The sequence below is a fragment of the Elgaria multicarinata genome, chromosome 17 (assembly GCF_023053635.1).
Source record: "Elgaria multicarinata webbii isolate HBS135686 ecotype San Diego chromosome 17, rElgMul1.1.pri, whole genome shotgun sequence".
NCBI classification, from domain to species: domain Eukaryota; kingdom Metazoa; phylum Chordata; class Lepidosauria; order Squamata; family Anguidae; genus Elgaria; species Elgaria multicarinata.
The window spans coordinates 3,539,885-3,828,242 of NC_086187.1; the positions used below are offsets into that span (position 1 = coordinate 3,539,885).

The 288,358-nt window shown below is 49.2% G+C and overlaps 2 protein-coding genes across 2 annotated transcripts in view; both read right to left on the reverse strand.

Annotated features, from left to right (window-relative positions):
* Positions 1-3,649: 3,649 nt before the first annotated feature.
* Positions 3,650-231,893, reverse strand: PRKCB (protein kinase C beta). Its single transcript, XM_063143417.1, has 17 exons — positions 231,685-231,893; positions 228,853-228,884; positions 149,925-150,007; positions 123,126-123,237; positions 118,523-118,651; positions 94,116-94,272; positions 92,717-92,851; positions 75,638-75,734; positions 68,899-69,045; positions 52,436-52,609; positions 49,472-49,563; positions 49,182-49,244; positions 45,306-45,444; positions 39,287-39,367; positions 38,285-38,392; positions 28,820-28,960; positions 3,650-3,826 (listed from the first exon to the last, which is right to left on the reverse strand). The coding sequence occupies exons 1-17, from the start codon at positions 231,891-231,893 to the stop codon at positions 3,674-3,676; spliced, it is 2,052 nt and encodes a 683-aa protein (XP_062999487.1). The 3' UTR covers positions 3,650-3,673.
* Positions 231,894-275,849: 43,956 nt separating this feature from the next.
* The window catches only part of AQP8 (aquaporin 8), a 12,549-nt gene continuing 40 nt past the window's right edge, over positions 275,850-288,358 (reverse strand). The window contains exons 1-6 of the mRNA XM_063143165.1: positions 288,313-288,358; positions 284,628-284,893; positions 283,232-283,358; positions 282,559-282,773; positions 278,057-278,191; positions 275,850-276,050 (exon numbers count right to left, since the gene is read on the reverse strand). The exon at positions 288,313-288,358 is cut by the window's right edge and continues 40 nt beyond it. Of these exons, the coding sequence (XP_062999235.1) occupies positions 276,008-276,050; positions 278,057-278,191; positions 282,559-282,773; positions 283,232-283,358; positions 284,628-284,881 (774 nt within the window). The 5' untranslated portion in view covers positions 284,882-284,893; positions 288,313-288,358 and the 3' untranslated portion in view covers positions 275,850-276,007. The remainder of the gene's footprint in view (positions 276,051-278,056; positions 278,192-282,558; positions 282,774-283,231; positions 283,359-284,627; positions 284,894-288,312) is intronic.

The window sequence follows — 288,358 nt, forward strand, 5'->3', positions numbered from 1 at the left end:
AGTGAGGAGCTAAGAAGTAAGGAACTGGTTGGGCGATTTGCCTGAGGGCCTTCTTGCCCACTGGAGGTGCCAGACGCCAGCAGTCCTTCCCCAGCATCGTTTACTTGATAAAGTGCAAGAGCCAAGGCCGAGGGTCCTACTTGAGAGGGCAGGGGAACCCCTCCCCTTCCCCTCCCCCTCCTTTTGCAAGCATCTATTGCCGCTGGACAGCTCAGTTAGTAAAGGTTCTCAGTCCTGGGCTGTAACTAGGGATGGGGGAGAAATTCGTTTGGTTCTTTTTTGTTTTAATAGGGACTTACCAAATTTTTCCATCAATGGAATGAAAAGAACTTGAGATTTTGTTTAAAAAAATTGAATGGGGGAGAAAGTGAATGAGAAATGTGTTCACCAGGCAAGGGTGCTTGGAGTGCTTAGCTCTTAAAAGGCTGGGGCCATAGCTAGACCTCAGGTTTATCCCTGGATCGTCCAGGGGTCAAACTTGCATCTAGGTGACACACAGGGCATCCAGTGCTCAGGCAGGGGTGAACCCTGGATGATCCCAGGATCAACCTTAGGTCTAGCTGTGGCCTGGGTTTCAATCCCTTCCCTGTGCATTTATTCAACCATGTCGGTGGTGCTGAATTGGGATTGCCTCCTCTTTTTACTGACTGGCTCTTCATCTTTATCAGCCCCATGTTGGACAGGTTCAACATCATCCTCTCCATGCTAGGAAGAGCTGCTGGGTGGAGGGGTGAGGATTTTACTCAGTTCATTGTTTGATAAGAACTTACCAACATCTGCAAATTTCTTCATGTACAGGACAGAGAGAACTTGAAATATATATATATATATATATATATATATATATATATATATATATATAATTGGATGTGTGGGAAAGCGAAACTGAGAGATGCATCCATTCCGTGCAATTGAGGGGTAGTTTTTAATAATGGTGCAGGTTTCCTTTCGCGGGGGTGGGTGGGGTGGGGGTGAAGAATGGGTGGTGAATTCTTTAACCCAGAGAGCCTGCAAAACCAAGCCCTCGGTGCCCTCCTAGAAAGGTCAATCTCAACCAGATCAATAGACTAAAAGGGATGGCAGAACGGGAACTCCAAGGTGTTACAATGATCTCAAAGCTCCTTTCTGAGCTTTGAACCTCACGGGGGAAGAGTACCAACTCATAGTTTTAGGATTTGGACAGTCAATGAAGTGAGAGCTCAAACCCAATGCTATAGCTAGGGCCTGCAAAAGCACTCTGGCTTGAATCTGGAGCCCCGATTCTATAAACATACACCCAACTAAAAAGATCATCTCCTGAGACTGTGTGTAGGAAATGAAGATTTGGCTTCGCATCCCAAATAATGTGGCTTCGGGGTGGCCTTTCTAAGCCAATGCACAGGAAGGACAGGGCTGCTGAGACCAACGCAGCTGAGTCGGGGATCATGCTTGCTGTTTGTGGCTCCACTCGGAGACAGGAATATTTGAAGAAACATTTAAAGCACGGTTTGTTGATATTTTAATATAAGAAACAATGAAAATGAAAGAGATTCACCCAGGTCCACAGAAAGTCTCCACTCCATAGCAATATATTTGAAAGTAAGATACATGCTTCAAAAATCAATGATGTGTCCACAGAAGAATTTAAGGTTCCTTGGGGCAAAAATATCAGTCATGAAAAATAACAGTAAACCATACCCCAATCTCAGTCCAAGACAAAACTCCCCTTTGTATTAATTGTATTTTAATCTGATACAATTTGCAGCTCCCCCACACCCACGTTTGCTCAAGAGCACAGGGGTTAAATGGATTGTGCCACCTCCTAACCTGAGGAACCAGCAAGGGCGTGGATCTCCGCCACCAGAGAGCCCTCAAAGGTCCAGGCCTTTGATCCCCACTCCAGTGGAAGATGTCAGCGAGTTCTCTCCTGTGCGGGTCTCTTTTCTGCATGCATCATTTACAACCCAGTCTTCTACAAGTTTATGCAGAATTAATCCCTGCTCTATTCAAGGGTGTTTATTCACAGATAAGTATGCTCTGAATGACAGCTTTGTAGAGCTGAAGGGGACTGTGAAAGTCTTCAAGTCCCCCAAAGGCCAAGGCTGCATTCCTATGCACACTTACCTGGGAATAAGTTACCTGTTGAGGGGGAAACTCAAATCAACAGGAAGGATTATTTAGGCAGCAGGAAAGCTCCATGTCCAGGCTGAAGGAGCCATTGAGTCTCCAAAGGACTTGTAGAATGGGGACATAGCAGAACTTCCTTGCAGGGCATACACAACATGTTCCCTCCCACAATATATGCCTTTGCATTAAAATATATATGCCTTTGCATTAAAACTGGAAACAAAATGACAGAATAGAAAACCACTCCAGGAAAACCAGCCTTTGATTTGTAATTTTGGGCATAAGCTTAAAGGGTGGGGAGGGAGGAGAGAGAGAGAGAGGGGGGGGGCATCCCTGCCTGCTGCCAAAGACACAAGCCTTCTCTCCAGATGGAAGGTCCACCTTGTTCTTCTGGCTGCCCTCTGCATATGGCACTAACTCCTTTTCAGCCACAAGGATGCTGGAACTGATGATTAAAAGTACAAGCAGGATTTTGAAAGTAACATTGTTATTTTTTTAAGTGATACATATGGTTTTGTATTACTAATAGTGAAAAGAGCAAGTCTTGGAAAGAGGACTAAAATGAAGCCAAGATGCTTTGAGAAATCAGCCAGCATTAGGATCCAGACACTACCAGACAGAGTCAGCGTTCCAACCCTTCTGAACCCAGCTTCTCTGAACTACATAGTGATTCCACCTGGTGGCTGTGCTTAGGGTTCATTTTAGTAATTCATCCAGAACTTGTACAAAAAGAAAAGAAAGAAAAAAACAATTCATTAAAGAGCACCATTAAAACTGCAGACTGTCCCAGTGATTTGAAAATGATACCATATTATTATCAACTCCTTTTTTTGTTAAAAAGAGGAGGAGGAGGAGGAGGAGGAGGAGGAGGAGGAGGAGGAGGGAGGGAGAGAGAGAGGGGTGGTGGTAGAGAGGGAGAATTTGCTTTAATTTACCAGAACTGGAATGGAAATTCAGTTTTGGAAGTTTCCTGCCTGGATAAAGACAAACAGTTCTAAAATGTGTTAAAGAGGAAAAAGATTCACCATAGATTTCAAAAGACAAGTGAGTCTATGAAGCAGTCTTATTCACACACTAGATTTAGTTCTGTCTTAAACAGAAAAAAACATATTCCTGTAAAACAAGGTCACAGTCATTGCAAAAGCTGCAGCACAACTGTTGAAGATGCCCACCATGCTTGGCATCCAAAGACAAGAAACAACAGCATCTCAGTTTCAGAGGAATTTGAAAATACAAATACAAATTTGATATTTTGAGACAAGACTCTTGACATGTTTCATCAAAACTCTATTGGTAGCCACTGGTTGGAGATTCTAGAAATGCTGTCCTTTGATGATCACTCAATATATATATATATATATATATATATATATATATATATATATATTTTCTTTGTAGACAAACAGAGGAAAAGCCACATATTTCAAGCAAGCTGCTCTTCTCCTATGAGGGAATGTGGATGTTTAAACATTTGCACCATTAACCTCGGAAGACTAGAGTCCATATATACCTGGCAACCTGAACTTCAGACCTGTGAATACAAAAGCAGGAGGACTGACCATGTTGCCTAAACATTAATAACAAATTCAGGATTGGTGTAGGAGAATCCTGCAAACTCATTCTGGTCCAAGTTCATGATGAAGAGTTTGTCTGTGGGCGTGAGCTCCACGGGCTGCCTCGTGAACTCTTTATCGAAGTTGGAAGTGTCGTGTTTGTCTTTCTGTTGGACAGAAAGTGAAAGGTTAAAAACAATGCAAAGGGAAGGCGCACGGAAGAGACATCCAAACAAAGCAGCTGCCGGATTCATAAAGTAGCTTGGAAGAAGAAGAAGGAGAAGGAGGAGACAGGAGAGTTTACATGCTGAAGCTCGGGACGTAGTATCTACATATCATTGTAGATACTACAGCCATGACAAGTTGACAATGTCTCCAATAAACAGGCGTGCAGTTGTTCTGGCAAATAGCAGGATCCATATTTTGAAAACTGTGAACTTTCCCAAAATAGCAAATGGCCACATTTTCTATTTCATTTTTTTAAAAATGTATTTATTTAAAATTATTTTTAGACCACCTTTAAACGTAGAACTCCTCAAGAGGGCATCTAGATATGCAACTATGCACACTGCAATGCAACAGTAGACGTTTTCTATCACTTGCTGAGCATCTGTCCCTACTTTACAGCAACTTCTGAGAGCATCATCAGATGAACGTTTTATCCCACGCTCACTACTGCCCACTCACGTTTCTTTTGCGGGTCCTTTTGACAATGGCACCCGCCTCCCGTGGGTCTCCCACCCCTTCTGCTCATTTCCTGTTGCAAAAAAGAGACCTGGAAAATCCAACTTTGTCCAGCTGTAGCAAAACGTGCTGCCCTTTTTCTGGTGTGTGCAGGAGAAGCAGCAGGATAAAAAGGCCCACTGAGTGGGCCATGTGGTCATTGTTTACTTCCTCTTTCTTCTCTGTGTAAAGAAAGAGGACGTATTGTGTGACAGAAGTGTGTGGGGGAAGCAACAGTAAGGAAACGCGACCCCCCCCCCCCGCCCCGGTCTGATATCACTTTATGTCTCCTGAGCTTGTGGAGCTTGAGGTGTGATCCTTTGCATATGTCCAGAAAGGTACATTAAGCCACATCCACACATGCAGAGGATGTGGCTGAGTCACAAAAAGGGGTGCAAAGAGATGCTGCCTTCTTATACCCCAAACTTACGCATATTAACTCAGTTGTAAGTATCACAGAGTTCAATGGATGTGTGCGCGCAAGTTCCTTCTTAGCAGATAGCATGAGCTGGGAGGTCCAAGCCCAGGACAACGTCCAGCATCCCCCCCTTTCAGGCCCACCTCAGCCCCACCTCCTGCAACGTGGGGGCATTAATCTGCTGAACAGGATTGTTGTAAAGGTCACTTTAAGCACTTTAAACACTTTAAACAAGACAGAAATTCATAAAAAAGAATAGAATCACATTGTAAATTATGTAAACTATTAATAAAATGTGTTATTCATATTAAAAAGTGTTCTAGGAATTTATTTCTCTGATAATTGCTGGTTATTTCTCAGTCAAACTCCTGTTCTCTGTTCACATGTGCACACACACACCCACACACACCCACACACCCACACCCACACCCTGGATCATGTCCCAAGAGCTTTATGTTTTTTGTTTTATATCCTGACTTTCAAAAATCCTTGAAAAAGAGCTTGCATTAAGTTGGTCACACTTGGTTCAGGCTAGTGGCATAGTTATATTGGGGGGGGGGTGTCTTTGCAGTAGGACACAATCAAAACTTGCAGCACAGGAAAATGTATTTCTATCTTCTATTGGATGGAATACACTTGGTATACAAACATACTACGGCCTAGAAAGAAGCTACACGGAGTTTACAAAGTAAAAGTCAACCCCCCATAGTAGCAATAGTAGTAACAATTCTTATCATTCATTTTTTTCAATAAAACACAGATTTGTAATACAAAAACAGGAAATAACTGAACACAATAAATGGAATTTGAGAGCCTTGTATGAAAGTTTATACTGCAGCTAAGGAAGTATTTTCCATTTCACAGCTGTTTTGGGCAAAGCCTCCTTGGGTCTCGGAGAGAGAAGCATTTTGTGAGGCTCCCATTCATTTCAATGGTGCTGGCACAGGAGGAGAGCCTGGTTGGGGTGGGTGGGGTGGCGATAACGTCTTAGATTTCAGTGTACAAAGTATAACAGATTCTTTCACACTAAGAAAGCACCCACCCACCCTCTCATCTCTGAAATAAACATTATAGGGATTCACTCTTTGGTGGTGTGTGTGTGTGTGTGTGTGTGTGTGTGTGTGTAAATCAAGTTATGGTACAAATATTGGTACTACAGCAAGAGGGGCAGGGAGCACACCAGTTCTTTCCTGTGATATGTTGGCCTTCTGTGTGCTTGAGGCACTGGCTCAATTGGAGGTGCATTTTTGAAGTAGTAAAACCAACACTGGATAACTTGGTTTCTTTCGTTTCAGGAGTAGAACATTGTTTAAAAGGAAATTTCAAAAATATTATTTTAGAGAATTCTAATTTTAATAAGAACACTGTAATATTTGTGATTTTGTAAACAGCTAACTTGACAATCCAGATACTGAAGGGATCCTAAGGTACAACTTCGAGATCCTTTGCAAAGTTGGGATCCCAGCAAACATCACTTTCTATTTTAGATATTTGAAAGTAGGGTATTCAGTGGCTTCAGTGGGAATGCTCTCTCCCCCCCCCCACTCACTGTGTGTGTGTGTGTGTGTGTGTGTGTGTGTGTGTGTGTGAGAGAGAGAGAGAGAGAGAGAGAGAGAGAGAGAGAGAGAGAGAGAGAGAGAGAGAGAGAGAGATCAGCTAGATACACTTGACCTCATACAGCTTGCATACAGAACAGTGGTGACTTCTCCTCCTTCTCCTCTTCCTCCTCCTCCTGACACCTTCTGTTGACTGAGAGACCATCCAGTAGAACTTCCACAGAATCGGCTCTAGCATTCAGTTTGGCCAGCAGATCATGGACTGGCTTGGATTTTGGAGACCCTTGCCCCAATCTAAACAGCCTAGTAGGAGCCCATTTCCCCTTCCAAGTAGATGGTCAATTGGAGAAAGAAAGGGGTGCCCAGTGGGTGTGAGCCTACTGATGCAAATCCCGACTTCTAGACCACAGCCAGAATTTTAAAAATATGCCTCTTTGCCAAACACACATCTATTTCTAGAATCTGTCTTAGATCCTAGAGATATCAAACTTGCTAGAATTCAACAAATTTCAGAAGTTCTGGCAGGTCCAATATAGTTTGCACTGAGCATCCTGCTCAAACAAACATGGCAGGATGATCCCTAGAGGAGGCACCAGACATGCATGAGTAGTAGAAAGATATATTTATATTACCTGTGTGAAAATAATTCAAACTAATTTGAAATGTGCTGCTCAATTACTTGGGGAGTGAACTTTTTTAGGCGACCTAAAGGTTTCCCCTTAATCTGATTGACTAAACAACACAGTACGGCGATTTCTGTTTGTGACATTTGGGCTGCCTGATAAAAAGGAGGACAGGACTTAGGTCACCTTGACTAGTTGTGTAGAAGGGGGGAGGCTTTTCTCATCCTCAGCTTTGGCACCTCAGACATTCCCTCTCCGACGCAGCTATTGAAAATGGGATCTGGTCACATTAGCACAGCCTGCCCCAACCTGGTGTCCTCCAGATGACCAAAACTCCCAACGTTCCTGACCATTGGCTGTGCTGGTTGGGGCTGATGGAAGTGGAAGCCCAAAACATCTGGAGGGCACTAGGTGGGGGAAGGCTGCCCTAGAGAGAGAAACAGTTTAACGGTGGGCCCAATATTGCAGCTTATCCTGAACGGTACCTGCAGATGACAGAACGCTCAGGCAACTCTGTGCACCATGTAGTAGTAGTAGCAGTAGATTATTGATGGTGTCTTCTGGAGGAACATGTCTCTGACCTCAAACCACTCAACTTACTCCTGTGAGTTTCATCTCCTTGCTAGGTCCAAAAAGAGGGCCTCTCTCTGCCAGGGCTCTCCCACACCTTCCTCCCATTCATTCAGGAGAAACAGGTCTCCAAAGGCACTAGATGGCCCATCAACAGAATGTGAAGGAACAGAATTAATTTCTACATGCATCTCTCTCTCTCTCCCCTTCACAAAACAGCTAATTGCTCACAAGGACAGCTGCCTCCAGAGCAACGCCGTGGGCTGCTGATGACTCATGGAATGACCACATGCTGCTTGATGCAGCAGAGACACTTTTGGGGTGGAGGATGGGGTGGGGGACCTCAGCCAAAGCCTCCCACAGAATCATTGCTGTGGGCTTTGAAAGAGCAAGCTGTTGAATTTGCTGAGGAAAAGAGAGCAGAGAAGAAATTTTCACTTATTTGGACTGAGTGAAGATGGGCCTGACTGCTTTTGTACATATTGCAGAATATTTGGGCTGAAGATGAAGTCACACGAGTCTCCCTCTTCTAGTGTTGGATGCAGCAGGTTATTTACAGAGCAGGAAGCTGGGATCCAGGTCAGCAAAGTGCAAAAGTAATTGGAGTACCAAGGTTTCCCCAGCTTATTCCACAAGCATTGGCTGTGACCTGTTCCATCCCATCGTCAGCTTAGGAGTTCTGCACAGGTGAACACTCCTTGCGGGGGCAGGGAAGGGAAAAGAGGCAGCTCATCTGGATCCATCCCAAAGCTATCCGTGGCCAACTGGCAGGCGTGTGATCGTCTCCAAAACCAGCCTTCTCCAGGTAGGTACCACAGATAGCTTGTCTTCTCCCACATAGTATGTTCTGAGGGTTTACATTCTCTTAGAAGGTCTTGACGGACCCAGAACCTCAAGCGCTGTGCTTTCCTGTTCAAGGCAGTGGTGCATGTGCCAGAGATGGGCTTAGAGGGTTGGGTTGCCCATTACCTGTTGGTCCTTCCACACAGAATTTCCAGCGTCTCCATAGAGATGAACTGAAATTTCTCACAAACTGAAACTCAGCAACATTACATTTCAAAATTCAGTTTTCAACATTCATTTTGTTTCTTTTTTTAATTTCTTTGTTTTTAAATTAGAGTTCAATGATGTAAACTTCTATAAAAAATATCTTAACTTCTCATAAAATGATTTTATATGTCAAGTTTAATAGATTAGATCCTGGAAGTTCCTTTTTTTAAAAAAAACGACAACACCCAAAATAATAAACGTAACAGAATTCAGAACTGCAACATTTTCAGATTTGAACTCTATAAGATTTGGAAGCAAATTTGAGTTGCATTTTGCTTGAAAATTATCCCCCCTTCCTCAAATCTTTTCTGTATTAATCCCCAAGCACATTGTCTAGGTTATCATCATTTAGTCCCGCTTACAAATAAACTGAGGTTTCCTCAAAACAAGATTTCTTACTTTTTATTTTGTAATTGTATCTGGGGGGTGGGGGAGGGGGGAATTGGCACACGGATAACGCAAAGCTCACTGGTAGGTGAACACCCCAGAAATCGGAGGTGGGAGAGTACAAAAGGGCACGGTGGACGAGCAGCGTCGAAGTCTTAAAAGAAGCCATTTTCTTTTCTTCGGTTTAGGGTTGCCAGAAAAACAGACAGCTTAAAATTCCAGTGGCAATTCTTGGTTATTCTCAGAAGAATATTAGTTGAGACAAAAATACTTTATAGTTTCAGTCAAGTTACACAAATACTGTTTGGAGTTTAAATATCAGCTTCATTTTAGTAAAATACTCAAATTTTGACACACACAAAGCGCGGTGGAACAGACGGAACTTGTCAATTTGGCAACTGGTCAACAGCAACAAACCCCCACCCCCACCATACTTTGAAGGAAAGAAACCCACAGAGGTTTGATATGAGTACAATGTAGAAACCATGACACGGATGGCAGATACTAGTGTGACCATTAGTTCGAAAATGTTCATAGGAAACCCTGCAGTTGCCTTTTTGCATGCTTAGGGGATTGCTCGACCTGATTGCGTTGGTTAGAAAATTAAAAATGGAGGTCTACTTTACCCATCCATCAAGCATGTGGTCCTTTCCCCCTTTCTTTCTTTTTCTTGGTGCTCAGACATCTGTTTGCCCACGGTTAGGATTGACACTGAATCTCCAGGTCAAGCAGGAGCTGAAGTCAGCTAGGGGTTGGTGGAGAGGAGCCCCTCCTCAGACTCTGCAAGAGTCTTGCAGGGTTTGGTAAAAAAGCTTTTGCAGGAGAGAGAAGGGCCTCCACATCCCCATGACTTACCTGCCTGAAGCATTCATCAAGATCAGAAATAGCTGCCACCGTTCTCCCTCTTCCCCCATTCTATAGTGCTTTGCATGGCTGTGTGGGATTGTGGCCTCTGCTTGTGATGAAGCCCTTTCATTAACGTGCTTGCTACCTGCACAGGCCAACCTGGACTCAAGAAAGAAATTGTGGATGAGGGGGAAGCTTGGTCTATCAACAGCTCCAAATCTTGAAGGTTAAATGGAGCCTCCATGGTGACAGGCAGTCTACCACTGAATAGCAGTTGCCAGGGAGCTGTGGCTTTCCTGTCCTGCTTGTGGGCTTCCCAGAGGAATCTCTGTGGTCATGGATGAACCTTTGGCCTGGGCCAGCTTCAGGGATCCTCTTAAGTCCCAAATGCAAGCAAACGGAACACAGAAGTGCAGAGTCAAGGGGGAAACTAAACGCTGCTACAGTGGGGCCGTTCGTGTGTTTAAATGCAGGTCTTCCTGAATTCTGTAAAGCACAACATGAATGGGGCGGGGGAGGAGAATGCTGATCCTTCCCCTCCCCACACTTTCACTTTCTTCCAGTGTAATTGCTAAAGCATCCTGAAAATTGTAGTTTGGTGAGAGTGCAAAAAAGAAAAAGAAAAAAAGGAGCTTTGTAAGGGATCCTTTTCTACTTCAGTTCCCAGGATTTCTGGGGAGTATGTATATCAATGCAAAGCTGCCCCAAGTCTCACTGCGTTTATTGAGATTTTAGGACCGGTTCACCCGGTTGGTGCTCCATATTCCCCTTCACACACACATTCCAGATCACATGGAGAAGCCGCAGCAACCCCAGGCTGCACATAGGCAACCTACAGCCACTTCCGCATCAGGGTAAATTCTGCAGGGGTAAAGGAAATGGCTGTGGGCTGCCTCGGAGTACCCCTGTTTTCACCCTGAGGCTGCAAGACAAAAGGACCAAGTCAGTTCATGTGCTGAACAGGCCCCAGGTTTTCCCAACTTCTTCTGGGGACGCACCAATGGCGCAGTGGAGCCAGGCCTCACAGCGATGCAGCAGCACCAGCACTTGTTTATTAACAGACAGACGGACTTCATCTCTCCCCCCACTCCTCCCACAAAGACTTCCCTGTTCTCTCTCAGTTTAGCTACAATCCTCACATGTGCTTTGGGGGGGGGGGATGGGGGGGGAGAATGCTTTTCCCAGCAACACTATCTTGTTCCCTGTTGAAATGCAAAGTAGTTTGCGGTAGGGCTGTGCACGGACCTCCCGATCCACTCCGCACCCAATCCACAAATTCTGGATCGGGCCCGCTCTGCCCCACGTCGATCTGCCTATGGTCCGCTCCACTCCGCTGTGGAGCTCCGGATCCGAATCAGAGCTCTGCAGTGGCGCCGGCGCCAGGTAAGGCCCACTCCCTCCTCCTCCTTACCTGTGTCTGTTGCTGTCCAGCGGTGGCAGCTTCAACTGAGCCCGAGGACTCAAACTGGAAGACCAGGCCACAGCCGCAGCCCGGTCTTCTGGTTTGAGTCCTCGGGCTCAGTTGAAGCCACTGCCGGAACGCGACAGACTCAGGTAAGACCCTTCCCTCCTGCCCCCTTACCTGGCTCCGCCGCCATCGCCGCACGGACTGCAGTGGCGCCGCCACCAGGTAAGACCCCCCCTCCCTCCTCACCTGCGTCCGTCGCCATCCGGTGGCGGCGGCTTCAACTGAGCCTGAGGACTCAAACAGGAAGACCAGGCCGCCGGTTTGAGTCCTCGGGCTCAGTTGAAGCTGCTGCCGGAATGTGACAGACTCAGGTAAGACCCTTCCCCTCTTCCCCCTTACCTGGCTCTGCTGCTGCATGGACTGTTGTGGTGCCGCCACCAGGTAAGGCCCCCTCCTCTCCCTTTACCTGTGTCTGTTGCATTCTGGCAGTGGCTTCACCTGAGGCCAAAGCTCAAAGCGGAAGGGCAGGCCGCGGTTGTGGCCTGGACTTCCGGTTTGAGTCTCAGCCTCAGTTGAAGCCTCTGCCAGACCATGACAGAGGCAGGTAAGCCCCCTCCCCTCTGCCCCCTTACCTGGCTCTGCCGCTGTCGCCACACGGACTGCGGCAGTGCCAGGTAAGACCCCACTTACCTTTTTTCGGAGCTCCAAATTGAGGCGAAGAATTTGCTTGGTCTCGATCCTCTTCACTTCAATCTGCAGCCCCTCCAACCCGCTTCGTCTCCGCCTTTGTCGGAAGCAAATCAGGCCACCTCGCTATTGCGTCTATGCTCCGAAGCAAAGCGGAGCACAGCCCTAGTTTGCGGTTAAGACCCATTCATTTTACAAAGCACCTTTTCCCAGTGGAGTTGAAAACGGCTAGAAGTGGTTTGTTGATACGGCTCGATACAGCTGCCTGCATTTTGAAGCTCTTTTGTGGGGTGGGTGGGTGGGGTGACTATCCGGACGGTCATGATGAGCACCTGCACTTCAAAATGTTTCACTACACCACTGGACAGCGCCCACTGAGAATGTGAAATAGCTTCTGTAGTTGATTTGAAGCAGCAGGCCAAAAAGTCCCATCTTGGAAATGTGAGCAGGCAGCGACAGCCGCTGCCTTCCCAAGCTGGGGACGTGGGTGGGGTTAGAGGGCCAGGGCATCTGCAGGGGCGCAACCAGTTGTTCAACTGGTTCCCCTAAACCACTTCCTAGAGCCCCAAGTGGATTTTCCCAGGCTGATTTTAACGCAATTTGGTCTTTCCTAGTCTTGTGCCCCACCCAGAGTGTAGTTAACGCTATGGGTGCCCCCAGATAGGGCACCTATGGACTTATGATCATGACAATTCAGTGGCTCTCAGCCCCATGGGAGATGCTGATGCAACTTTACTCAATTACTGTTCAGGTCTTTGAAATATGGTCATTCTAGTATCACCACAAAAGAAATCCAAGCGTGACAGCCAACGTTTGCAATGGAGGATCTCACCACAACAGCTGCTGGACCAGATGGCAGTGGATGGGCAAGGTGATGATGAGGATGAGGATGGTCTACAGTGGCTACTTAGCTCTTGACTTCAGGCTTAAAAAACTCAGAGTTAACAAAGGAAAATCCTTCAAATTCTGATTGGTCAATGTTCCTGATGACTTCCTGGTCAGGTGGTGTTAAGACAGGTGGGTGGCGAGTGAAAAACCGGTCGAAGTTTTCAGCATTTCGTCCACACTATGAGAGGGGAAGAAAAGAACTCATGGTAGGTGGCAAAAAGTAAAACAAAAGAATCCAAAAGCAAAAGTTGGATGTGGTTTGCTGCGTTTCCCATTTCAGCCTCCCCCCTCCCCCCACCCCCGCCCCGTGGTCAGGCAAAATAGTTCAAATGAGCAAAATGAGAGAAAGAAAAATAAACAATGCAAAATACTTCTGGCTCCTTTGGCAGAAGGGTGACTTTAATTGCAACTGCTTAGCAATTTGGTCATGGAGGTGCTGGGAAAGGGATAAGCTGCCAGCTGGCCTCCCAGCAAGTAATTGTAGGAGAAAGATGAGATGAAAGGCAATTACTTGCAGAGTTCTGCCAGAGTCACATGCAATACCGTACCTGCCCAAGAGTGTGCGACATGCATGGGTGATGGCCGCTCTCTCTTTTCAAAAAACAAATACGTTATTTATTGTACTTCTATCCCGCTCTTACGTCAAGTTTTCAATTGTCCCCCATCCAAGGGAAGATCAGATTTGCCCCATCTCTGTTCCAGCCTCAGGGGTACCCAGACCACACACTGGGCCCAAAGGAATCTCTTGTTAAAAACAACAGCGACAACCAACCCATTTGTGCAGCATTCTCTCTGAGATCTGTCATTCCTCCTTTGGAGCGCTTGGCTGGGTGCCCCGGTTTAAACTGGATCCATTCAATTTGACACAGCCACTTATGGAAAAGTGAGGCCTCACTCCTCAGTGCCAGCAGTGGTCATACTAGGGGATGATGGGGAAGTGTGTGTCTACAGACCGGCTGTGTTGTTGGCCCCACAGAATGGAAACACAGAGCAAGGGAAAGATCCCTATTGAGAACAAGTGCAAATGCCTGTGTCCATAGATGTCCCCTGGTCCAGGCAATCTGCCATAAGATAAACAGCATTTGTGCTTAAACTTCCCTAGCTTGTTAAAATTGTTATTAACAACCAACAAGTCCATTTGTGAACCACCTAGAGAGCTTTGGGCAGTATAGAAATGTAAATAAATAAATAATATAGTATAGAAATGTTACAGTATAGAAATGTAAATAAATAAATGTAAATAAAAAAGGACATGGAATAATGGGCTCAAGTTACAGGAAGCCAGATTCCAGCTGGACATCAGGAAAAACTTCCTGACTGTTAGAGCAGTGCGACGGTGGAATCAGCTACCTAGGGAGGTTGTGGGCTCTCCCACACTAGAGGCCTTCAAGAGGCAGCTGGACAAGCATCTGTCAGGGATGCTTTAGGGTGGATTCCTGCATTGAGCAAGGGGTTGGACTCGATGGCCTTGTAGGCCCCTTCCAACTCTGCTATTCTATGATTCTATGAAATAAACAAACAAATAAATAAATAACACTTTGCTAGGTTGACAAGAGCCTTGAAGGGCTCGGTGCACCTTGAGCACGTGTGACATAGCGGGTGGAGCACTGGCTTTGGATGGCAGCAGCCTGGGCTCAAACCTGCCCTCCACCAGGAAGCTCCCTGGGTGTTCTGGGGCCCAGCACTCCAGCTCAACCTCCCCACTGGCAAACGCCTTGTGAGGACAAAATGCCCGGTGCTCCCTCGAGCGGTGCTCCCCCCTCACGCGCAATTGCCTTGTGTGCCCCCTCATTCCCCCTCCTACGACAGTGATGTCTAGATACATGGCCTGGCGGAGCACGTTTTCCAGCGCCAGCTCCATGTTTGGCAGCTGCTGCTGCTGCTGCTGCTAAAGAAGGAAAGAAACCCCCACAAAGGTGATGCCCCATACTAGGGAAGGGCCAAACTAGACGGGGCAGCAATGGCATGGAAGGCTTTTCTGAAGAAAGAAAAAGGGGGAGGGGAGAGGCAAGCTCAGGAATGCTCATTCCCACCTTGCTGTCATGTCTAGCTTGTGCTGGGAGTCAGTATCCAGGTGTGACTGGTCAAATATTACAACAGCAGCTTGGCTCGGGCAGGTTGGGCGCTGCCCACATAGCTGCCCGCTCTCTTGTTCTGTCTCGACCATAGAGGAATTCTGTGACTTTGACTCAAGCGCCATTTGGTTCTACAGCCCAGTGTTCTGCAGCCACTTGTTGTGACTGACCAGCTTTGTACACGGGGCCTTTGGGTGTCTAGGTCGCCCCTCGGAAGCTGGGAGAGAAAGCTATTAATGGGACACAGCAACATCTCTGCCGGCACCGCATTCCGCTGGCTAAAGCCCCCCCCCCACCGCTGCCGCCGCGTCCTCCTGTAGGCATGAAAAGGGACGGCTTCCTTTGAATGGCGAGGGAACCGCTGTTCTTATCAGAGCCACCGCAGAAGCCCCTCTCCCTTGGCACGGGGCCCTTGGAGGAAAGAGAGGCGCTCAGAAGCATTTTTCCTCCTTCCACACAGAGGGCTCTAAAGCGAGCTCACTCATCCCATGCAGCAGGCCCTTTCTTCTTCTTTTTTTACCTCTCCACGGTATTTAACTTTCATTTACTAAGAAAAACAGATTTGCATTTTTAATCAACTTAGCAGTGGGCTTTTAAAAATTAATTATTCAAAAGAAACACTTGCATACTGTCAAACCTCTTCAGTTTCTCACAACTGTTGACTGGGAGCTTGCAGGACAGGACAAGGCTGCTCTGGGGCGGAGAACATTTCCCTGCCCCACGCAATCCTTTGACAAGAAGTGCCCCACCAGCCACCCTCTCCGAGGACCCAGGCAGAATGCCCACCACTCCCTCTGTGGGAACCCCTTGGGACAGAGAAATCGGCTGTTAACTGAGTTAGGGTGACCCTATGGAAAGGAGGACAGCGCTCCTGCAACTTTAACGGTTGTATTGAAAAGGGAATTTCAGCAGGTGCCATTTGTGGGGGGAATTCCCTCTTCATCACTACTGTTAAAGCTGCAGGAGCCCTGCTTAGTGTGACCAGATACAAAAGAGGTCAGGGCTCCTGCAGCTTTAACTGTGGGGATGATGAGGGCATTTCACCAGGTGCTGCATGCATACAAATGACACCTGCTGAAATTCTCTTTTCAGTACAACTGCTAAAGATACAGGAGACCTGTCCTCCTTTTCATAGGGTCACCCTATTTAACTGGGCCCAATTCTGAACATCTGGTCCCACTGAATCAAAAAGGATGCCGGCAAGGAACAGGACCTTTTTAGTGGTGGCATCTGTGTTGTGGATCTCCCTCTCTAGACTGGCTCCCAAGACAAGCTCTGAGAAGGCTGACAAAGACCTTCTTCTCAAGGAGGCCCTTTGGGCTCTTTGTTTGGATTAAGGGTAGCCTCTTTGTGTTCTGACTGTTTTTTTAAATTGATTTTTTTTAACAGCAATTATTCCTTGGTTACTGTTTGACATTGGACTGATTGTATTGTTGTGAGCTGCCCAGTGAGGGTTGTTGTTGTTGTTGTTGTTGTTGTTATTATTATTATTATTATTATTTATTTATATAGCACCATCAATGTACATGGTGCTGTACAGAGTAAAACAGTAAATCACAAGACCCTGCCGCATAGGCTTACAATCTAATAAAATCATAGTAAAGCAATGAGGAGGGGAAGAGAATGCAAACAAGCACTGGGTAGGGTAAACAGGCACAGGGTAGGGTAGAACTAACAGTATAAAGTCCAAGCAACATCAAGTTTTAAAGGCTTTAGGAAAAAGAAAAGTTTTTAGCTGAGCTTTAAAAGCTGCGATTGAACTTGTGGATCTCAGATGTTCTGGAAGACCGTTCCAGGCGTAAGGGGCAGCAGAGGAAAATGGACGAAGCCGAGCAAGGGAAGTAGAGACCCTTGGGCAGGCGAGAAGCATGGCATCAGAGGAGCGAAGAGCACGAGCGGGGCAATAGTGTGAGATGAGAGAGGAGAGATAGGAAGGAGCTAGACCATGAAAAGCTTTGAAGGTCGACAGGAGAAGTTTATATTGGATTCTGAAGTGAATTGGAAGCCAATGAAGAGATTTCAGAAGTGGAGTAACATGGTCAGAGCGGCGAGCCAGGAAGATGATCTTAGCGGCAGAGTGGTGGACAGAAACCAATGGACTGATGTGAGAAGAAGGAAGGCCAGAGAGAAGAAGGTTGCAGTAGTCCAACCGAGAAATAACCAGTGCATGAACAAGCGTCTTGGCAGAAGAGACAGACAGAGATGGTCGAATCCTGGCAATATTATACAGGAAGAAACGACAGGATTTAGCTACTGCCTCAATATGAGGAATAAAGGAGAGCGATGAGTCAAATATGAAGCCAAGACTACGAGCTTCCTTGACCGGAGTAAGCGTAACATCATTGACAGTGAGAGAGAATGAAAGATGAGGAGAAGGTTTAGGCGGAAAAACAAGCAATTCAGTCTTTGCCATATTTAGTTTCAGACGACGATGAAGCAGAGCCCTGCTACCATGTCAAGCATTCTGTTCCCACAGTGGCCAAGCAGATGCTCAGAGGGGAAGGCCCCAAGCAGCACGAGTGTGCACCCGCAGGGCACACACAGACCCACAGAGCTCTGTAGGACTTTTTGGGATATGTTACTCAGTATGAATAGTCAACTCAATGCTGATCCTAACTACAGTTGATTATTATAATGTTGAGTAGAGAGTACCCCTAGATAAACAACTATTGAGCTGATTATTACCCCACCGTTAACTATCTACTTCCCTTGCTCGGCTCCGTCCATTTTCTTCTGCTGCCCCTTACGCCTGGAACGCTCTTCCAGAACATCTGAGAACTACAACTTCAATCGCAGCTTTTAAAGCTCAACTAAAAACTTTTCTTTTTCCTAAAGCTTTTAAAACTTGATGTTGTGCAGACTTCTACTGTTACTTTCTACTGTTAGTTTTACCCTACCCTGTGCCTGCTTACCCTACCCTGTACCTGTTTGCATTCTCTTCCCCTCCTTATTGTTTTACTATGATTTTATTAGATTGTAAGCCTATGCGGCAGAGTCTTGCTATTTACTGTTTTACTCTGTACAGCACCATGTACATTGATGGTGCTATATAAATAAATAAATAATAATAATAATAATAATAATAATAATAATAATAATAATAATAATAATATCGTGTTGTCTGAACACAGTCCTTTCATTCCCTTCCCTTGTGTCTCACTTCTCAAACCAGCAGCTCTTGGGCTTATGTCTTATATGGGTGCTTGCTTTTTCTAGGTGTTCTAGAAATAATAAATAAGGAAATACTCAGCTAGGAGCACCACACAATCCTTGCTCTAACTGGAGGAGTCACGTGTCCCTAAAATTTGCACATGACACTTTTTGGTGCACCCTTGAACTTGTGAAGCAGCTCAAGGCCACTGGGGCAGTGCTTGGCACCAGAAGCTTCTCTCTTTCTCTGCCTTTAATATGCAGGCTGGCAACTGAGGAGTCCAAGTCTCTTCCCCACCAGGTTGCCCTTGGCTACCTCCCGTTGTTGGGTTTTGCCCATTGCCACATCTGCAGGTGGGCCTGCTTTGCCCACTTTTGCTAGGGGAAAATAATATACTGGTCTCCCTAAGAGGGCTGATATAAGAATTACCAAAATAATGGAAGGGAAATGCTTCAAGGGAGAGCAGAGGATTGTTTAATTATTATTTATTTATATAGCACCAACAATGTACTTGGTGCTGTACAGAATATACAAAAAGGATGAGCCCTGGAGTGCTGCAAAGACAGTTAGCACCTGAGATATATTGTATTTCTATTTAAATTATAATAATTATTTCCGATTTTGCATCTGTGCATATAAATTAGTGTTGTAAACTGCCCTGAAGGCATTTGCCAGTTGAGCAGTATAGAAATCCAACAAACGAACAAACAAAATATATGCAAATTTTATGCAAACCTGTGCCCTCTTTTCTCCTCTGTTTTGGTCATGCTTAAGTGGCCATCCTGGGAGAAGGCAAGGCTAAAGCCATGCTCTGTAGTTTTAAATGTACATGGATCTTTTTTAAAAAAAATAATCACCTCCTCAAAATTTTACATTTTGTAAAACACAGAGGTACCATTATAATATTCCATTTTCGTTATAGATTTGAGAGAAGTGTATAATGGCCCTGGTAGCTGGGGATGATGGGAGTTGCAGTCGAAGGGATCTGGAGGGGAAAGCTGGGTTATACGTAGCTGCAGGTAACAAAATCAGAGCCAAGGTGCATGCAATTAGATTATCAGCCTATTGTTCATCTGATCTCTGCAAGCCAAATTTGCGGATACACGCAAGCGTATGACGAAAGAAAATGCCCCCTCTCACCCCCACTCACAGCTGGAAATTTGCTGCCTCAAAGCAAATCAGAGGAGCAACAAAGCCAGAAGAGAGAGGCCTGGCTCCTATCTGTCCTCCCCTCCACAACCCATCAAGCAGACTCTTGAAGAAAGGTCCTGAGATAGCAGCGGGGCAGGAAGGTCTACCTGCTAATGCAAGCAGCTCATGCCTCTGCTGGCTCTGGCTGCTCCTGGGTGTGCAGCGAATACTTTGGAAACAGAGTTGTCACTGCCCATGAGCTTCAGAAAAGCCCGCTACAGAGAGATCTGGCATGGGAACCTGACAGCGGCAACCCTGGCCTGCCCGTAAAGGAAAGGAGCTGCACTTGTTCCTACAATGAAGGATGGGCAAGAAAGATGGGCTCTTGGTACTTATCAGGGTTACTGTATGCTGTTGTGGTACCCAAAAACAGACACAGGTAAAGCTGCATGCTACATAATAGAAGTGAAGAGAGAAGATGGCACAGAAATATTGGCTGCTCATTACATAAATTGTGGTTGCAGTATCACTGTAACTTTCCATTTTCCGAAGAATTCAAGAGCTGGGAGAGCAAAACTATCTTGGGAGCCGACCTACCCATTGCCCACAGGCTGAGACCTTCTAAACAAACAGACCACTGCCCATGTGATAATGGCCATGATCACGTGAATGACATGGTTTCTGTCAGGATCAGGCCTGGTCTCTCTGGTGTAGATCCCAACTTGGATCCAGAGTCTAAAGACCAGCCGAGACAGGAAGTAGGGAAGGAAGTTCTTCAAGACCCTCCAGAAGTGAAGGAGGAATCTTCTCAGGAGCTTATCGAACAAGGGTCCAGGCACACAGATCATTTCCCCTCCTCCCCCCTCCCTCAGAACTCAGCCTTTGTTGGAGGGGGAGGAGCATCAGAATTTACAGATCTGAGTTTGCCACAGGGTTGAATGGAGCAGAGTTGAATGGAGAGTTGAAGCAGAGTTGAATGGAGGCGGGAGGCAGTCTGCTAGACCAGCCACACCGCAGAAGTTGCAGCTTGAAGACCCTCCCTGAAGCATTCACACTCCCTACAGGTGTGAAGAGACGTCTATTTATTGAATAAAGCTTTGTGGATTACATGGCAGGCCTCTTTATTGCCTCACATCTTGGCAGGAAGGCTTGGAAACATGACAATTACGTGAAACTACATGGAAGGATGAGGACACTCAGAACAGCTGCCTCGGGTAAGACCAAGGAGGGTCCGTCTAGTCCAGCATCTTTTCCCCTCAGTGGCCAATCAGATGCCTCGAAGACCCCCACAAGCCTGGCTTGAAGGCAAGACGCCTTTGCTGCTGCTGCTGCTGCTGCTTTCCCCTGAAGCAGCCTCCAAACAAGGAGGTTCCACCTAGCTCTTCATAGAGACTTCCCCTCCACCACCATGAAAATGAGACCAGGAGATCTTTCCCCACCCTTTGCACAATTGTATGAGCCTCTATCATCACCTTGTAGGCATGGAGAGCAACAGGGAGGGTCCTGCCAGATCAAACGAAGGGCCCGTCGAGTCCAGCCCCCCATCCCGCTGCCCAGGGTGGTCAGCCAGAGGCCTCTGGGGGCAGGCCACAAAGGGAACGGCCCTCTGCCTGGGCTCAGGTGTCAGCCTCGGACACTTTGAGCTACATGGAGCCATTCAGCTACCACGGCTGGAGCCGCTGATTCTTCCCCAAAATGCAGACTGGGGGAGCGACAAGCGAGCCGCCAGCTCCAGCCACTGAAATGACCTTGACAGGATGCTGTAGAAGCACATATTTGATAACAAAGCTGCTCCTCTTGGGTCTCTGTTCTTCGCAGAATGTAATTCAGCTCTTGCCCGTTATAAGAATGAGAAGTGACAGCTGCTCCTTGTGCCTTGAAAGGTTATGAGGCTCCTTCCAGCAAGAAACATTTTCACTATTCAGCTGTAATCTACATAAATGGTAAACTACACTTCTATTAATGAACCAATCCAGCAAGCAGCCCCTCCATCTCAAAGGGGTCATTTCCTCCTCTCTCCCTGTCCACAACAAGGAATTTTGCTTTTAAAGAAAAAGGAATCCACTTTTTCTTGCATAGTAAAATTGGGTTCTCTCTAAAATTACCCTTCTTTCAGAGGCATGGAACATTTCCTTTTCAAACAGATGGGGAGAGTTCACTGCTGTCTAAATTTTCACAATTAGCAGATGCACCAGGGGGCAAATATACCTATTTTAGTGCCCCATTAATGACCATACAGAGTTCCCAAAATGACCCTGAGAAGGAGTGGATTTATTTTACACAGTCCTCTCTAATATTTATAGCCAAGGGGGAATTGCTCTTTTTATTTATTTATTTATTTCTGCTGCTATAAAGCTGTCATCTCAAAAAATAGCCTTTTTCTTTCATCATTATGCTTGCTTTCAAAAGGGACACAGTGGCAGAACAAAGAAACAAAATACAAAATGTACTCCCCCCCCCACACACACACAACAGAATAAACCCCTCAAAATATTTCCCTTTGCTTCTGGCAGCGTGATGGAAAAGCATCAAGGAGCCGCTCTCGGGAAATGATGGGCAGCGTTCGTTCGCCTCTGGGCCTGGACGTGGCAGCTCCCGCTCTCTCCTGAGATCTCTGGCCACGCGGCTGCACACCTCAAGCAAGGCCGGGAGGCACAAGGCCACTGTGCTTCCTCTCCCCACCCGCCTCCACGCCTCTGAAGGAGCTGCTCACCTGGAGAGGGTGCCTGGAAAAGCGCCCTCCTCCACAGGCTGCTTGGGCCCTCTGAGGAGAGGGCTCGGCTATGGAGGATGAGCACAGCAGGCAAGGGGCGTCTTCTGGGAGAAGTCTAGCAGGCCAGGCCCAAAGGAGGAAATGGGCCTTGAGCAGCAGCAGCAGCAGCAGGAGGAAGAGCCAGGGTGGCGGTGGGCTCAAGCCCCAGGACAGCCATGGCACATGATGGGCCCTCATGACCCAGAGAAGGTTGCACCACAGAACGCGCCAGAAGGCGCATAAAGGGGAAGAAATGAGGGGCGATTTATGCCACAGAAGTGGGAAAGTGCTGCATCACAGCAGCCTGCAAGTGAAGCATCACAATTCAGAATGCCCCCCCCCATGTGAAAATACCCTGCAAGTAGAAAGCTAGCACAACAAGAAGTGAGCTAGCCTAGAACCTTTCTCCCTGATGTGCTGATGTTATGCTGGTAGGGATTTTTATAGATTGCATGGGGCAGCGTTTAACGATTATTTCGGCCACCAGCAGTCTGAAGTGGTAAAATCCACACTATCAAGTTAGGACTTTACCATCTCATTCTACTGCAGGTGTAGACTAGGCCCCAATCTTGAACCAAAAGAGGAAAAGAGATCAAAAGGATTAGCAACTTGAAAGTGGCAAGGAGCATCTGTAAAGTCTTAAAAGAGATGTGTTTTTATGTCTCCACAGATATGTGGAAGCTACAAAAGGAAGTTAATTAACAAAGTCAAAGTATGTGAAGCAGCCTGATGCAATACGGGTAACAAATATTATACTCCAAAGAGTGAGCAGAATACAGACTAATAATTGAGGCTGCCCAATAGTAAAATAAATTTCAGTTAAAAATAAGAAAGTATTTATATATATATATATATATATATATATATATATATATATATATATATATTCATTCCTGCATTCTCTATCCAGCTTCAAACAGAACACCATGAGCCAAATGAGACACAGCAGGCAGAATTTTCACTAGTTTGAATTTTCACTTTGTGGAAGGCCCCCTCTGGGCCCACTGGGCATCATCCAGTTCTGGACACTTCATTCTAACAAGTGTTTTGCTAAACCATGACTCTTAACATAATTGTATTTCCTAGATTTGTTAGATTTTTTGTGAACCGCCCAGAGAGCTTCGGCTATTGGGCGGTATAAAAATGTAATAAATAAATAAATAAGATACTGAATTTTACTCTTTTTATATTGAAAACTACTCTGAAAAGACTAGGGCTGTGCACCGCTTCAGATACGAATCCCGAATCCGAAGTGGATTGGGGTGATTCGGACCTCTCTAAAACATATCCGAGGCAGATTGGGGGAGGTCTGAATCAATCCAAAGTGGATTAGATCAGTCTGAATCAATTTGGACAGGATCATCTGCCTTCAACAACCACTTCTACCCTTCCATTCTTTGATCAGAGTTTGTGGGGTCACGGCAGGAATGCAGTTTACTGAATGCAACTTTTGAAGAGGTCAAATGTCTCTCGTGGGAAAGAATTGCAGGGTGCTACCACCAAAAATGCCATCCCCATGTCACTCCCCCTGTAATATGTAGGGTCACTCATGTCCTGACATGACCACGTGGCCCCTTTTCTCTGCCACCAATGTGATGTCAGGACACATGCCCTGACATGCTATGGGGGAGATGGGCAGAAGGTTCAAGAGTGGCATCCATTGAAAACCCTGTGTAGTACAAGAAAAGGTTCTTCACACTCATATCAGCCCTCAACGGATGCCATCTGCCAGTCACTGGGACCATAAAAAGGCCATTCAGCCAACACCGCACCACTCTCTGTAATTAAGACGCATTTTAAATTGTCATTATTTCTCCAAAACCCAGTACCGTTCCCTTGCTGGAAATTTGTTTGTTCCATTGAAACCACTGGGTTTGGAGGCTTTCCAAACCACTGGGTTCTATGTGAATAAAGAAGTAATTAGATTTAAAAAAGCAGACACCCCATAATTATCTCAATGAGAGATGGTGACTAAATGTTTAAAGACACTTCCGCGGGTTTTGCTCCACGTCGGCCTGGCAATTGGTATACAGAGACAGGAGGCCCAAGTTCAGCCATGTCAGGATGTGCGCTCTCTCTCTCTCTCTGCCTCATGCACAAGGGCCAACCTGTGGATGCAGCATCAACTGGGAGGGGTGTGCCTTTGGGCATTTCATGGAACAATGCCAGCCTCTCCCTGGTGCAGTGCCAGAAGCCACCTCAAAGAGAAAAGGTCTGCAAGAACCACAGAAGCACTCCACAAGGACACATTAATTGTCATCCTCCCTGCTTAAAGTCCAGCAAGATTAATCACAATTAAGCTCCACTAAAACAAATGGAATATGTTAGTCACGACTAAGTTGAAAGTCCTGTCACTTTCAGTGAATCTGAGGCTGCATCGTATGCACAATTACTTGGAAGTAAGCAACACTGAGTAATCATGGACAGGCTGTGCTGTTAACTGTTACTAACTTTGGCTGGATTGGGCCCACCAAATCCAAACAGTCAGGCAATCCAATGTGTCTGCCTTGCTACCAAAGCAATGGTGGAGAGGAGCAGCTGTGAGAGGCACACTGGAGAGCAAAATTCCTCTCCTCTAGAAGAACTTCACACCCTCCCCACAACACCTTGGGAGGAAGTCACGGCAGCCGGCTCTATGCCCCCCTTTCCTTTACAGCAGAAGTATCTGCATCCCCAAGAGGCGCCATTGTAGAGGGTCAGATGAAGAGATAGCAGAAACCCAAATCTTCCACAGGGCCAGAATTCTCCACGGTTTGGGGCTTCTGCTCATGAACAATTCAAGCTGCCACGTGCGTTTTACCTGCTGAGTGAATTACTTCTTCATTAATGATTCAGGCCTCCAGGATGTTGCTGAGTTGGATGTTAAGATTCACTTTTTTCACCCGCGAAAAGAGAGGATTCCAGGCCGTGGGGAGGATGCAGTGGAGAGACAGGACAAACCGCAGGCGGAAGACAAATGGGGAGGACCTGCGATGGGTCGGCATTTGGAAGGGTTGTGGCCTTGGCCGGGTGCCACAATGTGCAGCCCGATGTGCCCATTGCAGCCTGAGAAGAGGCAGGGCCTGCTCTGGCATGCCCAGCAGAATGCCAGGCGCCCACATAGTCTCCACCCCCGGCACCCCTCCTGTCTTTACAGGCTCACGTTTTAAGAACGATACTTGCGCTAGACAGAAACCAGTCTTAAAATCTCTTCACTGGCTGCCAGTTAGTTTCCGGGCGAAGTATAAAGTGTTGGTTATCACCTTTAAAGCCCTACACGGTTTGGGTCCAAGCTACCTGTGGGATCGCCTTCTCCCGTACAATCCGCCCCTCACACTCAGGTCCTCTGGGAAGAATTTACTCCAGCCAACAAAAACAAGGCTGACAACTATTACCCAGAGGACCTTTTCTTCTGCTGCTCCCAGACTGTGGAATGGCCTGCCGGAGGAGACTCGTCAGCTTGACAGTCTTTTAGAATTTAAGAAAGCTATAAAGACTGATCTCTTTCAGCAGGCCTCTCCAGTGGAATTTTAGGATGTTTTTAGGTAGTTTTAACAATGTATACTATGTTTTTAATCAGTATTTTATGTATTTTATACTTACTGTTGTTCCCCGCCTCAATCAAAATGGAGAGGTGGGTAAGAATTATTATTATTATTATTATTATTATTATTATTATTATTATTATTATTATTAAACCAGTAGGCATTTCCCATAGACCGTGCAGGTTACAAGGGTATCGTGTTGTCCACAACTTTTACATGACTTTCAGAGAATGTGCACATGTCAGAAAAACCTTCTGAAGCAGCTACAGGGAAGTCCCACTTCTTATCCTGGGGGGAAAGGGAGGGAGAGGAGTTCTGCTTCCCATGTTGTAACCATTCTCTAAGTCTTGGGTTACAGGTCTTATGGGTATCCACATCTCTACAATTCAACAGAGAGGAGCTCTACATTACAGAGGAGATCCAGACACCCACCTTCTCAGGCACATGTGCTCTATGGGCTTAACTGGCATGACCCAGACTGCTCGGCTCAAGGATCTGTTGCGTTCCGGAAGGGATGGCCTGGGAGCTGCCAGCAACGCTGCTTAGGCTCCAGAACCACCACAGAGGCCCAGGAGGCCCAGAGCGCACCGGCTTGCGCCTCGGTTAAATTAAAGAAGGCGCTTCCATGTGTCTGCAGAAAGCGTGCAAATGCCTGCCTGGTTGCCAGGCCACCAGCCAGCTGACCATCCCACGATGACACCTTTGAACTGGCCAATCAAAGGCCCGGGTAGGAAAAATGGTCCAATCCCCACCTCCTGCTTCGGTCAAGCATACCTGAGTATCAACACTGTAGAGCAAGGTAGGTGAACAATTAACCAGGTAGTAAGGAAGATCCCTGTGCCTCCTATTCAGCGGCCAGCACCAAACCATGGCTTCCTTTGTTTGGACTTTTGATGTTCAGGCTCGGGCATCCATCACATTGATGTGTCTCAGTTCTGAGAACAATCCTGGCGTCTTGTTTGGGATGTGTGAATAAACAAAACCTGAGCTGCCAAACTCCACCAGATTCCATCTCTAAGCTCATTCAGATTCAAGTCCCTATGAAATTATGAGCTTTGCATTTCCCCAAATGTAGGTATCAATTGTGTGCATCTTGCAGATGTACATGTTATTCTCCCATTGATTAACGCATATTTTTGCACATTTTTCAAAAGTACATTTTTTTGCATGCACATCTTTCAAATGTATGCGTGCTGTCGGGACACAATTTTGTGTTGTTGTTGTTGTTGTTGTTGGTTTTCCGCAAATCACATTGCACGCTGGGAAATGTATGGACTTCAACCATACATTGCGTGCAAGTCTGTGTTCAGTCTGGAAGGTGCAAACTGGGTAAATTCTGATCAAAAAGGAATTGAAACGAATTTCTCACCCATCCCTAGGTCTAGTTGACTTTTAATATCATCGCCGGTAACTCTTTGCTAGCACCATCTTTCAGTCAACCCTGTTGCTGATCCCATGTTTCCAGGGCCAGAGTCGCTCCGCAATCCTGCTCAGTTTGCCCCAAATAGACCCATTTAAACAGTATATCCAGACAGATAAAGCTCCCCTCCCCCATCAACAGGCCCGGTGCTGCCATAGAGGCAACTCAGGCAGCCGCCTAGAGCGCCAAGCAAACGAGGGCGCCGAACAGCGTACCCGGAAGCTGCTCTCTTAGAGCGGCTTCCGGGTGTGCTGTTCCAAAGCCGCCGCCCCAGCCGCCACCCAACCCCAGTGTCCTGGCTCCTTCGAAGCCAGGATGCTGGGGTTGGAGGCGGAGGCTTCAGTACGGCGCGCCAAGAAGCCACTTCCAGGCGCGCCGCTTCAAAGCCTCTGCCCTGCCTCCCAACCCCAGCGTCCTGGCTTCAAAGCTGGGAGCGGGCGGTGAGTGGGCGAGCAAGGGGGGAGCCGTAGCGGTGAGTGAGCGAGCGAGCGGGGGCGGTGGGCAAGCAATGGGGGGAGCCCATTGTGAGTGTGAGGGAGGGGGGAGCCGGAGCGGCAAGTGGGTGGGGGCGGCGGGTGGGTGGGCGGGGGGGAGCAGTGAGTGAGCGAGCGGGTAGGCAGGCGAGTGAGGGGCGGTGAGTGAGCCAGTGGGGGGGCGGCGGCTTCAGAACACGCCTGCCTAGGGCGCAATATAGTCTGGCGCCAGCCCTGCCCAGCAAGCACCCCATTGAGTCCAGGGCCAGCTCCACACATAATGCAACCTGTGCATGAGTTGTTGACTCTAAACCTCAAAGGGCAGTATTGGTCTTGCAGGAAGCCTAGAGCACTGGGAAGCAGCTAATAAAAAGTCTTGAGCGGAACATTAAATTTCTGGATTTAATTGGAAACTTGAAGGAGAAGCCCCATTGACAAAGCTCGCCACCAAGATCTGCTTTGAACCTACATGCTGGTGGCTCCGGGGTCCCTAACAATGGCTTGGCCTCCACCAGGTCTCTCGCTGGGTCCTCACTCATCGGACCGCTTCCTTAGGGATGCCTGTGGACAACGGGACGCAGCCCTGCCTCAACAAGGCCAGAATGGTGATTGGCTACGGCCCCATTTCTGTGCTTGGGAACTAAAGCCAAGAAGCCTGAAGGTAGTCGGTGCCCAGAGCATTTGTCCAATTTGGGGCAAGTAACCAGGAAGTGAAATTCTTTGGGTCCCCCTTCCTCTGAAGGCAGGTGATTATAGCTGCTCTTGCTCTATTTCTTTCCCTTTTCTCGTCAATTCATCCCCTTTTGCCCCCATAGCCCAGCATCCTCAGTCACGTAGCTTCCCAAAACCCCAGTTTCTATAGGTCCACCTTCTCCTCCTAATTGGGTCAATGCTAATTTCCCTGACCTTTGTCTTTTCCTATAAGTTACGCCTATTAGGACAGGCATGTCAATATTTTGGGACTTTGAGCAACTGTTTGAGTAAGAGCATAGTGCGTAAATCCACTGTGTGTGCATCACACCTATGGTTAAAGCCCCCACAAGACCCATGTTAGGTGTTACATGTGGCTACATGATAGGTGGCATGTGTGTGTGTGTGTGTGTGTGTGTGTGTGTGTGCGCGCGCACACACAGTACTTACAAAGAGCAACAGATGAGATGGTCAATGTGTGCCTCACCTGTGCCACTTTAGACTACAGATGGGAACTCACCACACACCAAAATTATTCGTAGTGTAGAAAACAAGCATGTCAGGGAAAAGATCAAGCTAGAACCTTTCTCCTTGACATGCTAGCTTTCTACATCCAGATGAAAGAGCCCCAATGTACTCATTGCCAGAGAAAGAGTGCATGTTGTCGGAGCAGGGGCGGTGGTAGTGGTGGAGGGTCAGAAAAGCATTGTGTTGTTTCAGTTTAGTGTGTAGCTGAGTGACGGTGCTGGAATAAGAGGGGGAGGGGGGAGGGAAGTGGAGGAACTTACAGCTTTGGGCTTGAAAGGTGGCTGAATCTCTTTCCGTTCAAGTTTGTCCCAATCGATGTAGCGGAAGAAGGCGTGCTCCTTGATATCCCGCTCTCCTTCAGGGCCACACCCCAAGCGCTTCGCTGGATGCTTGGTCATGAGCTTGAGGAGGGAAAAAGAAGAAACACCCCTATATTAAACACGCAGCAACATGAACGAGATGATTGTGGTACTCAAACAACTTCCCTAGTCAGAGCACTTGGGCCCTGCAAGGTCTTGAGCAAACAGGAGGAAATGGCCACTAAACTATAAGAACACTGTACATAATCTCAAACTAAAACAATCTTATACCAACCGACCAAGGGACATTTTGCCTGTACGGACTTTGTCTTACAGACTTTGGGAAATCTGGGATTACACCCTGGTCTTCAACGGGAGGATCACGCCCCGATGTGCCAACACTAGTCTCTTGGGACTGGTCCACATTCAACTGTTGTTTGCACAAAGGGCAGGATCCAACACTGCCTGTGCAATAGTAAACTAGGGCTTCCCAAAGCAACTGGAAATGAGCTGAAATGTTCGTTTCCAGAACAGAACCAGCCTGTGAAGCTGACCTGTCCTGTTCCAGAAACTAGCATTTCCACTTGTTTTCTGGGGCTGCTCTAGGTGGGTCCTGCTGGCACAACATAATAATTGGTAGTGCACAGGCAGCCCAGAACCTGAATCAACCCCTCCTAAGAGTTGAGAACGGGATTCCACAACTAGGTCACATTTCAACCTTGGAGGGATTGCTTCAGTGACACCACATCCATGTAAAAGTGTTTACAGCTAAAAGTGACAAGAATCATGAGTTTGCTGCTGAAAATGGCAACCCCGTGTCCAGTTCTTTCTCCTCTAGCACAAGTTTGCTGGTTTGGGCTGCATCTCCACAATGCTGGAGAAGAAGGCAGGTGCAAACAGACAGATAAACAGAGCCAGATAGTGGGTCCCACATTGCAGTTGGGGGTTAAAAGTGGGTCACAGGTCTGAGAAGGCAGAAGATGGGCAGGCTGCTCTGGGCTCCCAGTGATGAAGAGGTAAGAACAGCAGCTTCGTACTTTGAGAGAAATCTCTACAAATCTGACAACATAAAAGCAATTAAGTACAAAGGCCACCACATGGCTTAGAGGGGAGCCATCTCCGTTTGAAATCTCCTTTTCATTAACACCAAGAACAGGGAGAGAATTGGCCACATCCGGCCCTGGAGGCTTTTGGCTAATGAAACAGCACATTCTAAGAGAAAGGAAGGAGATGTGAATTATTGCTGTTTATCATCAGAACCTGTCCTCCACCCAAAGCCTCCCTGGCAAAGGGGACAGAAAAAACTGAGCCCAGGGACTCGAAAGAAACATTAATATCCTGGCAGCGGTATTTGGCTCCCTTTCCAAGATAGGAGACAGATGACAATGGACGCCAAGGACAGGTAAGCCAAAGGGATATGAAACAGGGTCCCATGGAACGCTGGCCAGAGAAGCCAACCCTCCTTCTGGCTCCAGCACGAGGAGCCACAGAGTGAAATGTCTAAGAGGTGGAGCTGGCAGGCGGTGGTGGTCGCCAGTTCAAAACCTGCCTCCGCCATGGTGAGCTCACAGATCTCCCTGTAGACACGGCGCTTTCCAGAGTCCCATGAGCAAAAGATAGCCACGGACTGCAAGCGCTGCAAGGCCCTCACCATCTACCTTTCAGCAGGGAGAGGCGCGGGGCAGAGGAAACAAGGGACCCATGGGGGCAAAAGCAGCGACGTGGACTTTGCCTTTGATGCTGGTGGGGCTGAGGGCAGCAGCTTCCTGGAAAGGTGGGGTCTGGCAAGGCAAGGGAAGGTGGCATCAGGCAGGTGGTTGGGGAGGGCTTTCCAGGCATTGTGGGCAGCAGTTGAGAATGGGCAGCGTCATGGGGAGAATCCACACGCTGCCAGCAGACATGTAATGCCCTGAATCCACACCCTGTGTAGAAGATGCCAGGCACGGGGTCATCTCCTGGAGGCACCTCGGTCCCTTGCTTGAAGGGGCTGCCCCACAATGCCTCCAGCCTGCTGGGCTTTGCCCCCTGCAGCCAGTTCCCTGTGTAAGTGGGGCTACAACTCAGAGGTGCCACCTGCCGCTGCTACTCAGGACCTCATAAACCTTCTGCATTACCCCGCCAATTCCACCGCCTCGCGAAAGAACATAATGTGATGCTGCTCCCTTGTACTCAGTACACCGTTATACTGGCAGCCAGGGTGGTGGTGTCACGCCTTTTGACAGCAAGCGCAAGGAGTCCCCTGTCTGGATGTGCCCGGAGTTCTCAGCAAGACAAGGCAAGAATTTGTTGGGCAAAGCTCGGGTTCTAGCAGATATCCAGATCGTGGAAATCCCCCTTCACAACTACAGCTTGCTTGTGCGAAAGTTTGGTTCTCCATTTCAGGTCAGCACCACACATGCTGTTTGGCCGGCTGCCTGGGCTAGGGCATAGGGCCCCACACTGCTGCAGGCAGAATCCTGGAAGGCTGGCACTGGGGGAAGAGCTGGCGGCCTGGGAGTCTGAGCCCAGGCAGGAGGCCAGCCCTGCACCACAACCCTGGCATGGGGAAGGGGGGCAAGAGGCAGGCCGGGAGCAGAGAAACAGGCAGAGAATGGGCTGCAGGGACTGCCCAGGCGGAGGGAGAGCGAGAGCAGCAAGGTGCAGCAAGGATGGACCGCATAGAATCATAGAATAGTAGAGTTGGAAGGGGCCGCTAAGGCCATCAAGTCCAACCCCCTGCTCAATGCAGGAATGCACCTCAAAGCATCAGATGACTGTCCAGCTGCCTCTTTAACTGGTTCCATTGTCATACTGCTCTAACAGTCAGGAAGTTTTTCCTGATGTCCAGCTGGAATCTGACTTCCTGTAACTTGAGCCCATTATTCCTTGTCCTGCACTCTGGGAGGATCAAGAAGAGATCCTGGCCCTCCTCTGTGTGGCAACCTTTCAAGGACTTGAAGAGGGCTCTCATGTCTTCCCTCAGTCGTCTCTTCTCCAGGCTTTAGCCAGAAGCCCCACAGACCTGTGGGGCTTCTGGCTCAGTCCCTGCAGCACAACATCCGGGGCTTCCCAGGTAAGCCCTGCCAGATTGAACAGGCTCTTCATATGGGGTAGACCAACATGCTGAAGAGCTCAAATGTCCTGTTGTCACAATTCTTGGAGTGCAGCAAACCAAGGAGCTTTATGGAAGGCAACAGCATGGGAGGGCCTGCCACAGCATTGTGGGTAGTAGTGCTAGATCCTGGCTTGAACCGCCCACAGTCCAACCCTCACCCCCACCCCACCCTGGCTGTTAGTGCTGGGGAGCAGCAGAGCCTCACATCACTCGCCAACGTCCTCTGCCCCTCTGACATCACCCTGCAGATAGTTGCTCCAAACGGTACCCGGAAAGCTCCGGCCGGCTGGCCTGGGCACTTGTGAGGTCATGCAGGTAGTGTGGGTTGACATTCTGCCAAAGAGGGCTTCTTGCCCTCTGCTTCCCAAATCACGCCCACGCTACATGAAGGCTGATTCCAGCACACAGAAGTCAAATTGGGCAGAGAGAAGCAAATCCCACTCCAAGTGTTCCAGCTGCAAATAAACAAGCCCTTTGGTGTTTAGATGCAAAGCCCCTCCCAGAGGTGCTTCCCCAGCCCCCGTTCACCCCATTGTGCCCCTTAGATCAGCCTTTCTCAACCTGGGGTGCTCCAGATGTGTTGGACTGCATCTCCCAGAATGCCCCAGCCGAGCTGGCTGGGGCATTCTGGGAGTTGTAGTCCAACACATCTGGAGCGCCCCAGGTTGAGAAAGGCTGCCTTAGATGGTGACCATCACCAACATCACAAAAGTGACCCTGAGGGGGAGGATCTAAAGGGGGGTGTTTCTGTTGTGGGGAGAGGAGGGAGCAGAGAGGCTGGTGTACTCCATCTCCAGCCCCCTTCTCTTTTCCTCCTCCTCCTCCTCCTCCTCCTCCTCCTCCTCCTCCTCCTCCTCCATGATGATTTAGCCAGACGGGCAAAAAAGCTCTGTGATGGACAATTGTACGCCTCCGAGTTCGACGCTTCCGAGTCTCAAGGGCAGATCCCAAAGGACTGCGCCCTAAGGGAGAGACCTCTGCCCTCCTCGACATGCTCTCTAGCTGACACAGTTCATAACACTGCAGCCAAAGTTGTCAGGAGCAAGAAAATGTCACATCCCTGTTTCTTTTTGGGGTGCGGGTAGGGGCGGGAGAGGGTCAGAGAAATATATTTTATATACTCAGGCTCATATCCAGCTGAAGTTATGTGCTATATGATAATATTGTGTATGTGGTGTGTGTGCGTGTGTCTCTTCTGTGCAAACAAAGACAGTGCTGCTGCTACAGGAAAGGGGATTTGCCAAAGAGTGCTCTCCGCTCTCGCTCCCCCCACTTTTCTGCCTGCTTCAGTCACTTTCCTATTTGCTAGGAGTGAGAAAAGCTATTACCGAAAAATCCAGCAGATGTTTTAATCAGCCCTGCCTCTTGCCAATTTGCAGCATTCAGTTTGGGACTGATGGAAAGGAAATAAAACTGACAGGAAGTTGATCACTGTTTCCATCTCTAATCACTCCCCACTATTACACCCAGGGACAATGGGGCAATAATGGCGCTTGGTGCAGCTCACGTCAGTGGTTCCAGCAGCCTTGGAGAGAGGTCGGATGCCGTTCCCCCCCCCCCCCCGCCCCCATCATCACAACGTCTCTCTTTTTATTTCACACAGAGCAGTGCTAGCTTTGGGATCAGGCGGTGTGTGTGTGTGGGGGGGGGAGAACACATGCTGGGCTGCCTAGGAGCCCTCCAAGTCGGGAAGAGGGCGAAGGGCATGCAAACAGAATCCTTTCATGCTGCTCCCTCTGACCTTCTCAGCTGCTCCACACAAATGGAATAGATAAAATAAATAATAATATAAGACAAATAATGTGAAAATGGTGGTACGTCTGGGGGAAGGGGGAGTGGGATAGGGGGGGGGGGCTTCGTTGCCAGACTTTGAGCCCCAGCAAACGCCCAAACTCTATGCCCTCTGGAGACAGTATTGGCCTGGAGTGTTTGCTTCCAGAACCATGTCAAAAGATGGCACATGGCTTTTATGCCCAGTTTATGCACGTAACAAAATCCAGTGCAAAGAGTCATCTCCAGCACTGTACCACTTCCAGCTGCAATGTGTGTGTGGATGCTCTTCCAGAAAATGAAACAAAATAACGCAGGCACTTCCCACCTGCACCCTGAAGTGGTAGAATCCAGGGGGAAAGAGAGGGCCAACAGTTTACGCAGCAATGAATCGATTCAGGTTCCTGCCCACAAGGTTTCTGAGAGTGACATGGGAGCAAAGAATAGCATTGTGAAGCAAGAAATGACAATGGCCAGCTGCAATCTCCAAAGAACGGGGCCTGTTTTACCCACAGCAGCTCCTGCAAATTGAATCCAAGGCTAGACTCAACTGCGCAGAAGTGGCAAGAGAGCCTCACCCGCCACCCACCAACTATGAATGGATTTGAGACTCACAGCAAGCAACCCACATCCCTTGGGACCTCCCCTGATGCCTGGGAGACTCCTGCTTCTTACAACTCTTCCCCACTTGCTGTTTGCTACTCCAGGGATGGGGAACGTATGAACTTCCAGAGATTCCTGAACTATAAATCCCCTCACCTCTCACCATTGGCTCTCCTGACTAGGCCTGATGGGAGTTGCAGTCCAACACCATCAGGAGGGCCACACGGCCCCCCACCCCTGTGCTGTTCAATCTGGGTCTTCTCTGCTTCCTCTTCACACCTTGGGGTCATTGGCTGGTTGGCTCTGATGGCTGGACCCTCCTTCTGTGACATCCCAGGCTGAGGAAGCGGAGTGCTACAGTAGGACTAGTGAGATCTCAGCCCTTGGATCTCAAAGATTCCACTTCTGTTAAAAGAACTCTTATAACTCTAGCCTACAATGCTGGGGGCTCCCCAGTCAGTATCTTGTTGCTACAAATGGAGTGATCCATTTCAGAGCCTTGGTCACAGACAGGTGCAAAGACCAGTTATGGATGTAGTGATGATGATGACGATGACAATGACGATTAAAAGGAGGTTGAAGAGCAATATCCAAATAGTCCACAACTTCGCTGCCTTAAGGATGTAAGATAATTTAGTCCCTGTTTTCAAATCATGCAAGCATCTCCATTTCTCAAACATGGATGCAAATGCAAGCATGGAAGGCCGTTCTTGCATTCATGCTCGAAAGGACACACTTGCGCAGATGCGCACTTCCAAAAAGACGCACTTGGTCACGTGTGCAAATGCCCCCAAATATGCATTTTTGTATTTTAGCCTGTGGGAGAAAATGCACATTTTTCAATAGGGGTGTTTTTCCCAATGGGGGAAAAAAAACCCACTCACGGTCAGGAACGCAAACGAGGCAAACCACACTTCAAGGGGGAATTTGGGGGACTTCAAGGAACTTGAAGGTCGCATGTTCACCCACCCCTACTCTGCCTTAGCTTTTAGCCAAGAAGCTGATATCAAACAAGAGTCGCCCTGTAGCTGCCAGCAAGATAAAAGCAGATGGGTTTGCAGTGAAGGAAATTGGTGCATCTGAGGTGGAGAAGAAGGCTGGATTTACAGGAATGTGAAAGCACACTTTGTGAGCAAAGTCATCTGCCGAGTGACCTGGAAAAACCACTCCCCTCCCTTGCACTTGGCACAGTCGTGTGCCTTTTTCTTCTCACACAGCCCTTTGACCAAACGGCAAGGCAAGCGGGCACGACAACCTTGCACTTTGCAGGAGAGCAGCACATGGTGAAAGCGGCAAAAGGACAAGTGAGCAGCATCCTCCCACAAGCCCCAGTTATGCTCAAGGAGCCAACTATTAATTCCAGTTGTTAAAGTGGGCCCCACACTTTCATGCAACACAGATGATGCATTCATGAGACATGCCACCCAAATGATAAATGCTGCTGAGGTACGATTGATGGGCAGTGTTCTGTGTATATCTTGAGAGTTGTTTAAAAGCTGAATCAAATGTCTGGCCCTTATGGGGTGGGGGTGGGGGTGGGGGTTGGCTTAGCAGGAGGCCAAGCAGGATTGCTAGTGGTCAAGGGGCAGGGCCTGAGGAGCACCCTTGATCGGAGAAGGAGAATCAATGAGGCCCACAGGAGAAATGAAACGTAGTTAAGAGATCGCCCACCCTCCAACCGGCCTGTTGGTTGTGACACTCATCAGGGCATACCCTTCTAGCGGTACCCAAGACGTTGGAGGTCCAGTCCATGATGACGCAGGATAGGGCCTTTTAATATTGTAGTGCCTACTCTCTGGGAATCCTACCACTACAAATCAGATAGGCACCAACCTTTCTGGGTTATGGACACCTACTGAAAACATATTTGTTCCAACAACATTCCCAGGAAAGTAATCTTGTCTTTGGTATACAGTAATAATAATATATGGTATTTAATTATGTCTTTAGTGCATATTTTTGCTTGAACATTTCTTTTAACAGAAGTGATTCATAAATATCATTAAATAAGGTCTTGGAGATTGCTGAGTGTGACACTTTCATGGGAAAAAATGTCACTGAGGAAAAAGAAATACATGTTCTATGAAATCTAATGGGGAAATGAACACTTTTTATTTTGTACAGGAATTTATACTAAAACAATATAACACTAGGACGGCCTCTGTCTTGATAATTTTACATACAAGCATAACAACAAACACAACAAACTCCGAAAATCCCAGCAATTCCAGGACAAATAGAAAGCACAAATAGAAAGCACTTAAAATAGAAATGTGGCAAACCTCTAAAGGAGGCTTTTGCTTTAGGGCCTGAACTGGACACATATCAAGAAGATATACTGGTCCATTGCAACAGAACTTAGGAACCAGGATGTTCTCTTAGGCATGTTGAGCTATGCTGACAAAGACCCAATGTACGGGGGCAAAGGCACAGCCTAAATGTGCATCAGGTGCCACGTGACTCGTGTGGAAAGGCCTAAAGGACAATGCACTGACACCAATGGCATGAAAAAGAAACTGCAGGCACATTGGCACAGTGTAACTACCACCCAAAATCCTCCTGGCCCTAGCAAAGAACCAACCTGGTACGAAGGGTCCAGTTCTGAGGGACCTCTCTCACATAGCTTAGCAAGCTACTTGTTTCAATAGGCGTATGCAAGGGGTGTGCTGGGTGTGCCCAGGCACATCCTAATATCTTCAGGGAGCCCTCTGCTTTCCTCCTCACCCCACCTGCACTGCTTCAATTGGCATGCTTTCTGGGGCTGTCCTTACCAGGAACGAAGCGGGCACCTTGCCTTGCCTCCTGACCCTGCCGGCCAGCCGGCTTACTTTCCTTTCCTTAGCAGGGACAGCACACACGCATTGCCAGCATGCTGCCTCTGTAAGGTCTTTCTGCCTTCAGGAGCTGGGCTGCGTGGATCCTGAAGGCAGAAAGACCACAGAGGGAGAGGCAGCATGCTGGCAAAGCGGGCGCATGTGTCCCCACAAAGGGAAATAAAGTCAGCTGGCTGGGAGGCAAAGGCACAGCACCTGGCCTGCTTTGAGTGGCTGCTGCTCCTTGGGCGCGCATGGGAGGGGGCGGAGGAGGCTACATTGGGGGATCGCAGGAGGAGGGAGGCAGAGGGAGGGAGCGTCCCTCCTGTGAATCCCCCCAACATGGCCTCCTCCGCCCCCTCCCAGGTGCGCCCAAGAAGCAGCAGCCACTTGAAGCAGGCTGGGCACCGCCCTTTGCATCCTGACCCAGCCAGCCAGCCGGCTTACTCTCCTTTCCTTGGCAGGGACACGCGCGCCCACATAGCCAGCACGCTGCCACTCTCTGTAAGGTTCTTCTGTGTAGCATCCACGCAGTGCAGATCCTGAAGGCAGAAAGGCCGAGAGGGTGGCAGGAGCTCACGTGGCTGGGGGAGGGGGGAGGGGGGAGAGGCGTGGCCGTTTCCGCTTCAGGAGGGGAACCTGCCTTGGGCCAGACCTGCATTCTTTTCACGGTTCCCCCTCCCTCTTGAGGAGCACCCAGGCACTCGAGACTCCTGCCTGCCCTCCTCCACGAATTTGTCCAGGATTCAGAGCTCCGGGATGTCTCGGGTGCCACAAATAAGGAGGGTGGGGCAGAATGGGAGGCAGAAGGAGCCAGCTCCACGAGGTGGCACCCCTGGCTCCTCTGCTCTGCGCAGACATCCTGGCCGCCACCCCCGTGTCTCACAGCCACCATCCCTCAACTCCTCTCCTACAGTGGAGTGGGTGGGTGAGAAGCCGTGCTTCCCCCTCCTCCGCTCCAACCAGGGCCTTTAAAGGGAAGGCCCTAATGGCATGAGCTGCGCACGCCTATGCTTGTTTCCTGCCCAGAGCCTCCTGAGTCGAGCACAGCAACGGTCGCGTGCTGACCGTGGAGCCCCATGCCGTGAAGGAGACGAGCCCTCAGTATCCCTCCCCACCCATGCTCACCCCAAGCTCAGCTCTTACCCCTTTGCAGATTGCCACCGCTTCCTTGGTCATGGATTTCGGGTAGGCGACATTGTGTTCCATGATGGACTGGAAGAGCTCGTCTTCATCTTCTCCTTCAAATGGTGCCTACAGAATTGGGGAACAGAAAAGGAAGCTATTTTAGGGGCACCCACTTTTCTCTTCTTTGACCTCCTTCCAAATCACCTGTTCCACTGTTCGATGGTTGTGTCCACAGGTTATAAAGGAACCCACGATGCACCCTGAGAGCGTTATCACACAGGGGGAAATCGCGTTTGCTTACCATCGCTTCTCCGCCCACACATTTGTCCCTCATTACTCCCTCTTTCGAAAGGGGAAGTAAACAACATGTGTGTGGCCCATTCAGTGGGCCATTTGATCCCGCTGCTTCTGTCGCACACAGCAGGGGATAGTGGCAACTTCTGTCTTTAAAATAAGTTGGACTTACTGGGGTGTTTTCTTTGTGGTGTGAAGAAGGCTAGAAGGGGCGGAAGGCGCGCAGGAGGCAGCTAGCGTCGTGAGAGGGACCCGCCAAAATCCGTGAGTGCCCGGCAACAAGCGTGCGATGGAACTCTTGTCGGACGGAGCTCTGACTCTCCTAATGTTTCCCTTTCCCTTCCCTAACTGTGCCCTGTCGTTTCTTTCACAGTGCAGCTCTGCTGGAGCCCTCCTGACTTTTGCAGAATGCTATGCCCAAATTGTAGGCATTCAACACATGATGCCGATGAGATTGTGCCTAACCGCAAGCAGTTCGGGCATCTTTCGTTTTTCATGATGCTGTATGCTTTGCTCTCATTCCGAATTTGAGATCGACTTACTAGTGGTAGGGGGAGGCGATGAGCTGCCGCTGCCCATCTCCACCAGAGAACTCTCTTAGCAGACCCCCGCCACTTGCTTACACTGCATTTTGCCGATAAAACAAAAGACCTGTTCCCAGGTTATTGGACCCCTCCCTCGGAACACCATGAAAATCTCATGGAAAATCCCTTCAGATGTCATTACCTGTCCAGCCAACATTTCGTAGAGTAGGACTCCAAAGGCCCACCAGTCCACTGATTTCCCATAAGGCTGATAAGCAATGATCTGCAAGACACAGAAGACCATCAGAGCAACAAGGTGACACACCTGCACAAGCCCTGTGAGTCACACTTTCACAATGCAAAATTATTCCATTCGGGAATCCAGGTTGCAATAATAAAAAGACGAAGAAGAGATGGACGATCTTTTGCCGAGTTCCTGGGGATTTCAAACAACAGGATCTGATGCTCAACAAAACAAAACAAGAGCTGTCTCTTTCCTGTTAAATGCCACCCAAGCGCACCTGCCGATTTGCCTGCCCACCCATAGCCCTGGGTTTTTGCATTTGAGGGGACACAGACATTCTGTCTCTGGGAGCCTTACACACATGCAAATCATCATGCAATTGCACTGTCATCAGGCGATGAATCTACATGTGTGAATCCGCCTTGTATGGAGGATAAAAGCAAGAGAGATTCTGCCATGTCTGGAATAAGCCCGTCCATCCCGAACTGCCTCCAGAAGCTGGTTCAAGAGTTCCACATTCTCCCAGGGATGAACAAATGGAAATGAGTGGTGGAGCTGCATGTGATCCACGTACTGCTGACTTATCTCAGCAGTTTCATGTAGATGTTAAATAAGATGGGCGAGGGGGCACGACTGCACCTTGAGGCACCCAATGCGCTGCAACAGAACCTCTCCAGTACCACCTTCTGAGGCTGCCAGGAAGGACCAGGGCTACTTCAACACCATGTCTCCCAAACCCATCCTGGCCAGGCAGCCCAGAAAGATACCTTGGTTGATGATATCGACAGCTGCTGAGAGGTCCATGAGAACCAAGGAGGTTGCACTGCTCATACCCGTTGCCCGGCATCCCCCAGACACCAGGGAGACCAAGGCTATTTCTGCCCCAAATCCAAGCCCTAAACCAGATTGGAACGAATCCAAATAGTCCAAGACAGCCAGAAGGGGAGAGTTGTGTTTTCAATGACAAAAGCACTTCAACCCGATCCTTGGCACAAATGACCCATGGAACAACAGGGCAGAAGTTGGAATTAAAATAAAGAAATAAGCAGAGAAGGAAGCTCTTCTAAGCAACAAGGAACCAGGCAAAGTTTCCTTGGAATAAAAGGTGGCTGTGAAGCCAGCAAGGAGAGGAGGAGGAGGAAGAAGAAGAGGAGGAGGAGGAGAAGCCTGTGTTTTGAAGGGCTCTTTCCATCCCTGCTTGTTTGTCTCAAGCCCGAGGCGTTGCCATCTGTTAGTTAATGCAAAACCATTACGCAGTTTATTCATCCTAATTACAGATTTCTATTCCGAAAAGATTCATATATTCAAACATAAATGCAAATCACATGGTAATTGCAGTAAAATATACACAGACTCGCTCCAGCTCGTCGTCCAGGCCGGCTCCCCACCCTTCTCCCAAGCCCCATCCAGCCCCAAAGCCCTGCTGCCCTGGGCCCAGGGGTTGCGCAGCTGCACGGTGCAGCCCCATTCTCTCTCCACGAGCCAGGGGACGACGCCTCCCAACGGGGACCCTCGGGGCTGCGGGTGCAGTCTCACACCCAAGGGAAATCGGCCTCCCCTTGAGGTGACCTTTCAACCCAGAAATGTCCACGCTGGGTAGGCGACGTGCTGAGCCACACGCTTTCCTCGTCAGGGTCTTCGAGCCCCATCTGCCTTTGACAACGGCATTGCATTAACATATCTAAGACAAACACTCTCACATGCAGATTTATGGAACAGGCCTCGTCTTACCACAAACAGATTCAAATACGCAGAAGTGACTGAATTTAGCAGAACATTTTAAAAGAACGGCTGTCCCTTGGAGGCATTTATTACATTATATCCGACCTTTCTTCCAAGGAGGGGTTCAAAGAGGTCTCCCACCCAGCCTCCTCCCAATTTTAGCCCTGCAGCAAAATTGAGCTTGTAGGCTGGGGGAGAGCGGCTGGCCGGGGTCACCCAGGCAGGGTCCTGGATTTGAACCTGGCTCTCCCCATCCCAGTCCAAGACCCACAGCACCACACCACACTGCCCCCCTCAGCACTCTGTGCCCCAGACATCCCTGAGGCACTCAGGAAGCCAAAGGGACGGCAGAGCTGGCCAAACCCAAGTGCTGTGCACTGCACTGCGGTCCTCTCCCTGTCCTGGGGGCCACTCCATCTCTTGCCTGGGCTCTTCTCTCCCTTTGAAGCGCATCTGGAAGGTCTGCAGTGAGGGAGGGCAGGAGAGGCGGAGGCCAAGGGGAGTGTGTGTGTGCATGCACCCAGGTGGGGAGAGAAAAGGGGTGCAGAGTTTGTCTCCTGTCTCGCCCCGGGAGGCAACGGCAGGACGGTGCAGAGCAGGGAAGGGACAGTGGGGCCCTTGCCACCTCTGGAGGATTAGCAGCCCGATTGTGGCAGGAGCTGGGTGTGTGTGTGCGGGAATCCTATCCTTGAGGACATGAACGATGGACCCCGGTGAGGTGAAGGGAAAGCAGTGTCTGCCTGCTGAGCTACTGTGGATTGGGTGCCTTCAGGCAGCACAGCAGCTTCAGCAAGCTGGATCCGGAGGTCCGGGTGCTGCACGGACCCCTGGGCTGGCCAGGACTGAAAGAACGCCCAGGGGCCGTGCTGGGACAGCGGAGCAGCGCCTTCAGGCCTCCGTTCCAGGGGGAGCCATGGGCAGCAGCAGGGGTGGGGAGCCACTTCCTTTCTGCCTGAGGGCTGGGTTCAGCTCTGGATAATTTCTCGGGGCCACATTCCAGTGGTGGGTGAGGCTGGAGGCGGAAAGGCTGGGGCCAAAAGCAAAGGGGGGGGGCAGGATACAGAAATACCAGCAGGCTGCAGCTGAAAGGTCCTCCTGCCGGTCATGAAGCCTCCCAAGAGGAAGGGGGGGAACTGCACAAAAGCTGGGAAGCCCCCCAATGGACAGTGGTTGGGGAGAAGGGGGCGTGGCCATCTGGGGAACCTGGAGAGTCAAAATGAGACACACACACCAGGAGAACTGGGTTTGGCCCCTAGCCTTGAGATTCCCCACACATTCCTTGACCCAGGTTGGAAAGCCCAACCCCCCCTCCAGGTATCAATTCATATCTGGTGCCCCTAGGTTTGGTCCTGGCTTATTCAGGCAAAAGGCAGGCAGGCAGGTTCTGAGAGAGACTCCCAGTCCCAGCCCAGAGGCTATGACATCTGATGATACCCTGGAAACAGGACTGGAATGGAGGGAGAAGATGGCCAACTCCACGGGCCCCCAGCTCCCCCTCTTTTCTTCTGGCACCCCCCCCCACACACACACACACAAGCACCTGCCCCTCTTTCCCTAATCTGCCCCTTTGAACAGCTGCTGCTGCACGGGACGTTTCTGGATTCCTGGTTCTCGTTCCATCGCGCTGCAGGGAGTGCCCGGGCTTGTCCTCGTGGGCGAGACGCGACGGGGTGCCATTGCTCAGCTGGCCGAGATCTTTTTGCTTGGCCCCTGCAGGGCTGCCTGGCCCTGGGGGAGGACAGGTGCAAATTTGCCCACTCTACAAAGTGCATCAGAAGCTCTGTGTATATTTACAAGCCCTTATATGAACACCAGGGGCTTCTTGCAGGCTGGTGGGGTGCGAAGCTTTAATCCTCCAGAACAGCCAGGATAAAAGCTTATCCTGCCCGTCATTAACACTCAATACAATCATTTTGGCACCAGGGGAATTTCCATGATCAACAGGATCAAGGTAAGTGAAAGCACGGGAAGCATCCAGGCTAGGGCAGTGCAAAACCTGCTCATTTATGGCAAAGGACATTTCCACATGAGGGGCGCTGGTGTGTGCAGCAATGGGCCACTTCTGCGTGCAGGTCGAAATCATTATTTTCCTATACAAACGAATGAAATGCACCCACTCATGCAGAGAACAGCAGGGACTGCATTTTTGGAAAACCTTTGGTAGTACTAATGTCTACCTCCCCTCCAGTCTATGGGTTTGCAGGTGGAAGTCCTCTTTTGCAGGAGAGAACGCTCAGTGTTATTTCTGTGGCCTAAGAAAGAGGGGCTGCACTTGGGAATTGCCCTTCTTGGGGGGGGGGGAATCACCCACTAACCCACTCGCAGCCCTCTTAGTCCCAAAGGCATTTGCAGTTTTTGTTGGAAGTGGGCAGAGTTTCCTTATTTTACATCATTTGGGCTCCTTTTGAAGCTGATATTTACCTGAGACCAAGCGTGTGTGTGTGTGAGCGTGCGCGCACATGTACGCACACCAAAAGGGCATGCTGTGTGAGCCAAAGTTCATGGGGCTCTGGGCTAGGGGGCAAAGCACGTGCGGCACTGTGCCTGGAACTATGTGGGACTTCATTATTATTTTTATATTCTTCTCCCACCTTTCCATATTGCTTCAGGTGACATATTAATTTTATGCTTATTTTGCAAAGTTTGTAGTTTGTAGTCTTGTTTCCTAGTTGTTGTGTTTTTTTTGGGGGGGGGGACAATTAAAAGCAACTAGGAAGAAAATGAGCATTTTGCACATGGCACCCAGTTGCCTTCCAAGGGGAAATGGTCATTTGTTCTACTCTGAAAGAGCATTAATCATGCGCAGAGACCCAGCCACATGCTGGCGGGGATCCCATATTAATCTTGGCAGAACAAGGGAAAACAACGCACATTAGAGCCAGTAATTAAATGTCTCTCTGGGAAGAAGGATGCACACACAGAGCAGTTTAGCATTCATAGCCACCATTCAAAGACACGCGAGGAAGGGAGCTGTTTCCCTGATCCACGGCCAGCCATAGATATTAATCAAACGTTCAGGAGGTGCGCAGAACTGGGTTTCTTACGGCACTCCTTCCCACTTACTTGTGGGGGCAGTCACCCACCAATGGCAAAAGAGGGTGTGGGGAGGGGAGGGCTGGGTTCTTATTAGGGGTGGAGCATTTAACCAATTTACGCCAGCTAAAAACCAGTCCTGATTCATCAAGATTCAGCCCACGCAGCGGCAGCCCGGGTCTCTTCCCAGCCTCTGCCTCTCCAACAGCCTCCTTCATCACCTCTTCCTCCTCTTCAAGCCCCCTCCCCCATGCACAGCCCAACCTGCCCACCGCATGCCAAGCAGTGCCTCCCCCCACCCCACCCCACCGATCAACCTGGGCTGGGAAGAGGAGGGATGTGCCGGCAGCAGCAGGGACCGTGTCAGCACATTGAGGGAAGGGAGGAGGCCGTTCCTGGAGGAGGAGGGGGCTGCAGCAGCAGCAGCTGCAAAGGCAGGCAGGGCGAGGGAGAAGGATGCAGCAGCAGCAGCAGCAAATACTCCCAGGGTAAAGGCTGAGGAGGCTCTTGAGCACACAGGCACCTCAAATGCACTGAAATAGGGGTTTTAGAGATGTTGTTGATCAAAGCTATGCAATAAAGAGATCACGAATACCGACCAGATTATGGTAAAGGGCCCATCTTTACTGCATTCGTAATGGTGACTAATGCAAAGTGAATAAATAAACAGCAAGTCAATCATCATTGGGGAGAGGCAGGTGTGGACTGGCCCTTCCTTCCTTCCTCCTCCTCGTTTCCCGCTTGTCTGTCACTTCCCTGGGCTCCTTCTCGGGTCTGAGACGGAACGGAGCCCAAAGGACTCGCAGGCTCTCGGGACCCGCCATTAGCAGGGCCTAAACAGGCCTCCCGCTCTGCTGACTTGTTCTCCTTACAACACGGTGTGGCTTCTTCCACCTCCCACAGCTCTGACGCCCTCCTGCCACACATCTGACAGGACGGCGCCAATCAGAGCTTTTCCACCAGCCCAGCGCCCCGGGGGTCCGGCGGCAGGAGCGCTGCTGCAAAGAGGAACCTGCTGCTCCAGGCTGACCAGCATTGTGCCTTGTACAGATTTTGGACGCAGGACAACATCCAGACAATCAAAGTGGCTGTTTGGAAACCTGAGGCAAGAGAACAGGGAAGACGGGACTCCTCTCTCTCTCTCTCTCTCTCTCTCTCTCTCTCTCTCTCTCTCTCTCTCTCTCTCTGTGTGTGTGTGTGTCTCTCTCTGTCTCTCTCTCACCTCGGGCGCAATGTAGTCCGGAGTGCCACAGAAGGTCTTGGTGGTGCTCCCGTCCCAGATGTTCTCTTTGCACATGCCAAAATCCGCAATCTTGATGTGGCCCTCAGAGTCCAGCATAACGTTGTCAAGTTTCAAGTCTCTGCAGCATTCAAAACAGACTGTGGTTATGAAAACTGGGCAGGAGGGAAATGCCAGAGGGTGTGCAAGAGATTCCACACGCACAGAGGACAGCAATGATGGCTCTTGGCCCAAGAGGAACCGATCTGGGCAGTGAAGCCTGGGGATGGAGAGCTCACCCTTTCATGGGGTGGGGTGGGGTGAGGGTAGGTTTGGTTAGAAGCACACAGACCCACCCTGATTCCGTGGAAGCCTCAACGCTGGTGAATGCGTTTGGCCTTCAAATGTGTTTACTATTCGGTGTGTTGGTGTTCTTATTCTGGGATTTGTGCTTTCTTTGTTATGGCCAACAGCCAAGACAATTGTATTTATTTTATGTTTGGACTGCTCAGCCCATTTCTTTCTTTCTTTATTGCATTAAAGGACTTTCATTAAAGGACAGCAAATGATTAGTTATTTAATTTATTATCACTATATTTTTCACAAGTCAGGCCATTTGTAGGATTTTCTGCCTCAGGTGCCAAAGTAACTTGGTTGATTTTGGGGGCAACCAAGCACCTTGAGTTGCTACACCTCATGCAGCCCGAAAATGTCACAGGCCAGCTGGAGCACTGGAGGAAAAGGACACTAAACAGGCACAGAGGTCAGGGCTGGGCGGGTAGCAACCTGGGCTGCAAGACCACGCTAGCCAGGGCAGGGAAGGTGGTGGCGGAGAATTCAGTCTACACTGTAGGTCATGCCAGATAGCATTCACAGGCATATACGAGGCTGTCCAGATCCTGCTGGATCAGCTGGACCGGAGAGCAGGGTGCGTCAAAGGGCTGAAGGGACTGGAGGGCATTTGCCAGGGCGCTTGGGTCTCATTCAGATGCAGGAGGCCATCCTGCCACGTCCGGCTGCAAACACAAGCCAGGCAGCCAGAAACACAAGGAGCCTGGACCAAGAGAGCTAAAAGAAGCCAGAGGGCATGCTCCATGCTCCATTTTATTTCAAAACAAGCAAGACATTATGTGGATAGAGAAGGGGCATTGCAGCCTGTATTGTCCTTCTGTAGCAGGCCTGGAGAAAGTGTGCTTGGGTATTGGGTGGAGTTGGCTATTGCCTGGATGAAGCCCAGAACACTCAGCTCTGAGCTTCTTAAAGGAGCAGGATAACCGTAATCATTAGCAGTGTGATATCCTTCTTTCCTAGCACCATTTATTTGTGCAATTCTTCAGTTCCCAGAAGTGGACCAAACAAGGCCTTTTCTGTGGTGGCACCAACTCTATGGAACAGGCTCGCATGGCCTCTGGTGACTTTGCAAGCAGGTCTTTCCGGTGGGCTAATGGCATGCGCATGTTTCGTGAGCGAGCCTAGTGCTACTGGCTGCTTGACATAGGGCTGTTTCATTGGCAACATTCATTCATTCATTCATTCATTCATTCATTTATTTATTTATTACATTTTTTATACCGCCCAATAGCTGAAGCTCTCTGGGCGGTTCACAAAAATTAAAACCATCATAAAACAACCAACAAGTTAAAAACACAAATACAAAATACAATATAAAAAGCACAACCAGGATAAAACCATGTCACTGTTTTTAACCTGCAGCTCTTTTAATTCAATTGCTTTCTGATTTTAGGGTTTTTTTTGGGGGGGGGTGTAGTATGCTATGGCTCCCTACACAGCATTGCAGCACAGAATATATATATATATATATATATATATATATATATATATATATATATATAATGCACCCATACCGCAGATCTACTTGGCATTTTTATAACTGCCCCATTGATTTAAAACATGGCTTGAATTTTGTCTGCAGTTATTTCCTTGATTCATTGGCTATATTAGCCTGTAACTGATTTGAAGCCCAAAGTATATTGGGCTTCAAATACATTATACGTATTTTAAACATTCTGCAAATTCGTTTTTCACTAGAAACATGAATGTTGTGTTTGGCAGGGGCACCCTGATTTCTTTCTATGCCTTTTCAGAAAATTGCTTCTCACTACTCAAGATATGCATAGCACAAAGTACGCCTAGAGCGGCTTCTGCTAGCCCTGGAGAAAGGCTGGACACCAGCTGGGCCCTGAAGCCCCAAACTGCCCCTGAACTGGCTCCTGAGAGTTCAGCAGGGGCCACCCGAGCACATGCGTTCTAACCTTGGCATTCCTGAAGGCAGGAAGCACGGCTGGCTAGGTTTTTAAAGCGTGACTTTTAAATTCTTAATGAAATGATCCGTGAGTTTTCTGTAGCACATGCGCAGTCCCAGGTAGGCCTCTCCTCTCTGCCAAAACCCCTGGGCAGGGGCGGTGGGGTCACATGACACCCCCTTGGCCACACACAGCTGATGTCCAAGCAGGCTCAGAAGTAAGCACCTGGACATCCTCAGGACCCCTTTTGATGAGCCAGAAACAATCCCGCCCCCACCTCCCACCAGCAATGGGAAATCCCGTCACAAAGCAGTCACGTTCCGTCAATAAGCAGAATGCTCCGATTTCTCATCGAGGTGGGCAGAGGCCAGCAGCTGCTGCACTCAGCAAAAGAGGACTCCCACACACACATTGTGTGTGTGTACGTAGGCAGTGCAGGCAGTGCGAAAAACTGTCCTTGTTTCCCTGGGATTGTCCCTATATTTGCCTTTGAAGGAAGCTTGCAAACATTGTGCTAATGGGAATTGCTAGAGTCCTCTTCCAGCAAGACACAGCACCCTCGCAGGGTCTCTAGAAGTGAAATCTCCGAAGCGGAGGGTGGTGGATGCACCTTGTCTCTAGGGCACACACATGCACATGCACGGCTACTAAGGCACTGTGCGATGCACAGCTTCCCATTTCACGCCCTGTAGCTGCCACCGTGAGATTGGAATTGTTGACAATACATCTTTCAGCAGCACCTCTTTGCTGAGGACAGGCTGTTGCAGAGTAAATGCACACAGAAGGCAGCAGAAAGCCTTCAGCAATGTGTAATAGCGGGGTGGGGTGGAGTGGGGGTGGGGCAGCAGTGAAATCATCCAGGCAGTGAACGGTCTATGACAATATGGTTGATTCAGAAGTGTCCCCGTTTTTATCTGTGAAATGTTGGGGGGAGATTGTATGTTATGATGTGATGTCCCTGGCTTTGCCCACAGTTTTCTGTGGCTTTTGCCGAAGCTGCCAATTGAGTGTTTCTGGAGAGAGTGAATGGTGCATGGCATGCACAGAGGTTACTCTGCTTTTTCAGGGCCCCAGGAAGGAGAAAAATTGCGAAATAAGCAGACCTCTGCCTAAGTGGCCACTCTGCACATGCTAAGGCTCTAGACCTTTTGCAAGTCATGTTACAGAATGTTGAGCAGCTGAACAGCACATGGACAGGTTTATTCAGCAAGACTCTAGGCAATTCACCCTTCAAGTGCTTTCTGTATGTCTCCATGAGAAGCCCACAATGGGCCCTTCTCCTGCCCCCCCCCCCACATGTGGGCAGCCAGCACCCACCGTGACCTGTCCAGCAGCAGAGAGTTTAGAGCACAAGGAAAGAGAAGCCTCAGAGACACTTGATCAGCCTGCAGAAACCGCCAGGAGGAAGGAAAACGGCTGCTTATCAGGCACTGACGTTTGGAAGCCTTTGGCTCTGTTTACTGCCAATAGCTTCAGTGGGCAGCTGCCAAAAGGCCAGCCAGAGAACCACCTGTGATGCTGGGAATGGCAGAGTGAGCTGAGAGCCCTGGAACTCCCACCGTCAATGAGGGCCTCTGCTTTTCCGGAAGCTGGAGAGAGAGAACGTGCCACCTACCGATAGATGATTCCTTTGCTATGTAAGAAGAACAGTCCAAAGGCTATCTCAGCTGCATAAAACCTGCAATTAAAGAGAGAGAAAACAGGGATGCTGATGAAGGACATAAAGCGAAATGAAAAGCATTGCAGTCTAATTACACGGAGTGCACTGAGCACACCCACCCACGAAAGGGGAAGCCAGAGCCACCCCTAACACGGTCAGCCCCTTTGGCCCGTGGGGTCCGCCAGCCTTTGTTCAACCTCTCAGCCTGGGTTTGGCATACAAAGAGTGATGCGCATCCCACTTACACAGCGTGTGGTTCCTTAAACCTCCCAACCTGTTGGATCTGGTACATGAGGTCACCACCATTCACGTATTCCATTACAAAATACAACCGATCCTAAAGAGAGAGAGAGAGAGTGAGTGAGAGAGAGAGAGAGAGAGAAGAAATTCAGGAGTGCCTCTGTGACACTGCAAAACCTTCTAGCCCAGCACCTTTGGATCTGGACAGGGGCCCCCGCAGCTCTGGTCCTCATGCTTTAAGTCCTCTGCTGAGGAAGGTTCTTCCGGCTCGCACGCTCCTTGCAGGCCATCGCCTTTTCCTGGCCTCCCACCATGCAAGAAGATACTTTAAAAGAAGTTTCTTAACTAAAGCCCAACGGCTTCCTTCGTTCTCCATGGACACATCTGGTGAAGTTGTGTGCATAGATAAGGGAGGTGTGGAGACACGGTTGGGCCTTTGGGTGAGGTTTCCACTGCAGCCACTGCTTCGCCATTTAAAACGTGGCGCAAGGGAGTATTTTGCTGCCCTTTAGGAAAACTTAAGCGTCCCTCTTGATGCCCCTCGGAAGGATTAGCTACATTACAGTGTTCTGTCCGACACTGCAGGCAAGAGGCAGCCAACGGCAGAGAGGAAGAGGAGGACGGAGCTGGGACCAGGGCAGGGCTGCACGCATGGTACAGCAGCAGGACACCAAGCAGGACGGCCCAGGTTCCATCCCGGGGGGGAAATAGGTCCCTGAAGCTCTGGGAAAGACCTGCTGTCTTCTTCAGGGTGCAATGAGTCAGGATGGTGGGTGGAGATCTGTAATCTGTGGGATTTCCAAAAACTGGCTAGGTGCAGCTATTTGGTGGGAAAGGTTAATCCCGCTTCCTGACCTCAATTGCCCTCCTTGCCATGGGGCAAAACATACAGGTAGCCATATGCACTTCGCCATTTAAAAACAGGAACTTCAGAGTGTGGCCCTAAAGCCCCTGGGAGCCCGGACCAGACAGGATGGGCTGTGCTGGGTTGGAGGCCCTGTGGGCTCACCACCGCTTCCGATGCAAAGAAGAGACAGGGGCCGCTCCGCTGCTATGAGGCGGGGGCGGATCTCTGCCGGCCTGCAGCAGCTTTAGAGGCCAGGGGACCCCACAGCCACGAGGACCCTTCTTTTCACAGGACGAGGTGAAGGGCTGGACCGGGGCTGTGATTCTTCTGAGATCCCCACAACTACAGAGGCTCTGATCCTTTGGGAGAAGATGACGTGCCCATTTAATCCACTCCACATCATCCAGGATCAGGGTTCACCTAGGAGCTCCTTGGGAGCAGACGTAAGGCAAATCCCACGGCCCTGAAATACCTGAGCAAAAGTTAATTCTCTCCCCTTTTGAGATGGAGATTTGAGATTTTCATCCAGGCCAGGAAATGGAACGAGCCTGCCCCAGCTGAGGCTGCACTCCTCCAAATCAAAGCCCTTTGTACTTGGCGCCTGATAATACCCTCTGCTACAAATTTTGATTACGTTACCAATATGATTACCGCTAAGCTACAGGCAGGTCTCCGGGAACTAATCCTCTGCCGACACACTTCAGATGTCAGAAAGAGACCATGTGAAATAGCCTCGCCGCGTGCCTGAGTTTCATTAGCCAACGCACACAAAGAGCAGACCCACACGCTTTGCAGGCAGCAAATGTGTTTTGCTAAATCAAGTTGCTGGGTTGACATTTCAGTGTAATCCTCGGCGTTTCCATTGTAGGCAGCGTGAAAGGGCTCTGGCAGTTGCTGCTCGCTCAGAAGTACCGGGGGTGGGTGGAGGGAGGGGGAGGGGGCTTCTTCCCTGATCAACAACCAGCCCCAAATGGCTGTGAAGAAATGACGGGTCAGTTTGCAGGGGGGTCCTCGCAATGGCAGAAATCCCTAGATGGCGAATGACCCACTGTGCCAGGGCCATGGGGAGCAGAAGGTGGATCAGAAGTTTCTGTCTCCCAGTTGTTTAACAATAACCCTAAACCAATCTGTTAGGGTCTCTGGTCCAGGTTAATTCTGCTGTGGACTGATGGAAGTCACCCCGGTGGCCGGCTCGTGGCATGGCATGCAGGAGGTAAGTGGCCCTGCTCCAAGCCATCCCTTCGCATGGAAAAACAACGTAGATTTCAGAATCCCAAAGTCTGCCTACTCCTCTTGGGATTCACTGGTTTCCCGTGGGGCTCCTGAGAAGCCTGTTTGGGGTGAGATGACCGGAGTGCACCAGCTCCCCTCGTTCACTCTGACCTCGTTCACTTCATCCCCTGCAATGCAGAGCTAAGGGAGAGCGCCCAAAGATGCACGCACAGTTCACAGAGGCCCAGGATCTGGCATGGACTGAGGTGGCGGCACCCTAGAGCACTCCCCAGAATCCTTTGCAGCAGGCAGGTGGGGTCTCCTGGGCAGGTGGGCCGAGGGGGGGGTGTTGGAAGTGAGCGGCTCTGGAATCTTGCAGCAATTGAACTCATCCAGCTTGCAGTACAAAATGGCACTCCCCCCCTGGGGGCCCTGGGTTACAACCCTCCAACCGGCTCTCTTCTGCCATGAGCCCCCACGCTACTCCCTTCTTCCAGGGGCCCAGAGCTCCTCCCACCAGGAGCCCCCACGTGGTTTCCTCCCCACACCACACCTCCTCCTCCTCCTCCTCCTCCTCCTCCTCGCTGGCCTCTCCTGCCCACCCTGTTGCCCCCTCTCCGCCTCTTCCCCTGTCAGCCCTGCCACTGCCTCCCGTGTCCCCTCCCTTCACACACTCAGACACTGATGCCCTCTGATCCCGCCTGCCCCCCTGAGCACTCAGCAGGCCCAATTCTTGCTGTCAACAACATACCGTGTCTTTGGTCGCAAAGCCCTGCAGGAGGCTTCTCCGTATGTCCATGATGAATTTATTGTCTGGGCGACATTCTCAAGAAGATGGCAGCATTCTCAGTTCAACTTAGAAACTGTCAGGGGATCTAGCAGGGAGGTGTGGGATGGTGGGAGCACTTACCATGGTTTGGAAGCAAGAGTGGAGCTGTGTTAGGAATGGGGGCTTCCCGGCCAGAGCAAGCACACGCTTCTCCACCATGGTGCATTCCACGTCATCATCTTGGATGACCACGTCCTTCTTCAGAATCTTCACAGCATAGAGTTCGTCGGTGCCTTTCCTTTCTGAAAGCATCACCTGGGCCGAGACAAAGGAGGGAAGAGACCCAGAGCATGAGCACAACTCCGAGGCTGCACATGAGCACATCTTCCAAAGCATCAGCTCAAGGCCTGCATGTTACCAGAGCATTATGCTGCTTGCTATTTTTTCTGTATGTCGTAGAATGCATGGGGGAGGGGGTCATGGGAACACATGGGCTAGCTCTGCCCACCCATCATTAAAACATGCTGTGGCCATGCCCCACCAACACCCTGAGCAGGAACACTTCCTTCCCATCCATGCTTTCGGTGGGCATGGGAGAGGGCCTACTGATGGATGCATGAAGAGTTTCTCCATGTGCAGGAGGCTGGCCCAAGCAGAGTTCCTTCACGTGGACAAGTTCTACACACATGCATCAGAGTGAAGATGGAGCCCTTTCTCACCTCCATTGTATAAACGAAGAGCATTTCTGCACTGGGATGTGTGGCTGTGGTGTGCTTCAGCTATGGGGGTGGGACTAGGCTGTGCAATGCTGCAACCCCTGCATGCGTTATTTGAACACACATGGAGGTGTCACGCTCAAGAGCTGCAAAACCTCATCCTCCAAGGATCCCAACTCCCCATTCTCAGGAAAAGAGGCTTCTGAATGATGGTTCAAGGAGAGGACTCAGGGTTTCTTTAGATTAAGGGGAAATCACGCTACCTTACTAGGGTTTTGCTTCCTGCTTCTTTTGCACAATTATAATGGGCTGCATTACATGGGCAGAGAGGAGCAACCACATGATCTATAATAGTAAACTTTCCCTCCTCTCGGTGCTCATAGCCCTGACTGCGACAGCACCCTCTAGTGGATGCTTCGTAGCACAAAGATTTCACTGAACAAAGTAAGAAATCCCGAGATATTTCAGCAGAGCTGGGATATTCAAGGCTTTTTTAAAGAACAGAATCACCAGGGGAAGGGGCGGGAGATGTGCAGAAAGTTAATGCTGTCGTCAAAATGACCTTCAAACTTCTCTGAGTGGCCAGTCACAAGCATGCCTTATTTCACTTGTGTAAAGAATATCTGTTATAGAAAGGTGCCATGAGGCTTCTACCACCTCATGGAGGCCTGGGCATGCATTTCTTTTGATAAACGCTTGGCTCAAAGTTGTCTTTTTGCCGGTAGGATTGGCCCCACTGACCCTAACAGACGCTTTTCAGTCAACGTGGTGAAGGTCGCTGACAGAGAAATTACTGACTTACGGGTTCACCACTGGCAACTTAATAAAGCCCTCAGTTATTTTGAAGCTAAACTAACTGTTAAACAACAAATATGGGGTGCAGAACTATAGAACTATTTAAGTTCTGTCACTAAATACCACTTCTTGGGTAGTAAGGTTCTTGCGCCTGCAAATTATCTGACCAATTTAACAATCTCCAAATTTAGAAAAGCTTTTAGATTAGCCTGATGTCATGTTATACCATCTATGCTTTTAGAGGGAAGATATCAGAAGGTCCTGTACCGTGAACGTCATGCCCTTGGGATGGCGGGGAAGAGGAAACGGTGGGGCATGTTTTATTGTATTGTTATTTTTATCAAGGAATTTGTCGTGCTTTTATTACACCTATTTTACAAAAAATGAATTTGATCTTTCTGTTCCTTCCCATCAGGATGTTCAGATACAGACAAGGTGGCTGGGTTTTGTACAGCTGCTAGTGATCACTACAAACTCGGAGTAATATAGTACTATTCCACAACTCTCTAATACTCTGGGGCCCCGTTAGTTTGCTTTTCTGAATAATTGTACATGTCATGTGCTGATCTACGATAGATAAATTTATCTCGAACTCTGAACAGCACACCTGAGAATCCTGACTCACCCAAAAACCACAGTGCAAACCTGATTGATAGCCAATGCCCTGTAACCCAGGTCTCTCTAATGCCCAACGAGGCTCAGCGCTTGCTGTGACAGAAGTGAAGTGTGTGTGTGTGTGTGTGTGTGAACATGACCCATGCAAACACCCTGTGGCGGAGGCTACACCGAAAGGGCGTGGCTGGCCCAGGGCCACCCAGGCAGCTTCACTGCCAAGCATGAATTTGAGTCTAGGTCTTGCTGCTCTTCCCACCCTTTTGCCTCTGCAACGCACTGCCTTAGGCCACATTGCCCATCATGCCACATTGGAGTACTATCGAGTGTGTGAGACGTAGAGCCACACCTTCATGCAAAGAAGAGCAGCAGAGTGGCTGAGAGCCAAACCACGTTACTGGGATCCCTAACGTCGTTTACTTCTTCAAAAAGCGTCCATGGGGGAGGGCAGTTGTTTGTATCAGGATCGTGGTGAAGAGGGAGGGGTAAGTGAACCGTTTGCTCCTGCACCTGCCCCCCCCCTCCTGAAATCCTCCTCCATGGAACTGCTCTTAGCTACAGTGGGGAAAACATACCGGCACAATTTCTGTGCCTGTAGATTGGGATGGGCTTGTCCTGGATGAATCCTTGGGCTCCCTCCCAACCCAGTGATGCTTGACTCCAAGGTATCTGCCAATGGGGTTTCTACCAGCGTAGATGGCCTGAAGCCTTGGACTTGTTCATATTCCTGGCAAACTGGCCCAGTGCCTTCCCTTTGCTAGGGAAATTAGCATTGCTTTCAGTAGATAGACCACGTTGAGGAGGATATGGCCAGAGACTGCTGTGGAAGAGGAGAATCAGGTTGGAGAAGGGACATGGCCTCCTCTCCCCACTTCCCCCCTCTTTCGGGCTGGAGGTGGTGCCCTCAAGCTGTGCTTGTGAAGAAACTTCCATTTTGGAGGAAGGCAGGCTGGAGGAGAGGCAGAGAGTGAAGTGGACTTGGAAGCATCTGCCTCCCTACCTAGAACTCTGATGTGGGGACAGTGAGCTTTTGGATGTCGGTCAGAATGTTTCACGCGCTACCTCTGCTTCTGTTCAACCTCCGTATTTACAAACAAATACAAGATGGCAGGGAGCCTCCATTGATCCAAAGGAAAACAGACCCAGGCAAACGCTGCACCCCCAAAACTTCTCGACCCTCAGAGAATTGAGAGCAATAATCATCTCCCCTTTCAGGGCTCGTCACAGCTCTACGGAGGGGGCAATTTGGATCTGTGCCATGGCGTTGGGCAAGTGAAAGGAGCTCTTTGCGTGCCACAGCCCCAACCCATGCCATCCCTCTGCTCTGCAGCTGCGTTTTTGAAGAAGAAAATAACTTTTTAAGCCCAGTCCTGGAACTACAATACGGAACATGTAATTTGGTCCTGAGGCCAATACGACAGTTACAACTTGGCTGCATCAGAGAAAGGCCACAGAGCTGTTGGTGCTGGGAGGGGGACTAGATGGACCTTGGCCCAATCTGGCTAGGCAATCCTTACACTGCCACCCAGGAGCACCGAGACCTCCTCTGCCCACCCAGCAACCACAGCAATTCAGTTGCATCACAACCCAACCATCACTTCCTCTCATGAATAGCTTGTTTCCCATATATTTTAAACCAGTTGTGGCGACCTGCAGATTTATTTATTATAATAAACTCATGCCGCAGAGCTTCCTGCCAACCTAATTTCCCATCGTTAATCAAATCAAGCCAAAGGCAGGCTCCTGAAAAATGCCAACAACACTCTGCCAATTATTAAGATACATGGCTTCAATTTGCTGTGGGATTGCTTTTGAAATAAACACGGCCAGCCCCATCACCCGCTCACTTGCTCAAAGTGTTAAAAATCGACATCTTCCCTGGAAATGAATTATTTCACCATGCAGAGAAACACCACGTTGGAAGGGGGGGGGGTCAGCAGCCATCAAAGACACCTCCCTGTGGTGGTCCACTCAGGCCAGGGAACCTTTTGATCTGCAGTCCTACAATGTCCTCCTCCCAGGTCCCTTGACTCTCCTCAGCCAGGGAATCCACTGCCTTCCTTGGACCTGGTCGATCTATCACTGCTTCCTCATCTCCACATGGGCAAGAGTCTACCTGCCTGGGTTTGAGAGCAGGCATGGCGGAGTGCGGGCACCCTTTGCCTGCCTGCCTGCCTGCCTGCTCATTAAAATCCGCCCCCCCCCCCAGATTTGACCTTGCTGGATCTCTACAGCTGCCTAAGGCACAGCATCACAACTATTCTTAATAGAACGCATTGCTCTGTTTTGGCTTAGCCCTGCTGCTATAACGATGCTTGTGAAGGTCAGAGTTTCCAGGGCATTGGAAAATGGAGGCACATGGGACACATCTACCAAATGGGCAGCACTTTTCACTCCAGCGCCTGAAAGAACGACATACTCCCCCGCCCCCTGCCCCTGCAGTGAAAGGTAATTAGAATGAGGCGATGTCAGAGCCACCGATGGGCTCCATGTTGTGCCGCCCGTGGCTCTCTTGGCTGAGAAGTCCCAGTTTTTTTTCTGGAAAGGTTGACTGGCAAGATGTAGCAAACTAGGAGAAATGCCTCCCCGGTTCTTGCTAGTGAAATGGACAAGGGGGCATTTTCATCCTCTGCATATAAATGTGGGACCCCCTGAAATCATTAACACTTAAATATTCCTTCTTTTTTTCTTCTTTTTCTATCAAAGGCATACTGTATCTCCCATTGACTGGCTAAGGAGAGGGCCTGGAGATTCTGAGTGGCCTTTACAGAAACACTTAGAACTCCATCAAAGCTGGAAAAGTTGTTTTGTGCACCTGGTTCTTTACCCCGACCTAAACGCACAGATTCGCATTTCAGGATTTCAGGATGGCTGAAATCGCATTTCAGCCATCCATTCACCACTGTGCCAGGTTTTTAATGCACTAATTTACTTATTTGTAGTTGCGATTTACTGTGACTTTTGGATCAACGTCTGAGGGCCTTGCTAGACCTGCCGGCTTACGCCGGCAGGGAGGCGGGGCTGAGGCGCGCTGAAGTTAGCGCGCCTCCCCCAGGCTACTAGACGCACGACGTGCAGGGACGTCGCGTCCCTGCGGCGTCCGCCATTTTTTTTTAATTTTAAAGGGGCCGGGTGCGGCCCGAAGACTCCGGAGAGGTAAGTGGGTTTTTGGGGTTTTTTTTTACTGGGGGGGGGCGAAGGCTGGGAGGGTGGGTGCCAGGGTGGGTGGCACGGGGGGAGGGTGGGTGCGATCGCGCCACGCGCCGCCCGAGCCCGGGCAATGCCTGGCATGGGGCGGCATTGCAATGCCGCCCCATGCCAGGCATTGCCCAGGCAGCGCGCGGCGCGATCGCACCCACCCTCCCCCCGTGCCACCCACCCTGGCACCCACCCTCCCAGCCTTCGCCCCCCCGCCGATGGGCACAGCGCTACTATAGGCGCTATGCCAGGTCCGCGGCTTTTCGTGGCTCCTCGCGAGTAAGCGAGGAGCCGCGAAAAGCTGCGGAAGTCCCTAGACGTTCCCCAGCTCCAGCCTGAGGCCGAGCTGGGGAAAAGGCGCGCCATAAGCGAATTCGCTTATGGTGCGTTGGAGGAGGCCTCAGCGCGGCCTGTCTCCGGATTCCCCTGTGCGTCATCTGGACGCACAGCAGGGAAGCCGGGACAGAAGGCGCGCTAAGGCCTCGTCTAGGAAGGCCCTGAGTTTGCACCGCATTATAGTTATGTATCATTGGGGGAGTTAAATCGCATTTTGACATGTGGGCGTAGCTTTGAGGGCAGGACAAAGTGATTGGCCGATTTCCCACCTTCCCACCTATCACGTTCTCTGCTGGCTCCCTTGTTCCTTCCCGCCGTTTTCATTTCAAATTATATGATTCTGCAGAGCTCCGCAGATACAGCTTATACTATTAAAGCAAAGAGGGGGGAATGGGCAGCCGGAGGGAGGAGACGTGTTCAGGGCTAGAGATGGCCTCCGTTTTCTCTCTCTCTCAACTCCCAATCAGAGGCTGCTCTCTCTTGAGCTGACCGCCTCTCTGCCCTGGGCTTCTCCTGCTTTTGGGAAACCTTTCTTTTTGGAGGGTTCTCCTTTGCAACACGCTGCTTCCCCCCTCTTGCATCCTCTTCTGCTGCCTCTTTCCTCCCCCCCCCCGTTTTTCTCTTATATGAATCTGCAGAGCTCTGCAGATAAATTTTATAGCTTCGCTCATCTATGCTCCATAGCATCATATGTGCATATGTCCACATGTGCGCATTAATAACTGCACTACAAAAAAAAAATTCAGGAGATAAATTGCTGTTGCTGCTGCAGTGTGGCACTCTTTGCCTAGATTCAAATCTACAAAAATTTGTTTAATATTCAATGAGGAGCAATTCCGTTGTCGTATAGACAAGGGCCTAGAGAGACCCTACAAGGTGACAGAAGTGGTGTGATGTCATAAGCAGGCGCCCTCTGCCTGGTTTGCCTTTGGAACTCCAAGCTGGGTGCCTGCGCTGCCCTCGGAGGATACCAGGAGAGGTCTGGCTGGGATAAACTCAACCTGACCGAGGCTGGGATCAGGGCTCTGGGTGCCCCTTTCTTCATTCCCACATTCCATACAGTAGCCGCCTTGCCAGGGTCAAGGGAAATCTCTCCTTTTTCATTTGCCATAAGGATCTCCCCTCCCACTCCCTCTGCTTCGGACAGAGCAACACTCTTTCTCCTCCCCCCCCCTTCCGCCTCTCTCCACTTTCCACTATCGACCTCCCCCATACACCAAAAGAGCTGAAGTGGCCACTGCACTGGTAACTTGGCTGTATCGCTTCTTATCGTTAAAGGCAGCCTAATTTTTTTTAATGAATTTCCTGGGATCGCTTTCAACAACTACCCATTAAATTAGCTTTCTTTTTCTTTTTTGTCTAACTTCCTCAACAAACAAACATAAAAACCTCACCGCCCTCCTTCTCTGTGAAAGCTCTGGTCTTGTTTCTGTTACCCTCCTGATACCTTATGAAGGCACTCATCCATCTAGGCTTCATACCACAGGTCCACATGCTGTGCTCCTGTGTAATTTGGGAAATGTGCTCGTTTCTTGGGCTGGCTCTACCAGACACAATAAGACGAGGGAAACACTGTGCAAAAAGGCCCCACAGCATATCCCCTAGCACCCCCCCAGCCCCGCCAGGTGTGTTTGGCTATAGCATCCATCCTCCCTAGCCACCATGGCCATGGTTGTCTTCCCAGGCTGCTTAGGACTCATGAATCTATAAATCTTTGCAAACTACTTCCCTGTGCTCAGGGAAGAAGCCCACCCATGACTGATGCGGGGCTGAGAGTGTCTTAAAAGTTTGGCCTATGGTGTCCTCAGGCTACCGCCTTGTAGATGTCAAAGACAGTGGGGGGACATGACATCACTGAGGGAGCCCATCCAGGATTTGGAGGTTTGGTATCACCAAGATGCTGATGACACCCAACTCTTATGTCTCCTTTCTGTCCAAATCCAAAGAAGCTGCCCACGTTCAGAATCAGTCTGTGGCTCTGATAAGGGCAAAGAAATTGAATCCAGACAAAACAAAGGTGCTCCTGGTAAGTAGAAAGACAGGTAAGTAGAAAGACAGGAAAGTAGAAAGACAGGTCTGAGCCAAACTGTTTGACTCAGCTTTGCAGTCTGGGTGGATTCTGCCCTGGGTTTTGGCAGTGGCTAGGCAGAAGGCTTTTCCATAGCTAAAGGTCAGTGCATCAGTGGTACCCGACTCCTCGGCCTAATCTACACCAAGCAGGCTATGGCACGATGAAAGCAGTATGAATGCGGTATATAAAAGGCAGGAGCCACACGAGTGCTTTAGAGCGGTATGGAAGTGCACTGACAACTGTTGGGGCCCATGGACACACACCATAGACCACTTTCGTACCGCCATATCCTGCTTGGTGTGGCTCCTGCCTTTTATATACCACTTTCATACTGCTTTTATAGTGCAATATCCTGTTTGGTTTAAATTAGGCCCTGGTTTCAGTGACACATGCAGAGGGAAACATGTGCTGGCGCTTTAGGGAGCCATGTGCCAGCCTGGAGCCTGGGTGCAGCACAGGTGGGCAAATGCTGGGAACCAAACTGCTGGTGCTGCCTGCAGCCCCTCCCCTTGCCTGAGCTCTCTCCTCCAATCCCCTCTACAGCTGCAGCCATCAGCTTTATTTTCTTAAAATGCAACAGGCTGGAAGTTCCAGTTCCAGTACATTGTGGCTAAAATAAAAATCATGGTTGCTACCGTTGGAACTTCCAGTGTACTACATTTTGGGGGAAATAAAGGCTGCCATTGCAGCTGAAGAGACCACATACCCTGATGGCTAGGTAGGATGATAGCAATCTCCCTAGAGACCCCCCCCCAAAAAAAAACCCCCACTGGAGCTGGCCCAGGAGACATCAGTGCACATCCAAATACATTTTGGGATTTCTGGAAATGTTGGAGAGCATTATAGTGGCACCTAGTGGCCAATATCAAGTATTACCACATATACAAAAGAGATGGAGAAACCGAAGCCCTTTCTACACCTCCTGGACTTCCAGGAGGGAGGGGGGAGAGAGAAAGGAGGGATGTCGCGCCCACCATTATTATTTTTTAAAGGGAGATGAGCGCTCCAACAAAAAGGTAAGTTTTAAAAAAACAAAACCCAATCCCACTCCCCGCCCCAATGGGCACGGAACGCCCAAAGAGCTTCGTGCCCATTTCCCGCCTCCGTGAGTTTACTCGCGAGGAGCCAGGACGAAGCCGGGGCAGGCAGGCCACACATCTCCTGCGGTCTTGGGACGATCCCAAGACTGCGGGAAGGATAGAGTTTTCCCAGGGTTCATTTATTCCTGGGAAAACTCGTGCTTGTCACCCCACACACACACACCTTGCCCCTGGGAGTCCCTGTGCATCATTTGGATGCACAGGGACTCAGCCGTGACCAGCCTGGATTTTCAGGCTGGTGTAGAAATTGCCCCAGTCACATACATTCCCATCCAGAAGTGAAGCCAATTTAAAAACACTCCCTCCCAGGTCTACCCGTAAACCAAGATAAGGAGCCACAGAAAAATGACTTCCCAACTCAGTTGTGTGGTGTCTCTGGAAAAAGATTCAACTCAGGTTTACTCATAAGAAACAAAGGTTAAATTAGTGCTGGGCCAAATCCTGCCCTCTGTTTTCGGGAACTTTTTCTCTCCCTGAGAAAGAGGCATTGCTTTTTCTTCATCTTTTGCAGGGAGGGGGAGAATTTTTTCTCCTTGGGGAGGGGGACAGCATTTCCACATACCTTTTTAAAATGTAGCTGGTTGCTAAGAGGCCTTCTTTCTATATAAAACAACAACAACACACACACCCGGCACTTTGGACAAGCCCAGCAGTTCCTCCTGTATGCCTATTGGAGACCATGCGCCCTCTCCCTCTCCAACAGACATTCAGGAAGAACTCCTGGGCTCCTGCAAGTGCCAGAGATGGCTTTTTGGGGGGTGGGGTGGGGGTGGGGGATGTATAGAAACAAGACCCTTGAACAACTGCCTATACTTAACAGGTATGTGGAAACCCTGTTCCCCTCCTCAAGGAGAAAAAATCTCCGAAATTCTCAGGACTCCTAGACGCTTTCGCCAGGGCTTTTGCCCTCCCCCCGCCATGCCCGCACCCACAAAATGCCAAAAATGGGACAATCATTTCTTTTGGCACAGCACTAAGGTTAAAGAAGGATAGATGAGAAAGAGTGCTGGGGAGCTGGAAGTCAGCTTTCCTCCACCTGGTGTACTCCAAATGATCTGGACTACAACTCCCACCATCCCTGACCATGGGCCACGCTGGCTGGGGCTGATGTGAGTTCAACACTTCTGGAGGGAAGCAGCTTGTGGGAGGCAGCTGAGAGCTATGAAAGGTTCAAGGACTCCGAGCCAGCACACACTGCCATCTTTTATGCAAGAAGCTCAACACTGGATTGACACATATTCAAGCAGCCTTCTGTCTAAGAACATAGGAAGATGCTGCATCAGACCAAGGGTCTGTCTAGTCCAGTGCTCCATTCACACAGTGGCCAACCAGCTGTCGGCCAGGAACTCACAAGCAGGACATGAGTACAACAGCACCCTCCCACCCATCTTCCCCAGCAGCTGGTGTATGTAGGCTTACTGCCTCTGATACTGGAGGTAGCCCATAGCCATCACGACTAGTAGCCATTGATAGCCTTCTCCTTCAGGAGTTTATACAGCCCCCTTTTATCTAACCACTTTTAAAGCCATCTCCCTTTTAACCCCCTTTTGTAACCACCCAAACTGGTGGTGTCACTAGTATTCTGACCCATCTTCTGTTACACATCATGACCCACCAAATCCTGAAATAGAAACTTCCAAAGTGCATCAAAAGTAGACAAACTGAGAGTGTTTCAAAAGTCAACTTGCTGCTGCATCAAAAGAAATTACGTAGGTGTTACAATGTGCAAAATGTGCGTCCAATGCTAGAAATCTTTAGCAGCAGGAATAAGGGCCGAACAAGATGTGATGATGGTCTCCCACATTTTAAGCATGTAAATAGCAACTGCGGGAGGTAGAGATTGGGATTGCTGTGTTGGGGAGGGTAACCTCCCCCCCCCCCACATGCCATTAGCCTAATTAAAATTGTCCCCCAAAGTTACTTGCCCTGTTGTATCGTCTCACAGGTATTTACCCTGTGCAACACACAGCAAGTTTTTGTGTGTCTGTGTGTGATTTTTAATCAGGAAAGCAACATAAATAGTGCCCCCCCCCGGATTGCAGCTCTAAATCAAATCAGCACTCCCCCCCACAGTTATTGACACTTTAAAAACCCATGAGAGATCCTATTGATGTCACAGCCAGTTTGGCCCTTACACTGTCTGAAAACAGGAAGCATTGAAGGAAAAAATTAGATGCGTTGGAGAACCTTCCCTGCAGTGTAAAATACAAAAATTAAAATCGATTATATTTCAAGATAAAAACAGTCCCTGGAGATCAGGCTCCAGTAACTGTAAATAATTCTCTGCTGGTTCCCCAACAGGGCTGAGTGGATCGAATTTTGCTCCTCCTGGGCGAACATCCCCAAAACAGATTGGCAGACGGTGCCCACGGCTCGTCTGGGCATTTTTTAATCAGGGTGGTGAGCACATTTGTTCCCCTGTCCCCCCCCCCCCCCCAGCTGTTTGAAGCCTCAGCAACTGAGCGAGCGGCACTCATTTCCTGGTGTGCAAACTTTAGTGGGGGCAGACACTCGAGGGCTTATTCTGATTGTGTTTTCTCGCACAGGCCTCGCACAGTTTGCCAAACGTGGGGAAATGTGCACAGTCATGCAGGCTGTGAGCCAAGCCGTTCCACACGGCTGCAAGCAGAAGACGATAGCAGCTTGTGCCTTGAAAAGAAAATGGGTTTGCTTTGGAAGAGAAGCTGGTGTAGAGCAGGGCGCTCTCCCAGGCAAGGGGGCTCTGCAGCTCAAGACGCTCTCCTGCTGGACAACCAGGTCCCGCTCGGGTGGGAAGGTCAGAGAGGTCTAGGGAAGCAGTGGGGGTTTAGGCAGTGCTCCAACTGCAAGGGATCCAGGAAGGGGGGCGGAGGGGGGGGAGGAGAGGCCTCTTCCTTTGCTCTTGGCCCTCTTAGCTCCTGGCTTAGAAGGCTATGGGGCACGATTGCGCTGAACGCAGGCGGAGTCAGAGGATGGGGCTTGTGGAGTTCATAAAGCCTAATAATTCAAGCCATGGTTTTCGGCCAATGTAACCGGGCCATATTTAAATCCAGCAGACACCACGCCAAACACTTGCATTTGGGCCTAACAGGCTCCAGCAACCCACCCTCTCTCAAAACCGGGGCCCGGGCTGAGCCCAGCAGACAGACCAGCGCACGCAGCAGCTGGTGGCTTGGGGCTGTCTCAGGGAGCCACACATTGGGCCGGCTTCTTTGAAACAGTCTGCGTTGAGACACCTTCTTCAAGCAGGCATTTAATCTTGGATCTGTTGCTTGATTATTAATTTTACTGCCGGCTGCTTTATGTTTCTAATATTTTGTACTGTTATTAATGTTTAACATTGTATTATTTTGATACTTTTATTGTTGTAAATTTCGTTGTGGTTCTGTTGATTTTGCTTGGTTTGATGACTGCAAACTGCCCTTGAGGGCAGCATAGCAATCCAACAAACCAACCAACTGCAGCCCAGTTGGAGGGTCCCTCCCAAGGATCCCAGCCGGCTACAGCTACAGGAACTAGACCTGAAATGCTGTTGCAGAAAACTCCAGGATTTCTACTGATGATGAATTTTGCCAGGGCCAAAACCCTGGGAGTTTGTGCTTTGCCTTCCTAGCCCAGAATGCACCTGCAAGAACCGAGTAAGACGAGGGATTCACCACCCGCCCCTTTTCCAGCATTGAGGCATGAGGGTACCTAACAAGAGCAGTTTCCTTGTCTCAGTGAGGGACGTGGGGGTCAGCAGGGGGCGCGTGGCTCTAACACGGTAGAATTCCTTGGCTGGGTGGATGGGTATAATGGACCCCAAGAGAACCCTACTGCAGAAAGGTAACAGGGCTATATTTAAGCCAAACAGGGCTAATATTTAAGCCAAACCTACCATTTGTGATTCACCCATGCTGGCCTAGCAAATGCTGGACAACCCCTCTGTGACACAGCCGTGAGTCTGGAGATGCCACTGAAACTCGTAATTACTGCATTTCAAATATAAATTTGCCTGCAATATGAGACAAAGGTTTCCCTCACAGTTCATTGGCAACTCAAAATGGAAAACAAGACCCCATGCGTGGGTCTAGACTCATTCTAACCTGAGCCTATTTTTAGTCCTAGTCCTGGATGCCAGTTACTACTCACACGAAACAAAGCAAAGAACCGCAAGGGATTTTGTAAGGCTGTGGGAACCAGCCCAGCAACACTCCCAAGCCTCAGAAAACCAGAAGCCAAACAGGCCCCAAGTTTGTATAACCAAGCAGTAGGTTCATATCTCAGCTCTGGACTTAGAAGACAAAAGTGGAAGCTGGTATTACCGGTTCTCTCTTCAGCCTCTATTTCGCTGACTCTTTAGCTGATGGTGAGACTTCGAGGTTAAAAGAAAGACATCCCCCCCCCCTTCCTTTCCCAATCAGCCGGGCATTCAATGCATCTGCATTTCGTGAGGCAACTGAGAAGTCGACCCTTATTTTCCCCTCAGAGCCCAAGAATACCTGTGATGTCCAAATCCAACTGAAGGCAGTTTGCCCACCCTTACTCGTGCTACTTTAGCCTCTAGTTTCAAACTCTTCTCTCTTCTGGGCCTAGGGCGATTCTCCCACAGGTCTTCTAAATGATCCATTCTGTACCGGGGACACATGCATGGGGTGTGAGCGCGGGAGTGGTGGTGAGCAAGAGGCAGGGAGCCCGGATTCACCCACACCTTGAAAGACAGTCGCCATTTTGACTCGCTCTCCCACAGTCAGCCTTAGGCCTATTGCAGGCAGAAACAGTCCCTGCCGCCCCCGCCCCCCCACTGCCCTTGCTGGTGCTGCAGCTTCGCAGGGCAACTACGAAAAGGGCCCGCAGGGTCCTCCTGGAGAGCCACCCCCCACCCCCCATCAAAGAAGCTGCTGCTTCTCCCCCCTCGCTTCCTCCCACACTGAGCAGGACTCTGGTGGGGCTGACGCTGCCAACGCACTCGCTGATCCAATATGATCCATGGCCAGGTTTGCTCTACCTCCACCGAGGCCCCTATCTAGCTTTTCCTGACAGGCTGAGGCCAAGCGAGGGAAAGGCTGATCTAGCAGGCACCGTTCCTGACACCAAAGCATTTAACCACTTGACTCCGAAGTCAGGGCACTCGCAGAAATAAGCTCCATTCAGCCAAAGCAGCCACAAAAGCTTGCTGTACTTCAACAACCACAACAGCAACCATCAATGACGTTTTATTTTGAAGGGAGAGAGGTAAGTGTGGAAACCCTGATAGCCTGTCCAAACGACTGCTGAACAGCAAAGTATTTCCAGGGCACCCACCCACCTTCCACTGCAGGGTGACGCTATGGCCCTCTGGTTGTGCTGCCACCTGGCATCCATATGGGCCTTCCCCAGCGCCTCCCTCCCTCCCTCCTTCCTCCTCTTCCTCCCTCCTCCTCCTCCTCCTCCCCCCATCTTGGCCTGTGAAACAATTCTTGGCCCAGAATATGACTCTCTTTTCTTTCTTCATCTCTGCCTTTTAAATGCTGCCTCCACCAGTGGCAAATATGGTGCGTAGCCACAATGCCGAAAGCCTCACAAGACTTTTCTGGTGGAAGGCTCTCCAGAAGCCTCCATGGGTTCTCTGCAAAGCTCCGTGGGCTTGCCTTTTGCAGCCAGGTACGCTGTTCTGGATGCCTCTGCAACATGCTGCCTCCTTTCAGTTCCCCGCCCCCAGATTGAACCTTCACGCTCAGAAGCAGCCTGCCTCTGATGACCTGGGAACATCGAGCAGGGCAGGGCTGCACGACTCATGCAGGGCTGGGGGCAACGGCTTCCCCTGGGCGCCAGAGAGGGGGCCGCTCCTTCTCACTCCCCAGGGTCATGCTACCTTGGAGGGGGTTGCGCTGGCATCATCCTTTTGGGCCAGCAAGCAACATGTATGCTGGGCACCAAGGAGAAGAGGCAAGCAGGGCCAAGTTGTCAGTTGCTGTCCAAAACATCCGGGGGGGGGGGGCTCCCTCCAGCATGACCTACTTTGTGAGCTCTCTCTGGGTAAGATGGACCTTTGGTGTGCCCAAGAAATACCCTCCCTATGTTCCTCTGACAGCCCCTCCCTCTCTGTAATAACAGGCTTGTGAGGAACCAGGATAGGTGGAAAACCTGGGTGTAAGATGGACACATTCATCTGAGGTACTAAACAATTATTTGAATCATCATGAGCTACTTGTATGTATTCCCAGGATGGAAAAACAGGATCCCACCACAGCTGATGTGAACATAGGAAGCTGCCTTGGGCTCAGAGTCCGTCTGTCCATCCATCCATTCTAGTCTTATCGGCCCTCTAAACCAGCTCACGCCACGACTCATAATCAACCATCAATCACCACAAAGATCCAAGACATCATCAGTTAAAACCGCCACTCAGCAATGATTGTGGTACAAGGGGAGGCACGTCCATCCCTGCTGCCCGCCCCCAACCTCCCAAGCACCAAAAGGCTCCCTAAGCAGAAAAGGGGTTTAAACTTTTAACCAACCTCCGAAGGCTAGGAGGGGTCCAGCCAGACAGACTTCCCTCGGGACAGGAGCAGCTGGCCCAGTGCTTCCTCCTCTAACTAGCAGTGGCTCCCACTGAGCAGCAGGCGGAGCGAGGCCTTTCCCATCCCCTCCGTCGGCTATGTTGCCCCTTAATAACTGTGATTGGATTGGGGACCTCCAGCATGCAAAGCTTGTGCATGTACTACTATTGACCTGGGGCCCTCCAGCTAGAACTGGAGCAGCAGACATTGTTCATGACCGTCTACTGCCCAGCCCTTGGTCCGTCTGGCCCAATATTGCCTCCTTTGCCTGGCAGGGCCTCTGCAAGCACTCAAGCCCAAACCAGTCTTGCTAGTCAACTGCTGCCTTGGCTCCCATCAGTTGGAGGCGGCAGGGATTGAATCCAGGACCTTCTGCATGCTAAGTGGGCACTCGGCTGTGGACCGTTGGCTCTAATTGCCAATGGCTCTAAATCACTTCCTGCTACCAGGTAGGAATGTGCCAATCAGCAAAGCTCAACATCACGGAAGTTCTCCAGTTTCCATACTGAAGCTTGTTCTGACTCGTGTCCGTATCAGATTGCAGGAAAATGTTGGCATTTTTTTTCCAAACGTATGCATCAATTGTGCTCATCTTTGATGTGTACGCATTCTTCTGCCATTGATGAAGGCATATTTGTGCACATTTTTCAAATATCTGCATCTGTCAAACACATTTTTTTGGTCCACAAGTTATACTGCAATCTCAGAAATGTCCGCACTTCAACCATAGACTGTGTCTGAGTCTCTGTTCAATCTGGAAGGCGCAAACTGGGTAAATCCTGATCAAAAAGGAACTGAAACGAATTTCTCATCCACCCCTACTACCAGGCATGTGGATCTGCATGTGGGAGAGCGCATACATTTCCTCTGTTGAGGAAAATGTCTTCCTACAAGATGGGTCTTTCTAGTCAAGCACAGGGATCGGACTTTTGGATGGAAGGAGCGCTGATAATGAGTGAAGAGTTCTCACTCTCTTTGTTGCAGTGCTGAGGTTCTATTTATGTACCTCACCGGAAACTCGCAAAAACCAAGCTCAGTCTCCACTCCTAGCTGCCTCCACCAGGAAATCTCAAAACATCGGCCTGCTGGCAATTGGAAACCACAGCACTAGAAAAACGTACGAAGCAAGAATGTCCTTCCGTGGTAGAGAGACCAGCTGCCTCACAGCATCTGCATGCTTAAGAAAACCAGCCTACACAGCAGCCAGAATGGCAGCCCCCAGCCCAACCGGCCCCCCATCCGTACCCCCTTTACAGACGATGCAGGCGGCCCCCACCTTTCCAAAGCTGCCTTTGCCCAGCACCATCAGGAAGTTGAAATCGGACAGCTTCATGCGATCACGGTTGCCATTGTTGTCGAATTTCGAGATGGCGTTTGATGACTTATCCTCCACCGCCTTTGATCCTGGGCCGATCCTGGCTCTCTAAAAAGGGAAGGCATTTTAAAAAAGAAAGGAAGAAAAGCACAGTGAAAGTATAAGAGAAGGTATTTGGAGAATAGGAATTTTAGCTCATGTTCCAGCTCATGAAACCAAAGAAGGGTCCCTTCAAACACACAACTGCAGTGGAAGGAATAACTTGAGGTGCTGGGCGGGTCAATTCTTGAAAATGAATCTCCATGAAAACACAGCCAGTAGCACTCTCCCTCCTCTGATATTCCTCCTTGGCTGTTTCTGAAAAGAGACGTTGGGGAAATCCGCCTTGTTCAGTGAGTTTTCCTTGAGGAATTGGAAAGCAGGTAAATGGGAGGTGCTGCACCAAAGCAAACCCTTTCCTAGCTGTCCTGTCAGGGCCCCTCTCCCCACTTCCTCACTCTTGCAGGATGTGCACACAAACAGACGTTTTAAATAGATCTGCTCACAAGCCTTCTAACCTCTCTTTCAAAATGAGGGAGCAGCGCAAGAGCCATGTGAGGGAGGCCTTGTAGGTGAGCGGGGTGGGGTGGGGCACGACTCATCCTTCACCTCGTTAACCCCAAGCAGTTGCTCTCCAATGGACTTGGAGGGTGAAAAAGTGGGGCCAGGGCCAGGAAAAACCACAGGGCTGAAAGGAGAAGGGGCAACAGCCAATGAGCCTTTGAAATCCCTCTCCACCCCTAGTGATAGATCCTCTGTGCACACGGTGGGGTGCGGAGCGAGTCTCTGCACTTCCTGAACAGAGTGAGGACCAAATCGTTGTGACATTATTTATGTCTTGAGCCATGGTCACTTGCTTTAAGTATATATACCCAGTGGAGGGTGAGCAGGATCAGGACCATGGCATGGGGCAGGATGGCATTAGCCCTTTGCTCCCATTGTAGCCTTGACCAGAATCACACACACACGCCAACGCCAACATGCCTGCTTTTTGCTAGTGCCGACAGAAGCTTTCTTGCCACTGCAGTAGGTGGAGTGCAGGACCCTCAGCTTGGATCAGGACTAAAGCCCCTCTCCCCCCACCCCATGGTCCCAATCTGACTCTCCTCCCCCACCCCATGGTCCCAATCTGACTCTCCCCCACCCCACATCCCAGTACTGGCTTTTTGTTCATTTAAAAAGAAAGAAAGAAAGAAAGAAAGAAAGAAGGCAGGCAGACTAAAGATGTCTTGTTTGACTCTTGAGACTGAGCGCTTTGCAAGGTGGGATGCTGGGAGGAAGAAGAAATGTAGAAGGGGAGCCCAAGTTCAGAGAGTTTACGAAAAATCAAAAGCCAAACCCCCACCGTCATTGGAAGGTGAAACCTTCTTGGGGGCCCCTCAGCTTTTAAAGCAAGAGTGGGGGAACGGGTGGCCCTGCAGATGATGTCAGATTGCAATTCCCATCAGCCACATCTGGCATAGCCAGTGGTGAGGAATGATGGGAGTTGCAGTCCTTTTAAGGGAAGGCTGTTCCATGACAGATTGTCTTACAGCATAGAAGCTTTAAAAAAAAACCCAGCCAGTGCAATTCTATACATGCCTATTCGGAAGGAAGCCCCACTGAGTTCAATGGGATTTACTCCCAGGTAAGAATAAACAATTCCATTCTAATACAGACTGCACTGCAGATTTTCACCCCAAAAGGTTATTGTTCTGTTTCTATTCCACAAACACCTTGCTAATAGCAGTTCATTGAAGGATTCCGGCTCCCCACTATTCTCCTGCACCAATTCTCAGCTGAAAGTCCGAGAGCCTTTTAAAAAACATACTTGAACAACTCAGCCTGTCCCACGATGGCAAAAGAACAGTGAAGTCACGTCACTGGTGCATTGCTTTTCTCAATGGTCTAGCGGCTATCTAATTTACTGGAGCACAATTTGTTATACAACACACACACACACACAGATAGTTATCGCATAATTTATTCGTTTTAATTTCTGAAAAAACCCTGCCATATCGCAGGAGCCTGCCCGGAGCTCAGCCGTGCATGAAATCCCATTAAGCTGATTCCAGCGGCTCTGTTGGGGCTGCCACTCAGAGCTCAAAACTGGTGGTTCATGGGGCAACAGCTAACGCCCGGCTGCTGCCACCTGGTTGATGAGACTCCTGCTTTCCCTTGGAGAATCCCCTTTGTTCTCCCATTCCAGTGTAAGAACTGAGGTGGATTAACCTCCCAGGGACATTCAGAAATACTGCTCTGGATCACAACCATCATGCACCACCTCCTCTTCTAGGTGGCCGGTTGCTGAGGCCGAGGTCTGCTGCTGCCCCAAGTGAGTCCCCCATTTCACCATCTGACCATAAGTCTGCTGCGAGGGACGGTGTCACTGGAGGGTCACGTCCAGAGCCAGGGGCTCTCCTGCCCCTATCCAGCCCCCGCCCCCACCCCAGTCATCATACGCATGTCAAACATGTTATTTAGAACGTCAGGAGAGCCCTGATGCTGGATCTGACTGAGGGTCCATCTAGTCCAGTGTTCTGTTCACACAGTGGCCAACCAGCTGTTGACCAGGGACCCACAGGCAGGACACAGGTGCAACAGAACCCTCCCACCCATGTTCCCCAGCAACTGGTGTATATAGGCTTACTGCCTCTGGTACTGCAACTAGCATATTTAGAAGATGTCTGTGCCTCCCTGCAGTATAAAACTCTCCAGGTAGCATACTTTAAAACGGTAGGAATAAAATCTAAAATATCAGAACTGTAGTCAAAGTTAAGAAAGGAAATGGAGCAGAACGGAAACAACCATTACTGAAACCAGCTTACTGTCCTTGCTGGGCTGCCAGCCCTGGGCAAATGGGACAGTTTTTGCCTGCCCTGCCCTGGAAAGGCCCAACATTTGTGCCAGCGGAGCTTCCATGGGGAGGGCGCTTGGTAAAGGGGGCGCCATGACAGGGGACGCCCTCTTCCCAGTCACTGCCTGCCTGACTTCAGATGGGGTGAGGGGAGAGGAGAGAAATGTTACCTTTCCCCTTTAAAAAAAAGCCTGAATGTACACCAGACATTTAAAAACAAACTTGAAGGTTGCATTCCCTTTTAAATGGGGGAAATCATCCTCAAGGCAAATTGAATGTGAAGCATCTCCAAACCGCCCAGCACAGTGTCCCTGATCCTGGCACTGCCTGATGCCCTTGCAGGCACCTGGGCCGTGCCCCAGGATGGAATTTTCTGTTAAAGGCTGCAATCCTATGCATATTATTATTATTATTATTATTATTATTATTATAATAATAATAATAATAATAATAATAATAATAATAATAATAATAATATCCTACCTCATAGCACCCCATAGTCTCTGGCTGGGGCATGCTGGGAGTTGTAGGGCATTTTCTGTCTAAACATGCATAGCATTGTGCCCCTAACACCCTTCCCTTCCCTTCCCTTCCCTTCCCTTCCCTTCCCTTCCCTTCCTTTCCTTTTCCGAGAAGGAGATAGTTGGAGAGCAAATGAGGAGAAAGACCAACATAGTAGGAAAGAAGACAACAGATATAGACTAGAAGAAATTAGAAGCTGATTCCAGGTTGTTAACTGAGATCAAGGGCAGTTCCATGCTAAGGACTAGTGCCAAGGAGGAAGTGGAAGCAAGAACTCCAAGATGATACTGGAACACGGAGAGACTTCTTCATCCTCTTAGACATGACTCTGGTAAACTTAAACGTTCCTATTTAATGATCATAAAATCATTAAAAAGAGAAACTACACCCAAACGAAAATCCAGATCTTCCGGTTGGACATCAGGAAAAATGTCCTGACTGTTAGAGCAGTACGACAATGGAACCAATGACCTAGGGAGGTGGTGCGCTCTCCCACCCTAGAGGCCTTCAAGAGGAAGCTGGACAGCCACCCGTCAGGGATGCTTTAAGGTGGATTCCTGCAATAAGCAGGAGGTTGGACTCGATGGCCTTAGAGGCCCCTTCCAACACTACTTTTCTATGATTCTATGAATCTATGTGACCATCACATATGCCTTTGAGAGCTTTCTGAGATAGTGGGGGCAGGGGCATGGGAATGGGTTACACAAGTGTTCTTCATCCATAATTACAGGTCTGTTGCATTTTTCTTCAAAATTGTGTGTCGAAACCTCTCCACTGCAATGCTGGCTTGCGTATCCTCACTAGTTTTGAAATGGAACATATTCAGAACTTCACAATAGGATTCTTCCTGTTGTCTAGTTTCCATTCCAATTAGATTAATATCTTGCCCAGATATTTGTTAATTATATTAATTTATAGCTGCATGAGCTCCAGATAAAACAGATTAACAAATCTCATTATACTAGGTTTAAAAATGTGAATAATGTTGAAATTTCAAACAGTGTTTCCCTTTGTTCCAACATCTGGAGCATGTGATGGGCCACTGAAAAGTTCTCTTGCCCCCTTATGAGGTTAATCTCAATTCTCCTCCCCTAAAAAGACACATTTTAATTTAGTGTCATGATTGACTCCCGAGAGCTATGCTGGTTCCATTTGTGATGAATGCAGAGATTGGGCTTTTCATATCCTATCACTAGTGAGGAGGACCAGAGGGAGAGCCGGTGCAGCACTGAGCTCATTCTGTTAGACTGATCCATGCATCCAGTGAGAACTGGAAGATGCACCTTGGGTGGACGGCAGCTTCTGATGAAGGAAGATCTCTGAAGTAAGGGCTTCAGCACTTTGGGAGATGATCCAGGGGGAACTCTCCTACAAGGGCCTCTTTGTCATGAGCAGGATGGGTGGGTGGGGTGTTCTACATAGCTTTTGCTTATTGCAGTGAGGAACATCTCACTGGAGTTTGCCCTTTCAAAAATGGTGACATCCTTCAAGGATTATGTTCTCAAGAGAGACTTTGCAGACCTGGCCGTTGGACCTATTCACCAAATATTTGGGACAATGTTCCACATTCTGGAAGCCTGGATACTACTCATGTAAGCAAATGAAGCAGGCAGAAACATGCAAAGAATTGCTTCTTGACTAGTTGGGATTCAGAGTGGGTAGAGGCAGAGCAATCCATTTTGCAATCTGAGGCCTCACAGGCAAAGAGGGCTCATGGGTCCATGACTGCCCTGCATTCAGTGGAACTGCCCAGCTTTCATCCTCTCTGGACTGAAACTAGCTGAAGACTAACATCATCCCCTTGAGAACTATTCTCCTCTGAGGGGAAGTGGCAAGGGATCTCTTTCAGCACCCTAACCTGCACTAGACTATACTCCCCAGGATTCTTCGGGGGAATCCATAACTGTTAAACTTGTAGGGAAGTGCATTGGATTCAGGCGTGGCCTGAAACCAGAGCAGAATCGGGCCCCTTCGGACCACTTCTGGTATTTCTTCGAAGCCAAGCAAGAAAAGGCTTCAGTGGTGCCTCCATTCATGGTGCCTTTTCTTCAAATAGTGTCATTTTGTTTTGTTGCTCAGTCTAAACATTGATTAGGGCCAGATCTACACCAAGCAGGCTATAGCACTAGGAAAATGGCATAAAAGAAGTATATAAGAAGCAGGAGCCCCACTACTGCTTTCTAGCGGCATCAAAGTGCACTGACAGCTGTGTGCTGACAGCCCATTGACACATCCCATAGACCGCTTTCATAGTGCAATATCCTGCTCAGTGTCGATCTGGCCTATGAGTGGTGGGAGGAAGGAAGGGCAGTTCAGTGACTGACATGTGCCTCTTTTAATCCCAGGACACGCTCCTGCCAGGGGCAAAAATCACTGTGCTTTAGGGACAGGGGCGAGGATGAGCCTGTGAGATGGCCATTTCCCTAATACCACCAGGCTTAAACTGCTTTTCAAGCAACATCACCACCTGGCCCCTGCACCTGTCTTTCTGAAACTTTGCCGTTTTCATGCCTGGGGACCCCTCTATGACGTATGCCACTTTGTTATATAACACACACACACCAACGACGGGGTGGGAAGCGAATCATCCCCCCCCCATGAGTCCCTTCCCACATATAGCGCCACACCTGCCCTTTTGAAACTTTGCAGGTTTCTTACTTAGGGACACCTCTAGGCTGCCTGTCATTTTCAGCACAAGGAACAGGTTCTGAAGGTGTCCAAGAGGAATTGGACTGATTGCAAAGTGCCAAAGCAGGGCCCAAATGGGGGCTTGATGCATTCCTCTAAAAGACAGTATACAAGTGGCACACATTTGTAGCGGAGACCATGCACCTTCTGGAGACTTCAGCACTACTCCTCAGTGGAACCAGACTTTGGAAACTGGCCACCAGGCTCTGAGATCTGGAAACAGCATACCTTGCTGGATCGAAACGCAGTTTGAAGGGCCCCACTTTCAGCAGCTGCCAATCATGCTTCAAACGGGGGCTGTTGTCAAGAGGATGGGACTAGACTGGCCCTTCCCAATGGCCCCTTTGGGCATTTAGTACCCATGGGTACCAAACAACTGAATAGGGTGACTTTGTCAGCTGTGATGTGGCAGCAGTCCTCCCAGCCTAAAGGTTAGGGTTAGGGGCCTCACAAGTGAGGGGGGGGCAGGAGACAGGGGCACACAGCCAGAATTTGCAGAAGACTCTCAGGCTGAGGTGAGCCTCCAATGGGTGGAGCACGCCGCAGAGAATGCCCCCGCCCCCGCCCACTGATGGAGCTGCTATGAAGGGGTGGCCTAGTTGAAGCACCGCTCACCTCAAACTTCTGCCGGAGCTCTTCATTGCCTTCTTCGCCTTCGGGGGGAACGGGGACGTTGAAGTATTCCCCCTCTTCCTGGCTCAGCAGCTTAAACCTGGACAAAGGAAAGCAGGTAACCAAAACTAACCAAGAGCCAGAAACAGCAATCTGGGGCCAAATGAGCTCTTGCAAGATGGGCCACCTGAAATTAGGGCTGTGCACGGGCACTCCAATCCGCTCTGGATCCTGCTCCGCTCCGGGGCGCCGTTTCCCCCCATAGACTTCCATTGCAAATGTAAAACGCCTATAACTTTTTTAGTTTTCAAGTTAGAAACATGAAAATGGGCACCATGATAGGTTCTAAATAGAGCCTTAGTCATGGCCACATTGAAGGAAATGGGATCATCCCCTGATTTGGGGGGAATTTTAAAAAGATTTTCCCCCATTTACAGAAATGCAGATATCTCCATCGTTTTTCAAGATACACACTTGTAACTGGGCACCATGATAGCTTCTACATAGGACCTTAGGCATGGCCACTTTGAAGGAAATCAGATCATGCCCTGATTTTGGGGGAATTTTAAAAAATATTTCCAACTAACTCCTCCAAACACAGCTTCAGAAAAATCCACTCCTCACTGACTGAAGTCCTACCCCACAAAGACAGAGAAAGAAAAGTTTCTCTGTATGCCTCTGGCTTAGTCCCCCCCTCCAACATTGGGATTGGAGGATGCTTCACATGGGGTGATCACTTATCAGCACGACTGGGAGATGAAGCTATCTATCAATGCTGAAAAAAGCTTATTTTCCCCTCCCGCTTTTACCTATTAAATAAAAATTCATTGCAACCCAACCGCTGAACAGATATTTCTGAAAATCTACACAAATGACCTCCAATAAGCAGTCTCTAAGCTCATTAATTTTCAGAGCTCTATCTTTAAAAATAAAGAAGTTATAGGCATTTTTCGCCCAATACAATTCAATACAAAAACCCGTCCAAAATGGCGTCCAGAGCTCCAGATTGAGAAGTGATCCGAATCGAAGCAAACCATTTCACTTTGATCTGGAGGTCCCTAGACCCAATTCAGATCTGAATTTAGTGGGTCCAGATCAGGTCACTCCGCTCCGCATTCGGGGATCCCAAATGGAGCGGAGCACAGCCCTACCTGAAATGCTCTCAGGCGCATACCCAATGCAAGGTGAAGGACGTGTGGTGGGGGGTTGATCAAAGCCTTGCCCTGGTATCTGGTCTACACATTTCTTTGTTTATATTCCACTTTTTAAATGGGAAGTTATCAAAGCTGTTTACATAAAAGAGAGCAATATCTTAACAACAACATGTCCTAAAAAATAGATAGGCAGGTAGGCAGGAAGACACACAGCATAACGTAATGGCAAATCTCTGCAGGTGGCAAGAGTGGACGACTGCTTCAGAAGGAAGGTGACGTTGCCATTTTGGAATATCTCCCTATAGAGATTCTAACTCAACCCACTCCTTTCTCTGCATGTTTTTTGACCTGACCTGGAAGCATTCCAAAATGGGATCTCCCACCCTATGTGGATCCTATTCTGCCTCCTCAGAATCCTACTGCTGCAGGTGTAAGCCAGGCCTACATGGCTGGGAGGAATCAGAGGGGGGAAATCTAGCCCTTTTCAGAAATTCCTCCTGCGTAGAATAGTGTGACTATATTTTGGAAACCAAAAAGGAGGACAATAGGCCACCCTCAAGGAGGCGTGCCCACCTCAACATGCCCATGCCCAAGGCGGGACCATCTTGACATGACCGCCCCCCAAGGGGGTATGGTCTTGGTCACATGACAATATGGCCACCCTCAAGAAGGCATGCGAACCCCAACATGCCCAGCCTTAGAAACTCCTTAGAAACAAAATAAAATCTCTTTGTGCAATTGGCCTACCTTAAAGGGCTGTTGCATTGCTAATACAGTTTGACTGAATGCTCATCATCATCACCTAGTAACCACTTTCCACAGATAAACATGCACAATTTAGGGAGGATGGCAAGAAAAGAGGAAAGACCAACCTCAAAGCCGTACTTTCTTGCCACTTGTGACTATTATTTATTAAAGCATTTTTATCCCGCCATTCAGCCAAAAAAGGCTCTCACGGCGACTTACAAAAATATTTCTTGACAGTCCCTGCCCACAGGCTTACAATCTAAAAAACATGACATAAAAGGAAAGGGGATTGGGAGGGAGGAGGAGGGAATTTATTATTATTGCATTTATATCCTACCTTTTTTCCTCCAAGGAACCCAAGGTAGCATACATAATCTTCCTCCTCTCCATTTTATCCTCACTAAAACAACCCTGTGAGGTAGGCTGGGCTGAGAGTCTGTGACTGGCCCAAAGTCACCCAGTTGGGTTTCCATGGCTGAGTGGGGACTAGAACCCTGATCTCCCAATCCAACACTTTAGTCACAGCACCACACTGGCTCTCTCAGAAGCACCTACATCTCTAGCCAGCTTCACTAGTTCTACAGCAGCCTTCTTCAACCTGGTGCCCTCCAGGTGTATTGGGCTACACTTCCCAGAATTCCCAACCAGCATGCTGGCTGGGAATTATGGGAGCTTCAGTCCCACACATGTGGAGGGCACCAGGTTAGGAGGAGGCTGATAGACAGGAATGGCTATGAGAAACAATTAAATGGGCTTATGGGCCAGCAGAGATTTATGCTAAAGGCAAAAGAATAAAATAAAGGAATCTTCAAAAGTAAGTAAGTAGGTGAGTGGTCCTGAGTTGATAACAATATTATAGTCATATGATATAAAAAGAAAATGATCGCAACAAATGCTCTTAAAAGACCAAGCAATTTTGCAAATTAAGCCTTGAATGTATTCATAGAATCATAGAATAATAGAATAGCAGAGTTGGAAGGGGCCGACAAGGCCATCGAGTCCAACCCCCTGCTCAAGGCAGGAATCCACCCTAAAGCATCCCTGACAGATGCTTGTCCAGCTGCCTCTTGAAGGCCTCTAGTGTGGGAGAGCCCACAACCTCCCTAGGTAGCTGATTCCACTGTCGTACTGCTCTAACAGTCAGGAAGTTTTTCCTGATGTCCAGCTGGAATCTGGCTTCCTTTAACTTGAGCCCGTTATTCCGTGTCCTGCACTCTGGGAGGATCGAGAAGAGATCCTGGCCCTCCTCTGTGTGACAACCTTTCAAGTATTTGAAGAGTGCTATCATGTCTCCCCTCAATCTTCTCTTCTCCAGGCTAAACATGCCCAGTTCTTTCAGTCTCTCTTCATAGGGCTTTGTTTCTAGACCTCTGATCATCCTGGTTGCCCTCTTCTGAACACGCTCCAGCTTGTCTGCATCCTTCTTGAATTGTGGAGCCCAGAACTGGACGCAATACTCTAGATGAGGCCTAACCAGGGCCGAATAGAGAGGAACCAGTACCTCACGTGATTTGGAAGCTATACTTCTATTAATGCAGCCCAAAATAGCATTGGCCTTTCTTGCAGCCATATCGCACTGTTGGCTCATATTCAGCTTGTGATCTACAACAATTCCAAGATCCTTCTCGTTTGTAGTATTGCTGAGCCAAGTGTCCCCCATCTTGTAACTGTGCATTTGGTTTCTATTCCCTAAATGTAGAACTTGGCATTTATCCCTATTAAATTCCATTCTGTTGTTTTCAGCCCAGCACTCCAGCCTATCAAGATCACTTTGAAGTTTGTTTCTGTCTTCCAAGAGTAGTCATTACCATTCTACAGCTGAAAACTGAATAGCTCAGAAAGCTTCAACACAAGCAAACAAGACCAAACTCTGTTTTTTCTTTCAACACTAGTGGATATTAATCTCTCAAAACAACAACAACAACAACAACAACAACAGCCAAGTCAAAAGGTGGCACCTCAATAAGATCACAACCTCCTGCTCTATTTCTATTATTCCAATATTTAGGAAGTTATTTATTTGTAACTATTTACAGTCAGTGTTAGATTACGATCTTTACCCTTGAACATACATTGAAAAAATGAAGGAAAATCCATCTTTAGGTCTTTCTTAAACCACCCTAAAAAGAAGTTCAGCACCTAAGAGGTGTTAAGTTGTAAAATCAAAAATTCATAATCACTAAAACAGATTTAAAAGTATCATGGTACCAGTAAACTCTTGCATTCTCTATTATGCCACGGCTCTGTTATGTGTGTAATCTCTTCTAGAGCCACATAAGACAACACAGACTTTAACACTGTTGTAAATTAAATCCAGATGACAAAGTATAAAAGTATTGAAAGTGGCTTGAGAGGTGACGTGTAACCATCCTGCACTTGTGGGCTCTAGACACGTGCCAATTCCATCCCCATGACATAAAAAGAGCCCCCCCAAAGGGCACCACAAGAGCATCTGGTCCAGTACTCTGCCAGGGACGAGTAACCATCTACCCCAATGTTCTTAATGAAAGAAAGAAATATCAGCAGTCCTGTTAATTTGTGCAGCAAAAAAGTAGAGACTGAAAGGAAGGAAGGAAGGAAGGAAGGAAGGAAGGAAGGAAGGAAGGAAGGAAGGAAGGAATTCTAGGTTTCTCTTTCCCCCCACCCCAAATAAAATCCAAGATACAAAAATGACACAAATCAGATCCCAGACAAGAACACTTTTCAGGGGGTCGTCCTCTCCTCATCCCTACCTTAAGGAGGGATCTGTCCCCTCAACATGTCCAGACTTGTGAATCTTGCCATGTGGAGTGTCCTGAATTCAACTGGGAACCAAGATGAAGCTTCAGGGAAGCCCCTTCCTGCTGCGTGGAATTGAATGAAACCCACGTATGTCGTGAAGACCCATGGACTCGCCAGGTGTGCTGTCTCCCTGGAGCACAGATTAGAGATGTGACTGAAGGGTTACCGAATCTCATAAAGCCCACGGACACAGACCCCCTTTCTTCTCATCCATGTGGGAACAAATAATGTCGCCAAGCAGAGCTACGAAGAAATCATTTCAGACTTTGAAGCTCTGGGAAGGAAACTGAAGAACTTTGGGGCCCAGGTAGTTTTCTCATCCATCCTCCCGGTTCTTGGAAGAGGATTAGAAAGGGAAAGAAAAATACTCTGGATGAACGACTGGCTTCAAAGGTGGTGCTGATGTGAGAACTTTGGATTCTGGGACCACGGGCTACGCTACTTGGAACATGGACTGCTGGCAAGGGATGGGTTGCACCTCACAAGGGCTGGAAAGAATGAGTTTGGCCACAGCATGAAGAACTTCATCAGGAGGGCTTTAAACTGAATCTTACGGGGGGAGGGGGGAGAGACGTAAACCTCGAGGCAACAAGGGATGAAGGCCAAGGCACCACAGTACAGAGAACAGCTCCAATAGTGTCCCAAAATAGTGTCTGCAACAAGGTAGGAACAAAGCCAGACTATAAAACACATGGTCTTCGATGTCTATATACTAATGCCCAGAGCATGGGAAACAAACAGAATGAACTTGAACTCTTATTACATGAAGGCAAATACGACTTGATAGGTATAACTGAAACTTGGTGGGATGACTCCCATAACTGGAATATAGCAATTGAAGGATATAACTTGTTCAAAAAGAACAGAAGAAATAGAAAGGGAGGTGAAGTTGCACTATATGTTAAAAAATACCTATCCCTGCACAGAAATACAGGCGGATCAGACTGGGAGCCCCGTCGAGAGCGTCTGGATTAAAATAAATGCGGCAAGGAATAAAAAGAATATGATAATCGGAGTCTACTACCGACCACCCAATCAAGGAGAAGACGAGGACGAAACTTTTGAGAAACAAATTGCCAGTGTTTCAAGGAAGTGTGATGTAGTAGTGATGGGGGACTTCAATTACCCTGATATCTGTTGGGAGACCAATACTGCCAAAAGCGGCCCTTCCAAGAAATTCCTGACATGTATGGGTGATAACTTTCTCCTACAGAAAGTGGAGGAAGGAACTAGAGGATCGGCAATCCTTGACTTGTTATTGACCAATAGGGATGACTTAGTGGATAAAGTGGCAGTTACGGGAACTCTGGGGGAAAGTGACCACGTCATACTTGAATTCTTGATTATGAAGGAGACAAAAGTCGAGCGTAGCCATACACGTACTCTGGATTTTAGGAAAGCTGATTTTAATAAACTCAGAACTATAATAAGTAAGGTTCCTTGGCAAGGGAGCCTAATGAGAAAAGGAGTGCAGGATGGGTGGGAGTATTTAAATAATGAAATTTTAAAGGCACAGTTACAAACAATTCCAACAAGGAGAAAAGATAGAAGACAACAGAGGAAACCAATGTGGCTCCACAAAAAGCTTAGAGATGACCTGAAAACAAAAAAGGGATACATATAGGAAGTGGAAGGAAGGCCAGGCTACAAAAGAAGAGTACAGACATGTGGCGCAGAAGTGCCGAAATGGCGTCAGGAAGGCTAAAGCTCAGAATGAGCTGAGATTAGCGAGGGATGCTAAAAGCAATAAAAAGGCTTTCTTCAGATACGTGAGTAGTAAAAGACAGAGGAAAGAAATGGTGGTTCAACTGCTTAATGAGGATGGCAAATTGATAACAGACGACAAAGAAAAGGCTGAAGTGTTCAATTCCTACTTTGCCTCGGTCTTCTCCCAAAAGCGGGTCTATGAACCCCCTGGAAAAAGTGAAGCAGAAGTTGAGGGGGCAGGATTGCAGTTTGAGATTGATAAACAAATGGTCAAAGAACACCTAATTTCCTTGAATGAGTTTAAATCTCCAGGGCCCGATGAACTGCATCCTAGAGTAATGAAGGAGCTAGCAGAAGATCTCTCAGAACCTTTGTCTATTATCTTTGCAAAATCATGGATGATGGGTGAGGTGCCGAACGACTGGAGGAGGGCCAACGTTGTCCCTATCTTCAAAAAGGGCAAAAAGGAGGAACGTGGGAACTACAGACCAGTCAGTCTGACATCCATCCCTGGGAAAATTCTGGAGCAGATTATAAAGAAGTCAATCTGTAAACACCTTGAAATCAATGCAGTGATTACTAGAAGCCAACATGGATTTGTCAAGAACAAATCCTGTCAGACTAATTTGATCTCATTTTTTGATAGGATAACCTCCCTTGTGGACTGTGGGAATGCTGTGGACGTCATATATCTTGACTTCAGCAAAGCTTTTGACAAAGTACCCCATGACATTCTGATTAACAAACTAGCTAAAAGTGGGCTAGATGGAACAACTATTAGGTGGATTCACAGTTGGCTACAGAATCGGACTCAAAGAGTACTTATCAATGGAACCTTCTCAATCTGGGGAGAGGCAACGAGTGGGGTGTCGCAGGGCTCAGTCCTGGGCCAGTGCTATTCAACATTTTTATTAATGATTTGGACGAGGAGGTGCAGGGAACACTTATCAAATTTGCAGATGACACAAAATTGGGTGGGAAAGCTAATACCCTGGAAGACAGAAACAAACTTCAAAGTGATCTTGATAGGCTGGAGTGCTGGGCTGAAAACAACAGAATGAAATTTAATAGGGATAAATGCCAAGTTCTACATTTAGGGAATAGAAACCAAATGCACAGTTACAAGATGGGGGACACTTGGCTCAGCAATACTACAAATGAGAAAGATCTTGGAATTGTTGTAGATCGCAAGCTGAATATGAGCCAACAGTGCAATATGGCTGCAAGAAAGGCAAATGCTATTTTGGGCTGCATTAATAGAAGTAGAGCTTCCAAATCACGTGAGGTACTGGTTCCTCTCTATTCGGCCCTGGTTAGGCCTCATCTAGAGTATTGTGTCCAGTTCTGGGCTCCACAATTCAAGAAGGATGCAGACAAGCTGGAGCGTGTTCAGAGGAGGGCAACCATGATGATCAGGGGTCTAGAAACAAAGCCCTATGAAGAGAGACTGAAAGAACTGGGCATGTTTAGCCTGGAGAAGAGAAGATTGAGGGGAGACATGATAGCAGTCTTCAAATACTTAAAAGGTTGTCACACAGAGGAGGGCCAGGATCTCTTCTCGATCCTCCCAGAGTGCAGGACACGGAATAACGGGCTCAAGTTAAAGGAAGCCAGATTCCGGCTGGACATCAGGAAAAAATTCCTGACTGTTAGAGCAGTGCGACGGTGGAATCAGTTACCTAGGGAGGTTGTGGGCTCTCCCACACTAGAGGCATTCAAGAGGCAGCTGGACAACCATCTGTCAGGGATGCTTTAGGGTGGATTCCTGCATTGTGCAGGGGGTTGGACTCGATGGCCTTGTAGGCCCCTTCCAACTCTGCTATTCTATGATTCTATGATTCCACCTCTTTCATGCCATCTCTTCTCATGTTAGCCCATAGAAATGAATGGGAGCTCTGGAGCCCTTCATGCTGCCGCAGGTGGGTGGCTGCTCCGGCTGTGGCTGGTCTTCCTCTGAGCTCCATGGCAGCTGGCCAGCCATCATTCTCCTTGGAGCACAAATGTGCCCCACGCTTCTCCCAATACCCACAAGCGTGTGTCTTCTATTTCTCTAGGAACTGCACAGATCAGCTACACTAATGTAGCTACACCGCCTGGAACGCTCTTCCAGAACATTTGAGAACTACAACTTCAATCGCAGCTTTTAAAGCTCAACTAAAAACTTTTCTTTTTCCTAAAGCTTTTAAAACTTGATGTTGTGCAGACTTTATACTGTTAGTTTTACCCTACCCTGTGCCTGTTTGCATTCTCTTCCTCTCCTTATTGTTTTACTATGATTTTATTAGATTGTAAGCCTATGTGGCAGAGTCTTGCTATTTACTGTTTTACTCTGTACAGCACCATGTACATTGATGGTGCTATATAAATAAATAATAATAATAATAATAATAATGGCGTAGCACCTACGCTATTTGCGTAGCCACCACGTAAATGGCGTAGCACCTACGCCATTTGTGTAGCTGCTACACAAATTGCGTACCTGATCTGAGCACCTCCAGCCATCCGGCAATTTTTCCGGACATTTAAAAGGATTTTGAAATCTCCCCCCAGAATCCGCTTGGGGGTGGGATTTCTGGATATGTCCGGGCAAATCCAGGCATATGGTAAGCCTAGGAAGAATATGCAGATGGGGCAGGGCGCCATGGGGCTGCAGTCCCAGCTCAATACCCACCCTGAATATCTGCAAAGAAGGGCAGATGGTGCACACACACACACACTGCTGTATGAGCCTTCTATGAGGCTATGGGGTGGTATAGAAATGTCATCGTCGTCGTCATCATCATCATCATCATCATCATCATCATCATCATCATCATCATGTGCAACTTCCAAAAGGGCTCCTGTGTGCTTGTGGATGCATCCTGTTGCAACCAGGACATCAAGCAAAGAGATTCCTTCTCTCCTCTGAAAGCCACCAATGCCCAATTCATGCAAAGAGGCAACTCTGTGGTGGCCACTCGAGGTCCTCATCCCACGGATGGTCTCCCCTTCAAGAAGCTAAGAGAGATCAAGGTCTCTGCTGGGCGGCAGCAGGGCAGTCTGTGCTGCTGGGATGGATTTTCTCCAGGGAGGGAGCCAAGCTCCAGCTCCAGACCCAGGGATGCAGCAGACACCTTACTGGGAAGCTGAGCCAAGATACCATGGGTGAACAGCTGCTGAGCCCCGGTGAATGACAAGCAAGAGCAACCGGACAGCTAGCCAGCCAGGGAGTAGTTAACATTGGGCTTTTGCCCCTCCACTCACTGGAGTCCGTTTAGAGCCCTCTTGATAAGTCTTGCAAGGCTCCTGCCAAAACCATTAATCCCAGGTCCCATCATTCCCAAGGAGACTTTCATATTGGTATCACAGGCCATATTCCATAAAGCCAATCTGTTTTTGATGACACCATCTGTGCAGCCAACTGTTCATTTTCAGTCTCCCTCGTTCCTCACCAATGCCCTGACTTTCGATAGGAAGAATTGATGAAAAAAACACTAGTACCCCCACTTCCTTCACTTTCCTACCTGGAGCCTCATATTCTTTGGAGATCTATTCAACTATTCCTCAGGCTGAATCAATTGTTCCTGCATGGATCAGCAGGAAAGGATAGCAGGTAGTTGGTTTGACGAGCCTTGGTAATCTCTCCATCACTTTCTGAATCCATGGTCCAGGAAGACAAGACACCTCCAAGATGACACACCTGGTGTCCCTCTACCATCACACACCTGCTCCTCCTTCAGCGGGTGATCAAATTCCTCCCATCCGCATAAGCCTGTGTACCTTCCTTACTGTTCTGTGGGTGGTGTCTCAGCTGGATCACCCTTAATGGGAAGGGCCAGGTTTCAGTTGTGCAGTTCCAGTGACACGGGATGTTCCTGATTCTCCTAGCCTCACGTACCACGGTCTTCTGGTCCCCTACCCCTCACCTTTGCTCTGTTCTGCCTTGCCAACTCTCCCCTCCTTCCTCAGGCCTTGCAAAGAACTTCCTCCACTTCTACAACATCAAAGATGATGGAGAATTCAACCAGATTATTGCACCTCCCCTTTTCAAGACCCTGCTCCTACATCTGTCATTGTAGAGTCTGGCCATAATAAAACCTTGTTGGAGCTTCATTCAGCATCGACCAACCAAGAGAATTGCAAGCTGGATGCGATGGGCTGCTGGAGTTACTCTACTTCAGCTTTGCTTTTCGCATTTCAAACTATCAATCCTGTATGACTCAATACATGGCTCACCTGGCACCAGGCATCTTAACCTTTCAGTTGCTGTTGTTTTACATCTGCTACTGTATTTTAAAATTTTGCCCTGCTGCTAGGTTTTATTTGGCTATTTTATTATTATTATTTTATACTGTAGTTTTAAACCTTTAAATGTAGGTATTGTAGGACCTCCTGCCTCTCCTCTAAATGCTTTTCATCCTCCCAGTTCAGCTGGGGCGTAGAGAGGCAGGCCTCCAGCCTCTTCACCTTCTCTTCCATCAGAGCTCTGAGCTGGCGCTTGCCGCAGCTGTGGTTCGTGCTGCCCTCGGGCAAGGAGGCAACCAGGGCACCCACATGGCCTGCAGCTCCCTCCGTGCCCAGGCTGCTGGGCTTTCCAGAGGAGTCTGCCTCTTCCCTGGTCTCCCCCTCAGTTCTCCCTGCAAAACTCCCCCGTTTGCTCACTCTTGGGGAACAGGCAGCCTTGCCACAGAGCTCAGCCGCTGACATCACCCCCAGCCGTGGATGGTGGTTTCACCCACAAGCCACAGGCTTCCATAGCAGCAGGCTGAGACAGGTGAGCCATCAGCCAAAGCTCCACCCCAACTTAAAAAAAGCCGTTTGGAAAAACCACCACAACAGGCAGGTGACTCAGCACCTTCAGCAAAGAGAGACAGAATGAAAGCTCAAATCAAAGAGGGGTTCGGGGGGGGGCAGCTTTCAGCTACAAACTCAACACAAAACCCACAAATGCAGCCCCACTTAGAGCAGCCCTCTCCCAGTCACTCACTCCCAGGACCCAGAGAGCTTCACAACCCAGCTCAGCTGCTCTAATCCGCCTCCGCTCTGTAAGGAGGGGGTAGTAGGGGCCAATCAATAGGAGATGAGTGGAGCTGTCAGGACCCCGTCCAGCCCAGACTCCAACACCCTAATTGGGAGGAGGAGAAATGACCCAGCAGAAAGAGGACCACGAAGAGGAGGAGGAGCTGGAAGTGTGTTCAGAAAGCCTCCAGCCTCTTCTGTGCCTCTGCTGGGTGAGCAGCTTTCTTTTGAGCCCATGACAAGAGCCGGGCATCGGTTGTTCTGAGCCCAGAAGATCCATGGCTTCCAAAAGAGTGGCAGAGGTTCAGACCTCCAGTCCCGGCCCCTGGTTTGAGCCACCCAAGAATCGGTAGCTCCTCCAGGCATACAGGTGATCCATCCATCATGTGTAGCCATTTGCCAAGATCTGCCCATTCCATGATGGTGGCAGACTCACCACAGTGATCATCAGCACACAAGTGTAAGTTGCAAGTGGACACCACGTAGCTGCTTCGTGTGTGTATTGAACGAGGTTGTGTAAAATAGGGTGACCATATGAAAAGGAGGACAGGGCTCCTGTATCTTTAACTGTAATGTAGAAAATGGAATTTCAGCAGGTGTCAATTGAAGAGGGTGAAATTCTCTCTTCATCACACCAGTTAAAGCTGCAGAAGCCCTGCCCTCTTTTGTATCTGGCCACTCTGCTATAGCTAGTGTAGCTTTAACTGTTGTGATGAAGAGGGAATTTCACCCTCTTCAATTGACACCTGCTGAAATTCCCTTTTCTACATTACTGCTAAAGATACAGGAGCCCTGTCCTCCTTTTCATATGGTCACCCTATTTGCCCTGTGAAATCTCAACCCCTCCCTCTCTTTCTCCTCCATGCACACAAAGTGGGGGTGGGGGCGTGGGTAGCACCAAAACAGTAACATCTCAGGCTCCAAGCCAGAGCCACTGCAACAAAGCGGACCCCAGCGCTTTCATGAACTGCAAACCCAGCATATAAAGCACAGGTTCTCCCAATAAATGTGAACCAATCCACCACCACCACCACAAAAAAAAAAAAAGCCTAACCAACAATTAGAGGAAATAATGAAAACGTCATTTAGATCTGAGGCAGTTTCTGCTGCCTCAGGCTAAGCTCCAGTTCTGTCACTGGGGCCTCTTGAGAGAAGAGGAGCAGTTTATCAGTGGGACGTTATCAGCTGGGTCCCTGTGCCTTGCTGATGGCGATTGAATGAACAGAGCGGGATTTGCATAATGCAGGCTGGATGGGTCTTCTGCTCCTCAGCTCATTTTCTCCCTTTACTGCAGCTCTTTGGAGATGAAAAATGTACAGGAGTCTTCCTCCTCCTGGAGTTTATTTTAGCCAAACACTGTGACAAGGAAAATTACTTAGATCTCCACTTACTGATTTTTAAAAATGCAGCAAGGAGCTGTTTACCATATTTTACATGCTTTTTAATGTGCTCTAATGTCCCTGGTGGAGTGGAGCTAGAGAAAACTCCACAGGTGGCTGCGAAAGCTTAAATGAAATTTGCAATTTGTTTTCTTTCTCAGGGAAGACAGGCCAATGCCATGGTTTGCGGCAAATTCAAAGGACGCGGAGGGTCGGCCATGGTCCTTGCCTCAAACCAACAGTCCCGACCCCTTCGGTGCCAGTTGTGAAGCTCCTGAGCACAGAAACCAAACCCTTTCTCAGGGACCACCCATGGCTGTGCTAGGAATTGTTCTGCACTCGGATGTGCCATGCGGCCTTGAGAACCTATCACTGGCGGAGACTGGGGCCTCCTGAGCTGCTGCCTCCCCCATCCCCGGCCCCATCCACAAGGGATGAGAACCGTCAGGCTTTGTGGACATTTCGGCTCACCCGTTCCTGTGGCCGGCCAGCCAGCTGACCTTGGCCTGCACCAAGCCTGACCTGTCACAGCACGCTGGGTTCTTTAGTACAGACCTCAGGCTTGGCACCCGGGGGGACAAATGCGGCATATTCAGCCATCCCAGTTCTTCAAATGCAGAGTGTAGGGATTGGGTCCCTACACTCCTTTAGCTTCCTTCACCCCCTCCCCACATTTGGAGACAGATAGATAAGTTAAATTTGGACAGTCCCACTTTACATCCTGTTGTGATATTTAATAAAGGTTGCAGAAGCATTTTCATCCAGTATCAGTCCACCTCTTCATTGTCGTTGCAACCAATGAAATATTAATTCTTCAATTGGGATGGAAAGTCCACCCCACTGATGAACTTACAAGGCAAAATGATAATAACAATAATCAATTTATAAGCTACCTGATAGCCAAAGCTCTCCGGGCAACATATATAACAAAAACAAATACAAGATGCATAAATCAGTAATGAACCTCAGACAATTGACATCCTCTGATAGAGGCTGTTTATGGGAATCAAAAAGAAAACTGCAAGGGGAAGAGATGAGCAAAGCAGCTGCTACTATCAGCCACTGGAAACCCTTGACTATCCCAACCATTCCATGTCATATGCCCAGAAATTACTCCATTGCTAACACCAGCTAAGCCACTGGCATAGTTCACAAGCACTAATTTGGTCAGGTGACGTTAACTCCCCACTCCCCTGGTTAAAAACTGCAACTTTGAGAAAGAATCCTGAAGTCCAGGCACTTAACTTGACCATGAAACAACCCCAGCACAGGCAAGGATGTCGTTGTAAAGATTAAATGGAGAGGAGGAGGATTATGTACACCGCCTTGGGTTTCTTAAGGAGGAAAAAAGGTGGGATATAAACGTAATCAATCAATAAATTGTGCTGAAAACATCTGCTGTATAGCTTGCAAGTGTGTAGTCAGGGTTTGCTCGCTGAGGCCACTCAGTTCTTAGGAGTCAGGAGCTGAAGAAAGAAAATTAAAATGCTGTTTTCTGCTGAGGGTGATAAAGCAGCAGCTCTTCCGCTGGGAGTCGGTGGCCCCACCGACACTGTGTCCGTCTTGGTTGGCCGCCATTCTCTGCCCTGGGCAGCGTTTCATTTGGGGAAACCCTCGCCCAATGAGTCCGTTCTTCTCATGCACAGATTAAACCTTCCAGCTGTAGCAGGGAGGGGGTGGGGTGGGGGACATTTGTTTGAACTGGTTGCTGCATTCTCTGCAACAGATTCCGAGGCAGCCTGGTGATCCATCCCTGGCAAGATCCATTCTCTGTATCTCTTTAACACTTGGGCAGTGATAGCCTGTACAGGGAGGCGTGGAGCAGGCAGCAGGGCAACTTAGGGGTTTTACCATACATCCTTACCCATGTTATTTAGTTTACTTTTTTCATTTCTTTGATTTGCACCCCACCTTTCTATCAAGAAAAATGACCCTCAAAGTGGCCTGCAATCATAAATAAAACTCGATCAAAACAATAGTAAAACAGATGCACTTTAAAATGCATCTGTTTTACTATTGTTTTAATAGTAAAAAAATACAACAATAACAGATTGTAAACAGCAACCAACCCAACAGACGAGCTCATGCACCAAAGGGTGCTTGAATACAAATGTCTTTGTCTTTGTCAGGAAGGGCAGCAGGGAGGGAGCCTCCCTGGCAGTGAGTTTCACAGCCCCGAAGCGGCCGCCAAAGAACGCCTCTGAAGGCAGCAATATCGGGAGAAGGGCTTCTCCCAATGAACTTAAGCCTACCCAGGTAGGCTTGCGTGGGGAAAGGTGGTCTTTCCGGTAGCCTGGCCCAAGCCATGTCAGGCTTTGAATTCTGTCTGGAAACAGGCCAGTAGCCAATGAAGCTGCTCTAACGAGGGCCTCATGTGCTCCCTGTAACTGGCCCCCTGCCAACAGTCTAGCTACAGCATTCTGGACCAGCTGAGCACTTTCAAAGGTTGACCCATGTACAGCACATTACATCAGCCCAAATGGCCTTTTGTAAACCGCCCAGAGAGCTTCAGCTATGGGGTGGTATATCAAATAAATAAATAAATAAATAAATAAATGGGATGTAACTAAGGAATGTGTGAACGTGGCCAGAACAGAGCTCGCTAGGAAGACTACAGCACCAACCCCAAGACCACCTCAGCTAGCTCAGGCAGCATGCCGCTGTGCTCCCCGCCCCCATACTGACCCAGCTACCTCCTGCTGCCCTCCCTCCCTCCCTCTGTTCAGTCGGAGGTGAGCCCCGCTGTGTTCAGTGAGGCTTAATCCCAAGTAAATATGCATGGGATGCATTCTTAGGCAAGTTGGGAAGAGTTGGCACTAGAATAATGAACATTCTACTCCAGAGTTACTCAAATACTGCAAAAAGAAAAGTCAAATTCTCTCCCGACTGTTGGGCAGTGGGTTGGGTGGTCCACCAACAGCATCCCTATTCTACCCTGAACTCCCACCTTCAGATACACACATTCAAAACTGGAAGACTGCAGGATGGGTCACCTGGGCAGGGGGAGAGAATCACAATAGACCACTTGACCCCCCCTCCCCAAACCCCCTCCCCGAGCCCAGCCCACCCCCCGGCCTTGCTTGCTGCAACCTGGAGAACCCGGATGGGCAAAGCTGGGAGAGACTGACTGCCCCAGTCTCACCCAACCAGGCCTCTGTGATGCAGGCCAGGACAGGCTGAGATGCCGCTGTTTGCCCATTCACCCAGAGGGACTTTCACCAGGGCCACTCAGGCTCTCCAACATGAGAGGCAGCTTGGGAGCAAGCAGCATGCCGCTGTGCTCCCCGCCCCCATACTGACCCAGCTACCTCCTGCTGCCCTCCCTCCCTCCCTCTGTTCAGTCGGAGGTGAGCCCCGCTGTGTTCAGTGAGGCTTAATCCCAAGTAAATATGCATGGGATGCATTCTTAGGCAAGTTGGGAAGAGTTGGCACTAGAATAATGAACATTCTACTCCAGAGTTACTCAAATACTGCAAAAAGAAAAGTCAAATTCTCTCCAGCCTTGTAAGTCATGCAACATTTCTCTGATTTCAACCTGCATGGTGTATTCTGCCATTTATCTCTCAATTTTTCATAATTCTTTCTGACTCTGTTGGCTGTGGGGAGGAATAAGGTGTTATTCAAGGCACTGAAGTAGCTCCACCCTCTAGGTACCTTATTTAGGAATTCCTCTGGCTTTAGTGATTTCTCCTCAAGAGCCCTGGGGGCTTCCAAAAACACATGGCAATCCTGATTGTAGGGGCCATCATTTATCTTCACAGGGCCACAGGAATTCAGGCTGAACGTTTTGAGGCCAGTGATGAGGAACATTTTAGGAATAAGTCCAGAGCTGACACGTTCTGGTATGTTCAAGTCCCTGACAGAAATCCTCTGCTGGGCGCTGCCTTAGGTCTGTCAAGGCCTCCGGCACCGTGGGGCTTGATATCCTAACTAAGGCTGCCTTGTGCTGGAAGCTCCTGTGCTTGCAGTTCCTACTCTACCCAAGGGCTCTCGCTAGGTGATGCTTAGCTACCCGTGCGCCTGGACAGAGCAGATTCCAGAATTCATTCTGGATTCTACAATCTGTTCATGAATTTGGGCAGAGTGGAATGGATCTCCTAAATGGAAAAGAGTGGCACTAAGGCATTCCACTAGTCAAGATTTCTCCCCTCTCACTGCGACAATTTGTAGATTATTATCAATCATCACCTCCACCACCATCATCGATTTCAGGTTTGCCTTTCCCTCAAAAGAGACGAAGGCGGCACCCATGGGGCTTCCTCCATTTTACTTTCCATCGAACTGGACTTGCACCTTCAGAGGCAAGGACACCTTACCAGCCATCCACTCCGGCTTTCTGCAACTCCGAGATGCCAAAGGACAGTGACCCCATGAAATCATTCCTGCTGGTCAGATCCCAGTCCCAGATCTCCACAGACAATCTCCTGTCTTTGTCGGAGTCTTTCAGCTGACTGGGGAAAGCAAAGTGAAGGGGGAAACAAGATGTTAAAAGGCACATTCCCTCCCCCCCCCCCCCAGGGATCTATCTGCAGGCGGCCGTGCACCTCACGTGGGCATTCTAATCAATCAATGACTACGAAATGAAGGGATGGTCTTCAGTGACAATGCGCAGCGGCAGCTCTAATGCTTCATTTCCTGACAGGCAACGTCCCCTTCAAATGGAAAACATTAGAAAGGCTTCCCATTGAAATGCACAGCTTTGATCAAGGCAAATGGCAGATGGCACAGCACTTCTGAGCACCACGGATGGGATGCGGGTGGGGGTGGGGGTGAACAGAGACAGAAACATGCCGCACCTCCTTTAAATCCACTTAGCATTGCGCAACGATTAAAGTACAGCCAATTTTACACCACATTAATTCCAGAGAAGCATCAGTCCTGCAAGGCAGGAAGGGGTGGTGGAAATCAGGCTTTCAAAGGGTCTTCACTGGTGTGGAGGATCAAGAGTTGAAAGGTGGACCCCAGTGCATGGTCTGGGTGCATCTGGTATGTCAACACTGCTGAAGCAAGCAGGTGTGGCCCTGCTCAGTCCCTTGGGTGGGGATCCTCGAACATGGGCAGCAGCAAGGAAAGGGGGCAGGTGGAGCGCAACCACATGCAGCTAAAGGCGCTTCTGGGCTAACGCTCGCTGTGTGGGAGCTGCTGCATCGGGGCCTCTTCCTATGTCCCAAAGGTAAGATCAGAAGCTCTGGGGTCATGCAGGGGGTGCCCAGCGTGTCTCCCTCCACACCAGTTCTAGCCATGCTGTTTTCAGAAGGGTATAGAGAGAAGCTGCAGCCTGAGCTCCTACCACATGGCATGACCCATGTGGTGTGGGAAGAAGCCACATTGTAGCAGCTCCCCACATCAAGGACGCACCATGAGAAAAGAGGCTCCCAAGAGAGAATGGCAATAGCTGGACTGGGACATTTGATGAAGCCTTACACAGAGTGAAACCATGGGTTCATCAAGCTCACGACTGACGAGCAGAGGCTAAGAGGAGGTCTATGCCACCACATGCTTCCTGGAGATGCTGGGACCTTCCGCGTACAAAGAATGGGCTCTGCCACTGAGCTCTGCCCCCTCCCTCATCCTCTGAGCCAAGGATCTGGGGCAGCTGCAAAGGAGAGGGTCACTAACCAATGCCCCCTCCCCCAGCACCCAGTTTTAAGGTGAAAGAGTCCCAGGAAGCAAGGAAAACAACAGCAGTCAAGAGTTACATTGAGCTGTACTCACAATTTAAAGGTCTCGTTCCACTCAGGGTTCAGAGAGCATTTGATGGTTTTAGTCTTCTGTTTGCTCTCACTTTTCGGGTCAGGTATAAGTTTGAGTTTCACATATGGGTCTGACAAGCCGTTGGGATCCATAGGAACTAGATTTTTAGCATCTCGTACTGCAAAAGGAAGAGAAAAACGAAGCAGTGAAAAGTGTCCAGGCATCCACTTTCTCTTCCATTTGCATGCTGAAAACCCAGAGGCCACAATTCACTGGCCACAGACCTTGTACCAGTGGAATCATGTTTTAGCCTGCCAGGACACTACTGCTGACCTGAAAATGGCTGGATCAGAAAACAGTTGATATGCAGAGGGAGCAAACGTGGAAAGAGGGTGGGATTTTTTTGGGGGGGGGGTTGACTTGTCTGCATGTGTGCACTTTGATTCTGCATCTTAACCTTGTCACTCAGCCTGTTCTCCTCTTCTTCCCACCCACCCCTACCCCATGCTCCCATCTCCCCTCATAGTCCCCCTTTTGGGTTTTCATTTTTAATTTATAAGCTTTTTGAATGAAAATGTTGGATTTTATGGATGTTCTGAGCCATTTGAGGGGGAAAATCTAAATACAATTAAATTAAAATTTAAAAGTGAACAAAATCAGAGTCTTCAGGTTTATGATTTAGTGCCAAACTAGACATAGGATGTCAATTGTGTGAATTCAATTTAACTGCATGTTTTGCTATGTAAATCATAGCCTGGGCATGCTTGAGCCACCAAAGGACCCTGGTGGCCAGAGAGGATCTCTCTCTCTCTCTCTCTCTCTCTCTCTCTCTCTCTCTGGCCTTAGCTAGACCTAAGGATTATCCCAGGCAAATGGAGGGGTCATCCCTGCCTGTGTGTCATTTGGATGCACAGGGATGATCCCGGGACAATCCCAGGATATAGGCCTGGTCTAGCCATGGCCTCTCCCTCTCTCTCTCCCTCTCCCCCCCTCTCTCTCTACCTCCCTCTCCCTCTCCCTCTCTCTCTCCAAAAATTGCTTCTCCAAAGCTGCACTTTGCATTTCAGGAGTTAAACCTATGTGGCTTCTATTTATGGCTTTCTAGTACACACAACTGACATCACATCTAGTTTGGCCCTTAGAGGCAAGACTAAGTTCCAAGACCTTTTAGAATCATAGAATAGCAGAGTTGGAAGGGGCCTACAAGGCCATCAAGCTCAACCCCCTGCTCAATGCTGGAATCCACCCTAAAGCATCCCTGACAGATGGTTGTCCAGCTGCCTCTTGAATGCCTCTAGTATGGGAGAGCCCACAACCTCCCTAGGTAACTGATTCCATTGTCATACTGCTCTAACAGTCAGGAAGTTTTTTCTGATGTCCAGCTGGAATCTGGCTTCCTTTAACTTGAGCCTGTTATTCCGTGTCCTGGACTCTTGCTCATGCTTCTCTCAGGGTTTCAGTGGAGTGAGGATATTCAACAGAATTCTAGTTTTATATTCAACATTATGCTAGTGGGAAAATCACAAGAGAAGGTGTTGTTCTGCCAGAGTTATGCAACTACTATCAGAACCAGCACCACTAGCATGACGAACATCTAACCTCATGAAGTCATAATGAGCTGTGCAACATCTTGTGGAAAGCTTCATGCAACACCTTGTGCAACAATTTGCAGAACAGCTTCCACAAGCTATATATGCTTTGCGCTAGCAGAATGACACAATCGCCTACAGCTTCTGGAAATGACACCCAAGTCAGCCCTGCAGAAAGAGCCACAAGACATTCCACGCAAGACAATTCCAGGAAGAGAAGGAACCGTTCGCCGGATGCAAAGTTGGCCAATAGAGTTGCCCACGATTATGGCTGCCAAAAACCTCAATTAGAAAGCAAAGTAATTACAGCCCAGCTGGAATGGAAGTGGAGATAAGTTTGCTATTATTAAAATATAATGACAGGGAGCCGAGCTAGAAAACCCTCAGCACCACAGATGTTCAGCAGTGTGATCTCCAAGAGGTTCTTCACTCCAGGTTATCCAAGGAGTCTCCTGGGAACAGAAGCTGGTCTATTTCTCTTCACCAAGGAACAATGATCTGCTCCAGCCATGGCCAAGCATATTAACTCCTTTTGATCTATTTATCCCCAACTTTAGAGGGCAAAACAGTTTGGAAGGGACCCAATAATGGGAAATTGCAAAGGCACAGCACTTCCTAGAGGTAAAGAAGCAGGTCACATGGATGGGTGTCAGCTGATTTCTCAACACTCAATGGCAGCAGCTGAATGTGTGAATTGATTCCACTGAAACCTATGACATTTGTAGTGCAATTGGGTGTCACAACTGTTCTAGCCAAGATACTAAAAAAAGGTTTATGACTCCTGGCACATGCAAGCCACCTCCTGATATTGTGAATCTCATAAAAAGAGCCCAGGACCATCTAATCCATCATCATGTGAGCTTCCTATGGAGGCAGCCAGCCAAATGCCTCCATAGGAAGCTCACAGGCAGGGCATGAAGGCAGTCCACTCCCCTGCTGTTCCACATCACCACTGGCAGGGGGAGCTCAGTGACCTACAGCTTTGAATGTGGATGTTTGTTCTGGCTTTCCTGCCTGTTTGGGCCAGCTGGATAATGTCCCCAAAGATGTCAGCTCAACTCTATCTTGAAAGCCTTCAAAGAGGACCCAACAGGCATGGGAGGGGGCGTGCACCACTGATGCTTCCCCATCTATGTAAAAATGAAAACTACATGTCAGGGAGAGGAATTAAAGCCTAGACTTCTCCCCGACATCCACGTTTTCTGCAGGAAAAAAATTAAGTGGAGGGGGAGCATCCAAATAGGCAACACTCCCCCCTTCCCACCACACACATACACACACTTGCGGCTTTCTCACATGATATACTAGTTGTGCTGACTAAACTGTGTGGGCTGTGAAAGGGGTTGGAGGGAGGCATGTAAATTAACCACCACCCCTGGGTGGGATGCATCCACCACTTTATGCCACTGTCTGAGGGGGAAGACCGCAGCACTGATTCCCCTTCTCTTTACCCAAATATGGGCAAGGACATCGTTCCGAGGAAGGGAGGCAGGATGAGCTGGTCAGCTGATGCTGTTGCCATTATGCTTCCGGGTCGCCTGTTGCCCACAAAGTCTGGGAAACACCCGTATGAAATAGTCACTATTCTACACACTCCTATGGCATGACAATTTAGTTTGTTTGGTATCATTTGCTCTTGAAGGGTAAATGATGAAGAAAAAGCACCCCAGAGCTTCAACATGTAACTTAAAACTTGACGTTTTCATGCGTGTGTCAGTAGGGGAAAGAGGGAACTTTCAAAAATGCACACACTATGAAAGGCACTTGTAAAAATGCACAATTTTTATAAATGCAGAATTTAAAGTGTCCATTTTTAGAAGTCCACACTTTTAAAAATGCAGACTTAAAAAAATTCCCGTTTTCATGCTTTGGTCCAGAGGCGGACACTTTTGCATCGTGCGCCCTTTTCCTGTTTGAAATGTGCACTTCCCCCACTGTAATGCACAGGAGCTGAACGAAGTTCTGGAGTGATGTTCAGAAAATGTTGGTCTGCTTGAGCATCCCTGCTTCTCTCAGCTCTAGAAAAGGAGTTCATTTCTGTCTGAATCACCCCTGGACCCACATAGGCGTTGGAAATCCTTTTCCATCTCTGTCTCCACCCCTCACATGGAGGTAAATTGACAATAAGAAAGCAGCCTTTTGGCTGAGCGTTCGTGGAACTACAAGCAAAAGCACACGCAGCCCACAAACCCAACTCAGCTAACTGTTGGAACTAATCAAATTCCACGTTCAATTGGATGCAGAAGCTGAGATACGCATCTTTAGGCTGGGCCATGTGAGAGAAGCTTTCTATGGCATTCAAAGTGAAGGGACAAAAGAGGTGGGACAGGAAATGGGATGAAAAATCAAAGAGAATATCAGAGCAACTGAACCAAAGTGTTTCTAATTCAGGGGAAGCTTGACCAGCACCCTTGCACAACAAACAACGTCTTGCTTCAGAGATCAGACTCTTGTCTTCATGACCCAAGGAGAGAATATTGCTCTATCCGACATGGACATTTACAAATATTTAAAATGTGCTATTTGGGTGTGGAACCCCACTCCCCCTGCACTGTGGATGGAGGAGAAGGAGGCTTTGACCTTGGCAGTAGGTGAAGAGTGGGGAGGGAAGGTCAGTTGGTCGGTGCCTGCCATGGTGGCGGCACGATATCTCGCCAGGAGCGTGGGCATATGGCACCCGGCTGTGCTGGCCTCTTGCCCCCTGACCAATGCAAAGTGGGCATGACAAGGGCAAAATGCCAAGATCCTGCCTCATCACCGCAGTGCTGGCATTGATTGACACATGCACACAGGCACGCAGGCACGCACACACACAGAGTATAGAATCAGCTGACTCAAATGGGCCACAGGACTCTGTGTGTATGTGGGCAGGGCCGGCGCTGCCATAGAGGCAGCTCAGGCGGCGGCCTAGAGTGCCAAGCAAAGGAGGGCGCCGTTCCGAAGCCGCCCCCCTGCCCCCCAACCCCAGCACCCTGGCTTCGAAGCCAGGAGCGGCTTCCAGCCGGGTGCTGGCTTCAATGCCAGGATGCTGGGGTGGGGGGTGGCTTTGGAATGGCGCGCCCGGCTGGAAGCTGCTCACTTGCCTAGGGCGCAAAATAGTCAGAGATACAGGGAGACAGAGAGACAGGGAGACAGGGAGAGAGACAGACAGAGAGACAGGGAGACAGAGATACAGGGAGACAGAGAGACAGGAAGACAGGGAGACAGGGAGACAGAGAGAGGGCTCATCTACACCTGCAGCCCTTTCGCTACAGGAGAAGGATGCTGCCGAATGTCCCCTGCTTCCGCGATCGCCACTCACAGGGCACACGCGGCTGATCTTTCCCGCCATTACAGGAGTGCCATTCCGGGAGCAGGAGTGCCCTGTTACAGCGCTTCCACATATATATCGGTACAAGTGGGTGGGGCTAGGGTGTGGGGCACAGGTGGGTTTTTTTAATGACTCATGAGGGATGTGCAGAAGTGCAGACACAGAGCAACACATGGGTGTGTGGGGGGGGGGGGGGGAAATAGGAAATCCATCAAATACGCGCTCCTGCTCAGAGATAGGTTTGTATTTAAAACAACAACAACAACACACAATCAGTGATAAAACACGCCAATACCCACCCAAAACATGTGGCGGAAGGAAGAACAAGTGAAAGAATGTATGATAAAGTGGGGCCAGAATATGGGACATAGTATACCAGTGGCACAATGGGAAAATATGTGGACAAGAGGGCTAAAATTTACGTTAAGTACTAACCTTAAAGAATTTTTTTACAAAATGCTGTATAGGTGGCATGTGCCACCAGCAAGATTGGCTAAAATGTATAAAGGGGCATCAGGATTGTGCTGGAAATGTGAATGAAGAGCAGGAAGGAACATTCTATCATGCATGGTGGACCTGCAAAAAAGCAAAAACTTTCTGGATACAAATTCATTCTGTAATCCAAAAAAATAATATCCAACTGAAACCGGAATACTTTCTTTTGGGATTTATGGATGAGCAGATGAAAAAGAACCATGGGACTATATTCTTATATATGACGACAGCTGCAAGATTACTATATGCCCAAAGATGGAAGGGCAAAATGGTGCCCACAATAGAGGAATGGCTACTGAAGAGGTTTGAGCTAGCGGAGACGGCAAAACTCACGGCAATAATGAGAGAAAAATCGACTGTAAGATTTATAACTGAATGGGAACCTTTTGTAAACTTTATGAAAGGACGAGAAAAAGATGACTGGTATATCTGTGGATTCCACCAATAATGTAGAAAATGTTAAGAGAGAAATTAGCGATTTGGATTTGACAGTGATAGAGTAAGAAAAAAAATAACAACAACATTGTTACATATTTTTGCTGAGAAGAATATTGGAAGAACATTTTATTTTTGTGTTTTTTGTTTGTTTTTGCCTTGTTTGATTCTTATGGGTGTGTCCGTCTATATGTATTACATTTTGCTCTGTAGTGTCTTTTATTTATTGGTGTTTGGAAACAATAAAAAAGATTAAACCAAAACATGTGGTGGAGATGGCGGACAGGTCCACTCCTGCACACCTCCGATGCCCGTGCACACGCCCCTCACAGCTGATTGGCTGTTGGCTGAGCCCAGAACTCCCAGCGAACAGCAACCACTTCGAAACGGGGCGGGGGGGGGGGGCACGCTGCAAACGTTCTCCGGAATGGAAGCCAGAGAGCTGGACAAAACCACAACAAAAAGCAGTCAGGAATATTCTGGTATAATGGAGAGGTGGAGCCGAGATCACCGCGGGAGCAGGTGGACGTAAGTGACGACTGCGATGCAACCCTGCAATAAACGGCTGGTGTAGATTCTCCCAGAGAGAGACGGAGGGAACGAGAGAGCCAAGCAGACCCCTGGACAAAGCCTCAGGCTCTGGCCCCAGCTCAGCCAGTCATCGCTGAGACTCAGTTCCCAGTACAGGAATGGAGGAGAGCTGCAATCTGCTTCATAGGCCTCCTCCCCAGATGTGCCCCTGGCAACCTGAGGCGAGCCAGGTCCTCTCTCGCGGCTCCTGCTCTTTCTGCCCGCGGCCAGCTGACTTTAAACGGCCTTCTTCTCTGACCTCCGTCGTTGTTGTTGTTGTTAGCATTTACATCACACCTTTATTTCCTCCATGGAGCCCAAGGCGGTGTACATAATCCTCCTCCTCTCCATTTTATCCTCACAACAACAACCCTGTGAGGTGGGTTGGGCTGAGAGTCTGTGGCTGGCCCAAAGTCACCCAGTGGGTTTCCATGGCTGAATGGGGACTCGAGCCTGGATCGCCCGACGCCCAGTCCAGCACTTCAGGCACTGCACCACACTGGCTGCTTGCTTCCAAAAAGAAGCCGGATGCTTCCAACTCTGGAGTAATGTTCTGCTTCACAAATCATCAAGCCTATCATCCGTGCCAAAACGACACCTTCCACCAACCAGCAAGGGAAACCTTGCCATCCTGCAAAGCTTGCCCTGGCTGCCTCCTGGATGCCTTAAGTAGTTCTCAAACTGTAAGCCAGCTTTCTCCCCCGCCCTCCTTTCACCCTTGGGACGCATGAGGCACCTGGGGTACTAGTACAAAGTTCCAGGGAGAGCGTGGCTCCTGACGCAGGAAAAGGGGGGCAAAGGCCAGCCAGTACATTCCATTGCCCCCCTTCATCCCAGCAATGTGGTCAATGGAGCGCAACTCTAGCTGGGGCTCCATTCCGGGACGCGTGCGAAAGAAAGAGTAGTCCTGCCATTCCTTAAAATGTGCCATCCACACACTGAAGAAGAATACATTTGCACAGATATTTAAAAGGGGGACTTCTTACAGCAGCATCTTCCTGGGCTGGTGCACATTAATTAATGCATTTCTAGCTGGTTTATCAAATTGCTGCATAATTTGTTCCAGTTTGGGGCCAACACCTCTCTTCATCAACTCATTCAATTAGCAAGTATCAAGTCTGTGCAGTAAAAAAGCACCAATCTCATACAGGAAAGAAAGGGACAGAATAACCTTGAATTGTCAAATGGATTTGCCCTTCAGAAGTATACTGGTTGGTAAAATGGCCAAACACAGATATATTAGGCCAAAACAGACCGCAGCTGTGTACGTCTTCCACACAGGCCTTCCTCTGAGCCAAGGCTCAGTGGGATCAGCCCTGAAACCTTCTGCCCACTCCCAGTAATGAGTTCCGAGGACTGACCAGGGTGGTGCCGTGATGGTAGAAGTAGAATGGACAGCATGGATTGATCTCCGAGCCAGGAATGCCTGCAGCTCAGCAGTCAAGGAGCCCTTCCCAAGACGACTGACTGATTTATGGGGCCTGTTCAGACAACACGCTAAGCCATGTTTAGGCCGCTAACCCCTTTGCAACAAATGCTTAGTGAGCATGTTTAACCCATGGTTCTGTAGCCACCATGGTTAGGAATGGTTCACACAACATGCTAAGCCATGATGTTTAGCTCAAACTGCTTAACCACTGCGGCTGAGCATGTCTTCTGAACTCGGCCGTCTATTAGGACTTCCCTCTTGCCTTTCCAGACCTAACCAGCAGGGCTGGGCAACTTGTGGCCCTCCAGATGTTTTAATCTGCAACTCCCATCATCCCCCAGCATTAGCTATGCTGGCTAGGGCTAATGGGAGCTGTAGGCCAAAACATCCGGAGGCCACAAGTTGTCCTAGTTGGGGCTAACAATATTAAAATATTTCACAAAATATATGAATACAACAACAGCCCAATAAAGCAAAACAGCAGAGCAAATCCAGTGAGGAAGGCTAATATAATTTGGAGTGGCTATAATCACCAGCTTTCCCCCAGAAATTAGCTGATATCTCTATGGAACAATCAAGGAGAAATCAGCTCATTTCTTAGACTGACGTGGGAGCAGGGGCAGGAAATGAATGGAGGCACCATGCCCCCCATCTTCCCCTCCCACTCTGGAGGGGGCGCTGGCAGCAGCCTTGAGGAGGGAGCAGGAAGGGATGGAGGTGCTGCTCTCTCTCCTTCTGCCTCCACCACCCTCAAGCCCTCTGCAGGGATTCCAGAGTGATGTTAGAGCAGTACAACAATGGAACCCATGACCTAGGGAGGTGGTGGGCTCTCCCACACTAGAAGGCTTCAAGAGGCAGCTGGACAGCCCTCTGTCAGGGATGCTTTGAGGTGGATTCCTGCATTGAGCAGGGGTTGGACTTGATAGCCTTATAGGCTCCTTCCAACTCTACCATTCTATGATTCTATGATGTACCATGGGAGGTGTAGTCCTTCCAAGGAGGGCTGGGCTGGGGATCCTTCTCTGGCCTGGATATTGATCGAAGAGTCCTTCTAAGAGTCCTATGAGTCCATTCTTAGTGAGCCTCGGATAAATTCCCGCAACATCCCTAAATATTAATGAACAAAAGGCATAAGCAAGACAGCATCAGTCCTGTCCTTACCTCCGGTGAGGCTCCACCAGCGATGCTTGGTCAAGCAGGGTCAGAGGTATGGCCAGGCTGAAATTGGGGGCCCTTAGACAGACTCAAGCAGATCACTTTGGCCAGCAAGCTCAACAGAGGCCTTGTACCCTCTATGACCAGACTGTCCCTCCCAGGCCTCTGCCTCCTTCCTGAAGAGTGGAGAGACGTGAAGGGCTGGCTTAGGACCCATCCCTCTATCACCCCAATGTTTAAGGGGGGCTGTTTGCCTTGGGGGGGTCCCAGTTCATGGGTATCTCGCTACAGGAGCTCCTGGATGACAGGTTGCAGCTTTGGCTTGGCGCTGGGGCCCAAGTCTCGGGTCTTGCTCTGCTGGTCTGTCTAATCCAGCTCATTTCTTCCCCTCTCTGTTAGAGTCCAACAAGGACATTGATTAAGTGGCACAGGAAGAGCATCAACGAAGAAACGAGATGAATCTCTTGTTGTACAGCTAGGGTGCTGCCATAGAGGGCCAAACTAGATGTTTTTCTAAGGTGTAAACACATGCAATCCTAATTCAGATCAGAAACATGATGTTCCAGGGTGAGGGATAAACCTTCCCCCCATTTTCGTCCCCAAATGATCTGGAAGTGGCCAAGTTTGCCGATGACACCAAATTATTGAAGGTGGTTAAAACACAAAGGGATTGTGAGGAGCTCCAAAGGGTTCTCTCCAAGCTGGGAGAATGAGGGGGCCTCCAAACGGCAGGCGCGGTTCAATGTCAGCAAGTGTAAGGTGATGCACATTGGGGCAAAAAAACCCAACTTCAAGTAAAACCTGATGGGATCTGAGCTGGCGGTGACCAAACAAGAAAGAGATCTTGGGGTCATGGTGGAAAAGCTTGATGAAAATGTTCACCCAGTGTGCGGCCGCTGTACAGAAAGGGAATTGAGAATAAAACTGCCAGTATCATACTGCCTTTATACAAATCTATGGTGTGACCACACTTAGAATACACCATCTATTTGGCCTACAATGGCCATGTTGCGCTCCAAAGCAAGGGCTCCCACTCTCTCTTTCAAAAACAAGAAAGCTGGGAGGGAGATTGGAAAGCTTCTGCCTACGAAATCCCTTCATCTTTCAGATATTGCAAGACTCTTTGGCTGTCTCCACATGATGTATTTATCGTGCACTTGTGATTGTTCATTCATGGAAGTTCGCAAGTCCTTTACACAATGTTGTCAACCTCTGATGCCTCTCCTGTCGTTTTCAAGTGTGAATCCGCCATTTTATAAATCACTGAAAATGTGATAATCTAAATCACGTAATAAGCGGCGCCATCTGCTGCCAGTATAAATGAAACATGTATTGTGCCGATCGTAAAGCTGCAAAGACTCTGGAAGACAGAGCCCCAGGCTGTGGAACTTTTGCTAAATGTGGAGCCCTTTGTTGGTCATTCTCTGGTGACTGAAGCCAGGTTTATTTTCCCTTAAATGCAGTGGACACATTTCTCAACAGTGATCCACAATCATAAGCAGTGAAAGGGCTCGTGGTGTCCTCATATCACAGAAGCCTTAGAGAACACACAAGTCTGAGAAGAGGCAAGAACTTTATTGTGGCCGACAACAAGAACAAACAGGAAACCTACATACAAGGAAGTCTAGGGCCACCTACTGACTAAACTAAATAATAATAATAATAATAATAATAATAATAATAATAATAATAATAATAATAATTTATTTCTTACCCGCCTCTCCTTTTGGATCGAGGCGGGGAAGAACATTAATACAGCAATACAATATAAATCAAATGCATAAAACTAATTTAAAGAGCATATAAAACTAACACAATATTAAAATAACAGTCAGGGCATCTTAAAATTCTTAAGTTTAAAATTCATCCAGGTAGGCCTGCCAGAAGAGGCTAGTCTTTATAGCTCTCTTAAACTCAGAAATGAATCTGAGTTGAATCTGAGATGAATCTCCTCCGGCAGGCCATTCCACAGTCTGGGGGTGGCAGAAGAAAAGGTCCTCTGGGTAACAGTTGTCAGCCTAGTAAATTCTTCCTAGAGGACCTGAGTGTGTGGGGCGGATTGTACAGGGGAAGGCAATCCTGTTGGTCAGGGGTTCCCAACCCCTGGGCCACAGACCAGTACTGGTCCGTGGCCTGCTAGGAACCGGGCCGTGCAGGTGAGCTGCTTTCACCCACCCCTACCCCCACGCTAGTGTACCTGGGCGCAGGGCGCCACCTCACCTGCCCAGCCGAAGCAAAGCCAGGACGCTGGGTGGGGTGGGTGGCTTCGGAACAGCTGCTCAGCCAGAAGCCACTCTGGGAGAGCGACTTCTGGGCGAGCTGTTCCGAAGCCGCCTACCCGCCCCAGCGTCCTGGCTTCGCTTCAGCTGGGCCCCCACCCAGCCGAAGCGGGGGGGCGGGGGACAAAAAAAACCAAACCCCGGTCCGTGGAAAATTTGTCTTCCACTAAACCGCTGCTGTAGGTAACCTGGACCCAAAACAGGTAGGGATTTCAAGATAATGACCAACACTTTGTACTTTGCCCGGAAACTAATTGGCAGCCAGTGGAGTGATTTTAATATTGAATCATAGAATCATAGAATCATAGAATAGCAGAGTTGGAAGGGGCCTACAAGGTAATACGCTCACCCTTAGATGTACCAGTGACCAACCTGGCTGCCATATTTTGAACTAATTGAAGTTTCCGAACTAGGTACAATGGTAGCCCTATGTACAGAAGTCGAGCCTCAAGGTTACCAGCACATGCAACTCTAGGAAAGGGCGAAGCTGACACAACAGCCAAAGCTGAGAGCAAGCACTCCTGGCCATCGCATCTATCTGGGCTGTCATTTGGAGCAATGGATCCAGCAGCACCCCCAAGCTGTGAACACAGTCTTTGGGGGGGAGTGTAACCCCATCCAGAATCAGCTGACACACCTAAAAAGCCCAGGTTAAGGCCCTTGACAGTAAGCACCTCCGTCTTGTCTGGATTCAGCTTCAGTTTGTTTTTCCACATCCAGCCCATTACTGCCTCCAAGGATTCATTCAGAGGAGACACACTAGCCTTAGCTGACGCTGTTATAGAAGGCATAGAGAAAGACATTTGGGTGTCATCAGCATACTGATAGCACCCCGCCCCATGCCTCCGGATGATCTCCCCCAGCAGTTTCATGTAGATGTTAAACAGCATTGGGGATAGGATGGCGCCTTGTGGTACCCCACACAGCAGCTCCTTCTTTGAGGAGCAGCTATCCCCAAGCATCACCATCTGGAACCTGCCTGAGAGAGAGGACTGGAACCACTGCAGCACAGCGCCCCCGATTCCCAACCCCCCCAGGCATTCCAGAAGGATACCCTGGTCGATGGTATCGAAAGCAGCTGAGAGGTCCAAAAGCACCAGCAGGGACACCCTCCCCCTGTCAATGCTCATGCGGAGATCACCCGCTAAGGTGACCGTGGGCCCACCCGGATTCTCACATGGCTGATACTAGATTCTGTATTTGTGTAGCAGTTTGCAGGCATTCACCATCTGTATATGTATGTTGTAACACGATAAGCAAATAGGACAACGCAGGCAAATTGGACACGTTCATCCTTGGCTGATCTTGGTGCACCGAGGGAAGCTGCCAGCATTGAAGAGATGAGGAGGCCTTAACATCCACAGCCTTAAGATACCTGTTATAACACCACTGCTTCCAAGCAGTGCTGCAGCCAGCGAAGACAGAGGGCTGCCAAAGGCAGGCAAAGCCTTAGAAGATGCGGAGGGCAAGTGCCGCCATCTACAGGATGATATAATCACTGCACCACAAAGGGAGGGGCTGCCTTAATCACAAATGGTGGACATTCAAGGTCACCCCTAATTAAGTGAGTGGCACTAATAGCTAATCAAGTGACTAGTCAAGGGTGATACAGTCCTTAACACAATTTAACTCTTCTTTCATAGTCACAGTCTGGCTGGTAAAGGCAGTGGATGGATGACCTTGTTCCTCGTTTTCAGGACAGAGAAAGGGAATTTATTCTGGAGCAGGAATGACCCATGTGGAGTCAGGGGGCTCCAGAGTGAGCAGGAATGACCCATGTGGAGTCAGGGGGGCTCCAGAGTCATTCTGGAGCAGGAATGACCCATGTGGAGTCAGGGAGGCTCCAGAGTGAGCAGGAATGACCCATGTGGAGTCAGGGGGGCTCCAGAGTCATTCTGGAGCAGGAATGACCCATGTGGAGTCAGGGGGGCTCCAGAGTTATTCTGGAGCAGGAATGACCCATGTGGAGTCAGGGGTCTCCAGAGTGAGCAGGAATGACCCATGTGGAGTCAGGGAGGCTCCAGAGTGAGCAGGAATGACCCATGTGGAGTCAGGGGGGCTCCAGAGTCATTCTGGAGCAGGAATGACCCATGTGGAGTCAGGGAGGCTCCAGAGTCATTCTGGAGCAGGAATGACCCATGTGGAGTCAGGGGGGCTCCAGAGTCATTCTGGAGCAGGAATGACCCATGTGGAGTCAGGGAGGCTCCAGAGTCATTCTGGAGCAGGAATGACCCATGTGGAGTCAGGGGGGCTCCAGAGTCATTCTGGAGCAGGAATGACCCATGTGGAGTCAGGGGGGCTCCAGAGTTATTCTGGAGCAGGAAAATGTGGCTCTCTGCAGTTTTTCAATTTGAGGGGGGAGGGGAAATCTACAATGAATTAGAGAAGATAATTTTGTGACTTCTTTTCTGATGAGCCTGGCTATATTTTTATTCTTTATTTTTTAAAAACAAACGAACACCTATTTGCTGTAAAAGACCACATACCTCCATGATCATTTATCGCTTTCATTTATTTGCAGCCTTCCTCAGCTGGTGCCTTCCAGACGTTTTGGACCTCAACTGCCATCAGCCCCAGCCAAGCACGGCCAATGGTCCACAGTGCTGCGATTTGTAGTCCAAAGCATCTGAAGGTGGCGAGACTGGGGAAGGCCGAGCTGATGGCTTGTTACACTTGTCTCCCAGCCTTCCCCCGAAGAGCTAAGAGCAGCTTAAGGAGAACCCTGATGCTGGATCAGGCCAAAGGCCAGTTTAGTCCAGCGTTGTGTCCAGTCACATCATGGCCAACCCATGAGTGCCAAAGGGCAACTGGTGGCCCTCCAGAGGTTTTGGCCTAAAACTCCCACCATCGCTGACATTTGGCTGTGTTAGCTAGCGCTGATGGGAGTTGTAGGCCAAAACATCTGGAGAACGACAAACTGGAAAACACCCAAAATGACCCTGACGGAAAAGAGAGAACAAGGCTGCAGGGGGCCACTTTGAAGGATCAAACTTTATTTTCCTACAGCCTGGGATTGTTCTCTCTTTTCCATCAAAACATCTGGAGAGCCACAGATTTCCCACTCTTTCTCCAAGCATTGCAGCTTTGTACAACAAGGCAGAAGGGAAATAAGGAAGGGCGACCGCCCCATACTTTCCTTTTCTAAACATTAATGTACAAATCTGCTAATGTACAAATATGATGATGACAGCCAACTCTCCTTCTCTCTTCCCTTTTTATCAAATCCAGCTGAGGCAGCGGGCGTTCTGAATCAGTAATGAACCCGATGAGGACCAATAGCTCAGACTCAATCCAGGTAAGATGGTGGTCCTATTAGTGGGTGGTTCATCTACCCAGCTGTTCTGAATGGGCCTGCACTCCCCCTGAAATAGGGCAAGGGACCTTTCCAAAGTTGAGGGCCATGTCCCTTTAGGGGATCGTGGCCAAGGGCAGCGTACCTGTGGAGGCAGGGTGAGGCTAGGGCTGTGGATGGGCTAAAGCCAAAGGGAATCCCCTTCAAGCTTGTCATGGTCCTTGGAATTCCACCTCAAAGCTCGCTCCAACACATGTCTGTATCAGATCGCAAACATTGGTGCTTTCTGCTCACACATCCGTGTGGGTGTCTTTCACTGGGCATTTTGGTGCACACTGAAAAGTACACATTTTTCTCTTATTAATTAAAGCATGTTTGTGCACATTTTTCAAAAGCACGGATTTTTAGATACATTTTTTCCAATTACAACACAAACTCGGAAATCAACGGGCTTTGATCTCAGGTCGCATTCAAGTCCACATTTGAGTTCTCAGGTGTGAATTGGGTAAATTCTGGTCTAAAATAAATGGAAACAAATTTCTCGTTAAGTCCCTGTCCCAGACAAAGATGCCGCAGCATCCTCTTGCTCTCATTTTTAAGTTGCACTTGTATTTTCAGTCATCACTGCAAAGTCATGAATATTTGAGATTACTATTCGTTGCAGACAAAATTCTGCCACCAAATTATTGTTATGTAAGTGACACTAAAATGCAATGCAGATCAATGCTTGGTATATACAGAACCTCACTTTCCCCCCTGTGCGCTCTCTCTCTCTCTCTCTCTCTCTCTCTCTCTCTCTCATTCATTCATTCATTCATCCATCCATTATATTTCTATGCTGCCTAATAGCTGAAGCTCTCTGGCTGGTTCATAACAACTTAAACCATAAATGCAGTAAAATAAAACATAAGGGACCCGTTCAGATGAAGGTGTGGTGTGCAATGCATTTTCCTTAACCAGGTGCACTGCTAACCACATTGTGGCTGGCTTCATCATTAACCCTGTTCTGCAGCAGGGTTAGCGGCACTAAGGCCATGGCTAGACTAGGCCTATATCCCGGGATCATCCCTATGCATCCAAATGACACACAGGGGATCCTGGGAGCAGGCAGGGACGACCCCTCCATTTGCCTGGGATAATCCTTCGGTCTAGCTAAGGCCTAACTTTGGCTTAAGGTGTTGTATTTGATGCAGCTACGGTTAAGGGACAGGAATCATAGAGCTAGCAGTATAGATTGGTCTAAATAGCCTAGGCCGCTCTAGTCTGTAGGCTCATTCACTGCCCCACGTAGCTCCAGTTCTAATACGGCCGTGGTGGCTGCCATTTCACATAATCGGCCCTGTTTTTCCATCAATACATGCAGTTTACAGGGCCATGTACCGAATCCAGCCCTTTATTACTACCCAAAGGCATGTCTCCAATACAACACTGTCCAGAATCCAGCCCCGGTGATCTGCAATTACCCCCCAGTCCAGGCAGACACACCCAAAATGGCAGCGAGCTCAGGACAGTGCCGTGGCACCTTCCATGTAAACAAATCTGCTGGTATCACTCCTGGCCAGTGAGAGGGTGGGGATCAATATTCCTGACCGGCGACCGGCATTACAACCACAGGACACTGTGATCGCAAGCATCAAAGGGCTGTGTGACAGCAGTAATGGCTGCTGACGTTGGAAACTGAACTAAAATGGTGGGCACAAGTGCCGGCTCCCATAGCGCAAGGGCTGATGGGCAGGGCCGGTGCTACCATAGAGGCCACTCAGGCGGCCGCCTAGAGCACCAAGCTAAGAGGGGCGCCGGGCACAGTGCAGCACTCACGTGTGTTGGCTGTGAGCTGGGCCAGCCCGAGGATTCAGTTGGGCCTGGGGGGGCGAGATGGCGCCCTGTGCCCGCCCAGCCGAAGCAAAGCCAGGGACACTGGGGTGGGGTGGGGCTGCTCTACGTTCGGACTTCTGGAACGCGCCCGGAAGAGAGAGAGAGAGAGAGAGAGAGAGAGAGAGAGAGAGAGAGAGAATGTATGGGTGAATGGGGTGCATGGGGTCTTTGAGTGAATGCATGTGTTCATGCGTGTGTTTGTTTGGAGTGAGAGATGCTGAGTGTGTGCGCGCGCGTGTGAGTTGGGGGGAGGGATGATTTGGAGGCGATATTCCTATTAAACAATGCATTTTAGACCCATAGATGTTCCTTTCCAATTTGTTTGCTATAATTGGCATGACGTATTTCTGGCACTTTAAAATAAATTTAGCCGTTTCAAGTTTTGTGCTTCTTGTTTTTTCCAGGAAACATATGTTCTTAAAAATTAAAGTTGGCATTTGGGTGTGTGTGTGTGAAAGTAGCTCACCTTGCCTAGGGCGCAAAATAGTCTGGCACCGGCCCTGCTGATGGGATATGGGGCGGAGCATTTGGAGGACTCAGGCACTTGCCTAACAGGTTTGCGTTTAGCATGTGGTTAAGGAAATCGGGACCCGGTGTTGTGTGCAACCATACGTCTTGTGGTTACTGCTAACGACAGGGAAGCACGGTTAAGCTAAGCACAGAGCCCCCAGTGTCGTCTCAACGGGCCCAAGACAAAACTTTTAAAAGTTTAGAACAAGAGCTTTGCACAAGGGGCTTCTCAAAATTCTCCCCCCTATATGTGGGCAGAGAAATTGGGGAAACGATTTCACAAAATTTCTCCAGGGGGAGGAGAAATCCTCCAACAGCTTCTCACAGGTAGGGCTCACCCTTGGAAGGGGTTGCAGCACAGTTTATTCCTCCTTTTCTAAGGGATTTTTCTTTGGGGGGGGCAGCAGCAGGCGTGTGTGTGTGTGTGTGTGTGTGTGTGTGTGTGTGTGTGTGTGTGTGTGTGTGTTGCTCTGCCACTACAAGTGGCAACAGCAGCAACTGCACTTGACAGCCTGGCCCCTAGTATTTTACATCCTGCACAGTGTCCCATACCTAGCATCATTCCAGGGCTTTGAGTGGGTAGAGAGGGAAGGTGGCCATCATGTGAAATTAATTTAAATGCGGGAAGCCAAGATGGCTGCCAGAGAGATGATTCTAAGGCAGGAGAGTCCCGCACACTCCTTAGCGACCTCATAAGTAAGGTGAGCAGAAGAACCCAAACGCAGCCCATGAGAATTTCTCTCTGCACTTTTCTTTTCCTTTGAATTCCTTTTTGAAAGCAATTTCTTTCCTATCAAATTGAATGAGAACGATCAGGAAAAAGGCGGAGACATTTTTGGAACAGCTCTGTTTAGAACTACAATATAAAAACCAAAGTAAAAACCAGCAGCAGTAGAAGATTTTAAAACACAGTGACAGATGCTGATCAATCATTGGTGCTGCTTCAAACCAAGGGCTGCATGGCTCGCAGGCTGCCACTCTGGGCAGCCCACCGAACCTGCAGGGGCTGCTGATCAGCTGCTAGCAGTACCGGGACAGAGATCCCAATTGGGGTCACTGGTTGTGAAGGGGAAACTTCAGCCTCCCCTTCCTCCAGTGACCCTGAAGCAACAGCCAGGACCCCTGCTGTCCTGCTGCTACGCCTCGATTTTGTTCTCAGGGACACAAAGGTCGGGTCCAGCATGGCAATAAGAAATTCAGAGGAGAGGGTGGACTGCTTTACAGTACTGAGTTGAATGGCTGCCTCAGAGTACTGAGTTCAGGAGGGTCCTTCCCCTCCTCCCAAGCATGCAGATGAGGCACGTGAGGAATCCACACAGGCTACTCCAGATTCAGCACAGTTCAGACATGTGTTCCATCCTTCCAGAGGTCCATGGATTTCCTCGAATGACACATGGTTCTGATGCCACAAGAGAGCACAAGAGAGCTACACTGCCTTCTCACAGAGAGGCTATGTCCTGGAGCTGGCCAGGAAATGTTTCCTGGAAGATAAGGGTGGGCAACGTGTCACTCCTGCAGTCCCACAACATCTGTAGGGCCACGTGTTCCCTGCTCCAGAAACATTGCACCTTCTTGTGAACTAAGGGCTTCTCTAAACAAGCGAGCTACAGCATGCTCATGACTGGCTACTCATGGAAGTTTCGGGGCAATTACATGATGTTGATAACAGCCAGGATGCCTCCCCCTTCCCCCTCTTTCAAAAAGACCAGAGATAAACTGGAATAAACCCTTAATGGCCTGAAATCCGCAGTGTGTAACGCTGGGATTGCGCTATGAACTTGCCAAGGTTGGAGGGAGAACAGGGTAAAATGCCTCCCCGCAACAAAGGGAGATTGAGCTGACCCCCCACCCTTTAAGCTTAATGGGGCTTACTCCCAAGTAAGTGTGCAGACGGTTGCAGACTTACAGAACGATCCTACATCTACTCAGAAGTAAGCCCTGGCTTTCCTGGGGGCTGTGAGGAAAGAGTGCAGCACAAATTAATTGACCCTCCTCCCCCCCAAAAGACCTCCCCTGCCTCTTTTGCACACAGGCCAGGGAGGGAGGCACTCCCGCCATTCAAACCACGTGTCTGCCATATAAAGGAGCCCATCCTAATACCACAAAGAACAGGAAAGCAGAAAGCCACAGTAAAAATGGGTGGGGTGGGGGAGTTGCTTAACGTAGAGACATCCTAAATCTATACTCAGTGGTGCTGTTCCGACCAGGTCTTGGGCAAAGATCCATCCCTTACAGGAGGGCCCACAAATGCTGTGCTGCACCTCCCCACCCAGCGCGGCTGAGAACAAAGCGCTGCCTCCCCCCCCCCTTGTGCTTCGTGTTCCTCAGAAACTGAGCCTGCACACTCTGAACGGCATGGTCAATACTGATCGCAGCAGCAGCAGCAGCAGCACAGGATTTGCATGGCGGAGTCCCCTTCCCCTGATGCTGTCTAGCGGGGATGGGATGGCTCTCTTAGGCCTCATCTACACCAAGCAGGATATTGTAATATGAAAGTGGTATGAAAGTGGAATACAAAAGGCAGGAGCCACACCGAGCAGGAAATGGCGGTATATGGCGGTATGGTGTGTGTCAATGGGACCAAACAGTTGTCAGTGCACTTCAGTACCATTGTAAAGCAGTGGTGTGGCTCCTGCCTTTTATATACTGCTTTCATGCCACTGCCATAGTGCAATATCCTGCTTGGTGTAGAAGAGCCCCTAGAGCACAACCCTAAGGCGATACCTGTAAGCCTCCAAACTTGGAGGCGGGCTCCTCCCGCTCTGCATCTTCACTAGACGACCTTTTTCACCGGTAGTCAGCGTTGCTACTTCGGAGCGGCAGTCAGCACGGTTCCCTTTGCGCCAGCCGCAACGGGGAGGGTTCAAGGGCCGCGAGTGCAGATTCCTGGATCTGTGGTTGGAGCGCTTTCTCCAGTCTCAGATCCAGGAATCCAAATGATCCTACGGCCCTCCAGACTCTGCCTAGGGTGCGAAGGATCATTCCCTCCACGTTGCTTTCAGTTTCACGGACACCCTTTTCCCTGTTTCCTTTTGAAATGCCCTAGCCTAAACGTCTGCATGCTTACTCAGAAGGAAATCCCAATGAATCCACAGGGCCGTCCCCCTAGGTGAATGTGCAAAAGGCTGCAGCCGTAACTGTTTTTCTCTCATTCCTGTGAATGGCTTTCCTCTTTTATCCCTCCTTCCCCTTTCTCTTTGTTTTGGTTACTAAGTGCTGAAGCATTTTGCACATGCGTAAGAGTAAATGACGACCTAGTTCCCACTGGACTGCCTGGGCTCTTCCCAGCCTCTCCTCCTGCTGTCCTGTCCCAAGTAAGAGTGTTGGGGTGGCAACCTCTCAGTCCTGCTTTCCACGGAGATGAGCAGCTGGTTAAGGAAAAGGCCTAGTGGCACCTTCCCACGGGGACAAAAGAGCTGCTAAAATTGTTGCTTAGTGACACCAGACCCAGTGTTCCTTTTCTGGAAAATGATGGTGTTAATTGGCTGCATGGTTGTCTCCAGTCAGGCATCTGTCTATACCTTTTGGTGAGTTTTTAAAGTTTGATGTTAGAATTCATGATCTGTAGTAATCAGATGTGGGCTTGTAGTTCCATAATGTCTACCTTAAAAATGCATTATCCTTTCCTATAACAAAATGGGGGTTTATTTATTTAAGACATTTCTTGGCCGCCTTTCAGGGCAGAAACCCTCCCAAATGGCTTGCAGCAACAACACACATAAAAACAAGTAAATGTTTTTGGGCTTAGGGCAACAGAAGCAGACTCCATTTTATTCCTGGAGTCATGGGGGCATCATGATTTAGGGTTGTTTAAAATGCAAAACTGCACCTGCTCAGATTGTCGTTATTGTTGTTGTTGTTGTTGTTGTTGTTCTCAATCAGAACTGGGAACCTGTATTTGGTTTTCGGTTTGTTTGATTTTTGCTCTAACACAATCAGGAATGTAGCAGCAGTGGTAAAGCAGGGAACGGTGGTTGGGGACAGGAAGAAGAGAAGTGTTTTTCATGTGCTTCACAACTGGAGCAATACCCCACGGGGCTGCCAGCATTGGACCATGACGTTCAGAGCCTGAAATTACCTGCCTGCACCCCACTGCCTACACTTTCCAGCCAGCTACAACATGCGAGTGTTGCTGCTGTTTAAAAAAAAACTGGAAAAGGAGCCATTTGAGGTGAAATTGTATGTTGATATTTTGGATTCATTGAACAAGGAACAGCAGACGGAATTAGGAGTTTCCAAACTGGAACTGCCCATTTCTGGAGTCGATTCAGAGGAGCCAACCGGCCCATTTGCCTTTACGCAGCAGTACAGGGCTCTTGCTTTGGCTTTCATGCCCTCTAGCAAACTGTGTTGCAGCCTTCGTGGATTGTGCTTGCCCTAGAACTGAGCCCAAGCTCCCCTTCTGCGTCCAGCGCTCCTTGCAAGAACGTGTGTTTCTTCACGTGCCCCCTTGGCCTCCCTGACTTGCCTCTGCGAGTTCATCGTGTAGCAAAATCTGGTATGCTGTGAGTGTGACGTCATCCCATTCATTGCATGAACTTTTACTAGGGGGCATTTGGCTAATTTAGGAAGAAGGAAAAGGCAGAGCGGGGTGGGGGTGGGGTGGGGGCTCATGTCAAAGCAGCAGCAGCAGTTGCCAAGGGAAATAATGGCACCAAACAAGATAGGGGAAAGTTGAATAGCTGGACAAATGAAACTTTTTCTCACATAGGTGACTGGTAGTTTCTACCCCAACAATGAAGAATATTTCCTGTGTCAATTTAATGATGTAGCCAAGAAACCCTGCAGGAAATTCCCAACTAGTCGAGAAGTGTAAAATTGTGAAAAAGGTGGGCGATGATGACTAGATTTCAGCTCAAAAAGCCACACAAACAAGCAACAACATTTGCCTTGAAAGCCCTTCGGCATGACGTTGCCCTTGGGCCTGGTTCTGGGAGGCCTCACCTCCGTTTCCAATGCTACCAGTGTCTTTCCAATGGACTATGATGGGAAAATCAAGAAACACCTGAAATATTTTTGTTTGTTTGTCATGACTGGGTGAAATCTGCAGTCACAGCAGCCCCTTCTGAGGAGATGGAGCCCTACCAAATTTCAGAGAAATAGTTGCAGGTGTGTGTGTGTGAGTGACCAGGGATGCCCTGCCTTCTTTGTCTTTTTGTGGTCACATTGTGTGATTATGACATCTAATCCAAAGGCGCCCTTGGGTAAGTTCCTTGCAAAATTCCAGACGCGTGGGTGCTCACTTGGCACCAAAGGCACACAAACTGTGCAAAGCTGAGTGACTCCTGAGCTGGCTGTGGGCCTGAGGCATCAAAACTGGCTGGCTTTCAATGGTGGGCAAAATCCTGCACATTCTTTGTTGTGTGACTGTACATGTCTACTCAGAAGTACGTCCCACTGGCTTCACTGTGGATGCCTCCCAGGTAAGTGAGCCTAGGATTGCAACCTGTTCCCCACTCACTTTCCCAGGCAAACACTGCCGTAAAGCCCACCTTGCTTGTAAAGCCCAGAGAGCCCAACCTTTGTCTCCTTTCAGGCCGAGGGGGAAGATCTCCCTCCTTACTCTTTGCTTCAGGACACGAAAGCCCATGACATCGCTGTGCCTTGAGGTTGTGGGACAGTCTCCTTGGACAGGTGGGCGAGATCTTCAGTAGACCTCAGGGCCTCCCTATTAAGAGATAGCAGCAGAAGCAATAGGAGCACTTTGGGTGGGGGAGAGCAGGCGCACCCAGGTCCGCCCCCCCCCCACATCCCCACTCTTGTGATGTCCTCCCTATACTGGGAAAACTGGCCTAGGAGCTACAGAAGATCCAGGCTGATTTCCAATGTGGGGACTTGGTGGAACTCCATATACCAACCTGATGTTGAACAGGGTGGATGACAAGAGAACCATTCGGAAGGGGGTGGGGTGGGGAGGGGAGGGGCAGGTGGTTGGGAGGCAGCCGAGGGACGCCCCCTCTCAGGTCCTTGTGGCTCATGCCAGCCAGCAGCACAACATGCAAAGAGCAGAGACTCCACGGACTGTGACTGGAGGGTCCTCAGAAAGGTAATCCCTGATTGGAAGCTAGAGCTGCTAGTCTCGAGACTACACTCTTGGCCTCTGCCCCCTGCCTGGCATTTTCCATAGATGGAGAGCTTGCAGAACTTGTGGGAGGGTCTAAAGTTTTCAGATTGGGACAACACCCCCACCTGACACACGCACGCGTGCGCGCGCGCGCACACACACACACCCCATCCACCCCCTTGGAGGTGGGTCCAAAGCCTCAGGAGCAGCCTGCTTCGCCTGGGACAGCTTCAGACCCAAGTGGCTTTGTATTTGGAGGCAGTTTGAATCTCTCCAAAGCAAGGGCAGCTCCTTTGGATCTGTGTCTCCTCTGAGGCATTTGTACAGCCCGAGAAATTACCTCATCGTCTGCTTAATCGTGAATTATTTTTCTTATCCCATCTCATATAGGCATATGCAGCCATGCAGTTCAAAGCCACAGATGAATAACCATGGTTTGGATAAATGGGGTGAGATGTTTCACAGACCTTTTTAGGAGAAAATATCTGCAACAGACATGGGGCATTTCAGCACATCAAAACCCGAGATCCAGGTGGCAGGACAGAGAGCTGGCTTATGCAACTGGATGGGGGTGGGGCACTCAGAGGGGCTTGGAGCTGGGCAACTCCTGCCCAAAGAGGCCTACAGTGGTTAAAGTGGTTTTTAATGCTGTGTTTCAATGCTACGCTTTAATACTGTGCTTTTAATATTGTTTTTTAATGTTGTGAACCGCTGTTATATTCAGCGGTATATAAATGTTGCAAATAAACAAAGGAAATGTGCACAGGCAGCATCTTGTGTTTGGGAAAGAGAAGCAAAGGCCTGCAGGACCTTCTCCAGAAGAGCAGAGGTGCTTTTGTCGCCACTGTGTATCAAGTCTGTGCTTTGAGGAGTCCTCGCCATCCAGAGAAACCCCGAGTCAGCTCTTTCAAACGTAAACCAGCAATGCCTCGCACACTGTGCCTGTGGTAAGAGGGTGTGGAAGGCACTTTGGGCCTCTCCTTGAAAGAACTCAAGAAGAGGGGCAGGAAGGGGCGGGGCGACTGAAGACACCTTCAACCACTCACCCCAGTAGCCGCACGGCACTATCTGGGAGGAGCCCAGTGTCCCCTGTGACGTCACAGAGACACTGGAAGATTGCAAGGGATCCTGGGACTCTTTCGCAGACAGACCTGCACATATGGCTGAACAGCAGTGGGGGCAGAAGCAGTCAGGATGGTCCTAGAAAGCGGTCTCCCCCAAGGGTACCAAAGACCCTGATTCTTCTCCCCACATGCCCTGCTCAGGCACACGTAAGGCTCATGGAAGTGTTTCCCTTCCCGGCTCGCATACGCATGCCAGCACACACGGTTCAATGCTGCTTTTGGAAGCTCCCTGGAACCAAGGCGGTAAGACATTTTGCATGTTAGTTTCCCCTCAAGGAACCAGCAAAAAAGCCAAACTCACCAACAACCGTGAGGACCTCATTTTCGATGTCCGCTTTGATGTGTATCCGTCCCCGCCGCTCAGTGTGGTCTGTCCCACAGAGACTCGGTACGTTCATCACGCAGCGTTTATGCACATTCATCATGCAGGCTGGGGGAGGGGAGAGAAAAGATGTCAGTTGGAAAACAGAAGACAACACAGTGTGCAGACACTTTTAGCAGAGGGGCCATTCGGGTGGTGGTAGTTGGTTTCTGAGCAAATGCTAGATTCCCCCCACCCCACCCCAGGGAAAAGCAATTCAGCGCATCAGATAAACAGAAGACCACGTGGGTATCAACTCCTGCCCCACCTCGTGTATTTCTACCAGCTCCTCCAAGATCCTCTTCCATTGCTTCTTTACAATGGTATCTGAGAGAAAATTCCCATATCTATGCATGTGTGGAGGAGGAGGGCTAGGGAAGAGGATGCTAAACACTTCCATTAATAAATCACATCCCTGACAGGGTGACATTTAAGAGCCATCATCAAAGAGCATCTCTTGCCACAGTCATGAGCCAGGGCTGATATACCTGAGGGAACACTGGGGCCTCTTAAAGGCCAGTCCATACTGATCCTTGCAGGAAGAGGAGCACCCCCACTCATCAGGGAAGCCCGCCAACCCAGCCAGTTACCCTGAACACCTTCTCCCTTCAAATGCAAACAGCTGGACTTCTCCCTTCTTCAAGGAAATCGGAGCGTTCCCCCTCCTCCTCCTCCTCTCCCTGCCTTTGCCTGTCTTTTCCATCAATGAAGCACCAGCTTTGGAGAGACGTCTTCTGACATGTCCAGAACTTTGCATTTTGCCACATGCAGGCACGGATCCTGCAATCCTGCAGGTATCGAGTGAACTAAAGAACTCAGAGCTGTCCTAACAGGGTTGTGTTGCTGTTGTGTTACACTTCTGTTCATACATTTACTTGAAAAAAATACTTATTTAAAAAGAGAGGATCTACAGGACATTTAATGCTTTCATTAAATGGCAGTGAATTATTCAAGAGGCAATCTGGCATTATAGCATCAGCTCTTATAGGCAACATTCACAGCTGGTTCACATGCAAGTATATTGCTGAACTTTTCTATGCTTGATGGATAGCAGCTGATTGTACAAACTCACTCCAGTGAAAAGGATTGTGCCTGATGTGCTATAAGGGCTCTACCTGTGATTTTATACCTGTGATGGTCCACTCACACATTCAAGTTGACATGTGATGTCATCAAATGTTGAACATGCATGTCTGAACCACTTGCAACGTATATAAACCTGACAAAGGAGGGGTTGAGTTCTCCTGTGTTGGGTTTGCCTGAAGGACGGGGTGCAATCACAAAAATCATTCACCCCTAGTTTTCAGCTAGAATTACCACTGGATATGCCCCAACCATCCTGGGAAGATCAATTAATTGCAACTTTACCACATCACAGGATTCCTCTCCTCTCAATTACTGCAAATGCCAGTTGGGTGGTACACAAATCATGGTGGTCTGTAACCATAACAGACCCAAAAAAACGAAATGAAAAGCTCAAGGGAGTGAAGGGGAAGGGGCTCTCTGTCACCAGGGGGGCTACCTTCATGGTGCCAAGTTGGCGCCGTGTTGTCCCCAAACCCTGCGCTTTTGCTCTTACAGGGTTGTGCCAGATAATTCCCACTCGAAGGTGCAGGCACAGGGCTTCCGGTAGTCATCCGCCCCTCTCCCCATCCCTCCCTGAGACGAGGGTGAGGAGGAGGAGGTGTCAGCAGCAGCTCAGGGGAAGAAAATAAGCTCTTCTCCTCACATCAAGGCAGTGCAAGGCGCTCCAGCGTCCATTCCACTCACTGGCCCACCCTCTGCCTGGGTAGTTGGCAACAAATTAGGGGTCACCATCCACCAGTTCCAGAGCGAGGATAGACCGGCGGAAGAGCTGGGCTGCCCTCGCTCTGGCTGGAAAAGTCAGGGTAAGTCCCCGACTTTTCAGCTGCGCGTCTTCAGCTCTTTGCCCTGGGGTGGCTTTGGATCTGCAGCTGCATCACCTGACCAATGCCATGCAGATTCAGAGCCATCCTGGGGCAAAGAAGACACCAAGGCAGCCCCCAGGACAAAAAATCTGCCTTGGAAATTGGGTCTCCTGCATGCCAATTCGCTGCATCCCCACTGGGCGGCGGGAGAGGATCAGGCACTGGCTTCATTCTCCCCCATCCCTTCGCAGTTGCTGAGGGAAACCTGGGCTTCTCTTTTCCTTGGTAGACTAACATGCTCGAATTCAACAGCTCTCCACATCTCATCTGATCTTGCAGTCCCTTGTGACTGCATACTTGATGCCGGCACCTGAATGTGTGGAGGGACAGGGTACCTGGGAGGGTCAGTGGCCAGAGTCCCGTTTGCAATTAATCATGTTATGTTACAGACCTAAAGGGGTGAACAAACACGGGTAAATGGGGAGGCCAAAATCATCTATGGCACTTCAGTGCTTGAAGAGGATCGCTGTAATTTACATGGTGGCCATTAGGTGTCTTCCTAAGCCTGATTTGTGTGTCCCCCCCCCATTGGAAATCCATTCTGGGATGTAGCTGCACACACCTTATGCACAGCCTACCCACCCATCCACCCCATGGCAGCCTTCAAACCTGCCTGCAATTCCAGATTTCACACGAAGAATAACCATTTCTAGCATTCATTGTTGCAGAGAGAAAGCTTGAGGAGGAAGAGCTCTCTGTCGGGGGAAAGGGTTCTGCAGCAGGAAGTGGGTCTCTTGCACGCCAGTTTCCTGGAGCCCTGCTGGGTTGCAGGACAGGATCAGCATTTTGGCTTATTTCTTCCCTGTTCACTCCCTGTTACTGACAGAATCCTGGATATCACTTTTCTTTGGCTGAATTCAACAGGCTGCCCATCCGATCTGAGCTTGACATCCCTTCTGGCTGCATTCTCACATACCTGTCCCCTGTTAACTCTGTTCCCCCCCCCTTCCCTCTCCTTCTATTGTCTCCTCGGGGCAGGAGCCTGTACCTCTTCTTAGGTATATAGATGATGCTACTGAGGGCCTTTAACACGATGATTATTTGACCACAACAGCCGCACAAGGAAGTACAGGCATGTCCTTCTCCAGAGAGCGTAGCACCCAAAGAGAGTGGCCACGCCGGAAGAGCGGGCACAGTGAGGCTGCTACCTGGCCTGCTGCTCTCTGGAGAAGAGCTGTCCGCAGAGCCAGAGCGCTGGGGCAAGAGAGAGCCTGGAGCACAGGGGGGACAAGTGAATGAGGAACAAAGGGAACAGAAACGGATGAGCCCCCTCCCCCCAACTCTCCCTGCTGCCCTTTCCCTCCAGCTGCTTGCATAGGACCAGGAGCCCTAGAAAACCGAGGTCGCCAGCAGCAGCCACACTCAGTCTCCCTGCATCCTGTTCACGCAACATCTGGAGCTGCTTCTTCCGTCTGACACCAAGGAATGGACCTCCAATGAGCAGGAGACCCCTGAGGAGCATTCCCCTCAGCTCCATCACCCTGCTCTCGGAGGTCAGAGACTGCAGAAAGCAGGAGGTTCATTGAGGGGGTGGAGCTTCCAGAAGGACTTTCCTGGCCTGGCTATCCACGCCTGTCAGTCCCTCCAGGAAAGCACGGGGGACACCTCTTGTACTCTAGCTGCAGTGTTGCTCTCCATGGTCCTGAAATGGAGCCCAAAGTCCTGGCTGGGACCTGCAGTGCTGGCTGGGGTCCTGAAGCTGTTCTCTCCTGGGTCTGCCCCCGTCAGCTGCCTCAGGTTGTCCAAGGGGGCCTGTGCAGATCACGGACTCCCTGAAAGTTCTCTGATGACACCACCCTGGCTCCCCCTTGAGCTGAACCACCTGCAAGGCAATGAAATGGGGAGAGCAGGGCCTGTCCCTTTGGCAGTCCAGTTCCTCCCCAGCACTTCTGACTTCCACAGCCAGTTCTGCCCCACAAAGTCTGGCCCCCACCAGGCTAGCTGAGGTTCAGCTAAGGGATCACTGCATGGGAACTTTGTGGCCATGGGGAGGTGCTACAAACAACCCCCTTCTTTTAAAGACTTACGAAAGGGATTGTGAGCTGGCAGCCACAGCCCTCCTTTGTCCATGCATTCAGTGCCCACGAGAAAGGCCTTGGTACATATACTGATGCACACACAAAGAGATACTCTGCACAAGAGGGCATCTTGCCCCAATCAGGACCACCACCCTGTGGTCCTGATTCACCCTGAGAATCTCTACACACACGTATTAGTATGCACAGAGAACCCATTTTGTCACACACCAAACATGCAGACAGCAGGGACAGCCCACCTCACGCATCCTTTGAATACAGAGGGGTGTGTGTGTGTGTGTGTGTGTGTGTGTGTGTGTAACTCTTAAAGTCAGTTCCATACCCAATTAATCTACCTAAATTATATATTTTAAAAAAGTAAATTAGGTAGTCTAGCCTTGGCTCAGGTATATTAAATCCCATCTGTCCTCATCTCATTCAGCCCACAATGCTCTCATTTGATAAAAGGAGCTCACAAGGACGTTGCCACCCCACTCCCACCCCACCCCCACCAAAACAAGATGTGAATCGGACAAAAGATGGATCCGTCGGGTTGTATCTCGCCACCCTCAAACTTACTGTCACATTTCATCCCCTGGTGGATCAGCCCATACAATAAGGATCCACAGTGGTCACAGAAGGTGGGGCTGGAATAGGTATGGATTTTAAACTTGTGTTTGCTCCGTGGGTCCTGGAGAGAAAAGGGAAAGGGTTGGTTAAATACAGACCATACACCCTGGGCTTTACCTAGAAATGCAAGCAACTGCACACTAATCTGCATCAACATTGCTATGGCCACAGCTAGACCTAAGGTTTATCCTGGGATCATCCAGGGTTCACCCCTGCCTGAGCACTGGATTCCCTGTCTGTCACCTAGATGAACAGGTTTGACCCCTGGGTGATCCAGAGATAAGCCTTAGGTCTAGCTATGGCCTATGATTATTATTATTTCTACTCCACTTTTTATAATCCAGGCTAAGTTGTTGCATATGACATATTTCTTCCCAGGAGACTGTGACAACAAGATGAGATAATCCCAGTCACCCTGTGAGGCAGGATAAGCAACATGACCAAGGCCATCAAGGGATCATTCAGTGGGGATATGAATCCAGATCTCACCATAGAATCATAGAATAGCAGAGTTGGAAGGGGCCTACAAGGCCATCGAATCCAACCCCCTGCTCAAAGCAGAAATCCACCCTAAAGCATCCCTGACAGATGCTTGTCCAGCTGCCTCTTGAAGGCTTCTAGTGTGGGAGAGCCCACAACCTCCCTAGGTAACTGATTCCATTGTCGTACTGCTCTAACAGTCAGGAAGTTTTTCCTGATGTCCAGCTGGAATCTGGCTTCCTTTAACTTGAGCCCGTTATTCCGTGTCCTGCACTCTGGGAGGATCGAGAAGAGATCCTGGCCCTCCTCTGTGTGACAACCTTTTAAGTATTTGAAGAGTGCTCTCATGTCTCCCCTCAGTCTTCTCTTCTCCAGGCTAAACATGCCCAGTTCTTTCAGTCTCTCTTCACAGGGCTTTGTTTCACCCTGATCATCCAGTCCATATCCAGGACTCCATTCACTTCACATACAGATTTCAAGCAAAAATTAGAAACATTTCAGATGACAGCTTACTTAGCCAGCACAAAAAAACCCTGTGCCAATTGTGTCTGTTAAGCCCAAGAACTCCTATATTCCCATTATTACAAATGGGAAACTGAAGCTCAGAGGCAGCAACCTGTCCCAGGCCACTCTGGAAATCCATTCCTGAGCAGCTCTAGGCAGGGGCTGTGGACAGTCATACCCAAATCCAGATCGGGAGGGTATGATCATTTAAGCATCACTGTGCTAATGTTTCAACAATATGATAAAATAAAATATTGGTGAAAAGGCATTTCCCATAAATTAAAAGATTGTTTAAAAAATCAAAACAATGGTTAAAGTAGCTCACCCACCAGCACACGTCAAAACTGGCACCTACACTGTACTCTTTTCATCGCCAACTGAAGACCTTTTTATTCACTCAGTATTTTAACACTTAATTTTAACTTAAATTTAAATTTTACTGTTCTAACTCTGAATTTTAATCTTATATCAATTTTGCTGCGTGGTTTTATCCTGGTTGTGCTTTTTATACTGTATTTTGTATTTGTGATTTTAACCTGTTGGTTGTTTTATTATGGTTTTAATTTTTGTGAACCGCCCAGAGCTTCGGCTGTTGGGCGGTATAAAAATGTCCTAAATAAACAAACCACACTTCACGAAGAAGGCATAGTGCTAAGGTGATCTAACCTATGGAAATAGCAGTATTGCTCTATTCTTTTAATCATCACCATCACCACCACCATCATCATCATCATGATTTCATATTGTCTAAAATAAGGAAGAAACATATGAAGACGATGATTTGATGACACTGTCATGTAGCTGCTCTGTAAAACAGGAGTGTCCAGAGTGTGGGAATTCTGCGGCAAATGCCCTGAGCCATGAAGTTCCGCGGGGTCATCATTCATGTTCCCATTTGGGAGGCCAGACTGAAGCAATGCAAGAACCACACTGGCTCACTACGATGCTATGACCACTACAAAAGACCTTCTTTGTTACTTCACTGAGAATACTCTTGTAACTTCATTTGAGAGAGATTAAATCTCAAAAGGACTCACTTTTGACGCGTATTCCATTGCATTCAAATCTGTTGTTGCTAGGATCACCCTTTTGGCTGACTCTCCATACTTATGAGAAATTAGAGAGATCAAGCCATCCTAGGGCCAGGAGAATCTACACTGGGAGAACTTCCTAGTAGTTAAGCCACATTGGACTGGTACATGGCATGCAGACTGGGAAAATCAAATATGCCCAGCAGAGTCAGACTGCAGAAGAACAGCTGGTGCGAACTACTTGCAACAGCTGCCGATCAAAACACGGGGATTGCTCAAACAAATGAAAGCTGAAAATCTCATTGTGGGGGCGAACAGAGATGCATGAAAGGTCTTAGTTTGCTAAAATCCTACTTGGGGTGGGGGGTGGGGAGAGAACACATCCTTTGAAGGTAGCAATGATACAGTAAGATATCATCAGAAATCCATCAATGAACACTTTCATTCATTAATGGGTGCCATCAATATACATGGAGCTTTCGGGGAACAAAAGAAAACAGATGGCATGCTTGCTTTGCCTCCCTGGGCTTACAGCATAAAATGTTACCGTGGCAGGGAGACAAGGGCGTGAGGTGGGGAGGCGGGCAAGCGGAACCAGCAACACAAAGCCTGGAAGAAAGGAAGAGGCAGCCCAGGGGGGCGCAGGGATGAGGGTGAGCAAAGGCAGCTCTTCCTGCCAAAGGGCACGTTTGGGATGGAGGTGAGGAGAGCCGGTCAGAGGCCAAAGCACCAGCGTGGTGCAATGGTTCAGGAGAGCGGAGTTCAAGTTGGCCATAAAACTCATCCTGGGCTAGTTGAGAAGAGAAGCGGGTTCAGGGGGACCCTTGCACCCCGCCCTGCGCTCCTTGGAGGAAAGCCAGGATAACAACCACAACAGCAACAAATGCTTCATGAGAAAAGTGGGATTTGAGGTGGGATTTGAAGGAAGACAGAGAAGCAGCTAAACAGAATGGAATCAATTCTTGGAGCTTTATTGCTGGTGAATCTCAGCCTGCATTAATCAGTGCAATGCGTTGCTCTCTCTGTGTTAACGAGTGACATTAGGGAGACGGGACTAATGGAACTTCACTTAATTCAATCTGCTTAAGTGCATCATATCGGGCATGGGTTTTGGCAAAGTTAATTGCATCGAAAAATGAAAAGGCTTCACCCTGAAGCAAACCTCTTTCAAATTCATAAATGCTCAAAAGATGCTTCTTCTAATGGCTGGATGGCAGCTGGATAATGAGAAGCCAGAGAAAATGGGGGTTAACAACAATTAACCTGTCATCAGCAAACCGTCAGATACCAAAAGAACATTCATTAAGCAATATCGTAATTTGAGAAATCTCTGCTTCCAAAGGCGATGGAAATCTTTGCTAGAAGAAATTCAGAGGAAAGCTATGGGCTTATACACCAATACACCACTTTGACCACCAAAGTGCCCGCTGGCAGCTTCTTGCAAGGACTGCTGGTCTGGGTGGGCCATGCTGGGATCCAGAAAGGCACCTCCTACGTTCCCAAGCAGAAAAGGGCTGATTCGCAAGGTCCCGAGTGTTTCCTCCTCTTGCTCCGCAAATGTTAACCCAAGACACTTGGGATGGCCCAAAGACATTTTGCTGCATGCAGACAAGACCGGTTGGACTGGCAACAGAATTTCACTTCCACGCTGGCAAAGGGGCAGAGTCTTCCGCCACACGCCAGAGCAGCAGGCCAGCTTCGGGGGTGCAGGGCAGAACCAGCTCTGTCCCCAACATCTCACCGCCCGGCAGTCACCCCCACCCCAAGCATTTTCCACCTCAGGTGGCTGCTTCACTCTGTCTAATGGTAGGACTGGCTTTTATCAGTGGATTAGGGCTGACAGAAAGCTCTGGCGTGGGCTGGTCCATGAAGTCACGAAGAGTCGGAAGCGACTGAACGAATAAACAACAACAAAGTGGTGGTGGTGGGGAGACAGCCCAGAAAAAGCGCAAGGCATGGGCTCCCCTTGACAGCCCTCTCCAAAGGACCATAGAAACTCACGCTGACTTCTCTGAAGATCACAGACCTTCGACATCTCCCTCCTTGCTACAGCTTCCATGAGCCCACGTTGGAGAGTGTGTGTGTGTGTGTGTGTGTGTGTGTGTGTGTGTGTGTGTGTCACTCCAACAGCATCTGCATGACGTTTGGGACTGAGGAGGCTTCCAAGATGTTTGTGATATGGCATTATGGGAAGGGTGCTGCTTTTCAAGGGTGGGTGTGAGTGGGTCAAGACCCCACCCCCCAAGTCTTTGGCTCCGCCTAGCATAGACCTTTGGATCCAAATAGCTACAGTACATACACAGTACATATTGTACAGTACATACAGTACATACACAGTACATATACAGTACTGTGCTGCCGGCACAGTTAGCCCATTGGGCAATGAAGGAGCTAGAGACTGTGGCATTTCATCATGGCAGTCAGAGAAGCAGCTGCTGCCATTGCGGCCAGTTCACGAGCTACAAGGCCACAAACATGGACGGGTTCCTGAGCATCTGCACACAGCAGGCTGCAGCCCCGGCCAACCTTCGCTGCTCAGGTAACCCATGGAAGTGATGGGGCTCCCTGCAGTCCACCACCCCAAGGGAGGGGGTAAAGAGAGCTGGAGGAGGAGGGAGGGGGGAGTTCCAGGGCAGTTGATGGGCAGAGTGGAAAAAGTTCCAAAGGCCTGTAAGGCTGACTGGGGATTAACATGGTCGATGTTGGTTAATTATTCATTTTTTTCAATCATTATTTATAAGCGCCGCTTTTATCCTTTGAGTATAATTACTGCCTGCTGGACTGCTGAAGCTCAAGGAGGGGAAGGACCCCTGTGGGTGGCCCCCAACTGGCAAGGGCTCCTGGGCAGAGTTTGCAAAGACGTGCCTGCCACCTTCACAGAAGTGTTGTGTGTGACGTGGGCTCTCCTCCCAAGGTAAATCCCAGGAGGTCACATCCGCCGGATGATTAAGACAAGGAGACGTCCAGAGAGCGCAGCGAGAGCAGCAAAGGCAACGGCGTTTTCTTAAGGGCTTCCAAGGGAAGGGCGACAGATTCATGGCAAGGAAACTCAACGGGGGTTCCACCCCAAGGCAAAGCGGCCTCACACCTCCACTCCCTAAGTAGCCCCAATCCATCTTCTCTGAGGACAGCTTGCATCTCCACCGTGGGGTCTCCCTCCAAGGAATCAGACTCTGCAAAGACTCTGAACGTCCCACAGTGGAGAGAAGGTCCCGAAGGAGAGGCTCCTGCCTTCTGTCTCTTTTCACCCATTGTTTTTGCATCCCCCTCCCCACTGTGGCCAGGCGTAAGTGAGGGTGGGGGTGAAGGGAGAGCACCTTTCCTCCAAGGAGAGAGCAGAGCAGCAAGTGGACCCAAGCAGGCAGGCTGCATTCTGCGGCATGTGCAAGAGCTTTGCTCTGAGCCAGCTGCTCCCCTTTCTTCCCCTCCATTTTCCCACGGCTCTCGCTTCCACTTCAGGCTGGCTGGCACTGACTTTCCTCTGGCCTGATTTGCCCTGACACTTCCTTCCCATCATGGCTGTTCATGTCTGCTGCAGCACTGAGTTATTTATCTCCTTGGCAGCAATGGACGAAGTGGGGGGGGGGGGGGAACTGGAGGAGGAGCTCCTGAAGAGGGCAGCCAACGCTGTCCTTCATCAGTCACAAGGCTGGGATTCCCTTCCTTAGCAATTAGAAGGGCTCGTATGTCCTGGCTGGGGCTTGGCCTGAGCTGGCATTCAGTGGGGCACAGCCTCAGAACCTGGTTTCCAAGCCACAGTTCAGCCCTGGGCAAGGCAAAGGAGTCATAATGAAGAGCCCTTGACCATAAGCAAAGGGATGTCCCCACACTAGTGAGCCAATGCCACCTGCTCTCCCACATGTGTGTGTGTGTGAAGGGGTGGTGCTTCTGGAAAGGCCGGAGCTCTGGGTCCTCCTAGCAAGCCTGGTGAACAAACAGCCCAGCAGCCCTGTTTCTCCAAGCCCTGCATTGCTCAAGGAGGGTTCAACAGCAGTTGCAGCTAGAATCTCAGAGCATGCTCCAAAGCTGAGCCCCCTTTTAGGTCCCCAAGCCCCACAGCCAAGCTATGCTGGGCATGGGAGGGAGAGCTGACAATATAGGGTGATGGATGTACTCCATCAGAAAGGTGCTGTCCTTCCCTAGGACAGGGCTGTGGAGCCATTTCCTGGTGAGGGTCCACTTCACCTTGGCTGGAACCTGTTGGGGTCCATATTCCAGAAGTGGGTGGGGTCAGAGCCAAAATTCACACTCACTCACTCACACACACACACACCGTGCAAAGTGCTGTGCTCTATGGTAGGCTTTCTGAGTTTCTATGCGGGAATGTGGAAAATGAGTATGGCATGTGGCAGCCGAAGCAGGGGCTGGCCTTGGGAGAACTCCACGGTCTGGATTTTGAGGCCTGGTTTATTGAGATTTGGTTCCTCACCTCTGCCCTAGGACACGGCCTGTTTGCCCCACCAAGTACCACAGCATGAAACCAGAGCAGACAAAGCTGTCTGGAGATATGATCCGTGTCCTGTGCTTCCTCTTTTGGGACCTCTCTAATTCCTGTTGCTTCTCTTGAAAATCGAAGTGATTATCTCCCCTGAAACCTAAAGACATCCTCTAAATATCCCTTGAGTTTTCCCATCTTCCCTCTCTCCCTCCCTTCCAGGAAGAGGTGCTCTCTCCTTCAGCTCACCCAGGAAGTGCCCGGATCCTGGGCATTCTTGGGGCTGGCCTTCGGAGACCTGCCCAAAAGGCTTGTGGAGACTGCTCAGTCCTGGGACAAGGCAGCTCACCCCTCTCTGCCTTCTCGCAACGAGGTGAGGATCTCCCACAGGAGAGAGACAAGACCACATGTTCTCAAAAGACTGCCTGCCTGTCTTCCCAGTCCCCAGGTGGCTCTCTGTCAACAAGGGAATGGAGCAGGAGGCTTGTATTCTTCTTCCACTGTTGCAGAGATAGTTCTGAGCAAATAGTTCATCTCAATCTAAATACACCTTCGTGCCCAAGCACAGAGGTTACAATTGCAGTTGTCAGAGCTTTTGACTCTCAAGCTCTCTGGCTATTCACACAACATGCAGGGAGGACGTGGACAGGGACACAGAATTTAATTGTGAAACACACGCATCGGAACACAGACCCAGCCACACTCTTCCCAGCAGGGTGGGGGCAGGTGGAGGCCCCTCAGCTGAGTGGGTGACTCTCCATTCTACCATTTTCTGAATGATGACCAAGATTTCAAACCGGTGAAAGAGACATTACTCAATTCATGTGCATTTGCCACCTTGATTTAAACAGCCAATAAGAGCTCAATTCAGCACCCACTTTCTCTGCAGAAAAAATGATCATTTTTCCGAAGGACTATTTATGGAACACATTTGCTTTTTGAGAATCCTTTAATTGACAGGGTGCCAGCTGGAGACTGATGAGAAAGGAAGGAACAAAAGAAGGAAGGTGACGGGTGCAGATCCCATGGGGCCAGCTGGGGATGTGTTCATGTGCTGATCCCAGGGGCAATGCAAATGCATCACCTGCCATCCCACTTTGGGAGACAACCAGTGCAGCCGCAGGCAGGCCTGCTCATCTGCACGACACGTGTTGGGAGCAGCAGGGCCACTGAGCTGTCGCATGGTCCTATGGCATCGTCCTGGACAGGTGCTGCTTGCTCACCACCCTATCGGAGGCTGGGGGGGGGGGGGCGTTTACACCTCATTTCAGCAAGCCTCCCCAAGGTGAACATAGGAAGGAGAGAAGGGGAAAGAGATCCAGGGCAGGGTGCCTGTCACATAAAATCATAGAATCATAGAATAGCAGAGTTGGAAGGGGCCTAAAAGGCCATCGAGTCCAACCCCCTGCTCAATGCACGAATCCACCCTAAAGCATCCCTGACAGATGGTTGTCCAGATGTGACAGATGGTTGTCACGATTCTGCAGGCAGGCAGAAAATCCTCCAAATATGGTCTTGGACACTGGGTTCAGCTTCCTAAGAAGCTCAGATTTCATTTTTCAAAAGAGCAACTTTCTGGACCTGATGATTACAGAGATGATGATGATGATGATGATGATGATGATGATGATGATGATGATGATGATATCATCATCATCATCATCCCACCTTTTCCCCAGTACTGGGACTCAAGGCAGTTTACAAGATTAAAATATGTACAATTAAAACATATAAATATAAATTTACAAAGTTAAAATATAATTAAACCTACAGTAAAATTTAAAATATGTTAAAATTTTAAAAAACTTAACAGATTAAAAGGGCGGCGGCGGGGGGGATCCAATACATTAACGCAGGTCCAGAGTAGCTCCAAAAAGCCTGCTGAAACAAAAACGTTTTTGCCTGCTTCCGAAAGTGTAGCACAGAGGGAGCCAGCCTAGCCTCCCTGGGAAGGGGGTTCCAGAGCCTTGAAGCAGCCACCGAGAAGGCCCTCTCCTGCGTACCCATCAGGAGCACCTGGGACTGAGAGAAAGGCCTCCCCAGAAGATCTCAGAGCACAGTCAGGCTCATATGGGAGAATACATTTTTTTCAGATAACCTGGACCCGAGCCGTAGAGGGCTTTATAGGTGATAACCAGCACTTTGAATTGTGCCTGGAAACAGAATGGAAGCCAGTGAAGCTGTTTTAACAAGAGAGTTGTCTGCTCCCTGTAACCAGCCCCGGTCAACAATCTGGCTGCAGCTCCTTGAACCAGCTATCTTCAAAGGCAGCCCCATGTAGAGAGTATTACAGTAATCCAACTGGGATGTAACTAAGGCATGTGTCACCATGGCCAAGTCCGACATCTCTAGGAACGGACGCAGTTGGTGCACTAGCTTTAACTGTGCAAATGCACTCCTGGCTACCGCCGATACCTGGGCATCCAGGCTCAGGGCTGAATCCAGGAGTACACCCAAGCTGCGAACTTGTGTCTTCAGGGGGAGTGTAACCCCATCCAGCACAAGCTGATTCCCTATTCCCTGATCTGCCTTTCGACTGACCAAGAGCACCTCTGTCTTGTCGGGATTAAGCTTCAATTTATTTGCCCTCATTCAGTCCATTACTGCCGACAGACACCGGTTTAGCACAGAAACAGCTTCATTGGAATTGGGTGGAAAGGAGTAGTAGAGTTGGGTGTCATCAGCGTACTGGTGGCACGGCACCCCAAAACTCTGGACAACCTCTCCCAATGGTTTCATGTATATGTTAAATAGCATGGGGGACAAAACAGAACCCTGAGGGACTCCACAAACCAATGGCCAAGGAGTCGAATAGGAATCCCTCAATACCACCTTCTGGGTCAACCCCTCCAGGAAGGAATGGAGCCACTGTAAAACAGTGGTGTTTTACACCACTGAAGTGGTGGCAGACGTGAGGTCTGGCGTTCAGAGCCTGTGTCATGGCATAAGAAGTGGTGGCAGCGTCGGGATCTGAAGTAGACTCTGTTCATTTATAGTGACAGAAGTCAAAAAGGATTTTATTTGTGAAAAGGACATTATGCCACGACACAGGCTCTGAACAACAGACCTTACCACTACCGCCACTTCTTATGGGGTGATACAGGCTCTGAACACCAGACCCGGCCGAGGCTACTCCCTGCTCAAGCCAAGCACCACCACTTGATACGCCTGAGGCAAGGGATAAAACCCACCTTCTTCTAAACTATGTGGAGAAAGGGGTTTAAAATGGAGAAGGATTTTAATATATATAATAATGCGCTGTGAGTTATATCTGCTTAGGTGAATGATTGTCAGAGTGGGTGTTAAATGTGTAAACTTAAGATGATAAATGCCAAACAGACACGTGGGCTTTTTGTGGTAGTTTAAAAACAAAACAATCAAAATTTATTTTTAAAAGTTCATAAGCTTTGTTTCAAATAACAACATTTAAAAACCTTTTTGAAACCTTTCATACAATCCTGTCACTCATCCACATACGCGCTTTCCTTTTTCTCACACAATCACTCTTGAACTTTCTTTATTCTCAGTATTGATTAATATACTTCCACTACGTGCACACCACACTCTAAAGACACCACTCACTACACTGACTCTCAAATTTCCCAGAACTTAAGTACCATAAACACAGAGAGCACTACAGACTCTAAGAGTCCCTAACAAGTCTCCCTGGAAAGAACTCTCAATCCCCCCCCGTCCTTCCCTTATATATCACTCCTCCCCCCTCCCAAGACATTCTAACTCCGCCCACTCAGGCCAACATTCTACAAACCACAGACTTACAAACTGCAGACATACATTTGGAATTGACTTGTGGGGTGTAACGCCACAACCATAAATTATAATCTCCCTTGTTTAATTCCTTTTTAAATAAAATATTTCATATTCTTTATTTGCTTTACTTGTAACTCTGATCTGTTTGTTTCATGCCTAATAGCTCATTAAAATAGCTGATTTTGAGACCTCAGCTCTGCAAAGCATCGGGAGGTGGCTGTGGGTGTTCTCCTGTTCTCCCTATCCAAATTTTACACCAAGGAAATGGCAGCGTTCTGGAGCATGTGTGTGTTTGGGGAAACCGGATTTGTGTCATCAGGCTGAAGTATAGGTAGCCAATTTGGCTGCCTCATTGAATAAAGAAGCAGGAAGTCAATTAAATGCAGAGCAATTGTTAATCAAATTAAAATGCGACATGTTGGTAACATTCATGTCATAATGTAACTCTGTCGCAGAAAGAAATAAAACAAAATATTATATACCCTTTGGAAGCATAATAAAATGTTCACATGCCTATTTTAGAGCAAACTGTTTCTCATAATAATCCATCCTGCAACAAAAGCTGAAAAGGTACTCTCATCACAGTGTCAGGGTCAGGCTGGGGCAAGGTGTCTCTCCACAGCGCAGAGATGTGCAGCTGCAGATGGAGCCAGAAGCGCAGCAGGCAGAAGATCCCTTGGACCAGGTCCTGGCCTGGCCACTCTGGGGGCTTCATCCAGCATGCTGGTCACAAGGGGCAGAGATGCCTCCCATGCCTAACGAAAGCCTGAGGACTGAGTTCCTGCAGCCTGCTAGGTCCCAGCGTCAGGACATGATCCGTCCACAAGGGCAGCCACTCAAAGGCATCCTTGGACTTGCACAATGCCCCGCAGCTCCCTGGAAGTTTGAAGGTCCACCACTGGCAGCAGTTTGTCACCCCTGAGGTGACTCTAGTGGCAGGAATCCAGCGCACGTCCTTTCAGCACACCCTACCTTCAGCAGGCATCCTGGGGGTTCCTGGAGCCAGGCGGTGGGCCCTTGGGATGTGTCCAAAGGGCTGGAAGGGACTCCACCTGCCTTCCTCCTGTGAACCTGGGGGTCTCCCACAGGAAAGAGGGATGAGACCAGCTTCCCACAAACACATCCTGTGTGCCTAACGATCTGCTACAGGGCCCTGCCAGAAGGTTAGCTATCCGCTCATGGTGCTCTGAGAAGTTTCTATTCCTCATTCTACAGTTCAGGCATGATGGAGGAGGAGGAGGAGGAGGAGGAGGAGGAGGAGGAGGAGGAGGAAGGCAGGTGGAGGAGTGAGCCACCTTCCTTGCTCCTAGGCCAGCCCCTGACATTCATGCTCCAACCCAGCACAACATAGGCTTGGATCAGTTTAAGCTTTCTGCTGAGTGGCATCTCAGCCACCACTGTGCACAAGCACAGTACAGTTCTCCAGTTGGATTTTACGTCAGAATTCATGGCCACCTGCCTGACCTGTGGGGGTCCCAGAGCTTCCCTTGCTCCTGAAACATTCACTGCGCACACACACCCTTTCAAGGCAGCCTTTGGCTACAGAGGAAGCCGTTGGGGCACCTTTGGCTTGAAAGCAGATTGACAGAGCGACTTCAATGTGCTGCGGGTAGGAAAATGTTTCCCAGAGGCCTGAGCCCTGGCCAGTGGCATAATGGAAGTGACAGGCTGTCTGAGCAGCTCTGCTTTAAAAGGGCTACAGGTTTGGGCAGAATCCACAAGATGGCTGTTTGCATGCTTGAGCACCAGCTGAAGGGCAGCATTTCAGCTCTTGCAGGTTGACTTTTTCCCTTGGTCTCACAAGGGGTTCGTTTATTTTTACTCCTTTCCAGCTGCCGGAGAGACTGGGGAGCTTCTGTGAGAACCTCAAGGTGCAACACTGAGGCATGGCCTAGTAAGCTAGCAGGGACTGTGGGGGCTGAGAGCATTGTTCAGGTTGGGGAGGCAGCAGAGGTGTGCAACAGCAGCCCATCTGACTGACTATGGGGACTTTGAACTGGACAGGTCTTGTGTAAATCAAGCCTGTTCTTCTATAAAGAGAAGCTTGTTCTTGCACTCTTGCCTGGTCACCAGAAATGCAGCTCCTGCCACTTCAGGCTCAGCCCCAACACCAGGTAGGCGAATGCATGCTCAAGATCAGGATGCAGCTATGACTGCCCACAAAACCCCCAGCATCCCTCCCCCCCCCCCCGCCCCGGTGCCCAGAGGCTGCTTGTCCCCCTGTCTGGGCCTTCGCTGTGTTCCTACTTGGATTGCCACTCAGGTGCTTGGTTGCAACATGCAGGCAAGGCCTGAGACCCCAAGGATCCTGTTACAAGGATACCTGGGACAACTGAGGCTGGCTAGGGTTTGTTTGTTTGTTTGTTTGTTTGTTTATTACATTTCTATACTGCCCAATAGCCGAAGCTCTCTGCTAGGGTAGCTGTAGGTCTTACTTTGCAGAAAGCAGTCCTCTCCTTGAGTGGCCACCCCCACAGGACTGCCCTCTCTCTGAAGGGCTGCCCGGTCCAAGTCCAGTTTAAAAGAGAAAGAGCCATCTGGGGTCCAGCAGCAGTTTGCATCCAGGCTGCAAACAATGCAGCAGGTGCACAGGTTAGTTGCAGGGTCACAGTTCTCCCCACTACGGTGAGATGTCTGGTATTTGTATTGAAACTACAGCCATTATTTCCAATTTCACACCTGATACATTAGCATATGCAAAAGTTATGCAAATCCGAGTTCTCTTTTTTGCCTTTGCAAAATGGCCCATCCTAGTTGCTGCTTTTTTTCCTGCACCTGCTCCCTGGTGCTCTTAACAGGAGCCTGGCATGCAGAAATCGGACCAGTAAAATTGGACAGGTTTTTCTTGCCCACCAGCAGTTGATAAAAGGAGGAGCAGGGACTGGGAAAACCTTGGAGTGCCTCCCTCGGATTCATAACTCTTGGGGCAGCCTGCTCTGTCTCAGGTGCAAGTTCGTCTGCAGGCGTAATCATGCCACAATGCACCACCAGCCAGGGCCCAGGGCGGGAGAGACAGCGCCCACCCTGGCAGCCCCTCAGCCAGCCGCACAGCCTCAGGCAGAAAGAGGCCCCCTGGTTGCCATGCCTGAATGTCTGCCCTTTGAGGAGACTAATTTTTATTTAAAGAGGCATTGCCAAGTCTGCATAATTATGCTTTATCTCCTTAATAAAACAGACTTGCACTCAATGGACCTCACACAGAAAGAGGTTCATTTTCTTCAAGGCATTTGACATAAAGCAAGGCAGACAGATCAAAAGAGAGTACAAAGTTGGGGAATTTGAGCTTTTTCTCTCTCTTTCTTTTAAAGGTAATTTGAAAAGGCTCTGTGTGGGTTTCCCCCCCTGCCCCTTCGCCTTAATCCTCCAAAATGCTTAATTTCCAGATTTATGTCAGCTCTAAGGGGGAAGTTGAGACAAAGGGTTCCAACTCTGCAGAAGCAAATGAGATGATCTCCCTGCAACCTTCTGGAAACCTCAGAGCAGGGGAGGAATGCTGCTCCCCTTTGCTCCCACTGCAGGTAGAGATGAGGTCCCCACCAGGCCTCCTTGGGCATTTTAGATGCAACCCTAAAGGACTGGTCTGGGAGCCCCCCATCTGCCCTACGCCCTGAGAGCCAAGCAGAGGGGAGGGAGCAGCCTCCCGTTCCTCCATGTCCTTTTGTAGAGCTCAACGGGCCTCTGAGCCCTCCCTGGTCACCCTCTCCCCTGGGAGGGGGGTATAAATGGAGAGGTTTGTGGATGGGGTGTCTTCACATCCTTCCCATTCGCTCCTCCTCCCACCCATTGTCATGCCACTGCCCCGCCCCTTAACACTTCCTGACCCTTTCCAAGGACACTGTTGCATCCTTGGAAGAGAAGTCGTGGTGGTGATTTTCATATTTCAGGGAGGGAAACCCAACCAAATCCCAACCAAGGGTCGCCACCAAGGGCCTTTTTTTGTTTGCCTTCCTGATGTATTAATTATGCGTTTGGGCAATCTAGTTCATCTATTGCCTCTATAAAGGTTGTTACGGGCAGGGGGAGAGCTAACATTGAGATCCATAAGCCAGGAGAAGGGAAGAGTGATCGGAGCTCTTTCAGTTCTCGCCCACCCACCCCGCCCTGCAATGGGAAGGGTCCTGGTTATCTTACCAACCTGGCCTCTCACATGTTCCTGCTGCTGTTAAATGCCCACTCACTCCGAAACAAAATTTCTATCATCCATAATTTAATTCATTAAACAAGAAGCCTACAGTTTACAAAACAATGTTAAGGCTCTACCGTTTACAACCAAGCACCAAAAAGCAGAGAAATTGGGAGTTGAGGCTCACAAGCCTCAACATCTCACCCTCCCGAAGGAGGCAGAAAGTGCCAGTGAAATTCTCCTTGTCCCAGAGCAGATAAACCACGAGGACAGGATGGAGCATATGATATGCAGAGGTGACGGTGGGGTTGTGGAAAACTGATGACAAACAACTTAGGGCCACCTACTTCTCTCTTCTTCTTTTTTTAGAGCAGCCCTTCGCCAACCTGGCACCCTCCAAAGGCGTTGGACTACAACTCCCATCACTGCAAGTCAGTATGTCCATGGTCAGGAATGCTCTAGTTTTGCAGTTCTACTGTTTCTTATACAAGCTGCCCAGAGGATTTATGATATGGGGCGGCATATCAATGTTGCAAATAAATAGTAATAGATCCAATAAATCCCAGAGGGAAGCTTTTAACTGCTTCCATATTACCTGCACTTGCTGGAATCCCACACCAGGCTGTTAATATTTATTTATTTATTTGTTTGTTTGTTTTATTACATTTATCACATTTATATACCGCCCCGTAGCTGAAGCTCTCTGGGTGGTTTACAAAAGTTAATGTCACTAACTTGGGCCAAGCATTAAAATAGAATAAATGCGCTTCCTGCTTATTGCCTGTGGATTGTGCAGCCTCAGCTATGGTGGTGGAGGGAAGGCCCTTTTACATCTCCTTGTGGATTGGTATCCCCCATAGTCAGGGCAGGTTTACCACAGCCCTGATTTGGCTCACCTTTCCTTCCAGATTTAGGGATCTAGTGCAGGGGAGGGGAATCTCCAGCCCACGCCGAGCTCCCATCCAGCCCACGGAGGGTTGAGCACCCAATGCTGGGCCCCCCACAAGCCTCGCCTCCTGGGGAAGGGGAATGCACCTAAATCAGAGGCAAGGTGGGCCGGCCGGCCAGGCAGGGTGGGACCTGGGTGGGGCAGGGAGGAGGAGTCTGGCTCAGCCGATACTTGCCCCACCCAATCACACCCCATTTGGAATGCAAGCAGGGCAGGAAGGAGCTGCTAGACTCTGCCTCAAGGGGCAGGAACCAGCTCCTCCAAGTAGCCCTTGAGTCCATTCCTGCTCTGATCGCATCCATTCAGAATGCGAGCAGGGCGGAAAGGGGGTGCTCCACCACCACCGCTTGCAGGAGCCGGCCAAGTCACTGGCCATGCAGACAGAGCACAGAGGGGCCTCCCTCCACTCCAGGGAAAGAACAACAACAAAAGTGGCCGACATCCAGCCCACTGGGCTCAGTCCCAGAGGCAACCCAGCCCCTGCACCAAAAACTGATGCCCATCCACCCCCAGGCTAACCTAGTGGAAGGGTTTAAGGGTGTCAGTGTATGTTCTCATAGGCTGATATCCAACCCCCTGCTCAATGCAGGAATCTACCTTAAAGCATCCCTGACAGATGGTTGTCCAGCTGCCTCTTGAAGGCCTCTCGTGTGGGAGAGCCCACAACCTCCCTTGGTCATGAGTTCCATTGTTGAACCATTGCTCTAACAGCCAGGAAATTTTTCCTGATGTCCAGCGGAATCTGGCTTCCTTTAACTTGAGCCCGTTATTCCGTGTCCTGCACTCTGGGAGGATCGAGAAGAGATCCTGGCCCTCCTGTGTGTGACAGCCTTTCAAGTATTTGAAGAATGCTATCATGTCTCCCCTCAGTCTTCTCTTCTCCAGGCTAAACATGCCCAGTTCTTTCAGTCTCTCCTCATGGGGCTTTGTTTCCAGACCTCTGATCTCCTCTGAACACGCTCCAGCTTGTCTGCATCCTTCTTGAAGTGCGGTGCCTAGAACTGGACACAATACTCATGATACGTCCTAACCAGTGCCAAATAGAGGGGAACCAGAACCTTGCACAATTTGGAAGCTATACTTCTGTTAAAACAGCCCACAATAGCATTTGCTATTTTTTGCAGCCACATCACACTGTTGGCTCATATTCAGCTTGGCGATCTACAATAATTCCAAGATCCTTCTCATTTGTAGTATTGCTGAGCCAAAGATCCCCCATCTTGTAACTGCATTTGGTTTCTTTTTCCTAGGTGAAGAACTTGGTATTTATGCCTATTAAATTTCATTCTGTTGTTTTCAGCCCATTGCTCCAGCCTATCAAGATCTCTTTGATGTTTGTTTCTGTCTTACAGGGTATTAGCTATCCCACCCAAATTTGTGTCATCTGCAAATTCAATAAGAATTCCCTGTACCTCCTCGTCCAAATCATTAATAAAAAAGTTGAAGAGCACTGGGCCCAGGACTGAGCCCTGCAGTACTCCGCTCGTTACCTCCCTCCAGTTCGAGAAGGTACCCTTGATAAGTACTCTTTGAGTCCGATTCTGTAGCCAACTGTGAATCCACCTAATAGTTGTTCCATCTAGCCCACTTTGTTTGTTAATGAGAATGTCATGGGGCACTTTGTCAAAAGACTTGCTGAAGTCAAGATATAGTATGTCCACATTCCCACAGTCCACAAGGGAGGTTACCCGATCAAAGAATGAGATCAGGTTAGTCTGACAGGATTTGTTCTTGACAAATCCATGTTGGTTTCTAGTAATCACTGCATTGTTTTCAAGGTGCTTACAGGCTGACTTCTTTATAACCTGCTCCAGAAATTTCCCAGGGATGGATGTCAGACTGACTAGTCTATAGTTCCCAGGTTCCTCCTTTTTGCCCTCCATTTTGCTAATGTTTAAGATAGGGACAACATTAGCCCTCCTCCAGTCGTTTGGAGCTTCACCCGTCTTCCATGATCTTGCAAAGATAATAGACAAAGGTTCTGAGAGTTCTTCCGCTAGCTCCTTTATTACTCTAGGATGCAGTTCATCGGGCCCTGGAGATTTGAACTCATTCAAGGAAATTAGGTGTTCCTTGAACGTTTGTTTATCAGTCTCAAACCGCAACTCTTCCCCTTCAGTTTGTACTTCACTTTTGCCGGGGTGGGGAGGTAATAGACCCACTTTTGGGAGAAGACTAAGCCAAAGTAGGAATTCAGTATTTTGGCCTTTTCTTTGTCGTTTGTTTCTGCCCTTCTGAGTGTACTGGAATAGCCTGTGCTTTTTCCTTGCCTCCCTGAAGGTTAACAGCAGAGTTCCGTACTATACGGGTGTGTCTTACAAGAACAACAAAAAATTTGGTTAGGGACTTCCTCCTTGACCTCCCCTGCCAAATTCCCCCTGCCAAACTCCTGTTTGCTCTCCCTGTTCGCTCGCTCTGATCTCTCTCTCTCTCTCTCTCTCTCTCTCTCTCTCTCTCTCTGGGAGCCGGCTTCCTTATGCAGCTTCTAGTCCAGCTGGGGCTGGAATAGAAGAGGAACTTGGGGAGGTGGCACCAACTTGCCCTGCATTTGACTCTTGAGGGGAAGATTCTGCCAGGCTGAAAATATTATTTCAGCCACCTACATGAAGGTACGGATTTAAGACAGGCCCCCACAGGTAATAATAGTCCTAGCTGTGCCATTTTTGACTGGATCTTAACTGGGTATTTGAAAAGCAAATAAGTGGGGCATGTTCCACTCTCTGAGGAGTGAGTCCTTCCAGCACAACCATTTACAGGCTCTGTTGCCTTGTGACTTACATCAGGCACCTTCTGTATTAAGCCCTTTACCTACAAATGCACAGGTGGAGCAGATGCGAACCAAGCCGTCTCCTGTAGGCAGAACTAGGGCCCAACTTGACTCCTTCAACCCAAGGTCCTGGATCCTGCTTATGCCAGCCAGAAACCTCTTAGCAACCTTGTCTAGCAAGCTCAGCCTTTTGCTCCCTTCTTGCCAACCCCCGCCCAAACCAAATTCTTTAGGACCCACAGTCAGACTCTTTGTCCAGCTAGTCCAAGCAGCGGCTGATAGGAAAAACCCACCCACCTGAGACTTTACTCTAGCTTTCCCTAACCTGGCACCCTCTATATGTGTTGGACTACAACTCCCAGCATCCCAAGCCAGAAGTTTTGGGATCTTGAGGGCACCAGGCTGGGAAAGAGTGCTCTATTCTGACTGCAGCAGCTCTCCAGGGCTGGGGAGGAGGGGGGGCCTGGAGAGAGAAAGACAGATTTGGGCTTGGGAGCGTCTGCATTTGTTTCAGGTAGGTGTAGTGTGACACAAGTGCCACTGACTTAAGAGTAGCTAGTAGCCGTCAAAGGTTATTTATCTGTACTTTACTGTCAGCCATCCAAAATCTAAAACCATTTCACATAATCAAAGAACACGTTCAGTTAACTACTTCCAGCTTTTAGGGTGGGAGAAGGGAAAGTGAAAAAGCCCGTCATACGACAGGGGTATTTATTTTGTTAGGACTTCTTTGAATACAATATTTTTGGTATACACTTTTCTAAGATTTTGAACCAACTTCCCCTGTTCTTTCCCATCAATGATTTCTAACTTTATGTCCTCAGACCATCGGACTCTGGACATTGCCACAACGTTAAAGTGAAAGCCTTGCTAACATTTTTATAACTGGTGAGGAGGTTAGTCTTCTATCAAATTTACCCTCATGAGACAAATTACTTATTGAGAGTGGGTTTTGGCCCGTCTGCTAGGCCGGAAGGTCCTGGCAGTTATTTTTCTGGAACTTCCCTAGAAGGCCGCAGTTCCAAGAAACGTCCCTAGATGGCGCCAGAGGGCAAAAACTATTTCTCGGAACTTGGAACTTCCCTGGAAGGCCGCAGTTCCGAGGAACGTCACCAGATGGAGCCAGTGGGCAAAAACTATTTCTCGGAACTTGGAACTTCCCTGGAAGGCCGCAGTTCCGAGAAACGTCACTAGATGGCGCCAAAGGGCAAAAACTATTTCTCGGAACTTGGAACTTCCCTAGAAGACCGCAGCTCCCAGGAACGTCGCTAGATGGAGCCAGTGGGCAAAAACTATTTCTCGGAACTTGGAACTTCCCTGGAAGGCCGCAGTTCCGAGGAACGTCCCTAGATGGAGCCAGTAGGCAAAAACTATTTCTCGGAACTTGGAACTTCCCTGGAAGGCCGCAGTTCCGAGAAACGTTGCTAGATGGCGCCAAAGGGCAAAAACTATTTCTTGGAACTTGGAACTTCCCTAGAAGGCCGCAGCTCCCAGGAACGTCGCTAGATGGAGCCAGAGGGCAAAAACTTTTTCTCGTAACTTGGAACTTCCCTAGAAGGCCGCAGTTCTGAGGAATGTCGCTAGATGGCGCCAAAGGGCAAAAACTATTTCTCGAAACTTGGAACTTCCCTAGAAGGCCGCAGTTCCGAGAAACGTCGCTAGATGGCGCCTGAGGGCAAAAACTATTTCTCGGAACTTGGAACTTCCCTAGAAGGCCGCAGTTCCGAGGAACGTCGCTAGATGCCGCCAAAGGGCAAAAACTATTTCTCAGAACTTGGAACTTCCCTAGAAGGCTGCAGTTCCGAGGAACGTCGCTAGATGGGGCCAGAGGGCAAAAACTATAACTGGCTTGGAGGAGCAGTCTGGGCTTTTACAGTATACATATAGATACCAATGTCTATATCTATTTTGTGCATGGATCTGAAGGGTGTGAACAGTGGCGGCGGAAGAATTGTAATGCAAATGAATGAGGTGAAATAAAGGAGAAATTGAGGCTAAACCTGTAGCCACAGCATCTGACACTGCGCTGCATTTCTTTTCACTTGAGGGGCAGCTGTATGGCTGGTTTATTTCAGGGCTGACAATGCCTTGGAGGGATGCAAAATGAGCCAGCTCTGAAGTCCTTTCTAAACACAAATGGCCTCATGACATGGGGCCCCTTCCAAGGTGCAAGAGTCCTCTCCCACCCAGCTGTTTTTTAAGCCCTGAAGCCATCGTTCTGATAAATAGATGATGACAACATCACTGCAACCAAAAGACAAAGACTCTCAATCAGAGGATAAAGGACATGGTAATAAAAGCAAAAGAGCCAAAGAAGGATTCATTCCTAACTCAGGTGCCTTCAACTAATGGAAAGAAAGAAACAATAACAACTCTGCCACTGTGTCAACCGGATACTGGTTCCAAGAGAAACCTGGGAAGAGACACAGTGGGTCCGATCCACCAGTAAGTTCTTCAGCTCAAGCCCTATCGAAACCAATGGACACGCGGGTGACATTAAAGGTGTCCTTCAGTTCCCCCATGTCTCTCGCTCTCTCTTTACACAGAGCAGCTGTGAAGGGATGATGGGGCTGTAAATAGCAGTGGGGGCTATTTTCAGTGGGGAAATGGTGCAGGCAAAAAGGTCAGAGCTCCCGCCCCTCATGCTGTGGCCCCAGTCTGCCCTGGGGGATCCATCTCTGCTTTTTAGACAGAAAATAGGGGAGGAGTCCTCCACCTGGGATGCAGCCCCACCTTTCCCATTCCCTGCCGTTTGACTCTTTTAGACATAATAAGAAGTGCCAGGTATTCAGCAAACAAAAGTCAGAGCGGGCAGCAGAACAAGACACCCCAAAGAGGAGGAAGCCTCAACCTAGAACAGGCTCATCTGTTAAGCCCCAATCCCTGTATTTCAGGGAACTGGGCAAGTGATTAGCCCTGGGTGGTCTCCCTGGAAGGAGCAGGGACACGTCTTCATTGTTGTCACTGGGGGCACAAGATGCCTCGAGGGCTCCAAGTCCCTTCTCAGCTGTGGTGACCTGATTAGGGGAGGCCGCTCCCTTGGAGGCCCGGCTGGCACCCACATTAGCCTCATTTCAGTGCCAAGTTAAGTCCTCCATATTAAGCCAAACTTTTGGGTCTTATTGACTGTAGCTCAAGGTTGTTTGTTTGTTTGTTTCCTTGGTACCCAGCAAACAAAACTATGAGGAGGCACAGAGTTGCCTTCCACACTTGCTGTCCAGGTTGTCTTCAGGGGCAGCCCCATGTGGAGCAGTGCATGTCAAATCAAGAGACTCGCCCTCTCAGAGTAACAGACCCAGCTTCTTCAGAGAAGTTACTAGAGCAGGCCAGCTGGTTGGCTTAATAAAATAACTCGGGCTTAAGCCTGAGAGCGGCTGGCAGGCAGGCAGGCAGGTGGAAGACAGGTAGTCAGCTGGTCATGTGATGATGCAGAACGAAGATCTGCTCAGGAAGTGGATGGAGGAGGAAGAGTCTTGTTACCAGACAGCGGCACCAGATTGGCCTGCTGGTATCTGAAAGCAGGGCTTGCTGTGTGAAGGCCCCAGCTCCAGCTGTCTACTGCTCTCTCCTCAGGCCACCAGCCGTGGTGACGCAGGGAGCATCTGGTCCAAAGGGCCCTCTAGTCAGCTGATGGCTGAGGTAAGGGCCCTCCAGCCAGGCTGCTTGATGGGGGAGGGGGCGCTGCCATGGAGAGGTCACACTCTGAATATGCACACTGCAACTGAAGACAACAAAGACCAGCAAATGGGGTGAGGAAGAAAAGTCCTCCAGGCCCCCTTGTGAGCCATTGGCTCCAGGGTAACAGCTCTCTCTTGGCCACTAGGCTCTAGAGCAGGGTTGGGGAGCAATTTCCTCTGACACCGGACGGAAGCCAAAGCCAAGAATGGGTGTGGGGCAAACAGACAAATGCCCCCTCCGCATACGCGCCACGGACAAGATGGGGCTTTGGTGTGATCAGGCAAGGTGCTTATATTTGCCAGATTAGACTGAAGCCAGTCCGGCAGCGTATTCCCAGAACAGCCAGCCAGAAGCTTCCGGAAGGCTCCAAGCAGTGGTGCTGCTGGGTGACGTTAGAGCCCCTGACCGCCTTGCCTTCCGGGCAGAGATTACTTATAAAAGCTTCTGCAGTCCTGATAAGTTCGTGCAAAATAAATAAATAAAGCCAAAGACCGATTGCCAAGCCTGATAAGAAAGAAAGAAAGAAAGAAAGAAAGAAAGAAAGAAAGAAAGAAAGAAAGACTCTGCGCATGCAAAGCTTCACATTTTTTTTGTGAACCGCCCAGAGAGCTTCGGCTATTGGGTGGTATAAAAATGTAATAAATAAAATAATAAATAAAAATAAAATAATTTTAAACTCACTTAAATCGTGACTCCAATAATAAAATGGAATTTGCTTCTGCTGCCCTGATACTAAACACATTTGTTTGGGAATAAGCATCGTTTTGCTGACAAGAATAATGTATTATTAAAGTAAAAATAATAAAAACGAGCCTGCGTAACCCCGCGTATGCCTGGCCACTGTTTAAACATGCGTAGGAAGAAAGGGTGCTGTGGTGACCCGTGCCAGCCTCCCTCTTTGCCCGTCCAGTCCCGGTGCTGATGTTGACCCATTGGTGATGGTGGGGGAGGGAGCGGGGTTGCAAGGCCCTGGACTTTGACCCCAATGCCTGCCTGGCCGTGGATGCACCACTGCTCAGAAACAGACCGCAAAAGCAGCTGGGCCCTGTGGTTTGCCCTACAGCACCTGATACTGGGAAGTTGTCGGCACGTGAACATGGAGTCCTTGGACACATCTGAGAATTCCACCGTCAGTTTTGATCATGGATGATGATTCGCCCGCCCACCCTGACATTTTAAGTCCTGAAGGTGGGAGGTGGGCATCTTTTTGAAGTTTAAAAAAGAAAGAAAGAAAGAAAGAAAGAAAGAAAGAAAGAAAGAAAGAAAGAAAGTTCCCCGAACAGAGGGGCCATTAACCAGAGTTTATATTTTGGTCTGCTCGTCACTGACAGGCTAAAAATAGCAGCTATTGGAGCAAGGAGGTTCAACGGCATCCCAAAATTAATCAACTGGCAGGGCTTGAAATCAGCCCGTTTCCATGGTGAGACAAATTACCAGGCAGGCCCAAGGCAAACTGGCCACAGAGCCTGGGCAAGGTGCTGCTGCTGCAGTCCTTGTAGGCACCGAGAAGCCTGGATCTCCTAAGGAAGGGTGTGCTTTGGATGCAGCCAAATCCCGAACCAAATTGGGCTGATTTGGACAGATTCAGAAATGTTCAAATTGAAATGGGGCTTATCTGAAACAGACCATTCCTGAAAATTCAATATTCAAGAACACGGAGACCCAGACCATAGGTCTCCAAAAATTGATACATTCCTTCCCAAGTTCCCCACCTAGGTGGGGAAAGGGGGGAGGGAGAGCAAGGGGTGTAGCTTTATAACTGGCGGTTCTAGCTTCGAATCACAGCCAATCCTTTCTCACAAAAACTACTGCACCCTTCTGAAATTTTTGCATGTTTCTTCACTAGGACCACCTCTACACTGTATGTCATTTTTGTTCACAAAAATGTAGGGGAATAAGCACATCCTTTTTGGAAACCCCCAAATTGTAAGGGCTGCTCTTGAACAGAGCTCCCTATACCTGTTCATCGGAAACTTGGCAGGTGTGATCCTCTCAGAAGGGGCTACAAGTTTAATCCCACTCTGTGAAGAAGTTAAGAAGAAGGAAGCTCCAGACCTTGGAAGCCTCTGGGTATCCAAAGCCCTGTTGCCCCACTGCTGGCAGGGCAGGAGGAGGGAGGGAGGCCATTGCCACCTCTTTGCCCTCTTTTAAAAATTTTTCCCCTCAGTTGTGCCTTTGAGCCCATCTAAAGAGGGCATGCTGGTGGGAGCTGAGCCCTAGGAGTGGAGGGCCATGCGTTTTCTCATATCCTGACCTCTCCCCACCTTCCCTCCCCACCTTTTCGCCTCCCCTCAAGGTTCTCCCAGAGACCATAGGGTTTCTCTCATTAAAATTATCAGCAGTTCCTTATAAAAAAGCAACACATAAAATTTAAAGGTAAGCAGCACAAAAATCCTTGCACATATTTGTCTGATATTTGGATGTCCTTCATAAGGAACTACTATGCTTGCAAATGTCATCCAACTCGAACTAACAGAAAAAGAATTACAGCCATTTGTTGGTTTGCAATGATAGTCAAAGGGAGGCCTGAAGATCTGGATTTCCAAAACAAGATTCAGATTCAGATTTGGGCAGCCCCCGGATCGGTCTGAGCTGAATCTGTCTGTTTTCCAAATGGACGAATCGGGGATCAAGCCAATATATTTATACAGGGCCTGTTCAGACAACACACTAAGCCATGGTTAGGCTGCTAACCCTTTCATGGAAAGTGGTTAGTGAGCATATTTAAACTGCTTACGTGGCCATCTTAGTTAGGAATATTTTACATGACACATTGGCCCTGTTCTGATGACATTTGGGCAATGTGGTTATGCTAACTGCAGTTAATGTGGTTATCACTAACAACACCTAGTGTTGCTGCCACACGACCGTGGAACGACATCCTGCTGCATGGTCTGCTTAACCACACCCTAATCACTGATCCCGGTAGTCCTCCAACTGGTCCGTTCCACATCCCAGTATCCCTTGCAGCACGCATGGCCCTGGGCAGCCATTTCCTGGCTGTTGCTGGTGGCCATGTTGAGGTTATGGGCACCACTACAAGACCTACCGCAACTCCCGGAAACCATTATGAGAGCTGTGTGCTGTCCCCACCTTGTGTTACATCCAGCCTGGTGGCCCAAGTACAAGCGTACAGGTGTGACATGTGGGTGGGTGGGTGTGCGAGAATGCAAAATGGCAGCTGGCACATTCAGAGCTGCTGTGCAGATCTTGGCAGCAGAGATCCCGCTGGCCGGACAGAGCGACCTGGCCGATTTCAGCTGTTCTTGCCGCAGAGCTCTATGGTAGCGTTGATTTAAACATGGGGGCCTTACAAACAACATGCTAAGCCACAGTCAGGAATGCTAATCCTGTTGCAGCATTTGGTTATGTAGCAACCACAGTTAGAGAAAATGTCCTACACAAGACATGCTAAGCCTTCATGGTTATCTCAAAATGCTTAATCACTGTGCCTTAGTGTGTCGTCTGAACAGGGTCATTAAAACATGATTCACACGACACACTAAACCATAATGTTTAGATCAAAATGCTTAATCGTCATTGTGTAGTGTGTTGTCTGAACGTGGCCACAGGATGGAATTGAGCAAGTTAATCATACCAGCGGCATTCTTGCCTCAAGACTTAGGGTTTCACTCCAGTTCCCCCCACTCAAATTTCAAATTCTTATTTTTACATGTTTCAGAGTTATGCAAAGTTTCTTTTTAGCTCAAACTGGCCTCTTCTGTAGCTCAACGTTCACACAGGAGACCGAAGAGCTTTGCTGGATCAGACCAACGGTCCACCCAGAGCAGCATGGAGGGTTTCTAACAGTGCCCTGCCCGGGGGCTCTGGAAGCACACCAGGAGGGCACGAAGAGAAGCACTCCTACCCATCCAGAGGGCTGCTGCCCTGGGGCTCAGAGGTTTTCACTGAGCCATCAGGGCTGAAGCTATGAGCTCAAGCTCATTCAGTCCAATTCCCATCTATCCTACTCCAAACTATGTTAGACTACCTAGTGCAGGCACATCCTCTGCTGGTCCAGGGGCCAGATTGCACCCCTACCCCCAAAACCTGCCGGCCAGGTGACATCAAAGGCAAGCCGCATCCCCTCCTGTCACATCATAGGGTGCCGCCCGTTTTTCATTTCTCCACACAGACAGGGGCACGGCAAAAGAGACTCAGCAGCTGCTTGCAGGACCAGCAGTTCCAAGGGGCTGCCAAATCTCTCATCCGGTTGGTGTGCAAAGCAGGGATCTCCTCTGTTATGTCCCACCTGTAATAAGGGATCATGCTGTGCACTACACAGCTTCCGTTTGGGAGGGGGAGGGGCATGCGGGGTTATCCCCTTTCATCTGTCACCCACCTTAACTTGGGGATTCCTCTCCCCTCCCAGGGTACAAGGCTTCGGCAAGGGACATGCAGGAACCTAATGAGAGTGCCCAACCCTCTACGGGCCAGATTGGAAACCTCTGCAGGCCAAATTACACCCACAAATTATGGCCATGGGTCCCCTGCCTTGATCTAGCATCTCAGTAGTCTGCAGTTGGGATTAGACCTCTTGCACCATAAAAGGTATTGGGTGAAATTTTCAAATACCTTGCAAAGTGAAGCAGCTTAGCTCAAATTATCTGAATGGGTCCAAGACAGGGACAACATTTTAACAATGGCCAGGGTGGGGTCCTTGCTCCACAAGTTGCCTTGCATGCATACAGAGCAGCAAGCTGAACACTGATTCCCTCCTGTTTCTGATGGGATGTCTACTTTAGACAAAAACTTGTCACAAAAACAGTTGCAAAACTGTTCCAGGGATGGAGGGTGGGAGTGGAGTGAGTTGGTGAAGTCCCAGGTGCTATCCAATAGGTGCTCTCCAAAGCTGGCTTTCCTCTTGTTCAGCCTGGCTGACAATGTGCAGAACGGGCTTTTCGGAGCTTGCTACAGCACCAAGGGTGCTCCCAAACTGCCCTCATGGTTTTTTCCAAAATCACATCCATCTTCAGACAGACACAGAGGTTAGCTGAGGAGTTTACTTACATCAGAAGCCGGTCCCTTGTCTGCACCTGGGCAGGAAAAGGTAACAAATTCATGGCACCTCTTGTGGACGACGAAGCAACAGACTGCAACAAGAAAGCAGAGAAAAGGCCCATTAACGGAGAACTAACGCCCGGGGCAGGGTGGGGGTGGGGCTTTGATTCAGCTCAGGGAAACATGGAGGCAGGCCAAGTCCTGCCACTTCAGGGCCTCTTGCTGGACAGATCATCATTTTGCACGTAACATGGCTTTGTAAGGCATGACTAACCTACTTCCTATTCTTGTTCTAAAACAAGAAAATTCATTCTTAATTAATGGCTGTTAAAGGATTATTCATCAATTGTTTTGTTTTATGAGCAACACATTGTACTCCGGGTCATTCACAAACAAAAGAACAGAAGTCTGTTGAACAGTATCAGATGGAAACCACAAGTCTGTGATGAGAGTGAATGGCAACAAGGCTCGGCCCCTGGATCGGGGAGGGCGGAGACCTCCGGCAGCCCCACTCTCACCCCCTTTCCCCTGGCCACCAACCCTTCTGGGGAGCCCCAGCTTTTGCAGTTTCCCCCCATTCTGAAAGGTTGAAATGCTGCTTCCAAGGCTTCGTTACAGGCAGGAAGGGCTTGAAGCTAAAACAGGCTGGTATTTGGGGAAGGGGGGGTATTTGTGTGCATGTGTGGGGCTCCATCTGCCCACACTGGAATTGGGCCCCCAAGAGCTCCTCTGGAATTGAGTCAAGCCCTCTGACTGCGAGGAGGCCTAGATGAATAAGACAAATGGCAAGGCTGCGGGTGCAAGGAGGGCACGATTCGGCCAAGCGGTCATTTGTGGCAACCAGATGGTAAGCTGATCATGGTATCATTCTGCTCAAGTATCTCCCCACACATCTGTACTTGACTGGAAATCTAGGGAAGCAGGGAGCCCATAAAGGTGCCTATTTAGTCACAGACCTGCACCTGGGATATGGATGAACCCTCCTGGCATTATGATGCAGGCAACCCCCACTTTACAAGCAGTTGCACTGTAAGTTACACTACTTGGTAAAAGGCCATCCATGTTCACATACGGATCATTGAAGCATAGAATTGGGGGAGCTAAAAGGGACCAAAAGGATCATCTAGTCCAACCCTCTGCAATGTGCAGGAAAACCAATTAAACCATCCATGTGAGGTGGCTGTCCAGAGATAGAGAACCCACAACCTCCATAGGTAGACTGTTCCGCTGTTGTACAGATCTTACCGTCACAAAGTTTTTCCATATATTTAATCAAAATCGAGGTAGCTGTAACTTAGACCCAATATTTCGGGCCCTAATTTCTGTGGCTTCACTTTTTGCTTTTGACCACTTTCATATTATACAGCAATTGCACCTTTTGTTGGACAAACCATTCATGCTGGACAAACCATCTCCAGTTCAGACTACTGCAATGCATTCTTTATGGGTCTCCCCTTCAAGCCAATCCAGAAGTATCAATTTGTTCTAACTGAGTTTAGACTGTGATTGCAGTCAATCAAATCACAGCAATCTTGTCAGAGCTACACTGGTTACCAAACTGATTTCCAGGCTCAATTCAAGGTTCTGGTTTTGACTTTTAAAGTCCTAAATGCCCTGGGAACGAAATATCTCAAGGATATCCTTCCTCCATATGAACCAACCCAACAGCTTGGTTCCTTTTGTTTCAGACCCTCTGGCTGTCAGAGTTGTGACTGGTGGATACCTGAGAAGAAGACTTTTTAGCTCTGGCACCCAAGAACTGGAACAGCCTTCCAGAATGGATTGATTTAAATCGAGGCAATTTAATTCAGTGATTTAAATCCTAATATAAATCAACAAGAAAAAGAGTTGATTTAAACCCTTCTTCTTGCTGATTTATATTATGATTAAAATCAATGTTTTAAATCAAGTTTCCCACTGAAACTTTTTCATTGATTTCCAGAAAAATTGTATAAATCTGACCACTCACATTAATTTACAACTAAATAGAGTATTATTTACACTGCTTCAGCCCTACAGGCAGGCTTTGCATTTCATGTTTCATTGTGAATATTTTGCATGCCTCTTTTTTTTACCTATAGAGGGAATGACTTTAAAATATTCTCATATAATATTTTTCTTATGACCAGCACCCATGACAATTTGAGGTTAACAGCACAAACCTATACATGCCTTCTCAGAAGTAATGACTTCAATGAGGCTTCCTCCCACCCAGGTAAGTGAATATAGGTAGGTTTGCAGCCTTAGCAAAGACATACAGGAAGATGCAGATGGAACATTTTTGTCCTTTCTTTTTCTTTCCAGCATTAGATTCCTTTCTACTTCAGCCTAGTCCTCACAAAAGAAAAGTAGCAAATACAAATGAAATTCCCATGACAGATCTAAGCAAGGTTTGATAGTTACTGGGCAGAAAAAGCCCAATTCCCCCCTCAAAAACCAACCAACCAACCAACCAACCAACCAAACACACCCTTTTTTGTCCACCCTGTTATACTGTCTTTCTGTCTCTGAACTCCATCACCATATCAGCACACACAAAAACAACAACCCTACCCAGTCTGTGTCTTTGCACATGTAGCTTAATTCAGAGAAAGTAAAAGCACATAGCTCTCAAGAAGCAAGAGCTGGAAGAAGTATTTTGATGAGATGAAAAACTGAAATGAACTTCATTTTTATGAGACTGTTAGTTTTAGCATGTTTATGTTGATATTTCATAGAATAGTAGAGTTGGAAGGGGCCTATAAGGCCATCAATGCAGGAATCCACCCTAAAGCATCTCTGACAGATGGCTGTCCAGCTGCCTCTTGAATGCCTCTAGTGTGGGAGAGCCCACAGCCTCCCTAGGTAACTGGTTCCATTGTCGTTCTGCTCTAACAGTCGGGAAGTTTTTCCTGATGTCCAGACGGAATCTGGCTTCCTGTAACTTCAGCCCATTATTCCTTGTCCTGCACTCTGGTATGATCGAGAAGAGATTCTGGCCCTCCTCTGTGTGATAACCTTTCAAGTATTTGAAGAGTGCTATTGTGTCTCCCCTCAAACTTCTCTTCTTTCAGTCTCTCCTCAAAGGGCTTTGTTTCCAGACCCCTGATCATCCTTGTTGCCCACCTCTGAACACGCTCCAGTTTGACTGCATCGTTCTTGAAGTGTGGGGCCCAGAATTGGACACAATACTCAAGTTGACGCCTAACTAGTGCTGAATAGAGGGGAACCAGTACTTCGTGTGATTTTGGAGCTATACTTCTATTAATGCAGCCCAAAATAGCATTTGCGGGGGTTTTGCAGCCATATCACACTGTTGGCTCATATTCAGCTTGTGATCTACAACAACTTCAAGATCCTTCTCGCATGTAATATTGCTGAGCCAAGGATCCCCCATCTTCTAATTGTGCATTTGGTTTCTTTTTCCTAGGTGTAGAACTTGGCATTTATCCCTATTACATTTCATTCTGTTGTTTTCAGCCCAGCACTCCTCCATATCAAGATAACTTTGAGGTTTGGTCCTGTCTTCCAGGGTTTTAGCTCTCCCACCCAATTTTGTGACATCTGCAAATTTGATAAGCGTTCCCTGCACCTCCTCGTCCAAATCATTAATAAAAACGTTGAAGAGGACTGGGCCCAGGACTGAGCCCTGTGGTACCCCACTCGTTGCCTCTCCCCAGTTTAAGAAGGTTCCATTGATAAGCAGCCAACTGTGAATCCACCTAATAGTTGTTCCATCTAGCCCACTTTTAACTAGTTTGCTGATCAGAATTATTTATTTATTTATTTATTTAGCACCAGCAATATACTTGGTATTGTTCAGAATATACAAATAAAACAGCAATACCCTGCCTAGAGGCTTACAGTCTAAAACCACATTACAACATATAAAGGGGGGAAGGGGTTACGCAAATAAGAAATAAGGGAATAATCATAGCAATGAGAACAGTAAACCAGGCTAAAATACCAAAAGCTATGGAAAACAGATGAGTTTTCAAATGCGTTTTAAAATCTAAGAATGTCATGGGGTATTTTGTCAAAAGCTTTGCTGAAGTCAAGATATATGAAGTCCACAGCATTCCCACAGTCCACAAGGGAGGTTACCTGATCAAAGAATGAGATCAGATTAGTCTGGCAGGATTTGTTCTTGACAAATCCATGCTGGCTTCTAGTAATCACTGCATTGTTTTCAAGGTGTTTACAGATTGACTTCTTTATAATCTGCTCCAGAATTTCCCAGAGATGGATGTCAGACTGACCGGTCTGTAGTTCCCAGGTTCCTCCTTTTCGCCCTTTTTGAAGATAGGGATAATGTTAGCCCTCCTCCAGTCGTCTGGAGCTTCACCCGTCTTCCGAGATTTTGCAAAGATAATACTCAGTGGTTCTGAGAGAGCTTCTGCCAGCTCCTTTATTACTCTAGGATGCAGTTCATCAGGCCCTGGAAGTTTAATTGTAACTATGTTATATTTTAACAGAGAAATGAAGTATTGTATTTAATATATGTATTTTTTAAAGAAGTTAAAAGACTGAAATAAAAGCATCCAATTTAATTTTTTTTAATTGACCATGATTTTTCTCCATCCTGCAGTCTTCCAAGGGACGTCTGTAGCACCCCTTTCCTGCTTGCTTTTGAAAACCTTTGCAGAATTTTATTTGTAATATGTCCTTTGCTCTTGATACCTTTGAGAATTTTTTTAACCTGTCTAGTAATCGTTCCACTCTGCTCTGCTAGTCAGACCCTCCCCTCAAATATTGTGTCCAATCACTTTAAGAAGGGTTCAGATGAACTGGAACCAGTTCAGAGAAGGGTGGCACAAATAATCTGGGATCAGAAATGAAGCCTACAAGGAAAAGGTCAAAGAAACTGGATATGTCTTAGCCTTGAGAAGAGAAGACTTGAGGGGAAATGTGATATGATAGCACTCTTTAAGTGCCTACAGTTCTGCTGCACGGAAGAGAGCCACAATCTGCTCTCTGTCACCCAAGACTGTAGGACATGAAATAATGGACCTGAGTTACAGGAAGGCAGATGTCAGGTGAACATCAGGAAAACATCCCACTGGTCCGAGCCATCAGACAAGGGGACCCTGCTGCCTGACAGCTGAAGGGATTCAAGCAGAGGCTGGATGGCCTCCGATCAGGGATGCTTTGAACTGGATTCCTGCACTGAGCAACGGACTGGACTCAGCAACCTAGGGGGGCCCTTCCAACCCAATGGTTTTATGATTCTGCAAGCCACCCTGGATATTATTTCATAGAAAGATGGGATACAATTCTTGCTAATAAATTAATCATTCTCTCTCATTTTAATATGAAGGCTTTAATATATCAGTAGTTTCTTTTATATATTTATGGGCATCTTTTAATGTAAAGTTTTGTTAATCTCTCTTTTATTATTTTAATCCTTTGTGTAAAACTAATTTTCACATATTTATAGACACCTCCTAATGTAAAGTTCTGTAAGTATTGTTTTAATCCTTTGTATTACAGTGTTTGTATATGTGCATTTCTTTTTACATATTTTTGGTTAATACATTTGTAGCTGATCTGAACATGTTGGATGAAACAATGAATAAAACACACTTCCAAGTCTTCTGCTGGGTATCAATCACACATCCTCTGATCATGAAGATGCCAGTTCTTGAGGAACAGCGAGATCGCAGAAGTCCAAACGTGTGACTGCATAAATCAGTAGAAGAGTCTTTGGTGGCATGTGCCAATAAAGGTGGTGGAGTGGAAGAGACCGGGGTGCCCCAGAGTTCCTGGGCAGCTCTTGTTCTCTTCAAAGGGGCTTTTGTGCAGCAGAACTTGCTCATATTAATTAGAAGGAGGCACAATATCATTTGTATTCTCTGCTTGACACCAACATGCTTTTAAGCGGCCCTGAATATTAGGGCTACATTGGGCCAAGGAGGCCAAGAAAGCCACAGGGCCCAGAATTTCTCTCCGGGCCCCTGTTCAGGCATCCTTCAGCCAAGTTCTACCATTTGCAAACCATGGGGAATCCTCCACTTGCCCCCACCCCCACCCCCACCCCCACCACGTTCTTTTCCCTAGCAAGAGTGTCTTTCAAGGCGATAACCAAGCATGTGTGCACAGAGGTTTCCCTTCCACTCTTGACCTGAGGACAAGGACAGGGGAAAGAGGCATTTTGCCCCTCTCACCCCCAGACCGAATGGTGAAGGAGGAATCAAGACTGTTGCCAGAGCTCAACCCAGTCCCTGTTTGATATTACAGTCTATCTCAGGCTTGTGTTTGAGGTTCTGTTTCAAAGTTTAATTATTAAGCAAGCCATGAAATATATATGCACACACTTCGCACCTCGCGGCCTTTCAGGAGCACCCTGGAGCCTGCAGTTCTCATTTGCCAGGCAGAAAAAATAATTAGGTAACTAACAGCCAAATGCTTCACAGCACAAGGACAGAAATTGTGCCCTTTTCCAATCTGAGGGGAGTTTTAAAAGATAAAATTTGAAGAAAGTTGTATCAAAATACATACTAAAAATGCATGTGGTTAATAATTTTTTAAAAAAGTTCCACTTCTACAATACAAACATATAAAGGTCCTGCAATCCAATTGCAAAGGGTTCTTCTTCCCATTTCTACAAATGAGCAGCAAAACAACCGTTAAAATGCCGCCGCCCCGCCGCCCCCTAGTATTGATTGGGAGTGCTTGCCCTTTTCAGCAATCGATAGGAACACAGATTGTTCTATCCATAACGCAGATCGCTGTGAAAGGGAGCCATCCCACTGACCAATGGGATCCAATGGCTGGGCGAGGCCCAGCGCCTGCCTGGGTCGTTTGCATCAGCTTTGCTGGACAGGGCAGGAGGCCAGGGCTTGCCGGCCAGTGAGACGCCACTGTGCCAGCGAAGTCGCCCTGGGGTGTAAATGCCACCTTAAGCCACCTGGCTGCATTTCACCTCTGGCTTACTGCTTATCTGCCACTTTACAAGCTTTCTTTGCATTTGGCCTCCATCAGCAGCCCCCACTTTATTTATGAGCAGCTGAGCATGAAAAGCTGCAAGACAAGGGGCAGCTCTGCTAATGGCTCTTTGTTGTTGTTTCCCAATGGAGCCTCCATGCACAGCAGCAGTAAGTGTGACAGGTGCTGGGGACAAACAACGGAGAGTGGTCTTCACCTTCTGAGTTTTCAGAACCACCTGCCTAGCCACACTTGGAGACAGGATGCCGGGTTAGGTGGTGCTTTGGCAGTTCTTATGAGGACTCCAACAGGGAAGGAACTCGAACTCAGGCCTTCCCAGATTCTGAGGAACAGAGGAAATGGCCTTATACCAAGTCAGACCATTGGTCCACTAGCCCAGTATCCCTTGCACCAGGAGTGTGCAAACTTTTTGGCCCCTGGGGTGCATCGGGTGTCCGCTAGGCTGGTGTGGGCCACACATGTGCATCTGCATGTATGCTCACATACAACCCTCTGTCTCGCATGCATGCACGCACATGTGTGCACAGAGATTGTGGGATGGGGGCGGATGGGGCTGCAGCCGCCCGGACCCACACTCTGTCTAGCACTCAGGCCTGCTGCCAGCTGTTTCCTGGGATCTTTCAGGCTCTAGGAATGGGGCTCTGTGATTCCTGCTATAGAAGCCCTGCTCCTAAAGTGGCCCCTGAGCATGGCTTCCTCCGATGCTCTCGGAATGAGAGGTCTATGGCAGGCTCAGCCCTGACTGACTGACGGCAGCAACTGGGGCTTCATGCGGGCGGCTTTCCCAGCCATGTTGTGGGATGCTGGGGATCACACGTGGGACCTTGTGCATCCAAAGTGGGGGCTGCGCCATGGAATTCTACCACAGGAAGCTGCGTCGTAGGGACTCAGCACACTGGGCCCATCCAGCGCAGTATTGCTCGCACTGACTGGCAGCCTCTCTGCCGGGTCTCAGCCAGGGGCCTTTCCCAGCCCTCCCCGGAGATGCTGCTGCTGGGGACAGAGCCTGAGGCCTTCCCCAAGGACCGGGCCCCAAGGCTGAAGAGGAATGTCAGGAAGGGGAAAGGCCATGAAGCTCTGGAGCAAGAGAGGGAGCAGCCACTGCCTCAGGATGCAAACGCGCACACGCACGCCCCGCTCCATGTGATGGCCCTTGGTAGCTTAGGGCTTTTCTACACGAGGCTTTTAACCCACACCTTTAATCCACATTTTTAACCAGTAAAATTGCTTGACCATTAAGAAAGCTGGCATAATGCTGTACATTTGGCTATTTCAGTTAGCGCGGCTATAGGCGTTTTTCCATTATCGTTTTGCCTGGCTAACCTAATGGGCGAGCAGGGACAGAACGCTCCAAGGAAACTCAGCCCCGCTGCACTGTCCCTGGGTCAGTGGGAAGCATTGCAGCACTGGGTGGTGCTAGAAGAGGGTCTTCTTTCCCTGGACAGAAAATGGCCAGTTGGTGCGCATGCGCCGCAAGGGAGGAACGAGCTCCAGCCAAAGTATCCCTTCAGCTGCAGTGGATCTAAAAGCAATTCTGGATTTAAAGCAGCCATGAAGGCCTGGAGGAGATGCTGCAAGTCAGGCGGTGAGACGCCCTCCTCTGACCAGCAGCTGAGGAGGCTCCCAGGGTAAGAATCACCTGCCTTTGTCTGTTCCAGCAGCGAGGAGAGTGAGAAGCTAGGAAAACAGATTCCAGGGCTACAGAACTGCAGCACTGATGTTGCTTTTTCAATTTGGAGAGCTATTATTATCATTATTATTATCATTATTATTATTACTATTATTATTATTATTATTATTATTATTATTATTATTATTATTATTATTATTGGAGACATCAACCAGTGAAACAAAATGTTCCAAGAAAGACTATGTGGAGACAAGGGACATTAACAAAGGGGAACAGCAACAGATAAGTATACTTAATTTCAGAGTGGAAATGAAAAATGAAACTGTCCCATTACAAGACGATGTCACATTCGTGAAACATTTATTTGTTGGAGTTCTCCTGCACTCTGCGGATTTAGAGTCATGGATCCTGATTATCAGTTTATTACCACATTAATCCATGGTCCCATGGAAACTTTTATAAGTTTCTCATGGTTTGTCTGTCTATCTATCTATTTGAAGAGTAGCTCCACAGAGAAGTCATGCCCACTTCCTTCTAGGTTTTCTGCTTGAATCCAGGAGAAATCTGAAACTGTTAAAGTGACAAACAATGTAAACATCCTTTCTTGATTCTTAGCTCTTCCAGCAAGAGTGCAAAAAGCAGAGTCATTTGGAGAAGAAGTGATTGTTCTCTTCAGCTGTCCTGGAGCGACCTGGAGGGTGTTTCTCCCAGTAAGCCTGGAAAGAAAGATGGCCCAGGGGTGGCCTCGTGTTCACCCTCATTCTGGTGGCTGAACTCACAGGTATTGGGCCACCTAAGTAGAGCTGGGGAAGGAATTTGTTAGCTGTAATGCTGAGAGGAGTTTTGCCTTCCCTGGCAGTGTGGAGCTTGAAGCACCTGGTGCTCCTAAACCTGCTTCAGAGGCATCCCTCCGTGGTCAACCTGGACACCCGGTGTGGTTCATCCCTTCCAATGGCTGAGGTGGAGCTCTGTCCTTTGAGGCACTGCCTTCCCACAGAAAATGACCCAGGCCCTCCTGCCTAGGTCCTACCCAATACAAAATGTCCCCTCCCAGTTTGCAGACTTGGTTTGTGCCAGGAGGTGCCTTGTTCTGCCCCAGATTACTAGCGGCAGCTGAAACACTGACTTGGAGGGAGAGGGGCCAGTTGAGTCAGCAGCATCAGAGCAAGGTCCTGATACTGAGCCCATCCAGCAACTAGGGACCATTCAAACCAGAGAACCTCCAGCTGGGCTGCAGCAACGGAGCCAGGCCCCACAGAGGAACCAGAATCCTCACCATCAAGGGCCTCATGTACCAAATTCGCTCACCACTGCAGGCAGTGTGGCCACCGGCAAGGGAGAGGTGATGGGGTGCCAGGTGCTGAGTGCCAAGCCAAAGGATGGTCCCTGGAAGGGTCTCCTTTCTCCAACAATGGGGTAGGTCATTGGGGGGGGGGGTTGTTAGGCTGAGGAACTAGATGCAGGGTTCAGTTAGTGCCCTGCACTGGTCCAGTGGAAGAAGCCATCTCTCCCTTGGGACCTGTCCGAGGTCCTGAAGAACATCTCTCAGCTTGTTCCACTGTTCCAGCCACTGACCGGCTTCTTCTACACTCCTACAGGCCTGGATGTTCCTGCTCTACATCCTGACCTGGTGGCCTTTCCATGCTTCTTGGGCCCCTCCAGCCCACTACCAGCCTCCCTCCCTGCTCTTCTCTCATCTGCATGGCCTCTGCACGGCCCTCAACTGTTGGTTTTTCTCCTCTCCCCTTAATCAGCATATCTCCTCCTGTCCATGCTCTTCAAAGCAATGTCCAAAACATTTGAAATATAATACAGCAACTTAAGATAACAACAATATCAAAACAGGAGAAGTAAATGTTTACTGAATGTTATTGGCCTGAACCAGAACCAAATCAGAACAACTTCACTGGCAGCTGAACCTGAACTGCAACGGTACCAAAATAATAATAATAATAATAATAATAATAATAATAATAATAAGAAGAAGAAGAAGAAGAAGAAGAAGAAGAAGAAGAAGAAGAAGAAGAAGAAGAATGATTCAACTCTCTGTTTAAAATGAACCCTAGAGCCCTTTCTGCACTCTGGTTCTCATTTGATCACTCCAGGCCATTTATATATAATACTAGAAAAATGTCAGTGAGGACAGTGCAAAGCTCCTCCACTCCCTCACATACCATCTGTTCAACTTTCATGCTACAAAGAGCCGGGCAGTTCTCCGGTCTGAGTTCTCTGGAGAGAGAGAGAGAGAGAGAGAGAGAGAGAGAGAGAGAGAGAGAGAGAGAGAGAGAGAAGCAGCTAGCTTCATCCATTTGCAATCCCAAGGAGAAACTAGCCCAGTTCCCAGATCTCCAAATGAGCTGTCGTTGAGGTTCCCATCGCCCTAATTACAGGCACCAAGTTTTAGAACGGACCTGCCCACCATTGGCTCAAAGCTCTGCCACTTAGCACCACATTGGTACAGTTGTGGGATGCTGAGAAAGCTTTGCCAGCCTTTATCCAGGACAAATGTTTGTTTCAAAACTGCCAATATAACCTCCAGGGCTGCCCAGGCAGGCTCAATTTCAATTAGCCACACTTTCTGGAGAGATGTGTCTTTCAGATGCCACAGAGCTAAGATTAGCCTGCTAATAACAGCAGTGCAAGTGTCAGAGCAGCTAAGAAGGAGGGCAGGGTGAGGCTGAATGACCGCTGCATTCATCACCAGCCCTGCAAAGCCCAAATTTCACTGGAGGATCTGTCAATCCAACTCCAGCCCGTGCCCTCCCAGTACCATAATGATGCCGAAGCCATGGAAGAGACGCAGGATTGTATGGAAGAGCCATGCCTGCAGGTCCTTCCTGTGTGGCCTCTGCATTCCTTACACGGCTGGAGTAGCATGGGTCCTTTCTACACAGGGCCTGTTGGGGCCACCAGGGCCTCAGCCCTTTCACCATCAGCTGGAAGCACAACTATAAGGCAGTAGAAACTGAAGAGAGATCAAGTGGAGAGGGGAGGAGCAACGTGAGGGAGGGAGGCAGGCTTACAGGTCACTGACCATGTCAATCAAACAGGGGATTGCGCACCTCCATACCAGCTGCAACAATTCTGGTGGTCCGTTCATGCCATAACGGCCTGCACTGCAATTTCAGTAGAAGACAAAACAAATGAAGACATTTTCAAAAAGGAATAATGAAACACAAAACAACAAGATGAGAATAAGAAAAATACGGGAATGCAATGATTTGGGAGGAATGTAATCTGAATTCTCAGTCATTAATGAGTGGTTGTGCCAATAATATAGAAAAAGGACTTCTGAAGTCCTATGATTAAGCCATGACCATTGGATCGCCCAACCAACCGACCACCACCTGGGGGCTCCACCACCTCTATTTGTTGTCTCAGTCGTCCCAATTTTACTCTGTGGCTCTGTCAACCCCAGCCAGCAGCGGCTAACAAGGTTGCTATGTGGGTGGGTGGGGTGGGGGTGCTTAAATACAATCCGTAATCCTGGCATGAACCAGGCAAGTGAAGAGCCCCTGATCTATGCCTCAGCAGTGGATTTTCACGTTTCAGTTCCCCCCACTGGAAGCTGTAACTAAATCAGAGCTCGAAGTGAATTCAGAGACTGCTATCCCAGGAAAATGTTCTGATTCTGCCAACAGACCCTTCTTCTCACCTTTGGGGAGCCCACAGTGACAAAAGCCGTGAGGCCCTTGTACTGTTCTAAGGGATGCATGCGTGTGACAGAGTCTCTAAAGAGATCAGCAAGACGGGTTGAAAAGCCAGGCTGCTTCTCATGTGCTCATGTCGAAACTCATTTGATCACTCTAAAGGCTCCTCTTCAGATCTGAAAGCTGCTTCATTTTAAGCCAGCCCAGCAGTTAAACCATCGCAAAGGCTCACCTGTTCTATCACAAGGGCTCATCTCTTGGCACCTCGTTTCTCATCATGCTACCGTATTTCTTCAATTGTAAGACGCACACTAATTTCAGTACCACCAACAGGGAAAAAAAACCCCTAAGACACACCCGCGATTCTAAGACGCACCCCATTTTTAGAGATGTTTATATGGGGGGAAAAGTGCGTCTTAGAATCGAAGAAATAGGGTAATTGCCGACAACAAAGAAGCTCTCCCAGTGGAAGCCACTTTGAATCTGGAGACAGTGCAGAGTCTTTGAAACTGGCTCCCCAAAGAGCCATTTCTGGGGTTCTCCTCTTGCCTAACGTTTATATTATATAAATAATAATAATACATTTATATCCCATCTTTCTTCCATGATAGCATCCATGCGGGAGGGGGTTTCCTAGGTGGAGCCCTAGCCCCATCCAGCCCCACTGCCCCAAAGCTGCTTAAAAGTCCATCCTGGGGGTGGGGGGAGCTCCTGTGCCACCTTGCATTCATTCCTTCAAACAGTACAAGGGCCTCATGGCTTTTGTCACTGTCGACTCCCCAAAGGTGAGACGGAGGGTCTGTTGGCAGAATCAGAACATTTCCTGGGATAGGAAATTCACTTTGAGCGTGTGACAGAGCCTCTAAAGAGATCAGCAAGATGGGTTGAAAGGCCAGGCTGCTTCTCACTCTCAGCTGTAGGTTGACAGACCTTTCAAACAGGAACATTAATGCCTCCTGGTATTAACATACATCATTCCCTCTGATATATTTCAGTAGAACTAAATGGGAGAAGTCAAGGTGATTTGCAAGATGCAATTGGGTTTCTCTCTGAAATGGCTTCATTGGATACCCTGTTGGAATCCAGGTACTGCACTATTCAGAAGAACCTAAACTACAGATGGGCTGATGCAATCGCCCAGCAGCAGGTTCTCCTGTGGAAGGCCCGCAGGAATGGACAGGAACTTTGCAAGAGCCCTGCCAGGCCCTTCATTTAGCTCTGCCTCCTACTCTGTACCATGACTTTGCTACCTGAGCCTTGCACCTCACCTTGCTTCTGTCCTGAGCCCAGGCTCTTCTCCCATTTAAGGCCTTCCCACACTCTGCTCAGTTGCAACATCCCAAGGGATCCCAGAGGAATTTGCTGGAGTGAGATAGCAGGGCCAGGGACTCGCTGGGTTAGATCACCACTCTTGCCCTTGGGCAGAGGCTAGCATTGGGTGGCTGCACCTCAGCACCATGGCAGCTGAACTGTGGGGTACCACAGGACACCATCCTGTTCTCAATGCTATTTAGCATCTATATGAAGCCATTGGGAATGGTCGTCGGGAGATTTGGGGCAAGGTGTCACCAGTATGTTGATGATGCCCAGCTCTATTTCTTCTTCTCAAGTCCTAGCTCATCCCAAAGGGTTTCCCTGAAGTGATTCAGCCAGCTATGGTCTGTAGCGCACAGTAGTGTGTGGAGTTTTACTGCTGACCAGCATTTATTCATTATTGCTAATTTTGGTGTTGTGTTTTATTGCTGTTTTGTTGGTAATGAGATTGTATGCTCACTGCTTTGATACCTCTGGGGAAAGTGGTATATAAATTTGGATCATTGTCATTGTCTGTGACATCTGAATGGGGTGAGGCCATGCACATTCTGAAGCTGGGCCTGGATGCAGCTATGGCTAGGATGAAGGCCAATAAACCAAAGCTGAATCCCAATAGAACTGGGGTGTTTGCCTGCTCTGAATGGGGTTGCACTCCCTCTGATGGAGCAGGTCTATAGTCTGGGGGTGCTCCTGGACCCATCTCTGTCACTGGAAGCTCAGGTCACCTCGGTAGCCCAGAGTGCCCATTACCAACTACACCCATTCCTGGATAGTGATCCATGCACTGGTGACCTCACAATTAGACTACTGCAATGCACTCTACGTGGGACTATCCTTGTGCATAGCTCAGAAGCAGCAGCTAGTGCAAAATGCAGCCGCTATAGTGCTCAGCTCACTGGGACACCTAGCTAGGCTCACATGACACCTGTGCTGAAAGAACTGCATTGGCTGCCTGTTAGCTACCGAGCCACGTACAAGGTATAAAGCCCTAAACAACTTGCGATCCGGACACCTAGCAGACCACCTTCCCATATATACACCCAGGTGACCTTTAAGATCATCCAAGGAGGTCTTGCTGGTTATTCTGAAATGAATGTAAGGTCGTCATGAGGAACCTCGGCAGTGGGGGCCTTCTCTGCAGCAGCCCCCACCCTTGGAAGGCCCTCCCCTCTGCAGTTCCAGAAGCAGAAACAGGGCATCTTTCATACGACTGGCTTCGAAGGTGGTGCCGTCGTGAGCGTTTTGGATTCTGGGACCACGGGGTACGCTACTTGGAACATGGACTGCTGGCAAGGGATGGGTTGCACCTCACAAGGGCTGGAAAGGATGAGTTCGGCCACAGCATGAAGAACTTGATCAGGGGGGCTTTAAACTGAATGTTACGGGGGCGGGAGACGTAAATTTCGAGGCAACAATGGTACAGAGAACAGCTCCAATAGTGTCCCAAAATAGTGTCTGCAACAATGTAGGAACAAAGCCAGACTATAAAACACATGGTCTTCGATGTCTATATACTAATGCTCAGAGCACGGGAAACAAACAGAATGAACTTGAACTCTTATTACATGAAGGCAAATACAACTTGATAGGTATAACTGAAACTTGGTGGGATGACTCCCATGACTGGAATATAGCAATTGAAGGATATAACTTGTTCAAAAAGAACAGAAGAAATAGAAAGGGAGGTGGAGTTGCACTATATGTTAAAATACCTATCCCTGCACAGAAATACAGGCGGATCAGACTGGGAGCCCCGTCGAGAGCGTCTAGATTAAAATAAATGGGGCTAGGAATAAAAAGAATATGATAATCGGAGTCTACTACCGACCACCCAATCAAGGAGAAGACGAGGACGAAACTTTTGAGAAACAAATTGCCAGTGTTTCAAAGAAGTGTGATGTAGTAGTGATGGGGGACTTCAATTACCCTGATATCTGTTGGGAGACCAATACTGCCAAAAGTGGCCCTACCAAGAAATTCCTGACATGTATGGGTGATAACTTTCTCCTACAGAAAGTGGAGGAAGGAACTAGAGGATCGGCAATCCTTGACTTGTTATTGACCAATAGGGATGACTTAGTGGATAAAGTGGCAGTTACGGGAACTCTGGGGGAAAGTGACCACGTCGTACTTGAATTCTTGATTATGAAGGAGACAAAAGTCGAGCGTAGCCATACACGTACTCTGGATTTTAGGAAAGCTGATTTTAATAAACTCAGAACTATAATAAGTAAGGTCCCGTGGCAAGGGAGCCTAATGAGAAAAGGAGTGCAGGATGGGTGGGAGTATTTAAAAAATGAAATTTTAAAGGCACAGTTACAAACAATTCCAACAAAGAGAAAAGATAGAAGACAACAGAGGAAACCAATGTGGCTCCACAAAAAGCTTAGAGAAGACCTGAAAACAAAAAGGAATACATATAGGAAGTGGAAGGAAGGCCAGGCTACAAAAGAAGAGTACAGACAAGTAGCGCAGAAGTGCTGAAATGGCGTCAGGAATGCTAAAGCTGTGAATGAGCTGAGATTAGCGAGGGATGCTAAAAACAATAAAAAGGCTTTCTTCAGATACGTGAGTAGTAAAAGACAGAGGAAAGAAATGGTGGTTCAACTGCTTAATGAGGATGGCAAATTGATAACAGATGACAAAGGAAAGGCTGAAGTGCTCAATTCCTACTTTACCTCGGTCTTCTCCCAAAAGCGGGTCTATGACCCCCCTGGAAAAAGTGAAGCAGAAGTTGAGGGGGAAGGATTACAGTTTGACATTGATAAACAAATGGTCAAAGAACACCTAATTTCCTTGAATGAGTTTAAATCTCCAGGGCCCGATGAACTGCATCCTAGAGTAATGAAGGAGCTAGCAGAAGAACTCTCAGAACCTTTGTCTATTATCTTTGCAAAATCATGGAAGACGGTTGAGGTGCCGGACGACTGGAGGAGGGCTAACGTTGTCCCTATCTTCAAAAAGGGCAAAAAGGAGGAACCTGGGAACTACAGACCAGTCAGGCTGACATCCATCCCTGGGAAAATTCTGGAGCAGATTATAAAGAAGTCAATCTGTAAACACCTTGAAATCAATGCAGTGATTACTAGAAGCCAACATGGATTTGTCAGGAACAAATCCTGTCAGACTAATTTGATCTCATTTTTTGATAGGATAACCTCCCTTGTGGACTGTAGGAATGCTGTGGACGTCATATATCTTGACTTCAGCAAAGCTTTTGACAAAGTACCCCATGACATTCTGATTAACAAACTAGCTAAAAGTGGTCTAGATGGAACAACTATTAGGTGGATCCACAGTTGGCTACAGAATCGGACTCAAAGAATACTTATCAATGGAACCTTCTCAAACTGGGGAGAGGCAACGAGTGGGGTGCCGCAGGGCTCAGTCCTGGGCCCAGTGCTCTTCAACATTTTTATTAATGATTTGGACGAGGAGGTGCAGGGAACGCTGATCAAATTTGCAGATGACACCAAATTGGGTGGGATAACTAATACCCTGGAAGACAGAAACAAACTTCAAAGTGATCTTGATAGGCTAGAGTGCTGGGCTGAAAACAACAGAATGAAATTTAATAGGGATAAAGTTCTACATTTAGGGAATAGAAACCAAATGCACAGTTACAAGATGGGGGACACTTGGCTCAGCAATACTACAAAAGAGAAAGATCTTGGAATTGTTGTAGATCGCAAGCTGAATATGAGCCAACAGTGCGATATGGCTGCAAGAAAGGCAAATGCTATTTTGGGCTGCATTAATAGAAGTATAGCTTCCAAATCACGTGAGGTACTGGTTCCTCTCTATTTGGCCCTGGTTAGGCCTCATCTAGAGTATTGTGTCCAGTTCTGGGCTCCACAATTCAAGAAGGATGCAGACAAGCTGGAGCATGTTCAGAAGAGGGCAACCAGGATGATCAGGGGTCTAGAAACAAAGCCCTATGAAGAGAGACTGAAAGAACTGGGCATGTTTAGCCTGGAGAAGAGAAGGCTGAGGGGAGACATGAGAGCACTCTTCAAATACTTAAAAGGTTGTCACACAGAAGAGGGCCAGGATCTCTTCTCAATCCTCCCAGAGTGCAGGACACGGAATAACGGGCTCAAGTTACAGGAAGCCAGATTCCAGCTGGGCATCAGGAAAAACTTCCTGACTGTTAGAGCAGTGCGACAATGGAATCAGTGACCTAGGGAGGTTGTGGGCTCTCCCACACTCGAGGCCTTCAAGAGGCAGGTGGACAACCATCTGTCAGGGATGCTTTAGGGTGGATTCCTGGACTGAGCAGGGGGTTGGACTCGATGGCCTTGTAGGCCCCTTCCAACTCTGCTATTCTATGATTCTATGATTCTATGATTCTATGATTCTATGATACGCCTCCTAAAAACGTACCTTTTCACCCAGGCTTTCCCTGGGCTGTAAGTAAATGAACCATGAGGCTCCATCTTGCTGTGCCTTAATAATATTTACTGAAGTTGTTTTAATGTTGAAATTTTAATACTGTATCAAAGTGTATTTTGATATTGTGAACCACAGCAGAATTTTACTATATTCAGCGATATGTAAATGCCACAAATAAAATAATAAATATAATTACATAACTGGGCAGACTCGGAATAAGTAAGCTCCTGGTGCACTGTGTTCTTGTTCTTGTTGTAAGGTCCCGTTCTGAAGTGGTGCCTATACTTTGGAGGCCACCCTGGAAAGGGCTGGGACTGTCCCTCCCTCCCTCCCTCCCGCCTTCCCTCCCTCCCTCCCTCCCTCCCTATGAGGCTGATCCAATTTTGAGGAAGGCTTTCTTAACCTGACTCTGCCACTGAAGCCAATTTCCAAAGAGAGCGGCTACCCGAACTTTCTACACTAAACCATTCTCCAGCTGGCTTACAACAGAACATTGACATATAATGCAAGCTAATAAAACCACCATAAAGGAGCCAAAACACCTTGGAAACTGTCCGAGGCCACATGAAGGAGATTCTCACTGGGATAAAAGGGTCTTTGATGCCTGCCAAAAGGCCCCCTTGGCCAGCTGCCCCACAATCTGAGGACTCCCCGCCTGTGGTGGCCTGCACTGCGCTCCCGGCAGCAAGGCACCCTCAGGAGGGCCTCAAGAGCGGAGCAGAGTGGCATGGAGAGGCGCCATCTGCATCTGGTTTTTCTTCAGTCTTATGTCCTCGAGTGTGGGTTTTCCCCCTTTTTGCTGTTCTGTTTTTATTCATTCTTTTATTGTTTTTATTTTACATGTTTAATGCATTGTATGCCTCCCAGAGAACTTGGGTCATTGGGGAATTTAAAAGAATAAATAAGAAAGCAAACACTGACCTCAGCCAGTGCTTTCATATGGTGTAGGAGACAAGCGGGTCCCTTGTGACGCACTGCAACCAAAGGCCACGGAGCAGGACGGTCGCCCTCCCCCCATCCCCACCTTCTGGAACTGGCCCTGCAGGCACCAGCACAAGCAGCACGACTCTGTGTGCACTGAGCCTCTGAGCCCACTGAGAGGGTGCTGTGGGTGGCGGTCCTGAAAGCGGCTGCAACAGCCAGGAGAATCCACAGCATCACATCCTCACCTCGGTCCCTCTTGGCCCAGATCATCCCACCACCAGGGCAACTGAAGGTGGTTTTTATCATAGAATAGTAGAGTTGGAAGGGGCCTATAAGGCCATTGAGTCCAACCCCCTGCTCAGTGCAGGAATCCACATGAAATGTGGTTATCATTTATGTGGATTTTATCCTTTTATTATACGGCACTTCAGAGAGCTTTGTATGGCCAGCAAGTAGAGTAAACATTTTGGAAAGTAAAGTTTCCAGGCTTGCCTTTTGCTCTCTGAGCCACTTCCGGGTGGCATCAGAGCATCTCAGGTTTGTCTCAGGGAAAAACAGCCACCAGGCTCCACCAGAGCACCAGGTGCTTCCTTTGCCCCCTCCTCCTGGTGCGAACGTGCAAATGCGCCTTCCGAGGAAGCCGGTGCTGCCAGTCAAAGCGGCTGTTTGGCAAAATTGCCCACCGTAGAAATTGGCTGCTGGCCAAGTGTCTTCTTTCACAGAGGGCTATCCTCTACTTGTAGGGCTGCCCAGTCCAAGTGCAGTATAAAGATAAAGAAGCCTCAGCAGGGAGAGGGAGAAGGGCCTTGACACTGCCCATCAGCAGCACCTGGACAGAAGACTGAGCACGGCGAACGGGTCACCTGGGCAGAGTCTCCCACACTATGGTGAGATGTACTGTATTTCCATTTAAATTAGAATAGCTCTTTCTAAATCTGTATCTAAATTAGCATATGCAAATCCATGTCTTCCATTATCCTCTCTTTTTTCTTTCCCCACTCCCAATTGATAAATGGCCACCAAAGCAGTGAGAGAAAAATAAAGCTGGCACAGTGATCCTGTGGCTCCCCACCCACTGTCCACATCAGCCAGGAAAGACTTGAGCAAGTGACCATTACATGGCCTAAACAAAGCTCCAGGACCTCTTTTCCAAGCAATTCAAGGCTTGGAAAAGGAGAGAGAGATTGAGAGAGAGAGAGAGAGAGAGAGAGAGAGAGAGAGAGGAATCTAACAGTATCAGCCATGGAACAATTTGCAGAAAGCAACATTGTTCAGACTTGCACAGGCATTTTCACTAATGAGAGCCCCTTCAGGGAAATCCACCTTTGGGAATGAGTGCCGGTTTACTGCAAAGCCCCAAGAGAAGCCATGTCATGTGAAAGAAACAGGCAGGCAGAGAACAGAGCTGAGGGCTATTGTGAACTAATGGACAGCAAGTTGGAATTTGGGAGACCCGAACATCTCCTCTCTGCCTTGAATGTACTGGGAGCCTTGAGCCTCTCGATCTCAGTTTTCAAACTATATACAACAAGAATATCAGCAATATCAGGCTACTTGTTGCAGCAGCAAAGCACAAAGATTGCCAGACGCTCTGAAAATTAACAGCGCAATCCTAGGCATGTTTATAGTGAAATAAGTCCCACTGTGCTCAGTGGGGCTTACTAATGGGTTTAGTCTTGCTGCCTAAAAGTACTATAGATGTGATCACTAGCAGTAGGAATTGTCAGGCCTTTGGGTATACTGACTTTTGGAGCTCAGTGTTCTGAACACAGAGGGATGTGTGTGTGTGGAAGAAATACACACAAAAATAGATTTTGCTTTTCCCTAGCTATTTTAGCACCCCCTACACCAGGGGTGAGCAACCTGTGGCCCTCCAGATGTTATGGCAGCTTTTGCCAGATGCATTCGGCGTTCATTGCACCCCCTCACCACCATTTAAGACTCTCCAGAAAACCACTCAACTCCACAGGGATCCAACATCTATCCCAGACTGCAATGCACTTTGTTACGCCTGCGAAGTGAGCAGCTGCCTGTGCTGTCGCTGTTGCACGCTGTTGCACGGTTCGTTTCCTGAAACCCACAGCGATGAGCGAGTTGCATCATGGAAGCATTTCACTCATTTCAGCCAAATGGGCAGCATATGCAAACCAATTGTTCCCCATTTGGGGTAGGGGGACTGACTAAAAATGAAGCAGTTTCCCCTGAAAAGTGAAAGGACTGAGTAGACTTCTGCTAATTTCAGAATCACAGCCACATCCTCTGTTTAACACAGAGGGAAGAGGTACACATTTAGATGCCATAAATTAACACTTCTGCACCATCACAGACATCTCACTCACAAAATGCTGAGGCTTCAGAATTTCAACAATCAGCAGACGCCAGCAAGGTTAGTGGTACAAGTTGCCAAGCCAGGCGGAGGGAACTGTGGCCCTACAAGCCAGTTGCTAGCAAGCAGAGCGGCCATTTGAGATCTTTGGGGTGGGAGGAAAGAAGATCCAAGCTCAACACAAGGTTTAACACAAGATGTAGCCAAGATTAAATTGCAAACACACACACACTATCTTTCATAGGCATGCACAAGAGGTGTGCTGGGTTTGCCCAAGCACACCCTAATGTCACAAGCAATAAGCGCTGAACTGAGGGGGGGAGTGAGTAGGGAACCAGAGGGGCATCCAGAAACAGCAGGCACCGCCCTCCAGGTGCTTCACTGCTGCCCCTCCCCAAAAGTGCACCATTGCTCCCAGCAGCAGGAAGAGTGAAAAGGAATTGCTCTGCCAGGAGCTTCTTTGCCAGGAGCCATGCTTCAAAGAGGCCAGGAGGAGAGCTAATATCACCTCATAAGCCCCTCCTCTGGCCAGTGTTACCACGAAGCCCACCAATGCCCCGCCTGCAATGGCCCTCCCACAGTCAGGCAAGCTGAACTGTAGGCATCAGTCTCTATAGTGCTTGATAAATAAATGAATAAAATAATGTCCTTTATGATTGAGTACTCAATAAATGTTCTCCTTTAAAAAAATAATCATCCCAGGGTGCACACCATAATGAAATGTGCTGCAGAAGCCTATGGTATCTTTAGAGAATCATAGAATAGTAAAGTTGGAAGGGGCCTATAAGGCCATCGAGTCCAACCCCCTGCTCAAGGCAGGAATCCACCTTAAAGCATCCCTGACAGATGGTTGTCTAGTTGCCTCTTGAAGGCCTCTTGTGTGGGAGAGCACACCACCTCCCTAGGTAACTGGCTCCATTGTTGTACTGTTCTAACCATCAGGAATTTTTTCTGGCTTCCTGTATCTTGAGCCCATTATTCTGTGTCCTGCACCCTGGGAGGATGGAGAAGAGATCCTGGCCCTCCTCTGTGGGACCGTCCTTCAAGTACTTTAAGAGTGCTATCATGTCTCCCCTCAGTTCTATTCTCCAGGCTAAACATGCCCAGTTCTTTCAGTCTCTCCTCATAGGGCTTTGTTTCCAGATACCTAATCCCTGATTGTTGCCCTCCTCTGAACACGCTCCAGCTTGTCTGCGTCCTTCTTGAATTGTGGAGCCCAGAACTGGACGCAATACTCTAGATGAGGCCTAACCAGGGCCAAATAGAGAGGAACCAGTACCACGCACGATTTGGAAGCTATACTTCTATAAATGCAGCCCAAAATAGCATTTACTTTTTTTGCAGCCACATCACACTGTTGGCTCATATTCAGCTTGTCATCTACAACAATTCCAAGATCCTTCTCCAAACGAGCCAAGTATCCCCCATGTAGAGCACTTGTTAGGGTTACCTTTACTCATCAGGAGGTATAAAATCATGTTGTCTGAAGTGTTTCCTTATCCTTAGAGGGTGCTCCTAAAGTTCTACCAGTAGGAACAAACCCAGTACTTACCAGCAACCTGCATACAACAAGAAGATATCAGGTGCGAAGGACAACATCCGGGGCACCTGCCTCTCTCTTAACAGGGGCAGCCGTTCCCTTCCCTGCACAAGTTCCAGCGGCCCAAACGCTCTCTGCTGCAGCGCCCTTCTTAAAGTAGAGTAAACTGTTCTGTCAGAAAACCAGGGAGAAATTGCCACCACCGGCATCTCAAGCCCCTGCAATGTGCTGTCAGAGCCAATGGCAGCTTCAACCATCCACTACTGCAGCTGGATGTCCTTTGCTCTAAGCCAGCTAGGAGTCCCTCCCACCTGAGCTTGGGTATCTTGTGGAAGTTCTTGAGCCCATTTTATCTCACACTAATTTTAGTTTAGCATTTCATGCGTGAACACACAAAGCTGCCTTATGTCAGGCCAGACTGGGTTGGATTGGGTGGATGGATGGCAAAGGTGGCACCAGGGCTACCTGCTGCAGCTCCTCCAGGGCTGAAGTGGGGTGTGTGTGAGGGGGGGGATTTCCCAGCCCCACTATCCAAGATTCCTGGAGTGGAGGTGCTGCTGGGGGATGAAGGTGGCTGAGCACTTGCAAGGAGCCCCAAAACCAGGAAAGGAGCCCCGCTGCAAACAGTGGTGCCACGTTTGCCTTGCATGGAGCACCCAAGAGGGCAGTGTGAGAGAGCTCTTGGTGTGGGTGCTGAAGGGCCCCAGAACCCCTGGGACCAAAGTCCTTCAGCCTGCAAAGCCTGGGCCCCACCATGGAGCAATGGGCCTTCTCCATACGTTTCTACAGCCCTTGGAAAGCAACATGGTAGCTGTTGGAATCAAGTAAGAGCTAAAACCAAAATAGACAAACCATAACCTGGAATTTCTTCTCAATATGCCAGCCCATCGCCGTATTGTGCAAATTCTGTGTTTTCCTTTTGTACACACATGTCAAGGGCAGGTTTAAAGGAATGACAAGTAAACAATAAGGAGTCTGGAATTCTACTCTCTGCCTACGTAACACTCAATCTGAGCACGGAAACCAATTGGCAGTGATGCCGCCTCTACACAGAGCCATGTGTCAATTCAGAGGCATTTTCTCTAATCTGACAGATAGGAGTTGCAGTTTTGAAGCATAAATGCAATGCGCTTGTAACCAATTTCACAAATAGCCAACGCTGATACAGCCGTTTGACTCAGAAAATGGTGCAGAGGTTGCGTTCTACTGCTGGGCTGAGTGAATGGAATAGGCAAGGCGCTGAGGCCTGAATTTCCCAGCCGTGCAAGGTGCTGCATGTGGGGGGGGGGGGGCTCATGCGTCATTTTCCAGGGCTCACGCCTGGCTTTCCAAACAGGTCACAAGCTCTGGAATATTCAGCCCCCGGCTGCTATAGATGTGGCCACTCTATCTTAGAGAGTACCATCAATGTCTGTGGTGCCATAGAGGAGAGGCACAAGCCAACAAAAAACCCAGGCCTCCAGGGAGCTTACAGTCTAAAGCTGGGCAAGGGGTGTGTGAGCGTGGGGGGGGGGGGGAGAAGAGGCAAGGGGGGTCAAGAGCGGCATCTCCAAAGGGGCAGCTGCACAATTTAAGACTTTGCTGCAGTTGCAACAAAGCCTCAGGCAGACTTTGGAGGAGGAGGCTTGGCACAGCTATGGTTGGGGTCCCATTAGGCACTAGGAGGGATCCAGCCATAGCTTGGTAAACAGAACTGAGGAGGTAGATCGGTCCTGATTTGCACCCCTCCCCTCTCTCTCAGGAGCCAGCAGCCTTGCAAATAACCTCCCAACCGTTTCACGGGCCTCAGTGGCCCCTGCTCATATTAGTTATTTGTGAAACATCTGTCGCCTAAGGGGGGAAATGCTTTCCACTTTGCGGAGAGTTTCCTGCGTGCTTGCTCAGAGGAGATCCCTAGTCTGGCAGAAGTGACCAGGCAGGTGCAGGGCGGCACTACCATTAAGGCCATCTAGGCAGCCACCTAGGGTGCAGACATCAGAGGGGCGCAGACTGCCCCCTCTCCCCACTCCTGGGGTCAGAGGTTTTGGGGGGTGGGGGCTTGGGTTGTGTGTGCCCCCGCATGGCCAGCCTTTTCCTGCAGCTGCAATCAGAAGCCCCGGAGAGACGCTGCTCGTTTCTGCTGTCCACGGGGGGGGGGGGGGAGGGTGCTGCTTGTTGCAAAACCCTCAGAGATGACGCAGAGGAGACGGAAGAGGAGCGGGCCGGGGGACGGCCAAAGGCTCTGGACAGCGCAAGTGACACCCCCTCATACACACCACCGTGAGGTAGCCCCCCTCCCCGCCTGCACCCAGAGCTCGCCTTGCCTAAGGCGCAAAATAGTCTGGTACCGGCCCTGGGCAGATGTTTGTTCTCCTTCCAGGATCTGAGAGCAAAGATCACTCCACCCCCGTGGCAGAGCTCCAGAGACACCATCAGCACCATTGCTGGGGCTCTGCTCGGTTCCCCACCTTCCCCCCACACACACACACAAAGCCCTGCCTTGGAAGGCGGTGGGGGCTGGTTAGGAGCCGTGTGCCTGGAGGCGCCTGGTTTGCATGCAAGGTGAGCTGCAGGTGGCTGCGGAGGAGACACGGTCAGGTGGATTTGCACACTGTGACTGAAGAGCGGAAAAGGGCGGGCTGCCAAAGCTGTTTTCAGGTTTTTATTTCACATCCATCCACTCTTAATTTGTATGGCTATAAAATGTCATTTGGCCTCTTTTACCCCCAAACTGTTCCATTACACAGATTATGTCTCCTGATCTTGGGGACAGAACAGTTTGCACTTCAGAAAACAGCTGGAACCTGCTCTGGTAAAGCAGGAAAGAGAACGGGGTGGGGGTGGGGTGGGGTGGGGGTGGGGCGTCCCCTTCCCTGTCTGTACCACAACACCCTTCACCACCTTGCGACAAAACAGGGCTCTGGCTACCCACACAACGGGCCCGCTGGCCTCTCGGCGGGATCCTGGCAGGGAGAGAGCCGCTTGCCTGCTGCAGCCGGGGAGGCCGCCGGTCAGGGGCTGCTGCAGCCTGTGGCCAGAGCTGGACTCCACGGCTGCCCAGTCCCTTAAGCATGTGATTCTCTTCCACTCCAGCAAGGGAGAGAGAAAGCAGCCAAGCAAGCCAAGAGTGCAGCCGTCTGCTCCAGCACACCGAAACAGGAACTGAGGCCGACTTCTAGTCACAGGAAACCGAAGACCAGCTGCTGAGCTTGCAGCCGGGCTGGCTGGTGAAGCCTCACCCCTCGTGCCCTTGGCAGAACTTGAGAGTGCAGAGAGTCTCCCAGGAAACCAGACCCCTCGCAGCTCAAGCAATCTCTCCCCCTCCCCCACCCCCTGCAATCATGTCACAGGAGCAAGCATTTTGGATCCAGCAGGAACAGTTTAGGCCCAGTGGATCGGGAGCATCGCAGGGCTGACAACGGCAACTTCACTGTGCTTGTCTTTGTGGTACCACCGCCTCTTCTCACTTTGCTGCCAGAGGTGCCCCGCTGCCCAGATAGGCAGACGAGGCCTGGGGCATCGAGCCAAGTAGGGCACCAAATTTGCAGGGGGGGATTCAAATAAAATAACGTCATTATTTAGGGTGACCCTATGAAAAGGAGGACAGGGCTCCTGTATCTTTAACAGTTGCATTGAAAAGGGAATTTCAGCAGGTGCCTTTTGTATATAGCAAAATTCCCTCTTCATCACAGCAGTTAAAGCTGCAGGTGCCCTGCCCTCTTTTAAATCTGGTCCCTCTAGTGTAGTTCCTGCACCTTTAACTGTGGTGATGAAGAGGGAATTTCACCAGGTTCTCCATATATACAAATGACACCTGCTGAAATTCTCTTTTCTATGCAACTGTTAAAGATACAGGAGTCCTGTCCTCCTTTTCATAGGGTCACCCTACATTATTTCATTTCCCATTTGGGTACAGAGGGAATATGACTGAGGCTGTGGAAGTGAGCAAAGGACCCACTGGGGACGGGGGCTACACTAGGCCCCCTGCCTGCCCACCTGCCCACCCACCTTTGGGACCTGGTCCTCCCTCAGGTGACGTGGGATCTCTTCTGCTGCTGCTCCCAGCCGGAGGCAGGGAATGAGCCCCCCTTGCCCCTCTGCCCTCGGAGGGCTGGCAGGGGCTGCTTGGCCATGTCTCGCTGAGGAAGCAACCGGCTCCCTTCTTCCAGGGACCCTCGTTTCCCTTGTTGTCCAACCCCCTGCAAGCCAAGCAGGGGGTTGGACTCGATGGCCTTTTAGGCCCCTTCCAACTCTACTAGTCTATGATTCTATGATCAGACCCTTTGGGCTGATTCAGGGCCTAGGTTTGTTTTTGTCTTTTAAAAAAACCAACCACTTTTGGCACATTTTATTATAAATGCTATTTCTGCTTCCGAAGATGCGTGGGGTGGGGTGGGGTGGGGGGCGTTGCTGCCTCTTCTTTCACAAAAAATTGGAGCAAAGTGTTTCCCAGAGTAGTCAAAACCTCAGCCTTGAGATTTGAGGTATCAATTGCATGCTTTATCTAGTCTGCCGGGGGGGGGGGGTTTGAAAGATTTCCAAATTAAATCTCAAATGCTTCTCCCGACCTCTGTGGCCAAGATGAACCAACAGCTAAAGGCCTCAACCTACGGGGAGAACTATGCGCATAGCTGGGGCAGGGGAATCCCTGAAGTTTCCACTGCAGCCATCATCACCACACAAAAGCCAAGCTGCAAAAGAGCCTGCAGAGTTTTCATTTCAGGTGTTTTCATTGCAGTCTGGGAGACGAGCTGACCCATGTCACTAGGGTGGCCCTGTGGAAAGGAGGACTGGGGGGGCTCCTGTATCTTTAACAGTTGCATAGAAAAGGGAATTTCATCAGGTGTCATTTGTACATTTGGAGAACCTGGTGGAATTCCCTCTTCATCACCACAGTTAAAGCCTCAGGAGCTATACTAGAGTGACCAGATACAAAAGAAGGCAGGGCTCCTGCAGCTTTAACTTCAAATGACACCTGCTGAAATTCCCTTTTCTATACAACTGTTAAAGATACAGGAGCCCTGCCCTTCTTTTCATAGGGTCAGCCTAGTCATGACGGTACTCCCCAGGGTGCAATTTCACAAGTTGTGAGTGGTTTCTCCAGCCCTGAGCGATCTTGGATTTCTTGATTTTGTGAGCAGTGATGGAAAGGATGGAGAATCAACATCTGGTCTGCATTACAGACTATGAGAACAAAATCAGAGGTTAATTTATTACGTGTGTGTGTGTGTGTGTGTGTGTGTGTGTGTGTGTGTGTGTAAAGGACGGTTCTTTATCAAGCACAACCCACCTGCCACCTGATTTAGGGGATGTTTAGGTTCTCCCATTCACCACCCAGAAGGTGCTCCAGGGAAGTATCCCCTGATGTGGGCATTCACTAGAAGCATCAAGAGGACATGTCTGACTCACTCAAATAGGTTCTGTGATACTGCATAACAACCTTCTCCAACCTGGTGCTCCCCAGACGTTTGGGACTATAATCCTCACCAATCCTGAGCACTGGCCTGATGGGGGTTGAAATCCAAACATCTGGAGGGCATCAAGTTGGAAAAGGCTGTTATGTAAAGGTACATAAGCGTTAATGCCACTGGACGATGATGTCCATTTCCGCAAACCATTTTTTCCCTTTGGGGGGATTTGCACTAACGTGCACTTACACCAATGTCCATTAACTAATGCACAAGGGCATATTTTGTGTGATTGTGCATTAGCACCAACACAAATTAATGCAGTGGAAGCTGCCGGATGTAAGGGTGGCAGTGGACAGTGGCAGCAGCAGGTAAGGGGGGAGGGGGGCTTACCTGCCTCTGCCGTCCACCACCAGAGGCACCAGCTTAGTGGGGAAGGGGAGACTTTCCTGGGTGCCGTCTACGCAGCAGGCACCCAGAAAAGTCAGAGTCACCTCAGAGGGCCCAAATCTCGCCTCGGCTTCAGCGTTGAGGTGGGTCGGGCAACCCCCGAGGCAGCCCTGAGGTGGATAGGGGCTGCTTTGGGGGCTCCGTATCGGCCTCCGAGGTGGATTGGGTGGGTGGGTGAACAGCCCTATAGAATAATGGGTTCAAGTTACAGGAAGCCAGATTCCAGCTGGACATCAGGAAAAACTTCCTGATGGGTAGAGCAGTACGACAATGGAATCAGTTACCTAGGGAAGTTGTGGGCTCTCCCACACTAGAGGCCTTCAAGAGGCAGCTGGACAGCCATCTGTCAGGGATGCTTTAAGGTGGATTCCTGCCTTGAGCAGGGGGTTGGACTCGATGGCCTTAGAGGCCCCTTCTGACTCTACCATTCTATGATTCTATGAAAGCCAAATCTTGGGGTGCAGAGCAGCGAGAAGCCAGGAGATCAAATTTCATAGTGAGGCTGCCCAAAATCATCACCCCTTCATCACAAACAATGACTGGTCTGTCTAGCAGCCGCTGATTTACCCTGGCAGAATGAGGAATGTTTCTTTGAGCTCGTCAGACCCCAAAAATAGTTATCCAAACTAAAATAACTCAGGAGTCTGTGACACAAAGACTAAACATTGAACATCAAGTTTGTTCTTTTAGAAAGAGGCGGTTGGAGGGTTAGTTTGGCCACACTGATGCATGCACCAGTGACCTTGAGGTTGGATTACTGCAATGCAGTCTTCGTGGGGCTGCCTTTGAGGTTGGCCCCAAATCTGCAGCTAGTGCAACATGCCCCACCAGTCGGCTGCCAAGTGAGGCTGCCTGCGAGGAACATACTGCACCAGATCTGCAAGAGTTGTACTGGCTGCCCGTATGCTATCGAGCCAAGCTCCAGGTGCTTCTGTTGACATATGAAGCCCTGCAATGCTTTGGCCCTGGATACCTGATGGAGCACCTGTTCTCTTATGTACCTGCCCAGATACTAAGGACTGGTGGGGATGCCTTCTTGACAGTGCTGCGGCAACTCCACAGACGGCGTTCTCCATATGCTCCCCTCTCAGGTATGACTCATGCCAAGTCTTCTAAGCTTTGGGCACCAATTGAGGACCAATTTGTTCACCCAACATCTTAATTGAATTGTTGTTGCTTCATCTTGTAAACTTATTTATTTGTGCATCTGATCTCCTCTGTTTTACTGTTTTATCAGTCGATGCTATATGGTTTTATTGTGTTTTAATACTGTACCCCACTTTGGGATTGTTTTATAATGAAAAGCAGGTAATAAATTTTATAAATAAATAAAATGAATAAACTCTAGACAAATTCATGAAGGACAGACCTATTATGGGCTATAAGCGTTGACAGCTCAATGGAACTGTCATGTATAAAGGATGTATACCTCAGAGTATAACATGCTCTCAATAAACTACAGGGGAGGCTTGCTTGCTTGCTTGCTTGCTTGCTTGCTTGCTTGCTTGCTTGCTTGCTTGCTTGCTTTCAGACATTTCTGTGCCTCCCTTTCTCAAATCAAGGCCATCACTTTCATGTTGGGCGGCCACTTAAACATAACCAAAAACAGCACAAAAGAGAGCGGCAATTTGCATACAATTTGCATATGCTAATGCCTCTGTACAGTTGCAAATTTAGAAATAATTACTATGATTTAAATAGAAAAACAATACATGTCACCTAGGGATGTATGAGAATTTCATTTCAGCTCGCAAATCATTCAAACCTGCCCCTCTTGCACTCCTGAATGTGCATTTCAAAATGTGCATTTTTCAACATCCACAAAATTACACGCTTTCACACTTTAGTCAACAGTGGGCAACATGGGGCCCGTTTTCCTGTTCAAATGGAAAGAGGCTCAGGTGCCAACGTGGGGCTGCTTCCGGCGCCTCCTGAAAGCGCCCCGCTGTTTCCAACAGCCCCCCCTCTCTACCCCCCCCCAACTGACCAGCCCCTGTTTTTCTGGCTCCTTTGTTTTTAAAGTGAATAATTTTTATTTGCTTTTTAAATCTTCTTTATTTTACTGTTAATATCTATGTTCACCACTCTGGAATCTGTGCTAGATAATTGAGCGGTATATACATGTTGTACATAAATAAATAAAATGAAGCCATCCAAGTTGGTGGCCATCACTACATCTTGTGGTATCAAATTCCATAGCTGATGCATTTTAATTGTCTTTTTAATCTGTTTTTATGTTTTAATTGTATTTCTGCTTTTATTGGAATTAAACTATTACTGAGTGCCTTTTTGGCAGAAAGGAAAGATATATATTTACTATATGTTCATTCATTCATCTATTTTTATTCATTAAAACATTTGTATCCCACCCTATATCACAAGAATCTCAGAGTAATGTACAGGTAAAATCATATAAACAATATAAAACAATAAATATACACAGTTAAAAACAAGTTAACCAATTAATAAGTTAAAACCAATATAGGATTTAAAAACAGTAAAACCAATTTAAACAATTAAAACTATGTGCACCCTTGGTGAATGTAGCCATCAAAGGCTTTGTTAAAAAGCCATGTCTTAACTTGGCGCTGAAATGAGGCAAGGGCTGGCACCAGTCAGGCCTCCAAGGGGAGGGCATTCCACAGCTGGGTTTCCACCACAGAGAAAGCCCTCTCCCACATCTCAACACAGTGTATGTCTCGCGTTGGTGGGATGCGGAGGAGGGCTCCTGCAACACCTCCCTAAACGGCTTGGGGCCAGGTTATCTGAAGGAACGCCTCCTCCCATATGTACCTGCCCAGACCCTAAGGTCATCCTCAGGGGTCCTTCTCCGCGAGCCCCTGCCAAAGGAAGTGAGGCAGGTGGCTACCAGGAGGAGCAGGGCCTTCTCTGCTGTGGCACCCCGGCTGTGGAATGAGCTCCCTAAGGAGGTTCGCTTGGCACCGACATTATATGCTTTTAGACGCCAGGTGAAGACCTTTTTATTCTCCCAGCATTTTAACAGTCTATAAATAAATTTTAACTTGGTGTTTTAAATTTGTAATTTTGCATTGCTGCTGTTTTTACCTGGTTGAGCTTATATATTGTATTTTATACTATGGTTTTATACTGTTGTTTTATACTTTGAATGTTTTTTATTTTTGTGAACCACCCAGAGAGCTCCGGCTATTGGGCGGTATGGAAATGTAATAAATAAATAAATAAATAAAACGACAAGGAAAAGTAGAGCTGAGTATCATCATCTTACTGATGGCACCCAACCCCCAAACCCCTAATGACCTCACCCAATAGCTTCATATAGATGTTGAACAGCATGGGGGATAGAATAGAGCCCTGTGGCACCCCACAGTTTATTAGCCATGGGGTGGAACAGGGAACCCCCAATACCACTCTCTGGAATTGACCCTGCAAGTAAGAGTAGAACCACTGTAACACAGTGCCTCCTATTCCCATCTCGCAGAGCTGATCCAGTAAGATACCATGATCAATGGTATCAAAAGTTGCCAAGAGATCCAGGAAGATCAACAGGGTAGCACTTCCCCCTGTGTTTCACTTGGTCAGAGCAGCCAAGGCTGTTTCAGTGCTGTGACCTAGGTCCAGTTAATCAGTTTCCTCCATAGAATCATAGAATAGTTGAGTTGGAGGGTGCCTATAAGGCCATCAAGTCCAACCCCCACCCCCCGCTCAATGCAGGAATCCGCCCTAAAGCACGTCTGACGCTGCCCAGCCACCACACGCTCAAGCACCTTGCCCCAAAAGGGAATGTTAGCGATAGGTCAGTAGTTCTAATATACACCTGGGTCCAGGGAGGTCCTCTTCAGGAGAGGGTGCACTACAGCCTCTTTCAAGGCAGCAGGCACCACGACCACCCCCCGACAAAGGGGAGAGGGCATTTACCACACTCCGACAAAGGGCATTTACAACCCCCTGGACCCACCCAGTCAATCCACCTCTGCTAGATCGTATTAGCCAAGATGGGCAAGGGTCAAGCTTACATGTGGTGGGACAGACTGATCCAAGCGTCTTGTCCACATCATCGGGCTGCAACAACTGGAACTGGTCCCAGGGAGCATGACCAGATGTGGCACTGGACCCCAGGCTCTGCGATAACTGTGGCATCAAGTGCTGAGCGAGTATGAGCAACGTTCTCCTTGAAGTGCCTAGCGAATTTGTTACAGCAGATGACAGAGGGTTCCAATCCCGGTTTCTCGGAGCCCAAGCCTTCGATCTCCTGCCCTCCCTCACCAGGAGTCCAGGGCAGCCACATTTATCAATCAATCAATCAATCTGGTTGGCCACTGTGGAGAACAGAGCTGGACCGCATGGGGAGTGGCTGCACCTCAGCGGCAGGCAGAAGGGCCTCAGGTTCAATTCCTGGCAGCATCTCCAGGTAGGGCTGGGAAAGTCCTGCCTGAAACCCCGGAGAGCCCTGGCGGCTGCTGCTGCTGCTGCCGATACCGGGCTGGAGGGACCCATGGTCTGACTCTGCCCTACGGATGTGGCCCTTTGGTCTGATCCAGCAGCCAAGCTCTTCTGCCGTTCTCCGCCATAAGCCCAGCCTCTGCTCAAGCAGGCAGCACCACTCGGAAGTTTCCACTGAGACGGGAGCGAGGGCCCTGCTGTTCAATAGAAAAGGCAGCGACTTGGAAAGTTTCAGTTGTGAAAAGCTTCTGCAAAAGTTCTCCTTTTAGAATAGCCAATAATTTTGACCTCTCCCACACACAACATCATTTTTTTAAAAAAAATAACATTTTGGCCACCTTCCGCTATTTTGAATAGGAGTGCCGCCCCCCCCCCCCCACCTGGCAGCTGTGTGCTATTGGGCAGCTCAGCGCATGTTATCCAACTGCCACCCACACTTTTCACGTGGAAAGGAGTGGGGAGGGAAGCACAGGGGTTGTGGTTTCTTTCTTTACACAATTGTAGCAGCCAGAAAACAAATGTGCGGAATCACAGGGGGGGCGGAAGGCTGTGCCTGGTGCCCACTGGCCTCTCGGCAATCAGGCGTGTTTCCTTTAGAAGATGGCAATGCGGCGTGTGCCTAGGCAGGCGTGGGATGCAGGCAAGCATCACACACGCACATGCACACACACGCACGCACAGAGGCCACCTGCGGGGAAAGCCATCCATGGCAGCCCCCACCCCCGGGGCAGTACGCGTTGCTCCCTGGGGCTGGGGCTGCCCGGAGCTTCCGTGATGGGCAGGAGAGCAAGACGTTTCCTTACGCAGCCCATCTGTGGCCCTTGCTTCCCATCCCAAGTCCAGCGCATGCCCTTTCCTGCCCCCCCAAGAGGCGTGCGTCCCCCCTCCTCCGCACTCCCAGCATAACCTCAGCGGCTCTGCTGGGTTCCTCCCCCTCCCCCGATCTTCTGCAAAATGATCCATTTACGGCACGCTCCTCCAGTTGGCTCACGTGCCTTCCCACTGCAAGGGGCTCAAAATTAGATCTGCCAAAAGCTTGTTGCAAGGAAAGAAGGGGGGCGCCCAAGTGGCCTTTCAAAGAGGCCAATGCACCTGCAGAAAGGCAAGAGGCCGTGTGCGGTGGAGAGCGGGCAGCAAGAGGGGCCTAGCGGCCCCTCCAGGCTGCCAAGGGCTTTCAGGGCCCAAACGGGACCGGATGGCCAGAGCAGGAGCATCCGTGGCAAGCCGGTGCTGGGTGCAATGCCAGGCCAAGGAGACGCTGCCTGGACCGGTGAGGTGAGGTGACAGGGAGGAGAAGAAGCGGCTGGGCTTGTGGGAGGGAATGACGCGGGCGGATGGTGTCACACGGGCTCCATAGTCAGGACTCCATCAGCAGAGGGAGGGGGAGGGTCGAGGCTGCCCATTTCCCATTCGCTCCTCCTCCGGCCTGCGAGGCGATGGTGTGAGAGCGGGGGGGTGCGGGGGTTGGGAGCACAGGCATGGCAGACGCCCCTGAGCCCCATTTTTTTAAGGAAGGGAGTGGAGGACAAAGGTGCCCCCCTCACTGCTCTCTTTGGCCTATACTTTTTTGGCTCAGAGGGAGATGCCAACGGAGGTCAGCCTTCCCCCTCAGGTCACGCCTCTTCCAGCCTGAGGGCCAGATTGGGGGGCCACATGTCCATGGTGGGGGCGGGGTTGAGCGCAAAAGGTGCATGGCAAAAAGACCATTGCTCGAGCATAAAAGGCCCCCCTACTGCCACTCGCTCAGCCTCAGGAGCAGCACCTCAGCCTTTGAGAACAGGGGGAGGGGGGAGTGTGCAAAACCAGGGAAGCCAACAACCGTGGGTCAGGGAGAGGGCCTGCGGAAGAGGCGTGGAGCCCCAGAGGACCAGACTGGGACCCTGGGCTTGCCGGATTTGCCCCACAGCCCTGAGGTTCAACCCACCTCCCGCTCTAAGGTGTCAGAGCAGCCTTATCCCACCTGGTGCCTTCCAGATGTTTTGGACTTCAACTCCTATCAGCCCCAGCCGGCAAGGCCCATGGTCAGTGTGTCCTAAACACTCAGAAAAATTCCTGTTTCCCAGGCGTTTAATCTGGGCCCTGGAGGCGGGATTTGCTGCCTAAGGGGGGGTCAAGCATCCCCCAGCCCCATCCTAGTCGGGGAAGCTGGGAGTTGGGGAAGCTTTGTCAAAGTGTGCTGCCCTCCCCCCTCCAACTCCCCCATGCACATCGATGCCCAGGCCTATTTTTTGAAGCAACACACACACACACACACACACACAGAGCGCTTTACAGGGAAACAACAGCTCTGTTCTACCCCCTTCGAATCTCCTGCCCGGTCAACTGAAGCTGTGCAGCAGAAGTTCCCCATGGATTGTGCCAGATATGGACAGCTGGCAAGGGATGGGTTGCACCTCACAAGGGCTGGAAAGAATGTGTTCAGCCACAGCATGAAGAACTGAGGGCTTTAAACTGAACCTTATGGGGGCGGGAGACGTAAACCTCGAGGCAACAAGGGATGAAGGCCAAGGCACCACAGTACAGCTCCAATAGTGTCCCAAAATAGTGTCCGCAACAAGGTAGGAACAAAGCCAGACTATAAAACACATGGTCTTCGATGTCTATATACTAATGCCCAGAGCATGGGAAACAAACAGAACGAACTTGAACTCTTATTACATGAAGGCAAATACGACTTGATAGGTATAACTGAAACTTGGTGGGATGACTCCCATGACTGGAATATAGCAATTGAGGGATATAACTTGTTCAAAAAGAACAGAAGAAATAGAAAGGGAGGTGGAGTTGCACTATATGTTAAAAATACCTATCCCTGCACAGAAATACAGGCGGATCAGACTGGGAGCCCCATCGAGAGCATTTGGATTAAAATAAATGGGGCAAGGAATAAAAAGAACATGATAATTGGAGTCTACTACCGACCACCCAATCAAGGAGAAGACGAGGACGAAACTTTTGAGAAACAAATTGCCAGTGTTTCAAGGAAGTGTGATGTAGTAGTGATGGGGGACTTCAATTACCCTGATATCTGTTGGGAGACCATTACTGCCAAAAGTGGTCCTTCCAAGAAATTCCTGACATGTGTGGGTGATAACTTTCTCCTACAGAAAGTGGAGGAAGGAACTAGAGGATCGGCAATCCTTGACTTGATATTGACCAATAGGGATGACTTAGTGGATAAAGTGGCAGTTATGGGAACTCTGGAGGAAAGTGACCACGTCATACTTGAATTCTTGATTATAAAGGAGACAAAAGTTGAGTGTAGGCATACACGTACTCTGGATTTTAGGAAAGCTGATTTTAATAAACTCAGAACTATTATAAGTAAGGTCCCATGGCAAATGAGCCTAATGAGAAAAGGAGTGCAGGATGGGTGGGAGTATTTAAAAAAGGAAATTTTAAAGGCACAGTTACAAACAAATCCAACAAGGAGAAAAGATAGAAGACAACAGAGGAAACCAATGTGGCTCCACAAAAAGCTTAGAGAGGACCTGAAAACAAAAAGGGATACATATAGGAAGTAGAAGGAAGGCCAGGCTACAAAAGAAGAGTACAGACAAGTGGTGCAGAAGTGCCGAAATGGCGTCAGGAAGGCTAAAGCTCAGAATGAGCTGAGATTAGCGAGGGATGCTAAAAGCAATAAAAAGGCTTTCTTCAGTTACGTGAGTAGTAAAAGACAGAGGAAAGAAATGGTGGTTCAACTGCTTAATGAGGATGGCAAATTGATAACAGATGACAAAGAAAAGGCTGAAGTGCTCAATTCCTACTTTGCCTCAGTCTTCTTCCAAAAGCGGGTCTATGACCCCCCTGGAAAAAGTGAAGCAGAAGTTGAGGGGGCAGGATTGCAGTTTGAGATTGATAAACAAATGGTCAAAGAACACCTAATTTCCTTGAATGAGTTCAAATCTGCATCCTAGAGTAATGAAGGAGCTAGCGGAAGAACTCTCAGAACCTTCGTCTATTATCTTTGCAAAATTATGGAAGACGGGTGAGGTGCTGGACGACTGGAGGAGTTCTAACGTTGTCCCTATCTTCAAAAAGGGCAAAAAGGAGGAACCTGGGAACTACAGACCAGTCAGTCTGACATCCATCCCTGGGAAAATTCTGAAGCAGATTATAAAGAAGTCAATCTGTAAACACCTTGAAATCAATGCGGTGATCACTAGAAGCCAACATGGATTTGTCAAGAACAAGTCCTGTCAGACAAATTTGATCTCATTTTTTGATAAGGTGACCTCCCTTGTGGACCGTGGGAATGCTGTGGATGTCATATATCTTGACTTCAGCAAAGCTTTTGACAAAGTGCTCCATGATATTCTGATTAACAAACTAGCTAAAAGTGGGCTAGATGGAACAACTATTAGGTGGATTCACAGTTGGCTACAGAATTGGACTCAAAGAGTACTTATCAATGGAACCTTCTCAAACTGGGGAGAGGCAATGAGTGGGGTACCGCAGGGCTCAGTCTTGGGCCCAGTGCTCTTCAACATTTTTATTAATGATTTGGACGAGGAGGTGCAGGGAACGCTCATCAAATTTGCAGATGACACAAAATTGGGTGAGAGAGCTAATACCCTGGAAGACAGAAACAAACTTCAAAGTGATCTTGATAGGCTGGAGTGCTGGGCTGAAAACAACAGGATGAAATTTAATAGGGATAAATGCCAAGTTCTACATTTAGGAAATAGAAACCAAAGGCACAGTTACAAGATGGGGGATACTTGGCTCAGCAATACTACAAACGAGAAGGATCTTGGAAATCTTGTAGACTGCAAGCTGAATATGAGCCTACAGTGTGATATGGCTGCAAGAAAGGCAAACGCTATTTTGGGCTGCATTAATAGAAGTATAACTTCAAAATCACGTGAGGTACTGGTTCCTCTCTATTCGGCCCTGGTTAGGCCTCATCTAGAGTATTGCGTCCAGTTCTGGGCTCCACAATTCAAGAAGGACGCAGACAAGCTGGAGCGTGTTCAGAGGAGGGCAACCAGGATGATCAGGGGTCTGGAAACAAAGCCCTATGAAGAGAGACTGAAAGAACTGGGCATGTTTAGCCTGGAGAAGAGAAGATTGAGGGGAGACATGATAGCACTCTTCAAATACTTCAAAGGTTGTCACACAGAGGAGGGCCAGGATCTCTTCTCGATCCTCCCAGAGTGCAGGGCACGGAATAACGGGCTCAAGTTAAAGGAAGCCAGATTCCAGCTGGACATCAGGAAAAACTTCCTGACTGTTAGAGCAGTGCGATGGTGGAATCAGTTACCTAGGGAGGTTGTGGGCTCTCCCACACTAGAGGCCTTCAAGAGGCAGCTGGACAAGCATCTGTCAGGGATGCTTTAGGGTGGATTCCTGCATTGAGCAGGGAGGGGGTTGGACTCGATGGCCTTGTAGGCCCCTTCCAACTCTGCTATTCTATGATTCTTTGATATGAATTAGGGCATGTTTACATGAAGGGTTTGCCCTGGGGTGGCTTCGCAGTAGCAGCACGTCATCTAAATGATGCAGCCGCCATTGCGAAGCCATCCAGGGGCAAACCCTGGAAACGCCGCTCCACAAAAGTCGGGCTCTTACCCCGACTTTTTTGGCAGTGGAGCCAAAGGGAGTGAGGGACAAAGGTGCCCCACTCACTGCTCCCTTTGGCCTGATTGGTCGCCATGGGCAGCCCTGTGCCTCTGGAAAAGTAAAAAAAAAACCACAAACGCGGCCATTCCCTCCCCCCCTTTTTAAATTTTATTATCTGTATCTGTGCAGCTGAGCAGATACAGATAATAAAAATAAAAAGAAAGGGAGGGAGGAAACGTGGTTCTCCCAGACCCTCGCCTCACATCCTCCTGTGGCTGCCTCGTTCCTTCCCCCCTTTTTTAATTTATTTTTATTAACTGTATCTGCGCAGCTGCACAGATACAGACAATAAAATAAAAAGGGGGCAGAACGACCCCGTTCCTCTCCTCCACCCCCACCCCTCGTTTTTTGTGCTTTTTTTAACTTTTCCAGAGCTGGAAGGTTCACACTTGCCTTCCTTCCCGTGCAGAGGCCGGGAAAGAACGCAAGTGCAGGAGCCAGACACCTCGTGGCACCAAAGCACTGCCATAAAGATGGGGGCTAAGTGGCAGGGAAAGTGGCCATTGCTCCCGCTCCTTTTTTATGTGGCTTGGCCAAGAGAACATCATGGTGGATTGGGGCCCCCGATGACTGAACTCAGCCAAGAGGCACAAGTCCAGGTCTTCTCTTCCAAGTCCAGCTAGTTCTGCCCCACTGGACGCTTCCACCATGGTCAAGTGGCAACGCCAGAGGTCTGGGGTGAAGCAGATGCTTCCGTCGGGCACGCCAGCCAACTCTGTCCTCTCTACGCACAATCACCACTGCCAGCAGCAAAGAGTGAGGCCCCTGAAAGGAAGTTCCTCTAAATGTTATCAAAGGCTATTTTAATCGGCAGAGTTTCCGATTCCTTCGCTGCAGCGCCATTTGTTTCCCTCTAAGGCAGAAGAGACGCAAAGTGAACCCACATCTCTGAGCTGTACACAAAACAGCACCTAGGCAGCTCTGCATGTCATGCTGCTTCAGGCTGCGTAAATTAGGAATGCCAACAAAGAGCTCTGTGCTGCTCAAAAGCTTCCATGCTCCTACACTGACTGAAAGGCACCCAGCAGCCGTCTTACACCATTTGTTCCACCTAATCCTAGAGTCCAAAACTGCAGCCTCTTCCCATTGAACTTGGCACATGGCATCATTCGTAGCGCTCAACATGCACTCAAACGTGACCAGTGAGACTTCCACGGTTGCTGGCCTAGAATGACAGACCTTTAAACCCAACCTGTCAAATGTTTAAACGGACTTCCTGATGCATGGATTCCCCCCCCCCTTCTGTTTTCCTCCTCTCTCTGGCTTCAGTTCCCAGCCCCTGTACTGCATCCCTCTCTTGTCCTCCTTGTACAGTTGGTGAATGAGACCGAGTGATGCGTTGGGCACCCACCAAATTCTGACGACCAGCAGAGTAGCGGGTGGATTAGAGGACCTGGTTCATGAGGCTCCCTAGGAGTAATCCTGGGCTAGTCACCGTCTCTTGGCCCAGCCAACCTTGCACGGATGTGGTGAGGGGGAAAGCCAATGCACGGATGTGGTGAGGGGGGAATCTGCCTCGGGCTGAGCCAGGCCGCCGATTGGCTCTCCACAGTGGCGCTCTCCACAGTGGCGCTCCACAGTGGCGCTCCGGCCCACCTCCCTGCGTGTCCTTGTAACGGAGAGCATCTACATGCAAAGCAAGAGCTCTTCCACTCAGCTGTGTCTCCTTCCTACAGGACCCGCCTCAGCTACCTCGGGTGGGAGATGAACGTGTTAAACGAACGGCTGAGACAGGGAGTGCAGCGTTTGAACTGAACACGTGGCCAGCCGTGAGCCCCCGACCCTGGCTGCCCCCCACAAGGCTGCTGCACACGCCCAGCCCCAGCCCCAGCCCCAGCCCCAGCCCCCTGGCACTTCGCAGTCCCGCCTCGAGTTCACAGCTCCCGCGTGTGGTGTCGTGTCGTGCAATGCCGCCCCACGCTGCTGAATCTCCCATATTGAAATCCATTCCATCAAGTGTCACCTCTCCCTTTGAAACGGCAGTAAACTGTTTCATTAGCATCTGGGGAAAGGAGGGGGAGTGAGAGAAAAGACACCGATACACTTTGTTCGCTTCGCAAAATTATCTCCCTTCAATATTTCCTCCCACAACGGCAGCAGTGGATCTACCTGACGTCTCTCTCTCTCTGGCACCTTGGCTGCACATTTTAATCTTTTGACAGAAGAGAGGGCTGTCATCCCACCACCACCACCCCACACGGATTCCTGCTATTCCAGGCGCGTTCGCTCTGGCTTCAACAATGGGAAGAACCTGATTTAGAAACACACAATGTGATTCAAGGCCAGGGAGAGGCGGAGAGAGAGAGAAGGAGAGAGAGAAGGAGAGAGATCTCCAAAGCCCAGGTGAGGAGGTGGCCCTTGCAGGGGTGGGGTGGGGGGTCACTCTGGGCAGCAAGCAAATGGATCTGGCCCTGGGAGCATGAGGAATGTCTCCTGTGTCAATGAGGCTTGGCTAGATGGCTTCCTGCCGGGGGGTGGGGGGTGGGGGGTGGGGATTAGGGCACCTCTAGCTAATCCAACTAAGATGGGTGCAGAGCTGGTAATTAGTCATGAACCCTCAGCCCAACCTACCTCACAGGGATGTTGTGAAGATAAAATCTGGAGTGGATCAGAGAAAAAATGTTCAGGGCCTTGAGCTGCTTGGGAAAAGAGTGGCATTAAGATGCAACAAATACTAAATAAATCATATTTTAAAACCATTAAAACAATCCGCCAAACACACACACACACACAGGCCATTGTGTTAGCCCAGTCTGGGCCTATAACGCCACATGCCACGTGTCCCTTGTTCTTGCCTGACTGCAACGGATCTGACTGACTAGCAGCCTCCTTGGAGGTCAGAGGCACAAAACTCCAGAGGACACGTCACAAATATTCCTGGCTTGTATGCCAAACTGAGACATTTTCCAGGGTGTCAAATTGGGGTCCAAGTTGCATCTGGGGCTCGGTGCACCCCTCCAGTTGCTACATTCTGCACCAGAGTTTCTGAACAATCTTTCAGGGCAGCCCTATCTAGAGCACATTGCTGTAATCAAGCTTGGATGCAACCAGATCATGTGCTAACTGAAGCAAGTTCAACTTTCTCTATATAAGGCTGCAGGTGCTAAATGAGCTGAAGCAGGTAAAAAGCACACCTAATCACCAATCCCACCTGAGTGCTGAGTCCACGAGCACGCTCCAATGGCATGCTTGCCCCATTTGGAGGAATGTGTTTGGAAGAATGTGCCTGGCTTTGACCACATTAAACTTGTGCTTTGCCATCTTCACTAGCTCCAGTCTCTTTTGGGGTCCAATTTTAAATGCTAGTTTTAACCTTTGAAGCCCTAAATGGCTTGAGTCCGGGTTACGTGAAAGACCACCTTCTCCAATACCATCTACCCAAACCTTAAGACCTGCTCCAACTGCAGACTTCTGCATTTCTCGAGCTTGAATTTGTTTTACTTCAGTCCCGCTAATGGAGGCTTTGTTGGATGAGAATCTTTAATAACCCTTTAATAACACCATTGCCATTTAAAATTCCATTGCAGCTGTGACAACTGCAGCAGCTATAAAAGCCGGAGACCCCCCATAAAGCCCAGCTTCGGCAGCTAATCTCTTTGAGAGAGGGGGGGGCATGGGATGAACTGGACGTAACTCAGCTATCGCGTGAGGCTCAAGGCCTTTCAGCCACAGGAAGTTCAGCTATATTAGTGTAACCCCACAGCACCAAGGTACTTCACGAAAGAGATTCAGTTGGATTGCAGCCTGAGGCCAATTTGTATTCGAACAACTACCAACTGAAGAGTAATCTGAGACGAAAAATATGGATACTTCATAACAAGTGAATGCTGCCACAGGTACACAGGCCAAAGAGCCACAGGGAAAGGGTTGTAGCTCAGTGGCAAAGCACCAGCTTTGCATGCAGACGGTCCCAGATTCATTCTGGTGTGGTGTAGTGGATAGAGGGTTCACCTGGGAGCCAGGAGATCTGGGTTCTAGTCCACACTTGGCCTTCATGGAAGCCCACAGGGTCACTTTGGGCCTGCCACAGACTCTCAGCCAACCTACTTCACAGGTGGTGGTGGTTGTGAGGATAAAATGGAGAGGAGAAGGATTATGTACACTGCCTTGGGTTCCTTAAGGAGGGGGAAAGAAAGGATATAATGTAGTTAGTGAATGAATGAATGAATGAATGAATGAATGAATTCTGCAGCATCTCAGTGAAAAGAAGAAACTCAGACAGCAGGGCTGGGAAGCCCCTCTCTTAGCCCAGGGTCCTAGGAGAGCCGCTGCCAGTCAAGGCAGAACAGCTGGCCTCCAGATGTATTGGAATACTGCTTCCATTACCCCGGTCGGCATGTCCCTTGCCTGGCGAGGATGTGAGTTGTAGACAATAAAGGGCAAGGTGGACCAGTCATTGGACTTGATACAAGTCAACTTCATGTGTTCAAAGCCGGCCTTGCAAAGGCACGGATGGGCCTGGACCCCAGGACCTAGAATGGGCAACCAGGAAGGGAGCGCAACTTCTTTATGACTCACAAGCTTGAACACAACAAGTTCCTGCTCACCAACATGAGCTGCAAAATACTGAACTAAATCAGACTGTTGTTTTTGTGATTTAGCTGCTGTAGAGTTTCCCCCTGAAGGAGAACATAAACGTTCAAAACATATCTGGAAAATCTGGACGGCAGACTGGCCAGAAATGTTTCCTGTGCCTGTAAGTTTTACCATTTCACTGTCATTATTTATTATTATTTATCAAAGTACCCTGAGGTGAGTCTTGGACTGCAGACAACTGATATATTAAGAAACCATATTCCCCCCTCTGCATTTCTGGAGAATGAAACCTCAATGGCAGAGCAGAATTCCTGGCAAAGACATTTTGGGCTGCCTAATTATAATAGATCAACCAACGGGCGGGGCGGGGGGCAGGGAGCTGTTCAGGCCCACAGACAGGCCCCACCCTCAAGCCCAGGAAATCTTATTCAGGGCCTCACAGATGGCCTGGCACCACCTATTGCAGCAGCATTGTTGAGGCTAAGGCATTGTGAAGGCAGCCTTTTGGTTCACACATGTCAGTAAAACATTTGAAGACTGACAGTGGAATAAGTGAACAGACTTCCCTAAAGCATATTGAGTGTGAGGAGAAATGAACATTCTCTCTGTGGAATTTCATCTCTGAAAGTCCATTTGCACACATGTAGGTTACTCATCAGTGTCGCAGCCACCAGGAGATGGGCGTGCATGCATGGGCCAGTCCTGGGAGAAGAGCACAGCAAGCATTTTCATCTACACAAGACAGAAGGCAGCGATGGGGAACTCTTTGAAGGTTGGGGTTGAATTGCCCCCACCAGGCCCCCTATGTGCCTGACGATATAAGTGCCCCCCGCTCCCTTTTGTCTTCCTCAGTGCTGAGAGAGTGCATCCCTGGCTTGGAATGCAGCTGGGGTCGTGGACCAGGACCCCGAACCCTCATCCTCGGAGGATCTCCCCACCCCCATGTCCTCCAAGGAGGCTCCAGAGTTAAGAGCTCAGGAAGATGATTCAGTCATGGAAAGGCATCACAAGGTGTCCATCTCCTCAGGACGAGGTTCCCCAGAAAGATCCCAGGGGTTGTCTCCCCTGTGTCCAGAGGAAGTGGCCTGGCCACATTCCAACCTTGAGGACTCCAGCAATGAGGACACAAGCATGTTGCTGCCAACTCCCACATCATCACAGCTTAAGGTTGCTAAAACAGATCAGGCCCCTTTAAGAGACAGTGCCTCAGTCAATGTGGAAATGGAGCCAACCAACCTAAATACAGGCAACGTCCTACCTAAGACTCAGTCTTGATCTGCTCACTGTTGAAGTAACATACAGACAACCCTGTCTGGCTTCCAGGTCTAGCACCACTCAGAGCTTTGCAAGGTTCTGATCTTTTCCTGTCTTGTTTCCCTGCGGAAATTAATCTAACCCTGCTAAAGGTCAGACCATAGCAGAAGCATTCAAGCCCAGCTACATCACAGAGCATAATCCAAACCTGGGGCCTGAAATGCTACAGCTTGTCATCCTGACAGGCAAGGTGAGTGGTGCGTGAATGGACTCCCAGCACTGGCTGAGTCGGGTGCCTCCAGCTGGGCTGGCAAGAGGCGTGTGAGGGCAGAATTAGCCAGAATTGGGAAGAGTGGCTCTTCCTGGTGCTGGCTAACTTTCAAGCTTTGTGCACCCCTGCACCTCCACTATCTCCATTGGGGGACAATGGGTCATTCCCCTGTACACCACTTCCAGGGGGGATTTCTCCAGGGTGTGGGGCCTGGAGGCCAAGCCCCCACCCTGTTCCCTGGAGGAATCCAAGGAGACTCTGCAGGTCAGATGGGGAACCTCCCTGGGCTGGATTAGACCTGTGGGCCAGAGGTGACCAATTCCTGACCTAAGGTCTAGAATCATAGAATCATAGAATAGCAGAGTTGGAAGGGGCCTACAAGGCCATCGAGCCCAACCCCCTGCTCAATGCAGAAAACCACTCTACAGCATACTAGACAGATGGTTGTCCAGTTGCCTCTTGAAGGCCTCTAGGGTGGGAGAGCCCACAACCTCCCTAGGTAACTGGTTCCATTGTCGTACTGCTCTAACAGTCAGGAAGTTTTTCCTGATGTCCAGCCGGAATCTGGCTTCCTGAAACTTGAGCCCATTATTCCGTGTCCTGCACTCTGGGAGGATCGCGAAGAGATCCTGGCCCTCCTCTGTGTAAAGAGATCCTGGCCCTCCTCTTGCTTAAGAAAAACAGAATGAAAGACGAGTCTCTCAGAAATGTGAATCCTGCTTCTGCGCTTCTGCTGAACAACACGGAGTGCAAGGGAGTCTCGTGGATCCCACATCATTGCTACATTTGTCCCCCAAGGCTGGGTTTCGTTATGGAAAGTGTTAAGGGCCAAACCCCATAATTGTTAGATGTGTGCAGCTGGAATCCATTTCAAAGACAAACACCATCTGCCACATTCACACAGAACCAAAGGCCAGGAGGTTGGGGAACCGTGGCTTATCGCGAACAGTGCTGCGCATTGCCAGCAGAGCATGCAGCCTTTTTGTTCCTGCTTTGCTCCTCCCCACTGGCACAGCCACTAAAGAAACCAGGTGTGGGCAAATGCAGGAGGCCTGGGACCATTTTGTGTGCCCCCCACCCCCACAGGGTGCACCATCTGTGGGGTGCCCCCAACATTTTTTAAAGGGGGGGACTGCTTGTTTGCCAGCAAAATTCCGCAGCAAACCACTCTGTAGAGCTACAGAGTGCTACAAGAGTTAAATTTAGCATGCAAAGAAGCTAAATTTGGCCCTTTGGGCAAAATGACATCCATTATGGATGCCATTTCATTCATCCTCATCCTCATCCTCATCCTCATCATTATCATTATCATTATTATTTGGGGCCTGCCAGGGGGCACCAAAGGATGGCAGGGGCTGCTTGCAGCCCACGAGACACATACTGCCCACACCTGTTTTGTCATGCCACCCTGGTTTGTTGCTCTCTTTACAAGCCAGGATAACAATCCAGATTTTGCTCTTGTTCTACAGGTCCTGGCTCATAAAGGGAGAAACAGGCCAGGATCCCTGGTTTGGACAACAACCTTCATGGCGTATTTAATGGTCATTCTAGGGGCAGGGGGTGGGGAGCAAATAGGTTGAGTGCACTACTAGCACACAGCTTGTTCCCATAAACCCCGGCTGTTGACTCCATTCCAAAGAAATGAGGTTGAACAGCCACAGTCCTTGATGGGAGGACCAGAGCGCAATCTTGCATGTGCATCTGGCAAGGAAAAGAGTCTGGCTTCCATGCGTGGCTATGAAGTGTAACATAATCATGAAGTTCTTGTTCAACTCGCCTTCTTTGTTCTCTGGCAGAATCTCTCGGGAGGGTTGTGTAACTACTCTGCAGAGAGGGCCTTCTTATTACAAAGTTTAATTTTTAATCTCCCTCCTCATTGCTTTTTAATTTTTTTCCCTTTAATGCTGCTCAGAGAGGCCTGTCAAGCAGAAATCACTCACACACTCCAGCTCATCTTTAGAGGCACAGGCGGCATCAGCACACCGCTCCCTCCTTCTCCAAGTCCCAACTGAGGACCCCACGCTCTCGTTCTCTCGCACTCTCTGTCTCTGTCTGTCTGTCTGTCTGTCTGTCTGTCTCTCTCTCTCTCTCTCTCTCACACACACACACACACACATACACACCACTCATCCAGAAGGTGCGGCTACCATTGCGTCTCTGGACTCCCTCACTGCCTCTCCTGTGGCCTAAAGGGGAAGGCAAGCTGTACGGTAGATAAGTCTTCCTCTCAGGGCTTTAGCAAAGCCGTTTGTAAAGTACTTGGGAAATGAATTAGGGTATCCTATATAGTTTGGCCCTAAATATGATGCTCAGTCATACATAGGTTACCCTGTTTTATTTTGTTTTTAATAAAATGTAGCCACAAAGACAACAAATGCACAACAGAAGCATATGGGGATTGTGGGGGGGGGGGCGCATTAACCTTTGCCATCTGTATTTTTTTTCTATAAGAACAAAAGAAGAGCCCTGCTGGATCAGACCAAGGATCCACCTAGTCCAGCATTCTGTTCACACAGTGGCCAACCAGCTTTCCATGGGAAACCCAAAGCAAGTCAAGATTGCAACAGAACCCTCCCACCCATGTACCCCAGCAACTGGCTACCTGATTCTAGAGATAGCAAAAAGCTATCAGGACTAGTAGCCATCGATAGCCTTTCCCCTCCAGGAATTTATGCAACCCTCTTTTAAAGACATCCAAATTGGCCCCTATCACTATGCAATGATTCCTGCAATGAGCAGGGGGCTGGACCCAATGGCTTTAAAGGCCTTTTCCAACTCTACTATTCTATGACCCTATAGAATGCCATTGTTTGACAATGCACTGTCTGAAGAAGTCCTTCCTTTTATCTGTCCTGAATCTTCCACCAGTCTTCATGGGATGACCCCGGGTTCTAGTATTTTGAAAGAGGGAGAAAAATATCTCCCTGTCCACATTCTCCATGCCATGCATACTTTTCTACCAGTCTGTCATGTTTCCCCATAGCCTCCATTTTTCCAAACTAAACAGTCCCAGCTTTTGAAACCTTCCCTCATAGGAGAGATGCTCCAGTCCCTTTATTTGCAATTTTCTGCACTTTTTCCAGCTCTACAATATATATTTTTAGGTATACTGACCAGAACTGTACATAGTATTCCAAGTGTGGTCACACCATAGATTTGTATATGGGTAGCATGATATGGACAGTTTTATTCTCCACTTCTTTCCTAATTATGCCTAACATGGAGTTAAACTTTTTTTTACAGTACCCGCACACCAGGTTGACATTTCATCGAGCTGTCCACCTCAACCTCAAGACCTCTTTCTTGGTTAGTCATCATTAGCTCAGATTCCATCAGGTTATACTTGGTTGGGATGTTTTGCCCCAATGTGCATCACTTCACAGTTGCTTACATTGGATCTCATTTGTCATTTAGATATGCCCATTCTCCCTGTTTGGAGATATCATTTTGGAGCCATTCACAATCCCTTTTTGTTTTAACCACCCTAAATAGTTTGGTGTCATTGACAGACTTGGCCACTTCACTGCTCACTCCTAATTCCAGATCATTTATGAACAGGTTGAAAAGAACTGGTCCCAATACAGATCCCTGTAGGACCCCAGTATTTACTTCCCTCCCTTGGGAGAATTTATTTATTTTTATTTATTTATTTATTTATTTTATTACATTTATATATCGCCCCACAACCGAAGCTCTCTGGGCAGTTTACAACAATTAAAAATGGTAAACATTAAAAGTATACAAAATTTAAAAACCATCAAAAACATAAAAAACAGTATAAAAACAACAGTATCCATTTAAAAACAACAATTCTGGGGTCCGTTTATTCCTACTCTCGTCTTTCTGTTTTTTAACCACTTACTAACCCATAAGAGGACCTCTCCTGTTATTCTATTGCTGCTAAGTGTGCTCAGGAGCCTTTGGTGAGGGACTTTGTCAAAAGCTTTTTAGAAGTCCAAGAAAACAGTGTCTACTGGATCACCTTGTCTACATGTTTATTGACACTCTCAAAGAACTCTAAAGGGTTAGTCAGACAGGACTTACCATCGCAGAAGCCATGTTGATTCTTTGTCAACAGGGCTCAACATTCTATATGCTTGCTAGTTTTATCTTAAATAATGCTTTCAACCAATTTACCAAGAAAAGATGTTAAACTGGCCCGTAATTTCCCAGATCCCCCCTGGATCCCTTTTTTAAAAACTAGTGTTACACCGACCATCTTCCAGTCCTCTGGTACAGAGCCTGTTCTCAGATTCATCTTGCATATTTTTGTCAGATCAGCAATACCATATTTGAGTTTTTTAAGAACTCTAGGATGGTATCAAAGAATCATAGAATAGTAGAGTTGGAAGGGACCTATAAGGCCATCGAGTCCAACCTAAAGCATCCCTGACAGATGCTTGTCCAGCTGCCTCTTGAAGGCCTCTAGTGTGGGAGAGCCCACAACCTCCCTAGGTAACTGTTTCCATTGTCGTACTGCTCTAACAGTCAGGAAGTTTTTCCTGATGTCCAGCTGGAATCTGGCTTCCTGTAACTTCAGCCCGTTATTCCGTGTCCTGCACTCTGGGAGGATTGAGAAGAGATCCTGGCCCTCCTCTGTGTGACAACCTTTGAAGTATTTGAAGAGTGCTACCATGTCTCCCCTCAATCTTCTCTTCTCCAGGCTAAACATGCCCAGTTCTTTCAGTCTCTCTTCATAGGGCTTTGTTTCCAGACCCCTGATCAATGACATTGAGAACTTCATCTTCTGTCACCACTATTTGCCTCAGCACCTCAGAATCTTTCCCTGAAAACATTTTCTGTATCTCTTTCCCTTATGGGACAAAGGAGGGGCAATTTTAAATGGGAAAATTACTGAGGAGGGGCAGGGACTAAGAAGCCCGGGCTTTCCCCTGTGCTGGTCTCCTGTTCTCCACAGCTGCATGTTGTAAAAGAAAGAAAGACAGATGCAACTGAGCATCACATGTCTTTTGACCCTTACAAATGGCGGTTGGCAGCGTCGGTCTCTTGGGTATTGGCCTTGTGGCATTCCCTCTGCATCTGGGCTGTTCAGCAGGGGCAAGGGACAGCGGAGCCCACAGCTCCCTGGAGGCATTTCCACCCAGTAGGCGCTTTCCCAGATCCAAATCACACTCGCTAGCTTTCCCATTCGGTGTTTTCCCTGTGGCTCTCCCTCCCCTTCCCCATTACCATCCCGAAACAGTTAAGTTCAGGAACTTCACACATTTGGAGCTGGGAGATTAGAATCCAGTTCTTCCCTCAGCTCTTTACTACTTGCCTCCCACCCCTCAAACATACAGCCCAGAAATACTTTGATCTGTTACTCAGCGGAAACTCCTACTGATTGCATGTACTGAAAACTGCTGTTATTTCATGATTAAGCCTGTGGAACCATCAATTGCAGATGTTTTAAAATCTAAGACACAGCTACTTTAAGTACAATATCTACTTATTCTGCAAGTGCTTTGAGAACACCAGCAAATGCACTAAGAACCTCTTGACACAAGAACAGATCATGCTCCTCAGGGATCCAGCACATCAGTCTGCCTAGATAATCATAGCAGCTTTCTGTCATCAACCCACCCAAACCAATGTTAAAAGCTACAGGATACTAGAAAGGAAGAGAGCGAGGGGGGAAAACCAACCCCTAAATCTCTGCTAAACAGATCCTATCCATCCCACGCTGTCCCTAAAAATTATTGCAGCAGAGAACATTTTGTTCCGCATGCCAGACAGGATAACATGACCCTAAATGTTCCGCACTTTTGAATTTGCAACATGCTCTACAAGCTCTGAATTTACCCTGCCCACCAGGCTGTGTGGTAGGCTGCTGTGCTGTATTGTTCCCATTGTGCAGCTGGAAATAGAGGAGGAGAGATTTGCTCAGGATGGAGATCTGTAGGATGACCAGAAGGAAAGAACTGCTCAGTCAGACCAAGACCCATCCAGTCTTCCATGCCATCTCATGACAGGACCCAGCCATGGGCAGGGCAGGAAGGAAACAGCCCTTTCCTTTGCGGTTGTCTTCAGCAGCTCCTGGCAGTGCCACCTCCACGTTTTGGGGCCCTCCTCAGTGGGGCCCTCCTCATGGCCACGGCCACCAGCTGATCCTCTTTCTCAGCCTTGCTCCCACTTCCTTGCTTGCAGGCAAAGAGCCCACTGAGCAAGGAGGCCGTGGAACCTGCTGCTCCTCCTCCTCACGACCACCATTGTCTGGGCCAGAATGAACAAGCAGGTTGCAGTGGTGCAGTGCTTTGGTCAATGGACCTCTCCACGCATACCCTTTACTCCAGCTCTGGCAGCTAAGTGTTTAGGAATAAACATCAAGTAGTCCTATCACTGCTGTGTAGGTGACAGAATTTCAACAGGTGCAGAATTGCAGTAGGTGCACAGAAAGCGGCATTGCCACAAACTCACTCCTCTGCACACTATCAGAGGTGCAGGAGCCTGCCCTCCTCCAGCATAGGGGCTGAACCCAGGATTTCTCTCCACTGAGCCATATTGCTTGCAATGCTTTTACATCTCTCCCGGTTTCTAAAGAGGAAACAGCAACATTTTGAGCTGTAGGAATTTGCTATAAATGCACACTTTTTACAGGGGGAGGAGGCCCCACGATTAAACCAAAGCAGGTTACCCCACTCTGTAGTATACTGAGCATAATGGCTAAAGCCAGCTAGAGTGGCGCAGACAAGTGGCGCAGAAGTGCCGAAATAGCGTCAGGAAGGCTAAAGCTCAGAATGAGCTGAGATTAGCAAGGGATGCTAAGAGCAATAAAAAGGCTTTCTTCAGATATGTGAGTGGTAAAAGACAGAGGAAAGAAATGGTGGTTCAACTGCTTAATGAGGATGGCAAATGGATAACAGATGACAAAGAAAAGGCTGAAGTGCTCAATTCCTACTTTGCCTCAGTCTTCTCCCAAAAGCGGGTCTATGACCCCCTGGAGAAAGTGAAGCAGAAGTTGAGGGGGCAGGATTACAGTTTGACATTGATAAACAAATGGTCAAAGAACACCTAATGGTCAAAGAACACTTAATTTCCTTGAATGAGTTCAAATCTCCAGGGCCCGATGAACTGCATCCTAGAGTAATGAAGGAGCTAGCGGAAGAACTCTCAGAACCTTTGTCTATTATCTTTGCAAAATCATGGAAGACGGGTGAGGTGCCGGACGACTGGAGAAGGGCTAACGTCCCTATCTTCAAAAAGGGCAAAAAGGAGGAACCTGGGAACTACAGACCAGTCAGTCTGATATCCATCCCTGGGAAAATTCTGGAGCAGATTATAAAGAAGTCAATCTGTAAACACCTTGAAATCTGTAAAAACGGTGATCACTAGAAGCCAACATGGATTTGTCAAGAACAAGTCCTGTCAGACAAATTTGATCTCATTTTTTGATAAGGTAACCTCCCTTGTGGACCGTGGGAACGCTGTGGACGTCATATATCTTGACTTCAGCAAAGCTTTTGACAAAGTACCACATGATATTCTGATTAACAAACTAGCTAAAAGTGGGCTAGATGGAACAACTATTAGGTGGATTCACAGTTGGCTACAGAATCGGACTCAAAGGGTACTTATCAATGGAACCTTCTCAAACTGGGGAGAGGCAACGAGTGGGGTAACGCAGGGCTCAGTCCTGGGCCCAGTGCTCTTCAACATTTTTATTAATGATTTGGACGAGGAGGTGCAGGGAACGCTCATCAAATTTGCAGATGACACCAAATTGGGTGGGAGAGCTAATGCCCTGGAAGACAGAAACAAACTTCAAAGTGATCTTGATAGGCTGGAGTGCTGGGCTGAAAACAACAGGATGAAATTTAATAGGGATAAATGCCAAGTTCTACATTTAGGAAATAGAAACCAAAGGCACAGTTACAAGATGGGGGATACTTGGCTCAGCAATACTACAAAAGAGAAGGATCTTGGAATTGTTGTAGATCGCAAGCTGAATATGAGCCAACAGTGCGATATGGCTGCAAGAAAGGCAAATGCTATTTTGGGCTGCATTAATAGAAGTATAGCTTCCAAATCACGTGAGGTACTGGTTCCTCTCTATTCGGCCCTGGTTAGGCCTCATCTAGAGTACTGTGTCCAGTTCTGGGCTCCACAATTCAAGAAGGATGCAGACAAGCTGGAGCGTGTTCAGAGGAGAGCAACCAGGATGATCAGGGATCTGGAAACAAAGCCCTATGAAGAGAGACTGAAAGAACTGGGCATGTTTAGCCTGGAGAAGAGAAGATTGAGGGGAGACATGATAGCACTCTTCAAATATTTCAAAGGTTGTCACACAGAGGAGGGCCAGGATCTCTTCTCGATCCTCCCAGAGTGCAGGACACGGAATAACGGGCTCAAATTAAAGGAAGCCAGATTCCAGCTGGACATCAGGAAAAACTTCCTGTTAGAGCAGTACGACAATGGAATCAGTTACCTAGGGAGGTTGTGGGCTCTCCCACACTAGAGGCCTTCAAGAGGCAGCTGGACAACCATGTGTCGGGGATGCTTTAGGGTGGATTCCTGCATTGAGCAGGGGGTTGGACTCGATGGCCTTGTAGGCCCCTTCCAACTCTGCTATTCTATGATTCTATGATTCTAGAGGACTGACTACCAGTTGTTTCATTTGAACAATCCACCCTGATGTTGTTTAGGCCGGTCTTAAAAGTATCAAGTACCAAAGCGGAAACCAAGAGCCAAACAAGACAAGATGGCTCTTTAAAAGGCAATAGCAAGAATGCCACCCCCCCCTCCCAACCTGGCATGAGGGATAGGAGAGTTGGAACACTTCTTTACCCACCCACCCACCTTTGCTGCAGATCTGATTTGGATTGTGGGGGACTGGATGTCTGCTATTTACTTTTATAAAGCCATTGACACAATTGCCAATTATGTGAATGGTTCATTGTGTGAATTGAACCGAAGAGTCAAACTAGACATTATTCTCCGGTGCATACAACTTTTTCCCAACACTTATTTTAATGAAAAGCAGCCCTGAGAGGTTATAATCCAGAGTGGATACTGGCAGGCAAGATAAGATGCTTTACCCTCCTGCACCAGCTGCTTTGCAGTTAGAATTAATCCTCCAAGCTTAAACCATGCAAGTAAAGCTGCTAGTGGTGATTTTGCATGGAAAGAGTTGGCAGGAAAAGGGTGAAGCACGGACCCATCCCTACTGCTATAGAATGCAGTGTCTCAAGTCTGCCAATATCATACTCCCGCTTATTCTAATCTATGCTGCGACCACACTTAGAATACTGAATACAGTTCTGATCACTGCATCTAAAAAGGGACTTTGTAGTTGGGAAACGGGGCAACTAAAATGATCAAAATGTTGGAGCAGCTCCCCTTTGAGGAAAGGTTACAGCATCTGGGATTGTTTAGCTTAGAAAAAAGATGAGTAAATGGGGATATGATAGTGGTGTATAAACATGATGCATGATGTGGAGAATGTGAATAGAGAGACCTTTTTTTCTCCCTCTCTCATAATACTAGCACCCAAAGGGGTCATCCCATGAAGCTGACTGGTGGAAGGTTCAGGACAGGTAAAATGAACGACTTCTTCACACATAATTAAACGACAGAATCCCTTTCCACAACACATAGTGACGGCCATCACATTGGATGGCATTAAAGGGTGACTGGACAAATTCCTTGAGGAGGAGGAGGAGGAGGAGGAGGAGGAGGAGAAGGCTATCAAAAGCTACTGGTCCTGATGGCTATGTGCTACCTCCAATATCAGAGGCAATAAGCCTATATACACCAGTTGCTGGCAAACATGGCCAGAAGGGTGCTGTTGCACTCATGTCCTACTTGTGGGTCACTGGTCAACAGCTGGTTGGCCACGGTGTGAAGAGAATGCTGGGCTAGATGCAGCCTTGATGTTCTTAAGTCAGCCTTGATGTTCTTAAGTCTGCTTTTCACTTTTTAAAAAAATGCAAAGAGAAAGTTACGTGCCTCTGCTTATCACTTAGCTTGGCTTTAAGCAGGCAGAACTGCCCAGCTTTAATATTTGCTGGAATACAAATATTTGCTGAAATACATCTCCAGTCCAGTTTCTTGAAGAGGGACTGCTGAAAATGATCTCCTTTTGAAGAGGAGGAGGGGGAGATCTTGATCAAGGAAGCATGAGTTTAGAGCAAATTTACCCTAACAGCTAAATTCAGCAACACTGATGCATCTTCAAGGGGAAAAAAAGATCACCCAAGTCTGTTTCCACTGTTGCATTATTTAAGTATGCTGCCCAATTCAAATGTCAAGGATATCTGACGTAATATTAAACCACCTAACTGTGGAGAGAAATGAGTTCCCTGCATGAAGAATGCTACTGGAAGGGAAGACCATCAGTGCTTCCAGAAAAGACTTTTATTGTGCAATCACTGCCTCATTCACCGAATTTTACTGGGGGCCTGAACACTGTTGTTTTCCATTTGTTGTCTTCCACCCTCCTGTGTTTTCCCACTTCTTCTTCTGTCAGTTTTTTCCCTAGAAAAAAAATCCATTAAGGAGGAATAGCTGCATAAGGCAGAGGTTCTTACTGTCAAAGGCCCCAACCTGGGTTTGGAGGTGTGTCAACTGATTCTGGATGGGGTTACACTTCCCCTGAAAGACTGTGTTCGCAGCTTGGGGGTGCTCCTGGATCCGTTGCTCCAAATGACAGCCCAGATAGATGCGATGGCCAGGAGTGCCTACTATCAGCTTTGGCTGATACGCCAGCTGCGCCCTTTTCTAGAGTTGGAAGACCTAAAAACAGTAGTGCACGCGCTGGTAACTTCGAGGCTTGACTTCTGCAATGCGCTGTACATAGGGCTACCTTTGTGCCTAGTCCGGAAACTTCAACTAGTTCAAAATATAGCAGCCAGGTTGGTCACCGGTACACCTAGGGGTGATCACATCACACCAGTCTTAAAATCTCCTCACTGGCTACCAGTTAGTTTCCAGGCGAAGTATAAAGTGTTGGTTATCACCTTTAAAGCCCTACACGGTTTGGGTCCAGGTTACCTGTGGGATCGCCTTCTCCCGTACAATCCACCCCGCACACTCAGGTCCTCTAGGAAGAATCTACTTCAGTCAGCCAAAACTAGGCTGACAGGTATTACCCAGAGGACCTTCTCTGCTCCCGCTCCGAAGCTATGGAATGGCCTGCCAGGAGAGATCCGCCAGCCTTTCCAAATTTAAAAAAGCTATAAAGACTGATCTCTTCCGGCAGGCTGACACAGTTGAATTTTAAGATGTCTGGCTGTTATTTTTATAATGTATTAGTTGTATATGTTTTAATCAGTTTTATGTATTTTATAGTATTTTTGTATTCAATGTTGTTCCCTGCCTCGATCCAGAGGGAGAGGTGGGTAAGAAATAATAATAATAATAATAACAACAACAACTATTATAATCCAGTGTCAGAGGCAGTAAGCCTGTATACACTAGTTGCTAGGGAACATAGGTGGGAGGGTGCTGTTGTACCGTGTCCTGCTTGTGGTTCCCTGGTCGACAGCAGGTTGGCCACTCTATGAACAGAGTGCTGGCCTAAATGGGCCCTCCGCCCGGAAGCAACCTTAGGTCTTTACACAAGGAGGGTTGCAAATCAGCAGGATGGGAATATGCCAAGCGAACTCTTCTGCATGAACAAAAACATTCCTACTGCGACCAACAGTAATGTGATCTTTGGTTTCTGGAGACTCAGATTTCCATGTTGAATGCCACAGAGTCGGTCCCTGGCAGCTCTGGGATAGAGTTCTGCCTGCGTGTCAAACTCAACATTGTGTGGGAGATGCCTGTAATAGTCTTCAGATTGTTTTTGTTTTGTTTTTCAATTAAAAGCAACCCCAAGAGGCTGTAATCAGGAGCAATGGCTTCTTAACACTTTCTCCTCTTAGTCATTTTTCAGATCAAAATCACCTCCCCTAAAGCTTCTTTTCACCTGTAGTGGGGAAGATACAGTCATGAGAAGAGCCCTGATGCTGGATCAGACAAGGGTCCATCTTATCAACCTGCCTGACCACTGAGGTCGTTGGAGGGCATGCTCCTGATGGATCCACATGGACCTGAGGCCCAACTGGAATCCACCAGGAGAAGAGCCGTTCATGTTGTGGCCCCTTCTCTGTGGAACTCTCTGCTCCTGGAGGTCAGGCAGGCACCAACACTAGGCTGCTTCTGGCACCTCCTGAAAACATCTCTGTTTCAAGAAGCCTTCCTCAGCTGACTAGCCACCCATGTGTTATGAAAGGCTCAGGAAACCTCAGTGATGTCACACATAGCACACCCCACGCGCACGCACATGCGCACACACACACACACATTCTGGAAGTTATTTTAACTTGCTTATTTGATATCTTTGTCTTTAGCTCCACACCAGGTATTTTTTCAATTATCCTAATGTTCTGAGCAGAGGGTTATGAACTTTCTATTCACCCCACATGCTGATCCACCTTGAGCCACTCATGACCTTCCCAAAACCACCATGGTCCACTCCTTTGAAGAGCCAAGCGCCCATTGGTTTCCACCCCTGATGAGTCAAAACAAACCATCTGCTCTACCTACTAAGCTAAAAAGCCTCAAACATTGTAGCCGAATTGCTTCTGCCCCTTGATCATTTCGGATGCTTTTTTCTGCACTTTTTCCAGCTCTACAATATCCTTTTTGCAGTGTGGTGACCAGAAGTGTGTTACACTATAGATCTGTATAAGAGATAATGATATTTACAGTTTTGTTTTCAGTTCTTTCCTAATGGCCCCAGCATGGAATTCGCCTTTTATTTTTACACCTACTGGGTCAACATTTTCATTGAGCTGTCCACTGCAACCCCAAAATTTCTTTATTGGTCAGTCACTACTAGCCCAGACCCCAGCAGTACATATGTGGTTAGGATTTTGGGCCCCAATGTGCATCACTTTACCCTTTCTTATAGTGAACTGTATTTGCCATTTTAATGTCCCCCAGTTTAAAGAAATCATTTTAGAGCTCTCTGCAATCTCTTTAACCACCCTAAATAATTTGGTTTCACCAGAAAACATGGCCACCCCTATCTCCAAGTCATTTATGAACAAATTAAAAAAATACTGATCCCAAAATACATTGCTGGGGGGGGGGGGGGAAACGGGACCCTACTGTTTACATCCCCCCACCCCCATAGTGAGAACTGACCGTTTTATTCCTATTCTCTGCTTTCTGTCCTTTTACCAGTTACCTACCTCTTATCCTATGATTGCTAACTTTGTTCAGGTGGAGTCTTTCACTTTGTTAAAAGTCTTTTGAAGTATTAGTCTATTAGTTCATCCCCTGTCCACTTGTTCACTGACACTCTCAAAGGACACAAAAAGGTTGCTTTCAGGAATCCATGTGGATGCTTCTGCATCAGGACTTATCCTTCTACATGCTCAATAATTTTATGTTGAATACTGCTTTCCATCATTTTATCTCTACCAGATTTTAAGCTAAGCAGCCTGTAATTTCCCAGATTCTCATTGGATCCCTTTTTTAAAACTTGGAGTTACAGTGGCCATTTTCCAGTGTTTTGGTACAGAGCCTGGTCTTAGGGACATGTTAATATTTCTCATAGAAAACATTGGTGTTCTTTAAGAGCTCTTGGTGGATACCATCTGGACCAAGTGATTTGCTTACTTTCAATTTGTCGATAAGGTCTAGAACTTCAGCTCTTGCCACCACTATTTGCCTTGGTTCCTTAGATTCCATTCCTGAAAATATCAGTTCAGGCATGGTATCGACCATAAATCTTCTGCAGTGAAGTCAGACCAAAGAATACATTTAGCTGCTCTGCAATCTCCTCATTCTCCTTTGGTACTCCTTTAATTCCCTTATCATCTAATGGTCCAATCGCCTCCCTAGTTAGTTCCCTTGTTTGTTTGTTTGTTTGTTTGTTTGTTTTGTAAACACTGCTTGTTAACCATGCTGGTGGCCTCTTGGGCTGCCTTTCCTGACTTGCAGGAGACATCAAGCTGAGCTTCCACCATTGCAGTTTGGAGAAGAGCTTTGACTCTCTTGACGTTCCCTTCCAACACCCTTTATACCAGTCCCCTCATTTTAGAGAACTTTCCTCTTTTGACGCCAAATGTGCCTCTGTTGGACTTCTTTGGCAATTTCCCACTTATATATAAATTAAAGTTGAGAGCACCTTGGTTCCTGTTTCCAATTGGTTCAACAACACTTACATCATGCACTTGGGCACCACTTAAGATCTAGGCCTTAGCTAGACCTATCTTTTGTTGCAGGGGAGAGGAGGGGATACCTCGTGTTGTGAATAACGCGAGATCTCGCCCTCATTTACACGTAAGGCGTGACAACCTCAAGAAGAGAGGTGTTGTGCCCGCCATTTTTTTTTAAAAAAATTAAAGGGCCGGCTGCGCACGAGTATATGAGCGACTGAAGGTAGGTTTTTTTTAAAAAAAAATTGATTTCCCCACTCCCCACACCCTAGCCCCGATGGGCACAGCGCTCCTGAGAAGCACTGCGCCCTAAGTAATTGCGTGGAGCCGGGCCACATGCTCGCAGTCTCGGGCTCAGCCCAAGACCACGGGAGAAACTGGGGCCAAAGGGCAGGGCTGTATCCCAGGGCCAGGAAGGGATTATCCCTCCCTGATCCCAGGATCCCCTGTGCGTCATCTGGACACACAGGGATGATCCCGGGGTTCGCCCCGGGATAAATGCTGGTCTTGCTAAGGCCTAAGACTCAGCTTTGTCTCCCATTCAGGAAAGGAGTCAAGACACATGTTTAATTTGGCTTTTTAAATTGTTGTTTTTAAGGTTGCTTTTAATGTTTTACTATGTCTTTATTTGTTTATGATTTTTTATTTTCTGAATTTCTGTAAACAGCCTTGCTTGGTTCCAGAAAGAAAATATAGAAATGCAATGAATAAAGAAAGAAACAAACAAACAAACAAACAAACTTTTTTCATTCCCATAACTTGCAGTTATTAGCAGGTTCCAGTGCTTGTCTGCATTCTCTACAAAGCGTCACCTGCTGATTTCTACAAAACAGGCAGCCGTTAAAGGCACGCGGGGGGGGGGGGGGAGGGCCTGGCCCATTTTTGTTCTGGTTTGTTGGTAACCACAGAATTCAAACACTTAATTCTTTTTTACTTCCAAATAAACGACTTCTACTGTACTTAACCTGAAATAAGGTTGTTTGTGTGGAAGCAGGGAGGGAGTCCCAAGACCATTGTCCTAAAACGAATTTGGTCTAAAACTAGGGTGACCCTATGAAAAGGAGGACCGGGCTCCTGTATCTTTAACAGTTGCATAGAAAAGGGAATTTCAGCAGGTGTCATTTGTATATATGGAGAACCTGGTGAAATTCCCCCTTCATCACAACAGTTCAAGCTGCAGGAGCTATATTAGAGTGACCGGATACAAAAGAGGGCAGGGCACCTGCAACTTTAACTGTTGTGATGAAGAGGAAATTTCACCAGGTTCCCCATATATAGAAATGACACCTGCTGAAATGTTTTAAGGTCACCCTACTACAACAGCCTTCCCCAACCTGGGGCTAGATCCATCCCTCGCCCACTTACACAACAGGTCTTCCCCTCCTCTCCCTGCAGCCCCTCACATGTACTCCAGATCTGCTCCTGGGGGTCCCCCAATCTTCTTGATCAGACTTGGGGGGGACAGGGGGACAGCAGGAGAGGGGAAATCTGTTCCACCAGCAGTGTCCTCTCACTGGTGAAATGGCACTATTGCATACAAGCCCTGGTGCTCTCTAGGCCCTTCCGCAGGACTAGTAGATAGAAAAATGTGCTTTATAACCAAGGTGTGCTGAGCTCAGATAATTATCCAGCCTCTCCCATTTGCTGGCAAATGGGAAAACTGAAAACAGTAAAAGCAATTACAACAGAGGGCTTTCACCATTGTGGCATCCTGGTTGTGGAATAGCCTCCCCTTGGAGGCTCGACTGGTGCCGACACAGGCTTCATTTCAGCGCCAACATAAAACATGTCTCTTTGTCAAAGCCTTCGAGGGCCAAATTCTCCATGGTCACACACGGTTTTTATTATTTTTATTGCTTTTACAGTTTTACTACTGGTTTTAATTTGTTAACAATTTAATACTTTTTAGCTGTGTATATTTATGTTTACATTGCTCTGATTTCATCTGCACACCACCCTGAGATCCCAGTATTATGGGGATAATAAAATAAAATAAAATAAGCAATGAGTCCATCGTGGCAGAAGTAGGATTTGAAGCCAGGCTTGCAAGTGTTAAACCTTTGCCTATTGGGCTGGCCCATCCTTTGATCATTGGCCCATCCTTTGTACAGGACTTACATGATGCCCCTGCTTCAGTCCTGCTGCAAAACATGGCCATAGCTCAACACGCCACTGCTCACAACTGTTCCATCTTTTTGAGACTCTAGAACAAGATGTCCCCTCCATTAAGCCATCTTAGGACAGCAAATTGGGCACTAGAGTCCTTTGAGCTCCACTGAAATTGCTTGAACATAAACTCTGATTCTCTGCAGAAACAGGTTATATGAAGGAGGGAAGAGAGAATGAATCAAGGTGCTATTTTTAAAGTGTCCCTCCAGGACTGTCTTTTGAGCTGGCAGAATTTTCACTTTGCTGCAAAGACCAGAATCCTGTAGGTCAAAGCTATCACCTTACTAGGAAGGCACTTGACAAATAGTATGCCAACATATATTCACTTGGATTTAAAAACTACAACACCATGGTGATTCTTCATCAAGAAAAGGTACAGTTTCCACATTAAATAGATAGCTATTTAGGTATCTATAATAATTTCTGACCAAAGAGCAAGACTGCACAGGCGTTTCCCCCAATTCCATTTTGGTATTTTATAATGATTGTGAAGAAACACTGTTTTCACCTGTTTGTTTCATGCTTTCTTATGTTATATGTTTTGAATGACTCCTGTGAGGTTATAGGCCAAAGGCTTCACTTTGTTACTGTGTATTGGGCCAAAACACAGTTGTGGCTGCTTTGGGTATAGTTGCTATGAAAGGGAGGCTTCAGATGGAGTTTTCAAGTCTCTAGCCCTGGGGCTTGGGCAGAAGGGAGAGAAAGGGGGCAGCAGAAAGAGAGAGAGAGGAGAGAGAGAAAAGGGCATGGCAGAAAGAGAGTGGCAGGGGCTGGGGGAAGGACGAGAAAGACTATAAGGTGATGGTGGTGGAAGAATGAGAGAGAGAGAGAGAAGAGAGAGAGAGAGATGTTTGGGCATTGGCTATGCCCATCGCTGCATACAACCCCATTGGGTTTTCCTATGGATTACCAACATTTCATTGAAAAAAAGGGTTCCTCACCCATTCTACAAGTTGACAAAGTGTTTATGGGAAAATTTGACAGAGGTGTTGAACTCGAGGGCCATTTCTTTTCAAACAAGGTGTACAAGGAACTGTTCCCCCCTGACTAATGATTGCAATTTTAAAGGCAAACGTAAAAGACAAAGACAAAGAATCTTCCAGTGCCTTAAAGACAAAGACAAAAAAATGTAATAAATAAATAAATAGTGCCTTAAAGACAAAGAGATTGATTGTGGCAGAAGTTTTAATGCTCTAGAGCCCATGAAAGCTTATGCCAAAATAGACCACTGAGTCTATGGCAGCAAAGGATCTTGTGGGTCCTTATACCCCACCCCTCTGGAAACAGAAAGAAAGATGCGCTCGACAGAATGTCAATGCAAGAAAGCCTGGAAGCAAAGGACAGAACAATTTGGAATACGTATGAAGTTTTGAGGGAATTAAAAACAACAACTGCTGACGAAGAGTCTGTGGGCTGAACAACTCCCAGAATGATTAATATACAGCAACTCGTTTGGTGCCTTCACAATGAAAGTGACACCAGGATGCAGTGTGCGTTGAATTAGGCCAGCTGTAGGCTGACAGAACAAACCTTACTTTGGACACAATGGCCATGTTTGCATGTCACTTTAAGTGAGGAATCCTAGCTTATTAAACCACAATGTGCACAAGCAGTTAAACAACCATAGGGTGACCATATGGAAAGGAGGACGGGGTCCTGTAACAGTTGTGCAGAAAAGGGAATTTCAGGAGGTGTCATTTTTTTATGTACACAGCACCTGGTGAAATTTCCCTCTTCATCACAACAGTGCATAGTCTCACCCAGAGAAGCCCTCGCTTTGGCTCTCAAGCACACTGTGTCATCACTTCTAACCCCTGCAGTCCAGCTGTGGGGAAGAGGGGCTGCCCCATGTTCATGTACAGAAGGCATATGGACACTGCAAAGCAGTTGAAATTCCCTGGCTATCACACAGAATTCTGGGAACTGTAATTTAAGGAGAGTGCCAAGAATTATCTGCTAGAAATCCTGTTAGCCCCCCTTTACAGAACTATAATCCCCAGAGTTCCCTCGGGAGAAGGAATGACTGCTGAACCATCTTAGGTTTATATTGTATACTTCTGTACACAAGGTGACAGGTTCTGTGCAGCTCTGCTCACATGGCTGGCTTCCCACCATGTGTGCACAGCTAAGAGAAACATTTCTAAGCAGAGACCTCCGGTTTCTGAAATCCACCCTTTCCTGCCTCTGTGGCCTCCCAGGGAGGAAGAAGCAAAGCCCATAAACTACTTGATGTTTCTCAATGGGGTGCAGTAAAGTGGTAGAAGAATGCAAAGCATGCAGGAGATCCCAAGCGCAGCCCCTTGCGTCTCCACTCAGGCTGTGAAAGACACACAGTCTGCACACAGCACAGACAGTAGTTAAACTATGGAATCCACTTCCACAGATGTAGTGATGGCCACCAATTTCGATGGCATTAAAAGGAGGTTGGATAAATTCCTGGAGGAGAAGGCTATCAAGGGCTACTAGCCCTGATGGTTATGTGCTACCTCCCGTATCAGAGGCAGTAAGCCTACGTAGACCATTTGCTGGGGAACATGGGTGGGAGGGAACTGTTGCACTCATGTCTACCGGCTGGCCATTGGGTGAACAGAATGCTGGACTAGATACATCCTTGGTCTGATCCAGCATCAGGGCTCTTCTTACATTCTTAAGTCTGCTTTGCATTTTTTTAAAAATGCAAGGAGAAAGTTACTTCCTTCTGCTTATCACTTATCACTGCCCAGCTTTAATATTTGCTGAAATACATTCCCAGCCCAGTTTCTTGAAGAGGGACTGCTGAAAATGATCTCCTTTTAAAGAAGAGGAGTGGGAGATCTTGATCAAGGAAGCTCGAACCTGGGCAGGGGAGCGTTGTTACACTCTCATGTCCTGTTTGTGGGTTTCCCGTGGGCAGCTCATTGGCCGCTGTGTGAACCGGATGATGCATTAGATGGAACCTTGGTCCGATCCAGCATCAGGGCTCTTCTTATGTTCTTATGAAACCCTGCAGAGCATTGGCAAATCTGTGTAAACAATATTGAGCGAGATACGGCAATGCTCTGACTTTATATAAGGCAGCTCCCTGTGTTCCTAACTTTGTGTGTTCGCTGAAAGCAGACTGCAGGTCCTGAGACCACTGTGAACAGCAAGCACAATGTCCCTCTGCTCATCTCTTCATTAAGAAAAATCCAACGCAGCAATGCTTAGAATTCTAGACACACGGTCCACAGTCATCATAGAAGGTAACACATGCCAACGAATGGCAAGAACCCAGTCAATGGGCTTGGAGCACCACTGTTTTGCTTCTGGCAGGAGGCTAATGAGAGCTCAGGAGCTAATAATGAAATAAGCAGGGAGAGACGCTCCAAAGATCTGCACTCATGAACCAGCAGAGGCAGATTCAGAGGGTTTAGGGGTGTTCCTTGAGTGGTACAGCCATCTTCACAAATGATCCACGTGACCTCATGATGGCCTTGCAGCATGGCAAGAGCAGGCTGCCAAGAATAAGCTTGCTGAGCCCCCACTGCCTTGTGGGTTCATCTTGGAGAAATGAAAGGTGCATGCGCAGAAGATCAGGTGGTAGGTAGCCAGTCCACACTTCTTCCAGCAAACTCTTGAAGCCAGACCGGTGGGGTCAAATTGATGCGGGGGGGGGGGGGCAGGGAGCATCTCCATTTCCTGGCCTAAGCTGGGGGGCTGCAGGAACAGGAGCTGAGAAACAGGCCTCTCTTCAGTGCAAGATCTTCAGAATGGTGTACAATAAAAACAATGGAAACTCTCACAGAAGCAGCAGCTGAAAAATGGTGAAAATAAGTAAATCCATAATTCCAACAAGCCATAAAACCCCCCACAATGGGCCACTTTTAGAACATGCCAGAATGATCAAAAAGCATTTGCCTGGTGCCAAAGGCATCAAAGTTCATTCCAGGCAAACTTCTCCAAAGACAAGCATCCCATCGCCAGGCTCTGGATCTAAGAAGGGCCTCCGCACGTACCCGCCTAACGTCGCAGACCTTCTACCATATCTCTTCTTCACCACCTCCTGATGACTGGCAAAAGGGCATGCCGAACTTTGCACTCAGCTTTGCTTGAGCCACGTTTCTCAGTTCAGGAGGGTGTCCTAGGTCCCATTTCTCTTTCTCCCATGGCCCAAACGAGAGGAGTTGGAAATTGAAAGGAGAAGTTGATAGGGCCTATGGGAAACTTCTCCAGATGGCCTCTGCTTCTGTAGAATTGAAAGCTTTTAAATATAAAAGCTTATCTTCTTCAAAAAGCAGATGCACCCTCTTAATTAATATCAAGCAATGTGATCTCATTCAAAGTCTGCTTAGAACAGGAAGTCACAGGGAATGAGAAGAGACAGTATGGTGTCATTTGGGGGGCAAGGCTAGAGACTGGAATCTGGCTCTTTGCTCCCCTGCCTCTTCCAAAGGCAACTGCTTCACTGACAGCCTTTACAATTCCAATCCTGGTGGACATTTAAACCTTGCAAAGGAAGACAAGCTAGGCAGGAGGTTCTATTGCACTTTAAACTTCTTGGTTTTTATTTTGCTTTTAGAAGCACTGTTCATTTATTTATCGCGTTTATATTCCACCCTTTGTCCTCCAAGGAGCCCAAGGCGGCCTACATAATCCCCCTCCTCTCCATTTTATCCTCACAACAACAGCCCTGTGAGGTAGGCTGGGCTGAGAGTCTGTGACTGGCCCAAAGTCACCCAGTGGGTTTCCATGGCCGAGTGGGGACTCGAACCCAGATCTCCTGGCTCCCAGTCCAATACTCCAGCCACTACATGACACTGTTGTTGATCTGTTTATTGATTGTATTTTTAATTTGCCTTCTTCCACCCTGAGAAGTTATAGAGAGGCACACAAATGCCTAAAATAAATACGTATATGCATTGGATTCTTCCTCAAGCCAGAGATCACGCAGCAGCCCCACTGAAAGAAAAGATGGTGAAGGAGAGCAGGCAGGAAAGCAAGACCAGGTGGCAGCTCTGGACTCAGCATAAGGGTACGGTGTTATTTGGCTGATAAATATTCCACAGAAGTCAACAAATAAACAACAGTTTGCTGGAGAAGCAGCACAAGCTGGCAAGCGTCAGCCACAGCTCCACCTCCTCCTCCTCCTCCTCCTCTAGTAACACAAGCCTTGAGCAGACGTTGAAGGGGAGCTTCAGCTTAAGCAATGGGCTGGGGTACTTTCTGCTACAAATCAAAACTTTGCCCCCAGCCCCAAAACTAGAGCTGGATTTAAGGCCCTTCACCAATGACATACATTGGCCAGATGTGGCGCCATTGCCTACATGCCTTCAAGCATATCTTTGCTGCCCTAAGAGCTAGAAAGTTATCTCTTTCTAGAGCGGAGAGTGAGAAGACTCAAAATGGTGTAACAGTTGCAATTTTGAGGCCTGCCTTTTCTTGGGATGCTGTTTTTTTCTCTCCAGGGAGGCAGCAGCCTCTCTGCCTAGCAGGGGAGGCCGAGAGCCTGCTCCTCATGGCCTGAGTTGCCCAACTGGGGTCAGCACGAAGGCCCTTTCCTTCAAGACCCTCCTGTTTGACAACAGCTGGACAAGATGGACCCTTGGCCTGGCCCAACATGGCTCTTTTTATGGATGAAACCCAGGGCCGGGCTCAGGTTGCCAGTTAATGATTTGGCCCAGAGATGGCTCAAACAATTTTGGTGCCTGAGACAGAACATCCAAAGCACTGTCCCCTCCCACCCCACCCATGGTGGTAAAAAAATATACCATGCTGAAAATTTGCTGCCTTTTAACGGGACTTTAAGAACTGACACCTGAGGCAGTTCACCTCGCCCTGCCTAACAACAGGACAGGTCCCAAATGAGCCCCACATTCCCTGCAAACATGTGGGGCTTCTGGTCCTGCTCTACTGGCAACACAGATAGATTCCCCACCCCCACCGCCTGGCTTTCTCTCCAGGGCCACCTGGAGGTGGGGAGTGATGGATTCTGACTTCAGGGAACATCATCCTATCACTTTCCCTCCACCAAGAACATACACAGACTAGCTGGCCTTGCAATTACTCCTGCACTAAGCAGAGATGCGGCTGCACACACACGTCAGCAACAAGATCAGGCTATCCCTCATCAAGACTATAGTTGAGCAGCTGACTGGTCAAAAGACAACTGAGTCAATTAGTTGGTCAAATATTGTAAAGCAGTGGTTCCCAAAGTGGGATTGCATAGGGGGGCATTAAGAGGCAGGGGGCGGCAGGGGGGCAATAAGAAGCAAAGGGGCGGCAGGGGGGCGCTCGAGGTGGTCTTTTCCGAGAAGCGCCTCTCCAGAAGGTCTTAAAACCCAGGGACATTTTTATGGGAGAAGGTAGTTTTGTCCCAAGCCATATAGGGGAAGAATCCACACATGTATTAATACTGTTTAAGAAGAGTCCTTTTAATGGTGAATTGCTATCCTGCACTATGGAGAGTGGCTCAGAAGCTCCTGGTTGCATTTCCAACATCATATTTGGTGGAATGTGGTTTTACTGTGGTTTGCCTACTTCTCTCCAAGCAAAGAAATCGACTCCAGATTACTAAACATGGTGACTCATGTTAAGTGACTTTAAACCAGACATTGGGAAACTGGTATCACTTCATCAAGCCCATCCATCACATTAAGAATTTACAGAATAGTGACGTACTCTACCCTAGTTACTAAATGTGATATCTAATATTCTTGCTAAATGACTATCAGACTTTGAAAAGATGATAGCACTGGATCAAGTTCATCAATTATGTTTAAATTGAATAAACTAAAAAATGTAATTGGATTTTGAATAAATATTCAATTAATTGTTACTGTTTTGAATTTTATTGTTGTTATCTTCCTTAGTGGGTCATTGAAAACCACTATTCTGAATAATGATTTTTATGGGGCACTGGGCATGAGTTCGTGGAACCAAGGGGGAGGTTACCTGAAAAAGTTTGGGAACCACTGTTGTAAAGTAATGGTCATGTATCATAGAATCATGGGATAGCAGAGTTGGAAGGGGCTTACAAGGCCATCGAGTCCAACCCCCTGCTCAATGCAGGAATCCACCCTAAAGCATCCCTGACAGATGGTTGTCCAGCTGCCTCTTGAATGCCTCTAGTGTAGGAGAGCCCACCACCTCCCTAGGTAACTGATTCCATTGTCGTACTGCTCTAACAGTCAGGAAGTTTTAAAGTTTTGCATTCTAAGTACTTTTTTCTGTTTTAATAATTAACAGTTTTAATATTTATGCTAGTTTCAAAAGTGTCATTAACTGTGATTGTCGGGGTTCCACAAATTTTGGCTGGCCTCGATAGCCGACCAAAAGGTTGTGCTTGCCTGGCCCCGGCCCCTCGCCCAAGGACCAGGCTCTTCCTCTGACTTCCCATCGCGGCTCCAAACTTCAGCCAGAAGTCACATGCCCACCCACCCACCCCCATCCTCTGCAGCCCCACACTTGACAATGGGGTGAGCACCACCCTGCTTGGAGCACCCCAGAACAATGAGCTCCAAGTTCAGAAGGAAGGCAGGGCTCCTCACACTTGCCAGGGGAGGGTGGGATGCTTGCCATGGCAAGTGTGAGGCATGGAGTTGCAAAGCCTGGGTCTTGCAAAACAATCAATGTGGACTACTCAGGGAGTAGCTCTTCTCTTTGGCTTTTATCCTGGAGCAACAGGGTCAGCCTAGAGTTTTTAAAAAAATTAAGCAGAAACAAAACAAAGTAACTGCAACTATTAACACAAGTCTGTTTTCAAGGCAGTGGTGCTAAGCAGGCCGGTTCCTTCAGCAGGATCAGCATCATAGTTCCAAGGACTATAAGACAGTATCTGCCCACTGTCCAATCGTAGGTGCCCTGCTGATCAGTGCACCACCTTAATGTGTGCCACTAAGTGCGCACGCACCACTTATTGTGGGAACAAGTGTGCATGCATCGGAAGACCCGCCAGCCCCTGGGACATGGCAATGCAGCAATCCTCTTCCTGCCATGTGGATTTGTGCCGTATGAGGAAAGGCTCTCTGATGCTCGTGGGCGGGAGGGGATCTTGCCAAAGAGAACTGTTTGGGTGGATTTTTTTCCCCTCTCCCAGAAACCAGCTGTGTCAAAAATTTAAAGCGTCGCCTCTCAGCACAGACACGGCTGTCACCCTGCCAAGGCTCAAGGCGTGGGCTGGGAGCTCCTCCGACACACGCCAAAGTTCCAGAATGAAGGACAGAACCAAATGAGCATTCGGGGAGTCCTGATTGGCTGGCAGGCCGTGCTGCTCAGCAGGGCTTTGCTTCAGCCTGGCTTCATGACCCCTTGTTTCCCATGCTAGGGAATAAGAAGGGCCCGGAGGTTGGGATCAGCCAGGGCTCTCAACCAGGGGCCTCCTGGCTTGTGGCTGTCTGAGGTGTCACTCAAGGCTGCAGAGCAGAGGGTGAAGCAGCTGCCATACCCAGGTCCTCCCCACAGGTAGCCTAATGGTTCTGTCCATCAGTCCTTGGGGTCAGGCTTTGGTCGCTGCATGGATGGCAGCTGGACTGGGGCCTGGCTTACATGGCTCCCCTGCCTGTTCCTCTTTGCCCACACTCCCAGTGCTGCAGCCCCTTGCCTGCTTGCTCGCTGGCCCCGTGTCTGCCTGCTTGCATTTTGGTTCCAGATCTGTTTGGACAGAATTCTCAGCGCAGCCACAGTTGCTCAGCTGCCTCTGGCCAAGCGCAAGGGGCCCCTCTGGATCACTCATGACTTTTCAGACAACAGTTCAATACACAACTACACTACAATCTCATATTGGTTTCACACCCGTTTTATTGCCAGGGCCTTCCCCAAAGAGCCCTCTGAATTGGGAGGTGCACATGCATGTTCTACTTGTGGGCTCCCCGGAGGCAGTTGGTTGGCCACGGTGGGGCAGTGCGCTGCTGGACTAGAGGGGCCTTTGAGCTGACCCAGCATCAGGGCTCTTCTCATCTCTGCAACCTGCTGATCTTGTGAAACGAGCACTCGGTTCACCATTTTCCCCTGCGGTGTAAATTTCTCTTAGAACTCTGAATGCTCTTCAATAGTCTAATCATCAGGATCCAAACATATTAATTTTCACGCAGTTGTGTTGATGCTCTACAGCTTACAAGAGATCATAGGCTACGTTCTGCTCAAAGGAACTCGATGCACAGAAAACGTCTGCGGGGCCACTGAAAAATAACACTTTTTTATGGCAAGGAGGGAGCAGCTCTTTAATGAGGAGAGCACCAGAACTGCTCGGTCAACGCTGGCATCGCCCTTAGGGTTGCAAAAAGCCAAAGAAAACCCGACAGCTTGAGTCCCCCTCTTGCTTACTGCAAACAAGGGCTCATAATCAGCTGCACTTATTAATGCTCCTAATTACTTACATTCCAGTAAAATCTGCTTCAAGATTTAATAGATTTCTTTAAAGAAATCTAATTCACTAAATTCAATAAACTAATTCACAACCGAATTGTTGACAAGGAAAGCAAAGCAGAAAAGGTGACCCACTCAGGACGCAGGCGGTCATGGCCGGACTTCGGCCAGGTGCGCGAAAAGGCGGGAACCTCGAGTGCTGCAGATACAGCAGCCAGAAGCGCGGGCAGAAGCCCTCCAAGCACATCTCAACCAGGCCTGGCCGGAACAGAGGCTTCCCGGCCTGCTAATCAGACACTCCTGTTGCTCCTCATCGCACCTGCAGAGGACCTGATGCTCGCTCCCAGGCAGGCAGCCAACGAACCTTGGCCTCCCCTCTGTGCGTGAAGCCCTGCATGGCGTTCCTCATGCACAAGTCGAGAATTGTTGCGTGAGGGCGAGAGGGAGACCCCGCGTGCTTCCCCATCCCCCACCCTGTCATGTTCCTGTCGCCCAGCTCCATACCGTGACGTGAAGCAGCTTCTACATTGCGCAGGGAGCACAGCCATGGAGCACAGGCGCCAAGCAATGGGGATGTGACAGAGGGGCCGGCGGAGTGAGCAGGCAGTTCAAGCCACGCCACTCAGGGCACGTGGGGAAAGGCCTCCTGCATGGGCTGCTCGTTCAAGCCCTCGAATCCCTGGCAAGCGTGTGTTCGTTGTGTGAGACAGAAGCTCAGCATTCCACCCCCAACTGGAGAACTAGGGTGGTGTAGTGGTTAGAGCAGAGGGAGGCAACATGGTGCCTCCCACTTCCACTCCACCAGATCTGGACCATTACAGCGTTGGACTGGGAAGACCAGGTTCAAGTTCCCACTTAGCAATGAAGCTCATGGGTGACTTTGGGCCAGTCACTGACTCTCAGCCAGACCTACTTCACAGGGTTGCTCTTAGGAGGATAAAACAGAGAAGGAGAATCCTGTACACCAACTGGGGCTCCTCGGAGGAAAGGCAGGACATAAATGTAACAAAAACTAAATAAACTCTTCTTAGGAAGGGAATGGTATAAAAATGAAGTAAATAAATAATACCTAGAATAAATTTGTAAAGGCACGTCTTCCACTGGTTTGCAAAAGTAAACTTATTCCGTATTGGAAATATTTTGTAAAGACAATCAGAAGCTTTTGCACCACATTACCAGATCCTCTAAGACCTCTTCCAGTCCCCCTCATTTGTCTCTTACGGTACCACTGGGGGCTTCCAAGGGGTCCAGGGCAGGTCTTCCCTTTTTCATCCTTACAAGAAGGTTAAATGGGCTTCATTAATATAAGAAGGGCCCTGAGCTGGATCAGACCGAGGCTCCATCTAGCCCAGCACTCACTTCACACAGTGGCCAATCAGCTGTGAACCAGGAACACACAAGCAGGACACAGGTGCAACAGCACCCTACCGCCCAGGTCCCCCAGCAACTGGTGTATACTGACTTCCTATTATCTATCTATCTATCTACCTACCTACCTATTTACATATTTATCCCATTTATGAGTCACCCTTTAGCTGACACTCTCAGTGCAACATACATGATAAAACCAAGAAGAAGAAAATCAATGACTGAAGAGTTTGTGACTGGCCCAGGGTCACCCAATGAGATTTGTGGCTGAGGAACGGGGGAGATCTGAACTCAGGCCTCTCCTATGCAAGTCCAAGACTCTAACCTCTAGTACTAACTCTCCTGACTGAGGATGACCAAACATGAAACATGCTGTGCTGTATAAATACTGAGCATTGTTAACAGGGGTGCAAAGTCTCTTTCGTCTGGTGGCACAACATTGCCTGGAGTGCCTTAGGTAGGGGAGCAAAGGGCCCCACATTCGGTCAAGAAGCCGGATCAGTAGCCCTTGACATCACAACTCCATGATTCTACACATCTTGGGTTCTGGTAGCAGTACAGATATAAACTCTTGCAAGTGGGCCCAGAGTCCAGATATTTCCCAAAGTCAACGGAACAAGCACCAGTGAACAAACTTTAGGTACAGCCTGGAGGCTCTTACAGCATGTGCAGCTCCTCAGTGCAAGACAACTCAGCCTTTAGAAAGTGTGGGGGGGGGACCCAGACTGTTCAGGAGAAATCTTTCATAGTTCGCATGTCCCACAATGGAGACATGTGCATCAGAGGACTCTGCTGGCTCTAGGGAAAGTGTCTGCTCTTCCCCTCCCCTCTCTCTGTGCTGAGAGACACGCAGAGTTCCGTGCCCCTCTCAGCATGGAGAAAAACTAAAACGAGGGGGGGCAGGGCTGGAAGATGTCCGTCAGTATGACCACACCCACTGGTGATTCCGCCCACGGAGCATTTGGTGAGCAGCAATCCTGCCTGCCCCACCACCACCACCACCAGGTTCTGCACCCCTGCGTTAGAGGCACAAGCAAGCTTCAGGGCCCCTCCTTGCCATTTCCTGGCTGCCATCTCTTCACGCCGAAGCCCCACACAATTGTGGGCAGAACTTGGGAGTAAGAAGCATGAGCCAGAGTGCAAGACCCTACCTGAGATTGGCCATCCCCTTGCTGCCTTTCTGACCACCCCCATCTCCTCCTGGTGTGGAAGTTAGGGGGAGAGGCTGAGCTCCCATGTTGCTGGGGACTCTGTATCAGGGGCCTTCCCCCAACAACCAGACCTTATTCTCTCCTTCATCAGGACACAAGAGAGGGCCTGAGCTCCCTTCCTGCTGAATACCTTGACAGGATGCCGTTTTTCCCTCTCCAGCAACTCCACTTCAAGGAGGACGCCAAGTGCCCAGACCGACATGGAGACGAGCTCTGAGTGGTCATTATCCTCTCAATGACTCTGGCTACCAAAACTCCGGCTCTTAAAACGCCATGTCTCATCCCAGCGTAAATGGAATGCTTGAATTCATGGGAATGTGACTAGCAGGGGCTGGGGGGGGGGGCTTTGCAAGGATCCTGGCCGTCCCCCAGCCCATTCTCAATATCCCCAGGACAACACATGCTTGGTTCACAGCAAACAATTCTTTAAACTCAAAAGACCCCTTGCTGCCTTCCCATCGCCCCAATATAATTATTTCACTTGGCCCATTTAGCTGGGCCTGGACCTGGACGCCCATTTCATGTGGCCTACAAATGTACAGGTTAAACCTCAAAGCAAGCACAATTTTGTATAAGAACACAACAGCAGCCTTAATGGCTCCAAAATAGGAACTTGAAAGCCTTGAAATGCATTTGAGGTTAGACCCTATAGCTGAGAGAGACCGAAGCATTTACAATTAAAAAGACTACAAACAGATATTCTTTGCCTCTACCCCATTCCAACAGACTTGCTACTGTGAAAAAAATGCATATTTTATCATAACGTGATGTAAAATAAATATATCCACATTTAAGCATACAATATTAATTATAAGCAAAATAATTTAAGGGCACAGAGTGAGCTTAGAGGCTATCTAGGGATCAACAGAGAATGATTGGCTCAGCTAATGTGATGTCATGGAATGCCCACAAACTCTGATGAACGAATGGAACTGCCAGCACCAGTCCAGTGGAGCTGGCAGTTCCATTCCAGTTTTCTGCCAGGGAAGAAAAAGGTCAGTTTGGCTGGGTCTGCCTGAAAGCCACACACTGGCTTTATGGACAAGTAGTGAGACCAAGGACCGGAAACGGCGCAGGAAGAGGACCTAGTTGGTCAGAAAACCAACGTATGGGGAGCTACCTCATTTAAGGAAGGGAGCAGAGTAAGCAGAAAGTAGAATCTCAGGGAAGGGAAGGTAGCAAACATGGAGGCCTAAGGAAAAGGGCAGAAAAGACAAGGGCCCGCTCGTGCCAGGTATCTACTTAATTGCCTGTGTTGCAGGTTGCCGTGTCATCCAAAGCTGGTACACAGCAGGGATGGCTTCTAACTCTCAACCCCTACTACAAGCCAGGGGTCGTGGGGTGGGTTAGAAGTTACCACCACACCGCATGCCAGGTTCAGACGACATGGCAACCACCAATCCAGGTAATTGAGTAAATCTGGACACTTGGGGGGGGGGGGTTTAACAAGCCACACTGCATGGTTTCCCTCGCTTATTATGCAAACCTGGCCAGTAAGTTGAGAACAGAAGGATCTAACAAAAGGAATCCTCACCTGACACGTCTAGAGTTGGTGACCCATTTTCCAGCCAGACAAACACTCATTGTCCAATTCCAAAACAGCTTTCCATGCATGGCCATGACTCAAGTGCAGCATCAAGCAAGGATTTGCACGTGATCATACAGAAGGACACAAAAATCACCTTGCACAATCCTTTCCCTGGACTCAGAAGGGAAGCTTTAGATGATGAACAATTTCACAACATGCCTACATGTGTGAACAAACCAACCCCTTCATTATTCTAACTATATGCCCATTAGATCCAGTTCTTCAACAACAACAAAAGCAAACAAACAAAAAGTAAATAAATAAGCATCAGAAAAGAAGCTGTCATCAAAGCTCTTTATTTAAATCAATGCCTAATTGAACGACCATCAATTCATGGTTTAGGGCAGCCCATAAACACAATGATGTTGTACAGCAGTTAAAAGCATTAAAAATATAGACAAGCAGAACACTGTAAGAAGATTGGATTGGCTCAGGGCACTCATAACTGGCACCTGCTGGAACTGGACTGGCATTCACATGACCCAAAAGAAGTTTGGGAAACAGGAACTCTGTCGTTTGCAGTCTTCAGAAACAAATGGCAGAAAGAAGCCAGGAAAAAGCTATAACGAGACTGCAGCAAAAAAGGAGTTCTGCCCAGTCTGTTACTACCATATTATCTTATCATCCTTTAAATGTGTAGTCCACAAGAAAAAAAATGTGTTGAAGCCAGAACACGGGAGGAGGGGTCACAAGGCCATACAGGCTAGCCCCACACGTATATTGCCGTCACCCACAGTGGAAACACTTCCCTGCCAACCATGCATGACAGGCGGCACGGGAGAGGGCACTGATGTGCGGGACCAGAGCTCCTCCACAAGAGGAGCGACTCTGGCCCAGTCGGGGTCAGAACGCTATAAAAAATACAGCCGTACGTGCACATCAGCTTGCTGCCCCTCCTCTGAGCACATGGGCAGCACAGAGGCATTTCCACTGTGGCACCCACCAGGGTGGGGTTGGCCATGCACGCTTTCAGCACATGGGGAAGGCTGTGGGAACCACCCTAGTGTTGTGTTATAAGGCACCACTGAAGATTGTGGAGGAGGGCAAGAAGCGATTTCTGGGAGAGGAGCGTGAAGCTCAGCAAGGTTTCAAGGCCTGTCAGAGGTTTATCAAGGGCCCCGATCTGCAGCAGCTTGAGAGACGTTCCATGCTCGGAGGCAGTTTGCCCCTGAATATGAGGAGCTGAAGACAAACAGGCAGGGAAGGGCTGTTTCCTTGAAAGCCTCCCAGACGCTGGGCTAAATATACCTATGTGCATAAGTTGATGGTAAATAGACTGGAGGCAGTCACAATACCGGGGGCCCAATCCTTCCCAGGCTTGCAGCTCACAGGTCTCAAGATTAAATTGCAAAACAAAAAGAAGTGAATTTCAAGTCCATTCTTTGTGGTTACTTTTTATATTCATCATCATCATATAGTAACGGTAGAGGGTGAAGTTTGAGTTTAGGAGAAAAAGGGACACCCAGGGAGGGATGCTGACCCCTTCTCCCGCCCACGCATGGTTGACCTGCTAGTCTGTGCTCCCCCTCCCCCACCCCAGGACTTTCCTCTCTGCTTTGCTCCAATAACGAAAGTGAGTCTGGCTGGAAGCAAAAGCTCCTGGGAAGATGATAAGTCACAGGGGAGGGAGAGCCTTTAGCCCCTCCCCTGCTTTTAACCTCCCCCCTCATCCACCCAGCCTGGCCCATTCTAAATGGCTGGCACAGGCCTGTATTGAAAGAGATGGGCCTGCCACCCTAACCCCCACCCACCCCACACATCAGGTCACGTCTAGTGTTCGCCTCAGTGAGTTCACCAGAGACAGAGCTGTGCTTGGGGTATAATCATGAGGGGACAGAAAGAGAACTGTGGGGGAGAACAAATTGTGTGGGGTGGGGGCTGCCTTCCTACTCAAAAGCTACTCATCACCAGGCTTCAACTGCTCATCTATTGGGATGGATCAAACCCATATAAAATGTCGGGTGGGAATTAGGGGAAGAGAGATGTGAAAACAAAAGGAACCCAAAAACCACAATGCAAAACTGTGATGCATCAAATGTAAAATGGTGGGGGAAGATGATCAAAATTAACTCCTTTCACTTTAATAATAGGAGCACACCATAAATCTGAGAACACATGACAAGCTCTCAGCATTATCAAAACATGCAGGTCCTGCTATTAAAATTGCAAGAATTGTTTTATTTTTAAGCATCAACAGACCTCAATGTAGAGTAATTTCATAAACTTGTCAAGTCCGTAAGCCTCCTCCCAGCACAGGCTGAATCCCCGGGGCTTTGTACAGTGCACGTTGTTCCCATGTGCCAGCTGAGCGCCACCCGCATCCCCACCATCTCAGATCGGAGATAACAGGAGGGATTCCTCGGGGTGGGGAGACTGGAAGCCAAGCCCCAACCCTGGAGGAGGAACGCAAGAGGCCCCATGGTCTGGATGCGGACCATCCACAGGCTGCAGCAGGACTGCATGAAACAGCAGGCAACATCCAACTATTTAGCCATAGAGCATCTTAGGCAAACTCAGCTTTGTACACATGTCTATTCAGCACTGTGGCTGTATTAATTTAGCTCTAGTAATAAGGTCTGGGAGGCCATTTAAAAGCACTGGGGAGCAGATGACGGGACACAAAACACTTTGCTGAAAATGCCCCACGCTGCTTCCATTTGGAACACCCTCCCAATTCTCTCCATTCTGTAGCTAAAGTGACATCTCAAAGAATAAGATTAGATATGGAAAGGAAAATGTTGTGCAAGCTACAAAGCTTGCATTTATGAGAATCTCCGTCAAAGGGATGGAGTGAAATGACAGCAGCAACACCTGACAAGTTGTCACATTGATCAGTCTCCATCTATTGACCTGTTGCATCTTGTTCAATTCTTCCCCATTATCTTTTGTGGGATGAATAGTCTTTTTTGCCCCTCTATACACCCTAATTTCTCACAGGCCCCGTTGTTCTGGATCAACTACCAATCTGCAATTCCATATTTGCAAACGTTTACACAGTTCAGAATTCCCTCTTCATTCTTAAACTGGCACTGGAAAAACTGGGGGGGGGGGAATCCACCCACTTCTACTTAATGCAAGCCATTATTTTTTTTTTTGAAATGTACGCCCTGCAATTCAGCCAAATACCTTTCAAAACCAGGTCACAACAGAATAATCAAATTACATTTGGAAAAAACCCAACTACAACAACAAAGCTAAAGCAGCATAAAACCAGCCTAAAATAAATTTACCATCCTGATTGTGAGTGAGTACAACCAGGATTTGATTAAGATGAAGAGGGCTGTGGCATCTGGGAGACCACAGTGACTGCAGCATGTATGTCCATAATATGACAAACAATGAAGGGCTCATCTGCATTGCATGGTTATAAAAATGCAGACCTCAGGTTTCTGGTTTGGTACTGCCAAGACATCCAGAATGCAGTCACAAAACAACCAGAATTTACCATCAAACAAACCAGCTAAAAAAGGTAACTCAGTTGATCTTTCCTACACACGCAGAGCAGACCGTCAGTTTCTCTTTAAGACATGATTAACCTTCAGAAACGAAGTGCGAATCGCCCATTTTCTCTAGAAAAATTGATCAAATAAGAACACAAAGCAATCAAAGCTACCCTCCCCCTTCAACCTGATTGACCCGAAAAAGAAAAAGGAAGCCCAGCATTGGGACTGTCACATCAACATACCATCGACTTCCCCCTTCAGCCTCACCCCCCACCCCCCACATCCTGAATGGTGTGGGCAGGCAGGCAGGCAGGCAGGCACTACGCAAAGGCTACAGAACTGGGGAAAGGCCTGGGCTGCTGCCTCTTTTTCAGTGGCCCCCCGCTGCCCGTGCAAGGGAGTTCAAGGGGCTGGAGGTAAACACACAGTCTGGATGGCGGAGCTTCACATCCTGTAACCGTTAACAAAACCAGCCCAACTGAACAGGAAGCAGAAGGTGGTCTGCATTTGCCCTGTCCCAGGGCTAAAAAAAAAGACATCCAAACAGGTTCTGGGGCTAAGCCCAAAAACCTGTGGAAAGCAGACACATTCTATCCACTGGGCCAGGTGTGGAGGCAAGTGATGCAGGGGGTTCCTTCTGGTAATAAGTTGTTGTTGTTGTTGTTGTTGTTGTTGTTGTTATTATTGAAAGACTAGTTTGTTACCAGAAAAGGGTCTCTCATTTTTGCAACATGACTAAAACTAGTTGACTAATAGGACAGAGGCAATCAACACACACACATCCAAATCACAACTACAGAGACATCCAACATCTGGAGAAGACCTCTACTTAATTTCTACAATAAGAGGTGCCTTCAGACCTGAGCACCCTGCCCCCATCTCCCAGAAGGGCTGTTTCTTCTTTATCTGTTCTAGGCTTGAGCCCCGGGACTAGAAACAGATTCTGGGGCTAAACCTATATTATGCCTAGGTTCAAAATTAGTCCTCTCAGGGACACTACATCCAACACATGCACATACTCATGCACGCTAAATGTGTAACTCACCTTGACACTGGAAACCTTGTTTTCCAAATCCCCTGCAAATGAGGAAGACACAAACGGTTAAAGCATGCACACACAGGTACAAACATGCATGCACACCCACGCACACCTTCACTTTTGCACCACCCGGACCTGTGACACGGCCTCTGCAGCTACAGGCATCCCAAAGAGCAACTTGCCCTCCTAGAGGAACGCTAGATGGCTGAACTGTGCTCGGCAGAAGTCGTCAAGCCCAAAGGACACTCCTGGTGTGGTGGGGGAGCAAAGGAAGACAGGAGGTGGCGGGAGGAGAAATAACTTCCGGCGCTGGGGGTTCTCACTGGAGTGCCCATGCTTCCGGCAGGGTGCACGCTGCAGAAAGGGGTGTGCAGCAAGGCTCTAAAAGAAGAGCTGCTGGAGCTCATGGCTACCTGGAAGACAGGGACCCTTTGCAGAAGGCAGATTGCAGCCCATTCGTGGCCTGCTCACCAGCTTCCGGTGGACATCTTAGTGCCTAGGAAGCGCCCTTCTATCAGATCAAGTTATCTGGCCACCTACGCCAGTAAGGGTTCGGATGTTCACTGGGGTGAAAGAACCCATCGTAGATTCTTAACACACACACACACACACACACACACTGCACACGTGGCCGTGATTTGTGTAGTTTCCTGGGATAGAGCGCGGGTTGTGGTGTCATCCAAACCCAGCACACAGTGTGGCAGGGGTGGCTCCTTACCCGTGTCACAACCCATATCTTGCAGGAGGAGATATGGGAGAGGGGTGAAGACAACCCTGCTGCACCACGTGCCAGGTTCAGACGACATGCTGACCTGTGCTCCAATGCAGATAATTATGCAAACTGCTGCCACATGTGCAGCAAGGGTGAGGGCAGAGCCTACGAAGAGTTCTTCCTCCCCGTGATTGTCTGAACGCAGCCACTGGCAGTCCCAGGGAGAGAGAGCTCTTCCCCAACATCACCTGCTCTTGCTGAAACCCCAGCAAGAGCAGATGATGCGGGCTTTGGTGTTACATCTGGCAGAGTAGTTCTTACGTTCTTAAACCAAAACACTTGCTCGAAATTATTGTACACAGCTTAGTTATGCCTTAACAGTTAAAGGGCCCAGTGCATGCACCCTTGCTCTGCAAATTTACCACATATTGGTGGATCTATTTATGTATTTTTAAGTCTCTCTCTCTCTCACTCTCTGAACCAAGATAAGTTGCGGGGGCAGGGGGGCAAGCCAGGGAGAGAGAATAAGGCATTCTGACATGTTCAAAGAACGGGCATTCTCCATTTTATTTTAACATACTCTGCTTCCAGTGACCCCCTCTCCCCATCCCTCCCCCCCCAAACTGGGTCTGGGTTGGGGGGGAAGTCACTTGGACTTTGCCCCCAAGGTGGAAGGTGGCTGCCTTGAAGGTCCAGGCTGTGGGTGCTTAGCCGGTGCATTTATCGCCCTCCTTAGCACTGATATGATGCCTTAGGGTTGTCGAAGCAACTCACCCACATGACAGTAATCATAGTGCAATCCCTCACAATCGCCCTGTAAGGTAGACCAAAATCATTGCCTGCATATTGTGGGTGTGCTGTGGAGTAGGGGCTTGTCTAAAGCCACCTAGTGAATTCACAGCAGGTCCCACGGATGGTGATGGGTAGAAAGTGGGTAGGACTTACCCTCACCAGCTTCTTGTAGGCAACTGGAAATTTCCCTATGAGATGCATGCAGGTGTGGAGTTTACGGGGTGAGGGCATAGGAGACCATTTACCTGGCAGGGGCTCACTGCAGATCTACCCACAGGTAAAATACTGCAAGTGGGGAGGGGGAAAAGACACTGTGTGGAAAGGGCCCGTGTGGTGGGACATCTGTGGTGGTCTGGAGGGGGCAACAACAGAAGCTGGGGGTCAGTTCTCAGTTGCAGCGGATGCAGAAGGGGCTCTCCGTGGGCAGCCTTCCAGTGGGGCAGGGGTTTCGTTTCATTTCTTACATTTCTATTCTGCCAATACATTTCTATTCTCCTGATAGCCAAAGTGCTCTGGGCAGCTTATGGAGACGAAGTAGGGTGCCTGCAGCGAAAGGACTGGCGGTCAGAGGCCTGGCACAGGGAAGTGCTGGGCTTGACCCTGGGCTGGGGACATGGCAGCAACCAAGGAGGGGGTCCCAGACATCCTTCACCCAGCCAGGAAGAGGCATCTTCACTCACTGGTCTCCATGCAATTGGCTGAGGCTGACCTCTGAAAGCAGCGGGGCGGGTGGGGGCGAAAGCATGCGCCTGAATCATGCCGGGAGGGCCCCCTGGGGCATCCCCACGTAAAGGGTCGGAGAAGCAGGCGGTGTCCCGTTGACCAGCGTGTGTGACAGGTGAGCAGAGCCGGGTGCCCCAGAGCCGATGCCAGGGGAGCCAGGGGAGGGGCACACCTGGTGGGCAGGGGAGGCAGGAGCCCTGGGGAGAGGGTGCATGAGGGTGGCCAGCGATGGGGAGGGCATGCTGCCCGCAGCTCTCCGTGGGGCACCCCACAAGGAGGGCCCCTTCAGCAAGGCGGAGGCGGCAGCCCTGAAGCGTCCCGCTTGGACGCGGGTGCGAAAGCCGCACGCCGCGGCAGGGGGCGGGAAGGGGGAGCGTGCCATCCCAAGCCTGGGGGGTGCAAAGGAGGCATCCCGAGGATGGGGGGGCCTCGAGCAAACCTGGGCCGTTGTGGGCGCGCGGGGGGGGGCGGTTCTGCCACAGCAAAGGAAGACGGGGCCCGGGGGGGGGGGGGCTGTCACGCGGAAAGGAGCCGGCGGGGAGGGCAACGCCGGCAGGGGAAGGGAGGGGAGGGGAGGGTGGCGCGGTCCCCCTCGCCCGCGAGCGCCTCACCAGATAAAGTCGGTGCAGTGGCTGCAGAAGGTGGGCTGCTTGAAGAAGCGGGCGGTGAACTTGTGGTTCTTGACCTCGTGCACGTTCTTCTGGCGGAGGGCCCCTTTGCGGGCGAAGCGGACGTGGCCCTCCTCGCCCTCCAGATCGAGCGGGGCAAGGGGAGGCGGAGGCGGAGAAGGCGCCGCCGCCGCCGCCGCTGGATCGGCCATGGTCCCTCCGGCAGCCCGGCCTGACGCTGCTGAAGGAAGCAACAGCAGCAGGAGGAGGAGGGCGAGGACGATGCTCCCGCTCCCGCCGCTGCCGCTCCGCCTGCTGGTGCTGAAGCTGCAGCGCGCGACACCTCTGGCCGCAGCTGGGCAGAGGCAGCGCGGAGCCCCTCACGCGCGCCCGGCCCCGCCCCCTGCTCTGCATGCCGGCCCCGCCTCCCCGCCCGCCAGGCCCCGCCCCGAAGCCCACGGCCCCGCCCCCTGCTCCCGCCGCATCGCCCCCCGCCCCCCCCCTCCGCTGCGTCTTTCCGGAGGCGCGGGCCGCGCTCGCATTGTGACCTGGCGGTTCGTTGCAGGGATGTGGAAGACTTCCGAGTGCCTCGGTGCATGTGCAGAGTGCCTCTCCGTGTGTGGATGGCTGCACTTTGAGCCCTGGGATCTGACCCTCATAGGAACTACTTAAATATTTGAGAGACTTGTATCCTGCCCTTCAAACAAGTTCCCTTACCAAAAAAACAAAAACAAAATGAGGACAGAAGCAACTTAAAAGAAAATCATTTAGAGCAACTCAAGTTAAAAGAGCAGCAGAGAAGAAAAGATCAAACCAATACAGGGCTATACAGAAGTGATCAGCAGAAGAAATCATGGGTCAGTTTAAAATGGGGTGGGCGGCTGGGTGCGCTAAGGTCTTCACCTGGCACAGGAATCACGCCTGGCAAATCGGAGCCACCAGCCAGACGGCCTTTTCCTGAATGCTGAGAACACTCTGTTGACGGCTTCCGGGTACAGACAGACACAGGTGGAGACAAGTTACCCATCAGGTACCCTAATCCCAAGCCAGGAGGAGCTTTAAAGATCAACATGTAGCCAAAGGCTCAGACCTGGAGCTTTTAACTTGGCTTAGACCATGGCACATCAGCCTTTCCCAACCTGGTGCCCTCCAGATGTGGAGGATTGCAACTCCCATCATTCCCAGCCAGCAGCCCAACACATCTGGAGGGCACTAGGTTGGAGAAGGCTGACATAAGCCATAATAGAGATTTGCCATGCTCCACTGAGTCATTTTAGCCATTTGCCATACGTATGCCTGGGATGAAACTGGGGCGACTGAGGGGGGCATATGGCAGACTGGTTCAGCTTGCCTGGATCACCATCTAAACCGCAATAAAGATCTCCTCAAGCACAATACAGCCACCACGAAAGCCCCGTACACCCCTGCATTTATTCTCACTGTTTCAAAATATACCAAGTAAGAATACGCAATGACAAACATTATGCATGTATATCAAGTAGAGGTAGGTGTAAAGCGGCACGCTGATATGCATCTTCATCAGTCAGCCTGGGAACTGCCAGCCCACTCAAGCATCAGCCACGGAAAGCGCTCGAGGCACTTGCCCATCCAGAGCTGGCGTGGGCCGCCACAGCTCCTCCTGTTCTCATCCTGTGGGAGGGCCGCTTGGCAGGTTCCCAGGGTAAAACCCGGCTCCTTCCTTCTACACTCCCATGCAGCTGTACTGAAGCTTTCCACCCTGAATAGAAGCAACTTCGCCAGCATGGGCCGTGGAGCAGGCAACCAAACGCTTTCATTGACTCATAGAATTGGGGAGTTGGAAGGGACCGGAAGGGTCATCTAGTCCAACCTTTTGCAATGTGCAGGAAAACCAATGCAACCATCCATGAGAGGAGGCTGTTCAGCCTCTTCTTAAAAGTCTCCAAAGATAAAGAACCCACAGCCTTTGTAGGTAGACTGTTCCAGTGCTGTACAAATCTTACCGTCAAAAAGTTTTTTCTTATATTTAATCATAGCATCAGAATAGTAGAGTTGGAAGGGGCCTATAAGGCCATCAAGTCCAACCCCCTGCTCAGTGCAGGAATCCACCCTACAGCATACTTGACAGATGGTCATTATTATCATTATTCTGGGTCCTCATTTCTGTGGCCATGAAAACTAGTTTTTGACCATCTTCCCTGTGGCACCCTTTTATGTACCTGAACACTGCTAACATGTCTCCCCTCAGTTTCCTTTTTATTGATTTATTACATTTTTATACCACCCAGTAACCAAAGCTCTCTGGGTGGTTCACAGACCTTTTTTGCAGACTGAACATCCCAAGTTCCTCCTTCAGCCTGTCCTCAGAGGGCATCTCTTCAAGTCCCTGTATCCTCTTTGTTGCCCTCCTCTGCACCTTTTCTAAGCTGTCGATGGGCTCCTGGAAAAGTGGTGCCCAGAATCATACGCAATACTCCAGGCATGGCCTCACTAGTGCCAAGTAGAGAGGAATCAGGACTTCACGCATCTTTGATACAGTGCTTCTTCTAATGCAGCCCAGAACGGCGTTTGCCCTTCTAGCAGCCATCCCGCACTGCTGACTCGTGTTCAGATTGCTGTCAACAACCAAACCCAGATCCGTCTCTGATGTAGCGCTTCCAAACGATGAATCCCCATCTTGTATGTGTACCCTAATTTTTCCTCCTTAAATGTATGGCCTTACATTTCTCCCCGGTAAAGGACATCTTGTTCCTTGGCCCAGTCTTCCAACCTGTCCAAATCAGACTGCAGTCTCATTCTGTCTTCATGGGTGCTGGCCAGGCCTCCCAGTTTTGTGTCATCTGCAAATTTGATAAGAAACCCATCAACCCTGTCATCCGGTCATTAATAAAAAGGTTGAATAATCCTGGCCTCAAGTCAGAACCCTGTGGTACCCAACTTGGTGTAGCACCGTTTCCCTTTGTCCTTCCCTCCACACCATGCATTCAGTACAGCTGCATCAAAGTGCTGAAGGAACCAGGTTCCCATCTTGGCCTGTGTCACTGCTTTTTCAGGAGAAAGCCTTCCACGTTTCTCTCTATTATTGTCCTCCTGGCCTCATAAATCATGGCCGGGCCACAGAGCCCGACAGGGGGAGCGCTCTGCTGGCCAAGGCCAGGGCCTCCACTCCCCCAGGGCCACCACTGACCAAAACCTTATGAGCACAGGCACTTCAGCCATGCAGCATGAAGCAGAACAAAGCGCCCTTCCGTACCAAGAGTGCAACTACAAGAGGGAAGAATATGCACAGGCATGGCAGTCAGGCGAGGGGGGGTTGCTGCAGCATGAGCCCTGGCAGAGCGTTCCAGTGGCCCTGCTCCCTCCTCCTCCCTCTCAAACATCTCCTGCAGGGACTCAGCAATCCAGCTGCTCCTGACTCTCTTGTGGGTCTGCCTTTCCCCTCCAGAGCCACTCCCCCATCCAGCCCCCATCCCATGCAGGCCATGAAGGAGGCCCATCACATGAGCAGCACCAGGGCCCAGGCTGTGTTTGCCTGTACCTGTGTGCCAGGCAAGCTCCCTGGCTGCCATGCAACAGGTGATGGGGCCCCACACTTGAGGCCATGGGGGAACGCGCTGCCAGCTCCTCTGCTCTTGCGCCCAGGCGAGGAATTGTCAAAGGCCCTGGAGTCCGGCTGGGCTGACCTGCTGGTCTTTTCCTTCCACGATCAGTGCGCTCCCTGGCCCTATCTGACCCAGGCCCTTGCTCATGGGCGCTGGGGCCATGCAAGGCGCTGGATGATTCTTTGCCACTAGGGTCTGATAGGCGAAGATCCCTTTCCCTCACCTTGGCACAGTCTGGCTTCTGCTGGCCTCAGGCGGCCACTCCAGGAGGGAGGGCAGAAGCTGGATCCCAGGAGGGAAGGCACAAGCCGGAAGCTCCGTGTTCCCCGTGCTCAGTCGTTTTCCCCTGTGCTGTGGGTGCGCCGGCCTCACAGAGGGCAGGGGGGGGGGCTATGCTCTGTGAGGCAGGCAGTCTGGCGGGGGGAGAGAGGTTGAAAGCAAGTTCCATTTGACTAACCCAATTTTAAGGGATTTATCCATAAAGGGTGTCTAAAAATAGTTTTAAATAAATAAAACTGTCCATTCCTTGCTGGGGCCTCAAATTTGAGTGGGGCAGGAGCTGCCTGCAGCCCCGTGAGCCATTTGTTTAGAGAAACCTGCCATTCTTAGCTCTTGCCAAGAGGCCTAGATGAGTGAGCCTCTCTCGTTGCAGGCCCTGGAGCCGGGCCAGTTGTACCACGCGGATCCTCCGATGTTCATGTCTTCTCATGTAGTAATAAGGAACCCGGGTGCGAAAGCACCTGAGTCTGCTGTGTGCGGCCTTCAGAATGGAGCTTAAGGGCAGACTGCAAGCTGAGCAGGTCACACACACATAATATTAACCACCCCCAGTAATGGCCCTTCGCCCGAGAGCCATTACAGGGGTGAAGGGAGCCAGGAAGGAACCGAAGGTTTGCTGCAGGTGGAAAGACATTGTCCAGACACCAGATGCAGTTGCAGAAAAAAATATGTTATTCCAAAAGACCACTGCAGCAGCTCGAAATTCAAGCCGTGCAAAATTGTGTTAGCTGAGGTAAGAACAAAACAAAAACAACGACTGATAACAATGTGCAAAGTAAAGTGAGTAGTCCAGGGCAGGATCTACACTACTGCTTTAAAACAGTTAATAACTGCAGTGACAACTGTTGGGGCCCAGGACACGCAGCTCCAAAGGCAGTTTTCAAACCATTTTCCAAGTGTCATATCCGGCTTGGTGTAGATCTGGCCGTGGAACCCGAAACCCATTTCTCCTCTCTCTCCCAAAAACACTCCCCACAGCCTTCCCCAACCTGGGGCCCTCCAGATGTTTGGGATTACAGTTCCGTGCTGGCTGGGGTTGATGGGAGTTGAAGTCCAAAATACCTGGAGAGTGCCAGGGTATGCTACAAAGTGTTCACCAAAGTTTCCAAAAGGAAGGAATTCATTCTAGGACAAGTCATGCGAAGTTGTCGATGTCACAGTAAGGGCAGGGATACCATAAAATATTCCATCGATATGACATTCCTAAGACTACTGCTCTGTGTTTGTGCCTTTGGCTTCTTCTTTCTTTCTTGTTCTTAGTATACACATACACATCTCATTCCAAATAAAGTTTTGTTGGCATTCATGCTGCCTGCTGTGTTAAGCTGGACTGTAACGTTCTTCTGCATTAGTAGTACTGCCAAATTCCTGGGATTTTATGCTACTCATGGAATGTGACTCTAAGCAAGGAAGCACACACACAAGGGAAACGCACAACGTGTTATCGCAGTGTGTGCTCTGTGTGTGAATCTCAACCACACACTGCTCTTCGGTTTTGCTACCCCCACCCCAGAAAAATCCCTCTGGGTGCCCATGGTCTTCATGATGAGAAATAAAATAAAATCCCCCAATGTGCTTCTTGAAAAGCTGTGCAAGCCAAGGTTTTACGTGCTGCTCCTCCTGCCCTTTAAGAGCAGCTTTATCCACAGATTTTTAACAGGTGATGGCACCTATCACCACGGAAAGCATCAGTTGTGGATTTCTGTAGACTGGGAGCTGTGGTGGGGAGCCAGCTGGCCAGCCAAGCCATTTTGGGGGGGTCAGCTAGCAGCCCTCCCTGTCATGATGTTTAAAACACACTGTTCCAGCTAGAGATTTTCTTACAGGAGAGATGGAGGTCCTAAGAGGATGACGATTCTTTAGAACTGTTGACCCACAACTGTGCCCGAAGCACATTCCAGATAAAAGGCTGGAAATCAGAAATCACAGCCGTCATATTATCACAGAAAAGCACACTCATACAAGCAAAAACTCTTGACAGCTCAACTTCATTGAGTGGGAGTGAGATACAATTTCAGCTTGTGAGATATTCTTGTCCCCCCCCCCGCCCCATTGATCCACAAAGCAGAGCAAATGCGCACAGAGGAGGAAGTAGACTGTGGGTGCTTGTTAAAAGAGCAAACTCTGTTGCTTCATCATGGCTTTATTTCAGTTACTTCCATCTGAGTAAACATAAACTGCTTTTAAAATTGTTCGGTGTGATTTTAAAAGCAGTCTTTCTAGCAAATTTACTCTGAAAGTCTAAAATGAAGCTTATCATTTGCTCTAATCAAACAACAAAATCTGAAAGGGTCTGGCAGGGTGTTTGCAAAGGGAAAAGGAGCCCCTGACATCGCTTGGAAAGAAACCAAATGCTTTGTCTCTCTTGGCTGTGCTGCCTTTTGCTAGATTCGAGCGCTGAGGCCGGCATGCCTTCTTCCTCCACTGTTTCACACTCAGTTGGTGGTGACATTGTGCAAGGTGCTGTACAAAGCCCTGGACTGACACAGCTCCAAAGGGCTTGCTATCTTTATAGCAGAAAAAAGGCAAGGGGTGTGAGTGAGGACTGACAAAAGCTGGCAGACAGCAGTGGATGAGAAAGCAGAATGAGGGGAAGGGGCTCCCAGAAAGGAGCTGCTAAAGAACACGGAGAAGGAGGAGGAGGAGGAAAGCTACGCACCTGCAGCACCTCTGCAGCTTCCCAGCAGTGGGACCTTGGGTCGGTCCAGTTCCCTTGGGAGGAGGTCGCAGGAGACTGGTGGCGTTTCTGTGATGTAAGATTTCTTTGCACATCCATGCAGGCTGAGCCTAGGACGAGGGTCCACAGCATTAGGACCCCCACAGATTCCCCTTCCCCGTTGGATTTGTAGAGGATCCCAGGGCCCCGCAGGGTCGCCTGCACAGACCAGAGTCAGCTGCACAGGAGCCCACCTGGGTTTCTTTTGTCCTTGGCCCCAGACTCAATTAGCACATCCTTGGTGTGTGGCGGGAAGGGGGGGAATGGCTGCAGCAAAGCAGACCCACCAGGTTGACCCATTCTAAAAGTCTCTTTCGACAGCCACAGACTGTGGGGAGGATGTCCTTGTGAGATCGTTCAGGCGATCCCCTGCTCCCAGGAAAGGATCCAAGGGGTGGGCTATTAGGCAGAGCAGCCTGTGAGAAAATGCAGAGAGGACTATGAAAGAGGAACACCTGTTTAGATGGGCTTGTGTAGCTGAATCTGCATTGCAGTGGGTAGAATTGATAAGAATGTATTGTATCTTGTCAGTGGGACGCGTTCTGTATCTATGGGTTGTGAGATAGCGACGAATAATGGAATATATTCTTGGAAATGCAGGGAGGCTGCCTTGAACAGGTCAGTCAAGTGCTGGAAGCAGCAAGTAGCTTAAGTTAACCAGGACAACTCCGCCTGGGTGTTGCTGGCATCAGTGGCAGACCTGGTTACGTCGGGGGAAATGGGAATGGTGGTATGACCAGGTCCGAAACTAAGGATGAGGTCATTGGCACCATGAGGGTTATCATCCAGCCAGGGTTTCATCTGGTTGGGAGAGAGATCCTGGGAGAATGAGGAACCCGCCATCTTCGCCCACCAGGCCTTCCATTTAGGCAAATATGAACCTTTGATAGTGGCTGTTAGACTGAGGCCTTAGCTAGACCTAAGGTTTATCCCGGGATCGTCCCGGGGTCATCCCTGTTCATGTAAATGACACACAGGGGATCCCAGGAGCAGGCAGGGACGACCCCAGGATGACCCCGGGATAAACCTTAAGTCTAGCTAAGGCCTGAGAGGAACCGAGCCTTTACTATGCTGTCAATAGGCTTGCTACTATCTTCATTGTACTTCGAGTGATTATAACTTGTGTGTATTGAGGCATGTTTGTGGTCTGCCTCATCTTAGCTCTCTTAAGCAGCAGTGTAGATCTAACCTTAGAGTGATTGAGCAATACAGATGTATTCTTTAATAACATGCTTGTGTTGTCTGGCTTGAAGGAAGTTTCAGGGACCACTACCCGTATACTTTAATTCGTGAAGCCCAAAACACTTGGTAAAGATTTGCAAATTGTCACTGAGTGGGGTCCGTCCTTTGAAGCTGTCATGTTCCCTCTTGATCCGGTGAATCTCAGGATACACCTGGTCAAGTTTGGGAAACCAGCAAGTACTCATCTCACCTGTATAGAGGAAAAGCAGGGAGATGTGGAAGCTTCAGGTGATACAATCAGGGGCAGAGAGATGCAGCCAAACTGGGATGAGAGAAACACAAGGTTTAAGGCACACCTACTAGGGCTCTGTGCAGAAAAAAAGAGAGCCATTTGCGGAGTCAGAGCTGTGGTCCATCTATCCCAGCACTGTTGAGACTTTGGGCATGTCTACACCTCCCCCTTAGTCCACATGCAGGCGCAATGTCCTGGGAGGAAGGAGGGTGTCGCGCCCGACATACTTGTTTTAAAAGGAGCTGAGCGCATGCGCGCTCCAACGAAAAGTGAGGGTTTTTTTTAAAAAAAAAGCCCCCCACCCCTCTCCCCCCCACCCCCGATTCCTCCCGGCCTGGTTCCTTCTCTCTACTGCTCCCTGCTACTTGCAGGGAGGAGGGAACAACCTCGGATGACCTCAGTGACTGGGCAGGTTGCACAACCCCCCTACCAGCTTCAGAGGCCAATTTGGAGCTGGTAGGGGGTTTGTGCAAATCCCTACCAGCAATCTGTCCATTTCTACACCAGCCCGAAAATGTGGGCTCATCATGGCTGAGTCCCTGTCCGTCTAAATGACACACCAGGACTCCCGGAGGCAGGGAGGGACAAGCGCGGGTTTCCCCAGGGATAAATAATCCCTGGTAAATCCAATTCTTCCTGCAGTCTTGGAATCGTCCCGAGACCACGGGAGGTGTGACCGCCCATCCTGGCTTCTTCTCTCCTCCCCGCAAGTAGCGGGGATCAGTAGAGGGAAGGACCCGGGCCAGGAGGAATCGGGGGTGGGGAGGAGAGGGGTCCAGGCTTTTTTTAAAAAAAAACAAGTCACTTTTCGTTGGAGCTCACTTGCACTCAGCTCCATTTTTTAAAAAAAAAACCATAGCGGGCGCGACACCCTCCTTCCTCCCGGGATGTCACGCCTGCATGTGGACTAAGGGAAGGATCTCGCAATCAGGATATCGCAAGATCCTTCCCCCCCCCCCCCCGCTCCATCCCTCCCTCTACACCGGCTGGTGTAGAAATGGCCTCTCTAACAAAACAAGGCATGACCAGGAATGGCCAGCCATAACAATTAAATCGCCTGACACAAGTATTTCAACCATCTTTTTTTTGCCCTTACTAGGATGTGTCTGGTAGATGATCGAACAGGCCATGGTTTGTTTTCTCAGTTCCTGGGTTGTTAGTTTCCCTTCTGCTTCACCCGCTCCCTCCCTGTATCACAAATGCTTTTGTGACACTGTGGTACTCTATTCAGCACTGGTTAGGCCTTATCTTGAGTATTGCGTCCAGTTCTGGGGACCACATTTCAAGGATACAAAGAAGCTGGAGCGTGTTCAGAGGAGGGCAACCAGGATGATCAGGGGTCTGGAAACAAAGCCCTATGAAGAGAGACTGAAAGAACTGGGCATGTTTGTTTATTACAGTACTTTTATCCCACCCTTTAGCCAAAAAGTCTCTCAAGGCAGCTTACAAAAGTATTTCTTACGACAGACCCTGCCCACAGGCTTACAATCTGAAAAACATGACACAAAAGGAAAGGGGATTGGGAGGGAGGGGGGGGAAAGAAGCAAATTCAGGCACTAGATTCTTAGGCCATGGCTAGAGCTACCCGGTCTAGCATGACAGAGAGGGTATGTTTATCAGAGACCTCCGCCTCAGTCTACACACGGCGCACAACGTCCTAGGGGGAAGAGGATGTCACACCCAGCATTTTTTCATTTTTAAAGAAGATTGAGCACTCGTACGCAAAAGGTCAGTTTTTTAAAAAAATTAAATTAATTTCCCCGCTCCCCCCACCCCAATCCCGATGGGCACAGAGATCCCGAGGAGCTCTTTGCCCTGTGACTAGCTCCCGGCTCCTTGTGATTACTCATAGAATCATAGAATAGCAGAGTTGGAAGGGACCTAAAAAGCCATCGAATCCAACCCCCTGCTCAATGCAGGAATCCACCCTAAAGCATCCCTGACAGATGCTTGTCCAGCTGCCTCTTGAAGGCCTCTAGTGTGGGAGAGCCCACAACCTCCCTAGGTAACTGATTCCACCGTCGCACTGCTCTAACAGTCAGGACGTTTTTCCTGATGTCCAGCTGGAATCTGGCTTCCTTTAACTTGAGCCCATTATTCCGTGTCCTGCACTCTGGGAGGATCGAGAAGAGAGATCCTGGCCCTCCTCTGTGTGACAACCTTTTAAGTATTTGAAGAGTGCTATCATGTCTACCCTCAATCTTCTCTTCTCCAGGCTAAACATGCCCAGTTCTTTCAGTCTCTCCTCATAGGGCTTTGTTTCCAGACCCCTGATCATCCTGGTTGCCCTCCTCTGAACACGCTCCAGCTTGTCTGCGTCCTTCTTGAAGTGTGGAGCCCAGAACTGGACGCAATATTCTAGATGAGGCCTAACCAGGGCCGAATAGAGAGGAACCAGTATCTCACGTGATTTGGAAGCTCTACTTCTATTAATGCAGCCCAAAATAGCATTTGCCTTTCTTGCAGCCACATCGCACTGTTGGCTCATATTCAGCTTGTGATCTACAACAATTCCAAGATCCTTCTTGTTTGTAGTATTGCTGAGCCAAGGATCCCCCATCTTGTAACTGTGCCTTTGGTTTCTATTCCCTAAATGTAGAACTCGGCATTTATCCCTATTAAATTTCATTCTGTTGTTTTCAGCCCAGCACGCCAGCCTATCAAGATCACTTTGAAGTTTGTTTCTGTCTTCCAGGGTCTTAGCTGTCCCACCCAATTTTGTGTCATCTGCAACTCACGAGGAGCCGGGACAATACGCGATGCCCACCCACACATTCCGCACTCTCAGGATCATCCCAAGACCACGGGAAAAGCAGGATTAAAGGGTAGGGCAATATCCTGGGGAAATGGAGGGATTATCCCTCCCTGCTCCCGGGATGCCTGTGCGTCATGTGGAGGCACAGGGACGATCCCGGGATGATCTCCGGGGTATCGCCCCACCTAGCTATGCCCTTCATTGCAAAGTTCAGCAGCTGCTTCCTTTCCCTCTCCCTCTAATAGTCTCATACAGATCAAGGCACGATGGAGAGGTGCCTGGCTGCTGCTTCCCTTCCCTCTGATGTTTAACCTGGAGAAGAGAAGACTGAGAGGAGACATGATAGCACTTTTGAAATGCTTGAAAAGTTGTCACACAGGGGAGGGCCAGGATCTCTTCTCGATAATCCCAGAGGGCAGGACACGGAATAATGGGCTCAAGTTACAGGAAGCCAGATTCCGTCTGGACATCAGGAAAAAAAATCCTGACTGTTAGAGCAGTACGTCAATGGAACCCATTATCTAGGGAGGTCATGGGCTCTTGCACACCGGAGGCCTTCAAGAAGCAGCTGGACAACCATCTGTCAGAGATGCTTTAAGGTTGAGCAGGGGGTTGGACTCGATGGTCTTATAGGCCCCTTCCAATTCTACTGTTCTATGATTATATGTCAATACATTCAGACAAATAATTCATTCTTTCCACACTCAAATTAATCAGTGCATCTTCCCCTTGTGAAAACTTTTATCATCTAAAAACTGAACCTACTAAGCTGTTCAATCAGATCAATCTTTCTTTTCCTTTTCTAACAGAAATTATGCTAAAAGTACTGGGATGTTTTAAACCTGTAATAGGCATCATTGAAATTTAGGCTAAGGCTAGACCAGGCCTATATCCCAGGATCGCATGAGGGATCCTGGGAGCAGGGAGGGATGATCCCTCCCTTGGCCCAGGATATGGCGCTACACTTTAATCCCGTTTTTTCCACAGTCTTGGGATAATCCAGAGACCGCGGAACGTGTGGGTGGGTGTCGCAGTTTGTCCCAGCTCCTCTTGAGTAACTGGGACACGGGCACGGGGCACAGAGGGGAGGGGGTGGGGGGAGGGGGAGGTTTTTTTTTAAAAAAAAAACCCTTACATTTTTCGGACGAGCGCTCATGCGTTCCTTCTCCTTTCAAAAACCAAATCCAAAATGGCGGCCGCGATGTAGCCACGGCATTTAAACGAGGGCAACGATCTCCGACCCCCTCATCTGCCATGGCCTTATTGACTGTGTTGTGAGGAAGTTTCAAGAAATGCAAAATGATACCCAGGAAAGCAGATTTTAATAAACTCTGAACACTGATTAGTAGGGATTCCATGGCAGGAAAACCCAACAGGAAGGGGAGGTCAAGAGCTGGGGGGAATGCTTATCAGATTTGCAGATGACACAAAGTTGGGTGGGATAGCTAATACCTTAGAAGGCGAAATTCAACGTGATCTTGAGAGGTTAGAAGTCTGAGCAAAAAATAACAGAATGAAATTTATCAGAGACAAGTGCAAAGCTCTTCATTTAGAAAAAAGAAATGAAATGTACAGGTATAAGATGGACGATACCTGGCATGACAATAGGATGTATGAAACAACTCTTGGAGCTGTATCTAGTGATGTAGTGTTGCCATCAGGTCATGAATATTCTTTTCCAAGGCAGGCAGTGATACTCTAAAGAGGGGGAGAAGAAACCATCCATGTTTTGATGTCAGACATTAGATGCTGTGAGGGGGAAGAAGAGCTAGGCACAAGGATGCCGTTTTGGGTGGCAGCCTTATGGCTGCCATATCGTTGAGCAGCCTTGAATAGTACCTAATGAACAGCAGGAACGGGGAGGGAAGAAGCAAGGTGCAACCCTTCTGGGCCCCACGAGGAAGGCCGAAAGAAGGCATTGTCTGTCACCGGCTTTTCTATTAAGGGTGTCAGAGAAGCAGGCAAGGAGAGGCCAGCAAGATAATAATAGGAATAAAGTGTTTGTCAACTCAGATGAAACTATTGATCCATCTTATCAGGGTTCCTGCCTCAAAAAACAGCCAATATGTGATTCCTCAGAGAAAAGCAGATAAACACAAATAAATGGAAAGGTACACCTGAGCAAACCAGAGCTGGGGAGTGGGGGGAGGGGGCCTTTCCCCATTGCTTGCCAAAAGTTGATTTTGTCTGTCCTGGCTCAGAAATGGGCCTGCTGTTAAGGCAAAGTGCAGCTAGGATCGGGTCCAGGGCCTCCTGCACCACCTTGATCTTACGCCATGGCCTTGCACTGCTGCAGCACAGCACTCAGAATGTGCTGGGGTGGTGAGGCCTTGCGTGAGTCGGATGGGGGCCGCAGGAGCACTCTGGGGCAGGGCAGGAGCGGTAGGCTCAGGCTCAGAGGAGGAGGCTGAGCCAGACAAGGTGGAGGCTGCCGTGCTGGGGGGCAAGGACTGCTCTCGTCGGAGCACACCAGTCACCCAATGCTGCCTGTGCTGCTGTAGTCACCAGCCTGCCTTGCCACGTGGGGCGTGCCTTGTTGGGACCAGGACAAGACAAGAGAGGAATGGGGGATGGTGCAGTGGAGCTGCACCTCCACTGGCAGGAGGTTGAAGGTGATGCATTTCCTCTTCCAGAAAAGAGGAAACACATCACCAAAAATAAAAATAAGAGGGGATGAGCTTGGCAGTGGCACATGCGGGTTTATACATGCAGATGCAAATGTAGAAATAGTTTTTATTATGTAAATAGAAAGAGAGTACCTGTCCAGGTGGGCAAGATGTTTCTTTATCATGGACAGAACAGCCCTCCAAATACCTTGAAAACAATGCCGTGATTACTAGAAGCCAGCATGGAATTGTCAAGAATTTTTGACAATTCCATGCTGAATTGTCTAGCTGCCTTCAAGAGACACCTGGACAACCATCTGTCAGGGATGCTTTAGGGTGGATTCCTGCGTTGAGCAGGGGGTTGGACTCGATGGCCTTGTAGGCCCCTTCCAACTCTGCTATTCTATGATTCTATGAACCCTGCCAGACTAATCTGATCTCATTCTATGATCACGTAACCTCCCTTGTGGACTGTGGGAATGCTGGGGACATAATCAATCTTGACTTCAGCAAAACTTTAAAGAGCTTTATCACACCAGCCTTATAGTCTGCATTCACAGTGAATTCAATGCAAAGGACTCAGTTGACGCCAACGTTATAGTCTGCTTTCATGGCGAAGGACTCCAATGACGTGCACCACGTCCAGCTTGGGTTGCGGGTTTTCCTTCTCTTTTGGCGGCGTATTTTGGTGCTCAGAAAGTCCAGTTCTTCCTGTAATGCGAAAGCACAGCGCTCAAACTGCAACATGTAAGCCTTCATCCCACGTACCCTTTTATTGTGGTTCTCCCTCGAATTTTCCCACTTTGTTTATATAGTGCTTATATACCGTATGACAACTTGCAAACTTACACTTGTGCATTTGTATGTCCCAAGACTTTACCCCTCTCCTGTAGCACATTGCCATTACCCCGCTGAGGTCCACTCACACCTTGTTGTTTTCACTGTGGCCTCGCCCACTGATCTCCTTTGTACCTCCCCCTACAGTTTATTGGCTGTTGTAAGTTGGACAACTCCACCTCCATTCATGCTGTCCGAAAACCTCCCCCCCTTCCATGATCTGCATGTGTATGGGCATTGTTCTATATGTGTTTACTCAGAAGTAACGCTCTCTTTGTTCAATGGGGTTTCCTCAAAGGTAAGCCAGCATGTGATGTTAGCAGTTGAAATCAATGGGATTTACTTTTGAGTAAGGGAACCAGCACATCTGTAGTTCATGAACTTGAAGATGCAAGCAAGCACACACACACCACCACCACCACTTCACCGGCCTTATCTTGAGTATTGCCTCCAGTTCTGGGCACCACACTTCAAGAAGGATGCAGACAAGCTATAGAGCATGTTCAGAGGAGGGCAATGAGGATGATCAGGGGTCTGGAAACAAAGCCCTATGAAGAGAGACTGAAGGAACTGGGCATGTTTAGCCTTGAGAAAAGAAGGCTGAGGGGACACATGATGGCACTCTTGAAAGGTTGTCACAGAGGAGGGCCAGGATCTCTTCTCAATCATCCCAGAGTGCAGGACAGGACACGGAATAATGGGTTCAAGTTACAGGAAGCCAGATTCCGGTTGGACATCAGGAAAAACTTCCTGACTGTTAGAGCAGTACAACAATGGAACCCATTATCTAGGGAGGTCGTGGGCTCTTTCACACTGGAGGCATTCAAGAGGCAGCTGGACAACCATCTGTTAGGGATGCTTTAAGGTAGATTCCAGCATTGAGCAGGGGGTTGGCCTCGATGGCCTTATAGGCCCCTTCCAACTCTACTATTCTATGATTCTACGACCTTCAAATGTCTGTTAGTCCTCTGGCAGCTCTTCAAACCGAAGCGTCTTCTGGAAAGAAGACACCTGGCCACCCTAACAGTGTTGCAACAATGACAATTGAGTATAAGGGCCAGTTCACACATTGCCCAGCAGCTAAGTGGGTTTGTCCCTGAACGGACACTCAGTGAGCATACCTGACTGGTGGGATACAGGTGTTGTTTTCAGACAGCTGTTTGTCACATTCACACTTTGTTTTTCAAGGGTGCAACTAAGGGCATGTCTACACCAGCCCTATATCCCGGGACCATCCCGGGATCGTTCCTGTGCATCCTAATGCCACACAGAGGATCCCAGGAGCAGACAGGGACGATCCCTCCATTTTCCTGGGATAACCCTTAGGTGTAGAAAGAGCCTAAGATTTGTTTTAATGTGTAAAGAAATGCATTTGAGGTTGGGGGAGAGAAGCCAAGTGACGGGAAGCCTGGCCCTGCACCAATAGAAACAGGAGGTTGAATGGCTGCTCTAGCGGGAATTTTGTTGCAATGGTCCTTGGAAGTGAACTGTTAGGTGGAGGAACAGAACCCGGCATTGTTTCCTAACTTGTTCAGTTTCCAGACAACTCTGTGAAGAAGAGATTTCTTTTATCTGAGTTTCAAAAATGGTAAAAGAACTGTTGTTAACAGAAGCCGTCTGATTAAGACTGCCCAGTGCATCATTGGCTGTGCTGGAATTCACTGCTGCAAACGTTATGTAGGTGGGTTGTTTTAAGGAGAGACAGAGGAGGAGGGAGAAAGCGCAAGATGGAAACAAGAAGCTGACATTTCAAAACAGATAAGTGTTACTCAATTCAAAATGTCAGTCGCAGATATTAATTTTCTCTCTCAAAATGAAGAATTTAACATTTAAATCCATAATTCAGGAAAAGGCATTTGGTTTTTTAAAAAGTTTGAAAACATTTCATTTTTAATTGAAAATATTGTAGGTTTACGTCCTGGCATTTGCAAACAGATTTTTCCCCTTTCCTTTTCTTTCTACAATTAGACAATTGACAGAGCAATCTCTTATAGCAATTATATCAGGGATGGAGATACGCCGCTCCTATGATAGTTGAATACATATCCTATCCTATGCATGCTCAGCCTGGGAGGGTAGGAGAAAAATATGCAACCAGAACGTACCGGAATATACAAAACAAATCTTGTCTAAATGCAGAACTTTACTTCTATCTTTGTTGAAATACATTGTGTTAGTTTTGGTCCAGCTCTCTATCCCGTCAAGATAATCTTGAATCCTCTTTCTGTCTTCTTAGCTACCCCTAAGAACATAAGAAGACTCTGGGCCCATCTAGTCCAGCCTTCTGTCCACAGAGTGGCCAACCAGCTGCCCTCACAGGAAACCCACAAGCCGGACATGAGTGCAACACCACCCTCCTGCCCATGTTCCCCAGCAACCTAGGCTTGCTGTCACGGATACTCGAAGTAGTACGTAACCATCAGGACTTTGGAGTCGCCCTCCTAGTTTGGTGTCATCTCCAAAGTGGATCAGCACCCCTCCTTCATCCAAGTCCTTTATGAAAAACGTTGAACAGCCCAGAGCGAGCCCACGCGTCACTTCTCTCCAGATTGACAAGGAGCTGTTCATGAGCACTCCTTGGGTCCATCAACCAGCTGCAAATCCCCCTAACAGTAGCACCACGGAGCCCACATTTTACCAGCTTGCCAAGAAGAACACCTTGTTGAGAGCCACGTTGAAATAAAGATATACTACTGGGCTAGTCAGTCTGTCGAAAAAAGGAGAAAATGCATGTTTGTAAGGCATGACTTATTCTTTGTAAATACAACAAAAGTGTTTGTGGTGGGGCCGGGCGGGCAGACGAGCAGCACCAAGGGGCAGGAATGGCTGCAAGTGGCATCATCCTGGCTCGTGGTGGGGTGGGCCCAGGGTCATTGCCTTGGTCCTCTTTCCACCACCACCTTTCCTCAACACTTGCCCACCTCCAGCCTCCCAGTACTTTACTTGTCCTCCAAGAGTCTCTGAGATTCCATCTGTACCCAGAATGCAATTCATCTGGCCAAAGACATGCATTTGTTTAGAGTGGCTAGGTGTTCCCTTGCCATGGATTGTGTGAGGAGGCAAGGGCCCCTTGCCCACAGCTCCTTACACACACACACCCCAAAGTCTTCCTCGGGAGCCCGAGGCATCTGCAGCATGTAGCCAGAGAGGTAGAGCCTCGCAGCATAGACCCTCTCATCTGAGTTGGGGTCTCCCTGTGTGGGGTTCATGTGCTGGTCCTGGGGTGCTTGATTAAGGGTGCTCCCAGACAGTGGGGCCCTAGGCTAACCATGTACAGCGATTCCATCTTCTCATTCTTAATGGATTTTCCACAGTGAGAAAAAAGACAGAAGAGGCGTTGGGGAAACACAGGAGCGTCATGACCGGAGGGTGACACTGTCCGTAGCACTCTGTGAAAGAAGCAGAGCAATGGAGCCTGGAGGCGCCCGCGTGCTGGGCTACACCTCCTCCTGTGCTCTGCTCTGGCAATGGGGCGATGTTGGCCACCCCTGCAGGGGCTGCGTTTTTAACATGGCTTCCCCATTCCCCTTGAGGTCAGCGGGAGGTGTTTTTATTTGTACCAGACCTCATGGGTCCACTGCACTGGTGGACTCCTGCATCAATGGCAGGAGTGGGCGGGGACGCTTTGAAGAAGTATAGGAAGTGATGCTTGTGTGCCCCTTCCCTGTGCTGGGCACTGCTGCCCATGCCTCTACCCCATTTAGCCTTTCCGCTGGCATATCGTCACCACCCATTCCACTGGCACATCACCATGGAAACAGAGGATCTTGTGTTCTGTCGGTAGAGAGGGGCGCCCTCCAAATCCTATGTGAGTAGAGCATTATGCCCCCAAAGATCCTTTGAAATGTCTGCAGAGTGAAGAGTCTGATGTTTGGTTTCCAACTTGACCGGAGGTCAGTCCAAAACACCTACCTTTGACAAGGCCCTTAACCCTGACCCTTGGGTCCCCCTTGGCATTCCCACCCACTGTTCAGTGCTCCTTTCCAGCTGCGTCACCGTCCCGTGCCCACCCCTCAGCCAGGCTCGGAGGACTGGGGGCAGGCCTAGGGGAAGGACTCCCTGACTCCTTTTCCATCTTGTAATTTGACCCCAAGCATTATCTCAACTGAAAGGGCAGCGCATGGAAAACACCCATTGCCCAATCTGCTAAGGATGTGTGTCTGTTGTTATCAGCCTGGGAAAACCAGCTGCCCTCCTTTCCTTGATGATCAAGGATCAACCCGGGTATAGATTGACATGCCCAAATCCAGGCTGCATGAGGGTGGGTGAGGGTGGGGCATTCTTCTTCAACTCAGGCTCTGTGAGGTCATTTCCTGGTAAAGCTAGCAGCAAGGAGTTTTAAAAAACCATGTAAAACCAGCAGAAGAATTAAAGGACAATGAGCTAAAAGTACTAAAAGCATTTCTTAGACCGGCTGGGATCATTCACCGGGTGCTTAAAAGACCATAATGTAGGTGCCAGGTGGCCTCTCTGGGGAGGGGGCATTTCCACAGGTGGGATGGCTCATGGCTGCCATCAAAAAGGCCATTTCCCTCACAGCCCCCCCCTTCAGCTCATTCTAAATAATCTAGGAAGTATGATGATGATCTTGTTTATAATAATTATTTCTAAATTTGCATCTATAGATATAAGTTAGCATATACACATTTTATGGAAACTATTGTCCTCTTTTGTCCTCTTTTTTGGGCAATGCGTTTCCTGTTTAGGGGGAGCAATTTATAAGTGCCCACGCTGGTGCTAGGGCAGTCTTTTGGACAAGCAAGGCAAGAACCCCACGGAGTCGCCCTGGTGCCCAAACCGGATTGCCACGGCGCCCCCAGCTCCAGCGCTTTGAGCGTGGTCCAAGTATGTCTGTGTCCATCTGCCCCTTACAGACAGAGCTGCCAACCAACTAGAAAGGGGGTGGGGACAAAACGGCCCCATCTGCTCCTGTGCATTTAAGAGCCGCTTCAGCTACCGGCTCCATCAAGAGGTGAAGCTTCTCTCCCTTGCCGAGGAATAAACATGATCTGGGAATGTACGTCTGGCCTGCAGGGGGAGAGGGGAAATAGTTGGGCATCTTAGCCCCTTCCCCCAGACTGTTGTTTGCATTTCAAATTCCCTCCGATCCTCTTCAGCCTCTTTCTGGCTTGTGTGCAAATGCCTGGTGCATTCCTCTCAGCAGGCGTTTGTATATAATTAAATCTTCCTGTTGCTTTTTTCAAAAGTGCTGAGAAATTCCATGCCTGACCCATTTCTGATATGAAGGCGGCAAATGGCAACGGCTGTGTGTGTGGTTATTAGGAAAAGAGGGCAGCCTCACCCCCACTTCCCACCCCTCCAAAAAAAGCCTCCCAAAAAACTAATTGCAAAATCAACATGTTTTGTTTTCCAGCAAAGATCTATTATAAAGATCTTTGCCGACGCTCTGGGCCAGTAATTAAATAAGGGAGTTAATTCTCTAATTACCTCCTCTTTCTAGGAAATTGAGAGGTCAGGATTAAAAAATCTGATGTAGGGAAAAACGGCCTCCCCACAATGGAATCACACATTAATTTGCATGTTCAGTTACCAGGCATGCATCAGAAATCGCATGACATTCCATGCACGAAACACAAAAAAACCTGTATAGTTTCTGGATGATGGGCAACATGGGGCCAATTACTGTAATCAGTTGACATACTAATTATTGCTTGATTAGTTTGCAAGACTGTTACAGCATCCACAATGACTGATTCCTGACATCCTATTTATATAACTTGGTTATCTCATGCTAGCGGCGGTTGTTTCATGCAGCGGTGCCCTGAGGATAAGACTTTGGGGCGAAGGTCCCACGTGGGCTGCAGAATCAAGCAGAAGGGCCCCCAAACACAGCAGGATTGTGAAATAAGTGAAGCAAGCACCATCTAAAGAGCCCCCCGCCCCCATTCCTGTCTCTTTTTTTTTAGCTTTTTATTTTTATTATAAAAGTACATTCCTGAAACTTGAGACAAAACAACGTACTTTTACTTTGAGTCCTTCAAATCTCCATTTTCCAAAGGAAAAAAGGGGGAGGGGGAGATTTGGAATGTGTTTTCTTTTCGAAATCTTGCTTTATTTCCAGAGGAGAGTCCTTTAAGTATAAGTTAACACAGGGAAGGGAGAATCTTTCTGAGTAGAAAAGGCTACAGTCTGTGCCAACACACCCACACTTGCAACACAAACTGCACTGACACCCCAGCGTGCGGAATTTGCCCTTGTCAGAGGTAAACGGATCCTTCAGGACATAGCTTTCTGCCAGGAGGGTAACGGAGCAGGCATTTGGAGGTTCCTGCCCATAGTAGCTGTAGGGGGCAGTTAATCCACACAGCTGCCATTCACAAGTGCCTTGACGCTGCTGGGGTTCTTTGTTGGACTCAGGTTCACAACTTACATCTACTTCGAGTGAAATCCATGTGTAAAAACACACTGCATTCTGCCTTGATGTTGCCCCCGTCCCTGATAAGACCATCCAGATCTAAAGTTACCTAATTGCCATGGCAAGAGAGGGTACGATGACCGCCTCTTGAGCCTCACTCCCCTTGTTCAATGGCTGGGGTCTTACTGCGTCCACTTGACTGCCAAGGAGGTGTTGAGGATCCCCCCCCCCCTTGAACAATGCCCTGATCTGGATTCACAAAAACTGACGTGAAACAAGATGCCAAGAGCAGTGCACAGATGCAGCCTAGGCCCAAGGCCCAGAAGAGCGTGTCGCAATGAGGTGGTTCTGTAGCATCCGTCCAGTTTAACTCATGCTGTTCTTTTGCCCCATTGATCCAAGAGACATTGTCCCCAGACCTCCAGGCCTCTCTGCTGGGGAGTGACCTGGGATCAGAACAAGCTGTCCTGCTGGGGATGCCCTGTCCTGAATTTACCAAAGGTCATGCCTGCGCGTGGAGCGAGAGATTGAGGTGTCAACCCACCCAAGGTTGCTGGGAACAGCCCGAGGGCCAAGGCCAGGGGGGCAGAGCTTTGGCCGCCAAAGGGAGCGAAGGTGAGCCGAGAGAGGACCGCTTGCCCAGGCCTGGCAGGGGCTGCTCCCAGCCTTGCTGTGGAGAATGCCACTCGCTTCAGGGGGCTGCGTCACCCTCTTCAGCGCTGACAAAACCTCCCCCCGCGGGGCTGGCATTTCCGAACGTTAGAAGCACCGGCATTCTCATATTAATGACATCAGCATTGTCATAGCAACAGGAGTACTTCATCAAAGGGGGAGGGTGGAAGAAGGGGGGCAGGAAAAGGCTAATAATAGGGCAGGGACCCAAGTGAAGCGTTGGCAGGAGGAAGCGCTCTGGGTTCTGAGCAGCTGGGCAGGATCCTGCGCTTCTTTTGGCCAGCCGGCTTCGTTTCAGGGGGCCGCGGCGGCGGTGGCGGCGGCTGCTGCTGCTACTGCAGCAGCACAGACAGACGGCTCGGAGCAAAACCTGCCGGCAAGCGGGGAGCTGAGACACGAACCATTGGTAGGAGGCAGCACTGATGGGTCAAGCCATCCACCAGCAAGCAAGAAAGCTCAGGGAGAAGTGGTCCCATGCCAGGGCTGGTGCTCCGGAGGTGGGAACACCTGCACCTCTCATCGCGGTGAAGAAGAGGTCCTGTCAGAGGCAGTGGCTGGCATGGAATGACGCTCCCCCTGCTGAAACGACCAAGGGGCTGGAGCATCTCCCCTACGAGGGAAGGTTACGTCACCTGGGACCGTTTCGCTTGGGGAAAAAGGAGGCTGAAGGGGAGACCTGATAGAGGTGGACAAAATGATGCCTGGTGTGGAGAAGGTGGATAGGGAGACACTTTTCTCCCTCTCTCATAATATCTGAACCCAAAGGGCTCATCCCATGAAGCTGACTGGTGGGAGATTCAGGACAGAGAAGAAGAAGGACTTCTTCACACAGCACACAGTTAAATTATAGAACTCACTACCACAAGGTGTAGTGATGGCCACCCATTTGGATGGCTTTAAAGGGGGGTTGGATAAATTCCTGGAGGCAAAGGCTATCAATGGCTATTAGGCCTGATGGTTGTGTGCTGCCTCCACTATCCGAGGCAATAAGCCTGTGTGCACCAGTTGCTGGGGAACATGGGTGGGAGGGTGCAGTTGTACCATGTGCTGCTTTGTTGGTCCCTAGTCAACAGATGGTTGACCACTGTGTGGACAGAATGCTGGACTAGATGGACCCTTGGTCTGATCCAGCATCAGGGCACTTCTGATGTTCTTAAATGCACAACGGCAGGTGCACGGGCCCTACCTTCCTTGCAACAGGCAACGCTACAAAAGGCCAGATTGCCACCACCTTCTTTCATGGCCCTGCTCCTGTGTCTTTAACAGCAGCCTGGTATGCAGACATTTGGGAAGAGAAAGTTTTCGTGCTATGGAGATGAAGCAATGGGAAAGGCCTTCCCACACAAGGTTTCTGCATGCCAGGCTATTCTCCCAATAGTGCCAGTCTTTCAGAGCCTTGGAGCTCAGCAGCAATGCTAGGCTTTGTATCACAGAACTGGGAGTCCAAAAGAAAGTAAAAGTGCAAACCATAGAATCATAGAATAGCAGAGTTGGAAGGGGCCTACAAGGCCATCGAGTCCAACCTCCTGCTCAATGCAGGAATCCACCCTAAAGCATCCCTGACAGATGCTTGTCCAGCTGCCTCTTGAAGGCCTCTAGTGTGGGAGAGCCCACAACCTCCCCAGGTCACTGATTCCATTGTCATACTGCTCTAACAGTCAGGAAGTTTTTCCTGATGTCCAGCCGGAATCTGGCTTCCTTTAACTTGAGCCCGTTATTCCGTGTCCTGCACTCTGGGAGGATCGAGAAGAGATCCTGGCCCTCCTCTGTGTGACAACCCTTCAAGTACTTGAAGAGTGCTATCATGTCTCCCCTCAGCCTTCTCTTCTCCAGGCTAAACATGCTCAGTTCTTTCAGTCTCTCTTCATAGGGCTTTGTTTCCAGACCCCTGATCATCCTGGTTGCCCTCCTCTGAACACGCTCCAGCTTGTCTGCGTCCTTCTTGAATTGTGGAGCCCAGAACTGGATGCAATACTCTAGATGAGGCCTAACCAGGGCTGAATAGAGAGGAACCAGTACCTCACGTGATTTGGAAGCTATACTTCTATTAATGCAGCCCAAAATAGCATTTGCCTTTCTTGCAGCCATATCGCACTGTTGGCTCATATTCAGTTTGTGATCTACAACAATTCCAAGATCTTTCTCTTTTGTAGTATTGCTGAGCCAAGTGTCCCCCATCTTGTAACTGTGCCTTTGGTTTCTATTCCCTAAATGTAGAACTTGGCATTTATCCCTATTAAATTTCATTCTGTTGTTTTCAGCCCAGCACTCCAGCCTATCAAGATCACTTTGAAGTTTGTTTCTGTCTTCCAGGGTCAGCTTTAAACAGGAGTGGCCCCCACATGGACCCCACTGCTTCCCGCCACTGCTGCACTGCTGGAATTCATGGTGGCAGCAAGAACACAGGTGCTTTGGGTGGCAAACAGCTATAGAGCAGTAAAAAGTTCAATTCTTCACCACTCTGTAGCAGTTTGCTCCTCAAAATCAGTTTTCTACTGCTGATGTTTTTGCTGCCGTCTCTGCTGGATTCAGCAGTGCAGTGGCAGCAGCCTGCGTGTGGCCCATGTGGGTGTGGGTGTGGGTGTCAAAACTACTCCCTCCCCCGGGTTTCCCATCCCTGATATGAAAGGGCACTCCGCCACTCCGGCTTCCGCTGCTCACAGCCCTTCTGAGACCTGGAAGTGTGACTGCTAAAAGCTGTTGCTATGAGTCCTCCCCTCCCCTTCTTTTGTGCAAACCTTTCTACACCCCCAAGAATATCTTCTTCCTCTGGGGCATGACAGCACAAATCCTGCTGTATACCAGAGAATGATGCCTGTGTCTTCATGGAGAATAATCTCTGGGTCAGGTATCACATTTTGCATCTTGCCCTTCTTCCAAGATGGCCTATTTGCCCCCCTCCCTCCTTATCACAATAGCCCTGCCAGGTAGGCTAGGTTGAGAGAGAGGGTGCCTGGCGTCAAGTCATCCAGTACAACTGAGCAGGAATGTGAAGCCCCAGGTCACAAAGGTGAAATATCGGGCACATTCTCCAGTGCACCAGTTTCAAGGCTCCAGGTGCCCCTAGCTCACGGCCAGAGTGCCAGCCCTGCCACCTGTCAGCCGGTCATTAGCGGCACGTCTGCCTCCCGTCTTCATGTTCTGTCAGCGTGGTCATTTTCTTTTTCCAAGTTAGGGACCAGTGCTGTAAATACCGTGCCGTAATTGCAAGGGCTTTGTGCCGCTTAGTGTCCCGGCCTTCACTGAGGAGGGGACTCATTGACATTCTCCTTTGGGGAAGGGCCAACGCTCAGAGCTTTGCCAGTTCAGTCCCCAGCAATGTCCCCAGGGAGGGCGGAGAAAGGCCCCTCCTGAAAACGCTGGGAAGGTGCTGCTGCCAGTCAGTCTGGTAGACAGTGCAGGACTTCGTGGCCCATGGGTCTGACACGGCACAAGGCCACGTCCATGACACCTGCTCCAGCCCTTTACAGCACCTGCCCCAGGCAGGATGGCACTTCTGCGGAAGGTGCTTCATTTGATCATTTGTGATCTTGGGGTCAGGACATTTATTTTGTCACATTCCTTCCAATCTTGCCTGGACTTTGGATATTCTAGGAGTGCTATATTAACTGTTTGTGTAGAGCCTTTCTTCCCATTCCTCTTCCAGCACAGGAAAACAGTGCCTTAGCAGGAGCAGCAACAGCAGGCTGAGGGCCATATAAACAGAAGAATGGAAGCACAGCCCGGATGCTGCATCGGACCAGAGTTCCATCCAGTCCAGCACTCCGTTCCCCCAGCGGCCCACCAGCTGTCGACCTGGGACCCACAAAGCAGGACGTGATGCAACAGCACCCTCCCACCCATGTTCCCCAGCAACTGGTGCACACAGGCTGACTGCCTCGGATACTGGAAGGTGCACTTAGCCATCAGGGCTAGTAGCCATAGATAGCCCCACTTTTAAAGCCATCCAAATTGGTGGCCATCATTACATCTTGTGGTAGTGAATTCCAGAGTTTGACTCGGTGCTGTGTAAAGAAGTCCTTCCTTATATCTGTCTCGAATCTCCCACCCATCAGCTTCATGGGATATGACCCCTTTGGGTTCTAGTATTTTGAGAGAGGGAGGAAAATGTCTCCCTGTCTGCCTTCTCCACCTCATGCCCAGCCAGGCCTCCTAAGAGCCAGCCTCTTGCATCTCTCCTCCAGGGCCACCGGCAGTCGGTGTCAACCATGTGCTCCAAGGGTGGCCACCACCTGGGCTGGGCTGCAGCCCCTGCGACCAGTCTGCGGACCCCAAAGAGCCATCCCTGTCCCCCCACCAGGCCTAGACTCAGCACCGGCTCCCTTGGCATCATAAGTTCCCTTTTATTTAATTATTTAGCAAGTACATTTCTATTCCTCCTTTCTTCCCTGTGGAACTCTAGATGGTGTGCAGAGGCAGTTCCCAGCTGGCCTCCTGGCCAGGCACCCACCAGCCCCAGCCGTGCTCAGCTAGCCACTGGCTGCAATGTGTCCGGTGCCCTCGGGCCGTGCCTGGGGCGGCAGTCTGAGCAGCACCTTGTGGACAGGGGCAACTTTCCCTGACTGGGACTCACCCACCCACCCACCCACACACACACACACACACACTGTCCCCCAGCATGAGATGGGTGGGGCAGATTGTTCCGATGCACAGCATGTCTTCATCCCTGGCCCTGTGACCTCCATGTCTACCAATTTATCGGAGAAACCTTCTCTATATGTGAACCGCCCAGAGAGCTTCGGCTATTGGGCGGTATAAAAATGTAATAAATAAATAAATAAATAAATAAATTAAAAGAAACCCAAATTCAGCATTTGCCAGCAACCGTTCATGTTCATTGTGCATCCATGCTAATTGGAAAAGTTGCATTAGCAGTTGCTCATCAGTATTCCTGGTGCCCAAGTAATTACAGTAGCAACATCCCGCATAATTGAAGTATCCCTAACGATCCCTTACTGCACACCCTGTACTTTTCTAGAGTTACAGTTCCCTCCTCCACCACATGCTGCTGCTGCTGCTGCTGCTGCAGTTTGCACACACCTGCCGTCCCACGGAACAGCTTGGACTGCTGAGGAGGCTGCCTGCCCCCACTCCTTGTGTCCCTGCATGCTGAAAGGTATGGGTGTGGAGGTGAGAGCTGCCAAAGCATCAGCGCAGCCTGACCTTATAAGGTGGCCGGGTGTCCTACTTTTCAGAGGGCAGTCCTGGAGGAGAAGGCTCCCAATGGCTATGAGTCCTGATGGCTAAGTTGTACCTCTGGTATCAGAGGCAATAGGATGCCTATGCACTCCCAGGTGCTATTGCACTCCTGCTTGTGGGTCCCTGGTCGACAGCTGGCTGGCCACTGTGGGAACACAGTGCTGGACTAGATGGGCCCTCGGTCTGATCCAGCCTCAGGGCTCTTCTGATGTTCTTATCAGCATCTTCTCTTCGAGGGGCTTTCCAGTCCCAGCCCAGATGAAGGAGAAGGGGGAGCAGGCAGAGGCCTTGCAGTGGCCGTGAACAGTCTGCACCTTAACAGCAGACTAAATAGGCAGCTCACGGCCGCAGGCAGCCCCACTATGGTGAGATGTATTGTACGTCTGTTAAAATCATATTAATTCTTTCTAAATGTGTATCTATAATATAATATAATTATTATATATTACTCTGTGCAAAATATGTGCGGACCTCTTTTGCCCGCTTTTTGGCGCTGTGTACAACAAAGATCTTCCCCGCCAGCCCTTCCTTAGCGGCACAAGCGAGGGCGTCCCGGCATTCCTTGGAGGAAAGAAGCAGCCCGTCAGTGGCTCTTTCCTTCCCGTGAGGATAATCTCAGCCGGCAAATATCTTTGTCCTCCCCTTTCACATCACAACTCATTGGAAACTCAATAAAGTGAGTTTTATTGTGCTATAAAATTGCATCCATCCTGTCTGGGCGGCCCCTGCAAAGACGACTCCCAGTGGGTCTGCCTGACGCGTGGCCGCCGGCCCCCTTCCGCTGGGATATTCTTTCTTCCAGAAGGAGGGAGTGCTTAGTTAGATAAGAAAGGTTGTCCACTTTTGCTCCGGAGGAAGCAAAACTTCTGTACCTTTCAAAAAACAACCTACAGAGCAGGGCCAACAGCCAGCCCAAGTTGCACAGGAACCCATCGTGACTGCTTCCGCCGCCCTCCCATGCTGGGAAAAGCTTTCAGCCCCTGGATTTCTGCTTCTCGTGCAGTTCTTAAAAGCAAAAGAGACCAGCCAGATCGAAGTTGGCAACCTTAGTTATGAAGGGGCTGTCTTCACAGTGCCGAGTTGGTGCCGGGTTCCCCCTAAATCCCAGGGGTGGTGTCAGGTAATCCTGACACCAAGGAGGGGGAGCAGGGTTTGTGGCGGTTATCCAGGTACCGGAGCCGAGGGTGCCCCGCCCTCTTCCTTGGTTCCGGCAACCAATCGGCAGTAGCCTTCTGCCAGGACCACCCCCTGGATCGGCCATAGATCGAGGTCAGATGGCGGAAGAGCCGGGGGGACCTCGCTCCCACCAAAAAATGTCAGGCTAAGTTCCCCGTTTTTCAGTGTGCAGCTTTGCGGAAAAGCCCCACGGTGGCTGCGAATCTGCAGCTGTGCCAGATAACTGACGCAGCTCAGATTCACCGGTATCACGGGCTTTGAGCGCCTACAGGCAGCCCAAAGGCAAGCTTTCCATGCTTTAGGATGGATTCCTGCATTGAGCAGGGGGTTGGACTCGATGGCCTTATAGGCCCCTTCCAACTCTGCTATTCTATGATTCTATGCTATTGCTATAGAGTTCCTTCTACTGAGGTAGTCTTCCAGTCTTTCTGTTTAAAATGTCCCCACGGCACTAGGTCAAGAGCCACGAGGTGGCCACCGTTGTGCCCACGGGCGCCTGTTCTAGCACCCATCCGCCTGCCCCTCTGCCCCTCCCTTTCTGTTTGTTATATTTTTAAACATGCATTATAATTCTTTTTTTAACTGGGAGGCTGGCATTGATCTGTAAAGCAAAGTGCTGGCCTCCAGCACCATCTTCCTTTCTAATGATGTCTCTGGAGCCCACAAAATGGAGGGTGGCTGCAGCCAGCAGGCTCAGGAAAAGAAAGGGAAAGGTGGTAGCCTGGGCTTGCGTTATTTTTGTGGGTCGGTGGGTGGGTGTTTTGCTTCTGTGTGGGGGTGGGAGCTGTTTTTCTGACCATCAGTAGTTTTATTGTGCTTCGAGTGGGCAAATATGTGATTTTGCATTTTGGGATCGACCCCCACCTTTGCCTTGTACTCCGTTTCTGAGCCAAGTTACTTATCCCTGGGCCTCATCACTTTGCCTCCTGTGAAATGGATGAAGGAGCAGAAAAATGCTGGTTCAAAAGAGGGGGGTTGTGGAGCTCAGACTCTAACCTCTGCCTTGTACTTGAGCAAGTTAGAGAGCAACCCTATAGTCCCTGGGTGAGCATCCCACGGGTTCAGTATACGAGGCAGTAAACCTGTGCATGCCAGTTGCTGGGGAACATGGGCGGTGCTGTTGCCCCGTGTCCTGCTTTGTAGGTCCCTGGTCAGCAGCTGGTGGGCCCCTGTGTGAGCAGAGTGCTGGACTAGGTGGGCCCTCGGTCTGATACAGCCTCAGGGCGCTTCTGATGTTTCTGATCATAGGATGGCTTGGATCCCTGCTCCCCCCTCCCAGGTCAGAGACAGGACTCCAACCTCAGGAGGAGGAGGGGTTGGAGAGCTGACCGCAGCCCCTTGCAGGCTGTGCAGAGAAAACCGGGCCGGCTGAGGTGGAAACGGGGCTGGGGCAGGAGGGGGGGGTCGTTCCAGTGGGCAAGGAGAGGAGGAGATTGCAGAGGCCAGGATAGAGTTTAGGCTGAGCCTCCTCCAGCCTCCTTCCCTCCCTCTCCAAAGTGCCCTGGCAAGAAGGGCTTAAAAGACCATCTAGCAAAAAAGAAAAAGGCACGATCGGACAATGGAGAGGCAAAGATCGCCTCTGCCGCCCCTCCTGCCCTACCGGCTTTAGCCCTGCAGGGCAGAGGAATCCTGGAAGCCCAGTTTGTCTTGACACCCCCCATGGCAGCCTCCCCCACCCTCATGGCAGCCATTTTGTGAATGGACAAGCCTCCCTCCCCAGTAGCAGCCCTTTTGTGCCCCCTGACCCAAAAAGGTTGGGGACCCCCGCTGTGCTCTTTTGCAGCAGCCCATCTGCGTGAGCCCCACGACAAGGCTACAGGTGAGCTGTGCCTGGCATCTTGCCATCCTTCCCGGCAGGGTAAGAGACCTGCTGAACATGGATGCTTGCTTTTTTATTTATTGCTCCTTAATGGGTTCCCCTTGAAAAAGAGGCCCTCATGGCGGCACCGCTGTTCCCGAGCTTGGAACCGCGCCTGCGCACAGAGGCACTGGGATTGTCTGCTGCCAACGAGTTACCCAGAAGCTGTCCACGGGTGGTGCCCCGGCGTCATGTTCTCTGACGTCGGATGACGGCACGACCCATGCAAGTGTGAGAGCCCAGAGCTCTGCGAGAAAGGTAAATACAGGGCAGGCCAAGGGTGCCAGCGAAGCCCTTTCTCCCCAAAGTAGGCAGCGTCTATTAATGGGGAGTGCTGGACTAGATGGATCCTCAGTCTGATCCAGCATCAGGGCTCTTCTGATGTTCTTACACAAGGCTGAGATTTTGCCAGGCAGAGACAGAAGAGCCTTCGTAGCTCCAACTTGTTTCAGGGTGTTCTTCTGCCCCGGCTCGTTTGACAGCTGCCTTTAGCTCAGCCCTGACAAGTATTCAGCTGTAGCCTCTTCCTGAATCCATTTCTCCAACAGACACTGAGAGCATATGTGTGCTTGTATTTTATTCATCATGTTTGGCAGGAAAGTCCACGCCCATGTCATTGCCACCCCCACGGCATTCAGGAGCAGGACAGCCTTGCCCTATCAATGTGATGCATTGGTGGTTCTCGGAGAGAAGGTATCATGGAGGACAGACTACTGACGTTTCTGTTACAAGAAAGGTACCCAGAGCGAGTGGAGGAAATGCAACATTTCCTCTGAGGCTGTGATGTCCACACCCAAAGCTGTGCCGATGCCTCACGTTTCAAGTAGCGTTCTACTTACTGTGACCTTTCATTAATCAAACGCTCCACTTTGACGGAACTCCTGCCAAAGGGTTAGATTGTCTTCACATTTCCATAAAAAGACCATTCTCTTCTGTCAAACCTTTGAATTGAAGGAGTTAGCCGGCTCCACCCACCCACTGCTCCTGATGCCCACGTGTGGAGGAGACCACCTATGGGCATAGATGCTCAGGACACTGCATAAAAGGCAGCGCATCAATGGTGTGCTCTGAGGGCCTCTGGAAGAAGGCCAAAAACAAGGGTACAAAATTTTAAAACAAATACATTTAGCTTTAATTGGTTCAATGGACAGTACATACAACAACATATGATTAACAACATAAAACCACAATGTCACTGAATATAAATGTGTTCAGAAATGTTCTTGTCATAAAGACTTCTTACTTTACCAGTTGTAGGCCTCAGCCCAGTAACTGAAAACACATTCTGGGGCTCTGTCCTGGTTCAAGGGGAGCCTGGGAGAGAGGGAACAGAGAGGGAACATCCCAAAGGCTGAGAAGCACAGTGCAGGGTTCCATGCAACGCTTGAAGGAGCTGTGGCGCAACTCCACCACCAGAGGCTGTGAGGTAGCCCTGCCCCATTTCACGGGGCTTTGCTGGGGCCCTGAAAACCATTGCTTCCTGCCATGCAGCTGCTTTGGGTTGCTCGTGCAGTTGGCTGGGCCCAGCACTGCAAGGCAAGTCCTCCAGCCGGAGGTCCCATGGTAGTTTACTTTATTACATTGATATCTCACCTCTCCTCCAAGGTAGGGTGACCCTATGAAACAGAGGACAGGGCTCCTGTATCTTTAACAGTTGTATTGAAAAGGGACTTTCAGCAGGCGTCATTTGTATATATGGAGAACCTGGTGAAATTCCCTCTTCATCACCACAGTTAAAGCTGCAGGAGCCCTGCCCTTTCTATAAATCTGGTCACTGTAGTATAGCTCCTGCACTTTAACTATTGTGATAGAGAGAATTTCACCAGGTTCCCCATATATACAAATGACACCTGCTGAAATTCCCTTTTCTATGCAACTGTTAAAGATACAGGAGCCCTGTCCTCCTTTTCGTAGGGTCACCCTACTCCAAGGGAACTCAAGGTGGCATACATGACCCCACCACCACCATTTTATCTTCACAAACAACCCTGTGAGATAGGTTAAGCTGAGAGAAAGAGACGGGTCCAAGGTCACCAGCCCTTGCAACTGTGTCTTTCACTGCAGCTCAGTCTGCACCTATTACCAGGTGAAGCTTTTCATGACACAAAGATCAACATTAACCCCTACTAAGGGCTGCTGCTAAAGGCACAGCTGTTGGGAGTGATGGAGAACTGTTGATGCTCATTGACTCTGTGGTAGCCTACCATGTCCTGGCTTCTTCTGTAGCCGATGTGGTAGTAAACTCATGGCAAGCATGTCTCTTTAATGGCCAGTTTTACTAGCCCAGGAGAAGGGAAGCATTTTCAAAGCTAACCTGAACATGCCCAATCTTTGGGCATTTTTGAAACGTAGCGTGGTCCTGCAGCACCGTCACCAGTCTTCCTGCAGGTACCCAGTGCCTGCTTACGCCCATCCAAGCAGGGCATCAATATGAAACGAAACAAAACATGATTGTACCCAATGCACTTTCACTGCAGCTTAGTAATGAGGTTCTGGTGGGGGTCGGGGGGGGCGACGCGGGGGCGGCTGTTGGCCTGTTTAGCATCCGACAAATAATGGTTTGCAGCTTTTGAAAGCGACACAGATGGGCAGCTTAATGAGCCAGGAGACGCACTTGCCCGTGGCCTCGCTCCATGGGCCCACCTGCGCTGAGCTCGTCTGTCCAGCAGCTGCCTGTGAGCGGCCCTGGAGGTGCTGTTCGTAAACCACATGGTGTTACCTTCAGCCTCAGGCCAGCCGGCCCAGAACGGTCTGAGGCCTATCGTGGGAAAGTCCCAAGGGCCTCCTCTCTTCTGTGCCAGCCGTACTGAAAGAGAATCCGCTCAGCCACCTCCTCGTTGGAAGTTATTGAGGAAAACATGGGAGTGAAATCTCATGTTTTTATTCTTTGTCAATAAATATGTTTACGATATGATCCATTTCTCTTGGTGGAGCTGACTTGTATGTGAGTAGTAAAAAGGCTGTATGGAACTGCTGTATATTATATGTATGTGGGCCTCTCCAAATCCTATTGTTTTAGGTGCTGAAATGTTCATTTCAATGGGGTTTGCTTGACGGCGGGATCTGCCTCCTCCAGGGTACCTGAGCTGCCTCACCTGGCCTCAAGGCAAAGGTGGCTTGAAGGGTGTTTAACCAAACTTTCCACTGTAACCCTAAGCTCGATAGGAGAGCAGGGGGGGGGGGTGGAGGGCTTTCAACTGCACAGGAGCCCATTGGGAACAGCATCTCACTGCCAGGGCGTTCACTTTCTTACAACTCTTGGCTGTATGTCCGTAGGGCTTTGCAGGTAGCCCCCACCCCCTTGTTTCTCAGCTCAGGATGAGATTCTGAATGGGGGCACCTCCAGCTCAGGACTTTGCTCACAAATCCCCTAGATACTGCTGGTGTGGTCACTGTGGATGCCAGAGGACCTGGACCTCTGCCATTTCTGGAGCTTCCCTTCCCAGGGAAGCTAGACTGGCTCCCTCCTTGGTGTGCTTCCCAAGGCAGGCAAAACCCTTTTTGGTCCAGTAGGCCTTTGGAAAATAGTCTGGACCTCTGTTTATGCACTGGACCTTTTAAAAATTGTGATTTGCTTTTTAAATGTTTTAATATTGAAATACATTTAATTATATTTTTAACTTTTGTATATTTCTATTTCTATGTTTTAATTTTGTAAAGCCGCCTTGAGGCCCAGTACTAGGAAAAAGGCAGGAGGAGGATAAAGATAAATAATTCTTACACAAAATGGCCGGATCCATCCCTCTTGATTGGATGTGCAATTCAGAACATAGATCTCTAACAGATTTCACACTTCTCTGAATGTTGCAATCCAGTTCTCCAGAGTTTACATGTATAAAAACTACATATAGATATAGATATAGCTTGAGGGGATAAATGCTGCTGCTGCGGCCAGGGTTGGGGCTCTGGTGCAGTGCAGCCCTAGCACCGCTCTGCTCACCTTCTCTGTTTGAACAATATAACTGTGAGGTTGGTCAGTATAACTCCAGTATCAAAGGTGGGGAGATGAGGCGATGAGATACAGACCTGCCCAAGGTCACCCTCCAGGTCACCTTATGGGAGAGGTCAGTCTTGCACCCTCACTGCCCTGGTCCAAATCCATCCCTTTGGGACTAACTCACACGGCTGGGCATCCATCTCTCCACCTCTTTCAATTGCAGAAGCTGCCTGAAGGCCTCTGTAGCCCACAGGAGCCCAGCAGATGCCCAACACAGGGAAGCCCACAAGCACCAGGACCTGGGTGCCACCACAGCCCCCTCCACCCAATGTGTGGAATTCTTTCCTTTGCAGAGACAAACAGGCCAGATCAGAAGGCATTCCAGCCTTTTAGGGGGGGGGGGATTTTGCTGTGAGATTATAAGGACCACAAAAGGCCCAGGTGGAGAGAGTCAGAATGGGAATGGAGGTGGGGGGCACGGGCTGTGCCACTTTTGTTTGTGTTTTTCTCAAACCTGGCAGAGGAATAAATGATAGGATCCTGCCCTTCTCCAGAGTGATCTATTACCTGCCGTTGGCCCTAATTGATGAATGGGGCCTTCTCTTGTTTTGCCAGCAGTTTGCAAAGAGAGTCTGAAGGAAGAAGCCCAGCCAGGGGGATGATTTATGGCCCGGCCTTTGCAGTCCATTAGGGAAGCCCTGATGGGCCTGGGGCTCCAGCACCTGCTCCACAAATCGCTCCCGTCTCCTCTGGCTGCTGTGGGCTTCTCGCCATGCATGCATGCGCACCTGGGGCGATCTCTCTGTGTGCAGGTGCGTACACACGCCGGGGCTGTCGGGATGAGACGCTAAGGGGGCATGCGCCCCTCCCCCTTTTGCTTCTGCACTTTTGGGGCAGCCATCAAGCACCTGTCCCTGGCTAGGTGAGTGGGGATAGGCTCATGGGCAGGCCCGGCTCTTCTGGGCGGCCTCTGGGTTGCTCACGCCCCTGGCACAAAGGGCCTGGCTGTTGGTTGCAGGCGAGGGCCAGCGGGTGGAGGGAGCTGCCTTTGTGGGGAGGGGGACAATTTGGAGCAAAGGAGCCCCCGGTGCCTGGTGGGCTGAACCCTTTCCCTGCCCTAAACTTCCAGTGCCTCCCCCACAACGGTGCTCTTCCTTTAAAAGGAAAAGGTGCATTGGAGTTCTGTTCCATGCTATTACTCATAATATGTTATTAGGCCTTAAAACAGCTGAAAAGGAGGGAAGAAATCCCCAATTGGGGGGTCATATGGGATACTTACCTGCAGAGATAGGTGCACCCAGCCTCATTGCAAGCTACAAGGAGCAGAGATGTGGCTGGATGTCCTTCCACAAAACCTGAAAACCAGCTTAGATATGAGAAACACTTCACTCACTGCGTCCAAAGGGGCAAAATAGGGCTGCATTCATGCATGCCAGTGTAGCCATCCTAATTTCAATGGGTCTTATTTCCCTGTAATTCTGCTTAGGGTCATGGCCTGCCAGCACAACCTCTGACTCCGTGACTCTAGCAGACCCCTAATGTTGGCATTGTAACATTGGCATAGTGTGTCAGGATGATTCTATGCAGCCCCAGCAGCAAAATGCAAGGAAAACGAAGCCACGTTAAACAAGAGAGGATGCGGTAGCTCCACCACCCAACTCCCCCACCCCATCACTTCATGTCCATGGCAACACCTTCGACACCCACCAATCACAGTGTGGCATGCTGATGATGCTCTCACATTGGCCAAGGGCAGATGAGAGTCCTCAGCTCTCTAAGCCACCTGGATGTGACTCAGGCCTTCATGACGCAGAAAGCATCCATTCTGCTGCCAGATGTGTGGGAGCTGGTAGTGGCTATTCATGCCTTCTACAACCTGATGCCCTCCAGATTTCCCACTAGCAGCAATGGCCATGTTGGCTGGGGCTGATTGAGGTGGAAGTCCAACATATCTATGGAATTCACTACCACAAGATGTAATGATGGGCACCGAAAAAGGGATCAATTCCTGGAGAAAAAGGCTATTAATGGCTACTAGTCCTGATGGCTATGTGCTGTTGTTGCCTCCAGTATCAGAGGCACTAAGGCTATATACACCAGCTGCTGGGGAACATGAGTGGGAGGGTGCTGCTTGTGGGTTCCTGGTTGGCCACTGTGTCTGATCCAGCATCAGGGTTCTTCTTATGATAGCTCTCATCTGGCTCTTGATTTTTGCAAAGAGCAAAGCAGGAGGGAAAACCTAGTTTAATCGCTGAGCAGAAGAGGGGGTTTTGGCAGGTGAGGCGGCTTTGCTTACTCCTTACACGACAGGCTGTATTGCCCAAAAAAACCCCAAACTCTTCTACACAGTCATGAACAGCACAGGCAACCTGACCCCCAAAGATAAGCATTCATTTTGCTTCCTTTCCTGAACAGCAGAGATGAATTTGGGTCCATCTCATACCTCCTGGATGTGACCGGATCTTCCTTGCCTGTGACCCTCTTGTTCCTAATCGCATCTCAGAAGGATGCATTTGCGTCTGCCTGGTGAGCACGGATTGTCTCGGACATCTGCAGGGAGCTGAGCTGTTGCGTAACTCCTTTTGGATAATTACCCCCCCTCCCCCTGCTACTGTGTTTATATGTAATGCTCTGGATCCTCCCTTTAATGCAATGGAGCAAACTCCAGCTGTTTTCCTGAGAGCCGAGCAGCTGCTTGGGGTGATGAGAAAGGCTTGTTTCCACCACAAGAGAACCAGAAACGGGGTGGGGGTGGGGGGCTTCCCAATGAGGCTTTTAAACCACCTTTGCCCTGCCTCGTTCATGGAATTATGTTGGAGGGGGGGGTCCAGTTGGCATCCTTCAAGTTAAAGCCTCCTGTGTTTTCCCACCGCTTCTTCCATCTTTTTTTCTTACTACAGAAAATCTATTAAGGAGGAAAAGGCAGAAGAGCTGCACAGGGACCTTCTGACTGGCAGCAGGAGGAGCCCTCCGCCTGGAAGCAGGGAAAGAGGGCGAGATCCTAGAGGAGGGAATTGTCAGGATTGCTCAGGAGAGAAACGCCGCCTCTCTTTGACTTGCCCAATGGTCTCACCGGCGGAGGGGCTGCTTTGCCGTTTGGTTAAAAGCGGTGCTGCAGGGTTAAGCTACTAAAATGCTAGTTGATTAATTGGTGAGGACAATTTTAACGATCAAGACTAACAGAACAGAGCACACTTGGTTTCAAGGCTATTTTGATTCTGGTATATATTCCCAGGGCCGGTGCCAGACTATTTTGCACCCTAGGCAAGGTGAGCTGTTGGCACACACACCAATAATTGCCAACTTCAATCCAGCTGTTCAAGAATAGTTTCTGAACTATTATATTTTCCTTTTATTGTGTTTTTTTCTTAAAACAGCTAATTTGTATAAAACTGTGACCCTTAAAGGGCACTACTGAGCTCCTCTGAGGTCCGTGCCCTCAGTGGGCCTAATGGTGGCACCGGCCCTGTATATTGCTATAATAATGACTGAAAAAGAAAACATCAAAGTTTGCTTTTCCTTTAGATGGGATATGAGGCTTTTCTTCATTGTGTTTTAAAAGCTCTTATATTTACTTCCATATCTTATGAAGCCTTTGGTATTGAGGTTTTGTTCATATGCAGATATATTTAAACTGCTAAATTAATTGGGTGAATGGCCAGTGAGTAATCAGTGAATCAGGTGGTGGCTCTACTTAAAAGAGAATCCAGGACTAGTTTTCATGTCCCCTGACTTGGCCCGCATCTTTCCTCCCGCGCTTGTGCTCCCCCCCAGCATTTGCACGGACCGCAAGTGCAAACTTTTCCAGTCTTTAAAAGTAAAAAAACCCAAAAAAAAACCAGTGGGGGAGGAGAGGAACAGAGCTGTTGCTCCCCCTTTTTTAAAAGGGGGAGAAATGCCCCCCTACCTCTCCTCCTTCCCCCCATTTTTTATTTTTTTACTTTTACCCATGGCAACCAACCTGGGGGCGCCATGGGCTCCGCTGCCAAAAGAGTCAGGGTAAGAGCCCGACTTCTTTGGAGCTTTGGAGTTTCTGGGTTTTGCCCCTGATGGCTTCGCAATGGTGGCCGCGCCATGTAGGTAATGTGCCACTACTGCGAAGCCACCCCAGGGCAAACCCTGTGTGTAGACAAGCCCTTGGGGGACACATGGCAGGCAGGTGGGCAGAATCTACGGTGGCCGTAGGAAAAGGAGGACACGGCGGCGGCGGCTGTATCTTCAGCAGTTGGGCAGAAAAGGGAATTTCAACAGGTGTCCTTTGTCTGCATGCAGCACCTGGTGAAATGCCCTCTTCATCACCACCGTTAAAGCTGCAGTAGCCCTGCCCTCTTTTGTATCTGGTCACTCTAGCTATATACTATACTATATTTCATTTTAGTTTGGTTTTGATAAGAATTTACCAACATTTTCAAAGTTCTCCATATTTGGGATAAGAAGAACTTGAGATATATTTTTTAAAAAAAAAAAAAAAATCTGAATGTGAGAGAAACCAAAACTGAGAAATTCGTCCATCGAGGCCCAGGGCTTTGAGTTCTTTAGTTCTTAAAACATTTGAATCCCTGTGAATTCAACCATGTGAATGCTGTGAGAGGTTCTTCATCTTTATCAGCTAAAGGATCTTCTTTGTGCTGGGAATAACTGTACCTTAGGAATTTGGTACACTGCAGGTAGCTGAGAATGTAGTTTAAGTTAATTTTTGGTGAGAATTTACCATTTAATATTCCTGTGGTGTTGGTTGATGTGGAAGTGACGAGCGCATGGGAGGCAGCTCTCTCACTCCTGCTAGATACTGGCAATTCCTGGGTTAAACCATCCAGGAATTGCAGTGACGTGCAGACCTGGTCACAGGGTCCTCTCACCGTTAGCAGGGCCAGGCAGAAATCTTTTAGTGCCTGTGTCAGAAAGTCCAAGTGTTACATTGCCCCCTCGCTTCTCTGAATCTGCTGCTTCAATTTTAGGGGGAACTTGCGTTGGGGCCAGCGGGAGCTTCCCTTGAAGTGCAACAGCCGCTTCAGGGTACTGATTCTTGTCAGGAGAAAGGGAGAGAGTGAGTGAGAGTCCTCTTTCGAAAGAGGAAGTAAACAACGTGCCCGTGGCCCATTCAGTGGGCTGTTTTGATCCCGCTGCTTCTCCTGCACACAGCATGAGAGTGCGGCAATTTCCGTCGTTAAAAATAAGTCAGACTTGCTGGGGAGTTTTTTGTTGTTGTTGTGTGAAGAAGGCTAGAAGGAGGCCCTGTCCTGCTAATGCGACTGCACATTGGTTACCTAGTCACCACCTCATTCCGGTATGTACCCTCCTTTTACAGGTGTTTGATTTTCTCCCTGCCTGCTGCTGAGATTCAGCAGGTGTTTCCTGGTGCTGACAGATCCTAATGGGCCACAAAGGTCCTTGCAGTGACCTGAGGAACTTTGCAGAGGCGTGAGGCAACGGAATCCCAACTTTGCCAGGCAACATAGAAAGGAACCTTGTATTTTAGTGTTTTGTTTTGTCAGCTAGAGGTGTGTTTTCGTTGTTTTATATTCAAATATCCTGTGGAGATTTCCTTTAAAAGGAAGGTTTCAACCTTTTGCCTACTCAAGTTACTGCTTTTGCTACTGAAAGTCAGGTGATTTTGGAAATCTGGATGCAAAAGAGCATCTACACTGAATGGGGGCTGAACATCTGTCGTGGGGGAGACCATTTTGACTGTTTCTGAAAGTTTGTCCACTTTGGGAGGGGGAACCTGAGGTGGCAAGGTGAAACGGTTGCCAAAGGAACCGCGCCCCATCCTGCTTCTGTGCAATCTTTTGAAAAGGCAATCCTAGTCTGGAACTACCTAGAGAAAAGTGAGAGCCGGCTCTTTGTGAGGGAGATGGGGCAGCCCTTTCCAGTAATAAGGACACGCTGCAGGAAGATGCTAGCAGGATGGGTTGCCATGGCAATGCTTTTTAAAATATCATGCCAAAAAACCTCGAGCAGAGCTGCTCCTTGCTCCCTCTGGGATCTCCCTCAACATGGCGAGTAAAGGCTGGGGGCAGTGTGTGTGTGTGCGTGGGGGGGGGGAGGACTGCCTTAATAAATTTGGAAACTGGGCAGGGGGAGGAAAGCATTTTTACACATGAACTGCTATGGTGCCAGTCCAATGGCAGTGTGGTCCTGCAGGGAACATGTGATGTGATGAGGGAGACTCCCTGAGTTCACACCTTTGGCACTGCAATGGGCGGGGAGGGGGGAGGGGCCGCCTTACTGCTGTCCTCATCTGCAGAACAGAGGGACACCAGAGGAGGGGAGTGCTGAGATGGGCAGATGTATTTCAGTGCCTGAAGTGGGGAATCCAAGTGGAACTGTGTTTGTAAAATCATGGGGTGAAGCAGGAGAGCTGAACATTTGCCAGCCTTGAATGTGATGACACAGCCTGCTGCCTGGGGCTGACTCCATGGCGCGTGGGCCTGGTTTGTGTATGAAAGTGGCCCATGTTGTTGTTGAGGAGGAGGAGGATGGATGAGTATCTGGATATGGCACTGGGATGGAGGAGAGAAGCAAGCCAAAACATAATCCAGAGATTTGGTGGGTTGGGAAGTGGGCAGATCTAGACCCTGGTATAAAACTGGTCCTAGGATGGGGTTGGATGTTCTTCACTTCAAGGACCAAGTGTGCAGCTTGGATTCAGTAGGGTCTGAGGAATTGCAGATAGCGGCTGTGGTCAGGAGAGCTTTAGGCCTGCTCCAGCTTGTGGCCCAGCTGCTACCCTATCCAGAACACTCCTGCCTGGCCTCAGTTACCCATGCATGGATTGCCTCCAAGCTGGACTACGACAATGTGCTTTATGTGGGGCTACCTTTGCAAATAGTCCAGAAACCACAGCTGGAACAAAAGATGCTGCGTGCATGGTGCTGGGAGCCAGGGCATCAGAAGACCTAATGAAAGTTTTGCACCAGTTGTATGCCTGTCAGTAATCTTCTGGGATTGATTCAAAGTGCTCCCCCACCCTAAAAGAAAACCCTTTAAAGCCTTAAATGGTTTGGGACCGTGGACAAGGTTATTTGACAAACCACCCTCACCTATAGGTCTTAAGTGCCTGCTGTTGCTCAAGGGACAGGGTCTTCTCAGTAGTAACACTCCCTCTTTGTTGACTTGCGCTTTGCCCCTTCTGTCCATGTGTTTAGGGGAGGCTTGAAAACGTTCCCCCCCCCCCCCAATGCTGCCCAGCTGAGATTGTGATTAGCTTTAGTATCGGACAGCAACTTCTCAAAGTACCTTGCATGTTGACTAATGTGGCCATTTTTATCTTTTGTTTCTTGCTGTTGCTCTTGTCTGTATGCTGCTTTATGAAGGCAGCGCCCCAAAAGAGCAACTAAATATACTCCAAATAAATACACTGTTAACAGGAACATAGCGAGCTGCCTCCTCCTAAGACAGACCCTGGGTCCCTCTGGCCAAGCACCGTCAACACTGAATAGTGGTTTGCTCTGTGGGTCTCGGCCAGGATTCTTTCACAGCCATGCCAGGAGAATGCTGTGGATTGAACCTGAGACCTTCTGCATGCAGAGCAGGGGCTCCAAGGTTGAGCGAGGGTTCCTGGCAACATCGTTGTCATGAGTATTCATGCGCTCTGCTTTCCCAGCAGTACAAAATGCCAGAAGTCACCTTTTTCTAGGGTCCATTTGCTCATAGGAGTCAAGTGGTGCCTCTATCTGTTTATTTGTACATATACAAGCTGAGCATGGGGAAGTCAGTCTCTCTCTCTCTCTCTCTCTCTCTCTCTCTCACACACACACACACACACACACACACGAGCTCTCTTCTTTAAATTAGCATTGGTTGCCCCCCCCCCCATCCTCCCCAAAGCATTATTCCCCTGGATTCCCTCCCCGTCCCACTGCACAGACTTCTGTTTCCTTCAGTGGCTGTATTCCAGCACTCAAATTTTCTGCCCAGCCCTGTTTCCAACACGGCACACTTGCAGATTTTTTCCTAGCTAGTTGCCAGCAGCCACCAAAGGCCTGTTAAAGAAACATCTTTATTTATTAGCTAGGAGAGATAAAATATCATCTCCTCACATAGTAATCCATAGCACTTCTGTCATGTTATTCTACACTTCTTTATTAATATATCAGAATAGATAGATCTTTGCAGTGTCATCTTGCTCCTTGGTGCATTAAAGGGATTTCTTTCCTGCTTGTTGACTCTGGGTATCAAGAAAGAGACAGAAAGTGTCTTTCTATTGATGGTTTGTTTGCTTGTAATACTTGCATGCCCAAAGTTTTGCTATGGCCCACAGAGCTTGTCCGTCTGTTGGACAAATACAAAATTATCTTAGCATACACTGACCAACCTAGTCCAATCTCAGCTGTCAGCCTCAGCCAGTGGGAAGGTTTGCAGACCCTGAAAAGATTTTCTGTTGCTAAACTATGGCTGAGTATGGGTTGAATGTGGGTTGTTGTTGAAATATGTAGGTTGCTGCTGAAATGTGAGTTATTGTGTTGTGTGAACCCAGACATGCTAACAAACCATTGTTTGTTAACCACAAACAACCCACAAAGAGAACCCAATTGTTGTTGGGTTGTGAACTGTGGATTGTTCATGGTTAACTAGTGCAGCTGGGTTCATATACAACACAGCCACCCATGGTTGAACCATGTTGAACCCATGATTCAACAACAACCCACACTCACCTTGAGTATGGTTTCTTGTGTTGTGTGGACCCAATCAATGGCTCAGTGTGCTCCCAACTGTCTATGGGAAGATAAGCTAGAAGGCGGCCATTGTGGGGCAGGCTGTAGGATGGAGAAGGGGGTTATAGAACAATGGGAGGCATGGCATGATCTTGACTACGTGGCCAGAGGAAGCCCAGAAGGGGTTCTCTTGCTGCTGGGAATCTTCCAGCTCCACAAGACACTGTGGTTTTCTTGATCTTCACACACACACACACACTTTTCAATCTGCTTTTCTATAAAACTTAACTGCATAGGTGAAATTATTCTGAAGACTTGATCAATTCACACATGCCTCCAAATCTCTTCTTAATGCTGGCCTCCAGCCTTGGAATGGGGTAACTGGAGTGCCTTAAAGCACCTGCAGAGTGTCTTTTCCTCACCACAGATAATCCCACCTCTGTGGTCAGGCTAGCCTATGGATCTCTCTGCTTAAAATGAAGTACCAACCTGGCTCTCCGTTCAGCCTCAGAATGTGCTTTGAATGCCAAAACAGCCTTAGGATGCACAAACTAACCATGAAGGAGGATGTGTCTGGCGCAACTCGGAGCGCACAGAAAGCCACCAACACCTGTATAGCCGCTGTTACCCCTTGAACAGCTCTACGGCTGAGGAGTGCCTGAAGCTTTCCCCATAATTGCATCTCCTTGCTAGGAATAGCTGGACGCTGTGGAATTGCCGGTGCTGGAGCCTTGCCAGAAGGGGACTGTAGCAGCCAGCGTCGGACCACCGGAACGGGAGCAGCGTTTCAAAGTCCGGAGGCCAACGTGAACTCTGGGGTCTCTCTTCCCTATTAATGCGGGGGTGGGCAATTGCGGCCCTCCAAATGGTTTGGCCTACAGCTCCCATGATCCCTTGCCAATGTCTATGCTTACTCGGGCTGATGGGAGTTGTAGGCCAAAACATTTGGAGGGCTACCAGTTCCCCCCACCCCCGCATTCAAGGGACCAGGCTCGGCCCCTATGAGGACTGCCCCCTTCCTGGAGGAAAGAGCGCACGAGATAGGCCAGAAGCGAGAGCCGTCGCCCCAGACGTCAGGGTGGATCAGGGCCCACCGGGAGGCGGCGCTATTCGCGAGAAAGCCCGGCTCCAACGCCTCAGGGCCGCCGCGGTTGCTGCTGCTGCCGCCGCTGCCGCTGCTTCCCTTTGAGGGATTCGTGGGTCGCAGAAATGCATCGGCGCTGCCGCCCGGGCTGATTTACGGCCTGCTGCTTTCCCTGGGCTCCGCTTTGATTCGCCTTATTAGGCTTGCAGCCGCCTCTCCGCAGCAGCTCTTGGCAGCGGAGAACGCGGGAGGGGGCAGCCCGGGCAGGGCGGAGCGGCTCCCCGAGACCTCGGCCGGCCTTCGAGGCGGTGGCGCTGCTGCTGGGCTGCCGGCGCAGAGGGACGAGCCGGCGGCAGATAGCGGCGTTCAGAGCGCAGCGGAAGCCGCCGCCGCCGCCGCCGCCGCCTCAGCGCAAACTCCCGCCGCACCTGGCCCTGCCGCCGCACCTGGCCCTGCCGCCGCCGCCGCCGCCGCCTTCCGGAGAGGCAAAGGGAGAAGGCCCCACGCTCCAGGCGGCAAGACGCAGCCGGAGGTTCTCCTGCCCAAGCACCAGCGGAATGGCTGGGAGCTGCATGGGCGGAAGGCCAAGCCCTGGCGCGGCTCCCGTTCCCTCCAGCGGAGTTTGCACAGAGGAGACTGTGCCCAGAGCATTGCGGCCACGTTAGTGGGGGGGGGGGGGTGAGGGGGTGCTGCTGGGCTCTGCTGCCTTGGGTAGGCCAATGCTGTGGCCCAGCAGCCCAGGTCGGAAGGAGCCCGAGTTGCGCTGGAAGCCCAATATCCGGGTGGCCTGGAGAAGCGGGCCACGCCCACCGCCGCCCCAGATCCCTCCCCGTGGAAAAGTCCCAAGCACGAGGCGACCCACTCTTTACATCTCTTCCTCTCCATGGAACGTTTCCTGGGAAGCTCCTGGCCCAGAAAGGAGTCGAGGATCTTCCGCTGTCCATGGGCGAGCCGTGCGAAGGGCCGCCCTCCGCTCCTGGGTCGTTCCACTAGGAACACTAGGTTGCCCTGGTTCACATGGAAGTAGCCACAATAAATAGTAAGTCGATAGTAGAGGTTGGTGGGTGTTGGTCGAAAGCGCGGAAGAGCTACGGAGCCACTTGCTTGCACTGTGCCTGCTCATTTTAGGAAGAAGCGGGTTTTCTTGTCTCCAATCAGGAACCTGAAGAAAAAAGAAATGGAAGAGCGGTGAGCCAGCCCAGGAGGGTGCAACCCTGGGCTCCATTTACGCCGGCTGGAGAGCTTTAGGGTTTGGGATCAGTGCCCTGAAGCAAGGGGGGACCAGCGCCAGCGAGAGTCCAGGGCAGAGGCCCAAGTGGATGGTGTCAGGGGTAGAGCAGGAGCTGCGTCTCCTCTCGGACCTTGGCCACATCCCCCCAGACACCAGCAAAAGCATCGGTGCCTGTCCCAAAGCTCCCTGCTTCACCCCCACTGCTGCCATGGAGGACAAGGTCCTCCCCAGCGACTTCTGCAGCCAGTCCCAGCACATCCCCAGCAGCAGGTGAGCCCGGCAGGGCATGCGCCTTCACTCGCTAGCTCTCACGCATCCTGAACACAAGGGGAAGCTCTAAGGATGGAACGACGGAGAAAGGTTACTTTGCCCAAGCAGCCGGAGCCCCACCTGGAGTGCCCAGAAGAGGGCTCGCACCTGTTCAGTGCCCAGGACCAAAGGCTGCTGGCCTTTGCTCAGCCCCATTTGTGCCTCTCTGGGCACTCCACGGGCAGCCCTCCGACAGGTGCAGTGGTAAGGGTGGTCCCTACTCCCAGTGCTATGCAGACCAGAAGTGAAGTCCAGTATGACCAGTACTGGTGGCCAGAGGTTCCTTTGAGGACTTGCCAACTGTTGTGTCCCGGTAGCTGCTTGACAGAAATACTGTATGTTTTGCCAAAGTCCTAATAACCAGTCCAGGAGTAAACAGCAATGGAGTAAACCAGCCTCCCTGCAGCATGGTGTCCTTCAGATATTTTGAAGGGCACCAGGCTCTCTGACCTTTGGCCAGGCTTACTGAGGTGGATGGGGGCGTGGGGACACAGGGCTGGGGGGGCAAGCCCTATCTGAAATTCTCCTGCCCATTGTGCAGCTTTACGAAGTACAGGCTTAGGCCAGGTGTGACACATCGAGACAAACCCTCTGCCTGCCTACCTGCCTGACTTTCTGGGGCCCTCCGTCTCTTTCTTTGTTCTGGGGCGGGGGTGGTCAGGGTCTCTGACAAAGCTCTTGCTCATTGCAGGGCAGGGGCCCAAGCCTCTGTGCTACCAGGACTCCAGGTCTATCTGCAACTCCTTGAGCCCTCTGGCCACTCAGGCACCACCAAGAAGAGGCCAGGCTCCTCTGAGCTCCTAGGTGGCCTGGACACTGCTGCTGTGATACATGAGGCAGGCAGTTGGCAGAGGGAGAGATGGACACCCAGGTCAGCTCTGGCCATCAAGCAAAGGCAGGCAGAGGGGAAGAGAGATAGAGCAGGGGATGCGAAAAGCAGCTGGTGTCCCCCGAGAGCAAAGCCATGGGTCCCTGCTGTGCTCCTCCTCGGACAGGTGCCCCTTCACTAACTTCCTAACCTGCTTCCCACAGCACTCAACCAGATGCCTCCAGGAAGACTCTTGGCCCACTGAGTGCATTGTTGCTGGTCCGGAGGGGCAGCCGGGGCTCTTGGGCTCGCAGGCAGGGGGCTTTCCCAGCTGGATGGGGAGATGCTGGGGCATGAACTGGGGGGCCCCTGCATGCAAAGCGGGGGCTCCGTCTCTGAGCTACAGCCCTACCTGGCAAGCAGGGCATCCCCTGGCAGCTGGAACACAGAGGCAAGCTGCCTCGGAACATGGCAGCGCCATTGACCCAGGATGCTAATTGCTGCTGGCAACCCCATCGAAGGATGGAAGATGAGGCCTTTTGCTAGATCAGACCAAAGGCCCAACTAGCTCAGCATGCTTTTTTCCATGGTGGCTGGTGGCCAGATGCCTCCAGGAAGCCCACAAGGTACAGAGAGGCAGCAGTGTTCCGCCATGGTTGGCCTAGTCTCAGATCAGGATTCCTGCATTGAGCAGGGGGTTGAACTCGATGGCCTTGTAGGTCCCTTCCAACTCTGCTATTCTATGATTCTATGATCAACAAGTCCCCCTTCACTCCTGTTGTGTTTCAGTCCTCACTGGGAAGTGGCCTTGTCCACATACCTTATCAATGCTCCCACCAGGAGACCAGCCCCCATGGGGCCTACCCAGTACACCCAGTGATAGTCCCAGTAGTTTGCAACCACTGCAGGGCCAAATGCTCTGGCTGGGTTCATGCAGGCTCCGGAGACAGCGCCCCTTAAGGGTAAAAAAAAAAAGAAAAGGAAGAGCAGGATGTCAGGGTCAAAGTAACTTCTGATTGTCAACAGCAGTAGCCATACAGAGCCCTTATACTTGCCTCTTGTGACCAAAAAGGGTCCTCGTCCCCCTCCTCCTTGCATAGAGTTAATTCATAATGTTATTCTTCCTCGGTGGACATGCCAAGGCTCTGGTTGGTTTGGTGCAGATTTTGAGTGAGGAAGGTGATCATCCATCAGCACACCCATAGATATATGCACCTGATTGGTGCACGCAGAGCCAAGCGTTTCCATAATAATGAGTGGATAAGTTTTTGAACACACCCATGGGTCATTGGCTGTTTTCATTTTAATGCCCCTTCCCCTATTACTGGTATCTTGTCTTAACTCCAACCTCTATGACATTCTTGAGACCAGGAAGGGGCAGAAGATAGATCTCTAGATGTTTTAGACTTCAACTCCCAGAAGCCCTTGCCAAAAAATGATCAGGTTCGCATGACCACTGCAGCCATGGTGATGTTGCAGCATGAGCCGGTGGGGGCGGGGAAGAGGCTTTTGAATATTGAAGTGTCATGTGAACCTGCTGAGGGTAGTTAACAACCCCCCACCCCCGAACCCATGTCCTGTTTTAGGGTTTGGTGGGTGGACATCCAAACCTCACTGGGTTTGGATGTCACAACAAGCTGTGGAACGATCTAAATCCGGCTGGCACGTGACCAGTGGCTTATTAACCACCTTGCGGCTGTGAGAACTGGCCCATGGGCTGTTTTAGGGTTGTGGGTGGATTATTAACCACACCAGCCCCATGGCACCAGCAGCCTCCACAGTGGGCCTTCCCAGGGGCATTACTTGGTATCTTGAGAAGCACCTTTTGGAAGTTGCACTGCAGTGCTGTACAGCAGTCCTGGATTAGTCAACCTGCTGTGGGCGTCAGCTGCGTTGACTCAAGCCCCCAGCACAGCACATGTTGAAACATCTCTCCACAGCCCTTCACATAAGCGCAGTCACTTGGGCAAGCCCAGAGTCTGTGGCGTTTGCCAAGAGTGGGCAGCTTTAAGAGCCCTCTGTGAGAGCTGCCTACTATGTTCAGGCAATGAGATGTGGCAGCGGAACCACGTCCATCTGTCAGCAGCAGATAAACCCTCCCGGCTGAAGTCTGGCCTGGGGTTTGAACAAGAGCCTTGACTCCCACTAGTGGGCACCGATGACTAAACCATTTAGCATCTCTCCTTGTTCATATTCGTCACTGCTGCAAGCAACACAAGGAGAGCAAACCCTGTACGACAGCCTGCATCACAGGGGCAAAAGCACTAGATAAGAAGAGCCCTGATGTTGGATCGGACCAAGGGTCCAACCAGTCCAGTATTCACTTCACACAATGGCCAACCAGGTGTCGACAAAGGGCCCACAAGTAGGGCATGCTGCAACAGCACCCTCCCACCCATGTTCCCCAGCAAATGGTGCATATAGGCTTCTGTTTACTGGAGGTGGCACATAGCCATCAGGACTCACGTGAGAGAAGCTTCAGCCCGGAACATTGCCAGATCTAGCACTAGCACACTGGAGCAAAGCCACTGTAATGTTATGCTAGCATTGGCACAACACCAGTGCAGCTCTGCCAGCACAAGGACCCCGAATGGGGAACATTGGGGAACGGGGCAGGCAGGAGTGTGATGTAGTCAGAATTCTATGTTCACTCCGAATTCTGTCCTGACCCCAGTGAGGGCAGAATGTTTCACCATGAAAAAAACATTGAGGGAGTCAAAGCATTCCCATTGAACCTTATGAAGAGCTAAAAAAAAACCACCCCATCTCCTCTTGCTTCACCTCCATGGCCGGAACAGAGCAGAGGATTCTCATTCAATTTGCTGCAGCCAATCTCTGCATACAAACAGTGGTGTCAGCTGGGAAACTTTTGCCAGCTAGGAAACCTGTCTCGGCTGGCATGAGCACAGGGCTATATCCCTCGTAAATGGAGAACAGGTGGTAGGAACTATGGCAAAAGCCTGCCAGCAGTTTGCACAACTATGGGAAAGGCATACTGCGAACACTTCTCCTCTCTGGATCCTTCTGGGCACTCCACAGACAAACATCTCAAGATGCCTCCTCCAACTGGAGGTACAAAGTAATTCATTGGGAAAGCTCCAAAATCCTAGGATGAGACTGGTTTTCGGGGCCTGTGCCAGTCAGGGTTTATGGCAGAAACCTCATTGACTGACCTGGTGGACAGTCATCATTTTGAGTCGACAGGAGGAGCCCAGCTCTACTCATTCTCCGGGACTCTCAGTGGCTTTTCACATGATTAACCACCGAAACTTCTGGACTGCCTGACATGGGTGGAAGTTGGGGGCACTGCTTGGTAGGCGGTCCATTCCTACCAAATGAGTCTGACTGAGGATCAGCCTGGATGACTACCACAAGGTCCCAGATTGCCTCCGCTATTTATTAACCCCTGTATTCAGCCACTAGGAGGGATCGTTCAGCAGTTTGGAGCGCAGTTTCCTCAATATGCGGATGACACCCAACTCTGTCGTTGATTTCCATCAAATCCAGGAGCAGTGGGCGGTTCTGCCCCCTGAATGGCTGCCTGAACATGGTTAGAGGCTAGATGAGACTGAAAGAACTGGGCATGTTTAGCCTGGAGAAGAGAAGATTGAGGGGAGACATGAGAGCACTCTTCAAATACTTAAAAGGTTGTCACACAGAGGAGGGCCAGGATCTCTTCTCGATTCTCCCAGAGTGCAGGACACGGAATAACGGGCTCAAGTTAAAGGAAGCCAGATTCCGGCTGGACATCAGGAAAAACTTCCTGACTGTTAGAGCAGTGTGACAGTGGAATCAGCTACCTAGGGAGGTTGTGGGCTCTCCCACACTAGAGGCATTCAAGAGGCAGCTGGACAACCATCTGTCAGGGATGCTTTAGGGTGGATTCCTGCATTGAGCAGGGGGTTGGACTCGATTGCCTTGTAGGCCCCTTCTAACTCTGCTATTCTATGAGGGCTAACAAGTTGAAACGTAATCCATATAAAGCAGAGGTTATGATGGTGGGCCAACCAAGGGCCTTTCCTGGAGAAGGTTGCCCTTTCCCTGCAAGCCAAAGTGTGTTGCTTAGGATTTCTCTTGGACCCTGGTGGCAAACAGTGAGCAGGGCTGTGTTTTGCAAGCATAGACTGATCTGCCATCCCTACAGGGCTTGGATTCTCCATCTGTCAGTCAAAGCAGGGGAGCTGTCCAGCAGGTAAGGCGCAAGCGCCTGGGCAAGGTTGCAGAGCTAACAGGGGAGCTGTCCAGCCAGCTAACCGAAGCAGAAGTCAAGGAGCTGATCCACCAAACTGTGGTCCCAGAGACAGGCAGGCAGGAAGTGAACGCTTTCACCTGCTGCCCTTCATTCCTGGAGCACCCCCAGGTTTTGAACTGCTGGCTTTCTGCTGCGACACACAACTCCTCCATTTTTCTCCTCTGTTCTTTTTAAGCTTTTACTGGTTTTGTTGTTTTATTTACATGTGATCATCAGTCATCCTGAAAATAGTAATATTGACGGGGGATGTAGAAAAGAAATAAATGACTGTCTAGGCTCCAGGCATCCTAGGGGCGTGACGGGTGGAGAGATGCAACTGAGATCCTGCGGCAGAACCTTTGCCAGGGCCTCCCCTCGGCTTGCGTTCTGCCCCTGCCTGCTGCTCACTTCAAGCTGGCAAAAAGTGCTTCTTGGCAAAGGGAACAGCGGAGAAAATTCAGATTACGAAGTTGCTCTAGGGAAAGCCGGCCAAATTGAAATGTCTGTAGCCAATAAAACCGCATTGGCTCCTATTTGCTTTTCCAAGGCCTGCAATCCTTTCCAGGAGCCGTTTGAGACTGGCCCCCTCTCAGGGGCTGCTCCTGAGCCCTTAGCTGCTCTGCCTATTTTGTCCCATCAAGACATTTGCTAAAGGGAACCTGTTTGAAACAGGAGCCCACGGAGCAACCTTCTATCCAGCCAGGCCACTGGCCACCTGCTCTGCTGTTTTGCTGCCCAGCTGACTTGCAGGCAAAGGAGTCTTTCTTTCCCCAGCCCTCATACCTGAGATCTTTGTTTTTAACTGGAAATGAGTTTGTAGAGGCCCGGCCCCCGAGGCGTCCAGGTGAGGCAGAATGCCGGATTAGAAATGGTGACCCACAAAGCCTGATTGAAACCGAAATGCAACACGCCCTCCTTGGCAAGGTGCCAGGGACTGACCCTGCTGCCCTCTGCCAGCAAGGCATTGGCTCCCCTGGGCTGCAGTGCAGTAGCCTTTTCTCCATTTGGGCAGCACAAACCCAAACAAACCCGTCACGTTTCCCCTCTTCCTTTTGGTGGGACAGAATTTGCCAGGATTGTGGCCAACTCACCCTGCGAGGATGTCCACCACCACTGTGAAGCCAATGCAGAAGGGGGCCAGAGGAGTCCTGGTTTTCTCATTGATCGCTCCCATGCAGACGGTCATGACCAGGAACATGGTCATCAGGATCTCGCCCCCGACAGCGGCAGTGAGTTGGCCATCTGACGTGATGGCGGTGAATGCTGCCCCAGTGGCATTTTCGTACCTTCCAGAGAATGTCAGCACCTGCAACAGAGAGGCCCCAAGTGTCACTTCGCACAATGCACATGCACAGCGCCTCGTAACCGAGTGAGCATTCTGGGTTTCCCCAGCCAGCATTTGGGGACTGAAAGAGTCAGGCACAGATTTGTCTCCTTCCAGCACAACTGTTCATCCTTCTGCAGATGTGACCAAGCATAGTACAGTCAATCTATTGCGTGGTTTGGTAGGCAAAGAGGTACAGAGAAGGAAAGAACACCCAAACGGTAACCACGGTGTGCATGTTTCTGCAGGGATGGATGACATGCGTGTGCGCCAGTTCAGCTCCCATTATTTTCAGTGGTACTTGCAGGTTCTAAACTGTCTGGAAGGCTGGGCTCCATCGACTGCTCTGCTACCCAGTAACTGTTCCTGCCTCCGCTTATGGCAAAGGCGCGCCATCCCCTCCCCTCCCCTCCCCTCCCCTCCTCGAGTGCCAGTCCTACCTTGGCGAGACCAGCTCCAAGCAGCCCACCAAGCAGCTGGGAGATCCAGTAGGGAATGACCATCACCATGTTCAGCCCACCAATGAGCCATGCCCCGAGGGACACCGCAGGGTTGTAGTGGCCCCCACTGCAGCAAAAGATGAGAAAAAGAGGCCGGTCGTTAGAAGCAGCAGCCAGGAGGCGGGGCAGGTGGGGCGGAAGCAAAGGAAGGGGTGTACCTGAAAGTGAGAAGAGAACCCAAGGATTTAACCCCGAGGAGAGCAGGGAACGGACATCCCCCACCCCACCCCCAGGACCAGCGTAAAAGCCACATTGCAAAGCACTGTTTGCAGGATAAGCCATGGGAGACAAGGGACTTGTTTTGCATGAAACATATTCCCACTTGGAATAACTGTGGGCCACAAAGTTTAGATTATTAGCACACAGGCAAGCTGCTCCCTCTCAGCCTCAGTCCCCCATCCGCAATACAGACTTGGCATGGCATGGTTGTTGAAAGGATTGTAGCTGGATAATCTTTGTGAAGTACTTTACACACCTGGAAATGCTATACAGACATCATCATCATTATTATCACTGTTTGCTAGGAAATGAACAGGATGAAGGGATTCAGTCTTGCTGGCATCCATCTGAAAGCCTGAGTATCACACTTCTCTGAGCTGACCGAGGGCCTTCTGCACCGGCCATCGCCATGAACCAACAAGCAGATCAAGAGGAAGCGTGGCTCAAGGACTGCAGATGGCGGCACAGAAGGCTGAGTGAGAGCAGATCGGAAGTGTGGCTTGTGTGTCCGTTCATCTAGGAGAATGAAGTTTAAGGGCAAATTCCACCTGCTCCAATTGGCCGATAGATAGATAGATAGATAGATAGATAGATAGATAGATAGATAGATAGATAGATAGATAGATAGTACACCCACTGGGCGATTCCTCCTTCATGCCAGGGAGCCAGCAATAGCAGTGATGGGTGAAGTCTAAACAGAGGAGCTAGGGATATACACTCCTCCAGTTCAGAATGCCTCAGCCCAATCTGAGGAGAATCCAGTTTTGGTCCTGGGCTCCTAGTGGTGCTCCCCACCCCCAGCCTCCCCTGCTACCTGCCAGCCAGTGCTTGCTCCCCCATTGCCATCTTTGAGGAATCCCAGAGCTGCCAACCATTCACTGAAGGATGGCCTCCCAAGTCAGGGCCTGAGCCCCAGCACCACTCAGTTAAGTGCTCCCTGGAAGCGAGAGAGAGAGAGCGACCAGGACACCTCAGCACGAGGACAGACACTCCCCTTCCTGACAGAGGGGCTCTGCGTCTCTTGTTCCTTCAAACTCTAGCCGGCTCCTTTGCCTTGCAAAGCCATTCTCGTGCACTGCTGATCCCCTTTGAGCCCACAGCCCCTGCCGGCCTTCACCTGAGATTCCCCAGGACAGCAATGGTGAGCCCCAGGGCCAGTCCGTGCGCCAGGGCCGGCTGCAGCCTCCCGGTGCCCTCCGAGTTCTCGATGACCGAAGCGCAGCCGATGAAGATGAAGAAGGCCGAGCCCACCAGCTCCGCGATGCACGGCTGCAGGTATTGCTCGTACCAGTGGGGCTTGGGGGGGCTGCAGCTGCCATCGCCCAGCTCGGTCTCCTTGATAGACATCCTCCCAAATTCCACGTCCGACATGCTTGAGCAAACCTGGAAGACAAGATCCCTGTCTTGATGTCCAGCCAGCGAGGTGCGAATGCTGCCAGGTCAGGTGACCTGAGCGCTACCCTGGAATGTGACAATGGAGTCTTAAATCTGGCCCCACCTGTCATTCCCATGGGCACCGTGTTCCAGACTCGGGGCAAGGACTTGGCAGGGCTGCAGCCCCATTGTTCTCTCTCACCCACCGCAGAGGAGACCAGTCGCCTCCAGCCAGGGAAGCGAAACCCGATATAGGCCTGCTTCAAGATGTGGTTGTTGCCTTGATTGATCCAGCCAAGGTCCATCTCCGCCCGCTTTTGTTTATAAGAGTCTGGGAACTCCCAGGCAGAAGTTGCTGTTTTGGCAAGGGGCGGCGGTGGGGGGGGGGGGGGTGCAGCCAGGCTGGCCTGGGCTTGTTCACCACATCCTCCCAATGGCATTGTTCGGGGAGGTCTTTCAGATCACAGGTGGTGATTACGCCTCAGGAGTGCAGCGGCATTTCTTGGCAACTCGCAAGTTCTTCATGCTGAGTGACGGTTGTGACAAACAATTAAACTGGGGCTGTGTCCCAGAGGTGTAGGCCAAAGGCCCAAATCGCTTTCCTTAAACAGATGAGGGGTGAGGGGTGTGACTCGCATTAATAAGCAAACCACAGCAAAAGCGCTCAAAATACACACACACACACATATCTGGATCATGTGTAAAAGTGGATCTTTGGACATGGCTGAGAACGTTGCCCCAGCGCCCACTGGCCAATATCTGCCCCTGCATGGAGCAGCCCTCACTTTTGGAAGCTCTACAGCAGCGTGGCGAGTGGCCAATACGGGTCGCTGAGATGCGGAGCTGAGTGTGCAGCGCAAAGCAGAGCAGACCCGGGCCGACCGCCTTGTGCGCCACTTAGGGGGACCAGGGCAGGAATGGCCATTTGAATGGCTTGGACTAGTGCCAGCTCCAGATCCTTGGGGGCCTTTGGACAAGATGACCCTGGGAAGCCACTGTCCCCACTGCCCTTTCCCTTCGAGCCCAATCCATACCACTGCTCAGGAAGGAAGGAAGGAAAGAAGTCGTGGAGAACCAGGCAAGGGGCGTTTGCTGCTGCTCCTTCTCCTCGCCCTTGGCAAGGCTCACATGCCTGGACAGAGCAGATGAACAGGCAGCAGGAATCAGCATTGGGCCACAGCAGATGCTGGATGCCAACCCAGGTTAGACTCAGCTGGTTTGTGGGGGGGGGGGGGTTGTTGTTGTTGTAAGCAATAGCTTGTTTGGCACAGTGAAATCTGTGAGGACTGGCTCCTATGAGGACCGGCTCCTTCACAGGCCCACTGAGATGAATGGGAGCAGCCAAGAACAGCTGCCATGTGATAGCTGCTCCGAAGTCCTTCTTGATGGCGGCAGCTTGACATTGCATTTGTCTCCTGAGCAACAGGCCGCCTCTCTGCAGTGCCAGTGTCTTCCCTCCTGGTACTTAGCCTCATATCTGTCCTCCTTAGAACAGACCTACATGGAGAAAGCTTTGCAAGCAATCCCTTGGCTAAGGCCTGCAGATTTAAAATGCACAATACCACTCTCTGCTGAAGTTAGCAATCCATGCGCCCCTCTTGATTTAAGAGAGGGTACAAACAGTGGAGGTGGGGGAGGACACAGACTCCTAGCACGACTAAACAGAAGGCCTTCTGCTGCTGGTCCGTCTTCTTTCCTCGACGGGTTTCCTGCCTTAAGAAGACAGGCAGAAGAAGCGGTGGGAAAAGGCAGGGGCCTGACAGTGGAAGCCGATGAGATCTGGACGCCCCGTAAATTCCATGAATGAGGCAGGGTGATGGCCCAATACAAGCCTCATCTGGAAGCACCCCAAGTACGGCCTTGAACAGGAAGACTGTGCCAGCAATGAGCAGGAGGCAGTCACCAGAGAGGGAAGCCAAAGAAGCCATGCAGATGAGTTTGGTCTCACCTCTATGACCCTGCCAAGCGGTAAGGAGTGCTTTCCCACGCATCCCATGCAAATGTGCAGTGAAATGTGTGGTGCATAACATGGTTGTTCGACAAAGCTACTTTGGGAGGAGGGGTGGGGGCTTCATTCTGTACTGTGACCAACATGTTGAAGATTATTTTCCAGCAACTAAATGATTTGTTTGTGCTGTTTAGTCAGCACAAACTGTTACTTTCATGGACAGCCTGATCCTGTCTATGTTTAGGCATTCAGAAATAAATCACGCTGATTTCAATGGGCCGTATTCCTAAAGCATCATCTGCCTGTACCAACAATACTGTACTATCTGATGCTTTATTAACCAGTTAGTTGGTAACTTAAAAGCAAGACTGCTCATAATTCACTTTAAAATATTCTGAGACTGTAGCAAGCCCTGCTGTGGAGTAATGATGGCGCTGGAGCCAAATATTACGTGCCAAGCGTGATGGGCTCCCTTGGGAGCAGGAGGATATTGCCAAGGCTTTGAATTGCCCTCGTTCTGCCCAGGCAGATGCCAAAGAGAGCTCAGAATCAGCTCTGCAATGAACACGGGACACACGGACATGCAGAGAGCTCATACTCCTATTTAGGCATTATCAGCAAAAAATCAATTAATCAATTTATATTTCCTTGCCCCATATTAAGGGCCTCCCCCCCCCCATTCTCAGTGGTGCATGTGGCAGCAGCAGCAGCAGCAGCAGCAGCAACCACAAGTTGATCAGCATATTACAAATCAATATCATTTCCACAAAATCTGAACAGCACTTGACATATTTAAAAACTGGTTTTTGCTAATTCAAGTAATGAAAATTGGAATTCAGATTTGAATGTATGCCCAATGTGAAGTGGGTTTGTTTGTTTGTTTGTTTCTAAAATGTTACTTTCAGTTCTGCTCATATGCCAATGGAGAATAAACTATTTTCCTATTCTGGCCAAGGCAGAGTTCTGTGTCACTCAAAAGCTTGTGCATTCTTTCACCAGCAGAGAAGCTGATCCATTCGAAGACATCCTAAGGCTTGCCCTGAGGAGGCTGCTTGGCTCTAACCCTGCTTGGCTTTTGGCAGGCAGGGAAACAAACATTTCTTTCAGCGAGCTTTCCAATCAGAGGCTGTATGGAGACTTGCTGAGGCAGCTTCTCGTTTTTAAAAAACTCCGTTGTGATTGTGAGGAGCTTTCGTAAAATTTGCCTTGGCTTAAAGAGCTGGTTTTGGTTATTCTTTGTTAGCCACTAAGTATTTTAAAACAGAACGGCAGGAATGGAAATGCTTCAAAGTAAATAGATGAAACAAGTAAAAGCACAGTCAGATCTGCTTCTGTCTCTCCTGGGTCTTGACCATCCTTTATTGGAACCCACAAAAACCCTCCTCCTGCTACGCTCTCCAGCATACTGATGCTGAGATGATGCTGAGGTAGAAGCAGCCCCCCCCCCGCGCCATACACCCCCACCCCCATTGGGACTCACCTGAGCGACTCACTTCCCAGCTCCAGCAGTCTGGCTGTTTCTTCCA

Coding starts and splice junctions, on each gene's coding strand:
- PRKCB (XM_063143417.1), bottom strand. CDS start 231,893: ATGGCCGATCCAGCGGCGGCGGCGGCGGCGCCTTCTCCGCCTCCGCCT. Junction 118,652..123,125: donor CCAGGGGATGAAATGTGACA/GTAAGTTTGAGG, acceptor CCCCTCCCCCAG/CCTGCATGATGAATGTGCAT. Junction 45,445..49,181: donor AGCAAAGGAATCATCTATCG/GTAGGTGGCACG, acceptor TGAATGCTGCAG/AGACTTGAAACTTGACAACG.